A 256,291-nucleotide genomic window follows, 5' to 3' on the forward strand; every position below is an offset into this window, starting at 1 on the left:
ATATCTCCGAGGGTGCCAACCCTTGGATTCACACCAGGAAACATAACCCCTCCAGACCCTATAATATATAGTTCTGTAAGCTGGCTTCCTTGCATTAATCAGAGTAGAGATAACTGACCCGGAAAGCCCACGTTTCTTCAGAATGTGGGTTTCAATAGCCAAGCCGTTAAATTTAGAGACCGCAAGGTAGGATGGAATATTGGTCCCTGTGAGAGCAGATCTGGCCGTAGTGGGAGGAACCATGGGCCCTCCACTGCCATCTTTACAATTTCTGCATACCATTACCTTCTGGGCCATGCTGGTGCCAGCTTGATTCTGCAAAGAAGTCAAGGCAGCAACTGAATAGGGAGGAATGCATAGATCAGTGAGAACTGATTCCAGAGTGGACCCCTTGTTCTGGCCACAAAGTTGACTAACTTCATGTTGAATCTGGACGCTAGAAGATCTACGTCTGGAGTCCCCCATCTTTGGCAAACAACCCAAAATATGTCGGGGTGAAGAGACCATTCCCTGGGAATAACTGCTGGTGACTCAAGTAGTCCGCCTGCCAATTCTCTACTCCCGGAATGAAGACTGCCGATAGGCATGGAACATTCCTTTCTGCCCAAGTTAGGATATGGTTCACCTTTCTCTGCACTGAGAGACTCTTGGTGCCCCCTTGGTGATTGATATAGGCCACAGCTGTGACATTGTCGGATTGGATCCTGACAGGACAATCCTTTAGCCTTTAGAGCCAGACTCACTGCCCAAATCTCTAGGATATTGATGGGCAAGGTTCTTTCGGCTCTTGAACACTGTCCCTGGACAATTGTCTTTTCTAGTACTGCTCCCCAGCCTGAAAGGCTGGCATCTGTCGTTACCACTTTCCAGATAACTGGTCTGAAGGATTTTCCTTTCAGTAGATTCTGAGTTAGTAACCACCAACTGAGGCTTTGTAACATCCTTGGGGACAGCCGCATTGGCAAGTCTAAAGCTTGAATCGTTTTGTTTCAAGCGGACAGGATACTGTTTTGCAACAGTCTTGAACTGGGCATAGGGAACTGCTTCAAATTAATCCACTATGGTTCCTAGCAACCTCATGCAAAGGCGAATGGAGGGATCGCCTTTTGACCTGACCATCCGCACCAGCTCTCTTATGGAGTTGATCTTTGCCTGAGGCAAGAACACCTTTTCCTGGGCTGTGTCTATGATCAGACCCAAGTACTCCAGTCTTTTTAGCAGTATTAAGTAAGATTTCTCTAGGTTGAGAATCCAACCCAAACTTTCCAGATAACTGGTTGTAATGCATACGCTTTGCTCCAAACGAGCCACCGACTGGTCTATTAGAAATACACCATCTTGGTACGCTACAACTGTTATGCCCTGTGCCCTTAACCTTGCTAGCGGTGGGGCCAGCACTTTTGTGAACACCTGGGATGCTGTGACTAGCCCGAAGGGCAGGGCTAGAAATGCTACTGTTCTAACTAAAACAGAAACTTTTGGTGAGCGGGAAATATAGGAACATGCAGATATGCAGCCCTGATGTCAACAGATGCCAGAAGTTCTCCTCCTAGAAGGGTAGAAATGGAGCGGATCTTCAGGAACTGATTTAGATTTTTTAGATCTAGAATGGGTCTGACATCTCCATTTGGTTTTGGTACCATAAAAAGATTTGAGTAAAACCCCAAACCTTGCTCTTTTTTGGGGATCTGTATGATCCCCCCTTGAGATATTAATTGGTCTAGTGCCTGAAACAGAGATTGTCTTTTCTCTGGATCTTTGGGAACGCTTGACCTCAGGAAACGAGATGGTGGAAAGTCCCAAAATTCCAGCTTGTACCCCAGCATTACCGTGGAGATGACCCATCTGTTCTTAATTTCCTCTTGCCAGACTTCTGAAAACTGCAGAAGTCTTCCTCCACCTTGGTGAGGGGGTTTGCCTCTTCATGATGAGGCTTTAAGATTCTGCTTTGCAGGTTTCCGACCCCAGGACTTCTTTTGAGCCTGGGCCTGACCCTGAGGTTTTCCTCTAGTGTCTGGCGGCGGAGGCCATCTCCACTGCCCAGAGGCAGAAGCCCATGGCGCAGAGGAAAGAGTCCATTTAACTGAAGGGCATTTATACTTTATTTTGACTGGCAAAAGAGTACTTTTCCGGCTAGGAATTGTTTGGATATATTTGTCCAAATCTTCTCCCCATGAAAAGGGAACCCAGTTAGGAGGTTTTTACATGGTGCGTTGGCTGACCAATTTTTTAACCACAGGATTCTATGCATATGTACAAGCATAAGCGTAAGGCGGGACACCTGATGAATAGAATCTCTAATGGCATCTATGGCAAAGCATAATGCCTTTGGTAGTTCAGCCAATTCCCGGGCTTGTTGTGCAGGAACCTCTTTAAGGGCCTGTCTAAATTGGTCCTTTAGGGATTGACAGACACCTATTGCAGCGACTGCAGGCTGAGTAACGGCACCTGCCATGGAAAAAGAAGATTTTAACAGGGATTCCAACTTTTTATCTGTTGGATCCTTAAGCATTTGTGCATTGTCTACAGGACAAGTTAGGCTTTTATTTACACTGGAAATCGCAGCGTCAACTGCTGGTACTTTCCATTTTTTGGAGAATTTCTCCTCCAGGGGATAGAGTACTGCAAAATCTCTTAGGAGGGAGAAAATGCTTATCCGGGTGATCCTATTCAGCAAAAATAAGCTGTAATAATAATGCATGGACAGGAAACGCATGCAAAGGCTGAGAAGGTTATAAGGAACCCAAGGAAGAAACCAAGCTTTCAGGAGACTCCGTAAGGGGTAGCATGAAAGTAGAACGAACCATCTCCGTAAGAGATTGTATCAGCAATTTCTCAGATTGTGAGGCTAAATAGAACGAAAGTTGTGATTCTTTCAAAGAAAATGGGATTTTTATAGGGAGATAATACGTCTATATTCCAGTAGGCATAAATGAGTGAAATAGTTACAAAATATTTTTTTTATTTAAATTGTAATAAAAATATACAAAACAAATATATAGATATACAAAGGTATGACCATCCAGTATTGTGTTCAAAATTCATTCGTGTCTGTCAGCCAACATGTTTCGCAAAGAACTAATTGCTTCATTAGGGCATAAATCGACATCACTGGTTCATTTGAACAATATAAACAACAGATAAATGGACTACGGTTATATGATGGTCATACATACTTATATAACCACATAAAGTACATAATCAAAACTTTCAATCTAGTAATCTCACCTACTGATATAAGTCTAAAATCAAAGCACACACCACCATTGCTAGGCGTCATCCACTGTACCAACTGGTGCAAAAAATCCAAGGGTGCCAGATCCCAACTGGATAATGCCAACAGAGGAACTGGACCACACAATAGCAGGGCAAGAGTCTAATAAAGTATAAAAGAAAAAGAAAAAGAAAGCCAATAAGTTCCTAGTCCCAAGGAAAATTGTAATTAATCTGTACAATATGACACTTATCACTCAAGCTATGCCAAAGCATAAAATAAAATACATGAGTAAGATATGGTCATGGTCATATATATTAGAAGATCAAACATACACTTCTCAATGTGGGAGGCAGATAACTATATCCATATATAGGATTATATTTAGTGTATAGAAGAGGTTTCAATTGGACCGCTTCTGGCTATCTATAGGTAGTTTTAGTCACATATTGCCTTACAAACTGCAAGCAACTGTGTGGGGAGTATTGGTATTAAATTAAGCACTGAATAGGGCTGACAAGAATAATAGGGCCATACAGCGCTTGTGTAGCGCTGTATATGACTAATGAGGGTCCCCAGATCCTATATTGTAACGTGGCTGCCAAGCACCAAAAGATAAACAGATAAACGGCCACTATATATTACTCCATGACAAGCAGGTATTCCCTCCCCTAAACGGGAAAACATACAGTGCATAAGGTCCCAGAAGCAACCAAGTGCTCTCCCAGATAGCCAAAAAGTAATTACCTGCAGAGGCCAACGAATCGTGGTTCCTCACTACAAGGTGTCTCCTCCTGCCAGTAAAGACGGATCGGCGCCGAGTGTGTCTGTCAGACTACACACCGGCGCCTCCATCTTTTGTGTGGTCCTACCGGAAGTGAAAAGGTCACGAATGACCTCCGGCATCACTTCCGGTCCGGACGTCCCTGCACATGATGCGCGCGCATCCCACCGAGTGCGCACGCGCAACCACTACAGCGGATGCGCACGCACTGCCCACACTACGATAGCGGAGTGAGGGCATATGGGGCGCCCCCTTACGCAGGGATGTCCGAGTCCCCCTGTCTATGGCAACAGCAACAGCAATGTACATGATAATCCTGGCATGGGGGGAGGCCTACATAGAATAGTCCCGCAACAGACTATACAAAATGTATAACAAATATGGTAAACAGATAAATAGCCTTATATAATTATGCCCAATTATAACCCATACAGGGATCTTTCCCTTAAAAGCCAAACAGGCATGCATGGGTATACAAAAATGAATGTATCTAAGTTGCAACAACCATTCTTATTGACAAGATGGAATTTATATGGAGGAAGAGATGAGGAGACTGACAAGTCAGGGTCCCACAGCTCTTCATCCATATATTTTGATCAACCCTAGAAAACACAGAAAGGGGAGAGCAAAAAAAAGGGGGGGGGGGGTTTGGAATAATTTGAAATAGTTATTAATAGAGCCTGTATATAGTAAGCAACGAGGGCATAGGACAAGTAAGAAAGAGGGGAGTAGGATTCACAAAAACGGTTTGTATGAGAGTGCTGTGTTGAGGCCAGGTGGCTGGGTGACCTGCTGGCCAAAGATCCATCTGGCCTCTCGCTGGAGTATTAATTTATCAACATTTCCTCCCCTCTCAAAGTCAGATATGACTTCTAGGGCAATGAAGGAAATAAAACTAGGATCGAAGCTATGGTGGAGACCAATGTGTTTACAAATAGGAGTGTATAGCAGTCCTGCATCTAAATAGTATAGATCGTCCTGGATTCTTTTAGCAAAGGGACGCTTGGTTTTACCAATATAGAAGGCGCCGCAACGGCACGTGGCAAGATATACAATGCCTGTCGTGGAGCAGTCTGCGTAGCCCCTTAATCTGTGGAAGCCCCCTCTTGGGAGAGGGCATCCTGGGCCTTCTCTAATCCATGGGCAAAAATCGCAGTGTCCACATCTAAAGGTGCCGTTGCCGCCCTCCGCCCCCAGTAAGGGTATTGTAGGCTGTAGATGACTATGTACTAAGGTATCCCTGATGGACCGTGACTTTCTATACGTGATCTGTGGTACATTAGCTACATATTTAGAGATTATCGGGTCCTCCGAAAGGAAGTGCCAGTTGGCACTGATGAGATTCCAAATGGACTGTTGATAAGTCGTAAAGGTGGTAATAAATTTTGTGGTAGGATGAGGATCATCTGTTTTCTGTTTGAATATGAGAGTGTCACGTGTGTTTAATTTTGCCCGTTGGTAGGCCCTTTTGAGGGTTTTCTTACTGTAGCCTCTGTCCAGCAGCCTCTCATATAGGGCCTTTGCTTCTTTTTCAAAATCTTCATTTCTCGCACAATTCCGTCGCAGCCGAAGATATTGGCTGTACGGTATACTGTATACAAGCGTACGGGGGTGAGAGCTAGAGAAATGCAGTATGGTATTCCTGGCAGTTTCCTTCTTATATAGTGTGCTGAAGACAGAGCCATCCTCTCTAAGGACCAGACGTAGATCCAAAAAGGGGATGGAGGTAGCGTCTGATTGAATCGTAAACTTTAAATTGAAGTTGTTCTGGGAAATAAACTCCATAAAATCTGATAACAAGTCTGTAGAGCCTGTCCAAATCAGGAGGACATCATCAATGTATCTCCACCAAAGGAGGATGTGGCGGAGATACATCGAGGCCCCCTCACTGGAGAAAAGGGTGCGTTCCCATCCCCCCAGGTACAGGTTGGCGTACGATGGGGCACAAGAAGTCCCCATCGCTACCCCCTGTACCTGGAGGTAGGTAATGCCATTGAACAAGAACATATTGTTGGTTAGGATATGTTCTAGTAGCGTGGTGATAAATTGACCTAGTTCCCAGCTATTGGTATCCCTTTCTCTCAAAAACTCCGAGACCACCTCTAAACCCTGGGTGTGTGGGATGCTTGAATAAAGAGCCTCTATGTCAATTGCTGCCAAGATTGCCCCTTGGGGTATGGTAAGTCCTTCAAGGATTTTCAGTAGATCTAATGTATCCTTTAGATATGAGGGCAGGCTTGTGACATGTGGGCGTAGATAGCTATCTACGTATTGGCTGGCATTCTGGGTATGACTGCCTATCCCAGATATGATTGGACGTCCAGGGGGGTTCGAGATGTTCTTATGAACTTTGGGTAATGAGTAAAAAGTTGGCGTAATCGGCCATTTTACTTCCAAAAACTCACGGGTGTCCTTATCGATCAGGCCCTGTTGATATGCCTGATCAATGATGGTCAGATAGTTAGATTTTGCCTCAATGAGCTTCTGGGATGGAACTTGCTGATACCATTCCTGGTTATTGAGTATGTTTAAACACATGTTGATATAATCCTCCTTGTTCATCACCACCACATTTCCTCCTTTGTCGGATGGTTTAATTACTAAGTCTTCTTTCTCCATTAGATTTTTTAGGGCTGATTGTTGTGTTGGTAATAGGTTATTGATGGTGCGTTTAAGGAATTGCATCCCTTCGATTTGTTTTGTAGTTTGTTTCAAAAACGCCCATAGCGCTGGGCATGTTTGAAGATTCGGAAACTTGTGAGATTTTGCCTTGAATTTCAATGGTACAATCGGAGTTGTTGTGACTGCCTCTTCCTCCTCAGATGATGAGTCTTGGGAATTTTCGTATCCCTCATTCTCGTCCAGTAGTTGAATCAACGTTTTTAGGGCCCTAAAATCTTTGAAACCTTTGTACAAATCTTCTTCCCTATTAACTCCTCTTCCTCTATCGGTGTCAAATATATACTTGTATGTCAGGTTTCTGGCAAAGATATGCAAATCTTTGACTAAGGTGAATTTGTCTATCTGCTGTGAGGGACAAAAGCTAAGTCCTAGTACTTCCAATTCCACCAATGTAAGCTGGTATGATGAGAGGTTAATAACGTCTAATCCCGATTTGTTAAGGTCTGTTTGATTACAAATGGATCCATTTTCCCTGTCCGTTGTGTCATTGGAGTAGCCGGGGGGTTGGGGACATGGCCTAAAGGGGCTGGTCCTGTATTAGAACCCCGTCCTTGATTGGATTTGGGTACAGCCCCCATTTCTCGTGGGGGTGCTACATCATTTTCCAGTGTGTCTCCAAACATAGGGAGAGATGTAGTCATTCCTGTGAATGAATCATTATAGGCCCCCTCTCCTAGATCTGAATAGGAGCTATTTGGTAGATGTCTGGGGGGAGAGATAATACGCTTTTTGTTGGTCCCTCCATGATTTTGGTAATCATTACTGTTTCCTCGTTTTGGTAGACGCCCCCTGCCATTTGACCCTCGTGAGGACTTGGGAGGTGGTTTATAGGATGAGACAGAAGTTGATGAGGCTGATACCTCGGAATCAGATTTGTATGGGGTTTCAAAGTTTTTATTTGTCCAGAAATGTCTCCCCCTTCTGTTGTTCTGGTCTCTAGGCCATCGATATGCGTACCCTTCAGAGAAAGCCAATTTATCTTTGTAAAATTTAGTATCTTTCTTTGTAACAATGTTTTTGGATGAAGAGCTGTGGGACCCTGACTTGTCAGTCTCCTCATCTCTTCCTCCATATAAATTCCATCTTGTCAATAAGAATGGTTGTTGCAACTTAGATACATTCATTTTTGTATACCCATGCATGCCTGTTTGGCTTTTAAGGGAAAGATCCCTGTATGGGTTATTATTGGGCATAATTATATAAGGCTTTTTATCTGTTTACCATATTTGTTATACATTTTGTATAGTCTGTCGCGGGACTATTCTATGTAGGCCTCCCCCCATGCCAGGATTATCATGTACATTGCTGTTGCTGTTGCCATAGGCAGGGGGACTCGGACGTCCCTGCGTAAGGGGGCGGAGTGTTTTATATCCGCCCCATATGCCCTTACTCCGCTATCGTAGTGTGGGCAGTGCGTGCGCATCCGCTGTAGTGGTTGCGCGTGCGCACTCGGTGGGATGCGCGCGCATCATGTGTAGGGACATCCGGACCGGAAGTGATGCCGGAGGTCATTCGTGACCTTTTCACTTCCGGTAGGACCACACAAAAGATGGAGGCGCCGGTGTGTAGTCTGACAGACACACTCGGCGCCGATCCGTCTTTACTGGCAGTAGGAGACACCTTGTAGTGAGGAACCACGATTCGTTGGCCTCTGCAGGTAATTACTCTTTGGCTATCTGGGAGAGCACTTGGTTGCTTCTGGGACCTTATGCACTGTATGTTTTCCCGTTTAGGGGAGGGAATACCTGCTTGTCATGGAGTAATATATAGTGGCCCTTTATCTGTTTATCTTTTGGTGCTTGGCAGCCACGTTACAATATAGGATCTGGGGACTAAAACTACCTATAGATAGCCAGAAGCGGTCCAATTGAAACCTCTTCTATACACTAAATATAATCCTATATATGGATATAGTTATCTGCCTCCCACATTGAGAAGTGTATGTTTGATCTTCTAATATATATGACCATGACCATATCTTACTCATTTATTTTATGCTTTGGCATAGCTTGAGTGATAAGTGTCATATTATACAGATTAATTACAATTTTCCTTGGGACTAGGAACTTATTGGCTTTCTTTTTCTTTTTCTATTATACTTTATTAGACTCTTGCCCTGCTATTGTGTGGTCCAGTTCCTCTGTTGGCATTATCCAGTTGGGATCTGGCACCCTTGGATTTTTTGCACCAGTTGGTACAGTGGATGACACCTGGCAATGCTGGTGTGTGCTTTGATTTTAGACTTATACCAGTAGGTGAGATTACTAGATTGAAAGTTTTGATTATGTACTTTATGTGGTTATATAAGTATGTATGACCATCATATAACCGTAGTCCATTTATCTGTTGTTTATATATTTCAAACGAATCAGTGATGTCGATTTATGCCCTGATGAAGCAATTAGTTCTTTGCGAAACATGTTGGCTGACAGACACGAATTAATTTTGAACACAATACTGGATGGTCATACCTTTGTATATCTATATATTTGTTTTGTATATTTTTATTACAATTTAAATAAAAAATTATTTTTTAACTATTTCACTCATTTATGCCTACTGGAATATAGACGTATTATCTCCCTATAAAAATCCCATTTTCTTTGAAAGAATCACAACTTTCGTTCTATTTGGTTACAATTAGGGTTTGGGAGACTCGTCTGAACGAATTCCTGTCTGTGTCCAAAAACCTCCTAATTTTTGTAAAAATCACATCAGATTGTGAGGCTGAAAAAGGTTAATCCACTGTTGTTTCCTTCACAGAGGAATCATCGGTTTGTTTTTCCTCCTGACCGCCTGAGGGTAAGACCTCATCCTGTGCCCACTGTTCCCCTTGCAAGGGGTCTCAAGTGGGGGAGGGGGATCTACATAGTTACATAGTTAGTAAGGTTGAATAAAGACACCAGTCCATCCAGTTCAACCTGAATGAGTGTGGGTGCGTGTCTACAATCATCCCTATTTTTATTTAAGGTACCCATATAGCGCCGCCAATTCACACAGCACTCCGCACATACATCGTACACCCACATCGGTCCCTAACCTCAAGGAGCCCACAATTCAAGGTCCCCAACTCACATTCATATACTAGGGCCAATTTTGAACAGAAGCCAATTAACCTACCAGCATGTCTTTGGAGTGTGGGAGGAAACCGGAGTACCCGGAGTAAACCCAAGCAGGCACAGGGAGAACATGCAAACTCCAGGCAGGTAGTGTCGTGGTTGGGATTCGAACCAGCGACTCTTTTTACTGCTAGTGCTAACCACTACACCACTGTGCTGCCATACGAATCTAGCATGCTTCCTATCCATTTGAATGGAGGATGCGATTAAAGCCGCTAATCTTTCTTCCAGACCCTGCAGGGTGGAGGAAAGGACATCTTCAGTCACGTATACAGGGGCTGAGATGTGAGAAGGAGTTGCACCATCAATTTGTTCCAATGGCTCACCCTGGCTTGCCATAATTGCCATAATTGGTAATTCAGGCGAGGATGACAGCATGGAAATGCGACTCGAGATCCTAGCGCCTGGGGGTGAAACCTTTAGTACCTTTTTGGTCTTTTTTTAGCACAAAAACAGAGGCACTATACAATTGCACTTAATCGCTGAATATAGTCATGTCATTAAAAGCCACTATACAGTTCAGCCTAGTGCTGGGAAAAAAGTGTACTTCCTGTATCAGGAATGCCAGTTTGTAACCCTCACGTGTCCCACAGTTCCTGTGCCCCTGTGTGCAGACTGCTTGTTTCCTCCTCGTCAGCCGAAGAGAGACTGTCCCAGCTGTGGTTTTATTGTCTTTGCCTGCCATGCATCCTTGTGGACATTCATGGCGCTGTGCTTAGGCCCCGCCCCCTCTGAAAAAACCGGCCCCCTTTTTCATTTTTAAAATGTTCCCATGCTCATTTACAGACCCAACACGAGGGGGGGAGGCAGAGCCCTATCAGCAGCAGACATAGAAAAAACAATATAGCATTAACAATATAGCATTACCAGAAAACAGTAATCGCGGGACCTCCGCACCCCACAAGGCTGGGGGGTAATGTAAGGGGGGTACACCGCTGATGTTCCCCTAACCCTCTGGTCCCTTCAGGAGGGAGAAAGAACGCATTTGTTAGATTTCTTTACCTGAGAAAAATCCCCCTGCACACGCTGCTGTGGCCACACAGAGACTGACTGAGCTTTACAGTGAAGACAACAGATTAAGGTATGTGCATAGACTCCCTCTAGTGGAGAATTAAGGCATGACAACATTTTTCCCTAATAGAAGAATACATAGGTGGACTTTTCAGTTCCTAAGTTTCTTCCCTTACCTTATCCCCTGCCGCAGGATTTGCTGAATTAACAGACAATCCAACCTTCACCCATCAAGGAGGGCTGCATTTAGCAAACCTTCAAGGACCGTGTCCATTGATATTGGGGTTGCACTCCCTTGGACCTGTAAAAGCACCCCACCAGGAAAGCTTTAGGTAGTGTAGCAAGACCTAAGCCCTGGGTCCCCCGGGGTCCAGCCCTACAGAGAGGCGTTAAAGGCAAAAACCTCGTGCTTCGCATACGAGGCCCCAGGTACCATCCACTTAGGCCTTACTTAGTGGCACTTTGGATGGCTCTGGTTCTATGGTCTATTTAAATCCAGCATGGATCCCTCCTGGAGCTCCTCAGAGCACATCTTCACTCGTGACCAACACCTTAGACACTGGCGAAAAAGCAGATGTGCTCCTGGAAGGAGGAGGGGTTATATAGGGAGTGAACTTCCTGGATTGGGTATACCAGTGTCAATCACCTGAAGGTGGCCTATAACCCATTAAGTAATCACTTAAGGCTCTGTGTCCTATGATGTACGATAAAGAAATAAGAGGTCAAAAGTCTGACCATTGGAATGAACGATCAGCAATCTTTATGTATGTGTACCCTAATTTTTAACTCTCCTCTTTCATGACCCTAATATACTTGATAATATCTCAGCAAACATGATGCAGAACATCACTCTGTTTTCCTAGAAAGTCCCATAAGCCTGAGGTGGTTTTACATGACCTACGAAAAACAAGCAGTGCTGAAGATTTGAAAATGTATTGGTTATTTTCCAAAAAATACTAAGTGCTTCTAAGGGGTCTGTTTATATATAAAAAAAAAAAAATCCATGCATATATCGTTATCTTAGATGTTCTAGTTTATTAACTTAAATAATCCTATTTCAATTTATTTTGACTATCTTCCTTCTTTTCTATTCAGTGTTAATTTATTTGCTATCAGTTAGGGTTGTGGTATTTCGCTGTACATTGATAGAGCTTTTGGTGTTCTCAAAACAGTGAAGTCTATTTGCCCTACCTCCTTTTGCAAATGTTTATTTTGTCATTGTGCTGGCTTTTCTTCAATGTATACAAAACTTAAGCACACAATTTCAACAGAATCCGTTAGCCACTTGTTCTACTAATAGCCATGCCTTAGGCAACTATCTGTACTTACAGTCAAAAAAATATTAGCCCACATTTTAATTACTACAGGCTTCTTTTTTTATAGCATTATCAAGGTGGTTACAATCCAAGGTCCTCATCTCGCATACATACACTACGAGGGGCCAATTGCCAATTAACCTACCAATTAAAAAAAGTGTAGTGTTTTTTGAACACGACTTGGTATTGATTGAAAAGTATGCAAATGCCATGGATTATAACTTCATAACTGGAGTCAAGTATTCTTTAATCAATGAATAAGGTCTTCCTGCCAGTCCAGTCAAAGTGCAATATGGGCGAATCAAAAAAATATTTTAGGAGGGCCTCAAAATAAGAGTTTCTGAGCTCAGACTGGGAGTGGTTGGCAAAGGTTAATATGAAGAAAACCACTGCTTTCCAAAAACTAAAACTGGAAACTACTTGAACATGTTCTTCACTCAGTGCACACCATGAAACACCATGGGGTAGATTTAGGCTGGGTTCACATATGATGCGGCAGCGGTTCACAGCATGGGGTCCGGTGCATCCCTGTTCACAGATTCAGGTGCAAATCAGGTCCACATTTTTGCCTAAATTCGCACCTGAATCGGAACCAAGGGCACACAGCACCCTTTTTAAATGCGGACCGTGGCCGCCCTGAAGCTGTGTGAACTGGCTCCATTGAGAGCTGGTCATACTCTCCTTTAATGCAAATTGGATAATGCAAATTGGATGCGGAGAAACCCACATCCAATTTGCATATGTGTGAACCCAGTCCTACTAAAACTGGACAGTGCAAAATCCAGTGCAGCTGTGCATGGTAGCCAATCAGCTTCTAACTTCAGCTTGTTCAATTAAGCTTTGACAAAAAAAAAAAATGAAAGCTGATTGGTTTCTGTGTAGAGCTGCACCAGATTTTGCACTCTGTAATTTTAGTAAATCTTCTACAAGTCTTATTGTAGCAATGTTTTGTGGACACGAGACAGCTTTTGAACATTTTGGTAATCTCACATTATACTGTATTTTATTTATCAAACTAAATACCAGCATCAAAAACCTCATTCCAACTGTAACACATAGTTCATATAGTATAAGTTCTAACGCACACTGATGTTTAATAGCTTAAAAGTCGTCAAGTGTAAAATCCCCGGGGCTTTCCCACACCTGGGGAGCCACATGCAGCCGACAATACTAGTGAACAGCTGAGGCCATACTTGTGTAAATGCCAATTGCTTTTGTATGGCACTTATGCATGCTTGTGTCCTACTTCCCCAAATGTGGAACTTCTGCGTTTAGTAAAATGAGCCGCGTGTATGGGTAAACACAGATGCAGAAGTGATTGGTGTTTATGCGAGTACAGCTATGCACATCCATTCACTTGTATTTGTGACTGTTCGCACCCCACATGCGGTTTGAGAAATCACCTGGAAGTCCTGGGAAGGACTTTTAGGCCAATAAATGTTCATGTGCATAAGAATTAAAATGGTGTCTTTCTGCTTTGCTGTATTTGGGCCTGAAAGACTTGCAGTTATTAAGGGACAAATAACTCCATGTTTTAGGAAAATCTAAGAAAATTAGGGCAACAGTGATCTAAGCTGAAAATAAGTTACTTGCACTGAATGTCTGTTAATATAAAAATAATTATAATAATATAAAACACAATAGTAAACTAGCAACATGGTGCCTCTAAAAGAAATCTATAATTTTAAATAAGCAAGTCTGAGTCCCCGCTTTCTAATGAATGTAGTATGATTTGAGGCAGCCTATTCACAATCCACCTAAGGGTTCAAAAACCGTTTCCCACATATATGGGTAAAGTCTGGCCCTTGCTTTCTTTTATTTCACGCTGTGAGATCTGTTTGCTATGGTTCTTCTGCTTTCTTGGAGTTTGGAGTGTTCCAAATTCCACTATTTATAGTACAAAATAAATAAGAAATCCAAAAGGAAGAGTGAAGCCACCTCCCACTATGATCACAGCAATTATACAACCCTTGGTACACAAACACATACCAGAGTTCACAAACATATTAGTTTTTAAATCCCCAGGAGGCTACTACAAAATTGGTCAGAGAGGCAGTTGCAGGAATTTATTACAAAGTCACATGTGCATGTGGCAACAATATCACAAATTCTCCACAAATGTGGCTTGTATGGGAGGGTTGCAAGAAAGCACACTCCCCAAGAAAGGCCACATGCAGTCACCACTGAGCTTTGCCAAAATGCAACTTGAAGATTCTGAGGCCACATGGAAAAAGATGTTCTGGTCATGTGAGACTAAAATTGAATTATTTGGCCTCAACACCAAATGATATTTCTGGCGGAAACCCATTCAAATAACACCATTCCTACAGTAAGGCCGGGTTCACACATATGCGAATTGGATTCGGATTTCCCTGCATCAAATTTGCATGACAGGAGAGTGTGACCGGCTCTCAAAAGGAGACGGTTCACATAGCTCCGGGGTGGCCGTGGTCCACATTTAAAAAGGGTCCTGTGCACGTTTGGCTTCTGATTCAGTTGCAAATTTAGGCAACAATTTGGACTTAATTTGTACCTAAATCGGTGAACAAGGACTCACCGGACCCCATGCTGTGAACCGCGGCCGCAGCATATGTAAACCTGGCCTAAAGCATGGAGGTGGTTATATCCTGTTATGGGGGTGTTTCTCTACAGCAGGGACTGGAGCACTTGTCGTGATAGAAGAAAAATAGATGGGGTAAAATACCATCAAATTCTTGAGGGAAATCTGCCCTCTGCCAGAAAGTTGTCATCGGGGAAAAGGTTTACCTTTCAACATGACAATGACCCAAAGCACACAGCAAAAATGACCACACAGTGGAGAAAAAAGTGAATGTTCTTGCATGGCCTAGTCAGAGCCCAGACTTAAACCCCATTGAAAATCTGTGGAATGGGGGGGGCAGGAGGCGGAGCCTAGCAGAGCAGACATGCATTGTTAGAGCTCCATACCGCTGAGGAGAGAAGAGAAGGACAAAGCGGAGCCTGCAGGCTCAAAACGTATCCATTTGAACCTTTTTGCCCCAGGGAACAAACTGTGAAAGTTTGGGCAGGAAATATGGTACTGGGAGGAAACCGTGGCAGAAATAAAAATCACCTCACAAAGAGCTCACAGGCACTCACTGCAGCTGAAGCAGCTCCAGTCACCTCACAATATACAGCATCAGGGCGCTCTCACAGACAGAAAATGTCACAGCAAGACTCTCCATTTGAGTCAGATACAGAACAAATCCTCTCACAAACTTCTCCACAAGCCTCCTCAGTATCCCCAGAAATATTATTACAATTTGAAAAGATGCTTCATAAGGCTTTAAAACAAACCTCAGACCAAATAACAAAAAGCCTAACCAAAGAAATAAGAGAGCTGGGAAACCGCACCGCAGCCTTAGAAATAAAAATGGATGAAATTGAAATTACAACCCAAGAAAATATAACAGAATTGGAACAATTAAAAAAAGAGAATTTAATACTTCAAACTAAGCTCGAAGATTACGAAAATAGAGCCAGACGTTCAAACTTGCGCATAAGGGGAATACCTGAAACTGTGACAGACCTGCAATCTACTATTACTGCTCTATTACAAGAACTAAAGCCAGATATCCCTATTGAACGTTTAGAACTGGACAGAGTACACAGAGCCCTCACAGCCAAAAAGAAAGATGGACCCCCACGTGATATAATCACAAAATTTCATTATTACAGAACGAAAGAACAAATACTAATTGCTGCAAGAGAAAAAAAGGAACTTAATTTTCAAGGACACAATTATCAAATTTTTGCTGACCTATCCCAACTTACTATTACTAAAAGACGATCCATGAAACATCAACTAATGGAACTGCAACACCACAACATTATGTATCAATGGGGCTTCCCCTTTTCAGTCAGATTTAACTACCAAGGTACAATTTACAGAAGCAGATCAGCAGATGAACTACAACAAACCCTTTTAAAATTAAATCTGACAGAACCCACAAGCAGCAACTCTCCCACACGCAGAAGAATGGCGTCATCTTCACCTTCAGGCAGCACCCAGAAAATTTCAGAACAAAATGGGAATCATCATTCTCACAAAAGAGGCCGTTATGCCACATCATCCATGGACCAAGAAGATTCAATGGACTGACATCCTAATTCCTGATATCTCTTCATTTATTATACTAAGAGATGGTTCTCTATAAAAAACCTATATTTATAACTGAATGTAACTGCATTCTGATAGTCACACACTGTGTGGGATCATGTTACATTCCAGTTATATTTCTTATTACTTCTGATTCATATAGCCTTAGAATATATAAGTGAAATAAGGAAATTCTTGTTCAGTTATATATTATCAGGTAATAATAGATTTATTACTTTTTAGGACAAATATGTTCAATAATCCAGAAGTAATGGAAGCTTTTTCTTTCTTTTCTTAAAACAAATATATTATTATCTAACTAGTTCCTAGAATTATGTTTTTGTTTATTCTAATCTGAAGCAATACAACCTCAATTTTATGAGTTAACATATCTAAACAGTTGCATATGAATAAAATATGTAATTGTTTACTCTTAAATGGTTAAAATCCCAAAATAATTCAAACTATCTTCATCAATACCAAAGTTATTAACAGTACCTTTCTAACTGAATTATTTAGCCTAGGGCAAGACTAACCATATACAACCACCCTGGAATAAATAATTTCAACAAAAACTATATTCTGCACTCCAATTAATGAAACATCATTTTGATGTCTTTTGACATAGCACTTCTCTCCTGTAAGCGGAAGATCCGTGTACCCCCATTAGCCCTCCTCATTCTCCCAATCATATTATGTGGGAGTGTGACGAAGGCACTTATTCCCCTGAGAGAGATATTTACTCTCTTTCACGGGTAAATTGTGATTACTTGCAAAAAATAATTTATACAATGTATCATTTAATCTCATATGTTTTTTGTTTACTCTTTACTCCAGAATTCACTGGTTTCTTTTCTATCTATTCATCTCTTCAGTCCACACAGGTTGATCTGCGCAGTCAGCTCTGCATAACAAAAAGTAAGTCAAAACTATTTGATCTATTGCCATGGCACCACTGAATATACTTTCCCTGAATGTTCAGGGAATAAATGTCCCTCAAAAAAGGACCAAAGCCTTCCGTACTTTCCATAACAAGAAGGCTCACATAGTATGCCTCCAAGAAACACACTTCACCAAAGATTCTACTCCAAAATATATTTCTCCTTTTTATCAACAAATTTACACGGCTTCTGCCTGTACCAAGCAAAGGGGAACTCTAATTGCATTTCACCGATCCACACCATTCACCTTATCATCAGAAATTAAAGACCCAGAAGGTAGATACCTGATACTCATGGGTTATATAATGGATACAGCAATAACTGTGATTTCCTACTACGCTCCTAACAAACAACCTACACCATTCCTCTCACATATATTACAAGTGATTAATACACACAAAATAGGAACAGTGATAATGTGTGGGGATTCGAACCAGGTCCTCCTCCCATTTCTAGATAAATCACCTTTTACACCATCCAAAATAACCTCTAGATTACCTTTTTCTCAACTTCTTTCCAAATACAATCTGGTAGATTCATGGAGAGAAAGTAACCCAATGAAAAAGAAATTCACTTATTTCTCGCACCCTCATCAAACCTTCACCAGAATAGATCATATTTTTCTAACAATAGGAATGATACCAGAAATTATTGCATCAGATATAATTCCGATTCCGTGGTCTGACCATAATGCAGTATACACTACTATAGCCTCAGCCATACCAAAAGCGCATGACCCAACGTGGTACTTACCGGACATAATGCTCAAACACCCACTACATCAGATGGCCATTGAACAAGCTTTAAAGGAATACATATCAATTAATAATACAACAGACATCTCCCCAATAACACTGTGGGAAGCTCATAAGCCTGTCTTGCGTGGTACAATACAAAGACAAATGGCACTATTTAAACGGGAACGCAAAAATCTAGCAAAAAAACTAGAACTCAATTTTAATGCAGCCTACATATCATTTCAAGATAATCCATCTCAGAGTACAAAATCTCATCTGGAAAAATCTAGATTGGAATACGATCTATTTCTCACTGAGTCAGTTGATAAATCCCTCAAACGCTCCAAACACAATTTCTACATGAATACAAACAAACCTGGTACATATTTGGCTCGGGCATTAAATTCAACTAACAAATCTTTCAAACCAATACGTTTGAAATTATCAAAAAATGTTTACACTTGTAATCCAGTTAAAATAGTCCATAAATTTCACTCACATCTCGCAACTTTATACAAGACAAACAATGAATTTAATCCTACAGAAGCTGAATCCTTCTTCTCAAAAATAAACTTACCTGAGTTATCTCAGAATCAAAAAAGCAGTTTGGATGAGCCTATAACTATAGATGAAGTTGCTAACGCCATAAAAGACCTAAAACTTAACAAAAGACCAGGCCCAGACGGCTACTCGGCTTTATACTATAAAACATTCTCAGAAATACTCTCTCCCATTCTCACTGAAACTTTTAACAAACTTCTAGATGGACATTCTTTTCGGCAAGAAACACTAATGGCAATTGTTTGTATGATCCCAAAACCCCTTTTTGATGATACTTCCTGTGTGAATTATCGGCCTATCTCTCTGTTAAACCTCGATATTAAATTATTAGCAAAAATAATAGCAAAACGCCTCAATAGCATTATAGGAAAATTAATACATAGAGATCAAGTAGGCTTCATGCCAAATAGACAGGCAGGCGATAATATACGCAGGGCAGTGTTATTGGCACATATTGCTAAAAAACGGAAAATCCCTTTATGTTTTCTATCTCTCGATATTAAGAGGGCATTTGACACAGTATCCTGGCAATATATGCAATATTCATTACAAAAATGGGGTTTTGGACCCCACTTTTTAACATGGATCAAAGCATTATATAATAAACCCAAAGCCTATATAAAATATGCTGGATACAAATCTGAAGCCTTTAATATCGAGAGAGGTACCCGACAGGGTTGCCCATTATCTCCCTTATTATTTGCCCTTATACTCGAACCCATGGCCCAATACATCAGAACAAACCAAACTATAACTGGCATTGAAGTAGGAGGTATTACACACAAATTATGTATATTTGCAGACGATATATTACTTTTTCTATCATCACCACAGGTCTCTGGTCCTAACTTAATACCAGCTCTTGATGGATTTGCAGCCCTATCCGGCCTTATGATTAATCCTAAGAAATGCCTAGTGCTTAATATTTCACTCACAAACATGGAATTGATCCCGGCTAAGGCTGCACTCCCATTCACATGGGCAGAAAAATCAATCCCATATCTTGGAATTCATTTAACAGCATCTCATTCTGACTTATTCTCAACCAATTATCCTCCTGTATTAAGACAGATCACAAATCTAATAAAACAATGGTCGCAACTTCCTTTATCCTGGATAGGGAAAATTAATGCAATCAAAATGACTATTCTACCCAAATTGCTTTATCTATTCAGAGTCCTCCCTATTCCAATTCCTTCCTATTTTTTGAGAATAGTACAAAAAAGAGCAACTTCGTTTATATGGGGCTCTTCTAAACCACGTATACCTATACACACACTACATCTTCCCAAAAATAAAGGAGGCCTGGGATACCCTAATTTTACTAACTACTACAGAGCAGCACATTTGGCCAGTCTGTCCAAATACCATGCAAAACAGGAAATCCCATTATGGGTATTTATAGAGGCTTCAGAAAATGACCCTCTATTAATATCAAATTTATTATGGCTTGATCCTAAAGACCGCTTTAAAATTCATAATCCCATAACTAAACACTTCTTATCTCTCTGGGATAAACTAAAAACCAAATATCAGTTACAATCTCCACACAATCCTCTCCTTTCTTTTATCAGAAATCCGGCCTTTTATCCGGCATGGATCTACCCAAATTCTTTTAAAGCTTGGACAACATCAGGCATTCAGACACTAAATGACTTCATAGCATCTAAATCATTCCTTTCATTCCCATCGCTTAGAGAAAAATATGATCTACCAAACTCTGAGATATTTAGATATCTCCAAATCAAAAATTTCTATACACCATTCCTAAAGGGGGATACACCATTATCCCAATTATCCATTTTTGAATCAATCTGTACAAAAGATCCACTTGCTAAAGGTACAATTTCATCACTTTATAATCAATTATATGGAGTAGCAAATCTTAATAGACCCTCTTACGTTCAGAGGTGGGAGGAGGACCTGGGACGAACTTTAGAAGACACGGACTGGTCTAACATATGGCTCACATCTAAGTCATCTTCACCCAACATCTTAGCACTGGAGACAAATTATAAAGTCCTAACTCGCTGGTACCTTGTACCCGCTAGAGTGGCAAAATATTCACCTAATACCTCAGCTCTTTGTTTTCGAGGATGCCCAGAAATAGGCACATATTTACACATATGGTGGACGTGCCCAGTAATCCAAACCTTCTGGAAGGAAGTTTTCGTGATTGCATCTAAAATATTTAAAAAGATAATACAACCAGATCCATATTTAACTTTACTTAATCTAAAACCGGAATGGTTAACACTCTCTCAATTCAAACTTATGATCCAACTAATAACGGCTGCAAAACAAACAGTGGCCAAGGCATGGAAATCTCCTACATTGGTACTAGCAGAAACAATTCACAGAATGAATAATACAATGTCCCATGCTAAGATGGTAGCCATCGATCAAAATCAAATTCCAAAATTTGAAAAACTTTGGCACCCTTGGATAAAACAACAGTTCCTGTCAAATTTCAATGACTCTGTCCTGTTGCCATGGTAACAGATTAAATGACTTACAGAGACACCCATTCTAAGGCTTCAAAGAGAACTAAAAAGAATAGTAAACTGACGAGCGGGACAACCTTGTGGATCATACCTCTACCTTTCAACCCTTTTTCTTCTTTCTCTTTCCTTTTCTCCACCTTACGATTAAAGCTCATTATCAGAATTTATTTGACCTATATACACTCTACTTGTAAACAATATGTATAGTAGGTATAAATCATTTAAATACCTACAAAAGTAACAAAGGAAATGATATATATCTTTAATTTAGGTTTACGTGAACCCAATGTTTAATATTTGAAATTTCATGATATTTACCTATATAAACCCTACTGTAAAACAATGAGCTTACTTTATAGATCCTTGTAAACTTACTTTATGTATCTTTATAACATTGTATACTCAATAAACTTTTTTTGACAAGGAAAATCTGTGGAATGACTTGAAGACTGCAGTCCACAAACAGTCACCATTAAATTTAACTGAACTTGAGCAGTTCTGCAAAGAAGAGTAGGTGAACATTGCAGTCTAGATATGCAAAGTTAGTAGAGACATATCCTAACAAACTAAAGGCTGTAATTAAAGCAAGAGGTGGTTTTGTTGGTGTTATATCTTTCACTTGGATGTTATAAGTTGCACTAGGTAAATACAGCTTGATCAAACAAAACAGTGTCGGTCTTCATTTCAGGCTGCAAAGCAACAAAAAGTTATTATTTTAAGCGTGGTTCACACCTATGCAGTTTGGGGGCTGCAGTTTGCATATTTCAGGTGCATTTTGCATTTTTCAATACACATTTTTGATCCATTAAAGTCTATGGAATAAAAAACAAGTCCCTGGCCCTTTCCATAAAATGCACAGAGGTGAACTACATCCATAGGAAACCATGTTAAATGGGCTGTAGTGTGTTTCTGCAAAACTGAAAACGCACTAAAAAAATGCATAGGCATGAACCAGGCCTTAAAGGGGAGTGATTCTTTTCTATACAAAGGGTATAATATGTAAGCTATAATATAAGGTAAAATGACCAATACAATGGCTGGCCAGTCCCACTCTGAGCTACAAAACAGAAAAAAAATTAAAGTACATCTTGTATTATAATTATATACTTTAACACGGTGTTGCATTTTAAATATGAAAAAAATGAAAAAGTCTTTATTCTTACTTTAGGTTTCGCAGCTCACTGACCAGGCCAATGGTTTTTCTGATTGGGCTCTATTTTAAGACAACATCCAGCTATTGTGCAGTTGTATATTTGAAATGTTTATATATTGTATGATCAGAAACCCATGAGGCAATTCTAACTTCATAAACTCCTTTAAAAAATAAAAAAAATTAAATAAAAAAATGGAGGCCCTCACTAATGGCCAATTCAAATGGCTAACAAATATTCATCAAACCTCGGAGAACCATAGCCAGAGCATGTAAGGCACCCTTTCACCCTGCACACCATACCATAAAAGCCCACTCAACAAGGTTTACTATACCTGACAACAGCAGCTTTAGTTTACTAGAAACTTGCATTAGATTATATAGTCTATAACTTAATGGTTCCTCATGTTACTTAATATCAGGCTTTGTAATACTCTGGTTATAGATTAATGTCATGTACCATCATTTTTTCTTCTATTTTTTATTGCAAACATTCTAGTTATTGAGAGATTATTGAACAAATCTTTTATATTTTATAGCTAAAGCACAGTGAAACAGAATTAAACCATGTATATTTTATATGAAAGTAGACCAACATCTTATTTAAATCACACTTTGGATTATTGTTAGGACTGGTTCCAGTGGGTGGTATGAATAAACACAGCACCGTGCTGAACAAATGTTATCATAACCAATATTTACCCTAAAGGAGTATTTCCTGCCCTTTGGAAATGCAAAGCTTGAACATGAAGCCATTATAGAGTTGTTGCATAAGTAGAAAGAAATTTAAAGTGATATGGTCCCCCTACTAATTGAGTACATCAATAAAAACTACCATATGTGATAAATGAAACTGCTGCTAAATCTAAAGTGTTCACAAATAACAAACAATAATAAATGTATATAAAGTGATCAGCACAATTTCTCAACATGAAAAACAAGTGAATGCAAAAAAATGAATATGTATATATAAACATTCGATGTTGAAAAGTGACAAACTCAAAAATGTCACCACTGATAAATTGGTGACAAAGTGGTTAAACTAAAAAGTCCAAAACTTTCATCCAAAATTGAGTGAGTAAAATAGTCCTTCAAAACCAATCCACCAAAAACAAGTGATGCTGCAACTTCACACAACTGCTCAGTGCTCACAGAACTCTCACCTCCATAAAATGATGCATCAGCCTTAAGGATAACCCTGGTGATCCCCTACTTCCAGATTCCTGGCTATCGGCTCTCAATATTTCCCTCAGGATTCCAGATGACATGTGGGAATGAAATAAATGCCTCCCATACTGTAGTATATTTAAACAATCAAAGATTTATTGAAAGGCAAATGGAAGCTTACATTTAAAAAGCTTAAAAAAGAGCATTGAATAAAACAGCGGCATTAGATGCCTCTCACGTCACTTCTGGTCCGTTCCTTACTTCCAGCCACGCCCTATGCATTACGTCACGTGACTTCATCAGGGGAACCGGATTGGATCTGAAGTGATCGTATTTATGTGTAGTAACAGGAAATTGGTAAACGGCCATATTGTTGAAGGCAATGTCTCCACAAAGAGAGCAGCCATTTTCTCGGTTAGATCAAACATGTAAAATGTATACTAGATCGCGGACTTTATATATGGAGGCACAATTTCAAACAGGAAACTAATTAACGGCCATTTTCTTAAAAGTGATGTCTCCAACGATATTGTAGCCATTTGGTTGGTTAGACTAGATGTACGAATTAAATATAAAAACCATAAAAGTATATGTATAAGAACAAGATATTATTAGACAGCTTTTTACTTAAAGATAATGTCTAGATAGCCATCGCAACCTTATGCTTAAATTTAAAGATGTAGAGAAAATGTTAACGAAATTAACCATCACTCTGTAATCCATATGTGAACAGACATCATCATAATGTACCAAAGTGTCTGTGCACAAAAAAGGAAGCAATATATGAAAAAATATCAAACTAATAAATTCCCACAAATATTACAGCCATTAAGTAGATAAGAAATTGGAAATGTAAAAAATATATAATATACAGTGGGGACAGAAAGTATTCAGACCCCCTTAAATTTTTCACTCTTTGTTATATTGCAGCCATTTGCTAAAATCATTTAAGTTCATTTTTTTTCCTCATTAATGTACACACAGCACCCCATATTGACAGAAAAAACACAGAGTTGTTGACATTTTTGCAGATTTATTAAAAAAGAAAAACTGAAATATCACATGGTCCTAAGCATTCAGACCCTTTGCTGTGACACTCATATATTTAACTCAGGTGCTGTCCATTTCTTCTGATCATCCTTGAGATGGTTCTACACTTTCATTTGAGTCCAGCTGTGTTTGATTATACTGATTGGACTTGATTAGGAAAGCCACACACCTGTCTATATCAGACCTTACAGCTCACAGTGCATGTCAGAGCAAATGAGAATCATGAGGTCAAAAGGAACTGCCTGAAGAGCTCAGAGACAGAATTGTGGCAAGGCACAGATCTGGCAAAGGTTACAAAAAAGTTTCTGCTGCACTTAAGGTTCCTAAGAGCACAGTGGCCTCCATAATCCTTAAATGGAAGACGTTTGGGATGACCAGAACTCTTCCTAGAGCTGGCCGCCCGGCTAAACTGAGCTATCAGGGGAGAAGAGCCTTGGTGAGAGAAGTAAAGAAGAACCCAAAGATCACTGTGGCTGAGCTCCAGAGATGCAGTCGGGAGATGGGAGAAAGTTGTAGAAAGTCAACCATCACTGCAGCCCTCCACCAGTCGGGGCTTTATGGCAGAGTGGCCTGACGAAAGCCTCTCCTCAGTGCAAGACACATGAAAGCCTGCATGGAGTTTGCTAAAAAAAACACCTGAAGGACTCCAAGATGGTGAGAAATAAGATTCTCTGGTCTGATGAGACCAAGATAGAACTTTTTGGCCTTAATTCTAAGCGGTATGTGTGGAGAAAACCAGGCACTGCTCATCACCTGTCTAATACAGTCCCAACGGTGAAACATGGTGGTTGCAGCATCGTGCTGTGGGGGTGTTTTTCAGCTGCAGGGCCAGGACGACCGGTTGCAATCAAGGGAAAGATGAATGCGACTAAGTACAAGGATATCCTGGATGAAAACCTTCTCCAGAGTGCTCAGGACCTCAGACTGGGCCGAAGGTTTACCTTCCAACAAGACAATGACCCTAAGCACACAGCTAAAATAATGAAGGAGTGGCTTCACAACAACTCCATGACTGTTCTTGAATGGCCCAGCCAGAGCCTGACTTATATCCAATTAAGCATCTCTGGAGAGACCTAAAAATGGCTGTCCACCAACATTTACCATCCAACCTGACAGAACTAGAGAGGATCTGCAAGGAGGAATGGCAGAGGATCCCCAAATCCAGGTGTGAAAAACTTGTTGCATCTTTCCCAAAAAGACTCATGGCTGTATTAAATCAAAAGGGTGCTTCTACTAAATACTGAGCAAAGGGTCTGAAAACTTAGGGCCATGTGATATTTCAGTTTTTCTTTTTTAATAAATCTACAATTCTGTGTTTTTCTGTCAATATGGGGTGCTGTGTATACATTAATGAGGAAAAAAATGAACTTAAATGATTTTAGCAAATGGCTGCAATATAACAAAGAGTGATACATTTAAGGGGGTCTGAATACTTTCTGTCCCCACTGTATATTCCACGATGGATCAAAGTTAGGTCCATAATGAAAATAAAGGGCTACACATATATGAAATCTGGTGATGAGTTACCTAATGTATAAATTGGGAAGTATTCCCAAAAGACTGTATGAGACCGATGGTATACCGGGAATGAAATGCCAGGCATAGCATCACATGCTTTTGTTTCTACTTGTTTTTTTTTCCCTTGATTTAATTTCCTCATTTTCTTGTTCCTCTCTCTGCCATATGGCCTCCCCATCTCCTCTCCCTCCCTAATATGGTTTAAACTTAATGTCTTGGCTTGCCATTTAAGAAAAATGCTTCCCTGCTTGTCTCCTGCTACCTATTTGCCCCCTTTTCATTTTTACTCTAGGCTTCCCCAATATGGGGTTAAACTTGATTGATGAAAGCCAGCTGCAGATGAATTGTATGTGGTGTTGAGGGTTAAGATGGCCTCTAGTGGCGGAAGCAAATAATTGCACTTCCTTCCATGCTTTTTGGAGAGTATAAATAAAAGCCCACCACTAGCCCCCCACCCAGCCCAGAAGAAGCTCAAGCTGATTGGGCGAAACTAGTTGGTTGTCATGACACCACATGATTGACGCACTGACGTCACCATCGATGTCAGCTTGCTAGCCCGCACATGCTCACGGGAATCTGCGAGTACCACAGCATTCATTTTTAACCAAGGGACGCTGAGACCACTACGGGACCGGACTACATCAAACTGCACCCGCCGCTGACCCTAGTGCCTGACCGGCAACACGGCCACATCCCTGATCCAAATCCAACGGATGTGCAGTCGGGAAAGCTACAGCCAATATCCACGCAAAGTCCACACTGCTTCCAGGCTGGGTGAGCGGACCTGTTGGTCCATGCACTATATTCTTATGCTGTGTCTTTTTGCACTGCAGTGAACACTGGTCACACTGAGAACAATATCCCATGCTATACGCTGGACTGATATCCTAACCACCAATTATATATGACCTTACTGCATCACTACTTCCCAGCTTCACCCTCCCGTGGAAAAACTTTGGACTTGGGATACATACTTGCACTACATTCGGCACGTTAGTGCCTGGAGTTGCTATCCATGGTGGTCATAGGAAAAACTTGCTTCCCCCCCACCCTTGCTGCACTCGCAGAGCCCCCATTTTTTGCTCAACCGTCCCGCACACTGTGGGAATATTCCTTATTTATTGTGTATTAACAGTGATTTCACTTCACCATATTGTCAGGTGCTTTATTACCCCAGGGATGTTATGTTGACATAGGTATGTGTGTGTGGATTTTTATGACACAGCTGCATCCTGATCAGACAACGTTGTCTATTTTTTAAATTTTTTACTGAGGTGCTAGTGATGGGTTTTTTATCCAGTGTTTTTTGTATTACCATATACTTGGAAGAAATCTTTTAAAAAACCTTCTAACCACTTGCCAACCGCTACACACCGATATACGCCGGCACAATGGCAGTGGTGGGCAAATGGGTGTACCTGTACGTCCCCTTTAATTTGCGGGGCTAGCGGGCACGCGCGCCCGCTGTATACAGCGTCACCATGCCCGCAGGACCCACGGACTCGATGTCCGATGGTGTCCCAGCGATCGTGTCACGGAGCCGCAGAATGGGGAGATGCCTATGTAAACAAGGCATTTCCCCATTCTGCCTAGTGATATGACAGATCACTGCTCCCTTTCATCGGGAGCAGTGATCGCTGTCATGTGAGTGGTAGCCCATCCCCCCACAGTTAGAATCACTCCCTAGGACACATTTAACCCCTTGATCGCCCCCTAGTGTTTAACCCATTCCCTGCCAGTGTCATTTACACAGTAATCAGTGCATTTTTATAGCACTGATCACTGTATAAATGACAATGGTCCCAAAATAGTGTCAAAAGCGTCCGATATGTCCGCCATAATGTCGCAGTCATGATAAAAATTGCAGATCACCGCCATTACTAATAAAAAAAAATTAATAATAAAAATGCCATAAAACTATCCCCTATTTTGTAGATGCTATAACTTTTGCACAGACCAATCAATTTACGCTTATTGCGATTTGTTTACCTAAAATATGTAGAAGAATACATATCGGCCTAAACTGAGGGAAAAATTATTTTTTTTATATATTTTTGGGGGATATTTATTATAGCAAAAAGTAAACAATAATGCTTTTTTTTTCAAAATTGTCGCTCTTTTTTTGTTTATAGCACAAAAAATAAAAATCGCAGAGGTGATCAAATACCACCAAAAGAAAGCTCTCTTTGTGGGAAAAAAAAGACATCAATTTTGTTTGGGTGCAACGTCGCACGACCGTGCAATTGTCAGTTAAAGCAACGCAGTGCCGAATCGCAAAAAGTGCTCTGGTCAGGAAGGAGGTAAAATCCTCCAGGGTTGAAGCGGCTAAAAAACCCTATCAAAATTGGCATAATAATGACAGGAACCAGAGGGACAATAGAGGCCCTCCATACCAATAAGAATATTACAGAAGACCTGAAAGGAGCCTTTTACTTGCAATAGATATGATCCTATCAGGAACTACAACAACTCCTGTCCACAATATCAACACAATTATCAGGATCATGAATCACAAAGGTCTTTTTTAGACAGAGAGAGGAGGGACCATACACCAGGAAGGCAACCGCAGGAGGAATATCACCAAGGACACCACAAGAGACTTAGCAATCACCAAAGAGAAGACCCCAGGACGAAAGATTGAGAAGAAGCCCAGAAAGAAGAGGGGACACAGAGCGGGAAAGAGAATCCAAAAGAAAAAGAGAATAGTAGGAGAGTGTACTCAATTTGAGTGGAAAGACCTTAGCAACAGAAAAACTAGCTGTGCTAGATAAAGGCCTAAACATGCTCTTGTTAAGAACCTCAATAAATTCAATACATATATAGGAATCCAAACATATGTAAGAAAAATGAATATTAAAAAATATATTCTCAGTAATCCCTTTAAACCTAAAACTAACTCGACCATGGCTACAATTGAAGTTTAACATAGCACATTACGTAACAACTCTTTATATAACCCTCAAGTGCATGATAATCAACATATTGAGGAATTCAAAAAATTTGTATTGCAAGATTTAGATTCATTAAAATTGAAAGGTGTCGGATCCAATACACATTAAGAAAGGTATACAAACATTAACCAAGAGAAAAGATATTGTGATATGCCCAGCAGACAAAGGCGGAGGCGTAGTGATCCAGCCTAAAGAGCAGTACCAAGAAGAAATCAATCGTCAACTACAAGATGAGACCACCTATACCAAATTGTTGGGAAATCCCACCATTCAATATAAAAAGGAGCTTAAAGATAGTTCATTTGGGAACTAAAAAGGATATTCTAAACAAAAAAGAAGCAAAATATTTGATTCCTGAGTCATGCAGAATTCCTGTCATCTACACTATCCCTAAGATTCATAAAGACCAAGTGAACCCACCAGGAAGACTCATCGTAAACAGGATAGATTCACTTACATCTAGAATGGGACAACATTTAGACAGACAATTTCATTTAACCTGCGGTACAACAAACAAAAGCATACCCCAAGGATACGAAGCATGTACTTCAATTGTTGGGAACAATCCCAGTATTAGAAAGAAGAACTATACTAGCAAAGGCCGATGTATCATCCCTCTACACCATTGTGCAACACCATCAAGCATGTGAATCGACCAAATGGCTAAGAGAATGTAGCACGCTTATATGCAGAGAAAATACTTGATCAAGTGTAAAGAATTTTGCCTGAAGTATAATATATAATATATTTTTGACATGATCAAGCCTACTACAAAACAAACCACTGGCATAGCCATGGGTGCAAAATATGCGCCCAGTGTAGCTAATGCCTTTATGGCTCAGTGGGAAGAGGACTCTGTTAACAAAAATTCTCCAGTTGAATTAACTTTTTACAAAAGATATATCGACAATCTGAAAATCGGTATGGAATGGAAGTAGAGATGTACTAGAATTTGTTTTATCCAAGTTAAATAACAACGATAAAAATATTAGGCCCACATGGAACATCGATGAGAAACATATACATTTTCTAGATCTAGATATCAGCCTTGAAGGGAACAAATTATTTACAAAAACCCATTTTAGGAATGTAGATGCTAACAGCTACTTATCCATGAATAGCTACCACTTTAAACCTTGCCTATACAATATACCAAAGGGCCAATTAATAATAATGAAAAATACCTGCACAAAAGATGAAGATTTTACGACTCAGGCAACACTTATTGGAAATAGGTTCAAAGACAAAGGGTACATGGATGTATTTGTACAGAATCAAATCGACCTTGTGAGTAGAATGGATAGAACATCTACAGTATCTCACAAAAGTGAGTACACCCCTCACATTTTCGTAAATATTTTATTATATCTTTTCATGTGACAACACTGAAGAAATGGCACTTTGCTACAATGTAAAGTAGTGAGTGTGCAGCTTGCATAACAGTGTAAATTTGTTTTCTCCTTAAAAATAACTCAACACACAGCCATTAATGTCTAAACCGCTGGCAACAAAAGTGAGTACACCCCTAAGTGAAAATGTCCAAATTGGGCCCAAAGTGTTAATAATTTTGTGTGGCCACCATTATTTTCTAGCAGTGGCTTAATCCTCTTGGGCATGGAGTTCACCAGAGCTTCAGAGGATGCAACTGGAGTCCTCTTCCACTCCTCCATGACGACATCACGGAGCTGGTGGATGTTAGAGACCTTGTGCTCCTCCACCTTCCAGTTGAGGATTCCTCACAGATGCTCAATAGGGTTTAGGTCTTAAGAAATGCTTGGCCAGTCCATCACCTTTACCCTCAACTTCTTTAGCAAGGCAGTGGTCATCTTGGAGGTGTGTTTGGGGTCGTTATGTTGGAATACTGCCCTGCGACCCAGTCTCTGAAGGGAGGGGATCATGCTCTGCTTCAGTATGTCACAGTACATGTTGGCAATCATGGTTCCCTCAATGAACTGTAGCTCCCCAGTGCTAGCAGCACTCATGCAGCCCCAGACCATGACACTCCCACCACTATGCTTGACTGTAGGCAAGACACAATTGTCTTTGTACTCCTCACCTGGTTGCTGCCACACATGCTTGACACTATCTGAACCAAATAAATTTATCTTGGTCTCATTAGACCACAGGACAGTAATCCATGTCCTTAGTCTGCTTGTCTTCAGCAAACTGTTTGCAGGCTTTCTTGTGCATAATCTTTAGAAAAGGCTTCCTTCTGGGATGACAGCTATGCAGACCAAATTGATGCAGTGTGCGGTGTATGGTCTGAGCACCGACAGGCTGACCCCCACCCCTTCAACCTCTGCAGTAATGCTGGCAGCACTCATACGTCTATTTCCCAAAGATAACCTCTGGACATGACACTGAGCATGTGCACTCAACTTTTTAGGTCGACCATGGCGAGGCCTGTTCTGAGTGGAACCTGTCCTGTTAAACCGCTGTATGGTCTTGGCCACTGTGCTGCAGCTCAATTTCAGGGTCTTGGCAATCTTCTTATAGCCTGGCCATCTTTATGTAGAGCAAAAATTATTTTTTTCAGATCCTTAGAGAGTTCTTTGCCATGAGGTGCCATGTTGAACTTCCAGTGACCAGTATGAGAGCGTGAGAGTGATAACACCAAATTTAACACACCTGAGACCTTGTAACACTAACGAGTCACATGACACCGGGGAGAGAAAATGGCTAATTGGGCCTAATTTGGACATTTTCACTTAGGGGTTTACTCACTTTTGTTGCCAGAGGTTTAGACATTAAAGGCTGTGTGTTGCGTTATTTTGAGGGGACAGCAAATTTATACTGTTATACAAGCTGTACACTCACGACTTTACATTGTAGCAAAACCTAATTTCTTCAGTGTTGTCACATGAAAAGGTATAAAAAAAATATTTACAAAAATGTGAGGGGTGTATTCACTTTTGTACCAACAACAGTAGAAACCAATATAATTCGGAAGCTCCTTGTTTAATATTGGACTATAGTATCCAAAATACAGAAATAGAAAAATTTGTAAAACGACACTGGCACATACTCAAGAGTGATAGACACCTAAAGAGTATCCTTCCGGAAAAAAAACCCAAATTGCCTATAAGAGAGCGCCAACACTCAGAGATATAATTGCAAAAAATGTAAGAGAACCACCTCTCACTAGCGAATATTCCTTCTTTGGAGGGAAAGGTTTTTATCCATGAAAGTATTGCTATGCTTGTCAACACTCCAAGAAACCTCAAAAGAAACAAATGGAATTTGAAGCCACTAATACAGGACAATCTTTTCCAATTAGGGATTTCATAAGTTGCCATAATGAGGGTGTGGTGTATGTCCTTCAATGTAGTTGCAATTTACAATATGTCCTTCAATGTAGTTGCAATTTACAATATGTGGGAAGAACTAAAAGAACTTTGAAAATTAGAATCAAGGAGCATGTGCAAAATATTTTGAATGGTTTTCCCAAGCACAATGTATCGAGGCACTTTGTACAAGTCCATAACAAAGACCCCACACACTTACAGTTTTGGGGAATAGAAAAATATAACAAACCATGGGGGGGGCGACACAAGGTGAGAACTATAAGCCAGAAAGAGTAAAAATGGATACATACCTTGAGGACCCTCATGCCGGAGGGTCTCAATCTTGAATTCGACCAATCTTGAATTACTTAAAAAACTGCTTTTAAGTAATTTTTCATTTATATTTTGATGTTTATGTGAAGGCATTTATATTTAGGTATAGGTATATGTGATGCTATACCTCGCACTTCATTTCCGGTACACCATCGTCTCATATAGTTTTTTGGGAATACTCCCCAATTTATACATTAGGTAACTCATCACCACATTTCATAGATGTGTAGCCCTTTATTTCCATTATGGACCCAACTTTGATCCATTGTGGAATATATATTATATATTTTTTACATTTCCAATTTCTTATCTACTTAATGTCCGTAATATTTGCGGGAATTTACTAGTTTGATATTTTTTCATATATTACCTCCTTTTTTTGTGCACAGACACTTTGGTACACTATGATGATATCTCTTCACATATAGATTACAGATTGATGGTTAATTTCATTGCCATTTTCTCTATTTCTTTAAAATTTAAGCAGAATGTTATGATAGCTATCTAGACATTATTTTTGACGTAAATAGCTGTCTAATAATATTGTGCCCTTATACATATACTTTATGGTTTCTATATTTAATTTGTACATCTAGTCTAACCAACCAAATGTCCACGATATCGTTGGAGACATCACTTTTAAGAAAATGTCCGTCAATTAGCTTCCTGTTTGAAATTGTGACATTTTACATGTTTGATCCAAACAAGAAAATTGCCGCTCTCTTTGTGGAGACATTGCTTTTAATAAGATGGCCGTTTACCAATTTCCCGTTACTACACATAAATATGATCACTTAATTTCCAATCCGGTTCCCTGATGAAGTCACGTGACATAACGCGTAGGGCATGGCCGGAAGTAAGGAACAGACCGAAAGAGACGTGAGAGGCGTCTGTAACGCCGCTGTTTTATTCAATGCACTTTTTTAAGCTTTTTAAATGTAAGCTTCCATTTGTCATTCCCACACGTCATCTGGAATCCTGAGGGAAATATTGAGAGCTGATAGCCAGGAGTCTGGAAGTGGGGGGATCACCATCACCAGGGTTATCCTTAAGGCCGATTCATCATTTTATGGAGGTGAGAGTTCTGTGAGCAGTTGTGTGAAGTTTCAGCATCACTTGCTTTTGGTGGATTGGTTTTGAAGGACTATTTACACACTCAATTTTGGATGAACGTTTTGGACTTTTTATTTTAACCACTTTGCACTTTATCAGTGGTGACATTTTTGAGTTTGTCACTTTTTAACATCAAATGTTTATATATACAGTATCTTACAAAAGTGAGTACATCTCCCACATTTTTGTAAATATTTTATTATATCTTTTCATGTGACAACACTGAAAAATTACACTTTGCTACAATGTAAAGTAGTGAGTGTACAGCTTGTATAACAGTGCAAATTTTCTGTCCCCTCAAAATAACTCAACACACAGCCATACATGTCTAAAGCGCTGGCAACAAAAGGGAGTACAACCCTAAGTGAAAATGTCCAATTTGGACCCAATTAGCCATTTTCCCTCCGCTGTGTCATGTGACTCATTAGTGTTACAAACTCTCAGGTGTGAATGGGGAGCAGGTGTGTTAAATTTGGTGTTATCGCTCTCACTCTCTCATACTGGTCACTGGAAGTTCAACATGGCACCTCATGGCAAAGAACTCTCTGAGGATCTGAACAAAAATAATTGTTTCTCTACATAAAGATGGCCTAGGCTATAAGAAGATTGCCAAGACCCGGAAACTGAGCTGCAGCATGTTGGCCAAGACCATTCAGAACAGACCTCGCAATGGTCGACCAAAGGAGTTGAGTGCATGTGCTCAGCGTCATATCCAGAGGTTGTCTGGGAAATAGACGTGAGTGCTGCCAGCATTGCTGCAAAGGTTGAAGGGGTGGGGGGTCAGCCTGTCCCCCACAGTGGAGGACAGGCTGACCAGAGTAAAAGTACTGTGGGCAGTCTTAAAGAAGAGGTTAATATAAACACCCACAATAACAAAATGTCCTAACTACTGGCAGTGCTTAGTAAGGGATTTGATACAATTTCTTCTCCAGCTTGGTCTATGAAACATAAAATACAAACCATGACTTTAGAAAGAGGTGTGGTAGGTACTGATTCACTGAATGTTTTACAGGCATGGGAAAAGATTTCTGAACACTAAGGTAAATTGTATACACAACGAACTGCATGCAGTTATAACTGGAACCTAAAGCTGTCTATCCACCATGCCATCTGATTGTAAATATCCCTGCAGGCTGCCAACCATCTAGAAATCTAGAAATAAATCTAGTTGACTTTTTAGCTACATACTACATAGCTGTTGGTAAATGTTATGGCGTTTGTACAATCCAGTTGTGATGTGTGTGGGCCGTGCTTTAGCTAAGGAGTGACATAGTGACATAAAAGGGAGAAGAGTAGACAATACTGGAATGGCATAAACTGACACGAAATGCAGAAGAGCTTAAAGTGATACTAAAGCTAAAACCTTTTTTATTTACCTTACTGCATTCCTAGCATGAAGGTAAAAAACATTTTCATTGGCTCCTGTTGCTGTCAATCAAATGCGTTGAGGAGGAAGTGGGGGGAGGGGCTAAGTCCCAATGTGCAAGTCTATGGATCGCAGGTCCATAGACACACAGCTCAATAGCGTGCAGATGCTGTTAGTCAGGTTGAAAAAAGACAAGTCTATCTAGTTCAACCATTAAAAAAATAAATAAATGAAATAAAAATATCATAAAATCCCATATACCCAATCCTATACCCACACTTGATCCAGAGGAAGGCGGAAAAAACCCTAGAAAAGCATGATCCAATTTGCTACAGCAGGGGAAAAAATTCCTTCCTGATCCCAGAGAGGCAATCGGATTTTCCCTGTATCAACTTTACCTATAAATGTTAGTACCCAGTTATATTATGTACATTTAGGAAAGAATCCAGGCATTTCTTAAAGCAATCTACTGAGCTGGCCAGAACCACCTCTGAAGGGAGTCTATTCCACATTTTCACAGCTCTTACTGCGAAGAAACCTTTCCGTATTTGGAGATGAAATCTTTTCTTCTAGAGGTAAAGAGTGCCCCCTTGTCCTCAGTATTGACCGCAAGTGTGCCTCCATAGTAAGCGGCTTGCTATGGGGACACGTGAATTAGAGGAGGAGCCAGGATCGCCGGCCAGGGACCCAAGAAGAGGAGGATTGGGGCCGCTCTGTGCAATACCACTGCACAGAGCAGATGAGTATAACATGTTTGTTATTTTAATTTAAAAAAAAGGACCTGTGTCAACAGCCTTTTGTTTAAGTCAGAAATATGTCTCTCTCCATACAAGTCTATGAGAATGTAAAAGCAGCTCAAATACAGGTCAGAGAGAAGTCAGGTGTGGCCAAATACACCTGTCAATTAACTACTCAGAACTGATGATCATAAAACACACTGTTGACATAGGCCCTTAAAGTGGAGTTCCACCCCCCCCAAAAAAAAAAAATTAGTAATGTTTTTTAAAAAAATTCATTTGGAGAAAATTTTTTTTTTTTACTCACCTCTAAATGCCTGTTGCTAGGGGGTTCCTCGTAGTCTGCCTCCTTCAGTGCCTAGGCTCCTGACGTCACTTCCCTCGGCGCAGGAAGAGAGATCGCCTCTCCACCCTCCCTCTTGTCAATCATCTGGGACACGTGACCGGTCCCAGATGATTGTGGGGCCAGAGACGGCGCGCGGCTCGCGCATGTGCAGTGGGTGCCTGGCTGTAAAGCCACAGCCGGGTGCCCACAGTTGAAATGCCGGCGCTGCCGAGCGGAGGGGGGGACAAGCGGGGCTTCGATCCCCCACATCGCTGGACCCTGGGACAGGTAAGTGTCCGAATAAAAGTCAGCAGCTGCAGTATTTGTAGCTGCTGACTTTTAATTGGGAACCCCATTTTAAGATGGCCAAACACATTGCAATCCACCTGCACATCCCCTTTTATATGTCATAGCCTCATAGCATGTGGCTGTCTTTAGGATATAAGGGAATTTAAAAAAAGCAGAAGGACCAGGAAAGTGAAACAGACTTCAGCCAGTAAAATATGGCATTGCAAGATGCAATCTGTGAAATCTGTGTTTGATAAATAACTATCGTATGTAGTGCAATGGTCTCCCTGATGACACTACCTGCTACAGCAAGGGTTAAAATACTCTGTGCTACCTCAATGCTAGAGAGCCAGACCTGCACTTAACAGAGAGAGCATTGATCTAGGTCATTAGCAGTCCAACACACCCCCTGCCCAGTGCTCCAATCAATAGCGTCAAGGCTCTGCCGGTGACCTGAACCAGCTGCCTTGTGTGCCCCCCAAAGCCTGAAGGATAGCAAACTGGCCCTTTGCTTAGAAATTTTGGAGACACCTGATCTAAATAATTTATCCTATATTCAAAGAAAACTAAATAAGAATTACTGAGTGTCTTCTAAAAAAATTTTGAAGCAACAATGAAAATTTTGACATTGAAATTTGGAACTTTATCTTCAAGAGAGTGCAAATGATTGTCAATCTGGTCTCAACCATGGATCGGATTTTCTTGTTACACGATGCTGGAAAAATTATGGTGAATTACACATCAATTTATACCACATGCTTATTGTTTACACACTGTCAGAAAACACCTACAGAAATGTGGATTCTCTACTAATTTGATAAGATGACACAGAGACAAGAAGTAAAAAAAAAATTGAAAGTATAAGAATCAAGAGAAATTACAATGAGTGGTAAACCGAGGCAGAGAGATGTCTTGTGTCTTGACATACATGTTGTTCAAGTGTATGTAACCCTAAATCTATTTTCAGTATGTTTGACATCATGCCTTACATGGTATGTTTTCCTAAACTATTTTTTGTTGGAATCTACCTATCTGAAGTTTCTTACCTGGAGAACCTGCAAGTAACAGCACTTTCTGTTGCAGTTTGACAATGCGATGCCACTGCCTTGCAATTAGCAGCAGCCACATTACAGGCAAGGAGGCACTTGGAGGATACAGGACAGGAAGTTTTCCTACTCCACAGTGGCTCATACTGTGAAAGTGAAATACCTCCTTGTGGGGTGAATAATAGCGGTGAGTGTGTTTCTTATGGGGCATGGTTTTCCAAGAAGCACAGAACAATTTGAAGGAGCACATTGTCACTTTATTATTGGACTTTTTTATACACCAGGGTTTAAGGACGGTATATGCATGTTTCTGAGCCCAGTTTCACAGCAATACTATATATATCAGTCATATATGTTGTATTTTTGCACATGTTGCAGATTTTGCACAGGATAGTGGATTCCACACAGGAAAAGTCAGTGCTTTTCTATTTGTTTTTTCATTTTTATTTCTCATTTTATTTTTGTTTGAATGCACATAGCTTCTAACAGTATGCATTATAAATAAGCGATCAGGAAGTTTACACAGTAGGAGATCCTTTACATTTCTTATTTTTTGCACTTTTTTTCACTCTTTGCACTATATGCACCTGTGGTATACACACCCCTCAAGTATTTAGAGGTTGCAAATTACCTCTTAATAAGAGCAGCGCCATATCTATCCTTCCCCTTTTTTCACATTTTTCTAGAATTACCTTAGGGTAAATTTATTGATAGAGGCTGCAGCTCTTCACATATTATACATTTAATTTTCATTTGTACCATAAGCACGGGAGTCAAATCTTTCATCAGCAGCAGCGTGTTGTCAGCCCGCAGCATGCAGAGCAGTTTTAGAATGTTTAGCTTCATCTTCTAAAAATAATTATTTAATTAGATTTTGTAAATTTGCACACTTACAAAGAAATTTAGGACCTATCATTTTTTTTTTTTTTCCTTTCTCCTTTTCCTTTCTTTTTTTTGCCACTTCAGCGAAACTTATCTTAAGAGAAGTCGTATCAACTTTGAAAATCAAAATTTGTCCCGTCTCTTTTTTTTTCACATCATTGTGGCTAATGTTCTGTTTGTTTTTATTAATCCTAGACTTTATGATTAAAAGTAAAACACAGATTTCCTCCAAGCGAGCAGATCATATAGAGACCACATATACAATCTTCAGTAATAGTCACAAACCTTTAAATCCTCCATTTTCCCCTCATACCCCCCCCCCCATCCCTCTATTCCCCTTCACCATCCTCTCATCCCATTTGCACACCACCCATTCCACCTAATATTCTTACACCTATCCAACCCGTTCATACTCTAGCCATAACTTCCATATATTCTTATATTTCTTTAAACTACCTCTCTTTCTGTACCAGAATTCCTCTTTCGTGATCATATCCTTAACCTCTTTTCTCCATTCTCCTACTGTTGGGGGTTCTTTCTCCTGCCACTTCCGTGCTATGATTTTCCTTCCCTGAAACAGGCATCTTATGATAGCGGTCTGGGTGTCTTTCAACATATCATTTTCCTCCAGCAAACTCAACAGGCAAGTTCTGGCCTCCATTTCCAAGGAAGACCCAAATATTGCGTTAATCTCCTCCACTAATTTTTCCCAATACCTGTATAACTTGGGGCATCGCCAAAACATATGCACTAGGTCTCCTCTCCTATCTCCGCACCGCTGACACTTCGCATCCTGCCTCTTACCAAACCTAAATAATTTCTCTGGTGTGTAATAAAGTCTATAAATCAAATATAGATAAGAGACCCCCTGTGACGGTGATAGAGATATCCTTGGCCCTAATGCCAGAATAAACTTCCATTGTTCCTCCGTTATTGTGCCAACCTCTTCCTCCCATTTAGTTTTCTTCCTGGACTCCACCTCCCCTTCTTGCCCCACCTTACTTATACTCCTGTACATTTGTGAGATCAGCCCTTTAGACCCCTTGGTGTTTACCAGTTTCCTTAACAAGGGCATTTCACTCCACTCTATCGCCTTGCCTCTAAATTGTACCTCCAGGGCATGCCTTACTTGCAAGTAGCTGAAAATTAATCTATTGGGAAATGCAAACTCCTCTTTTATCTCTTGAAACGTTTTCAGCCTCCCTGCCTTATACAGTTGCGCCAGGCAGTGAATACCCCTCCTGTCCCATTCTTCTATTTTCCCCATCATACTAAGCTCATTCAGATTTTTATTATTCCATATCGGGGAAAACTCGGAGTACTCTGTATATCCCAATACAGCCTTTACCGTCTTCCAGCATTTGATCATTAGCTGAGTTGTTGGGCAGCTATATCCAAAAAAGTTCAGCCTCCACTGCCTCCACCTCTGTATCATGACTGATATTGTACAACCATACACTATTTCTTCCTACCCTTTCTTCCACCAGATTACTGCCTCTCATAAACTGGATTTGGGCTGCCAAAAAGTAACTCCAGGGGTCCGGTAGCGCCAAGCCTCCCTCCTCGGCCGCCGCAGCGCTCTCAGGCTAATTCTTGCCACTCTGTTTTTCCAAATTAGTTCCCTAAACAAACTATCCAGCTTCCTAAACCAATGCTTCGGAATCCAGACAGGAGAATTGTGTAACACAAACAAAATTTGCGGCATCCATATCATTTTAATAAGATTGCATCTACCGGCGACCGAGAGAGGAAGGCCAACCCACACCCGGCTCTTCTGTTTTAATTTTGTCATTAACAGTACTACATTGCCAGTTATGTACTGCCCTGGGTCTTTGGTTATATTTACCCCCAAGTACCTCATTTGATTTACAGTTTCTATGGAATTTACCTGTCCTGGGAGTGGGATTACCAGGGGCTCTATTGGTAAAAGAGACGATTTTTCCCAGTTAATTCTCAAACCCGAAAAGCGCCCAAATTCTTTAATCAATTTCATAGCCCCTAGCAAGGAAGCTTGTGTGTCTTCCAGGAACAACAGGATGTCATCCGCATACATTGCGACTTTCTCCTCTACACCCCCTCTTTTAAAACCCTGAAATTCTTGCGACATTCTTAGGGCGACCGCCAGAGGCTCCAACGCGAGGGCGAAGAGCAGGGGCGACAATGGGCACCCCTGTCTCGTCCCCCTCCCCAGCCGGAACCACTTGGAGCACTCACCATTGACCCTAACTCTGGCTCTTGGTTTGTCATATAAAAGACTCAACCAGTTCACAAAATTAGGGCCAAATTTGAACTCTGCCAGTACTTTCCACAAATAATGCCACTCAAGGCAATCAAATGCCTTGACCGCGTCTAGTGATAAGATGGCTCTATTCCCTTCCTTCTCCGTAGGTACTTGTATATTACTGTACAATCTTCTAATATTCGTACTCACCGATCTATCCGGTATGAAGCCGGTTTGATCTGAGTGGATTACTTTCACAATTATCTTTTTTAACCTGTTTGCTAGGGCTTTTGCCAGAATTTTAATATCTGTACATAGAAGTGAGATTGGTCTGTATGAAGCTACATCTAACGGTTCCTTCCCTTCCTTTAGCAAGATTACAATAGTAGCTTCTGTCATAGACATGGGCAATCTACCCTCCATAACGGCTCCATTCAAAACTTCCAATAGTTTTGGGAGCAAAACATCCCCATATCTCTTATAAGTTTCTATGGGCAGACCGTCAGGTCCTGGCGCTTTTTGATTCGCCATTTCCTTTACCACTCCTTGCAACTCCACCAATGTCAACGGAGTTTCCAGGGCATCTCTCTCCTCACTGGATAACGGGGTTATTTTCAATTTCTCAAAGAACTCCTACATCTCCCCCTCTACATCCGACTGTGGGGCCCTATACAGACCTTCATAGTAGTCTTTAAACACTTCCATTATACCCGGGGTAGTTCTAATAGTATTCCCGTCCTTATCCCATATTCCTGATATAGTGGATGAGGGGCCATTTGCCCTGGCTATCAATGCCAATGTTCTACCCGCTAATTCCCCTTCACAAAAAAAATTCTGTTTCTGAAACATTCTACTCTTTTCTTCTTTTTCCAGTACTAGTTTCCTGTATTCTTCCTGGCCTTCTACCCAAGCCTCATATCTAGCTATGGTTGGCTCCTCCAAGTACTTCTCTTCTGCCACCCTCACCTTTTCTCTTATTCCATATTCCCTGGCCTGTGTTTTCTTTTTGGCATAGGAGATTTTCTGAATGAAGACCCCTCTAAGGAACGCCTTCAAGGCGTCCCAGGTTATACCTAACGGGGCGGATCCTACATTCATATTTATGAATTCTTCCAAATTACCAACGATCCCCTCATCGTCCTCGATTATTTCAAGCCAAAAGGGGTTCAGTCTCCACTCCCCCCTCCAACACTCAGCCCCATTTTAACTGAAAAGACCAATGGAGAGTGGTCCGAGAGCCCCCTTGGCTCGTAATCTATCCCTCCCGCTATCCTCAGGGCTTCCTCATTACAGAGCACCAAATCAATCCTGGACAAAGTAGCATGCGTCCTCGAGTGGCATGAATATTGCTTCTCACTCGGATGCCACTTCCTCCATACATCCACCCATCCCACTTCCTTGCAGAATTGGAAAAGCTGGCCCTTAGATGACCCTCCAGGGATCCCCTTTGTCGGGAATCTATCTACACAGTTGTCCATGGCCGTATTAAAGTCCCCTGTCACTACAACCGGTACCCCAGGTTTGTCCGCTATGAAGCCTATCAATTCGCTAAGTATCTCTGTTTTGAATGGTGGAGGAATATACACACTCGCAAGAATACAGTCCCGCCCCTCAATATTACAGTAGAGAAAAACATATCGACCATACTTATCCAGTTTACTCTGCCTGCAGGAGAAAACCAACCCAGTATTTATCAGCACACTCACTCCCCTTGAGTACGAGGTATGAGTTGAGTGATACTGCTCGATAGTTCCTATTCCTCAAAATGTTCACTGTATCCTTATCTAGGTGGGTCTCCTGGAGACAGAGTATCCTGACATCCCTTGTTCTGGCCGTAGAAAAAATTGCTTGTTTCTTACATACTTCTTTCACCCCTCTCACATTCCATGAACATATCTTCATATATTTAAATTTGCCTAAGGTTACCCTCTTATCTATTTTAGTGCCTACCATTCACCTATTCCTGTGTCTTAACTCAAAATAATTCTCTATTCCAAAAACTATTGTGATTTAAAATTGAAATTTTAGTGCTTTTACTTTTTGTGTTTCTTCAGTACTTCCTACTTCACACCACATTGCCCTTTTACCCCCCTCCCTCCCCCCCCAACAACCACATACACATCTCCCTCCCCAATCCCACCCACCCCCCCTCCCCCACCGACCCAACCTTGGGCCCATCTCACCGAGCTTCTAAAGTGACCGTGTTAACCCACAAACCGTGGATACACCTCCTTCCCCCCTTTGCAACTCGAACCCATATAAGAGGGGGAATTACCCCCATCATAACCAACATGTAAAGGATTCTTATTCACTACCTCCCTAAACCCACACCTGTGCAAATATAACCATGAAAGAAGGGGAGGGAAGAAGACCTGGAAAAATAATAAAGACTGGAGAAAAAAAAAAAAAAAAGTCATGTCCCCAAATATGCATCTACTCGCTGGGCAAAAAAAACCCAAATTCTGTCCTCCTCTTCCCCCTCGCTCCTCTTCTAAGGCCTTCCGCTCTTCTTCTAAGGCCTTTCTCCCAGCTGAAACCTTCCCTCATTCTTCTCCAGCCATGAGAACACTTCCGCAGGAGTATTAAAAAACTGTACCTCCCCATTTACTGTTACCCGTAAACGAGCTGGGTATAACAGTGCATAGCCTATTTTATGTTGCCGTAGACTCTATAAACTTTGCCCTCTGTCTCTGCAGCTCAGGGGAGAAATCTGGATACAGGGATATTCTTGCACCATTGTATAGAATATTTTTCATCTCCCTTGCTTTCTGAAGGATAATGACTTTGTCTCCAAAAAACAGAAGTTTAACTATAAGAGGCCTTGGATGATCCCCTAACGATGGAATCCTAGGGGCCACTTTATGTGCTCGTTCAATAGCGAACAAGCTAGAGAGTGCGTCCTTGCCAAACACATCCCTGAACCATCCCTCCATGAATTCTACCGGGTTGTTACCCTCGCTTCTTTCGGGAAGACCCAGGACCCTCACGTTCTTCCTACGTGCCCTGTTCTCGTATTCATCCATCTTCCTTAAGCAGGTGTCCAAATGTTCCTTCATCCTTTTAACCTCCTATCTTAGCGGATTCACATCGTCTTCCACCTAAGTCTCTCCTCGAGGGCAGTGGTCCGAGCGCATACCTCCTGCATATTCCTTTTCAGCACAACTAAATCATCTCTAATACCTCTAAGCTGGTCCGATAAATCAGACAGCGCGGTCTTGCAGGCATTAGTTGCTAGAAAAATGTCCTTTAAAGATGGTTCCTGCTCTGGTATCCCCTTATCCTCTATCGCTTCATTACCCAAACCGCTCTCCCTACCCAAATGTGTCTGGGACACTGGTTCGGTGACTGTGGGTACACAAGCTTGAGCTGGGCCTTGATTTTTCCTCCCTCCAGGGTGATTAACCTGGGCCCCTTGATGCTGCGCACCCCCCATCTGGCTACCTTTTTTAGGTGTACAGTTTGGTGTATGGGCAAAGCGTTCCAATTTTGCTGCTGCACCTTGGCCTGCTTTATCCTTGGGGCCACGCAAATTATGTGCCCCAGCTCCTTCTTGTGCTGCGGTCTCCTCTGACCCTTTTTTTTTGGTCATCCTGTCCTCCCTCACCCCTTGGGATTTCGAGAACAAAAAGAAAATTATACAATCCTGTTATATATTTAAGATTTGATGTTTGGGATTCTATTGATAGCCCCACAGGAACACTGCCTTCAGAAAGAAAATGTAACATGCAATTAAACTTTAGCCAGTGTATTCACTCCCCTCCTCACGGCCACTTCTCCAGCCTCCAATGTCCTCCTCCCCACTCTTCAAAGGTAGGAACTCACCACGGGGACCCCCCAAGGGGAAGTTTCCAACAGTCTCATCCAGGGAAAATACAATCAGGCTTTTCCTAGGGCATACAGCGCATATCATGCAGCATACCTGTGCAGTATATCTTACCCCACCAACCAGTCAGCCATTCTGCTCAGCAGCGTCCTCCTGCTTGTGTTCAGCCAGCACAAGCGTTCCAAAGAGGGATCCTATGGGTCATGCACTCCTGTCTCCGGAGAGAAAAAAGCAGGCAGAGGCAGCGCGCCGGTCCGGTCCTCGGGTGAACTGATCGTTAGGACGCTAGGATGACTCCCCTATCTCCCAGGAATGCGGCCGCCACAGGCATGGAGATTGCCGCTCCGATATTCAGGCTTCCAGCGTGGGCATCAGGAGGAGCAGCTGGGTTCGGGTCCGCAATGCCCTCCCCTTCCCCTCAACCTTCGGTCACACCCACCAGCCACATCCCACTGATGAAAATCCGGATATGTTTAGGACCTATCATTTTTATCATAAGTGTATTTTAAATGATAGAGACAGAATATCAACCAAAAAAAAAAAAAACACGATACAAATGTTATAAATATAGTTGCAGTTCAGAGAGTAAAATAAGTACTTGATCCCAAAGCAAAACATGACTTAGTACTTGGTGGAGAAACCCTTGTTGGCAAGCACAGAGGTAAGACATTTCTTGCAGTTGGTTACCAGGTTTACACACATCTCAGGAGGTATTTTGGTCCACTCTCCTTTACAGATCTTCTCTAAATCCTTAAGGTTTCTTGGCTGTCGCTTGGCAACTCGACGTTTTAGCTCCCTCCATAAATTTCCTATAGGGTTAAGGTTTGGAGACTGGCTAGGCCACTCCATGACCTTAATGTGCTTCTTCTTGAGCTACTCCTTTGTTGCCTTTGCGGTTATGTTTTGGGTCATTGTCATGCTGGAAGACATATTCACAACCCATCTTTAGTGTTCTGGCTCAGGGAAGAAGGTTTTCATCCAAGATTTTACAACACATGGCCCTGTCCATTGGCCCCCTCAATGCGACAAAGTCAGCCTGAACCCTTAGCAGAGAAACAGCCCCAAAGCATAATATTTCCGCCTTCATGCTTGACTGTAGGGATGTGTTTTTAGGGTCATAATCAGCATTTTTCTTCCTCCAAATACCACGAGTCGAGTTAATGCCAAAGAGCTAAATTTTGGTCTCATCTGACCACAGCACTTTCTCCCAATCCCTTTTGAATCATTTAGATGTTTATTGGCAAACTTCAGACGGCCTGTACTTGTACCTTCCTGAGGAGGGGGAACCTTGGGGGCTCTGCAGGATTTCAATGCATAGCGGCTTATTGTGTTACCAATGGTATGTTTGGTAACTGTGGTCCCAACTGCCTTGAGATCATGCACAAGTCTCCTCCCTAGTTTTGGGCTGATCCTTCACTTTTCTCATGATCCTTATCCTCATGAGGTGAAAACTTGCATGGAGCTCCAAACCAAGAGCGATTGATGGTTATTATGTATTTCTTCCATTTGCGAATAATCGCTCCAACAGTTTTCTCCTTCTCACCAAGCTTCTTGCTGATGGTATTGTAGCCCATTCCAGCCTTGTGCAGGTCTACAATCTTGTCCTCGACATCCTTTGACAGCTCTTTGGTCTTACCCATGATTATGAGGTTTGAATGGAAGAAACATTCTGTGGCCTGGTGTCTTATATATACATAAAAGACACATGTCATCAGGAGCACCTTCTTAAATTGACAGGACTAATCTGTGTACTACATGAGCACATACTGTAGCCAGTCTGTGGGAGCCAGAATTAAGCCCCTTTCACACTGGGGCGGTGCGGGCGTCGGCAGTAAAACTGCGCTTTTTTTAGCGCCGCTTTACCGTAGTTTTAGCTGCGGTATTCGGCTGCTAGCGGGGCGGTTTTACCCCCTTGCTAGCAGCCGAAAAAGGTTTAAAACCACCGCAAAGCGCTGCTGCAGCAGCTCTTTGCCGGCGGTATAGCCGCGCTGCCCCATTCATTTCAATGGGCAGGAGTGGTGAAGGAGCGGTATATACACTGCTCCAAAGATGCTGCTAGCAGGACTTTTTTTTACCATCCTGCCAGCGCACCACTCCAGTGTGAAAGGCCTCGGGGCTGGAGACACAACAGCGGCTCTTTCAGGGCGCTTTGCAGGCACTGTTTTTAGCGATGTAGTGCCTGCAAAGCGCCCCAGTGTGAAAGGGGTCTTATTGTTGGTTGGTAGGGGATCAAATACTTATTTTACTCACTGAACTGCAACTCAATTTATAACATTTGTATGTACATTTGTATGTGTTTTTTCCGGATTTTTGGTTGATATTCTGTCTCTATCATTTGAAAATGCATCTATGATAAAAACGATAGACCCTTCATTTCTTTGTAAGTGGGCAAACTAACAAAATCTGCAGGGGATCAAATCATTATTTTCCCCACTGTAAAAACAATTTATTAAAAGCAGTAACAATTTCAGAGCCTGTTAGAGAAGAACTGATATCCAACTTAATATAAATTAATTTAACAGCTTACTCACCAAAACAAAAATGCAATATAATTAAATACCTTTGAAAAAATAAGGAGTCATCCAAAAATACAATTTAAAACATGTTTTGTCCACATGGTTTTAATACAAACTTATATATATTTAACAAATAAAACAATTAAGGTAACAATTGGCTCATTATTATGAAAAATAAATAGTAATTATTAAAAAGAGTGCGTAAACAGATTCCAGACACAATTTCTCGACCAGCTTTGCTGTTCTACTGCTCCCGAAACAATCCGCCCATCTCAGCATAGCTGATTTCAGGGTAGGCCTGGGAGCTTCACACAGCCCTTTGCCCTCCAGCGTTAAAATGCAGAGGGCTGAGAGCACCCCCTCTAGAGATCTGCTTTAAAATGCGATATTATAAAAACATACATGCTTTGTTCCATGCTGTTGCATAGTAAACCTTTGAGGGATTCAATATTTTTTACAGGAGTTTCAAAAATCTGCTCCATTAATGTACTGACTTGATGGACATTACTAATATACACACAATTAAGAAACATTAAATAAACATTACATTTTTGGGCCTCATTATGACGTCATGACTCCAAATTGATCCACAATCAGTTCATCATGAATAGTTAAAAACACATGTCAACTAAGCAATTTGATTGATAAATTCAGTTAAATAAATATTTCAGGTAAAATAGGTTTTTCATATAAATATCCACGGCATAATTGTTAAATTAACATCATTAGATTCATGGAACCATGTTTAAATTAGAATAGATAACAAGGAACATGCAAATAAATAAGTCTACAATCCTACCTGTGCAATGATCTGGCAGAAACCTTTTGGAAATCACACCAAAAATGTATTTGCAAAGACATTTTATTGCATCGTCATCCAAAGAATATCTATCCTGTACCACATATTTGTACCTCCTTGAACTGGGGATTTGAAAGCATAACACTGTCTGGCAAAGCTACTACTTACCAATTTTGTTAAATTGTGGCATTAGGAACTATTGAAGTATCCACTGGCACTGCAGAAAAAAGTTTTTTCTCATTGCCACAGTGGTATGGTTTCTCCTGCAGCCGACAACTGATTGTTCATGTAGTCGCAGTATCACATATAACAAAAATTTCCCACCGAGTACAAACATTTTTCAGAAACATGTACAAAACTAGGGAATAAGTACTATTTAACATGACCCTGTCATCACTTTAAAGCTGGCCAAAGACAGGTCAAAATGCGGCCAATTCAGCAGGGACAAGTAAAATTTAGACCAGTGTGTGCCAGTTCCTGTTTAACAGAAGTCGATCTTTAGCTCAACTTATGCCGAATGGACAGGTTGGAGAACTTTTGTCGATCATCGGCTGCCGGCGCTGATCAGTGTATTCTGACAACACTGGGTCCTGCTGTCAGAATACAAAGTCCCAGCAGGGGAGTTCCTCCATCTACCTCATAGCTATGCATCTATGGCCAGGTTTAGCCAAGAAGTCACCTATAAAAGAAATGGGAATATACTTACCTTTCTAGTGGCCTTTCTAGTGGCCTATGTACTGAAGAGCCACTGCCTGTTTTCTACATCTTGCTGTGAAGAATACTTGCTCCCTCTCTGGTTCTCGAGGTTCCCCCTGCCAGCTTGTATGCCATTACAGGACGTACAAGCTGCTGAGAGGAACCATATAAACTGTCACGGAAGCAAGACTCATCTGACGGTTAAAGCGGGGTTCCCATTAAAAAAAAAAAAAAAAAAAAATTAAAAGTCAGCAACTACAAATACTGCAGCTGCTGACTTTTAATCGGACACTTACCTGTCCCAGGGTCCAGCGATGCGGGGGATTGAAGCCCCGCTCATCCCCCCCTCCGCTCGGCGGTGCCGGCATTTTAACTATGGGCGCCTGGCTGTGGCTTCACAGCCGGGCACCCATTGCGCATGCGCGAGCTGTCACTTGCCCCGCAATCATCTGGGACCGGTCACGTGTCCCAGATGATTGACAAGAGGGAGGGTGGAGAGGCGATATCCCTTCCTGCGCCGAGGGAAGTGACGTCAGGAGCCCAGGCACCAAGGAGGCAGACTACAAGGGACCCCCTAGCAACAGGCATTTAGAGGTGAGTAAAAAATTTTTTTTTCTCCAAATGTTTTTTTTTAATTTTTTTTTAAACACATTACTCATTTTTTTTTTTTTTTTTTGGGGTGGAACTCCACTTTAAATACTTGCAGCGGCGGTGGCTTTTAATGTTAACTATTCTTCTACACTATATAATGAAGCATAGCCTTAATAGCTTTCTGGGCCTCATTACATTTTTAGTCCTAAAGCTTTGGCTCCAGACAAATTTTTCTTCCTGAGTTTTGTGGAGCCTGAGGAAGGCATGAATATGAAATCTATCAGAGCACTGGCTTTAACAGAGAGCTCCATCTATACCCCATGGTTGTAATATTTCTTCTGGTATGTAAAATGAAGAGTCTTGACTGGCATGAATACCACAAAGAGGTGAGACACATTTACCAAACAGTGTCTTATAGAAGAAATATATACGTGGCTTACACCAATGAATTGGAATATTACCTTTATCTCCAAGCTGTACAAGCAACTTAAAATGGACAATATGACTGGTCTTTATGGGGCACCACAAGCCTATATTCTTTCAGAAATTTTGATAAACGAGGTTGAATTTATAAATATGAATTCTTTTCACCAGCTATGAGAAATAAATCACAGTGAACAAAGTTCCACCGCTGCATACCATAAAGCATATCACAAATAAACATGATAACATCTAAGTACTGTGGTCTTCATATTCACTGTAATTTGAAAATATCAATTCATTTAACCCTAAAAATTATTTTAAAAATCTTTCAATGGTATTGCTGGGGCGGTTGGTCTTGGCCTTCTTGGAAGCAGGATTCTGTTGGGTTGTGCCTGGTCTGTGAAATCAAAAGAAAATGTAAGTAAACTGCAGCCCAAAATGTGAGTCCAACAAACACTGTCCAGAGCAATACAGTAAACTGAGTGAGATGGTAATGTCTGTTTATTTTTTTTTTAAAGATTTTTTTTTGCAGTCTTACGACATACAGACATAAAACAAAAGGCCCATCAAAAAACTACAACACCGATAACAAAATGCTCCTAATCCAGCATATCATGAAAATTCAGGCAGTGTGCAATAATAAACTAGATATTACATCTACCAGTGGATATAACCATCAACAGAGGAGTAAGCAATACGATTTTTAAACATCCAGGGTTATAACAGAAGTTCCTGTTTAATACAACACTCACAAGGTGAACCCCTGTCATGTTAGTACAGGGGACAGGGTCAGTGGGCTAGCCAGCCATATGCCCCATATTTTGTGAATTGCTTTAGTCCTCTTGCTGATGTCAAAGGTAAGTTTATATAGAGGCAGGAAATCATTGACAAGTTTCAGCCACATATTCCGCGTTGGGGTCTCTGACCCTTTCCACGTCAGCAGGAGGGACTTCCTCACATAGAAATAGAGGATGTGAAGTAGTCTATTAGCCTGAGACTGGACAGCGAGGTCACCAAATATGCCCAGCAGACAGTTTTTAGGGTGCACTATATTTGGCAAACCCAGTGCAGAAGATATGAAGGAGCCTATGTCAACCTAGAAGTCGTGCACCAGTGGACAAGTCCAAAAGCAATGGAGAAAATCAGCAGTTTGTCCGAAACCGCGGAAGCAGTCAGCAGAAGGGAATAGTCCTATTTTTTACAGTCTAGCAGGGGTGAGGTGTGAATGATGAACATTTTTAAGCTGAATCACCCTGTCCCTCGAGGAGATAACAGAGGTTTTGAACGTATGACAAAACTCAGACCAATCCTCTTTTGTGATAGAGATATTAAAAAGGAGGCTCACCTCGCTTGGGCCCACCAAAACCTAGGGTTAGTGCCTGTCATGAGAGTGGAGTAATACGTGGATATAAGTTTCGTCTGGTCCAGGTCTCTCAGAAGTTTTTCCAGGTCAGGTGTCTTAATAGGATTGAGCAGAGAACCAAACTATAGCATGCCTGAGTTGGTAATAGTAAAATAGGTATGTTGATGGGATGTCAAAGTCTGTCTGTAGTTGAGAAAAGGATTTAAAACCCTGGGGGGGATTATAGATGACATAGGTATTTCACTCCCTTTGATGTCCATCTGATGAGGTTAGGTATAGAACATAACTCCTTAAGGTTAGGTTTGAACCACACGGGACTGTTGGGGGAGGTATGTCATAAATCAGTGGACATTTTCGCAACTACCGTTCAGAATAGGGAGAGGGAGGTTTGGATTATCGACATGCCCGGCCAGGTGGTGTGCATCCCCTAAAGACAATGTTGTGGAGTGTCTCAAATGAGGAAACTATTGCTCCCTCAGGAGTGGTGCAGGCATTATCAGAGTTAGGGTGGAGCCAACCATCAATTTTAACCAGCTGGAATGCTAGGCAGTAAAGGTAGAAGTTAGGGAATGCCAGACCTGCCATATGTGAGGGGAGTCGCAGAGTTTCCAGCACAACTCTAGGGGACTGCCCGTTCCAAAGGAACGCAATACAGACGGAGTCAATGCTTTTAAAAATGGATTTGGGAATTTTGCAAGGTGAATTAGTCATAACATATAGTAGTTTAGGTAAGTAAATCATTTTAAGGGCATTGGCTTTCCTCATGAGATCCAGGGGCAAATCTTTCCACTGTTCGGCCTGTGTCTGTAGTTGTAGCAGTAGGGGGCGTAGATTATTGGCAACATACAAGGATAGTGGCAACTGAACTATAACCCCTAGATATCTAAAAGAGGTAGCGACTACAGTTTGATCCAGTGGAAATAGGATAGATTTATCCCAGTTCACCCGGAATCCGGAAAAATCGCCAAACGTGTTAACGCCAGACAAGAGATTATCAAGAGATGTATGAGGGTCCGTTAGATAGACTAGGGTATCGTAAGTATAGAGAGATATACGCTCTTCAATGTAATTTATAGGAAGACCCTTAATAATCAGAGAGCTACGGATCCTTACAGAAAGGGGCTCTATAGTCAAAGCAAACAGGAGGGGCGATAAAGGACACCCCTGCCTGGTGCTTCTAGTAATCGGAAAGGGCTCAGTGACCTGAGAGTTCATTCTCAGTCGGGCAATCGATGTGTAGAGTAGCCGTATCCACGCTATCAGTTGAGGGCCAAACCCATACAGTTGCAATACCCGAAATAGATGAGGCCACTCTACACTATCGAAGGTTTTACAAGTGTCTAGTGACAGAATCACACGGGTAGAGGTACAGTCATTGGGAAAGGTCAAATTGTGGAACAATCTAAGAATATTCATTCTGGTTGAACAGCCTGGTATAATTCCCCATTGATCACTCTAAACCCATTTCGCAAAAAAAACCCCAGTTGGGCATCGGAGTAGTGGGCCCTAGTAGTGTATAAATCATGATAGAAGGCGAGGAAGACGTCTTATCTCCTTAGGGACATCGCTAACCCTATCCTGAGAAGTTAGAATCCTAGGAATAGAGATAGGAGGACGGTCCATACACCTGGGTCCAGTCAATAAATGAGGGTTAGGGTCTACTTCCACCCCCCAAGCGGTCCATGGCAGGATCAATAACAGCATTAAAGTACCCAATATAGAGCAGGGGCCAGGGATTCTAGACAGCAGCATCAAGGATAAATTGGAAAGTAGGTCTGAGGAAAATGGGGGAGGAACATATATGTTCACTAGTGTAAATATTATTATTATTATTAGAAAGTATAATGAATCTCCCCTCTGAGTCCGTCTTAATCCACAGGATTTCACTAGCAGGATAGAAACTCCACGGGAGTAGTTGGTATGTGGTAGCATGGTATTGTGTAGCCAGCCAAGGGCGTTTAAGGGATCACAGTTTAGCATTGGTGAGGTGAGTCTCTTGAAGGCAGACGATATGTAGCTTATATTTTTTAAGGAAGGAGAATACCAAGGACCGCTTAAAAGGTGAGTTCGAACCCCTGACATTCCAAGAGATCAGTTTTAGCACATTAGCCATATTCAGTCATATACAGCATAACAACATAGAGAGGATCATGGGGAGATGCAATACAACATATAAAACACTGCGCGAGAGAGACACCGGAATAAATGCATTGTAGCAACAGAAATTAATCTGCAATAGGAGCAGAAAAAAACAGCAGCAGAAAAAAACCTAGAAGTCCAGCCAGTCCCAACAACTAAAACGTGAGTGGGGCCAAATAAGAAAAAGAAAAAAAAAACCTGAAATCCCTTTCCCCCCTACCCTGCTCAACCATCCCAAACATAGTGAGAAAACAAGAAAACAAAAAACAGTGGCCTCGCCACCTACTGGAGTGGGGGAGGTAGTGGGTCCAGAGAGGCTCTCTGTAAGGGCAAAGGTTCCATCCGGCAGGAAATAACAGTAACCTGTAAAAGAAGGCACAGTGGTAGTCATATATAACAAGGCAGGGGTTAGCTGCTGATTAGGACAGGTATTATAGCCTACAATGGCTTCTGACAGTTCCATCACAGGGGTAACATATAGCAGCAAAAAAGGAAAGAAGGTGTGGGTGCAGTCCTCAGGTCATCTGTTTTAATGGAGTGTAGGAGGCAAAAGGAAGGATGGGGTGAACCACAGGTGCTCAAGCTTGTTTCAGGAGAGATGAGTAGTGAGGCAGAGAGGAAGAAAAACTACCAAGTACAGCATCAGTTGCGGCGTTGTCTAGGTTGTTTCCCAAAACGAGCGTCTATCCAGGCCATAGCATACTTTGGACAAGCGCAGAAGTGAGCTTTACACTCATAGATGATCCGCAGCTTAGCAGGGAAGTGCATCGCATATGGCAGGCCCTCAGCACTGAGGTGGACTTTCACCGCAGCAAAAGATATGCGCTGGCGTTGAACTTCAGCCGAGAAATAAGGGTATATGAAGATATTGTTACCATTAAACTTGAGTGGGCCCTTTTCTCTAGCAAGGCGCAGGATGGTGACTTTGTCTTGAAAGTTGAGGATTATTGCAATCAGGGATCTTGGGGGGGCCCCTGAGGGTGGAGGACTTGGGGGGGTGCTATCAGCACGCTCAATCACGATGGCATGGGACAACACCTCCACCCCCAAAACATCTCCTTTCAGGGTGGGCCCACTCTGAATGTTCAGGGAACCCCACAAAGTGGAGATTGTTCCTGCAAGAGCAGTTCTCTAAATCCTCCATTGTGTTTTAGAGGGACACCAGCTCATCAGTAGCCGTACGCACAGTGGCAGCTAAGGGGTGTACAGTGTCCTCCATGGAGCTGATATGTCCCCCCCCCCCCCCCCGTTCGCTCCCTCAAGTTTTGCACATCTTGCTTCCATAGTGAAAAATCAATATAGTGCTTTCCATCTGAACTGTAAGGGAAGCCTTGCAGTCTTTTATATCTAGCATGATTTCAGCCAGAGTAGGCTCCCCTGAAGGAGGGCCTGGAGAATTACAGTCTTCGGAGCATGTAGGAGTGTCTAATGAAGTTAGGAGGTCAGCCTGAGTGTGGAACACAGCAGGCAGAGAGTCGCTCACCCCTGAAGTGGAGAGCTGTGCTGAGATGGGAGAAGGCTGCAGCTTGGCTTCAGGCTTGGCTGAGGGATCGGCACCATCTTGCCTGCAATACTTTGCCAGTTGTTCCACCACTGACTGGGGCACGGGTGGCCCGTATTTATTCACCATCATGTCTGCCTCGGGATCCCGCCTCTTTAGGAAGGATTTGGTGCCTTTTGGGAAAGGATCGGACACAGGATGTCTGTGTAAAGCTGGAGCTACAGATCTAAGCAGCAACACTCATGGACTCCAAGCCACGCCCCTGAGATGGTAACCTCAATGATCTCCACTGGTTTCAAGTCCTGCTCCCAGCACATCCTGTGTCATCATTGACCTGCTTATTTAAGGTGTTTCCTAACCAACTCCAACGCAAATCTACGTAGTCTGAATACCACCTGTATTCACAGAAATGTCGTACCAACACCAAAAGCGATAATGCAATGGTATATGATATGTTGGCCAGGTTGGTGCAACCTTTCCTACCTCAGTGCAGAGTTTGCCTATTATAGCCCAGTGCATTCAAAATGAGAATGGATACCAACTATAAAGTTATGTACTTAAAAGGAAGATATGGACTCATAAAGAGTGAAACACAAAAAAGTGCAACGGGTACACAAGCCCTCTAAAATCAGAGGGCCTTGCCCTGAATCCCCCGGGGCATTAGGCTCCAGATGGGGACAAGGGTACTTACACTTGGTCCATCTGGCCGAAACCAGACGGACCCCGTTCTCTGGAGGGCCTGCCGAAACAGACCCACCCAAGTACTAGGTGGGGCTCCCCCGAAGGGAGACCCCATATGAGAGGGCTAACCAAGCCAAAAGGCCATGTCCATCCCCTCCCAAGACTTTCAGGGCAGGCCCGAGGACCTGCAACCCTACTCATCACACAGTGCAACAAACCGTGTATAACACAAAAATACAAAAAGTGACAAACACAAGCAATAAATAAAATAAAGTGGGGAAGGAATAAGTGGAGAGGAGAGTGAAAAAGGTGGCCATTGTGTAAAACAATGACCAGGCCCTCCAGCCAGGAATAAAAAATTCCTCTGGTCCCAGCCAAAAGGCCCGGCCCAAGAGGCAGGTGTGCTAAAAAAGCGTGTTCTAAGATGCCATGGTGCCAAACATCAACAGTGACCCTCACTCACTATGATCATATGGCACCCCTGGACTGCCACTTCAGGGGCACATACTCCATAGGCTTTCAAGACCAACCCTGACCAACATCCCAGACCACAGCAGCCCCCACTCCAGGCAGAAAGTCATGAAGCTCAGGGAGCTTGGTGAGAGCCTTTTACCATCAGGCCCCACCGTCGCTCCCATCACTCCTTCCTAATTACAGTCGGGGAATACTAACTGCTCCTCCCCCCCTGCTAGAGAGAAGCCGGTGTTCTCTCCCAAAAAACTGTCCGTAGCTAGAGCGACCACAATCTAGGCCAGAAGGCCAGGGACCAGACCCTCCGGCCAAACCCAGATGCAGCACCCATCCTCACCAGGAGCACCCTTCCAGACGGCTCAGACTCAATCATCGGCCAGCCCCCAGTATCTGTCGGGCAGCTTGGCATAGTCCCTGCTGAAACCGCCTTTCCAGGCACTATAACACCATTGGATTTGCTGGCCCTCCCCAACGAGAGTAGCACAGCGCCTCCTCTGGAAACTGATAAGAACAGATACTATACTTGATCTTAGCCAAAAGGCCGAGAAGCGATTTTGCCTTTAGTTATCCACTTCAGCTCCAGGCCTTTTTCTGACACTTTTGTTTACATGTAACAATCAGTATTTTTTGCTAGAAAATTAGTAGGAAGAACCCCCAAACCTTATATATTTTTTAAAAACAGAGGCCCTAGAATAAATTGGTGGGTGTTTTTTTATGTCACACAGTATTTGTGCAGCGGTTTTCAAATGCAATTTTCTTGGAAAAAATAAACTTTTTTTGAAATTGAATGCAAAAAAACACAATGCATAACTCAATTTTTTAAAATATAAAAGATGATGTAAGCCTTTACAGGTTTAGATTTACTAAACATCCTTTTTGTGACAACAATAGGCATGTGACAAGTATGGGAGAGCCCAGTGGGACAGGAGAGCCCGAGCAAGCCACAGAAGGCTGCTGCAAGTAAAAGCAATCCAAGATTACTTTTACAAGAGAGTCAACCACCAGCTCTAAAAAAAAACAGTACCAGGATGATGTAGCATCATCCTGGTATAACCACTAAAAGTCCAGCGACGTCGTTAAGTGGTTATACTTCAAACAACCTGTGGCTCAGTTCTTTGGATGCTACTAAGATTGCCCCACTATATTCATCCCACTTTCTCAAAAGCAATTTTGTGTTGGAACAGCTACCTATTGAACAAAGGCTGCAGAAGGAATACTGCACCATATATATATATATATATATATATATATATATATATATATATATATATATATATATATATATATATATATATATATATATATATATGTATATATGGTGTATATAATAATATATATATTATTATTATTATTTTTAGATAGAGTAGGGAAGGGCTAGAACCTATGTTTTAGTTTGCCCTGGTCCTGCTTGAGAAATTTCCCATCACTTCCTGTCCTGGAGACCCAACAGGAAACAAGAGGAAATCTCACCAAAGTAATATAAAATCACACCTCAGACAATTGTCACAGTAACAAGTGTCGCCTTTGGACCTTCCCTCATCTTTGTTCTGTAGACCATGTCAAATTTTTGGATTTTATCTCACTGTCTCTTACAATGGTCATCAATACAAATAGGAGGTGAATTCCTTTAATGGTGACAGAGACAGCAAAAAAATAATAATATAGTGTCTAAATACATTTCTACTCTATCCAAAATTAATAATAAAAAAAAAAACACTGTAATGCAAATGTCTACTATATGACCAAATACTGGTGAGTCAGCCACAGAGCTCAATACACTTTTTGTACCCTGGGCAACACGCAAACGAAAAAAATGCTAAAATACCAATGATCTAAATTACCATTTATTGGTTACCTAAAGCAAATCTGTCTGTGAAAACTATGTAGGCTGCCATCAGAGCCAAGTGATGACAAGCTCTGTATTTCTCACATGACGGTTGTAATTTGACGAACCTAAACCATGACATTTAGCAGTCTCTCAGACAACACAACAGTGTTTTTGTTTAGATGTTTGACACAACATAAAACAAGTTATTGCCGAGGAATGTTCTCGAAGTAAGATATACTGATAGAGTGCGTCAAGGCAGCGATAGCTCTGCCTAGAAAAACTGTCCAGGTAAAGAGACACAAAGTCAAATTTAAAGAAGAATTCCAGGTACAGATATTTTTACATAATTGCAGCTTGGACCAAGGTAACTATGCATATACCGTAACTGTAGGATCCTCCTGGAAGCTGGAAATTACTGTAGTAGGCACCACAACTTCAGTGATCTCCACTCATTTCCAGGTCCTGTGCCGAGCGGCTTCCCTGCTGCTAGGCACGGGCATCATTCTCAATGATTACAAAGCATGAAATATCCATACCTGGAATTCATCTTTTTGGGAGGCAAGAACTAATATGGGCAGCTGAGGAACTACAATTCCACCATCCCCTGCAGCATGTGCTTTTCACATGTTCCACAAGGAAACACCATTGTAAATGTTGCTTTTAGTGTTCTACACATATCACATTTTTTGGAAATAGATATAAAGCGATCAGACAAGGCATTACCTCTTGGAACGTAATGTTGATTTATTGCTGGTGCTTCCTTTTCCTGTACTGTCTGGTTAAAAAAAAAAAAAAGAGAAGCAACCAATTAATCTACTTTTGTCAGAATAAAAAATAAACCTGCAATTGCTCTCATTTCAAAAGCTTTCCCCATTCATTAATGTTATCAGACACAAATGAATATGAAGATCAAAATATGGAATGGCAAGCAAGTGAAAATGTGATCATAAAATTGTAACAATGAAGGCTGTGTTAAAGCTGAACTCCAACCTTACCCCCAGTCTTGCATAGTTGTAAAGTCTCCTCTTTCGCATTGAAAATGCTTACTTTGATTTCACTGTGCACTCTGAGCTTCTTACAGTGTGCATTAGAAGCTGCAATTAGATAGAGCCTGCCTCATTTCCTGGCTGAAGGACATCCAGCATCATCTGTCTCTTTCTTTGTCAGCATTACTGTTTCTGGTTTGCCCTTTTCATTGATTAGATTGCAGTTCTCCTAATCATGGAGGCTTAGTTACACATGTGGTTGTTATCTAGGGTAGTATGCAAATGCAGACTGTCAAGGAACACACAACCCTCCAGACTGACCCCCACCCATCAATTCATTTTCATATTTGCAAAAGTTATCGCATGAGCCAGCCCACTGCTTGCATCTGAGTTGATGACTCTTGAGAGGAGTACTGAAGCAGGGTGCTTTGGAGTTTTAAACGCCATACATAGTATCCTACTGTCCAGCAAGTATTATGGTGTACAGTAGGCCTAACAGTGACAGTTTGCATTATTCTTAAACTGAGAGGATGTCAGCTGTGCGAAGGAAGATATTGTCCCCCAAAATACAGCTTTTTTTTTAAAATAAATAAATATCAGAGAGATAAGGGTCATTGCTGGTCTCCTGAAAACAGGATTTGCTTGGCTGTATGCCGAGCCTCTGGATTCAATGTTTTCTAAATTACGGACTTAAAAAAAAAAATCAGACTAAAGGCAGAGGTTATTATGCATAACTGATCTGGATGAGTGCACTCCCTGTGTAATTTGCAGGAAAAAACGGTCAGTGCAATTACATGACTAGCAAAGGAAGGAGAATCTGGTGCTTTTTCAGGCAGCAAAATAATGTCCCGTAGACCAACAGATGGACAACCCTGCATCAGAAGCAGGAGTATCATTGTAACAAGCAGGCAACTGGCATTTTCATGGAGGCAAAAATAAGCAACGTCAGCCTCCAGATTTATCTCAAGTTTTTAAGTTTTCCTGAAAAGGTATAAATATGAATCAACAGTTCTGATTAAAACCTCCCAGGATTTTATTGCCACTGTGGCTAAAGGGTGTTTCTGGGAGTGGAAGGGTAAGTTACAAGAGCCATATAGGAAGGTCATCCAAATAGGCTCAAACAAAAACATGTGCAAAGGCATCTTTGGTAGGATCCAGTGATGTGGGTGAACAATATGCTCATTTTAAAAAGCTTTTATTTCTTTATGCATTCTTTCTTTTCCATTTTCCTAATGGCGCCGCTGCCGTGTCTCAGCCAACTAGGAAGGACAATCTGGACGGCTGAGACGCTCGTGGACATCGCTGGACAGAGAGAGACCTCAGGTAAGGGTTAGGGAAGCTGCTGCTGCTGCACACAGAAGGCTTATTATCTGAATGCATAGAATTCATTAAGATAAAAAAACCTTCTGCTTTTACAACCACTTTACTATGCCTTGTTGGAGGGGAAAGGGTGAGTGGAAGTATAACAGGTAAGGGGTGAGAAAAGCAATTAATTTGCCAGGCAGGATAGCCCCACATGGTGGGAGTCAAGTAAAGAAAGGTGGGGTTGGGTAAAAGGGATAAAAAACAGATGATAATTTAGTTGGTTAGCTTGTAGTTGTGTTAAGCTGGCCATAGACGGTTCGAATCTTGGTCAGTTCAGCAGGGACCAGCCAAAATTCGAACCATGTATGGGGAGACTGATTGTACCCTAGTTGATTGATTCATTTGGGTACAACCAGGCTGTCGGATTTTTCATGTGATTATTGGCAGCCTATAGAAATAATCACTGTGTTCTCCCAGCCAGTGTATTCTGTGTCAATGGGGGAATCAAGTGATTTTCTTTCCTGCAACCAGAAAAGAGTTGTACATGTGGTTCTAAAGGCTGAAGGTTTTTTCTACCTTAATGCATTCTCTGCATTAAGATAAAAAACCTGAGTGAAGCTCCATCCCCCGCCTCCCCTTATACTTACCTGAGCCCCATCTGTATCCAGCGTGCACAGGAGCAGTGGCTCTCTCCAATCTCTCTCCTCATAGGCTCAGAGACAGCGCTAGCAGCCATTGGCTCCCTCTGCTGTCAATCGTCAATGGACACACAGAGTGTGGCTCGCGAGCGAGCCCAAACAAGTGCCCCCATAACAAGCGGCTTGCAATGGGGGGTATTCGGCAGGGGGAGTAGCAAGGAGCGCCAGTGGGAGACCTGAGAAGAGGAGGATCGGCGGGCTGCTCTGTGCAAAACCACTGTGCAGAGCAGGTAAAAACAACATCTTTGTTATTTAAAAAAAAAAATATATATATATATCATTTAAAAGTTTGCTCCTTCTGTACAGTAACTTTAGTGGCCCTTTAAGACTCACTGCTGCATCTCACTAAATGTATTAAATACAAACTTCTTCTAAAATGAACAATCATGTACGGGAATCATTCTCTTTATCTCATAATAACCACTTGAAACCGTGAGCGAGATAACAGCATTTATTGAATAATGAAGCCATTAGAAAGGCTATATTTGCTGAAATTTTATTTAAACAAATCAAATAAAAATCCACTGCCTGTACTAATGCAGATTTTGTAACTAATAAAATGAGCAGAAACTCATGACACAAAAGCAGATTTAGCAGACTTCATTCTGCTCAAACATACAGTCTTTCCCTTAACATGCTTCTTCGTGAAAGATATTCATTTTGCAAATCCAGAGCACCAGCTGCACCCTCTGGTGCATAGAAAGCTGGCAGACTTAAAAAAGAATAGTAACTTATTGGGCTGGTAGGGGGCGGCAGAAGGGGCATGTTGCTTTTTTGTGGAGGAGGGGCTACCCGAGGGAAGGGTCTGCTTTTTCCTTCAACCAGAGAAGCTTACTGTGGACGTTAGAGAGAGGGGCGCCTGCTGAGAACACACCTTCTTTGCAGCATTGACGCTCATTAGGGAGTGAGGTCAGACTTCCCTTCTTCATCTCCCCCCTTGCCCTTGTCATGCGACATTTTTAAATGGCCAAAAACTAGACAAAGGAGAAGCTGCCTTCATTTCTGGATGGGCATCAGTACACAGAAGGAGTTCTGGACTGTACAAGACTCTGGTCCGGCCGCACCTGGAGTATGCTGTCCAGTTCTGGGCACCAGTCCTCAGGAAAGATGTACTGGAAATGGAGCGAGTACAAAGAAGGGCAACAAAGCTAATAAAGGGTCTGGAGGATATTAGTTATGAGGAAAGGTTGCAAGCACTGAACTTATTCTCTCTGGAGAAGGGACGCTTGAGAGGGGATAGGATTTCAAATTTACAAATACCATACTGGTGACCCCACAATAAGGATAAAACTTTATTGCAGAAGGGAGTTTAACAAGACAGGGCAGCACAGTGGTGTAGTGGTTAGCACTTTCACCTAGCAGTAATAAGGTCACTGGTTCAAATCCCGACCACGACACCATCTGCCTTGAGTTTGCATGTTCTCCCTGTGCCTGCGTGGGTTGTAGTGGGGGATGGTGGAGTCCCCTCTGTTAGAATACAATAGTGCAGCGAGGGAAATCCCTACATCCACATTGCTTCTGTGGATGCGGGGATCTGTTCGATTCTTTTCATTCACCCCACTGGTTGCGTGTATATTCTGCTTTAAAGTTCTACCTGAAATCAGACAATACAATATGTTTCCCATTACCTTGGTTAAGAAAAAGACCTCTACTGTATGCCTCTCTGTAACTATATTTAATTTGTTACTGTGGCGTACTTCAGTGGCCAATAAGATCACTGTCACTGGACTTGAGGGACAGCAGTAATTAGTCCTGTACTCCACCTGCTAATGCTTAATCGAAACTAATTTAACAGAGGCATTTCTCAACACCTTGACCACATAGGATTCTGATGCTTGCATATGATGCTGACACACTACGATCTCTTACAAGCACTTTATTTCAGATACCAAACACTTCTGTGGATTACACCGACGTGTTTTACACTTCAAAAGCTTGGTCATAACTTATTACTGCTAATGCAAAGGATGTGTTTTGGCAAGGTAAAAGTATGCATCTTTTGGTGCCTGGTAGGAATTTTACACATGAAAATGTCTCTCTTTAGTTTATACATTATACTTTAAATAAAAACAAAGACACACCACACTCTATGTATTGTGAGTGCATATAGTGCAATAGTATTATGGTACCTGATCGCGTCCCTTAACTACATCTGCCCATTTCCATTGCTATAATAAGGAAAACTACATTTTAACCCAATAATTTTCCTCCTTTACTCTCCAAACTCATACAGTGAATATAAAAAGTCTACATACCCCTGTTAAAATATCAGATTTCTGTGATGTAAAAAAATATGAGACAAAGATAAATAATTTCAGAACTTTTTCCACCTTTAATGTGAGCTATAAACTGTACAACTCAATTGAAAAACAAACTGAATTCTTTTGGGGGGGGGGATAAAAATAAAATAATGTGGTTGCTTAAGTGTGCACACCCTTATAGAACTGTGGATGTAGCTGTGTTCAGAATTAGGCAATCTTATTCAAACTCAAGTGGAGAAAATAGGGCACAACAGTGACATTACCAAGAAATGGACATCCCTCCAAAATTGATGAAAAGAAAAAAAAAAGAAAAAAAATGGGCAGGGAGGCTGCCAAGAGGCCCACAGCAAGATTAAAGGAGCTGCAGAAATATCTGCCAAGTACTGGCTGTGCGGTACATGTGACAACAATCTCCAGTATTCTTCTTGCCTGGGCTCTGGGGTAGCGTGGCAAGATGGAAGCCTTTTCTTACGAAAAAAAAACATCCAAACCCGGATAAATTTTGCAAAAACACATTTGAAGTCTCCCAAAAGCATGTGGGAAAATATGTTATGGTCTGATAAAACCAAGGTTGAACTTTTTGGCCATAATTCCAAAAGATATGTTTGGTGCAAAAACAACACTACACATCACCAAAAGAACACCATACCCACAGTGAAGCATGGTGGTGGCAGCATCATGCTTTGGGGCTGTTTTTCTTCAGCTGGAACAGGGGCCTTTGTCAAGGTAGAGAGGATTATGAACAGTTCCAAATACCAGTCAACATTGGCACAAAACCTTCAGACTTCTGCTAGAAAGCTGAACATGAAGAGGAACTTTATCTTTCAGCATGACAACGACCCAAAGCATACATCCAAATAAACAAAGGAATGGCTTCACCAGAAGATTAAAGTTTTGGAATGGCCCAGCCAGAGCCCAGACCTGAATCGGATTGAAAATCTGTGGGGTGATCTGAAGAGGGCTGTGCACAGGAGATGTCCTAGCAATCTGACAGATTTGGAGTGTTTTTGCAAACAAGAGTGGGCAAATATTGCCAAGTCAAGATGTGCCATGCCGATAGACTTGTACCCAAAAAGACTGAGTGTTGTAATAAAATCAAAAGGTGCTTCAACAAAGTATTAGTTTAAGGGTGTGCACACTTATGCAACCATATTATTGTATTTATTTTTACTTTTACTTTCCTCCATCTAAAAGATTTCAGTTTGTACAGTTTACAGGTCACATTAAAGGTGGAAAAAGTTCTAAAATTATTTATCTTTTTTACATCCCAGAAACCTGACATTTTAACAGGGGGGTGTGTAGAGTTTTTATTTCCACTGTACATTTGCACATGATCACACTGTTGCTACATCATCTCAGCAGATATTGTGGATTTCTCTACAAGCATATGATAATGTTGCACCTAACATAACAATTTATAAAGTTGCTAGATTCCAGTTAGAAGTGGGGCAGCTGCCCTGCCACTACCTAAAAGTCAAGGCTACCCACTAGAATCGTTCAGCTCAAAAGTGTCAGGCCCTGGGAATGAAAGCAATTAACAGTGCAATGCATTCCCTCCACCCCCTACCTTTCTGCAGCCAAAAAGTGATGATGTGAAAAAAAAAAATTTTGCATGCATATGATCAGATGATGAAAGTCAATAGAGACTTACCTTATTCACTAAGCTCTATTTTCCTTACAGAGTGCAACTGCACTTAGAAAGAGAACAGTATACCGTATTTATCGGCGTATAACACGCACTTTTTTCCCCTTAAAATCGGGAAAATCGCGGGTGCGTGTTATACGCCGATCCCCTGCGATCCCTCACTGAAAGATCTAAAAAATCGCTGACCGCGATTTGAAAATGGCGCCACTGGCGCCGAAATACACAGAGCCGGTCCTCGGCTCTTCTCGGCCACTTTCGGCTCCACTCGACGCCGCCCGAACCTAGCCGAGTGTACTCGGCTAGGTTCGGATAGCTCCGCTCACAGTCACGCCCATCCCGGGCGGGACTACGAGTGGAGCCGAAAGTGAACGAGAGCCGCCGAGAAGAGCCGAGGACCGGCTCTGTGTATTTCGGCGCCAGCGGCGCCATTTTCAAATCGCGGTCGGCGATTTTGAAGCCCAGGATGGCAGGGGATCACTGGGGAAGGCTGCACTGGGGAAAGCTGCACTGACAAGGCTGCACTAACAAGGCTGCACTGGGGAAGGCTGCACTGACAATGCTGCACTGGGGAAGGCTGCACTGACAAGGCTGCACTGGGGAAGGCTGCACTGACAAGGCTGCACTGGGGAAGGCTGCACTGACAAGGCTGCACTGGGGAAGGCTGCAATGATGGGCATTTAAATGTAAGTTTTTTTCCCTTCAACTTCCCTCCTAAAAGTTTTTTTTCCTTAAAATTCCCTCCTAAATTGGGGTGCGTGTTATACGCCGGCGCGTGTTATACGCCGATAAATACGGTATTTGTCGTTTGCAAAATAATCCCAGTTATGTCCTTTAACCTAGTGGGTTTTACTTAAAGCATATGTAAACCCGAACAATAAATAATATTTAAATCATTTAACAATAAAACATGTTAAAATGTGCAAGTATTGCACACTGCATTTTTTTTTTTGCCCTGACATACACTTACCATTGTGAATACCAAGTGCAAGGCTTCTGCCTGTGTTCACTTCATCCTCCTTCAATTCTTCTAGAATCCCCTTGTTTAGGCATATGTCCACATGTCTGTTAAAAGCTGCAAGGTCTGTCGTATCTTGTTGTGTATTGCACACTGGGCAGATGAGTGTGGACTCTTCCACGCCTGCTGATGTGCTGGGTGGTGTTGATTTTATATGCTTGTCATTGCCTTTAAGAACTGCTTGCTTTCCTAACACCATACTATTTGAGATGTCCTGGCGCATGTTTTCACTACTGCACTCTTTAAGATTTCTCTGTAAGGTTTGATCACCCTGTATTGCACACAATCTATTCTTATCAATAACAAAGTCATACAAGTCATCACATGGTGTTATTGACACCATTTTGTTTTTAAGATTGTTTGCATGAATATCGCTTTCATTACCCCCATTACTTGCAGTCAACTTTCTTTGAAAATGTTTTTCTTCGTTTGGCATTTCAGATAAGCCAGAGGAAGGTGATTTGCTTAAACATTCATCAATATGCTTATTAAATGCCTCTAGGTCCCAATCCCCTTGCTTCATGAGGCAGATCGGACATGTGAAATCCGGCTTTTCTTTGGCATCATCTGCACCAGCCTTGGGTTCTTCACACACAGGAAATGTCACATTTTGGTCTTTGCTAGTACAAGCTGTACCAGCTGTTCCCATAGAACTTCCTAGCAATTCCTGCTGTCTGGCTGCTCGCTTCTGATTAAAGAAACTCTCCCTCTGAGGATACAGGGCTTGCCTTTCTTGAACTGCTTTTTCTGTGGCATCTGAACAAACTTTGTTTGCTGGTCTATTAGTGCACAAAAAACTGGTAATGCTCTTCTGGTGTTTTTTGTCTTCTTCTGATGTGAATCCCGAAACTCTTACACCTTCAAGGATTAAACAGTTAACAAAATAATAATTTTGTATAAATATTTTTATATAATATTATAATTTGAAGGGGCAGACATATTTTCTTATTACATATGCCAGGGATATTGAATTAAAATTCATGAAGGTCCAGTCAGTAAAATTTTCTTCCAGCCGAGGTCCAAATGATGTTTGACTCTCAATGGCACCTCTGCACAATGTCAAATGTGGCACATTTTTGCAAGTGCCACACCGCATGGTGCCATAGTACCATGCAGCTTGGTACGGCACAAGTAAAAAAAAATTAAAAAGGAACTTGTTTTCTGCGTTTCTGCTTATAAGGCAGCCCACTGCAATAAAGGAGCCGCCTACACGCAGTAGGCAATAATGTGAAGCTAGACTCAAATCCTTCACATCACAATCCTTTTTATTACATCAGTGTTCTCAGTCCCCCTGCACATCATCCCCCCTTCACATTAAAGTCTTCAGCCCCCCTTCACATTCTTGTCTGCAGTCCCCCTTTATATCACCCCCTACTTCAAATTGCCATTCCCAGGCCCCCCCATTCACATAACTGTCCTCACCCCCTTTATAGCACCCCCTTCACATTCCTGTCCTCACCCCTTTTATAGCACCCCCCTTCACATAACTATCCTCACCCCCTTTATAGCACCCTCCTTCACATAACTATCCTCACCCCCTTTATAGCACCCCTTCACATTCCTGTCCTCTCCCAATTTATATTCCTGTTCTCACCCCCTTTATAGCACCCCCTTCACATTTCTGTCCTCACCCCATTTATAGCACTCCCTTCACATAACTGTCCTTACCCCCTTTATAGCACCCCCTTCACACAACTGTCCTCACCCCCTTTATAGGGGGTCCAGCAGAAAGTTTTCCACTCGGATCATCGAATTTTGAATAAGCTGGGTGGTGCTGAGAGGGCTACTCATTACTCAAATTTCGCCTGATTGAACAAGAACTGGATATTCAAGCTATGTATGGCTAGCTTCATTTTCTGAAAAGGGGCAGTGAAACAACAAGCACCCTGTAGCATGTTAAAGCATAATCATGAACATATACTGTATAGTCAATGTACATGTTTAAATTAAATAATGCATCTTAAAATTGATGTATGATTTTTTTAGGTTGATTCTACACCCGCAATTTATGCAACAATGTATTTTTTTTTTTTTTTTCTTTTCAGTAGTCTAAAATTACAGAAAAAACTAAAACTCTCAATGCAAGTTTGAACTCATAGTATGCAACATCAGAAATTTTCAACAACAGAACTTTACCCATCAGTCTAAGACGCAGAGGTTCCGGTGAAACTGCCTCAATCTCAGCTTTAAGAATGTCCTTGGCAACGCAGAAAATTTCTCCTTCTGTACAGACTGTGTGTGATACAGTGGAAGCTCTTGTCTTTACTTCAAATTTGACATTTTTCAGTTTTAGGGTAACAGTTCTGCCCTATAACAAAGGAAGCAGCAGTCAGAATAGAATGCTATAAAGTCTCCGGTGTGTTGATTTTGGCAGCCTGAGCCAAGTTCACATACAGGTTAGAAGCTACGCTCCTAATGGGAACTGCTAGACGCACCCATTGCCTGAACTCCAGCTGCTCTGAGGACCTGCCACACTACACCGCCTAATGTTTAATAAATGGTTAGAAAACATCAGCAGTGATCCCCAAGACTCAGAGCAGGAAATAACTTTAAACAAATGTAGCCACAGCAGGAAATTCATAGATAAAATAACTATATTATGATTTCTGGTTGTGAAGCTGGAAAATAATCATTACTGGAAAAAAAAAATTACAAATCGCCAACCTTTCATTTGCATTTCTTTTAAATAAAAAAGTGTGAATTGTACAAAAGCATGCTATAGTCTATTTTCTTTTAGCATTAAATAAAAATGCTATTGCATGTTGCAATTTCTTCACCTATCAGCCTTAATATTCATTAAAACTGAAAAAATACTTAATTCTTTGTTAATTACACTCCTGTTGGGAACATCTGGCTTGCTGTTACTAATCTGTTTCATTCTTTCTTTTATATGTGAAAACCTCAGTAAAGAAATTTTGAAATAAAAACTGAAAAAATACCATTAAATATTACAAAACTGGCTGTTACAAAACATTTCCTTGTGGGTAAAACTGTAAACTTGTATGCATTAGCGTACATAAGCTAAAGTACAGCCAAAAAATAATTTTTCTTCATTTTCACAGTAAACAAAAAGTTACCTCCAATGAAGTGTGCTCCATCTCTGGCTGCTGCAGTGTTTGTTATAACTATTACTTTTATTCAGCCAGCACTTTACGGCCTGTGGAATTCCGCTTTAAGATGGGTTTTACTTCCTCTTTATTCCCCTGCAAAGTAAAAGCATAATGGGCTAGTATGCATCGCATACTAGCCCATCATGTGGCACTTACCTGCAAACGAAGCCCGCATTCATCTTCTCCCCTCTTCCTTCTGGAGCTGCGGACTCGGGCTCTGTGACTGGACTGAGCCGCGTAACGTCACTCCTACGCATGCGCGCAGGAGCCGTCAGTCATGGCACTCGCGAGTGAGGAAACGGCACAGAGGGCCGTTTTTTCACAGCGTATGTGCAGATGACATAATCTGCGCAGTGTACAGCAAATATCTCCTAAACGGCGCACATTTAGGAGATATTTCCGCTACCTATAGGTAAGCCTTATTCTAGGCTTACCTATAGGTAAAAGTCACAATCAGAGGTTTACAACCACTTTAAAGCTCAGGATAATTGTCACCTGTCTAGTAAAATTTACAAATATTTCAAATGGCTAACAGAAGACAGGGCAGTGGCAGAGATTTTGCAAATAATAGGATCTAAAAAGTATCGAGGGGCAGAAGAGTAACAAGTGTTATATACAATACCCTGGGAATCCATTTCCTCATCCCTAAGGAGCCTACATTGGCTAACCGTAAAGGACCGGATCGCTTTCAAGACCCTCTGCCTCACCCATAAATGCACTCAAGGAAATGCTCCACAATACCTTTGCGAGAAAATAAAACACTACACACCTAAGCGCAGTCTTCGATCAACTAACCAAAACCTCCTCCTCATTCCCAAGTCCCGCTACAAATCAAAGGGAGAGCGAAGATTCGCAGTCCAAGGACCACGGTTATGGAACGCTCTACCCGCCAACATCCGCATGGAAGAAAATCATCGGGCCTTCAGAAAAAAACTCAAGACCCATCTCTTCTAAGAAACAGGACTAACAGCACGGATCAAGCGCCTTGAGGCGATTCAGTTCGCATTTGCAGCGCTATACTTAGTTTCTATATCCTTATGTGGGTAAACGGGTATCTTGGCACTTTTGCTAGAGATGCAATTGAAACCTTGCCACAAGATCTTTGTACAATGCCACAGTCTTCACATCTATCACGTATTAATGATCATGACCAACAGCAAGGAGCCGATGAATTTAGGTCCCAGCCTCTTCCTTGTAACCATGTCTTTTTATAACAGCCTGATTATGGAAATGCTGCTGGAGATTGACATTCAATTCTTGTATACTTTCCCACAGGAGAAATAAAATGCTCTGATGCTGACAGGTCCACTTTACCTTGACAAATGTCTAAGAAACCAGAAAAACTAAACCTTGCTTAGGGAATGGTTATATTTGCACTGAATGTGGGTTGGCGAGTTTGCTGACCGCCTTCCACATATATACTGCAGAAAAGCAGCTCAGCTGCGCAAACCGACGTACCTGTACATCGGTCTGTCCATGTGGTACTCGATGTCCGCCGGCCACCCGCGATCGCGGTGAAGAGGGGAAGAACGGGTATCTACCTATGTAAACAAGGCGGATCCCCGTTCTGACAGGAGAGAAGAGAGATGTGAGGAGGAGAGTGATGAGGAACAGCTATCTCTCTCTACTCCCAGTCAGAAATACCTCCCTAGGGAACAAAGGTGACCCCCTTGATCGCTCCCTAGTGTCAACCCCTTCCCTGCCAGTGCCATTTTTACAATGATCAGTGCATTTTTATAGCACTGATCACTGTACTGGTGTCACTGGTCACCAAAAAGTGTCACTTAGGGTCAGATTTGTGCGCCGCAATGTCTGCAGGGAACACATTTAACCCCTTTATCGCCCCTGTTAACCTCTTCCCTGCCAATGTCATTAGTACAATAACAGTGCATATTTTTAGCACTGATTACTGTAATAACTTCACTGGTTCCCAAAAAAAGTGTCAAAAATGGCAGTTAGGTGTCCGATATCGACCGATGTCGTAGTTCCACTAAAAATAGCAGATCACCGCCATTACTAGTAAAAAAAAAAAAAAAAATAATAATAAAAATCGCATAAATCTATTCCCTATTTTGTGGACGCTATAACTTTTGTGCAAACCAATCAATATACGCTTATTGTGATTTTTTTTTACCACAAATATGTAACAGAATACATATTGGCCTACACTGATGAATACATTTGTTTTGTTATATATATATTTTTTTGGATATGTATTATAGCAGAAAGTAAAATCAAATACCACCAAAAGAAAGCTCTATTTGTGGGGAAAAGAGCACATCAATTTTGTTTGGGTACAAGGTCGCACGAATGCTTCTTACATTAGAGTAATGGCCCTTACATTGGTGGACAGTGGAAAGATCATCCCTGACAGGTGTCAAGGGTTACATACCTGATAGGCAGAAATTGCTAACTGCTCAAGAATCCCCTAGAAACCTCTGGAGGAACCCTATGTTCTGAAGACCCCTGGTTGAGAAAGGCTCCTCTAACCATTTCTCACTATCCAAAACTAGAAAACTGTCTGGGCTTGAATTACAAAAAAAGAAGATGAGCAAAAAGTGGAATTTAGCATTACATAATTTATAGTTACTGTTCTTCTGTGCCAATTATCAATGACAGGGAAAAGTACAGCTTCAAACCCATGCTTTTCTATGCTGAAAGAGAGGGAGGTGGGACTTTAGATGAGGCAGAAGACACGCAAAAAATTATCGAAAGCATAAAGGCATGTTTATTACAATACAGAAACAGAAAAAATAGCACATTGCACTTGATACACACATGGAAGTAGAAAAATCTATGCATTCTACCTGTTATTTGGGGTACTTACTATATCATATTGGTATCTCTATATACAGTGGGGACGGAAGTATTCAGACCCCCTTACATTTTTCACTCTGTTATATTGCAGACATTTGCTAAAATCATTTAAGTTCATTTTTTTTCCTCATTAATGTACACACAGCACCCCATATTGAAAGAAAAACACAGACTTGTTGACATTTTTGCAGATTTATTAAAAAAGAAAAACTGAAATATCACATGGTCCTAAGTATTCAGACCCTTTGCTGTGACACTCATATATTTAACTCGGGTGCTGTCCATTTGTTCTGATCATCCTTGAGATGGTTCTACACCTTCATTTGAGTCCAGCTGTGTTTGATTATACTGATTGGACTTGATTAGGAATGCCACACATCTGTCTATATAAGACCTTACAGCTCACAGTGCATGTCAGAGCAAATGAGAATCATGAGGTCAAATGAACTGCCTGAAGAGCTCAGAGACAGAATTGTGGCAAGGCACAGATCTGGCAAAGGTTACGAAAAAAATTTCTGCTGCACTTAAGGTTCCTAAGAGCACAGCGGCCTCCATAAACCTTAAATGGAAGACGTTTGGGACGACCAGAACCCTTCCTAGAGCTGGCCGTCCGGCCAAACTGAGCTATCGGGGGAGGAGAGCCTTGGTGAGAGAGGTAAAGAAGAACCCAAAGATCACTGTGGCTGAGCTCCAGAGATGCAGTCGGGAGATAGGAAAACCTTGTAGAAAGTCAACCATCACTGCAGCCCTCCACCAGTCGAGGCTTTATGGCAGAGTGGCCCAACGGAAGCCTCTCCTCAGTGCAAGACACATGAAAGCCTGCATGGAGTTTGCTAAAAAAACACCTGAAGAACTCCATGATGGCGAAATAAGATTCTTTGGTCTGAAGAGACCAAGATAGAACTTTTTGGTCTTAATTCTAAGCGATATGTGTGGAGAAAACCAGGCACTGCTCATCACCTGTCCAATACAGTCCCAACAGGGAAGCATGGTGGTGGCAGGATCATGCTGTGGGGGTGTTTTTCAGCTGCAGGGACAGGATGACTGGTTGCAATCGAGGAAAAGATGAATGCGGCCAAGTACAGGGATATCCTGGACGAAAACCTTCTCCAGAGTGCTCAGGACCTCAGACTGGGCGGAAGGTTTACCTTCCAACAAGACAATGACCCTAAGCACACAGCTAAAATAACGAAGGAGTGGCTTCACAACTCCGTGACTGTTCTTGAATGGCCCAGCCAGAGCCCTGACTTAAACCCAATTGGGCATCTCTGGAGAGACCTAAAAATGGCTGTCCACCAACGTTTCCATCCAACCTGACAGAACTGGAGAGGATCTGCAAGGAGAAATGGCAGAGGATCCCCAAATCCAGGTGTGAAAAACTTGTTGCATCTTTCCCAAAAAGACTCATGGCTGTATTAGGTCAAAAAGGGTGCTTCTACTAAATACTGAGCAAAGGGTCTGAATACTTAGGACCATGTGATATTTCAGTTTTTCTTTTTTAATAAATCTGCAAAAATGTCAACAATTCTGTTTTTCTGTCAATATGGGGTGCTGTGTGTACATTAATAAGGAAAAAAATGAACTTAAATGATTTTAGCAAATGGCTGCAATATAACAAAGAGTGAAAAATTTAAGGTGGTCTGAATACTTTCTGTCCCCACTGTATATTATCTTTCTGCAGATACTTACTGCGCATTCGCTCCTGAGGAAGTGGAGTGAGTTCACAAAACGCGTAGAGCCTGTTGAATGCAACTATATTTTATACCAACGTTCTGCCATGTTTTCTACTTTTAAACATCACTATGAGAATTTCTGCTATATTTACAATCATTTGACATGAAGTACAAATCGGCTCCCATTATTATGTGTTGCAGTGCTAAAACAACATTGTGGTTGTATATACTGTATAGGAAATGCAATATATGATATAATACTTATTATGTGTGTATATAAATTGATTTTCTACTTCTATGTGTGTTTCAATTGCAATGTGCTATTTTTTCTGTTTCTGTAAGGTAATAAACATGTTTTTATGCGCTCAATAATTATTTAGTCACGTGTCTTATGCCTCATCTAAAGTCCCAATCCCCCCTCTTTCTGCTAGATATAGGGATATTTAAAGTCCCACAACCCTTATGTTTTCCTATGCTCTGTATGCTATTTATATAGCTTGCCATTTTGCAGTATTTTTTAAAGAGTTTATCATATTTCGATCTAACCCCTTCATGAATACCTCACTCAGTGCCGCCCCCCCTCCCCCCCCCCCAATATGCTGTCCTCTACTTTACAGAAAGCAGTTAGCTAGCTGGAGCATTCTGTCCCCTTCAGCGAAATGTAGCTTCAGCCTTGGAAAGTTACTGCTTCAGCTCACCTAGAGAAAACATTAACAGCCAGACAGCTTGAGCATTCAAAATTTAAATTACGTATAAGACAAAAATTGATGTACATGTCAGAGTTACTCCCTTTACTTAAAATAACCTTTGACAATATTAGGAGAGATAAGGAAACTGCACCATAAGCACATACAGTTTGTGCTGATTAGGTTGGAGGAGCATTCCAATAAACCTCACACTTCTACAGTGACATCATACTTCAACAGCTGCATTCCTGCGGTGACTACTATGAATATACATATAAACTTGGCATCAGCTATTAAATAGCTGCTGCATGTGGATTAGATAAAATCAATATGCCTAACAGTAAATCCAATGCAAGATCACCCTGTAGCCTCTCAAATCAAGATGATCTCAGAGCTGAGCTGTAGCCGTCCTAAAGTGTTCTATTATTTCTGGTGGCCGATTATATTGTCAGCTGTATCTGCTATCCTTGAATTCCAAGACTGAACAGACCATCGCCTGTGGCTGCTTTGTGCAGTAGTTAGTACACTGCTGCAATGAAAAAATTTAGCTGTTGGAGAAACGAGTAGTGATCCATTGGCTTTGTTACAGTAATTCCGCAATTGGCACCTACATATGGAAGACTACAATATATTTACACTTGATTAGTGTTTGATCTGTGGGCCAACTGGCACATGTTTCTCTGTATAATTTATTTGTGTTTTCTTTATATATATATATATATATATATATATATATATATATATATATATATATATATATATATATATATATGAGAACTACACATTTTTATATACACACACACTTCACAATGTTCAAATGTTTTCTGATGATTTTATATTTGTCCAAATAAAATGTGAATTTATACATTTGTATATTTAGGAGCACTTTTTTCAACTTGGGATTACAGTGGTTACCTTTAAAGTCCATCAACCCCCTTTTCCTTCGGCATACACCCCCCCATTTCCCATCCGGATTACATTTACTAACCATGTAGTGAGTGGTACTGGGTGGGCTGAGCATGGTAAGTGTTTATGTTTTAATAAATCATTCAGTATTACCACTAGACAGACAGCTTGACAGGAGTGACAGGAGCTGTAACAGGACTGAAAGATTCAAAAACTATGTCATTATATCCATTATATGGGCTTTTCCAGAGGACTACAGTTCAGCCTTGGGAACATGCTCTGGACAAATAAAAACCTTGCTGCACAGTACATCTACTTCTGTATGTAAATCACCACAGACAAGAACATGTGCTCACTGTGGAAAACCAAACAACCAACCAAACCCGCAATACTCTGCGAGCAGAAAACAATTTAATCAATGTTGACATGAATGATTTCTTTACTGACCACATCTGCCAGCACTATACGGTTCACTACAGGAGCAGAGAATGCAGAGTATAAAGAGAGTCTGGTGTCTTGGATGCAGCCAACATGTTCTAACAGTTGATGTGGATGTATATGTCAGGATCCGTATAGTGATTCAGAAAGAATCTGTAGCTGGGGTACATTGAACAAAGCCTTCCCTAAGAAGAGGCATCTTCCTGTCTTACTGGCACCCATCACTGGGACAAGGTCATCTAGCGCCCAGGGCAAAGATGGCATGCGGCGCCCCTCCCAAAAAACAATGTATGCACATTATGTGTCAGCAAGAACCCCCCCAATAAAAAAATTTGAGCGCTAATATTCACATTTACCTCTTAAGAATAAATTCCCTTGCAAGCCAAAAATCTCCCACCATCATAATCCCCCCTCTTCCAATACAAATCCCTCCTCCCATCTCAAATGCTCTCCCTCCCCAACTCCCCCCTCCTAGCACAAATCCCCCCAAATCCTCTCTCCTAACATTTATCCCCCTCCCACCCCCTAAAATTTCCCCCTAATCATCCCTATTAGCACAAATCCTGCCCCAAATCGCCCTTCCTCACAGAAATTCACTCGCCCCTCAAATACATTTCCTTCTGAGCATAAATCCCCCCCTCTAAATCCCCCTCTCCCAGCACACAACATCCCTCTCCTAGCACTTATCCTCCCCACAAATTTCTCCTCCTAGCACAAATCCCTTCCCCAAATCCCTCTACCTAAAAGAAATCCATTCTCCTAGTATCCCCCCCCCCACCCAAATCACCAATTCTAGCATAGCCTCTTAAAATCCCCACTGTGCCTAGGGCAGCCTCCTACCCACCCCTTGTCCCGGCCCTGCTGGCACCCCACATACTAACGCACCATTTTCAATAACAGACATTAACACTAACAAAGCCATCTAAATCCATACTGAAATATTTATACGTGCTTATACACAGGTAAAAGGGACCTCAATAAAACAACCCAACTCACAGTGCACACATCATTCATGGTTTGTAGAAGAGAAAGTAAATGGCTTCTATACAAACCTTTAGTCCGTTTTTATGTAGATCTTCTGCTAGGTCCTTGCAGAGTTCCCGACACAATTCATACTGTTCTTCTGCTGAGCTGATCTCACTGAAAGTCCTAAAATTTGATTGGAGTTAATGCCATGTTCTACAAAGTACTTATGGAATACTGCTGCACTAAACAGTGAATCTGGCATTCAAAACACATTCACTGCAGGTGAACCTTCCTGGTGCATGTGTTTTCAATTACATCGATTAATTTACCACCATCGAATTCAGTGAATGTCAAATTTACTGTTTTATAATTATGCTCTTATATACAATACATGACAAATTATTCACAGAGCACCATGGGTTAGCCAATGAGACAACACAACAGACATTGCCTGCTTTGAGGCTGTAATGGTGAGTTAACTTTAGTTTAATTTCCTCCCCAAGACAAAACAAGCATTAGATTTTGTATAAAAAAAAAAAAATTGGGGGGGGGGGGGCATATTCATTTTGTAACTTCCCGGAGTTATGCCCCGTACACACGGTTGGATTTTCTGATGGAAAATGTGTGATAGGACCTTGTTGTCGGAAATTCCGACCGTGTGTAGGCTCCATCACACATTTTCCATCGGATTTTCCGACACACAAAGTTTGAGAGCAGGATATAAAATTTTCCGACAACAAAATCCGTTGTCGGAAATTCCGATCGTGTGTACACAAATCTGACGGACAAAGTTCCACGCATGCTCAGAACAAATAAAGAGATGAAAGCTATTGGCCACTGCCCCGTTTATAGTCCCGACGTACGTGTTTTACGTCACCGCGTTTAGAACGATCGGATTTTCCGACAACTTTGTGTGACCGTGTGTATGCAAGACAAGTTTGAGCCAACATCTATCGGAAAAAATCCTAGGATTTTGTTGTTGGAATGTCCGAACAAAGTCCGACCGTGTGTACGGGGCATTAGGCTCATCAAAGAAGAAAAACAGAACCTGGAAAATGTGAATGGAGCCTGAAGCATTACTTGCTGACTTGAAAAAACGAAAGATTATTATGCAATATTCTATATTTACCCCGGTTATTCTAATTGTAATAGAAAAAAAAAAATGTATATGCAATTTTTATACACAACCAGTATATGTCTCTTTTAAAGTGGTTGTAAACCCTCCTTCCTGACTTTTACCTATAGGTAAGCCTAGAATAAGGCTTTCCTATAGGTAGTTGAAATATCTCCTAAACATGTGCCGTTTAGGAGATATTTCCCTTTTGCTGTGAAGAAATGGACCTGCCGTTTCTTCCCCAGCGCATGATGTCACTGACGGCTCCCGCACGCATGCGTGGGAGTGACGTCACGTGGCTCCGACCAGTCACAGAGCTGGAGTCCGCGGCCCCAGAAGGAAGAGGGGCGAAGATGGACGCGGCCTGCACAGGGACAGCTAAGTGTCACATAATGAGCTAGTATGCGATACATACTAGCCCATTATGCTTTTAATTTTCAGGGTTTGCAGGGAGCAAAAAAGGAAAACCCATCAGGGTTTACTTCCTCTTTAAATACATCCCATCAAATGCTAAAAAAATCCCCAAACTCAAAAACAGATTTTTATCCAGCTTAAAGCGGAGGTCCGCCCACCGCTGCAAAAATTAAAAACCAGCAGCTACACATACTGCAGCTGCTGGCTTTTAATATTAGGACACTTACCTGTCCTGGAGTCCAGCGATGTTGGCACAGCAGCTGATGTTTCCATCAGCTGTCGGGTACTGCCGTCACAATCGCGGGTAAGGGAACCCGGCAGTGTAATTTTACGGCTTCACGCCAGGAACCCTACTGCGCATGCGTGAAGCTCCACTCCTCATTCCTACTGGCCCGGCGACAGGGGCAAGAGGAGGGAGCCAATCCGTAACGTCAATTTCCACAGGTGTGGTTTCCGGAAGTGGGAAAAGGATTCCTGTCCACCCCCGAAAGGTGACAATTTTGGCACCGGAGGGGGGGAGGAAACAAATGGGCGGAAGTTACACTTTTGGGTGGAACTCTGCTTTAAATCACACATTTAGAACTCAGTTAACATTGGAAGGGCTGGTGATTTTAAAGAGTCACTATGACTTGCTGGACAACTCTTTAAAATCATAACACATAAGATTTAAAAACTCACTACATACTTTTCCACCCTAGTTACTTCCACCGGTGTTTTTCCCACTCTTCCTGTTGGATTTTTTTATATTATAAAAAAGGAAACAGAAGGTTGAACAACAAGAGGTTGAACATTTTAAGATTTTGCTATTAAAGTATGTAAGACTTATTAAGCCAGCTGACCAAGCTCCAATGAAACCTCAGCAAACATTTCACTGGTCTCTGACAATAATTAGGTTCAAAGCTGCTCCTTTAAAGCCAAAGCAAATTAATCAAAGCGTAAAGAAATTATACTGCCTTGCCTATAAATACAATAGGTGCATTGGACACCTGTTCAAACCAGTTACTGTTCTCTTTTTATATCCCAGTATAACCACAAAAGACTTATGAGTAACTAACCAAACTAAGGAATGGCCAGCCACACAACACAGGCACAAAGCAAACATGAACCCTTCTTATCAAATGCTTCATGGGAGGCGGAGATGGTAAGGTCCAATTCAAAGGTATCATTTACAGCCTTTTCTACGATTGTTGTGATTGTGTACAAAACACGAGAGCTCTTAAACACAGGGTAATGCTAATTAGCTAGCATATCCCCTCCTGCTATGTCATAGCCTTCTCCTTTTCTGGGAGTGTCTAACTACTGTCAATGCTGGTCCAGCTCCTCCAGCCCTTCCCTCACCTCCCTAAATAACCTTCTTTCTAGCTGCTGGTGGAGGGGTTTTTAAAAGGAAACACCATAGGGTGTGAAATAAGTGATAGCTCTGAGTCTGCTGGGGCGGCTGATGGTGGTATCTCAGGCGTTTTGGATTTCTACACAAGGGAGGCTTTTACAAGGTAGAGAACAAAAAAAATATGCTAAAGGCACATATAAGCTTAAAGGAAGATTGCTGTTAAAATAGTCTGGTGAAAGGGTTTCTTTAGGACTGCACATGCTTTAAACTTTTTCAGTTAATATCTCAGAATTAGAGGATTACAAAATGTAAAGATATCACATCCTGTTCTTAGGTCTTTTGTGTGTTCACCTAAAGAACTGGCCAACACCCAATATTAGGATGGCCGGCTAAATGCTTTAACAATTAGGCTTAAAGTTGTTGTAAACCCTGTTACACCATCTTAACCACAGGTAAACCTATAATAAGGCTTACCTGTAGGTACCGTGATTATCTCCTAAACGTTTCCGCTCGTGCCGTTTCTTCAGTAGCCGTGCCCGGGGGGACTCCCTTGCGCATGCGTAGGAGTGGCGTCATCGCGGCTCCGGCCAATCACAGCGCCGGAGCCCGCGAACCCACAAATAACTCCAGGAGACATGTCACCAGCCACAGCGGTGTTCGGGGACTGCTGCAACAGTTCGATCCAAGGTAAGTATTTCAGAATGAGCTAATATGCGATGCATACTAGCTCATTATGCTTTTGTTTTGCAGGTTTTTTTTTCTTAATTTACAACCACTTTAACACAGAATACATAAATAGGGCTAGAAATAAAGTGTCAGGGCTGGGCTCAGACCTTCCTTCCCTGAGCTGGCCGCTCAGCTGTCGGCTAATTGCCAGCTTCTATCTCTCCACAGTTACTCAGCTGTTGATGATATCCTGCTTGTCAGTCCTGCCTACTTAAGCGGTCCAGCCCAGAGGATCTCTGTCTTCGCCTTAGTCAACATCACAGAGACTCATTCCTGTTAAAAGATTTGCTTGGCCGACATCCCTTCTGGCTCCAGATCCTGCTTGCTGTTTGACTGCGCTCATCTCTGGCTCCCTGACGTTTGGCCTGTCCGACTATCAGTTCCGGTTCCTGAACTCTGGCTATGTTTTGACTACGTTTGTTCTTTTTACTTTTATTATTAAACAAGTGTGATTTAACTGTACTTCTGTCTCGGTCTGATTTCATGGTTTCTGACATAAAGAAGTGAGGAGCAGCTTTCTTTTAAACACCTTGGTAGGTCAAAGTTAGCCAGGGCCAAGCCCTATGTAAATCATAGTTGTCCATGATTGAAGCGTTGAACTGGTCACTCTACCTTTTTTGCAATCATTAAAGTAAATGGTACCCAGATAGGAACTGTTCTCAAAAAATATTTGAAGGCCTCTGTATCAACCAATGCATCACAATGCTGTAGAATAGTTTATAGTCAGAGAAGGGTACACACTCAAGGTGTAATTCACTGCTAGTGAATCGGGCCCCTTAGCTAGATGCCAAAAATAATTGCTAATTTGTGTTATACCCAGATTTAGGGTCCCTAATCACCTGCTTCTCACCCCTGTATAATGGATGGGGGCTGTGTACTGGGGAAGGGGCTGTATACTGGGGAGGGGGGCTGTATAATGGATGGACGGGCTGTGTACTGGATGAGGGGGCTGTATACTGGGGATGGGGGCTGTGTACTGGGGAGGGGGGCTGTATAATGGATGGACGGGCTGTGTACTGGATGAGGGGGCTGTATACTGGGGATGGGGGCTGTGTACTGTAAAGGGGGCTGTGAAAACATGTTTTCCGTAAACCTACCTCTTAAAATTGTGGTGCGTGTTATACGTCGATAAATATGGTATGTAAAAACCTTTATACCTTTTCAGTAACTGTTTATAAAGTATTCACTTAAATTCGTCTTCAATTTGTCAGTGTATCCAAATCCTATAGTACAACTAACACTCCACTCCCTCCAGACTGGCAATGCTGCTGTCCAAAATGTACCTTCTGTGCTCCTTCTTTCAGAGTGGGGCATTCTAATACATGAGGTGTGTTACTGTCCAGATCACCAGGGGAAAACAGAGGGGAAATAGCCTAACAAAAAAAAAAACAAATGCAGCCACCACATCTAATGATTGGTAAGCTACAATATTCAGGGTATTACATTTTTGGTTTTCAGTTTAATACGGTTTTAATTCTATTCCTTTGTGGGCTGCTACACCTTTAGAGAGGTCTAGGCAAACCTCCTGATAAGATTGACTTTTTTTGTAGTAATTTCTATGTACTGTATGTTCAAGTGTAGTTACTCCCATAGCTCTTTACAAGGGAACTTTGATAACTTTGTACAGCTTCCACACTTGTAAAAGTTATATATATGTGTGTATGTGTGTGTGTATATATATACACACATACATATATAGCACGATACACACGTAGCCGGCCATCCAAATTATGTAAATGAAAACACGATTCATCAGACTAATTCACTTTCTTCCACTGCTCCGTGGTCCAGTTCTGATAATCAAATGCCCATTGAAGGTGCTTTTGGCTGTGGACATGGGTCATCATGGGCACCCTGACCGGTCTGCGGCTACACACCCCCATATTCAACAAACTGCCTATTTTTCTGCTTTCAAAATATTAACTTTGAGGCCAACATGTTTACTTGTTGCCTAATATATCCCACTGACTTTCAGATGCTATTGTATATAATCAATGGTATTCACCTAACCTTTCAGTGGTTATAAAGTTATGGCCGATGGGTGTATAATGCAATGGAGATCTCTTTCCATCCAGCAAAAAGAAGTGGGAGTCTGCTTTGGGTCAGTAAGGATTACTTCACTTTACTAGGATAGGTTGGCCAGAGAATGCACTATGAACCTCCTTGAAAAACAGCTGGAGATATAAAGAAATAGAGGAAGCACAGAAAATCAGTTTCAGGTCATGAAAGAGAAAACTATGCCTTTTTTGTGCTGAACATAAAAGTAAATGCTGTAAGAAAATAAATACATTTGTATTGACGTCTTTATGGTTAATCTTAAACATACCGTTCTGTGCTCATGCTTTTCCTTTCTCCGTCTCTGAAAAGACAAAATGTTAATGTTATATTTTAGCAGAAAAGAGAATTTATCATTTCCATCATCACAACCATCAGGTGACATGTCATGCGGTAGATGTGCATTGCAGTGGGTTGCCATGGATTCTGCATGGCGCTCCAATGCACACATATGTGAATGCTATGTGCATTGTGGTGTACTGCATTGCAAGTGTGTTAAATGTGTGTGTGAATAAGCTACTTAAATGCAACACATACTCCTGCGAGCACAGGTACGAATTGCCCCTTAGTCCTCAGCCTGCATGTAGTAAGTGTTTCACAAGGTGTAGTGCATTAATACATGTGTGTTAATGTGCAGTTTTATGTGCTTTAGCATGTGCTGCATTAAGGCAGTCAATTCAAATGAAAGGGCTGCCAATGCACCAGAAAGGCTCAAAAATTGGACACTGTAGTGTGTTATCATGCATTTTGGCATGCAGCAAGGTATGTGCGTATGTATGTAAAGCCAAAACTTTTTTTAGTTTTGAATACAGTAGACACTGGTTAACCACTTGCCGACCAGCTCACGCACATTTACGGCGGCAGGTTGGCTCGTTCCCGCGAATCGCCGTACCTGCACGTCGGTTCCTTTAAGAGCCATAGCAGGCGCGCGCTGCACGGCGAGGGAACCGATGCGCATGGCCATCGGCCGTGATGTCTGCCGGCCACCCGCGATCATGGGAGCCAGATTGGGGATCTGTGTATGTAAACCGCAAATCCCAGTTCTGACAGGGGAGGAGAGACAGATCAACTGTTCCTAGTAAAAAGGAACAGCGATATGTCTCCTCCTCCACTCAGTCCCATCCCCCACCAGTTAGAAACAAACACTCATGAGGGAACACATTTAACCCCTTGATCGCCCCCTAGTGTTAACCCCATTCCCTGCCAGTGACATTTATACAGTAATCATTGGCAATTTTTAGCTCAATGGTCCCAAAAAACGTGTCAAAAAGTGTCCAATCTGTCCGCTGCAATGTCGCAGTCCCGCTAAAAACCACTGATCGCCGCCATTACTAGTAAAAAAAATAAATAAAATACCATAAATCTTCCATATTTTGTAGATGCTATAACTTTTGCGCAAAACAATCAATATACGCTTATTGCGATTTTTTTTTACCAAAAATATGTAGAAGAATATATATCGGCCTAAACTGATGAAGAAATTTGTTTTTTTTTGGGGGGATATTTATTATAGCAAAAAGGTAAAACATATTGTTTTTTTGTTCAAAATTGTCAGCCTTTTTTGTTTATAGCGCAAAAAATACAAGCCGCAGAGGTGATCAAATAACACCAAAAGAAAGCTCTATTTGTAGAAAAAAAATTACATCAATTTTATTTGGGTACAGCGTTGCACAACTGCGCAATTGTCAGTTAAATCGATGCAGTGCCGTATCGCAAAAAATGGCCTGGTCATTAAGGGGGGAAATCTTCTGGGGCTGAAGTGGTTAAGATCACTTTTTTTTCTCTTCATGTTCCAAAGACAAAACAGAAAAAACCTGGAAATGTCTCCAAAGTGAGGTTAGGGATGCACAATTCATATCACCCGACACTCAGGACATGCAGTTCTGGACACTGGGCAGGTCATTTTCTTTAACATTTAGCCTTGCTGTGGGGCAAGCAGCAGGGTTTATTTGTCAGATGGAAGTATTCAGGCCGCTGTGCTGCCACCCGATTGCTTCCACACACTCCAGTAAAGTTTCCCTCCCCCTGCGCGTTGCGGTGTCACCAGATAGAGGGGAGGGAGGAGAGCAGACATGCGTCCGCTGAGGCCCCACCCCAAATATACACACGTACAAACGTAAACGGATGCATTGGGAACCGTAGATTGCGATACACGTGTTACATATCGCCGCGTTTAAGGGACCAAAAGTAATGGGACAATTGGCTTCTCAGCTGTTCCATGGCCAGGTGTGTGTTATTCCCTCATTATTCAATTTACAAGGAGCAGATAAAAGGTCCAGAGTTCATTTCAAGTGTGCTATTTGCATTTGGAATCTGTTGCTGTCAACTCTCAATATGATATCCAAAGAGCTGTCACTATCAGTGAAGCAAGCCATCATTAGGCTGAAAAAACAAAACAAACCCATCAGAGAGATAGCAAAAAACATTAGGTGTGACCAAATCAACTGTTTGGAACATCCTTAAAAAGAAAGAACACACCGGTGAGCTCAGCAACACCAAAAGACCCGTAAGACCATGGAAAACAACTGTGGTGGATGACCGAAGAATTCTTTCCCTGGTGAAGAAAACACCCTTCACAACAGTTGGCCAGATCAAGAACACTCTCCAGGAGGTAGGTGTATGTGTGTCAAAGTCAACTATCAAGAGAAGACTTCACCAGAGAGTGAATACAGAGGGTTCACCACAAGATGTAAACCATTGGTGAGCCTCAAAAACAGGAAGGCCAGATTAGAGTTTGCCAAACAACATCTAAAAAAGCCTTCACAGTTCTGGAACAACATCCTATGGACAGATGAGACCAAGATCAACTTGTACCAGAGTGATGGGAAGAGAAGAGTATGGAGAAGGAAAGGAACTGCTCATGATCCAAAGCATACCACCTCATCAGTGAAGCATGGTGGTGGTAGTGTCATGGCGTGGGCATGTATTGCTGCCAATAGAACTGGTTCTCTTGTATTTATTGATGATGTGACTGCTGACAAAAGCAGCAGGATGAATTCTGAAGTGTTTCGGGCAATATTATCTGCTCATATTCAGCAAAATGCTTCAGAACTCATTGGACGCCGCTTCACAGTGCAGATTGACAATGCCCTGAAACATACTGCGAAAGTAACCAAAGAGTTTTTTAAGGGAAAGAAGTGGAATTTTATGCAATGGCAAAGTCAATCACCTGACCTGAATCCGCATGCATTTCACTTGCTGAAGACAAAATTGAAAGGTAAATGCCCCAAGAACAAGCAGGAACTGAAGACAGTTGCAGCAGAGGCCTGGCAGAGCATCACCGGAGATGAAACCCAGCATCTGGTGATGTCTGTGTGTTCCAGACTTCAGGCTGTAATTGACTGCAAGGGATTTGCAACCAAGTATTAAAAAGTGAAAGTTTGATGGATGATTGTTAATCTGTCCCATTACTTTTGGTCCCTTAAAAAGTGGGAGGCACATATACAAACTGTTGTAATTCCTACACCGTTCACCTGATTTGGATGTAAATACCCTCAGATTAAAGCTGAAAGTCTGCAGTTAAACACATCTTGTTTGTTTCATTTCAAATCCATTGTGGTGGTGTATAGAGCCAAAAAGATTAGAATTGTGTCGATGTCCCAATATTTATGGACCTGACTGTAAATCCTTTTCTCAACTACAGACTGACTTTGACATCCCATAGACATACCTATTTTACTATTTCCAACTCAGACATGCTATACATACTCAGATTGGTTCTCTGCTAAATCTTATTAAGACACCTGACCTGGAAAAACTTCTGAGACCCGGACCAGACAAAACTTACATCCACGTATTACTCTACTCTCATGACAGGCACTAACCCTAGGTTTCGGAGAGCTCAAGAGAGGTGGGCCTCATTTGATATTTCTTTTACAGAAGAGGATTGGTCTGCGTTCTGTGATATGTTCAAAACCTCTGTTATCTCCTCGAGGGAAAGGGTGATTCAACTAAAAATTTTTTTTTTTTTTTTTTATTCACACCTCACTCCTGCTAGACTGTATAAAATGGGACTATCCCCCTGTGCTGACTGCTTCCGTGGTTGCAGACAAACTGCTGATTTTCTCCACTGCTTTTGGACTTGTCCACTGGTACACAACTTCTGGGCTGACATAGGCTCCTTCATATCTTCTGCACTGGCTTTGCCAAATATCGTGCATCCTAAAAACTGTCTGCTGGGCATATTTGGTGACCTCGCTGTCCAGCCTCAGGCTCAAATACTACTTCACATCCTCTATTTCTATGCGAGGAAGTCCCTCCTGCTGACGTGGAAAGGGTCAGAGACCCCAACGCAGAATATGTGGCTGAAACTTGTCAATGATTCCCTGCCTCTATATAAACTTACCTTTGACATCCGTAAGAGGACCAAAGCATTCCAGAAAATATGGGGCAGATGGCTGGCTAGCCCACTGAACCTCTCCCCTGTACTACCATGAGAGGGGTTCACCTTGTGAGTGTTGTATTAAACAGGAACTTCTGTTATGCCCAGGATGTTTAAAAACCGTATTGCTTACTCCTCTGTTGAGGTTTATATCCACTGGTAGATGTAATATCTAGTTTATTTTTGCACACTGCCTGGATTTTCACCATATGCTGGATTAGGAGTATTCTGTTAATAGGCGTTGTAGTTTTTGTTTGTGCCTTTTGTTTTATGTCTATAAAACTGCAATAAAAATATCTTTAAAAAAAAAACAAAAAAAAAAACAAAAAAAAAAAACAGGGGGCGGTACGCCCTGGGTGCCACACATTGCCGAGGGGGGGGGGGGGGGGGTTTTCATCCCGGCAGGCCCGTCCTCCCCTCCTTTGGTCCTCCTCCAGAGGCCGCCTGAGGAGAGGGGCCCCGGACCGGCACACTCAGCACTTCTGGCCTCACTCCTCTGATATCACAGAGCTGGTGGATGTTGGAGACCTTGCACTCCTCCACCTTCCGTTTGGGGATGTCCCACAGATGCTCAATAGGATTTAGGTCTGGAGACATTCTTCGCTAGTCCTTCACGTTTACCCTCAACTTCTTTAGCAAGGCAGTGGTCGTCTTGGAGGTGTTTTTGGGGTCGTTATGTTGGAATACTTCCCTGCGTCCCAGTCTCCGAAGGGAGGGGATCATGCTCTGCTTCAGTATGTCACAGTACATGTTGGCATTCATGGTTAATGAACTGTAGCTCCCCAGTGCCAGCAGCACTCATGCAGCCCCAGACCATGAAACTCCCACCACAATGCTTGGCTGTAGGCAAGACACACTTGTCTTTGTACTCCAAACCTGGTTACTGTCACACACACTTGACCCCATCTGAACCAAATAAGTTTATCTTGGTCTCATCAGACCACAGGACATGATTCCAGTAATGCATGTCCTTAGTTTGCTTGTCTTCAGCAAACTGTTTGCAGGCTTTCTTGTGCATCATCTTTAGAAGAGGCTTCCTTCTGGGGTGACAGCCATGCGGACCAGTTTGATGCAGTGTACGGCGTATGGTCTGAGCAATGACAGGCTGACCCCTCACCCCTTCAACCTCTGCAGCAATGCTGGCAGCACTCATACATCTATTTCCCAAAGACAACCTCTGGATATGACGCTGAACACGTGCACTCAACTTCTTTGATCGACCATGGCGAGGCCTGTTCTGAGTGGAACCTGTCCTGTTAAAAACCGCTGTATGGTCTTGGCCACCATGCTGGAGCTCAGTTTAAGGGTCTTGGCAATCTTCTCATAGCCTAGGCCATCTTTATGTGGAGCAACAATTATTTTTTTCAGATCTTCAGATTTCTGTGCCATGCTGAACTTCCAGTGACCAGTATGAGAGAGTAAGAGCGAAATTTAACACACCTGCTCCCCATTCACACCTGAAAGCTTGTAACACTAACAAGTCATGTGACACTGGAGAAGGAAAATAGCTACAAATATTTACAAAAATGTGAGGGGTGTACTCATTTTTGTGAGATACTGTGTATATATACATATATATATATATATATATATATATATATATATACATACACACACACACACACACACACACACACACACATAGAGGTGGGGGGATCTTGGGTTCCCATACTTTTTTTCAAGGACTTGACCCCTGGTATGAATACTTTTTCAGGGCACTGTAAACACTGGTATTTTTATTATTATGCTTTTGTTCACCTTTTAATATGTTTGTGTAGTTTAAACGGGAGTGTTAAAATTACACTTTTAGTTTTACTTGGACTAAGATGAAGGAGAGGAAAAAAAATCTTTTCAAAGCACATCAACGCAAGTTTTTACTTACTTCTCTATGTGTGTTGAGCCGAGGCCCAGAGAAATATTTAGGAAGTTATGCCAAGATATCTCAGAGAAAAGCAGTGATAGGAGTGCCCTCTGCTGGTAGAGGTCAGTACAGGTTGTTACTCCCAGAGCCTGTAACATTTTCTCTGTTACTTTCCCAATGCCTGGAACCTGCAGCAAAGCACATCCGTCAGTAATACATTACAGAGAACTGGCAGCATTACACAGGATATCATAAACAGTAACTGATGATGAGCATGATACCGTCCAAGAAAGGATTTGTAAAAATATGCTGTGTTTTCTTATCAGAAGTGATAAACAATCTGGGTTTTATTAAGATGTCATTCTATGAAGAGTGTAAATGGGATGGGCTGCAAGGGAGGGATGTATAATAAGTGATAAATAACCTGTCATTACTTAATCTGTTATTATTCAGCTCACATTTAAGACATAACATATGATGAAGACTGCAAGTTGTGAAATTCTAGGTGAACTGCTGCAAGGGATCATGCCTATTTGTTATCTTCTCCCTTTTAAAGTGAACCTGACCTAGATTAAAATCCTAATTTCACAACAGCAGGGAAATCTTGAAAATCCCTATACTTTTCATGCAACATCAGTACCTGACCTCACAAATGGTCTTTTGGCTGAATTTACATCTGTGCAGTGTATTACGTATGTTATGTAGTGTGTCAATGTGCTTTGCATGAAGACAGCCCATTCGATCCCCTTAAAGCGGACCTTCAGTCATTTTTTTCAACTCTCCATCTATTAAATCTTCTGCCCTTGTTGTTTTAACTTTGGATAGTAAAACATTTTTTTCCTGCCAGTAAATACCTTATACAGCCCACTTCCTGTTTCTTGTCTGGTCATTAGCCTAGGCTTATGACATCATGCACAGCTCTCTCTCCTGAGAGTTAGCCAGGAAAGTAGGGGGTAAGTCATAAGAGGGCCAATGAGAGCTGCAGGGCTGCAGAGCTGGAAGTGTGTAAATCCAGAAAGTGAACAGACAGCAGCTTCAGCTGCCAACAGTTAAAAGGGCTGCAGCCAGATTTAGTGGAGGGAGATTTCTGCAGCATAATTTGGCAGAAGTACAGAATCACAATATATATAAAATAATAAGCGGTTGAAGGGAAGCTTCAGAATGGCAAACATGTTTTTATTACAAAATTAGGTGAGCAGACTGCAGTTCCTCTTTAATCCACTCATTCCTCTGAAAGGGCTCCCTAACTCACAAGAATGCACAAAAAAAAAAAAAAAAAAAAAGGTGCATGCACCTTTTTTAGTAATGCACAGAAACAATGCATGGTGATGGTCCCATACTGTATGTTAGCTACAATACCTGTATAATTCCCATAGATCCTAGGCTCAGGCATGGGGTCTCAACTTCTTTTAAATAGTCTTTCCCCTTCCTGGTGCTAAGCCTTACCCATGTAAGCTGACATATGCTAGAACTTCAGAGGGCAGAGGCTCTGACACTTGACAGTTGTTTGATGGGGCCACAGCTTACCCCTCTAGGGGGTGGGCCCTAATGTCAATTTAAAGCCGGGTCTGTTATTTATAGGGTTCCCTGGGACTGAATTGAAAAACTAAAGCTGGCTATATTCAGTACACTAGGATTGTACAATCTCGGTACATCTCCTTTTAAATTTACCAAAACTATGTAATGTAAGGACCCAAATAAGCCAGCTACTTGATCTGTATTTAATTAAAGAGACCCTTGCCCCACATAGCTGTTGGTAGATCTAAAGATAATTGTACATTCAGACTGTAATGTGAATGGCTGCCTTAACACAGGTACCTGCAGGGTTCACAAGGTGCTGCACTGAATATATTATAATCAGACTGCACAATGGGTGCATAGAAATCTATCAGCTTCCAGGTTTTATTGCCAAAGCTTCAATGAACAAGGTGAAGTCAGAAGCTGATTGGCTAACATGCACAGCTGCACCAGATTCTGAGTGCACCAGTTTCCGTAAAAATCCCCCAATGTCTTTTAGATTTACCAATAACTATAAAGTTTAAGAGCCTGTCTAAATGGGTTCAAATGAAAAGAATTATCTAGCTACACTTCCAAATTACACACTTTTGTTAAAGCTTAAAGAAATGTCACTTCAAAATCCAATTTCGGATTTTGTGTCTCAACTTAAAGTGGTAACTTCATTTAAAACCTGCATCCGCCCCCTTTCTAGGTCCTATACTAACTATTCTGTAAAGGAAAGATGTGTATATTTACTTAATCTAAGGGGGCCCCAGTCAAGCAACATGATCGGCTTCCAGCGCAAGCTTCAGGTGAGAGGAGGGACAGCTGAAAACAGATGCCCCCCCCCCATAGTAAGTCAAAGGGTGATGTCACCACCCATGCACTGCAGCCATTATTGGTGATCTAATCTTTTCCCTGAAGCCAGTCGCTGGGGAGACCAGACCGGAGCGCCTTTAGGTAAGTTTACACATCTTTCCTTTACAGGATAGTTAGTATAGGGCTTAGAATGGGGGTTGGCACAGGTTTAAGCTTAGATAGCATTAGCCCCAACTCCCAATTTAAGTACCTAGGGGTGGTGGTTACCTCTATGAATATTTAGATCCCAACTTACAGTCACTATTACATGTATTTAGGCATAAATGTTTCAGGTAGTATACATTTTCCCTCTGTGTATTGGGCAGGGTTAAAATGGTTTGGACTCCTTAGCTACTCTACGTACTCCATAAGGCTCCTGTATGGATCTCTGAAAAATAGTATAAACTAATTGATATTAATTTCGGGGCATTAATCTGGAAAAAAACAACAGGCTAGAATTAAACTGACTATACTTCAGTTACTGATAGACTTAGGTGGCCTAGCAGTTACTAATGCCAAGAAATTAGGATTTTTCCGTCATACTTACCTGTAAAATCCTTTTCTTGGAGTACATCACAGGACACAGAGCAACCATAATAATGACTATATGGGTTATACACCACCTACTGGTGGATATACAAAAAAAGAGATACAAAAAAAGAGAGAGGCACCCTGGGACTTTAAATTAGGTGGTCACAGTTAGCCATAGAGTAACAAGAGTAATAGCAGTATAAATGTTTATTAAAATTAATGTACATACATGGATAATATAGCATATTAGCTCAGCCAATGGATTTGCACATAATAAAGAGAATAATTAAAGTTGATACAAACGTTATAAAATGCAGTATATACAAATGTATGCATCAGAAAACCTGAGGCACGTTTCGCGAGATCATTGCTCGCTCATCAGGGGTGGATGCGGATGAGATGTATCTAAATAAACAAAAAGATGTGTCACAGTGGTAAAGGTAAGAACAATGGCAGAATGGGCCAGAGCAAAACGGCCCAATACTTACCAATGAACGAAACCAGAGTTTCCATCACTGAACCCCCAAATGGATGGCAGCAGCCAGAGTCTGGCACCGGAGCTGGGGGGGAGAAGACTTACACAGGTACACCCAGGGGGGACGCCAGGAGGCAGACATGGCATAAGTGAAGGTGAATGGTCCTATTGTCTCAGTATGTAGCTTGATAGATATCAGCTATAAACATAGATGTATACTGTATGTCTCAATGATTTGCAAAAATTTATTAAAATGAACATCAAGTTATATAATGTAATAATATTTTTGTATGAGAGCATGTATACTCTAGCATAAGTATATGTGTTAAGCTTTACCAAAAAAGCAGAGTAGACAAAAGTTGTACAGTTATTTGTATAGAAACATAAATGGACAAACCTGATCCAATAATGGAGCAGACATAGAGACCATGGGTAAAAAAGTAAATCCTGAAAAATTGTGTTTGTCTGAGAAAGAAAGAAGGAAAGGGTTGTGTGAAAAGCAGTGTTATAAAAGAACAAGAAAAAGTGCAGAGAATGCAGATGAAGCACCAGGTGAGTGCTGGGGGGGTGGGGAGAGTGTATTTACCTTGATATAGAAACAGCTGAACAGCAATGAAAATCTCTGTGGTGTGCATAGTATTGGTGAACGAAGGAAGTGAACTCAGCCATGTCTCACCCCTGACTTATATTCCCAAAGGGGGCCGGTCCGCCCCGCCCCCACCATGCAAGGATGGATTGGCGTGCCGATGCCCAGGGTGTCAGCTACCAATGGGAGTATGCATGCGCAGCAGATTCGGTCCATCCAAGATGACAAACTGCACTGCCACTGGGTGACAGCGCAAATGCGGAAGCCACCCAATGGGTGTAGGAGCATGGCGCCGATATGCCGGTGCCCCCCCCCCAAAAAAAAATCCGAGGGACAAGGGGGGGGGTTGGGGGTAGACAGCAGGAGAAAAGAATCTCCCTTAGCATATTGCAGCTCCCATCTCAAACAAAAACCGCCAACCGCCAGAGGAGACAGCAAAGGAAACAGAGGCCACAGAACACCACCACTGTAGGAGGCAAGGTCAAAGGCTAAAACATGTATATGAAATATATTTGTGAAAACAGTGGCTGGTGGTGATGGCAGGCCAGTTTTGGGGCTAAATGGGTGTCTTCCACCCGGGTTCAATAGAAGAAAAATAAAATGAATTGCTGTTCAGCTGTTTCCATATCAAGGTAAATCAAGGTAAATCTCCCCACCCCCCAAGCACTCACCCGGTGCTTCATCTACATTCCCTTCACTTTTTTGTTTCTTTTAAAACACTGCTTTTCACACAACCCTTTCCTTTTTTCTTTCCCAGACAAACACATTTTTTCAGTATTTACTTTTTTACCCATGGTCTCTATGTCTGCTCCATTATTGGATCAGGTTTGTCCATTTATGTTTCTATACAAATAACTGTACAACTTTTGTCTACTCTGCTTTTTTAGTAAAGCTTGACACATATACTTATGCTAGAGCATACATGCTCTCATACAAAAATATTATTACATTATATAACTTGATGTTAGTTTTACTAATTTTTGGCAAATCATTAAGACATATACATCTATGTTTACAGCTGATATCTATCAAGCTACATACTGAGACAATAGGACCATTCACCTTTACTTATGCCATGTCTGCCTCCTGGCGTCCCCCCTGGGGATACCTGCGTCCGTCTTCTCCCCCTCAGCTCCCGTGCCATACTCTGGCTGCTGCCGTCTATTTGAGGTTCAGCGATGGAAACTCTGGTTTCGTTCATTGGTAAGTATTGGGCCGTTTTGCTCTGGCCCATTCTGCCATTGTTCTTACATTTACCACTGTGACACATCCTTTTGTTTATTTAGATACATCTCATCCGCATCCACCCCTGATGAGCGAGCAATGATCTCGCGAAACGTGCCTCGGGTTTTCTGATGCGTGCATTTGTATATACTGCATTTTATAACGTTTGTATCAACTTTAATTATTCTCTTTATTATGTGCATATCCATTGGCCGAGCTAATATACTATATTATCCATGTATGTACATTAATTGTAATAAACATTTATACTGCTATTACTCTTGTTACTCAGTGCCTAACTGTGACCACCTCATTTAAAGTCCCAGGGCACCTCTCTCTCTTTTTTTGTATATGTATATAGGGATGGAGGTGCATCACTGGTGACTGCAGACCTTTTATTTTATTTTGCACCTACAGGTGGATGGACCCTGGCAGATAGTCAAACAGGAAGTCCACTCCTATATAACCCCTCCTACACAGGAAGGACCTCAGTTTTGTAGCAAAGCAATGAATATCCCAAAAAAGATGAGCGGGACCTCTGTGCCCTGTGATGTACTCCAAGAAAAGGATTTTAAAGGGAAGTATGATGGAAAAATCCTAATTTTTTTATCGTACATCACGGGACACAGAGCAACCATAATAATGACTATATGGGATATCCTAAAGCAATGCCCTTGAGGGGAGGGAGACACAATCACTGAAACTGCCACCTGAGAAGGACTCCTTCTGCCGCCCAAAACATACATAAACATGTGGCCAAAGCAGTATCCTCAGTGGCTTTGATATCTATCTGGTAAAATTCTGTGAATGTATGAACAAAAGACCATGTAATGGCCTTAAATCCTGAGCCACTGACACCTGATGGCGGATGGCCCAAGATGCCCCCACATACCTGGTATTGAGCGCTTTTACCAAAAAAGGGGTGGGGGACCTTGCCCTTTCCAGCCATAGGCTCAAATGATTAAACTGGCAAATCCAATCAAATTAGATAACTTGGATGCCTCCTGCCCATCCTGGGCTCTACTGGCAGCACAAACCAGGATTCCTGACCTATACCAACAAATCAAGTAATTCTGACCGCCAGAACTACCTCCAAAGTATGCAGTGATCTAACTCCTGCCAACTGAGGATCAGAAAGAAGGAAAGACATTGTCTTGATTTACGTGAAAACTAGACACCATTCTAGGCATGGATGAGGACGCAGCATCGCCTTATCATGATGTGAGACAAAGAACGGCTCCTTGCATGAAAGAGCCGGAAACTCTGACACGCCACTTAGTGAAGCGATAGCCAAAGAAGCCACTTTCCAAGATACAGGACCATCATAATTCCCCGATTGGTTCCAAAAGTGGCCTATGCAAGGATAGTCAAGTTCAAATTCAAGTCCCAAGGACACAAGAATGGCCTCACAGGTGGGACTGTCTACGTTACACACTGTATGAATTAAGGAGTAAGAAACAACAGCCCCTGGAGAAAAAAAAAAAATGTATAGGGACGAACCCTCACCGTTAATGGTACTAATGGCCAATCTCCTTTCCCCTACCGATTGGAGAAAGAGAAAATCTCCCACTCACATATTTCTGCAGGTGCCACTTCCTGGCTTCACCCCAGGCAAAAAAATATTTCCAAGTCCTGTAATTGAAGTTCCCCGAAGCTGGCTTCCAGGGGCTCAACAGTGCTGAGATACAGGACTAAAGACCATTAGGTCCCGCTGGACTGGGAATGTCCCAGGAGCGACCCCCGCAAGACTTGCTATGTCAGTGTACCAAGCCCTCCTGGGCTAATTCGGCTAACATTATTATCAGTGTTACCCCCTTCTGGATTCTTCGCAAAAGATGTGGCAGAAGTCGAAACAGAGGGAAAGAGTCAAATAAGGGAGAACTGGTCCCTAAGGTGTTACCAGTGCATCTACCCCTATTGCCAGTGAGACCCTCGTCCCGGACACAACCTGTCCCAACCTGTTGTAGAACTTGGAATCTAGTAGATTCCCCTGCCGAGTTCCCCCTGTCACTATTCTATACCTGTAATATACACGGACAATAGAGACAGCACTTGTGCTGTCCCAGACAAAATGTGGTTCACCCTCCTGAGCCACATGACTCCCGATGCTGCCCTGGTTGATATATATGCCCCATCAGAGGCTTTTCCGGATGAACCTACAACTGGTTTGTACCATAATCCAGAGCAAGGTGTACTGGCCAAAAGCTCCAAGATATTTATGGGCAGTATATTGTCTTGTGGAGACCAAGTCCACTGAACTGTAGCCACCCTCAAACCAAACGGAGAAACCAACCTCAGTGGTTATTATCTTCCAATACCTGAAAGGAAGAATTCCACCTTTCTAGATTCCGAACTATTAACCACCAAATCTTAGCTGTGCAACACCCCGAGAACAGAGCCCTTCGGCAATCCAATGCCTGGATCTTCAAGTTTCCGACAGAGAATGATCCTTTACCAAGACCTGGAGTAGGAACGTGCTTTGACTTAGATACAGCTTCCTACTGCAAAATGTATCGAAGGAAAATCTGGACCAACTGCTACCTGAGCAAAGGTTATTGAGATATACTGAGATTGACCCCCCTGCATCCTTAGCAAGTCCAGCACTGGAGCTAGGAGCTTTGTGAACCTCAGAAGCTGTGGCCAGCCCGAAGGCTGGCCAAAAAAAAGAAAACAGATGACTTTCCACTCAATTACAGAATCTTTGATGAGACTGGAAACTACCCAGCACATGAAGCTGTGTGTTTCCTGATGATTATGGGCCCTGTAAACGATCTCTTGCAGAGAGGTCATCACTGAACAGACCAAGCTTATCTGAAACAGAAGGATGCCCAGCGGATTGAGATCTTAAGATAGACCTCATGTCCCTATTCAGTTTTGAAGCTGCTACCATCTAATTGTTTTACAATAATGAGCCCATAACTTTTGCTCCAAGACCCAAACGCAAGGCCAAGACTGACCTGATTAAGGAAGGAGCGAACCACCTCAGAGACTGCTCCAAAATATTATGGTCTGAGATACTCTCAAACACAGCAACCTCAGATGCCTTTCTCACTTAGGAGGGAAACCTGAGCAGTCTCCTATTCAAGTACTAACCAGACTTGATCCGAGATCAGGCGCCACAGTGACTCAGATCACCCTGTGGCCATCTGTCCAACAGGAGACGTGAACATTGCCAGATCACTGAACCTGAGGGCAGTGTACCTGCCTCACCCCTCTATGTCGTTTAGCTAGTCTAACAGATATATAAAGTGACTGTATTAGACTAACTAATACGCAGTTTCACAAGGATGCAGGCCTAGACAATGTTGGTCTACTGCTATACAACCCCGTAGGTATACAAGTATGCAGGTACCCAGGTATGCAAACATGCAGGTATACAAGTATCCTTGCCATTCATGCATCTATGTATGCAGCCTAAGGCAATAAGCACATATGTATGTATGCCTAGACAAATAAGCACATAGGTATTTAGTACTAGGCAAAAAAACAGATATGTATGTAGTCCTAGGAAAAATAAGCACATATGTATACAGTTTAATGCAACTAAACAAATATGTATACAGTATAATGCAACTAAGCATATACGTATGCAGTACAAATGAAAACATGCCAGCATGCCTTTAAGCAATATGCATTTATGGAGGCATGTGTCTATGGAAGCATTTAGGTATGTGCTTAAGCAAATATGCGTTTAGGCAAAACACGAAAGCGCGTGTCCATGCAAACACACACTTACGCAATATGTGCCCATGGAGACCTGCATTTACGGAATAAGCAAGCATGCTTTTATCAAACGCGTTTATGCAACATGTATTACGCAACACAAATCTATGCAAACATATGTCTATGTCACATGCATACACACTTATGCCCACACGTCTATACAAACATAAGCTTATAAAAACCTGTGATTACGCAACACGCGTCCACGCAGACACGCCGTCGCGGCCACCCTTGGGGGGGCTGCATGCCAGGCGCCACCCGCTTGTCGGGTGCGGGGGCCAGGGCCCTCTGCGAACATGTGTCTATGCAGGCTTGTGTTCTATGCAAGTAAGCAAACATGTATACTATGCTGTACATGCTCACCACACCTGGGCCCATACTAGTTATAGTCAGGATTAGCCAAGTACATAGGCATCCAATGCAATCTCTATGCGGTTTCAACAGCCTAAGGCCTTTTCCACACCTGTGCGACCAATCCTGCAACCTGGGACTGCAAAGTCGCCTGACAAGTTGCATCCCATGATTACCAATGAGTACCCTTCACATCCATGCATCTTTAAGTCGCAGCACCCTCAAAGCAGTCCCTGCATCACTCCGGTCTGGTTTTAGCAAAAAAAAAAAAAAAAGACTAAAAATTAAAAAAAAAAATTTTTTTTTACATAGTTCCAAAATTTACTGACAGAAACTAAGTAATTTTTCTCCTTGTATCCTTAGATGCAGACAAGCAAAGAAAGTATTTCCACCGCTCAGGCTGACACTGACCCAGGTGTAAGTAGAAGTTTCAGAGCAGAAGAGCTCCAGGTGCTGGCTGAATGCTAGGCAAAGCAGGCTTGAATGGAGGAGAAGATTTGGATGCCGCACACCGGATGTAGTCAAAAAACTTCACTTTATTGAAAAAATGGGATCATCAAAATAACAAGACTGTCATGCAGAAAGTACAGGTAAGCTGACGCGTTTCGCACTCAGGGCTGAGTGCTTACTCATAGCTATGAGTAAGCACTCAGCCCTGAGTGCAAAACGCGTCAGCTTACCTGTACTTTCTGCATGACAGTCTTGTTATTTTGATGATCCCATTTTTTCAATAAAGTGAAGTTTTTTGACTACATCCGGTGTGCGGCATCCAAATCTTCTCCTCCATTCAAGCCTAATTTTTCTCCTTCACTGACGTGGCGGCACTGATAGGATGAACTGGTGGGGATTGATGAGGTAGCACTTATGGGCACTGATGATGCGGCACTTATGTGCACAGATGAGGAGGCACTAATATGCCCCACTTATGGGCACTGATAGGTGGCACTGATGAGCACCGATAGGTGGCACTGATGGGCACTGTTAGGTGACACTAATAGGCGACGCTGGTGGGCAGTGATAGGCGGCACAGATAGGCAGCACTGATGGGCATTGATCGACAGCAGTGATGGGCATCGTTGGGCAGCACTGAAAGCCAGCACTGACTGGCACTGATTGGTGGCACTTGTGGGCAGTGGTGGGCACTGATTGCTGCCACTGGTGGGCACCGATTGCTGCAACTGGTGGGCAATGGTGGGCACTGATTGGTGACACAGTTGGCGCTATATTGTAATCAGGGCACTGATGATCAATGCTCTGATTACAGGTCTAGATGTCCCCCTGCGTGGAGATGCTGCTGATTGGCTCTCCTCGCCACACACTCTGTCAGTGTGAGGCCAGGAGCGCCGATTATCGGCATCTTCGTGTTTAAATGTGACCAGCTGTGATTGGACACAGCCGATCACATGGTTAAAGAGCCGCGGCTCTTTACAGAGATCGGGGTCGCAGCGTGTCCTAGCAACATGGAACGGATGCGATCGCCGTGCTTGGCACCCCCACAGACGCGAGAGAGCGGCTGTTCTGGGACGCCGTCATATGACGGCGTCCCAGAACTAGAGCCGCACCGCCCCCCCCCGCCGTCATTTGCGGTGGGCGGGCGGCAACTAATTAAAGTGCACTGCTAGGGGTGTATCGACTTACAAGATGTAAAGGCCCCTGGATTAAGTAGCAAGTATGCAGTATATAAGCTTGACTTGTCTGGCCTCACATTTCTCCTAAAGTACGTACTCACAGTTTTAGTATCCATGGGCTTGTGTTATGTTGCCAGAAGCCTGCTGAACGTTTTGCCACATGGCATGGCCACCCTTTCACTTCCTGCCTGTATAAAAATAGGCCATACTGAGCGAGCCTGCGCCCTCTAGTGACTGGAGGAGAAACAGCAGCCCACACGATTAAGAAGTATGCAGCATGATTAAACAGCACACTGCCCCCAGTGGCCACTGGGAAAACAGACAGGCAGATCTCTTTTTTTTTTTTCAAAAAGAGAAACTGCAAAAAATGCAGACTTACCATTCCCGCTGCAGGACTCTGAACATAACAGGAGTCCAATTTTCACCCATCAAGGCAAGCTTTGTCATAAAAGACCTTCAGGGACTGGGTCCCTCTTAATGTGGGATCCACTCCCCTGGACCTGTATAGCACCCTGCAGGAAAGCACCTTGGTCAGAACAAACACTGCACAGGGTTCCATTACGCAGGGTCTAGCGCCGCAAGGCTGCATTGCAGGCAACCCTCGAGGAATCTTCTGTCCTTCCAATGAGGCTCAGTTACCATCCATTTTGGCTGATAGCTTTTTTGAATGGATCCGAATGAAGTCCATATTTCTAAATAGAACCGTCCAGACCTCCAAGTATGCTCCAAGAGCACATGTATCACATCAGTGACCATTCCGCCTTACAGACACTGGCGAAAAAACAGAGGTCCTTCCTGTGTAGGAGGGGTTATATAGGGGTGGACTTCCTGTTTGACTATCTGCCAGTGTCCATCCACCAGTAGGTGGCGTATAACCCATATAGTCATTATTATGGTTGCTCCAAGTCCCGTGACGTACGATAAAGACATTTTTTGTTTTGGCTGTTCAACTTCAACAGCTAGCTGGATGAGGGGTGGAGGATGACAATGACCCCATCTGTAAATTATTACCCACATAAAGGCTGATCTGCCTGTCTTGGTGTGTCTGTAGACAGGCCTGTAAGCAAAAACACTAAACACTGCCCCAACCAGACTCTTTTAGGTAAACTTTGGGCAATCATGAAAAAAATCCTGCAAATAATGCAATTTACTGTATATACCCTCCATATATCTGCCTATATGGCAAAGTATACAATATACTGAACTCAACCATCTCCAAGGGTTTGAACAGTGGAACTCTCATGCTATCACTTATTTTTAAATAAGTTTACTTTGAATTTTGGAAACTTTGGCCCCATGGCCATTGCTACTTATTCAGCCCCTAAAATAGTAAGGCCTTCCTGTTTCAGCTTATAGCTGCATTGATTACTTGTTCTAGCTCCATTCAGAAATTAGCATCGGGAAAATAGATATAGATGAGGTCTTCCATGAGCAGGCATCAATTCCAATGTAGTAAGTTAGGTGGAACAATTACTCTAATCCTAATTGCGTAACTGATAGAACGCACCTTGTTCTTGTTCTCCATTATATTAATATTCAACTGGTTATACCACATATGCAAAGCAGCCAGTGCCTAGATTTGCTTGTTAGTTGTAATCTTTATTGTAGGGGGTTTGGGGGGGGGTGTTTGGGGAGATGTCTAAAATTTTAATAAAAATATTTGATTAAAAAAAAATGGCACATTGTAACATGTATACCTAGGTTTAGAAATATTTGAGACCAGGTTCACTTTAAAGCAACGGCAGAAAAATAAGTTAGAGGGCCTGAAATGCAGCCTTGACTTTTCAACTAGCATTTTGTTTCCAATTTTTTTAATAGCAAGGTGTACTGTACTGTATAGCTCATTAGCCTTTAGTTAATATGTGACCCTGTCTGAGGTACAAAAAGATTCATAACATAACTCTAAATCCTCCATCACAAAGCAGACAGCACCATAGCCAACTAAAATTGAAGCAATTAGAATGTTGCAGCTGTGCATGGTAGCTAATCAGCTGCCAACTTCAGCTTGTTCATTAAGCTAACCAATCCTCGTTCTGCTAATGCCAATGTGCATGCACGGAACCGTAGCCAGAGACAAATGAGATCCAGGGTGGGCATGCACAATGACCTATGCCTCTATGCGAACGCGAGCGCGCACCCGCGAGTGCTAAAGTGCTAACGCGCATGCACCAATGTGCTAAGGTGCTAACGCGCATGCGCCAATGTGCTAGGGTGCTAATGCGCATGCGCGCACGTACGCTGGCACGAATCCTGGCACACACAGCACCCTATATAAATAGAGAGTCTGCCTAGCATCAGTGCTGGATTGTCTTCAGCTTGTTCCTGTTGTTACTCTGCCTGATTGACCTTGTTCCTGAAAACCCGGCTATCTTCTGACTATTCTCTTGGATCTCCCCTGCCTGCTGAACCTGCCTCTAGCTGCAATACTGACCTTGGCTTGAACTTATGATTACGGCTCTGCCTCCTGATTCTGTACCCCACTGCCCATCTGTTGCCAACCTCTGCCTGTTTCTGACTACGGTTTTGCCTTCTGACTTGGTACCCCGCTGCCAGCCTGTTGCCGACTCCTGCCTGTTCCTGATTCTGCAGTTGATCCTGATCTGGCTCCTGCTGAACAAGTTTGGTGATCAGTTTCCACATCTCCTCAGTAGAGGTTCCTGTATCTCCAAGTTCCAGCCTCCTGCCTGCAGGCACCTGCACCCTTTCATTGCCCTCGCACTCCCTGTACCCACCACCAGGGGTGCTTGGACCGGAACTGTGCAAGAGGCCACCCTCATCATTTCGGGCTCCACTGTAAGGTACCTGACACTTTGACAACAAAACCAGGAAGCCGATTGGTTTCTATGCAAAGCTGCACCAGATTTGCACTCTCCAGTTTTAGTAAATCTCCCCTAACTCTCCAGGAAGCAGCTTGTGAGTGTTTTTTGAACTGAGTGATTGGCCAGCCTGTGCTGCTAAAGTCAAGGATGTGGCTGAGCTGTCGGAAAGATACTCCTAATGGGTTTTACTTCCTCTTTATTCCCCTGCAAAGTAAAAGCATAATGGGCTACTATGCATCGCATTAACTAGCCCATTATGTGCCACTTACCTGCAAACAAAGCCAGCAATGTCCCCGCTGGTGGCCGCGTCCATCTTCACCCCTCTTCCTTCCAGGCCGTGGACTCCGGCTTAGGGTTACCAAATCATCCCTTTAATCCAGGACACACATTAATTACACAGGTTCTGTGGCTGATTAAGGTGGTAATTAAACTCACTTGGTGCCTTATCTGCATTAAATCAGCCTCAGAACCTGTGTAATTAATATGTGTCCTGGATTAAAGGAATGATGTGGCAACCCTACTCCGGCTCTGTGACTGTCCGGAGTCGTGTGACGTCACTCACGTGCATGCCCTATACGATCGCGCCCTTTCTTTAGTGCGCACATGCCGATGATGTGCAGGTTTAGGAGATAATTCCAGTACCTACAGGTAAGCCTTATTATAGAGACTTACCTGTAGGTAAAAGCGGTGTGTAAGGGTTTACAACCACTTTAAGTGACTTTGAACATGGCATGGTTGTTGGTGCCAGATGGGCTGGTCTGATTATTTGAAAAACTGCTTATCTACTGGGATTGTCACACACAACCATCTCTAGGGTTTACAGAGAATGGTCTGAAAAAGAAAAAATATCCAGTGAGTGGCAGTTGTATGGATAAAAATGCCCTGTTGATGTCAGAGGAGAATGGGCAGACTGGTTCAAGATCATAGCAAGGCAACAGTAACTCAAATAACCACTCTTATAACCAAGGTATGCAGAATTTCATCTCTGAACACACCATACATCAAACCTTGAAGCAGATGGGCAACAGCAGCAGAAGACCATACCGGGTGCCACTCCTGTCAGCTAAGAACAGGAAAATGAGGCTACAATTCGCACAGGCTCACCAAAATTGGACAATAGAAGATTCCTGGTCTGATGATGTAAATCAATTGTCAGGTAAAACCATTCCCATATTTGCACTTTATTATGTACTTGGCTGCTTGTCTGTAGTTTAGCTTCATTGGAGAATGTCACTTAGCTTAACTGTGACCGGCATCACAGTGAGTCATCTTTCCTTCTGACTAACAGCAAAGGGGAAGAGCCACATTGGACAGGGCTAGGAGTTAGGAGACTACAACTACATGGGGGTTCAGAAAATATTTTGAGAGGAGAGGGGTATCATGGGATGTAGAAAGATAATAGAGGGTAAGAAGTATGGAAGAATGCTGAGCCTGGGAACAGCAATAATAACTGCATTGTCATATTGTGCTCAAGATGGTGAACCAAATAACTGGAAGAAGCGGACATTTGGCAACCCCTAAGGCCCCATACACACTATTACATTTTTTGAAGATTTTTTTGATTTACCAAAACCATATAATATGAGGTCAAACCTTAATAGTTTCAATTTGTATGCAATCAGGCAGGCCCTTGCACTACATGGTTTGGGTAAATCTGAAGACAAAAATTTGCAGAAAATCTAATAGTGTGTATGGGGTCTTACTCTCATTGTTGAATTGTTGACCTCTTTTATCTTGTAAAGAATGGAGCGGGAGGAATGGGCCATAAGAAACAGAAGCAATGGATAAGCAGTTTGCCTGCAAGAATAATGAAAATAAAATCTTAAGGTAACTGCATATTCCTTCCAATGCAGTTTGGAGAACCACAGGAAACCCAAAGCTCTGGGAGATCTGCAACTTCTGAACTTTCTTCAGATAGACAATGCTTAGCCATGTTCCCTCCTGTGTCTAGATAATGGTTATTGTGTGTGACAGGTGAACTTAATCAATAGGTAAAAAAAATTCCAAGAAATAAAAATGTAAAATAATAAAAGATAAACTAGAATAAGTAAAATCAATAAAAATATAAGTAATTACAAAGCTAAGTAAACCCAAGACTATCAGAGTAATAATCTTTGAGAAAACCAGCAAACGTAGATTTAAATAATGAATGAAGAAAAAAAAATTAAATAGATCTAAAAGCCCCTGGAAAATGAAATATACCTAAAAAAAAAAAGACACCAGATGAATAAACAAAATTGTCTCACCTTCCTGATTGGTAAATCTTTGATGAAGTCCATTACCGCCTGTCGGTCATGAGGAATCACATACTGACCGTTCGGTTTATTTTTGTCACTGCAAACTTTTGCCAGCATCATATTTGGAGCAATGCCTAGATGGAAACATTTTGTCTAATGAGCTTGTGATGAACTTAATTACCTGTAAGTCTAAAACTGACACATCGATCCAGGGGGGAATAATCCCCCTGCAGATCAGGTGATGAATTGACTGGCAGAGTGTCAGAAGCAATTCACATGAGAAGCTAAATGACTATTGGCATAATACTATCCAATATACTATAACAGATTACAAAATTATTTTACTGCAAAAGGATTTTATTCCTTGCTAACTACCATATACAAGCAGACAAGGATAGTGAATGAATCCTAGTTAATACAGGCAGTTCTGATCAGGAAAAGCGCTGGAACAGCTCCTGCTGGGCCGCCCTGCTGACACGATGGGGCCCGGTACGGGAGGGTGGGCTGTAGTCCTCCTCAAGCAGCAGTGGCTAAAAAGTAATTATCAGACATGACATACACGTTGGAGTGCCTATTAAAAATTTTAGGTCCAGAAAAATTGCTGTCTGGGTTTCCATTGTAGATTTTCCTTCACTTCCTGTCTGTTGAAATTAATGTCAGCTGGACAGGAATTGAGGATAAAAAATTGAAACAAAGCCCCAGAGTTCACTACAAACCCTTCAGGATTTCTAATGACCCCTATAAACGCTATACTGTATGTGGTGTATAAAAATGCAAAGCGTGTTTTAATGTGTTGAACTAAATTTCAGTGCAGTGCATATAGAGTTTCTGATGTGTTTTCTGACTATATTACATCACTGACTCCCAGCATGCAACTATGTAACCCTAGACATGTAGCAAAAACCACTTCAAAAAAGCAACATGGTACACTTTTGATGCCTTCCGATTGATTTCTACGGAAGGTGCTTTTTTCTGTGCTTTTTACACAGCGCACATGCATGCAGGATTTATTTATACGCAGTGCACAGATGTGAATAGGTACATTGGAATTCCTTGCCCTTTGTCAATCTGGAAAGGTGCCTTCAAGTGCAGCAAAAGCACATAGGCGTTAAAGGGTCCTAATGCTTCCCCACTCTATCCTGAACTAGCAAAAAAAAACTTGGCAGTTCGACATATTCTTTAAGCCTAGTACACATCTTTTTTTTTTTTCGTTCAACCCAGCAAGACTAAACGAAAAAAAAAAACCCAGAGAGCTCAGGTCAGAGCCACTGTACTAACTACCTGACCTTAGTACAGTGATCTCCCCTGCTGTGCTATTGTGTTGACAAGGGGACGCACCCCCCTTCCGCCAGGACACTCTAGTCAGTGCTCTCAGCCACTGGCTAACAGTACTGATTGAGAGCCGATCAGCCGACCTTTTTCAGTCATGCCCCTTCGACACTGTCAGACCGAAAGAACACACACGCGGCGAATTGTGGTAGATTTTTATTGAACTAGCCGATGCTGCCCAACAGTTGGCCCGTGTGTACTAGGCATTAGGCACAACTAATGGACACCGGTTGCAGACTTTCTGGCACCAAAGATTAGATTGTGTATTTAGAAAAGGCACTTACATCTGTCATCCTGCTTTTACAAATTCAACATCTGCCTTGACAAATTCCATAGTGACAAGACGAGTGTAACAGATATACCTGTAAATCCTGGGTAGAGATGGGCTCGGGCGTGTTCGAAATCCCATGTCCCCAATCCTGCAAGGACGCAGACACCGCACACGGCTAATCACAGGCAGTGAGACTTTTCCCAATCTGTGCAGTTGCAAACTGGGAAATGTCTCACTGCCTGTGGTTAGCTGTGTGCAGCGTCGGCTTCCTAGCGGGATTGGGTACGTGGGATTTCGAACACGCCCGAGCCCATCTCTAATGCTGGGGTATGTTCCTGACACTGATATGAACTGAAGAAGCAGCTTAGATAAGCTGGGAAACATCTTGAACGTTACAAACCAAGTCTAGTTAAATGTGACTAACTGTTATTAGCTATATCATGACCTAAGAACCTTCACAAAAAGGCTGAAACTTTTCAGTAAGTTCACCTTTCCTAACATGTTACACTCATATTCAGGGTGTAACATGCTGTAGCACTGGCCTCTGCCCGATAACCTGTTGTGACAGCTCGCTATCACAATTTTAAAAATTGCAGCCCCCCTGGCCACGTCACAGAGTTCTGTGAATGTGAAAACTACAAATACTGACAGCCTTTGCGGCTGTCGCTTGTAGTTCTCGATGAACTACCAGGGTACTTTTGAGCGCTCTGGTAGTTAATTGAGTTTTCCTGTCAGTGTTAAACTGCCTGCCCGTATGACGTACGGGCAGACAGCTTACACCACTTGTCTGTAGGAGTCCCAAGGGCACCCACGATCTGCTGATTGTATGTGCAATCCTCTCCAGCAGTGGGGGGGGGCGGCAAACAGCCACCCTCCTCCCTGGCTGGCTGGCAGCAGCAGCAACCCCCCTCCCCGGAGGACAGTCGGGACATCAAAGCCCCACACTTACCGCATCTAGGAAGCAGGCGGGCAGGCATCTAGTGTGCTTGAGGCCTTAGACCTCAAATAATGATGTGCAGGTAAACTCTTAAGTGTGTGTGTGTATATGTATATATGTGTGTGTATATGTGTGTATGCATGTTATGAGTCTATCTCATATATTAGTTTCACCTTTTAAGTTGCATTAGTGAAATAAATGAACTTTTGCACAATATTCTAATTTTTCGAGTATCACCTATATATATATATATAGATTTATTATACACACATATACACACACTTAAGAGTTTACCTGCACATCATTATTTGAGGTCTAAGGCCTCAAGCACACTAGATGTTTTTTGACGTTTTTAGAGCTGCTGTTTTTGGCTTCAGATGTTTTTTTTTTTGAACAGTCGATAAACTCTCCATCATGTTATCCTATGTGTCCATGCACACAGACTGTTATCAACTGTTTTTGGCTGGGGCGTTTTCTGGCTTTAAATAGGCTCCAAAACTAGTGGGTTCTGAGAAGAGTTTTTCAGCTGTAAAAATGCGTCCAAAAACGCTATTGCAAAAACGCTGAAAAACATTGAAAAACTCACTGCAAAGCTACTGCCGTTTTTATAATGTTATTACAACGTCCAGTGTGCATGAGGCCATACTATGCTGTGAAGACCCATCATGATTTAATCACCTTCTGTGGCTGCTCATACTACTTGTCAACAAGTTGTAAGATTTCCTTTCACTTAAATAAATGGAGCACACATAGTATTGACAGACAGGTCCAGTGTAAGCAGCAATAGGAAGAAAACGGATACTTATGTAATATGTGGTGAGTAGGAGGCTCTCTCCCACATTAAAAAAAAAAAAAAAAAAAAAAAAAAAAAAGTTATCAAATCTTGCTCAGGAGTGATAAAAAGATTTCTTCAGAGAGATGCTTTAGGCTCCATGCACACTGGGGGCATACAAGATGCTGCCCACACAGGCTTTTGGCGTTTTTTTCCTTCAGTTGTTATAAGCAGCTCTATGTTAGTCTATTTGTCCATGCACATTAGGGAGTTTACAGGCATATTTGCAGAGAAGCATTTTCAGGCAGAAAAAAAATACATCAGAATCTTGTTTTAGAGAGGAGCTTTCAGGCAGAAAAAAAAACACTTGACGTGCATAAATGCGGCGTTTAGGAATGTTCATCATTTTCAAGTGTACATTGATTAAAGTGAAAAATTAGTAGAGGGGAACATTTTGAAAAAAAAACCCACATTCATAAAAGCAAATTAACTCTTTCAAACTTTTGTGCAATACGAGCCACTATGAGCATTTTAAGCTGCTTTTTCTGCCAGAGGTTCTGGCATTTTTTCACCTAGTGTGAATGGACACTAGAGATATTTTAGATATGTCTGGGGAATCAGACACAAAGGCCAGAGAGCAGACAAGCAGAAGCTGTGGGATTCCTCTTACACAGCTGGCTGCCCTTCTGGCTAAATACTATAATGGTTGTGGATATTGCTATATTTCAAACTCACTCTAGCCAATAAAATGAAACTGTCACAGCATACCCTTTCATTTTTATAGCATCAGCATAGTGATAACAATACAAACAATGATTTTTGACAATCCAGTAGAAGCTTACTTAAAAATCTCTGTTCATATTGTAAGTTCTGGCTGTCTGATGGCCACCTCTTTATTCAACTTCCTGGAGTTCCTGCATGTTTTGCAGCTTATCCTCTGCTCATTTCCTTTGGTTTATGTTCAATTTCTAAGGACTACATATCCCACAGTACCCTGCTGCTTGGGTACTGTGAGAGTAGCTGCGATGATGTGGAGTGTTTCCAGTTCTGGCTGTGGCTATTGAAGCTCCCCATCAGCACTTTTGTAGTTTGTCCATTGACATGAAAATTCAGTAATTCCTAAACAGTCGGGTTAGGCTTCTTTCACACTGATTCGTAGCAAAAACGTGGTAAAAATGCATACGCGGTGCGTTCTTGATGCAGTTTTGCCGTGTTTTCAATGGGAAGGTGCATTTTTGATGCAGTTTTTTTATGCTCCAAAAATGCAGAAAGCACGATTTTTTACACCACCACAGAAGCGCACCGCCTCAGTGTGAACACATACATAGAATTTAAAGGAAAGCATTTTTTGAGCTTGAGCTTTTCTGGCACTTTTTTTTAATGCAAAAGCACTTCAAAAACTGCTTCCAGTCTTATACTGCTGTTTTATATGAGATCACTACACTAGCAATCAAAAAATGCCTCCGTTTTTAAACAAGTGCAAACACCACATAGGGTTGGAACCTGTGCCCCTCTATGGATTTGAAAAAAAAATTACCGTAAGTACACAAATCTTTTTTTTTTTTTTTTTTAATAGTCCATTGAAAGACACAAATTAAGGAATTCTTAAACAGGACATTCAAGAGCAGTGCAACTGAGGAGTGGGCAACAGCCACTGAGAGGTCTAACAGATGCGGAGATCATTCTACAAAGAGTGTCTGAAGAAATCAAGGCATAAAACAAGGCTAGTTGAAGAAAAGGTTGAGCAAAATAGGGAAAAAGCCACAACTAAGAGGAAATGCTCCCTCTGAAGAAGTGATGGTCTTCAACTAATGAGGGTGGAGGACCAACCAGCTACCAAAAAACAAGTAGAACAAAAACATACTAACAGCTTACGTCATCAACAAGAAGGAAAGTTTTCTGGGCAAAGTCCCAGAAAAAACATTCCTAGATGAGATTGAACAGATATGCCATGTCAAACCGAGAGACGCTTAGGTCAACTGCAGAAAAAGACTTACGCCTAGGAAAGGAAGTTTGGACAGACATAGTCTGTCCAAAGGACCAGTAAGCCAACAGCAGGAAGCCTAATCCTAACAATCCTAACCCTTGACCTCAGGAAAAGGGAGGTCCATAATAAGGAATGATGTTACCCAATTAGACAATCAATCTCAATCACAAAATACAGGACTAGACTCTGCGAATAAATATCACCAGTAATTGTGCACAAATCAACAAAAAGTCCAAAGTAGACATGGCAGTCCTTGTGGACATTTGGGTGAGAACTCAGCCTCACCCAACGGAGCTGAAGAAGACCCTGATGAGGACGACCCCATAACAATAGGGATTCTAGGTTAACAGATAACAGGTGTTGTTTGCTTCTGGGCATACTGACTAAATGCCCCTAAAACCAGTAGGAGTTTGGGCTGAAGTCATCTGTTGTATTTGGACTGTTCCCTTTGAGAAGATGTGCTACACTGCACAGTAGAAAAAAAAAAAACTAGGCAAAAGTGAAGCAAAGTCTTGAACATTCACAAACCCATGCAGCTGGTGCGGATGAGGGTGCAGACTGCTACAGGTGACAAAGTCACTATAGGAGGGCAGTGGAATGAGAATGGAGACCGGACAATCTATCTGGTGCTTTACAAGCAAACGAAGCAGCAGCAGCAGTGGGATGGTGCTTGCTTTAGACCCCTTTCACACTGAGCTGCCCCAGGCATCAGCGGTAAAGCAGCACTATTTTTGTTTTTATTTTTAGCGCCGCTTTACCATCGTTTTAGCGGCGCTATTCGGCTGCAAGCAGGGCGGTTTTAACCCCCCACTAGCGGCCGAAAAGGGGTTAAATCCGCCCGCAAAACATCATTGCAGCGGCGCTTTGCTGGCGATATAGCAGCGCTGCCCCATTGTTTTCAATGGGCAGGGGAGCTTTAGGAGTGGTGAGTTCCCTGCTCCTAATGCGCTCCAAAGAAGCTGCTGGCAGGACTTTTTCTGACGCCCTGCCAGTGCACCGCTCCAGTGTGAAAGCCCTCGGGCTTTCACACTGGAGTGAATAGAGCTGCTTTTTCAGGGCGCTTTGCAGTCGCTATTTTTAACGATATAGCGCCTGCAAAGCGCCTCAGTGTGAAAGAGGTCTAAGGCTGAAAGGCGGGATAATGAGTGCAGAGCACACACACACAAACACAACACTCCACCTAAATGATGGTGTAAGCACACGGGTCCCTTAATCTCAACCTTTAAGCTGGCTATAGACAGTTCGAACCGGCCGAGATTCGAACCATGCATGGGCAGGCTGATCGATCAACTTAGGTACAGCCAGCCTGTCGGATTTTTCATGCAATCATTGCCATCAGATATATGGCAATAACCACTATATGTTTTCCCAGCAGGAACAGCTCCCCCCTCCCTCCACACCAAAAAAGAACACAATAGCTCCACAGGAAAAATTGTAGGAAAGAGAATCACATCATCTATGGCCGGCTTTACCAATGCGAAACCAGCGTTGGCTGTAAATCTTAAAAAGTGCACAACTGTACAACAATAAGTTAGCTACTGGTGTTTCTGCCTTACCAGCCTTACTCACAAAGTGAGTCTTCAGAGACAGAGTTACACTAGAGGCTGTTCCATGGCTCTGGAGCAGAAGAGGGAGAAGAAGCACAAGAAGCCAAAAAGGTGTGCTGCAGTGCAAAAAGTATGCTTTCACTGTCCAGAAACAGGTTGGGGGTGAGTAGGCGACTTGCAGCAAGATAAAAAATTAGGTCCCCTCCACTGCCAGAACATGCTGTGTGGTTTGGCGGAGCTGTGCAAACCTCATGACTAGATGGTTAGAAATGAGTCGGGGGCCCTGACCGTGCCACCTGCCACTGTCTCCTGCCACCAGATGAAACTTGTGACTTGCCATGTCGTCTGCCACCAGATGTGGATTGTCACTTGCCACGTCGCCTGTCACCAGATGTGGATTGTCACTTGCCACATCGCCTGCCACCAGATGTGGATTATCATTTGCCACGTCGCCTGCCTTCAGATGCAGCTTATCTCTTGCCACGTTGCCTGCCTTCAGATGCAGCTCGTCTCTTGCCACTTCGCCTGCCACCAGATATGTATTGTCACTTGCCACATTGTTTGCTTTCAGATGCAGCTCCTCTCTTGCCACGTCGCCTGCCACCAGATGCGGAATGTCACCCGCCGTCAGATGCAGATTGTCACTTGCCACGTCGACTGCCACTAGATTGCTATGTCACCTGCCTTCAGATGTAGTTTGTCACCTGTCACCAGATGTGGATTGTCACTTGCCATGTCACCTGCCACCAGATGCGGATTGTCACTTGCCACGTCACCTGCCACCTGATGTGCATTGTCACTTGCCACGTCACCTGCCACCTGATGTGCATTGTCACTTGCCACGTCACCTGCCACCTGATGTGGATTGTCACTTGCCACGTCACCTGTCACCAGATGCAGATTGTCACTTGCCATGTTGCCTGCCAGTGCCACCAGATGTGGATTGTCACTGCATTGATGGCAGCACTGGTCCATTTACCACAGAGGCAGGCCTCTATGCAGTGGTCAGTTCTGAGTGAGGATAGGAGAGCGGTGATGCGGGGCGGGCGGTGAGAGATGATGTAATCTCTCTGCTCCCCGCAGCACCTCTGACATTAAAGAGGCCAGGCTGTGAGGGCAGAAGAGCGGTGATACGGGGCGGATGGAAAGAGATGATGCAATCTCTGCTTGCCCGCTTCTCTCACCCACCCACCCGCTTCTCTCACCCCCCCCCCGGCTCTCTCATCTGCCCCCACTCGCCTGGCTCTCTCATGCCGCCCGCCCCCTGCCGCACCCGTGGCCCGGCTGCAGAGAGGCCACAGCCCGGTAGTGGGCCGCGGCCCGGTGGATCCAGGACAGCATAGCAGCTGGTGCAGAGTGCTGAAACACTTTGCTCCCCAGCACCTGGCAAATTTGCAAATTATGCCAGACTACTGGGTGGAGTGATCTCTCTGACCCTTCAAAGTGTTCCTTTTAAAAACTCCACTGCCAGTGAGTCCAGGAACAGCAGAGTTCGGGCAGAAAAAAACGCTTGATGCTTGCAAAAGCTGCGTGGTAATGCTAGGCCGTGTTTAGCACTTGAGCGTTAATGCATTTAAATGGCCAAAATTATTTTTCTGAATTAACATTCATGCACTTGACACTTGTAAACGTGCCTAAACGCTTGTAAAAACTTTGGACACTTCTGCAAGTGCCAGGTGTTTTTTCTGCAAAAACGTTGCTGCCAGGAGGCAGGCTTCTAGGAGGGAAAACGTCCTGTATGCATGAGGCTTTGGGAGGGGGGGGCCACTTTAATTACTTTCAAATGTGGGCAACACACTGTATTGAAATAATTTTAGAAGTGGGGTAAAATCTTATAAACAGTAACAACTGGTCATAAAACACCACAAGAAGCTTTAATCATGCACTAAATAATACCACAGAGTATTACAGCTGCAAAAAGTAATAAACTGATCAGAATGTAATTTAGAAACTGACAGTTCATTTACTTATAATGTGTTCCTGCACAATTCATTAACTCAGTGGTAAAATGGATCAACTGCAGCTGGGAAAGTAAACAGCACAAAGAAAAGCAGCTGTTACCAGGTAACGGAAACCCTCACAAAGCCTTCATTCACCATTGGCTAACAAGAACAAAAACCGTGAAACTGCTGACGTCATAACAAAAATACACAACTATTGTCCTCAGCTTGGGCCTCATGGGCAGATTTTAGGCAAGCCCAATGTCCAGTTTGTTTTCCTTGCAAGATCTCAACAGATAGGATATTACACATACTTTAAAGGCACTGTGGGGTGACTTGGAATACAGAAACATCCTGGGCAGACGCAGGCATATTACTGGAACCAATTAGGGTCGTGCAAAGATTAAGGACTTTTAAAAAACCGACAAACGCAACCTACCTATCAGTTCCAGTTTATTTACAGCAGGCGTTGGCAAAAACAACTTAGTTTGCTTGTCCAAAGATGCAGATCCACCTACGTGCATATTAGCTTCACAAACACAATAAATAATATTTAGAAATCTAACATTAGCATTTATAGAAATGTTTGAGTAGTCTTTAGTACTTTTTTATGCAGTATTCCAGAGTCATTGAGCGCAAGGAATGAGCCTGCAATATGTGGTGTCAATGATCCTAACCATAAAGACTCAAAAGTCTAAGAAGCTGCTTTACACCTTTCACCTTTACCACAAAACTGCCTATGCAGATAAGGGGCATCTGTAGATAAAAACAAACTGTGAAGCTCTGATTAAAATTGAATAAAGCCCTTGCTATAGGTGTGGGCTATTTACATACCTTATGAAGCCTGACTGGAACACTCCCAGGACGTTGCTAAGTGAGACCTAGTCATCACTGCTTACCTCCTCCATCACAGGAGTGAGCACTCAAACGCTGAGCTCAGAGCTACTGTATCAGGGGAAATAAAGTATGTGAGGGGGTTTGAATCAGAGAAAGAGCTCACTTCTGTGGTGGTGGAGGTGAGCAGTGACGACTAGGTCTCAGCAATTTCCTGGGAGTATTCCAGTCAGGCTTTGGGAGGTATGTAAATGGTCTACACCTAGAGCAAGGGTATTATTCATCTTTAGTCAGAGCTGTAGAGTTTGTTTTAATCTACAAACATCCCTTATCTGCATAGGCCGGTTTTGTTGTAAAGATGAACTATCCTTTTAAGGTGAACAGGCTACCTGGGAATTGCCCAGTCCAAACATACAGTGTAGATGAAGCTAAAAAACTTGTATAATTGTTTGATCAATTACATCCTTTATATTTACAATTCACAATGGCTAAAAAAAAACAGTTGTGCTTACAAGTCATTCATACCTGCACTGGCAGTCAAAGAGGTTTTTTGTTCAATTCGAAATCTCATTTCTTTCACAGCTTCTTCTGCTGATATTCCAAAGACAACTGCATTTTCCGTAGGCTCTTCTATCTCTGCTGGATCTGGCAAAGACTGAGGTGGGGTTTGTTCATTCAGGAAGGAAGGACTGTCTTCAAATAGCACTGGGGATGTGCACTGGGTCTGTTCTGGTTCACACGTTCCAGTAGAGGTCGACATACCTATCACCAAAACATACAAATTAAACTGCTGGTGTAAAGACTACAGACCAGAAATTTGGACCAATGTAAATAGTTCACTCTGGCAACAGAAAAAGCCTGGCAGTTCTGTCATTAAAAATGGGGCCAATGAAAGATCGACCCATCACTGTGTGATCGTTAGGCCAACAGACTCACCCTGCACAGTACCCTGTGATATGGTGCAGCATGTTTTTAGAAAGTACTAAATGCACTACTTTTTTACTGTTGGCATGACACAGGAGTGATGGTAGCGCTCACCTTTTCTTCTCCGGACAAGGTTTTTTTTCAGGATGCTCCAAACAATCACAAAGGGGATTTATCAGAGAAAATTACTTTACCCCAGTCCTCAGCAGTCACATCCCTGTACTTTTTGCAGAATATCAGTCAGTCCCTGATGTTTTCCTGGAGAGAACTGGCTTCTCTGCTGCCAATCTTGATACCAGGCCATCCTCCAAAAGCAGAGGTGTAACCAAGAATCTTCAGGGTCCCGGTGCAAGAAACCATGAAGGCCCCCCACCAGGGGCGTTACTGGGTCTACAAAAGATCTTGGGCTAGAGCCCATAGCAGCGAAGTAAAGAGAGTCATACACTTGGCTGAGCATGCACATGTATATAATATAGTGTGTGTGTGTGTGTGTGTATTATTGTTACATATCTGAGTGCGGATCCCCCACTTACATCAGGGTCCCCAGAGATCCCCCCTCATTACATCAGGGTCCCCAGAGAGCCTCCCTACTTACATCATCGTCCCCAGAGAGCCTCCCCTTACACCAGGGTCCCCAGAGAGCCTCCCTACTTAGATTAGGGTCCCCAGAGAGCCCCCCTTACATCAAGGTCCCCAGAGAGCCCCTTCATACATCAGGGTCCCCAGAGAGCCACCCCTTACATCAGGGTCCCCAGAGAGCTCCCCTTTACATCAGGGTCCCCAGAGAGCCCCCCCTTACATCAGGGTCCCCAGAGAGCCTCCCCTTTACATCAGGGTCCCCAGAGAGCCTCCCCTTTACATCTGGGTCCCCAGAGAGCCTCCACTCTTCATCAGAGTCCTCAGAGAGCCCCCACCTTATATCAGGGTCTCAAGAGAGCCTCCGCTTTACATCAGGGTCCACAGAGAGCCCCCCCTTATATCAGGGTCCCCACAGAGGCTCCCCTTACATCAGGGTCCCCAGAGAGCCCCCCCCCTTACATCAGGGTCCCAAGAGAGCCTCTGCTTTACATCAGGGTCCACAGAGAGCCCCCCCTTACATCAGGGTCCCCACAGAGGCTCCCCTTACATCAGGGTCCCCAGAGAGCCCCCCCTTACATCAGGGTCCCCACAGAGGCCCCCCTTACGTCAGGGTAGAGAGCTCCCCTTACATCAGGGTCCCTAGAGAGCTCTCCTATACATCAGGGTCCACAGAGAGCCCCCCCCCATACATCAGGGTCCCAAGAGAGCCTCCCCATTATGTCAGGGTCCCAAGAGAGCCTCCCCTTTATGTCAGGGTCCCAGGAGAGCCTCCCCTTTACATCAGTGTCCCTAGAGAGGCCCTCTTTACATCAGTGTCCCCAAAGAGGCCCTCCTTACATTAGTGTCCCCCAGAGAGCCCTCCCTTACATCAGTGTGCCCAGAGGGCCCCTTCCTTACATCAGGGTCCTCAGAGGACTGCCCCCCTTACATCAGCTTCCCCAGAAAGCCCCCCCTTACATCAGGGTCCTCAGACAGCAACCCCCCCCTTCAAGAGGTTCCCCTTTACCTGGCTGGTCTCCGCTGTGCACCTCCAACTCTCTGACCCGAGCATGTATCAGCAAGAGTGTACAAGCAGAGCCGACTCACTACACCATAGAATAAAACTGATACATGCTCGGGTCAGAGGCCCCCCTACACTCGAGAAGAGATCGGGAAAAGATCCCCCCACTGCATTCTAAACGTACAGCCAGAGGTGCAGGAGGAGATGCCGGGTCTTGGGGCCCCCCCACAGTGGCAGAATGGAAGGGCCTAGTCGCAAGTGTGACTGCTGCGTCCGTGATAGTTGCACCACTGTCCACCTGCCTGCTGACAATTCTGAGCAAGCTCTGTACTGGTGGTTAACAGAGGAAAATGATGATTTCAAGCACCAACCTCCTTTTAAAGCTTCCAGTCTGTTATTCTAACTCAATCAGCATTACAGAGTGATTTCAAGCCTTGTCCTCTTCAACACTAACATTTGTGTCAACGAGAGAATCACTGACATGATGTCAGCTGGTCCCTTTGTGGCAGAGCTGAAATGCAGTGAAAATGTTTTTTTATTTTTGGGATTAAGTTCATTTTCATGGCAAGGAGAGACTTTGCAATTAATTGCAATTCATCTAATCACTCTTCATAACATTCTGAAGTAAATGCAAATTGCTATTATAAAAACTGAGGCAGCAGGCTTTGTGAAAAATAATATTTGTGTCATTCTCAAAACTTTTGGCCATGGCTGTATGTGTTTTGGTCAGGTGTCCAAACATGTAATTTAAGCAAATATAGCGGTATGAAGGCAAGAAGATGCATTTCTAATTTATAGGTCTGGCCAACAAGTTCAACAAAATTGCAGACTAATGTGTTTAAGGATGACAGGTATGAGCATGAGATAAGGGAATTGTCATGTCTCAAGAATTGTCCAAAAGTGAAGTCTGATTGGACTCCTTTTATTTGTACTGTATGTAGTAAGACATTTCTAAAAAGATCTTCGCAAAGCTAAATCCACAAGTCAAGGCCATAGAAAGAAAAAAAAAGTGTAGGTTTTATGCAAAGGCTGTTACACATTTTAGTATCCAAAAAAAAAAACAGGTCAAGTACAGTGGCGTTTAACAGAGCAAGAGAACCTCAGAGGAATCCAAATCCTAAATTTTGTACTTTACCTGCTGGAGAGTCATCTTTCTGTACTATGCTAGCTTTAACATATCTTCTCCGCTCTTCTGGCCATGTCAACCTTTCCTCCAAATGATCAGTAATATCCAAATAGGCTTCATCAAGACTGAGAGGCAAAAAGTTGGGATCATACTCTGCAAAAATCTCTCGAACCTGAGGAAAAGATAACGTACGATTCAGGATTTTATGAAAATAGTGGAAGAATTGTCAAATTTAAAAACTTTCTAGCAGAAGTAAATATAAACCTGCATAGCTTATATATGAATCAACCCACAGCTGATATTTTAGTTATAAGGTGGTTGCACACCTTGGCTTCATCGGTCTGGAGATTTAGCTCTCAAGAAGACATTCATCAAAATTAAAAAAAACAAAAAACAATTGCAATATTTTGTTCTCTCATACATGCTGTATGATAAAACCTTAGATTTTCTTTAATTATGATACTGGTAATAGTTTCATAATAAGCTATACACACCTCTTTGCTTACTTCTCGATATTTGTCGAAATTAAGTGGAACAATTATCAGATTGGGGCACAATTTCTTTGCGATGAATCCAGGCATAGCCGCACGTACACCAAACCTTCTCGCCAAATAGTTTGAAGTGGACTTTAAAACAATGATAAAAACATACATTTTAAAAATGATGACAAATTCAACAGAATGGATATGTAGATTGAAAACTTAGACTAAATATGTTGCTGCACATTTCTTGTAATAGCAAAAGCATTATTCCTTTTTTCAATATGTCCTACGTTTAATTTAAAGTGGAAGTCTAATCTTTAATCTACTAATTAGCCTGTAGAGGAACAATATCTATGTTTTCCTTTTCTAAGGGCGCTCTGGTTTAGTCACGTGATCTGCTCCAAACGCCAGCTTCAGGGGAGGGGAGAGAGCAGTAACAATAGCTGCAATGCCTGGGCAGGGACGTCACCGATAGGCTTACTATGGGGCATCTGTAGATGGCTGTCCATCTTCTTTCCTGAAGCCAGGGCTGGGAGACTATAACATGATCGGACCAGAGCGCCCTTAGAAAAGGTCAGTATAGACATCTTTTATCTACACGCTAGTTAGTATAAGGCTTAGAATGGGGGTGGGAGCAGGTCTAAGATTAGGTTTAGCCCAGACTTCCAATATAAATATGCCAGCAATGTGTAACCGCAGACACTTTTGTCCCAGGATGACAGCACATACTCAAGTTCAGCTGCAGTGTTGTCAACTTTTCCTGTGCACTCCTGAGTTGGACAACAAGCAGGCAATGCATGATATGCTGGCACATCCCGCCCTAATCACTATAGTAAGCGTGCCATGTTCAGTCACCAGTGGAGTGTCCATTCTAGGGTTGTCCCGATACTGATACTAGTATTGGTGCCGATACCGAGCATTTGCAGGACTACTTGTACTCGTGCAAATGCTCCCGATGCCTAGTCCGATACCTGGACACTCAGGGATGATCGGTGCGTCGGCCGGGAAAGTTAAAATCACCGATCTCCCTGTGTGGTTTTCTATAAAGCAGCTGAAAGCAGCTTCTCCTCCTCTCCCCTCCACGGCTTTCAGCTGCTTTACTGAAAGCCACACAGGAAGATCGGCGATTATAACTTCCCCCTTCCTATCCTCCTCCGGCTCCCCTCTGTGTCTACCTATGTGCTCCTCCGGTCCCCCCTGTCCTCCCCCCACCCCATGTGCTCCTCCATCTCACCAAAGCCCCCCTAACCCCCAACAGGGCTGAAGAAAAAAAAAGAAACATAATGTAATAAATTAATATTTTAAAGTAGTTGTAAAAATTATAAAAGGTAAAATAAAAAAAACACTGACATGGACTGTCCACTCCCCCCTCCAAAGAAAGAAAGCATTGTTTAAAAAAAAAAAAAAAAAAAAACTACAGACACAGTCCATGCCTCATCAGTGCTGCATATTAGTGCCACTGTCATATGACATTAAAAAAAGTATCGGTAATCAGTATCGGTGAGTACATGAAAAAAAAGTATCGGCACATGTACTCGGTCTTAAAAAAGTGGTGTCGGGACAACCCTAGTCCATATGAAGCTCTAATAGGAGTCTACAGGATGTGCACAGTGCAGGGAATGACACCTAAACTGTATTATTTAATAATAAAAAGATTAAAAAAAAAAAAAAAAAAACACTGTATTTTTTAATTTAAAAAACGCAATCCTGTTTTACTTACAGTGCTCTACAAACCTACAGTAAGTGTAATTTTGTAAGGGTTTAGTTCTACTTCGACATTTTTTTTTTAAATTCTGCTTTTAGAAACACTAAAGAAAGATTCTAGATAGCTCCAAAAGGAAGGCTATGATAAGGAGGATGGAATTGGAAAATTTGGCCACGATATCCTTAAAACCAGACTGTACTGATCAAAGTCATGTTTTACGCTACCTCACCTTTAGTCACAGACCTATAATATGGACATGCACTATGTGTAGCCCATGGGCAAGTCTAAGGACAAGTTGCTACAAAATGCAAACCTGCTACGGTGTTCAATCTTTAAAAGGGGTCTTTGCTGCAGTGTTGATCATCTGCACGTTACACAATAAATAGTATGTTAATTTCCGCAAAAAGTAATCTCATCATTTTACATGCAAATATTAACAGACGCTCATGAAGTTTGTCACATACTACAAAAGCCCAATCTCATTACAGCACTAATCATTTAGCGGAGATGTTCCTGTTAACAACCCATGGTTGCTTTATACTGCCCTTACTCACCAGCATACTCATTGAACCCACAGCCATAGGCTTCTCCTTCAGCTCAGGATTGCTTCTCATTTCTACAGCTGCATAAAAAGCATCCATATCCACATGCACAATAACACGGTTCAAATCACGCCTTCTCTCCAGCTCCAGTGCCATCCGATCAACCTGCCAAAGAAAGAAAGAAAAAAAAAAATGTAAACGTATATCTAGATCAGCCTCTCTCAACCTTTTTAACATCGAAGAACCATTATAATAATTTTAGTATATAAGTGGGTTATCCAATATACTGTGGGATATATATACAGTCAGGTCCATAAATATTGGGACATTTACACAATTCTAATCTTTTTGGCTCTATACACCACCACAATGGATTTGAAATGAAACAAACAAGATGTGCTTTAACTGCAGACTTTCAGCTTTATTTGAGGGTATGTACATTCAAATCAGGTGAACGGTGTAGGAATTACAACAGTTTGTATATGTGCCTCCCACTTTTTAAGGGACCAAAAGTAATGGGACAATTGGCTGCTCAGCTGTTCCATGGCCAGGTGTGTGTTATTCCCTCATTATCCCATTTAAAAGGGGCGGATGAAAGGTCCAGAGTTCATTTCAAGTGTGCTATTTGCATTTGGAATCTGTTGACCCAGAAGACCACGGAAAACAACTGTGGTGGATGACCGAATAATTCTTTCCCTGGTGAAGAAAACACCCTTCACAACAGTTGGCCAGATCAAGAACACTCTCCAGGAGGTAGGTGTATGTGTGTCAAAGTCAACAATCAAGAGAAGACTTCACCAGAGTGAATACAGAGGGTTCACCACAAGATGTAAACCATGTGTGAGCCTCAAAAACAGGAAGGCCAGATTAGAGTTTGCCAAACAACATCTAAAAAAGCCTTCACAGTTCTGGAACAACATCCTATGGACAGATGAGACCAAGATCAACTTGTACCAGAGTGATGGGAAGAGAAGAGTATGGAGAAGGAAAGGAACTGCTCATGATCCAAAGCATACCACCTCATCAGTGAAGCATGGTGGTGGTAGTGTCATGGCGTGGACATGTATGGCTGCCAATGGAACTGGTTCTCTTGTATTTATTGATGATGTGACTGCTGACAAAAGCAGCAGGATGAATTCTGAAGTGTTTCGGGCAATATGATCTGCTCATATTCAGCAAAATGCTTCAGATCTAATTGGACGGCGCTTCACAGTGCAGATGGACAATGACCCGAAGCATACTGCGAAAGCAACCAAAGAGTTTTTTAAGGGAAAGAAGTGGAATATTATGCAATGGCCAAGTCAATCACCTGACCTGAATCCGATTGAGCATGCATTTCACTTGCTGAAGACAAAACTGAAGGAAAAATGCCCCAAGAACAAGCAGGAACTGAAGACAGTTGCAGTATAGGCCTGGCAGCGCATCACCAGGGATGAAACCCAGCATCTGGTGATGTCTATGCATTCCAGACCAGGCTGTAATTGACTGCAAAGGATTTGCAACCAAGTATTAAAAAGTGAAAGTTTGATGGATGATTGTTAATCTGTCCCATTACTTTTGGTCCCTTAAAAAGTGGGAGGCACATATACAAACTGTTGTAATTCCTACACCGTTCACCTGATTTGGATGTAAATACCCTCACATTAAAGCTGAAAGTCTGCAGTTAAAGCACATCTTGTTTGTTTCATTTCAAATCCATTGTGGTGGTGTATAGAGCCAAAAAGATTAGAATTGTGTCGATGTCCCAATATTTATGGACCTGACTGTGTGTGTATATATATATATATATATATATTATATATATATATATATATATATATATATATATATATATATATATCCAGTAATATCCAATATACTGTGTGCTATATGCCCTCAATCCCTGAATTCAGTATACAGTGGGGACGGAAAGTATTCAGACCCCCTTAAATTTTTCACTCTTTGTTATATTGCAGCCATTTGCTAAAATCATTTAAAGTTCATTTTTTTCCTCATTAATGTACACACAGCACCCCATATTGACAGAAAAACACAGAATTGTTGACATTTTTGCAGATTTATTAAAAAAGAAAAACTGAAATATCACATGGTCCTAAGTATTCAGACCCTTTGCTCAGTATTTAGTAGAAGCACCCTTTTGATCTAATACAGCCATGAGTCTTTTGGGGAAAGATGCAACAAGTTTTTCACACCTGGATTTGGGGATCCTCTGCCATTGCCTCTTACAGATCCTCTCCAGTTCTGTCAGGTTGGATGGTAAGCGTTGGTGGACAGCCATTTTTAGGTCTCTCCAGAGATGCTCAATTGGGTTTAAGTCAGGGCTCTGGCTGGGCCATGAACAGTCACGGAGTTGTTGTGAAGCCACTCCTTATTTTAGCTGTGTGCTTAGGGTCATTGTCTTGTTGGAAGGTAAACCTTCGGCCCAGTCTGAGGTCCTGAGCACTCTGGAGAAGGTTTTCGTCCAGGATATCCCTGTACTTGGCCGCATTCATCTTTCCCTCGATTGCAACCAGTCATCCTGTCCCTGCAGCTGAAAAACACCCCCACAGCATGATGCTGCCACCACCATGCTTCACTGTTGGGACTGTATTGGACAGGTGATGAGCAGTGCCTGGTTTTCTACACACATACCTCTTAGAATTAAGGCCAAAAAGTTCTATCTTGGTCTCATCAGACCAGAGAATCTTATTTCTCACCATCTTGGAGTCCTTCAGGTGTTTTTTTTTTTTTTTTTTAGCAAACTCCATGCGTGTGTCTTTCATGTGTCTTGCATTGAGGAGAGGCTTCTGTCGGGCCACTCTGCCATACAGCCCTTACTGGTGGAGGGCTGCAGTGATGGTTGACTTTCTACAACTTTCTCCCATCTCCCGACTGCATCTCTGGAGCTCAGCCACAATGATCTTTGGGTTCTTCTTTACTTTTCTCACCAAGGCTCTTCTCCCCCGATAGCTCAGTTTGGCTGGACAGCCAGCTCTAGGAAGGGTTCTGGTCTTCCCAAACGTCTTCCATTTAAGGACTATGAAGGCCACTGTGCTCTTAGGAACCTTATGTGCAGCAGAAATTTTTTTGTAACCTTGGCCAGATCTATGCCTTGCCACAATTCTGTCTCTGAGCTCTTCAGGCAGTTCCTTTGACCTCATGATTCTCATTTGCTCTGACATGCACTGTGAACTGTAAGGTCTTATATAGACAGGTGTGTGGCTTTCCTAATCAAGTCCAATCAGTATAATCAAACACAGCTGGACTCAAATGAAGGTGTAGAACCATCTCAAGGATGATCAGAAGAAATGGACAGCACCTGAGTTAAATATATGAGTGTCACAGCAAAGGGTCTGAACACTTAGGACCATGTGATATTTCAGTTTTTCTTTTTTAATAAATCTGCAAAAATGTCAACAATTCTGTGTTTTTCTGTCACTATTGGGTGCTGTGTGTACATTAATGAGGAAAAAATGAACTTAAATGATTTTAGCAAATGTCTGCAATATAACAAACAGTGAAAAATTTAAGGGGGTCTGAATACTTTCCGTCCCCACTGTATACAAACGACAATAAAGGTAGCCAAGGACTTTTAAAGGGACATACAGGAGGAACACTACATATGTAAAACCATAAGGTTCATAAAACATGATAATTACCTAGTTAAGTAAACAAATTAATAAGATAAAGGCACGCCACCACCTATATATGCAGGGTAGAGAGGGCTGAGGGCTTATCCACATGAATTTGTCAAACCATTTTATGTATCTAAGGGGATGGGCAACCAGAAATTAGCAGATCAAATGGGTAGAGAATCATTTCCTAAAGCAATATACAATCTAAGGCTGAATTCACATTGGCATTAAGAGCAGACGGCTGAGAAGTGCTTGAGGGGCGTTAAAAAAGCCCCTCAAGCACCTATGCACAAGATACAATAGACAGCACATAGTGCCATTCACACCAAGCATTATCGTCACGTCTCTTCAAAATTGAAGCCTCATGTCGAGTCAGGAGGCGGTTGAAGCCTTTCAACGTCTCCCATTCAAGTCTATGGTAACTCCTCGTAAATGCTCTGGCGGGCGGATGCGGAGCGTTTGCGGGGTGTTAAGATTCGTTCATTTACTGTTCATTTAATGGAATAGGCATTTGTGGAGCAGTTTTAATGCTCGTCAAACGCTTCAAAACTGCCCGTAGGGCGTTTGGCAAGCATTTTTAACTCCTCATTAATGCTTGTAAAACGCCTGTCTAATGCCCATACTAACGCCTTACAAACGCTATAGGAGCCTTTGTTGAGCGTTAGAAATTTAGTCAAGTGTGAACAAGCCCTTATAGTGGGCTTCCAGATGTAGAAAGAAAAACAAACAACAAAAAAAGAGGCAAGATGGCCAAGCATGTCCCTTTTGGTGCCATTTTCGGCTGCTCTAGTTAAGATAATTGTTGTTTGAATATAATAACTTTCCGGTCTCATGGAATCGCAGCTAATTACTTAAAAGTGGTATTAAACCTAAAGCCAAAAATGTTATGTATTGCAGCTAACCAACATTAAAGCGGAGGTTCACACAAAAATTGAACCTCCGCTTTTTGGAACCCCTCCCCCCCTCCGGTGTCACATTTGGCACCTTTCAGGGGAGAGGGGGGTGCAGATACATGTCTAAGACAGGTATTTGCACCCGCTTCTGGGCATAGACCCCCACGGGAGTCGATGCCTCTTCCCGTCCTGCCGCGCTGTCTGCTGGGACACACATGGGTCCCAGAGACAGCTTGGACCATTCAGATTGCACTGCACGGCTCGAGCATACGCAGTAGAGAACCAGGAAGTGAAGCCACAAGGCTTAATTTCCTGATTCCCATACCGAAGATGGCGGCGGCAGCATCCGAGGACCGAGGGACCGTTCGGCCTCGGGTGCCGACATCGCTGGACCCTGTGACAGGTTAGTGTCCATATTTTAAAAGTCAACAGCTGCAGTATTTGTAGCTGCTGACTTAAAAAAAAAAAAAAAAAAATTGCGGGACTCCTTTTTTAAATGTGGTGGCTGCATTTCTTTAAGGCTCTTTTCCCTCTGTTTTCACCTAGTGATCTACCCAGTAACACACTCTGTATTAGAGAGTGTCCCCACTCTGAATAGAGGAGCATAGGGGGCACAGAAGACAGCAGCATTGTCTGTCTGGGGGGAGAGGAGTGTTAGATTAGCAGATTTAGATACACTGACAAATTGAAGCCAAACTCCAGTTAATACTTTATAAGCAGTTACAGCAACCATTTTTTTTACCTTTTGGTATAAAGGTTTTACATAAATATATAAAAGCTAATTATTGTAAGCATCCCTATCAGTAGTAAATGGTTTGTCTCAACCCTGTAACTGTTACATTCTGCTAGACAGCTTGTTCTTTTGAAAAAAAAAAAACTGACTTGTTGGCTGGATCACCAGATAAAAATAGCCTTAACAGCCTAAAAAATAAAAATAGAACACATTCATCACATCTAAGAAATGGTATGCTGCAATATAATAAAGCTTTGCTTTTGGGTTTAATACCACTTTAAACTACAGTTCATGGTACATTATCATCAAGGTCAGTGGAACGAGTTCTCCCGACCTTGGTGGCCAGTGAGAAGAATCTCTCTTTACAGAAAGCTGAAAAATTATTTATGCCAATCACAGTGGTTACATATCTGAGAGTCAAAAATTGCTCATTGCTCTAGGAACCCATGACAACCTAGGAATCCATGGAACACTGATTAGGAAATGCTGATCTAGACCGAAGAACATTTTTTGTTTCAGTATCACTACTCTGTCCCCGACCCCTTTTCATAAGACATTACCATAAAGAGGACTGCTTGCCGTTCAGCAGAGATTCCTTCTTCCTTTTTAAAGGGCAGCAGTGTAAGCAGATACTGTTGTGCCGCATATCTAAGGCCCCTTTCACACTGGGGTGGTGGGTGTGTCGGAGGTAAAGCACCACTATTTTTAGCGTTGCTTAACTGGCAATTTTGCTGCGCTATTCGGCCGCTAGCAGGGCGCTTTTACCTCCTGCTATCGGGCGAGAAACGGTTAAAACCACCACAAAGTGCTGCTGCAGCAGCGCTATGTCGGTGGTATAGCCACACTGCCCATTCATTTCAATGGGCAGGAGCAGTGTATACACATCCAAAGATGCTGCTTGCAGGAGTTTTTTTAACGTCCTGCAAGCGCACCGCTCCAGTGTGAAAGCACTCGGGCTTTCACACTGGAGAGACAGGAGCGGCGCTTTACAGGCGCTTTTTTTAGCGCTGTAGCGCCTGTAAAGTGTCTCAGTGTTAAAGGGGTCTTAGGGGGGACATTAGTGATTAGGGTACGTTTTCTGTTATGCCCTGTTGACACTCTTGGTTTAGATCTGTATGCACTCAAATGTAGGAAGTAGATCTCCACTCACTATCATGGTGACATTTGTCTCAAAATACAAACCAAAGCACATTGACATTTTATATGCCATGCCAGGCTAGAGATCATACTAGCTCAGCCGAATAATCAACATTCTAAAAGAGCCACTATGAATGAGGGTTCATCAATATATACTGTACATTTACTGAACATTCACAGACGTTTTTAAAAAAAAAGACGTTTTATTATATGTATTAATGAGTTGGTAAGCAACATAATTTATTTATTAAACAGGCAGATGGCAGATGCTAACATGGGATGCTCAGTAATCAGTCACTGCAGGAGATATGGCAACCTCTCAGATGATTTTCTCTCCTCCTCTCCCAATTGGCTGAATCTGTTGCCAGGATACACTGTGGCCTAATTGGTTTCTTACAATTAATATTTTTACATAAGGCTCACTTTATATTTCTTAGTCCACGAAAAGCGGATCTTTAAAAGTTACCTAAAAACCAATTATCTGCTCATACTGAAAGCTGCCATATGAACAACAAAATCTTGTCACCTTTAAAGCTTAAGATACCTATGTAATGGAGGCCGCCACTGTCTGTTTCCCAATCTGCACACTAGTTCCACGGCAGCAAAGCACCCTTTCAGCATTACTGCGAGCCCAGTGACTGCCTTCAAACTAATATACAGCTTGCAAGTCAAGCAGTAGCAGCTTTTAGTAGACAGGTATTTAAATTACAGAAAACGTCAACCTGAAAAAAGAACACTAAGACAGCTGTCGCATCTAAGGACTGGTAATCAACAATATATTATAACTTTGTCCTGGGGTTTAGATGTACATCAAAGCGATACTAAACACACATTTACATTGCCCCTTCTATTTCTGTATGTTGATGATGACACTGTAATTATTTTAACCACTTAAGGACCGAGCCTCTTTTTTACATTTGTTTACAAGTTAAAATTAGTTTTTTTTTTTTTCTAGAAAATTACTTATAACCACCAAACATTATATATATTTTTTTCCAACACCTTGGAGAATAAAATGGCGGTCGTTGCAATACTTACTGTCACACTGTATTTGCACAGCGGTCTTACAAACACCCTTTTTTTTTTGACAAAATACACTTTTTTGAATAAAAAAATAAGACAACAGTAAAGTTAGCCCAATTTTTTTTTTATATTGTGAAAGATAATGTTACGCCGAGTAAATTGATACCCAACATGTCACATCTCAAAATTGCGCCCGCTCATGGAATGGCGATAAACTTTTACCCCAAAAAATCTCCATAGACGATGTTTAAAAATGTCTACAGGTTACCAGTTTTGAGATACAGAGGAGGTCTAGGGCTAGAATTATTGCTCTTGCTCTAACGATCGCGGCGATACCTCACATGTGTGGTTTGAACACCGTTTTCATATACGGGCACTACTCACGTGTGTTCGCTTCTCTGCACAAGCTCGTCGGGACGGGGCGCTTTAATTTTTGGGTCACTTTTATCCCTTGTAATAGAAAAAAAGCATGACAGGACCTCTTAAATATGAGACCTGGGGTCAAAAAGACCTCAGATCTCATATTTACACTAAAATGCAATAAAAAAATATATATAGTATATATACTATATATATTTGAAAAAAAAAAAAAAAAAAGATCCTTTAAGAGCTATGGGCAGAAGTGATGTTTGACGTCGCTTCCACCCTCCCATGCCATGGAGCCAAGCAGGGGATGTCTTCCTCTCAGTCGGCAGCCAGGCATCCATGGGAGAGGACGCGAGGTCTGGTAAGCGGCGGAGACAACCGGAGCGCGGTGGGCACCTCTCCCGCCACAGATAAAAGTGATCTTGTGGTGAATCCGCCACAGAGACCATTTTTATCTAAAAGAGAAACGCACGGCATTCCTGAAAATACTGGAGTAATGGCAGCTAGCTGCTGCCATAACCCCGGTATTTAGCATCAAAGTACATACATACGGTGATGTCGTTTTGCATGAAGTGGTTAATAAAAAGAACATTTAAAAGGGGTTGTAAAGACAGTGCTCACAATCACTGCCAGCCCCTCTGCTAGGATAACATTTAGTATACAGTGTATGCCATTTTCTAAAGGGAGCTCCAGTCAGGGACCCGAGAAGAGGAGGGCTGCCCTGTGCAAAACCACTGCACAGAGCAGATAAGTATAACATGTTTGTTATTTTAATAGAAAAAAAAAAAGAATTTACAATTATGTTATGGGTGACTTCCAAGTATGAATATTTTTGCATAGTTACATTACATTACATTACAGCTTGGATCATGTTAAGCATGCATAAACCATATCTAGCTGATCCCCAAGGTAGCCGCTACTACAGGGATTATCATCTTCCAGGTCATGTGCCAAACAGCTGCTCTGCTGCATAGTGAACACAGGGGGTAACTCAGCAGTTCACACTGCTATTAAAGCAGATACCAATATTAAACACCAATAAGCATTGTTATCAGTAGTGGGATTGCTGTTAAAGTGGTGGTTTGAGAGCCAGTGGTCTTAAAATTATTTTGTTACGAGCACCACAGAGTATGGTGTTATACCTCTGATTTCTATTATATTACAATTATAATTAGCAATACTTGTATCAGTTGTATTGTTAAATATTAAGTAATTAGGAATATATAACAGATACAAATTAAAGTGATTTTAAATGTATTTTTTTAAAATAACAAACATGTCAAACTCACATGCTCTGTGCAATGGCTTTGCATAGTGCATATAAATAAAACTTTTGTGCGCTAGCAATAATATAATTAAATGAAAAATGCCTAGGAGACACAATGTATGTGTGAATCCCAGCAAAAATGACATACGTGACATCTTCTACGGGGCACGTAGAAGACGTCACGTATGACGAAACATGTAGGGCGTGGCCTCGCAGTGCTTGCCATCACGTGTTCCGAAGTTCCTATTTGCACGGGCGTTTAGCCTTTGTTTTATGCCGGCTTTTTTAGAAAAATATTTTTTCCTATTGGAATCTTTTATATGTACATCTGTGGTTTATTTTAATCAATAAAACCCCAAACGTTATTACACTATTGGAGTTCTTCTCCTTATGTTTTTTCCTAAACATGGACTCTTCTACTCCTGAGTCCCCCCTCTGATGTTGGAGCAGTTGGATTGACCGGACCACATTGGAGTCGGTGGTACATGCTGACAAGACCCGGATATCAACATTCTGTCCCTGCAGAGGGTTATATCTGCAAGCCCATACGACCTTGCCATAGAGGAGGTCCAACGATTGGGGTAAGCGCACATCTATTACTCCTTTTTCTGCAATCAATGTACATTCGATAAGAGTTTCTTCAGCTCATTATTTCTTATGATTCAGTGATGAGATATATCAAGTGGACTTTCTCTTTCTACCAATTTTTTTTGAACCCAGTTATGGACTGATTATAAGTTCTTTTGATGTGTGATTACTTATTTTCAACATATGCTAATATTGTGTTGGATCTTTTGAGTAATGATTCTATACACCTGTTGTTGTCATCATTTTTGCTGGGATTCACACATACATTGTGTCTCCTAGGCATTTTTCATTTAATTATATTATTGCTAGCGCACAAAAGTTTTATTTATATGTTTATCACTTCATGGATATTTGGAGTTTTTTTTGCAGCTGCACTTTGTGAATTTTGATCTTTATCACGTTTTGCTCATTAGCGCAGGTTTTTTCCACCATTTGCATAGAGCAGCCACGATCTTCCTCTTCTGAGGTCCCTTGTCAGCGGTCCTGGCTCCTCCCCCTGCCAAGTGCCCACTATAGCAAGCAGCTTGCAATGGGGGCACTCATGTGGGCTCAATCCCGAGTCATGCTCTGTGTGTCTATAGACAGGCTATGATTGACAGTAGCAGGAGCTGATGGCTCCTGCTGCTGCCTTCATGTCCAGTGAGGAGATAGGGGGAGCGGAGAAAGTCACTGCTCTCAGGCACAGTGCTGGATTGAGAACGGGTGGGCTAAGGTATATATAAGGGGGGCCTGGGAGGGGGAGGGGAGATAGGGGAGCTGTACCTTGCAGAGAAAATACATTAAGGTAAAAATCCTACTAGCTTTACAACCACTTGATTGTACTTCTGTATTAATTAATACAGCAGTATTCAGACTGGCTATACACCGTGGTCCTCCATCCAAACAATGAAGTAGATGGGGGAATCCCAACTCCCTCCCCTCACACTATGACATTGTATTCTGAAAGTGGCACCTGCCTGTTCCTTTTTTTGTTTAATAGACTTCTGTCAAGCAGGAAAACCCAACACTGATTGTAATTTGACAGTTTGCTGCTGGGGAGAGGGAAAAGCAGCACAAGGAAGCAGTCAGTTGTACTGCAGTGCCCATATGTGAACATAGAATGTGTTGACATGAGGGAAGAGCAGAATGCTGACCAGTTTGCTACATCTCCTTTCACTGTTGAGTCACAAGCTTACACAAGACCTGTAAGTATTACTTAAAGTGATTGAAAATGTCTAGTTTTTTTCCTATAAAAATAACAAACATGTTATACTTGCCTGCTCTGTTGCACTGGACTTGCACAGAGCAGCCCGACTCCTCCTCTTTTCGGGTCCCTCTTCGGTGCTCCTGGCCCCTCCCCTCCTGTTCAGTGCCCCCACAGCAAGTGGCTTGCTTTGGGGGCACCTGAGCCGAGTCTAGAGTTGCCACCTTTTCTTCAAGTCAAACCCGAACACTTCAGCGTCACACAGCAATTTTTTTTCAAAGTATGCATAGATAAACGATGCATAGATTTTGCTATTAAATAACATTTCTAATCATATTCACAAGAGTCCCCCTTTACATCAGAGTCCACAGAGTTCCCCCTTTACATCTTAATCTGCAGAGCTCCCCTTTTACATCTGAACTCACAGAGTTTCTTTTCACTGTAAGGGGGACTCTGCAGACTCTGATGTAAGGGAGAACTCTGGGGACTCTAACATAAGGGATGCTCTGGTGTACGAAGAGGACTCTGATGTAAAGGGGAGCCCTGATGTAATGAGTGCTCTGAGAACCTTGATTTACCTTAGCGTACTAACTTAGAGTCAGGAGAGAGAAGGGGGAGGGGGGAGACTTAGTCCGGTCTGAATAATGTGTCCGGGTCTCAGACAGTCTGAAACCCGGACGCATGATTCCAAACCTAAACTGTCCAGGTGAATCCTGAACAGGTGGCAAACCTAGCCGAGTCACAGCTCTCTGTCCATTCAGACACGGAGCCGTGACCCGGCCCCTTCTCTTCCCCGATTGGCTAGCTGACTTTGACAGCAGCGGGAGCCAATGGTGCCACTGCTGTGTCTCAGCCAATCAGGATATCCACTCGTGGATATCGATGGACAGAGAGGGCCGTTAGGTAAGTGTTAGGGGGGCAGAGGGGGGCTGCTGCACACAGAAGGCTTTTCATCTTAATGCATATAATGCATTAAGATAAAAAACCTGACTTTACAACCCCTTTAAAGTGACTGTAAACCCTAACCTTATAAAACAACCCATTCAGTTTAAAATAGAAATGAAAGGCAAAAAATTTTTGTATAGATATAAAAAAAAAACAAAAAAAAAAACAAAAAAAAAAAACACATTATAAATTCCTTTTTCCCCTTTTTTATAAGTGATCACATTCCCTCTGTTCTCAGCTGCATAAGAGCTGGGGGGAGGAGAAACAGCACCACACTGATCTTCTCAGTGAATAGCTGTGCGGGGGTGTCAGACAAGACTGATCATTAAAGGAGAGCACACCGAGTTCACAACACAGCTAGAAAACTGATCATGGTGTGTTCTGATTAGCATGGTCAGTTTTTAATAAGAAAACCGAGAGACTGGCAGGGTCACGCAAAGGAAGCAATACAAAGAAGAAATGAAATGTTGGATTTACACTCTCTTTACCAATTCCCGCCCGCCCTATAGCGGATTGACGTCCGGGAAGTGGTTCCGTTATCCTGACTGGGCGTCATATGACAAATAGGCACTGATTGGCACAATTATGTTCCAGCAATGCCCCCAATATGTTTTATGAGTGCCACCTGTCATTGCCCATCGGTGCCACCTGTCAGTGCCCATCTGTGGCCATCAGTGCCCATCAGTGCCACACATCAGTGCCACCCATAAGTACCCATCAGTGCCACCCATATGTACCAATCAATGCCACCTACGAGTGCCCATCAGTGCCGCCTATGAGTGCCCATCGGTGCCACCTATAAGTGCCCATCAGTGCCGCATACCAGTGCCACCTATCAGTGCCTATCAGTGCCCAGTGCTGCCTATCAGTGTCCATCATCAGTGCCCATCAGTGCCACCTCATTGGTGCCACCTCATCGGTGCCCATCAGTGCCGTCGTATCAGTGCCCGTCAGTGCAGCCATATCAGTGCCCGTCACTGAAGGAGAAAACGTGCTTATTTACAAAAAATTTTAACAGAAACAAAGAAAAACTTGTTTTTTTTTTTCGAAATTTTCGGTCTTTTTTTATTTGTTGCGCAAAAAATAAAAACCGCAGAGGTGATCAAATACCACCAAAAGAAAGCTCTATTTGTGGGAACAAAATGATAAAAAATTTGTTTGGGTACAGTGTAGCATGACCTTGCAATTGTCATTCAAATTGCGACAGTGCTGAAAGCCGATTTTACGATCGGCTCTCGGGTGTTGCTGTTGCTATTAGTGGTAAGGAAAACCGCCAGTGAAGCCTTTCGGTGTCATAGCTGGTTCCCTACTGTGCATGCGTGAAGCGCGCTGCGCTAACTGGCCCGGTGGCGAAGGAAGGGGGGTGGGTCAAGGTCACCGCAGCCTCCTGGAAGTGGGTGACGGGTACCTGTCAAAAACAGGTACCCGCTCCCACCCCCTAAAGGTGGCAAATGTGGCACAGGAAGGGGGGGGAGGCAGATAAGTGGAGCTTCCACTTTTGGGTGGAACTCCACTTTAACTGCAGTAGAGAAAAATCAGGTCTCCCACCCTGCCAGACAGGGGTTTGCTGTGTATCAGAGCTGTGTAAAACTCAGGAACGGATGGACAAAAATACAAATCTTGGCAGGTAAAACAGCTCTCTTAAATGTGTTTTTCAAGTGGGTATTTGGCTGTTTTCATGGAGTTCAGCTTTAATATCATAATACTGCCATGGTTGAGCCATAATAAATTGTATGGGAGTTCAAACTAAAGCTTTGTACAATTTCAGGAGACAGTAAAATAATCAGCTTACTAGACACAGCAAAACTCGGCCACACAAAGTTTCAAACAAATCTTGATGATATCATAGTAACCACAAACTGTGGCACCAAGCTAATAATCAAAATACATTTCATAGCCAAGCCACACAGCCTGCACCCAAATCACGGTGGTTGTTTGCTGATTCGTTTTTGATAACAGCGTGTTTCTTCACTCTGGTGTTAATGAGTGTGTGCATTCCAGCTTTGTCTCATGATTTCCAAGTCTTCTAAACCTCTTGATGCAAGCATGACCAGAACCTATGACTGGCTCCGCACTCCTCTGATGAACAATAGGAGATCTATCTCAGTGCTCACAGTCAAGCACTGTTCAACCTTGACCTTCAGGATTTTGTGCAAGCCAAGAACACAAGCAAACAGAAAATCAAGGATGTTTTCAAGCTGAAATCCTTTCAGCCCTGTTCCATTTCAATGCTTATTCATGGTACTAAAATTTTCATTATAATGTGATTAAATAAACAACAAAAAAAACCCTCCTTTATCTAAAAATAATTCCACATGACCTTACTATAAGCCCAACTCAAGGTTCAGTTTTCCTCCCCCTGCAGTACGCAATTCTTTATTTTGGTTCATACTTTTCTTTCCCAGATGTCTTCATGGCACGTGATAATTTGATGATTTCAGGTTTAGTTTATTGTTCGCTTAATTGTATTTTTAAGCAGCTGCTGGGGTATCATTTTATTTTAAAACATTTTTGCTTAGAGTTGACCTTAAAATTGCTTGTTTTATCTCCCAAATAACCCCAAACCAATTCCCTGTATCCTCATGAAGGTACATTAGGAAAAAGTAGCTTTCGTCATGTGTGTGGTCCTCTCATTCTGTATATCAGGGGTGTCCAACCTGTGGCCTAAGGCGGCTAGGAATTTGAAATTTTTTTGTAAAAATGTGTTTACACTTAGCGAACACATGCAGGTGAAGAAAAATCAGTTTTCGGCAGCACCTATATTATTTGTGAGCGCACGAAGGGCAAAATTAGAACCAAAATTTTGGATGAGAACCTTCAGAATTCATTGAGAATTACGGTTATATCCATCCAACCAGATATCAATGTGTTAGTTTTACAGTGTCAAATACAGCACTAGTTTTAGGTTACCCACTTTTACCAAACATTACCAAATATTTTATCAAAAAATATTTTAAAAAATGAAGGTTTATTACTCAGAGAAAAAAGGGGGAAGGGGGGGGGGGTTTAATTACCCAGGAGAACGAAACAAATGGACTTTGTAGGCACCAATCATAAAAATCAATGTAAACTTTTATTTATACACAAATTTAAAAAGAATCACAAAAACGTAAACATCTTTTTAAAAAACGCAGTACATTGCGGAAATTGGTATTAAATGTCACTACATAAATGTATGAGAACGGATCGGGGAATAGCCCCTATACCAGAGGGAGGGATAAACCCCTTCCGTTCCCATTGAATAACCTCAAACTGATATAGCTCGGTATGGCTCTACATGTTTCGCAAATTTGAATGCTTCTTCAGGAGCTTGTTTGGGTTACCTGTAATGGGAAATAGAAAAGGACATACACCAAAAAACAAAAACAAACATACAGTAGCATATTAATATTGTTTTTGCATAAAGACTTTTCAAAAGTGCGTCTCAATCAGAACCACTAAGTACCGTGAGGAAGCGATCCCAAAAGGCCCAAGATTCAACACACATATGGTGACCTGTGATAACATGCGGGGACGTGTCTGGTAAAGAGATTTATGTCACCAGTAGACTCAAGGGGGGTAGTGAGCTAGAGAATCCCAACTGTCCAAAAAAAGGGGGGGGGGGGTAAAAATAACCAATGTACATCTGTGGTAAAACCAGAACATTCATATGTAGAGGAGAGCATAAGGCACAGCTAGATGGGGGGTGGGGGTCAGGGAGGGAGAGAAAGAGAGAGGGGCAAGGGGGGGGGGAGGGGAAGAAAAAAGGGGGGGGGGGGGAGAGAGAAAGGAGAAACCAAACTGGGGGGAATAGACAGAGGAACTGGGATATAGAAAGTAATGTACCAGCCAGAGTAACTGAATCCGTCTTCAGATCAGGTAGAGGTTATGGATAATTGAGAAGCCATGCATTCAGAGACACAGCCTCCAATAACCAAGGTGCATAAGGTAATCCAGAGACTGTAATCTAAAGATGTAGATAATATCTAATTAGCCAATATTGAGACCAGCTCCTTATAGTGTGCCGTTATACCAATAAATCAAATGGCATAAACAGATCCTCATATACATGCTGAGTACAGGTATGCCTATAGGGTTAAATAATTGCACATGAAGGGCTGCTCCTACCTTGTAGGGTAAGACAGGTGAGCAGGTCTTGTAAACAGCATCAATCAGCTACTTGCTTGTAAACCTGGCACAAAATAGATCTTGACTGACATGGCTGCAATAGAGCTCTGATCCTATCCCAGCAAGGAGCTATCTAATAAGCTCCCAGGACTGCCATCTAAATTAGGGAGTGAGAGAAACATCAGGTTTCATCTAGTTGCACAAACAGAGTACAGCTACAGAGCATTTAGTTTAGATTTGTATAAATCCAGCATACTCTTACCAGACAGCTTGTGTTGTTAAACAGGTAACATTCAGGCATCAGAGCGCCCTGGAGGGTAGTGGCGTGGTATGAGGCTGTTGCTGACAGCCTTAAATACACGTCCCAATCAGGTGTGTAAGACAAGCATCACCTGATTCGGCCAAAAGGAGCTGCACACTCTCACATCCCATCGCACATGCTCAGTGGTCAGATAGGCCTCTGTCATGGACAACGATGTGAGGAGGAAGAGCAGTCCTATAGGTAATAGATCTATAAGCTCCCCCTAGTGGTTCCTCCTAGATACAGCGTATGGAGCGCTGTAAAGGCTGGGACCAACAGATGGAAAGTCTGGAGATATCAATGCACACATCATGGAGTGTGCATTGTAAATCCAGGGGGAGAGGAGTAGATCTACACCAAACGCCGCAGACACCATCCCCCAAAGAGTAAGGGGAGGGCAGAATGCGGCTTACCGGCCGCACATGAGATCCAGACACCGGCAAGTTGATAAGGACCGGGGTCAGCTTACCTCAGTACTTGTAACTGGCCTGAGACGCAAGGCCAGTATACATGGTTAAAATGTTCGTTACCATGAAGGGAATTACTCCATTCATGGTGGTACAACTTACAAATGCATACTAATAGTTAATGCTGATAGAAGAATTACAATACGCATATACATTTTGCAAATAACAGTGTGATTACAAGTTTGCGATTTCCTGCGATTAAACAGTATTTAAACTCGGTAAAACCACTAATATCCATACACAACACTAGCAAGGACTATAGTAGACTGTGTTTAGCTGCAGAAGTGCCCGTGATGGGCGGAGCAGTGGACAGGGGGATCTCCTGTCCTGAAGAGGGAGGGGCCAGTGGATTGATAGTGCAAATTTCTAGGGACTATAGACTATGGTAAACTACGTGTTACCTAATTGCTATGAATCATTCGGCCTTAGTTGGTTGTCATATAGGTCAACCTTAAATTTTTATCCAAGGAAGGATTTATAGGATTGTACTTCGTTAATGCCTGGCCACCGTGTGGCATTCAGGCGTTCAATCCACTTGGCCTCTTGTTGGAGTATCCTCCTGTCCCAGTCACCATATGCGTGTTGAATCTTGGGCCTTTTGGGATCGCTTCCTCACGGTACTTAGTGGTTCTGATTGAGACGCACTTTTGAAAAGTCTTTATGCAAAAACAATATTAATATGCTACTGTATGTTTGTTTTTGTTTTTTGGTGTATGTCCTTTTCTATTTCCCATTACAGGTAACCCAAACAAGCTCCTGAAGAAGCATTCAAATTTGCGAAACATGTAGAGCCATACCGAGCTATATCAGTTTGAGGTTATTCAATGGGAACGGAAGGGGTTTATCCCTCCCTCTGGTATAGGGGCTATTCCCCGATCCGTTCTCATACATTTATGTAGTGACATTTAATACCAATTTCCGCAATGTACTGCGTTTTTTAAAAAGATGTTTACGTTTTTGTGATTCTTTTTAAATTTGTGTATAAATAAAAGTTTACATTGATTTTTATGATTGGTGCCTACAAAGTCCATTTGTTTCGTTCTCCTGGGTAATTAAACCCCCCCCCCCCTTCCCCCTTTTTTCTAAGACTTAAAATAGGACGTTGGCACTGCTCTACATATGAGACCTCCACAGACCATCCTGTGATGAGATCTAATAACCCTTCAATCTTTCAGTATCGATAGGGTGGTAGCACCCGCTTATTGTGTGATGGTTTATTATCTTTTTAAAACAAACTTGTTTTGTTTTTGTTTTTTTCCCCCCTCCCCTTTCTTACCGCTCAGTGTCTGAGCGAAGTATACACCCCGGCACTACTTGCTTAATATTACAGTGTGATACCTGAGCTTCCTGCAGTAATTAATTCGTACCTCTCTTATCTATAGTGTTCCCCCTTTGAGATACCTGCATTTCAGATTAGCTCCTGCCTAAGAGAACGACAATGGACTTTGTAGGGGAGGCCTGGTCTGGCTACATGAGTGAACTACATAACAATTGTAACACTTCTACTAGAGATGATCTAGCGCTCAACCAATACCTTGCCAAGGCCAGAAGACTTCTTAAAAAGATGTCGAATCTATACTGGCATATTGAATTTTTTCAACAGTACATATTAGATAACATCTGCCCAACTGGACTCAGGATACAACTATTCCCTTCTTTTAAGAATGTTACTCCGGAACTAAAACGGTTATGGGAACAAGAACTTACAAAATGTAGCATTGTACTGATTAGACTGTTAGTAGCCCAGTACAGGACAGATCTAGCGGCACTAGACCAGGAACTCATCTCCCTACAGACACAACAAGATGCGGTAAAAGGCCATGCTCAGTTTGATAAAAAATGGCAGGAATTGAAGGAATATTTGAATAGACTTAATAAGGACATCATATCAAAGAAACAAACCAAAATGTTTAGGGACAAGACGGCCTTCGTGGAAGGCTATGCTTATCGGTGGCATTTGATGCCACAAAACAAAAGAATGAGACAGGGCACTAAAAATAGCCATAATGACCCAAGCTACTCTTCCAGGGAGGAGGACACTGAATCGGATTCATCTTTTGCCTCCTCTTCTACACGACCCCCCTCACAATCCACCAATATATGTACCAACTCCCACTCTGGCCCATGAAAAAGAAGTCTGGGAGGGAACCAACCTCGCACCCCACACCCCAAAAAACGACCTGATGAAATCACTAAACAACATTCACAAATGGCCAAAACACAACCCCAATGCCCACCTTCGGGCCCCAATACAGGGACCACGGAAGGTACTCACTCCATCACACACTTAGGCCATTTAGCCACACAAGCACTTACAATTTTACAAAACCCAACAGGATTTAATGCTAATCCTGTCCCTAATATTGGCCCTAGTGGCCCTAATACGATGACACGTGGCACTACCGACACGGTATTACACCAACCGAACACCACAATACCAGCAATGTTCCCCACCAAACAAAGTACGTTGGATGCTCATGTTACCTCTGTAGCATCACCCTCTTCAAATTTTCCCTCACCCCTGAACCCACCCCCTCCCACGTAGAATTGGATATCATTAACCTTACTCCTTATTCCTTTTCTCAAGCGGATTTTGATCTTTTAAGATTCGGTCTAAGTTTTTGCCCTACTCCACAAATGGACAAATATGATACCATTAAAGATTTATATCTCTTTTGTAGAAGACTAACTTACAAATATCTCTTTGATGATCAATACATACGTTCCAAAAAAGACAAGGAACTGTCTGAAAGCATTAAACACTTCACTATGGAGGAATTCAGGGCCTTCAGAGATCTCATCCTCCTATTGGAGGAGAATGAGAGGTCCGGGTCCCTAACAACCCCGACTGATACGACTACTCTACCGATACCAAAACCCAAAAAATTTAAACCTAAGTCTAAAAAATTTCCAGACCTTACGAGCAATCCACACATCTGGGCTTTCCTTATAGCCGCCACAAGTGACCTTAGGCGACTGACACTAGATCCATTACCAAAAAATCTACGATCTGACCAACTACAATCCCTAGAAAAACTACGTAACTGCCCTGACCTGATTATTAAACAATCAGACAAAGGGGGCAATATTGTATTGATGACGGAACAACAATATATCAAAATGTGCCTCAATATTTTAAACAATAAAACATGGTATCGCAGAATTTCTGCGAGTGTCAGTCACCGGTTTGCTAACGAATATAAATCTCTTATAGGGGAGGCATATTATATGGGTTTGATAGACCAGGACACCTACAACTTTCTGGATAACAAATTTCCTCGCATGGCTACATTCTATGCGCTACCAAAGGTCCATAAGAACCTGAAAGCCCCCCCTGGTCGCCCCATAGTGTCGGCAATAGGCTCATTGACAGAAAATGCAAGCAGGTTTATTGATTTCTTTCTGACTCCCCATGTCCGGCGACTACCTTCATATGTGCGGGACACCCTAGACCTCCTCAAACAGATTGAAGGGGTGACGGTCCCTCCCGATGCCCTGCTCGTGACTTTGGATGTGGAGGCTTTGTACTCCAGCATCCCTCACGAGCAGGGTGTCGGGATGGTCCGCTCGTTCCTCATGGAGGAAGACCATCATTTATGGCCCTTTAATGACTTCGTGTTGAGACTACTTCTCTTTATACTGACACACAATTGCTTTCTATTTAATGGCTCCCACTACCTCCAGGTACAGGGCGTGGCTATGGGCACATGTTGTGCCCCCGCCTACGCCAATCTGTACCTGGGGGGGTGGGAACGTTATGTCTTCTCAAACGAGCAACTTAGCAGCCACACCAATGAGGTGTTGGTATGGTTAAGATACATCGATGACATTTTCATCATATGGACCGGGTCCCAACAGACACTGGCTTCTTTTGTAGATCATCTAAATAGCAATACGTTTAATTTAAAGTTCACTTACAATAGCGATTTACACAAAATTTCGTTTTTAGATCTAACGATCTACAAGGACGCCAATCTATGTCTGGCCACTACACTTTACCGCAAAGAGACGGCAGGGAATACGATACTTCATGCCTCTAGCGCCCATCCGTCCACCCTGGTACGAAGTATCCCCTATGCACAGTACATCCGCCTTAGGAGGAATTGTACTACTGATAATGATTTCAAACACCATGCGGACTTACTGAGGGAACGTCTCCTTAAACGGGGATACTCCAAGTCCCTACTCCGCAAAGCCTTCAATAAAGCCTGTGACCAATCTAGAAATGCACTCCTTTTCTCCAAGGAACCCAGGGGGGAGGAACATTCAACGACGAAATTCATCACACAATACTCGCACCAACAGTACCAATTACGCAATATACTACAGCAACACTGGCATATTTTAGCTGAGGACCCCATCCTAAAGAAATATGTCAGTGACCACCCTGAGATCGTTTTTAAAAAAGCACCATCCTTGCGTGATAAGCTGACTAGGAGCCATTTTGCACCCTCACAGGCTCAAACGACCAATAGAATGGGTATATACACGTGTGGACACTGCTCTTTTTGCCCCTGGGTATCCACAGGTCACAAATTCCAATTGCCCAACGGTGAGACATTCTGTCCACGTTTTCGGGCAGACTGTAACACCCAAGGTGTAATATACTTGATGACGTGTAGATGTGGGATATTCTATGTGGGTAAGACCATCCGCCACCTATGGCAAAGGATACGTGACCACGTATATTACTCAACAAATGGGAAAATGCTTAGTCCCATTAGTAGACATCTCGATTTATGCCACAGATTCGACACCTCTGTTGCGACTTTTATTGTCCTAGCAGTAATTCCTCAAGACCCAAGGGGGGGTGACTGGGACAGGAGGATACTCCAACAAGAGGCCAAGTGGATTGAACGCCTGAATGCCACACGGTGGCCAGGCATTAACGAAGTACAATCCTATAAATCCTTCCTTGGATAAAAATTTAAGGTTGACCTATATGACAACCAACTAAGGCCGAATGATTCATAGCAATTAGGTAACACGTAGTTTACCATAGTCTATAGTCCCTAGAAATTTGCACTATCAATCCACTGGCCCCTCCCTCTTCACGACAGGAGATCCCCCTGTCCACTGCTCCGCCCATCACGGGCACTTCTGCAGCTAAACACAGTCTACTATAGTCCTTGCTAGTGTTGTGTATGGATATTAGTGGTTTTACCGAGTTTAAATACTGTTTAATCGCAGGAAATCGCAAACTTGTAATCACACTGTTATTTGCAAAATGTATATGCGTATTGTAATTCTTCTATCAGCATTAACTATTAGTATGCATTTGTAAGTTGTACCACCATGAATGGAGTAATTCCCTTCATGGTAACGAACATTTTAACCATGTATACTGGCCTTGCGTCTCAGGCCAGTTACAAGTACTGAGGTAAGCTGACCCCGGTCCCTATCAACTTGCCGGTGTCTGGATCTCATGTGCGGCCGGTAAGCCGCATTCTGCCCTCCCCTTACTCTTTGGGGGATGGTGTCTGCGGCGTTTGGTGTAGATCTACTCCTCTCCCCCTGGATTTACAATGCACACTCCATGATGTGTGCATTGATATCTCCAGACTTTCCATCTGTTGGTCCCAGCCTTTACAGCGCTCCATACGCTGTATCTAGGAGGAACCACTAGGGGGAGCTTATAGATCTATTACCTATAGGACTGCTCTTCCTCCTCACATCGTTGTCCATGACAGAGGCCTATCTGACCACTGAGCATGTGCGATGGGATGTGAGAGTGTGCAGCTCCTTTTGGCCGAATCAGGTGATGCTTGTCTTACACACCTGATTGGGACGTGTATTTAAGGCTGTCAGCAACAGCCTCATACCACGCCACTACCCTCCAGGGCGCTCTGATGCCTGAATGTTACCTGTTTAACAACACAAGCTGTCTGGTAAGAGTATGCTGGATTTATACAAATCTAAACTAAATGCTCTGTAGCTGTACTCTGTTTGTGCAACTAGATGAAACCTGATGTTTCTCTCACTCCCTAATTTAGATGGCAGTCCTGGGAGCTTATTAGATAGCTCCTTGCTGGGATAGGATCAGAGCTCTATTGCAGCCATGTCAGTCAAGATCTATTTTGTGCCAGGTTTACAAGCAAGTAGCTGATTGATGCTGTTTACAAGACCTGCTCACCTGTCTTACCCTACAAGGTAGGAGCAGCCCTTCATGTGCAATTATTTAACCCTATAGGCATACCTGTACTCAGCATGTATATGAGGATCTGTTTATGCCATTTGATTTATTGGTATAACGGCACACTATAAGGAGCTGGTCTCAATATTGGCTAATTAGATATTATCTACATCTTTAGATTACAGTCTCTGGATTACCTTATGCACCTTGGTTATTGGAGGCTGTGTCTCTGAATGCATGGCTTCTCAATTATCCATAACCTCTACCTGATCTGAAGACGGATTCAGTTACTCTGGCTGGTACATTACTTTCTATATCCCAGTTCCTCTGTCTATTCCCCCCAGTTTGGTTTCTCCTTTCTCTCTCCCCCCCCCCCCCTTTTTTCTTCCCCTCCCCCCCCCCCCCCTTGCCCCTCTCTCTTTCTCTCCCTCCCTGACCCCCACCCCCCATCTAGCTGTGCCTTATGCTCTCCTCTACATATGAATGTTCTGGTTTTACCACAGATGTACATTGGTTATTTTTACCCCCCCCCCTTTTTTTGGACAGTTGGGATTCTCTAGCTCACTACCCCCCTTGAGTCTACTGGTGACATAAATCTCTTTACCAGACACGTCCCCGCATGTTATCACAGGTCACCATATGCGTGTTGAATCTTGGGCCTTTTGGGATCGCTTCCTCACGGTACTTAGTGGTTCTGATTGAGACGCACTTTTGAAAAGTCTTTATGCAAAAACAATATTAATATGCTACTGTATGTTTGTTTTTGTTTTTTGGTGTATGTCCTTTTCTATTTCCCATTACAGGTAACCCAAACAAGCTCCTGAAGAAGCATTCAAATTTGCGAAACATGTAGAGCCATACCGAGCTATATCAGTTTGAGGTTATTCAATGGGAACGGAAGGGGTTTATCCCTCCCTCTGGTATAGGGGCTATTCCCCGATCCGTTCTCATACATTTATGTAGTGACATTTAATACCAATTTCCGCAATGTACTGCGTTTTTTAAAAAGATGTTTACGTTTTTGTGATTCTTTTTAAATTTGTGTATAAATAAAAGTTTACATTGATTTTTATGATTGGTGCCTACAAAGTCCATTTGTTTCGTTCTCCTGGGTAATTAAACCCCCCCCCCCCCCTTCCCCCTTTTTTCTAAGACTTAAAATAGGACGTTGGCACTGCTCTACATATGAGACCTCCACAGACCATCCTGTGATGAGATCTAATAACCCTTCAATCTTTATTACTCAGAGAGTTACATTATCTATATCAGTAATCGTTAACTTGGGATCTGTCCGACTTTTTCTACTCATCAGCTATCCTTATTGTCAGTGGATTTTTTTGTGAGGCCCAAGACAATTCCTCTTCTTCCAATGTGGCCCAGGAAGGTCAGAAGGTTGGACACCCCTGCTATACATCATAATAGAATAGGTCTGATACAGGGAACAAAAATCAACTACTATAACACAGTAGGGAAGATGTCTGCTCTTAGTCAGGGCCGGATTTCCCACAAGGCCACCGAGGCCAGGCCTCGGGGCGGCAGTGGTACAGGGGCGGCGCCGCCCCGCACACTAACATCAGCATGCAGTGCACCCGGGCGCCAGAGGTGGGGGCGCTGAAGCGCTAGAGTGCTCCTCTCCCTCCTCCTCCTCCTCTCAGTGTCCAGACTGAGGCGGCTCCCTCCGCAGGTCACCGCCGCCACCGCTGTGTTTTTCGCTGCTCAAGCCCGTCCCCCCTCCCTCCTCCTGTCAGAGAAGGAGAGCAGCCGCCGGAGATCGGAGCGGCTGGTCTCTGTGCGGGGGGGGCGTGTTTTCCTCTGTCTCTCACTCCCGCCCAAGCCTGTGCCTGTCTCCATCTGTTCTGTTGTACACACTTGGAGGGGAGGTTGTCCTGGGGGGTCTGTACTAATGGAGGGGGGGTTGTCCTGGGATGTCTGTACTAGTGAAGGGGGGGTTTGTCCTGGGTGGTTTGTACTAATGGAGGGGGGGGGGTTTGTCCTGGGGGGTCTGTACTAATGAAGGGAGGGGTGGTTTGTCCTGGGGGGGCTGTACTAATGGAGGGGGTGGGGGTTGACCTGGGGGGGGTTGTACTAATGGAGGGGGGTTTGTCCTGGGGGGGTCTGTACTAATGAAGGGAGGGGTGGTTTGTCCTGGTGGGGGTCTTTACTAATGGAGGGGTGGTTTGTCCTGGTGGGGGTCTGTACTAATGGAGGGGTGGTTTGTCTTGGTGGGGGTCTGTACTAATGGAGGGGTGGTTTGTCTTGGTGGGGGTCTGTACTAATGGAGGGGGGTTGTCCTGGGGGGTTTGTACTAATGAAGGGAGGGTTTTGTCCTGGGGGTCTGTACTAATGAAGGGAGGGTTTTGTCCTGGGGGGTCTGTACTAATGAAAGGAGGGGCGGTTTGTCCTTGGGGGGTCTGTGCTAATGGAGGAGGTGGGGGTTGACCTGGGGGGGTTTGTACTAATGGAGAGGGGGTTTGTACTAATGGAGGGGGGGTTTGTCCTGGGGGGGTCTGTACTAATGAAGGGAGGGGTGGTTTGTCCTGGGGGGGTCTGTACTAATGAAGGGAGGGGTGGTTTGTCCTGGGGGGGTCTGTACTAATGAAGGGAGGGGTGGTTTGTCCTGGGGGGGTTTGTACTAATGGAGGGGGGTAGACCTGGGGGGGTTTGTACTAATGGAGGGGGGTTGTCCTGGGGGGGGTTTGTACTAATGAAGGGAGGTGGGTTTGTCCTGGGGGGGTCTGTACTGATGAAGGGAGGTGGGTTTGTCCTGGGGGGGTCTGTACTAAGGGAGGGGGGTTTGTCCTGGGGGGGTCTGTACTAATGAAGGGAGGGGGGTTTGTCCTGGTGGGGGTCTGTACTAATGGTGGGGGGTTTGTCCTGGGGGGAGGGTCTGTACTAATGGAAGGGGGTGGTTTGTCCTGGGGGGGGGTCTACACCCAGGAAAGTACACCCAGGGCTCCAGAGGGAGAGGGCAGTGCTGAGGGAACACCATCAGAGAGAGAGCCCCGCTGCCCAGCGCCACCAGTGGGAAAGCCACACAGCCTGGCGCCATCCCTGGCAGAGAAAGGAATGGAGTCATTGCAGGAATACAGATCTGGGTGCTACCCAACGGAGTCGCCACGGGCAATTCAGAGTGAGCCGACTCCTGATCAGGGGAAGCATTGCTGTATCGCTGGGTCAGGTGAGAGGGCCAGACGGCCATTATCTACTAATGTCCATAGGAACTGCAGTCTCTGACCATCTCCTGTATCATGTCTGCCATCCCTGACCATCTCCTGTACTATGATTGCAGTCTCTGACCATCTCTTGTATCATGTCTGCAGTCTTTGACCGTATTATGTCTGGGGGCTCTTTCTGGTGGTGGTGGGGGGGGGGGGGCGGCATTGAAGGGCCCGGCCTTGGGGCGGCAAAGGGAGTAAATCCGGGCCTGCTCTTAGTGTTCTGTCCAAAAAGACAATGATAAAATTAAGGGCAGATACATTACTTGTGAGAAAGTAGAGTACCAGAGAGTGAATAAAATACAAATGTTTAGCAGCAAGGTATTTGTTCCTGGGTGCATACTGCCCTAAAATGTTTGTGCTGCCAGGTGCCCCATCCAGTCGTAGCTGTCAGCTTCTTCTAGACTTTGACAGGCTGTCAGCAATGGAGCTGGACTGGACACCTGTGCTCTCCACCCACAGCTAAAAGCCAGAGCCCTCTGCAGGGGGGATACATGCCCATTGTGCATGGGGTGCAACTCTTGTGGTCTAAAGTTAAGGTTTTTTTTGTTGTATGTTCAAACGTTAAATTTGCCCCAGGGTGGATTTGATTTAAATCAAGTCGATTAAAATCACAATTTAATATCATGATTTAAATCACTAGTAAAAAGGCTTGATTTAAATCATAATTTATGAAGAGCAACTGTCATCTCTGTCCCGCAGAGGCTCCTCCACTGAACGCTGTTGACTCACCGACAACCCCATTCACTTTAATGGGACGGCTGGTGATGTGGCAGGGACACAACAAGGTGAGGGACGTGGCGGCAGCAGGTGAGTGGATGCCCGCTAACAGGCGCTGCCACGATGGATCTGAAATGACAGGTGTTCTTAATATGCAAGGACTCATTCTTGCTAGTAGTGTGAAATTGTGTAAATGCATCAATGCAGTGCATGTTATCTCAGCTTGCAGAGCTTGGATTAATTGAATGAGTTTACCAAAAAATGTAAATATTGCACAATATACAGCCTCATGCTACACAACTAAGCTCCATTTCATGCTGAATAAACAAAATTATTAATGTATCTTAAATCGAAAACTATCTTCACATAGATATTTACTCCAAAAGCATTTTATTAAAATAAATTTGATTCCTGGGCGGGAGGCACTACCTGTCTTTTCCCTTTCTCTCTGCTCTTGATTACATTTTTATTGCGCACTAGAGATATCTCACCCCCTACCCTCTTCCCTTCTGACTGCCCCCCTTCTCCGTATACTTGGCTCAGATATGGGCTGTAATATTCAGATACTATGAATATCCTCGCTTGCATTATCCCTACCTCAGAGTCCCATCTCTGGGCCCAGCTGGCCATCGGGATGCCCTGCTTCCTGATATACTGTAAAAGTTTTATTTTGTTGCATAGTTTTGCTTCTATGAATATATGTTTGGGTCTCTCATGTAGCTGGTTGGATGCCTTCCCGGCTCTATGCACCATCAACATTTTCTTCACTGTGCTATTCCTTCGTGCCGCCCATACTGGACATTACCGGGGCAGTTGATATGTTGATCACATTGTGTGACCCTTTCTGTAATGTGATTTTATTATATATCTCTGTTATTTACTTTGGCTGTAAAATGCACTTTCTATGGAAAATAAAGGAATTACAAAAAAAACAAAAAATTTGATAAAAATAAAAAAAATTTAAAATCAAACAAATCCGATTTTTTTTTTTAATTAATTTTTAGCCGCCCTGTGAAAGGCAACAGTTTTAAAAACGGACATTTCACACATAATACAAACATTACGGGTGACTTTTGCATAGATGCTGAGAGATTCACACAGCTAATATTTTATAACTGAACCCTTAAGCCTAGTACACATGGGCCAAATGTCAGGTGGCATTGGCCGGTTCAACAGAAACTGGCCGACATTCGGCCCATGTGTACTGGAGTTTGGCCGGCTTCTGTCGAAGGGGCATGACCAAAGAAGGTCTGCCGATTGGCTCCTGATCATCGCTCACAAGCATTGACCGGAGTGTTCTGGTGGGGGCCATCCCCCTGTCAGAACACAATAGAACAGCAAGGGAGATCACTGAACTAACATTGGATAGTTGGTACAATGGCTCTTCTTGCGCTATCAAGTTTTTTTTTTTTTTTTTGTTCAGCCCTGCTGGGTTGAACAAAAAAAAAAAAAAAAACTACTGGTGTGTACTAGGCTTTAGTATTTATGTGCACCCTGCAATATCGATAGGTAAATACCTCACATTTAATGGATCCCACTATTGATATTTTAGAAATGTTAAAAATCTGGATCTCTATATTTAATTTATTATTCTGTATTTACAGGTCTACATGATACAAGTTTTTATATATTTTTGTAATATTGTGCATATTTTAGCCTTTTTTTGTTATAATTTCACACCAGTGTTTTTGGTTTGAATTATGTTCCCTCCCAGGAGGGTGGGAGGTGGAGGCGTCACCTGTGCGCTTTTTTACATATGCATCAGCTATGACTAAAGGCAGTGTTCATCCGAAACGTGTTAGAAGAGTATTTGTTAAAAATTTTTTTTATAAATACTGCAAATAATTGCTGTGTGAAGGACTTTGCATATTATATTCCAAGAGAAGAGCCTCTGTTGAGTGCCAGTGCTTTCTTGACTATTATAAATTCTTAAGGTACAACAGGTATGCACTGTTTCTGCCTATAAAAAAAAACAAAAACAAAAGTTAAAAAAAAAAAGGTGAAGGAGGTGGGAGGAAACCAAAGGAGAAGATAAAATGCTTATTAAATTTTGTTCCTCATCTGGATTCAAATTATTTTTGGTCTTCACCAGTGTCAAAATGACTAAAGAGGCTTTTTATGACTTGGTGATTACAATCTCCAAAACCAAAAGTATTTGGGAAATGTGTTTTTGATGTCTCCTTGACATAACTTGTAATAGGTTTATTCAATAGAGCCTCTGTTGGGATTTTTGCTGGTTTATCTAGATAAGTGAATGCATCAAGGTATATACTTTGCTAGAAAAAAACCTGGAAAAGGACGTTTGGATGTCTCTCAAATATTGATCAGCAATAATAAGCAGATTTAAGATGGTATTATGGTATACCTTTACTAAAAGTTCCTGAAATTGTATAAAAAGCATAACAAAAAAAAGAGGTAAACACATGAGTACCTGAATTTGAGCTTTACTGATTTGTGAACTGGTCAGCAAGGCTTTTTGTTGAAGTATTTTCTCAATGCGCTGGTTAACTTGCTGGTCTTTCTTGAGCTCATTTTCATAAAATCTGGAGCCCTGCAAAACAAATATAACTGTACCTTATCCGTAGGTAATTGGGGTAAACAGACTATAAACCTCACTGCTCAATGCAATTATTTTTGTAAATATAAACTGCTAAATACTATTTCTCATCAGCAATATATAGCAGTCTTGTGACTTCTATCAGTGTCTGGTTAAAGCTTGTAGGAGGAGTTTTCATTCTCCCACAATTGTCCTATAAGAATGCAGGACCCCTGACCCTCTGTCTGGACAGTGCTGATTGGCCCTGTGCTGATCAAATTCACTCTCCCAAAAAAAAAAAAAAACTGTAGCAATACAGACCAAACTGAGTATATTCAGCTTGTCCCCTTGCATGCTTTACTGCATAGACAGACTGAATTTATGGTTTTGGGTTTAGTAACTCTTTAACATCCAAGTATTGTAAGAAAATCACTAATTTTTCATTCGTCGGTTTAATCAAAAATACTGCTAAGAGTTTGTAACTTCCCTTAAAAACTGTAAAGTTCCAATCTTAAAGAAAAAGTAATAATTTACTAGGCTTATCTAAGCCAGAGCTAATGAAAGAGCTAGGGACATTTTCCTTTTTATAAAACTCAGGTAAATAAGATATTTCGTTTATTAAGATTATGAAATCTTTTCTCTTGTCCCAGATTCCCCTCCCTTCTTGAATTACCCTTACCTGTTTTCTCCCTTTCTCATTCTCTTTCCTCTTTTGCTTCTTGCCTCTACGTGCTTCAGTTGACTCTCTACAGTGTAGGCCATAGCCGTTTAAAGTTTTTTTTTTTTTTTTTTTTTTGTGCCATGCCTTCTGCTCATATTCGTTATTTTGGACACCAGAGGCTTGGACTACATGATACAGTTCCGATTGCCTGGATGTGGACTTTTTGGCACTTCTCTTGAACGAAAGACCTTCGTGTCTTAGATGTTCACCAGGCTCTTACAGACTGATGCTCTGCAAGTCTTGCTTTATCCATATCTGTTTATAGTCTAAGGCTGCTGTCGCTCTTACCTTGTATTTGGGGAGCAATATTTGTACAAGACGCATTGTTATTCTATGGTTACTGTTCGCTGCCGTACCATTTGCTATCTTTTTTACCTTATTGGAAAAATTTCAATAACATTTTAGTAAAATAAATCTTTTCCCTAAATTGGCAGATGGAGATCTTGTCTGCTTTTCACAAGTTCACCTTTTATTGCAGCTTTTGACAGTGTCAAAAGATGACCCTTGTTTACAGAACTAAAAATGGGTCATCACATCTATCAATAAAGGAATAGGAAATCTGAATTAGCAGAATTGTTTAGAGTAATGTTGTCACGTAATAAAGAAAAGAAGTTAAAGTGGTTGTAAAGGCTGAAGGTTTTTTACCTTCATGCATTCTATGTTTTTTTCGCTGTCATTGGAATAGAGGGTAGGTCAGACACTTAAGCCTTAATGGTGTCTGATCTGGGGTGGCCACTATACATGGCAGCATTGTTTGGCAGCCTATATAGATTATGGTAGAAATCATGAAACATCTTGGTATGATAATTGAATACCCAGGTGCCAGTAGAAATGGGGAATAAATTTTAAGGGGGCCGAGAGCGTTGGTCAAAGAGTGCTCAAATCTGTTTGTATAGTCGTAGAATGTATGCTTCCACCTAGAAAGGGTGACTTAGCTTTACTCAGGCTTAGCGTTTTAAGTTCATCCTGTAAAACGGGTCACTTCCTACTATTCTCTAATTGCATTGAAGAGTGTACACCTCTGAGGACATACATATCAGTTTTCTTTTCTTTAAAAAGTGCTCATGCTCCTGTGGTCACTAGCTCTGCCCCATCTTGACAATTGGCCTCACTAATAGTGAAGCGAAGAGCAAGAGAGGTAGGCAGGACAAAACTGTAAAAACAATTGGAGCATATTGCAAAAAAAAAACAAAAAAAAAAAACGGAGGAAATAATCCGGTGGCGTTTGATCTTCAGAATTTTCTTGTGTACATTTTTTTAATAGGTTTACATTAAGCAATTTCTCCCGTAGCTGCGTTTGGTTACACAAAGAATGGTTTTGTTTTTTAAATACAAAAAAAATTGTATGGCTTTAATCCACAGTAAAGTAACAGAAGTAAAATATGAATAGAAAGAGGCTTCCTCTTCAAGCTTACATGTTAACCCTAATAAAAAAAATACAGAATGCTAACTCACTTTTGTAGCGTCCATAATGATCTTGTTGATTTTCTCCTTATCTAGCCCCTCCATCCCAGCCTTGTTGTCATTGAGACCCATTCTGTATTGGAAAGCGTCATTGCTAGGAGCAGTCTCTTTCTCATCTTGCTGATCCATTTTTTAGATTTGTAATCTAAGGGTCACAACCTGAAAAACAAACATTCTTATTTTCCATAAACAGCTAACTTTTCAATGCAGAAGTCATGAAATTTTGATTATGCCAGATGCATGGTAGATGGTTGCCTTGAGGGCATTTACTGTACATTCTAACGGCAAGCAATTGTAACTGGGAATCCATTGCTGGGTGGCTAGACAAAGCATAAACAATCTACATACTTCTGTAACTGTTAACAAAAATGATTAAGAAGAGGAGGTAACTAAAAATAGTTTAAAGAACTAAACATACCTTATATTGAAAATGCCCGTTCATCACTCAGCATCATGAAAAAAGTAGAGGCTATATATGGCTATAACTTTTTTTTACAACTGCTTTGGTTTTACGCTAGCACATGAAGTTTCTTATCAACTCCTAAAGCTAGCCATACACTTTTGTTACATTTTGTCTTTTACACTGCGGGCTGAATGAAAAAAAATCTAAAGCGTTCCATACACTCTAGACCAGTGATGACGAACCTTGGCACCCCAGATGTTTTGGAACTACATTTCCCATGATGCTCATGCACTCTGCAGTATAGTTGAGCATCATGGGAAATGTAGTTCCAAAACATCTGGAGTGCCAAGGTTCACCATCACTGCTCTAGACTGTTTTGTATGAAAATTTTCCTTCTTGGAACATTTGTCTGAAGGTTAATCCATGTTCATTTTCAACTGTAGTGATAAACAAATTTGAAGGAGCGGGATAGAAATTTTTTGTCAAAAGAACAATGTGGTTTTCGTTCAAGGACAAGGTAGTGCTGGTGCCAACAGTCAGAATTCAATAGGCACTGCGGGTGCATCTGATTGAATGCAGCAGCTGTTTGAACAAAGATTTTCTTTTGAGAGATGTTGGGTGGGAGGCAGTGGTGGCTGGTGTTTTTTTTTTTTTTGGGGGGGGCGGTACAACCACACACCCCCGATCGCCTGATGGTTCCTTCCCTCCCGCTGTTTGCAGGTCGGTCTGGCACGTACCCCATCTAGGCAGGTAGTGGGCAGTGGCTCCGTGTCCTCTCCTCTATCGGCGGTTCCAGCGTGCGGCTCCTCCCCTCCTTTTTGGCATCCAATAGGATCGCCTGTCCTTTCAGCCAATTCGGTGACAGGTGTCAAAACCCGCTTCCTGATTGGCCAGGAGTAGGATCAGTGTTACAATAGCGAATATTCATTTGCTGTTGTAACATACCTGGGTAGGCTGTGAGCGCATTATCTGCACCTCAAGCCCACCCTATTTTGAAGCCTATTAGAGCCTCTGGCTCTAATCATTGCTTCAAAAAAAACACCCATCCCGCATTGCAATCCATGCGCCCAGCGTCCTAAAAGGTGCCGAACGCATGTATAGGCGGAGGTGTCCGTGCGCCCCTTAATGAACGGGCCGCCCCTGGTGGGAGGGTGGCGACAGGAACTAACCAAAATCAGCATAGTGTATGGCCAGCTTTACTTGCCAATCCAAACCTCTACCATAATAACCTTTGGTACGGCATATATAACAGAAGCAAAGTCCCCCAGATAAAAAAAAAATTGTAAAGCTGTATATGTTTTATGTCTGCACCACACGTTTATTAACAAAACCCCAGCTGCTGTATCAATATACGTTCCCAGATATTTAGAGTACAAAATTAATAAAAACAATACAGTGCTAATGCTAATTTATTAAATATATAATTAAATAATTAAAAGTGCATACCATAATGCTCACAGATAATTAAGAAGTGCTTTTCTTTTTTTTTTATTAAAATGGTAAAGCTGGCCATACAATGTGAAATTTGCTTTGTGGGAGACCCTGGTGCCACCCTCCCACCTGACATCCTTTGACTGAAAAATGGAAGGAGCCAGGCAGAAAATCGCTGGCCAAACATTGGCGGCATCCAATCAGATGCAGCCACTGTTTAGTTATACTGACAGCCTCTGGTGCCAGCTGTCAGAATAGAATAAACCACAGCAAAAGATTTGTCTATCCATGCTGTATAGCATGGATAAAGGAATCTGTTAGGGGTTTTTTTTCATTCAGCCTGGAAGCTGTACAAAAAAATCGAAAAGCATATGGCCAGCTTAAGGTATCTTTGTGAAAAAACTAAGAAGTGTTGCTTTGATGCTCCTTGTACACTTGCTGACTAGGTGTCTTTAATGCCAGATTCCAAAAAAAGAATATATCTTTACAGCACAAGCTTATAATCCAGTGTGAAAAAGATCTCAAGAGTCAATGCGATAAGAAAAAACATATAGGGTAGATTTACGAATAAAATGGATTTTCTTGGACCTGTTAAAAGGAGGTGTGGTAGAACTAATGTACTTAAAATGGACATCATTACGTGCTTCCTCTACCTTCTTCAATCAATTCCCATTGATCTTCCCTCATCATTCTTTTAGAAAATCTGTAAATTATTATTATTAATAATTAGGTTTATTTGGAATGCCTCTTGTTCACAACTTCGCTATAAAATCCTAACAATCCCGAAACATCAGGCATGGGTCAGATGTACCGGATATCTCTGTCTATCATAAAGCGGCAGTCTTCACCAGAGTATTGGACTGGTTCCATAATATTTCACTAAGATATGGGTCCAATTGGAGAGCCATATGAACCCTATCGACTTGTGTGACTTTCCCTACATACCGCATACTTTCCGTAGTGGTTCCCTATCTCCAATAGACTTCACCCCTCAGACGCTTCGAATTTGGGGCCACTCACTCTCCACTCTACGTCTAGTTCATTACTTGAGCCCCCCTGACTCAATTTTTCAGTAACCAAGCTTTTCCGCCGGTTCTTTGCTTCTCTACCTTTGGACCCTGGAACAAGCGAGATCATCAACAGCTTTCCCAGGTGCTACGATCTGACTCATCACTGACTCCAGCTAACCCATCTAACACCTTGCCAAGCGTTCTTTTACAATAGTTACAGAGGCAGCAAGCTTTCTCCTATCTTCGATCCATTGACCAGCTCTCTAATATTACTACTAACCCCACTAACTTTGAAGCTCTCCTACAAAAAGACCCCTCCGATGCAAACTCTTAAATTGTATTCTATCTTTATAGGTGCCCCCATGCCTGACCTCCTTACTTACACACTAACTTGGGAAAGGGAACTCCAAACCAATATCGCTCCTTGAATTAGGAGAAGAGTTTTATTCTGACACACAAACTGTCTTTGGCAACCAAAATACAGGAAAAAGGGTTTAAACTCATCCCTAGGTGGTATAGGTGTCAATCCGTTCTCCCCCAATTCAATCATACAGTCGCGGATATTTGTTGGCGTTGCCATGCCGCCAAATGTACTATGCTCCAAGTTGGACCTTGTGGTCCTTGTTTCGATTTTCTGTAACCTTCCAAGCTTGGATTACGGAGTACGTCCCACACAGCATCTAGTGAGCCATGATGGAGCGTATATACCTTCCCCATCTTCTTACTTATCCTTCTTCATCTCACTCCCCTTGCAGTTCTCCTATCCACCTTGAGGTATCAGCCAGAGCGGTCAAAACATGACCCCTTTGCCAAATAGTGAATATATCAGTTGACTAGTTGCACCTGACTTTCTGATCTATGCGGAGGGTGACACCAAATTTATATGACAAGGTTATTTTCTTTTTTCTTTTGTTTGGTACCCGCTAGAAGCCCCGAGATGGTGTTGCCCAACTCTTGTTATGGTCTATTTTCTTAACTTATAAACCATGTGTGTTATTATGATACCCTTAGTGTATACATTTCAACGTGGTTGGCAGATATGTACACTGCCCCCTTGGGGTTCCTTTTTATTTCTGTATTACTTCTTGCTCTTGATGCAAAATGTGAATAAGATTGAACCCAAAGAAGCAAGGTGTGTTTAGAGTGCACTTATTCAAAATCACCTATAAACTTCTGATTATTATTCTCTCGGCACAGCTGCTCCCTAGACATTAAATATAATCAGTTCGTCAGACAGAACCTGACTATGACCAAGTCAGGCAGTTCTTCAAAAACCTAACTCTTTCTGCACTTTAACTCCCTATGTCCCAGTTCTCCCTGGAGAAGAAAGAACATAGGAAAAGTCAAGCTGATATAGTTCAGTTCAGTCTTTTCAGAAAGGACTTCCAGTGCGACTCGGAACACCAAGTATTAATTTGTCAATCTGTGTGTTCCATATTGACTATCTCCACAGGGTATTCTTGTGTCTAACAGCAGAATTCCTTCAGAACAAGTCAGTCTGATTGCTCTTTGAAAGTGGAAAAAGATTTGTTTGAAATGTGTGCAAGTACTGCGCGGAAACTAGTTTTAGCAGGATCCAAGCATGTCAGAACAATTGAGACACACTCCATCCTCCATATATCATGTGAACTTCAATAAAGCGCTGTCAGCTAAGCGCAGTAGTCAGACCCTCTGTAGTCAAATTGAGGTCTTATTATTTTTTTTCCCCAAAAAATAAATAAATCTCTTAAACCTTTAAAATGTATATTTAAATTCACCGCATAAACTGTGTATACAGATATTTCAATAAAGTGCAAACTAAACTACTATTTCAGCTTCCAACTGAGCATTTCAGCTGGTCAACACTAAAAACTTGCAGCATTTGCACTAAGGTCACAAATAATACCCGTAATATTTGTAGATATTGTCAGTTTCTACTTGTTGCCTTTCACAGGGCGAATTTAACATTTTTTAATATTCTTTCCTAAGCGAAAATAACCCTAAGAATATTGAGCCAACATTACAAATATTATGAAGATTATTTGTAAAAATAAATGTCAAGACATTTGCATATCAACTCTTTTAAAACTAGACCCCTTATTAGTGTTCATATGCAGGAGCAATCCAGACATTCCAATTCTAAACTAATTCTCTGGATTGTGCAAGGCCAATAAACAGATTAGAATAGATTATATTTATCCAGAATTCACATAGCACCAACAGTTTGCATAACAATTGCCAATGGGACCAAATTTTTGATTACACATCAAACACTTCATAATTTTTAGTTCTTGCCTGTCAGACAGCTTCCTTTACACTTGGACACTGAAAACTCCCTTTAATTTGATCTCAAAATAAAATCATTAAAAAGGTTTCTTATAAAACCTGTAAATGTCTTCAATTCTCTCAAAGTAATTACGGTAATTATTCAAAGATACTTCTGTGGCATAAAAACCCATTAATATTTCAGCATTTATTTGTTTTAGTATTTTACAAATTTATGCTGCTTATACTTGTTCTTTTTTTAGAAGTTAACACATGTAAACCTATTGAAAGAAATACTTTTTTTGGACCCAACCAAAAGCAAAATAAATGTTGTTAGGTATGCTACCTTAAAAAGGTTTATTTTGCCATTTACCTTAGGTTCCCACCTATTCACATTGCATTGTGCCATTTACCTTAGGTTCCCACCTTTGATGTGTTTTGCGGTTTTTAATTTTAACACTGTATATAGCTGGATGCTAAATAGGGGGTCGGGAATCCGTCCGCCGCGTCCTTAACCAATGAGTCATCAGCTGTCACAAGGGGCAGGCTCTCCGGGATACGCGTCAGATGGCCACGCCCCATGGCTATATAAGATGCCACACTGAGGGCGACAACACATTGGAGAAAGACAGCCACAGAAGAAGAGCGGCTTTACTTTTTTTTTTTCTTTAGTGGGTAACTGGCGGTGAGGAAGAAGACGGCTTGGGGAGGCACACACTGCTAAAACTTGTGGACAGCCTTCCCAGAAGAGTTGAAGCTGTTAGAGCTGCAAAAGGTGGGCCAACTCAATATTGAATCCTACGGACTAAGACTGGGATGTCATTAAAGTTCATGTGCGTGTAAAGGCAGGCGTCCCAATACTTTGGTAATATAGTGTTTTATAGGACTCCGAAATATTTAGCATTGGGATAGGTGCCAGGGTGCAAGAAGGGAAAGAGTGAAGTGTTAATGCGAGAATAATTATTAAAGAGAAGTTGGAGGTTATGAATGTTTGTAGACAACATTTTTTTTTATTTTTTATTAATTTATGTGTTTTCTACATAGAAAACCATGCATTTAGAAATGCTTCCAAACATCAAAAACTGGCCCATGACCAACAGCTCTGCAGCAAAACACCCAGGAAATAATTAAAAAAAAATAATTTAACTTTTTTTGCAGCTGAAAAAACTATTCCTAGTCAAAAATGATATACATATTGTTTTTTTAATAAAATCCTGTGTTGTATTTATACCACAGTCCATATTTCAAGGAAACTGTATTTCTTTACTCTTCCCTGAAAGATGATCTAAGAATCTCAAATTTGCACAATGTTGGTTTGTCTGATGACAAGGCATATTCATATTTGAAACAATAAAGTTCATTTATAATTATAAATAAACAATGTAGACAGTTTTCATGGTTCCACGACTATTGAAGATCTGCCAGTTCCAGACAAAAAAACACATTTTGCACTATACTGGTCATCCCTTTTCTGTATGTCCTTGAGGATGTACAATGGGAAGGTACCTGCCTGTCTACAGATGCTCACTAAATGAAGAAATGCAGTTCACAGAGCTAAACAGGGCAATGTTTTTTTTTTTTTTTTTTTGCGCAGAATCAACAACAAAATACTGCAATATAAAAACTGTGGAAAGGGGTTCTGTCTCCAGGATGTAAAGAGAAGAAAATCACGTTACAAAATTTAAGTATATGTACAGTGCCTTGAAATTTTCCACATTTTGTTATGTTACAACCAAAAACGTAAATGTATTTTATTAGGATTTTATGTGATAGACCAACACAAAGTGGCACATAATTATGAAATGGAAGGAAAATTATAAATTGTTTTCATTTTTTTTTACAAATAAATATGTGAAAAGTGTGGCGTGCATTTGTATTCAGCCCCCCGAGTCAATACTTTGTAGAACCACCTTTGGCTGCAATTACAGCTGCAAGTCTTTTTGGGGATGTCTCTACCAGCTTTCCACATCTAGAGAGTGACATTTTTGCCCATTCTTCTTTGCAAAATAGCTCAAGCTCTGTCAGATTGGATAGAGAGCATCTGTGAACAGCAATTTTCAAGTCTTGCCACAGATTGTCAATGGGATTTAGATCTGGACTTTGACTGGGCCATTCTAACACATGACTATGCTTTGATCTAAACCATTCCAATGTAGCATTTGCTGTATAGTCCTGCTGGTCATTGTCCTGCTGGAAGATGAACCTCCGTCCCAGACTCAAGTCTTTTGCAGACTCTAGCAGGTTTTCTTTTAAGATTGTCCTGTATTTGGCTCCATCCATTTTCCCCCAGCTTCCCTGTCCCTGCTGAAGAAAAGCATCCCCACAACATGATACTGCCACCACCATGTTTCACGGTGGGGATAGTGTGTTCAGGGTGATGTGCAGTGTTAGTTCTCTGTCACACATAGTGTTCTGCTTTTAGGCCAAAAAGTTCCATTTTGGTCTCATCTGACCAGAGCACCTTCTTCCACATGTTTGCTGTGTCCCCCACATAGCTTCTCGCAATCTGCAAACAGAATTTTTAATGGCTTTTTTTCAACAAGGGTTTGTTCTTGCTACTCTTCCATAAAGGCCAGATTTGTAGAGTGCATGACTAATAGTTGTCCTGTGGACAGATTCTCCCATCTAAGCTGTGGGTCTCTGCATCTCCTCCAGAGTTACCATGGGCCTTTTGGCTGCTTCTCTGATTAATGCTCTCCTTGCCCGGCCTGTCAGTTTAGGTGGACGGCTATGTCATGGTAGGTTTGCAGTTGTGCCATACTCCATTCTATTTTTTTTATAACCTAACCCTGCTTTAAAACTTCTCCACAACTTTATCCCTGACTTGTCTTGTGTGTTCCTTGGCCTTCATGATGCTGTTTGTTTATTAAGGCTCTCTAACAAACCTGAGAGGGCTACACAGAACAGCTGCATTTATAATGAGATTAAACTACACACAGGTGGACTCTATTTACTAATTAGGTGACTTCTGAAGTCAATTGCCCTACCCCAATCTGTCCGCTTATCTCCTACTTTATTAGCTTTTAGACGATCCCTGAAAACCCTTCTCTTCAGAGAAGCCTACCCTACCCGCACCTAACAACTGTATTGTCATTTTTTCCATCAGCTCATGCCCCACAGTTATTACCTTTTTGTTTCCACTTGACCCTCCCTTCTAGATTGTAAGCTCTAATGAGCAGGGCCCTCTGATCCCTCCTGTATTGATTTGTATTGTAAGTGTACTGTCTGCCCTCATGTTGTAAAGTGCTGCGCAAACTGTTGGTGCTATATAAATCCTGTATAATAATAATAAATTGGTTCCACTAGATTTTAGTTAGGGGTAGCCGAGTAAAGGGGCTGAATAAAAATGCACATCACACTTTTCAGATATTTATGTGTAAAAGATTTTGAAAACCACTTATCATTTTCCTTCCACTTCACAATTGTGCCACTTTGTGTTGATCCAGCACATAAAATCCCAATACTGTAAAATACATTTACTTTTTTGGTTGTAACATGACAAAATGTGGAAAATTTCAAGGTGTATGAATACTTTTTCAAGGCACTAAAAACTCTTACAATGAAAGCAGGCTGACAAAAAGGTAAGCAGGACAGTCACCTGAGACCCGTGAAATTGTAGAAGCCACCAAAGCACTTTTCTATTGTGGAAAACAATGTAGGGTTCAGAGATTCAGAAAGCTTCTAGCTTACCAACCATGGTTTGGCAAAACAGAAAATAAACAGACAAAGCTGCCAAGTCTTAATATTGTGAAAAAATAAGAGCATTTAAAGTGGAAATTCAGCCAAAAACCTTCTAATGCTAAATCTTCTCTCAGCCGCATTCTAGAACTAACCTATCTAACTCTGCAAAGAAAAACACTGTCTCTGTTTTTACACTGTTGCTTTAACACATTTTTTTGATCGCTTTTATTGCTATCGCAAGGACTGTAGACTTCCCTTGCAATAATAATGCAGCAAGACAGGTCCGCTTTATGGAGAGATCTGGGGTCCAAAAGATTTTTGTTTTTTTTTTCATTTTAAGCAAAAGTGGCCTTGTATACATGTGGCCGAAACCGTGTGACGAAAGTGACGTCATGACGTCGATCCCGTTCTCCTAGTCCTAGGGCATAGAGAAGAGTGGAGGACATCTTTCCTTTGCTCATCTCTCTTCCCAGCCACCACCAGCACTTCCCAATCTGCCAGGTAAGCCCAAAAACCACTGGAAAGCAATGAGAGGGGGGAGCCCCCCGCCGTTTCTAAAAGTGACCCAGCGGCAACTCTGCCGCTTTGGCCACTTTTATGAGAGAGACCAGTGCCTGAGGGAAAAAATAATAATGGTGTTATGGCATCTAGCTGCAGCCATAGCCCCGGCTTTTAATGTAAAATGAATGACGTAATTTCCCAGTTAGGCAGTCACCATGTGGATAGTATTACAATTTGCCATTAGGTCTATTACCAATTAACCCATCTTTTCAATGATTTGGCATTGGGTGAAGACCAGCAACTTGACACATTGGGGAAGATTTACTAAAACTGGAGCACTCAAAACCTGGTGCAGCTGTGCATGGTAGCCAATCAGCTTTGAAATTCAGCTTGTCCAATTAAGCTTTGACAAGAATGCCGGGTTTACACTGCTCTGACATGGAAGTCGTATGACTTCCGCTCCCATTTTATCTACGGTACAACTTCATGTTTGACTTCAATGCGACTTCAATGAACAGGACCCGACAATACCAGGCCCTTTGAGTTTGGTATGAATCTTAAGGGGGGGACCCCACGCCAAAATAAAAATAAAACGGCTTGGGGTCCCCCCTCAGGATCATACCAGACCTTTCAGTCTGGTTTGGATTTCAACCACTTTATATTATATGGCGACTGTTTGAAGAGGGATATCGTTGTTATGGCAGTAGCTAGCTACCATAACCCCGGTATCCTCTTCTTCAGTGGGTGGTCCGCTTTCAGATAAAAGTGGTCTCTGCGGCAAGTTCGCCATGGGGTCACTTTTACCGGAGTCAATCGGATCCTTCTCCCTGTTAGGAAAGAAACGACAGTCACCCCTGGGACTTTAAATGAGATGTTCATGATGATCAAAAGGGTGAACAGGTATAAAGGTAAAAATGATTTATTGAAAGGTAACAACATCATCCAACATAGGACATGAGCATGGGTGAACAAATTCATAAAACAGCAACATTGCATTGTAATCCTAAAACATAGCCATAATATTATAGTAATACATGTGATACAGATATGCATGGTACATCTCTAACCCGACGCGTTTCACGAGCCTTCCTCGCTTCATCAGGGGCTGATGTGCATATCTGCTGTCTGTAAAAACAGTTAAAATATATATTAGAGTATCGGTTATGATTGGACAAAAGCAAGAAGCCTGAACCGATCATCCCATACTTACTTGTCAGACAAAGGCTACAAAGGCTGAACCCAAAACAGGGGTCGGCAGAGGGCATCTCCCCCGGGAGCTGACGAGACGGAGAACTCAGCTAGCTATCCTCTTCTTCAGTGGGCGGTCCGCTTTCAGATAAAAGTGGTCTCTGCGGCAAGTTCGCCATGGGGTCACTTTTACCGGAATCAATCGGATCCTTCTCCCTGTTAGGTATTGAGATGAGTGAGGAGAAGATGGCCCCACCCGTCCCCACACCATTGCAAGGCGGAAGCGACGTAAATTTTTGAACGCGCCCCGTCGAGCTCACGTGCAGAAGCAAACGCATACGTGAGTTGCGCCTGCTGTTTCAACCACACATGTGAGGTATTGCCGCGATCTTTAGAGTGACAGCAATAATTCTAGCCCTAGACCTCCTCTGTAACTCAAAACATCCAACCAGTAGAATTTTTTAAAGTCGCATATGGAGATTTTTTAGGGAAAAAGTTTGTTGCCATTCCACTAGCGAGCGCAACTTTGAAGCGTGACATGTTGGGTATCAATTTACTCTGCGTAACATTATCTTTTACAATATAAAAAAAATTGGGCTAACTTTACTGTTGTTTTATTTTTTAATTAAAAAAAGTGCATTTTTTCCAAAAAAAGTGCGCTTGTAAGACCGCTGCGCAAACACAGTGTGACAAAAAGTATTGCAACGACCGCCATTTTATTCTCTAGGGTGTTAGAAAAAAAATATATAATGTTTGGGGGTTCTAAGTAATTTTCTAGCAAGAAAACAAAAACTGATTTTAACTTGTAATCAGCAAGTTTGGAAAATAGGCCCGGTCTTAAAGTGGTTAATAGGAACTCCCACGCCAAAATAATAATAATTTTTTAAAAAAAACACGAGGTCCCCCCAGAATCCATATCATACCCTTAACCGAGTATGCAGCCCGGCAGGTCAGGCGGACCATACCAGGCCACATGCCCTCAACACCCCAAAGTACCTTGCCCCATGTTGGGAACAATGGCCCCTTTCCCGACAACCCTGGGCGGTGGTTGTGGGGGGGGGCTTATTGGAATCTGGAAGCCCCTTTAACAAGAAGGCCCCCATATCCCGGCCCCCCACCCTATGTGAATGAGTATAGGGTAAATTGTACCCTCACTCATACACCCAAAAAAAGTGTCAAAGATAAATAAAAGCAGTTTTTGACCTTTATTAAAGTAGCTCCATTGTGTCTTTCTCCCTCCGGTTCTTCTCTTTCAGGTGATGTCTTCATCCTCCGGTTCTTCTTGCTGCACTGATGTCTTCTTCTGCTGGTTCTTCTCTCTCCGCTGTCTTCTTCCTCTGCCGGTTCTTCCTGCAGTTCTTCTCCCAACGCTAGCTCCTGCTGCAGTGTTAGCTCTGGCCTGTGCCATTACTTATACAGCTATGGAGCGTGGCCATCCGGTGATGTCATCCGCAGGCCTTGACCCTTGTGATTTCACCGCCCCATCATGCCATGGGCACTTTACAGGGTTATATAGATTATTCTTAGAATGCAGCTGCCTGTAGATTAGGTTAGTAAGTTTTTGGCTTAACTTCCACTTTATAGTCTGATTTTGCTCCAGTTTCTACATGCAAGCCCTAAAGATTGTGTGCATTTGTGTTACAAATCAAAACAGCTTTGGTTTCCTGGGAAGTATTTGACATATATGTTTTACTTGCTGGCACATGGAAAAATGAAGTTATACTAAACTAAATAAGATGGATGATTCAGGGGAACTGGCGCCAACACGAAGATTACACAATAAAAAAGCAAGTGGATTAAAGTTTCTGAAAAGCAGAACCATGATTTCCTTTTTGTAGCAGCTATTTTTACCTCCTAGAATACAGTATATGTCAATTTACTGTTACCCAAGATCTGATAATTGGATTTACTTTGACCACTGTCAGCATGTGAACAATTACAGAATAGTTAAGAAACGGCAAGAAAACGGACTGTACTAAAAGATCTGAGGCTGGCTGATTTTCAATTTTGAGTTCCAGCACAGGATTGGTCTAAGTGATTTACCAGAGTGCCATTTTCCAAAAGAAAAGTGATAAATGTGATAAATAAAGGAAAACACAGTTGCAATATACAGTAAAGAAAATATTAGAATCGCGCTACCACATTAGCTGAATAATGAGTGAAATGGTAATGGTATTGCCCGTAAAACATAAATATATGTGACATGATTGGATTCCACAAAATGATACAGTGCCAAAAATAAAAACAAAATTGAGCTAATGCATGCAAAATATTAAAACATATGATATCATGTTCAACCATAAATAATGTCCGACACCCGTGAACAGATGAGTATTAAAATAGTCCATCAACTGATAAACATATGAAATCTTCTGTGATGTGGGAAATACTGTGTTCAATCCACCACCAGTGAAAAAGATTGGCCGCTTGGAAGGGGCTCAGTAGGGCTCAGTAGGCCCACCCACTACATGCATTTTGCAGAACATTACAGGAGGGGGTGGTGACAAGACCAATTATCTTGCCCAATGAGAGAGAGCAGCAGTGACTGGTCTTTATTACAGCAAGCTCCAGGGCAGAAGCAAAGTTTCACATATGATTACTGCACAGATCTAGAAGAAATATTCAGAGCACCCCAAGATTCAAGGATGATTACACATTTCTTGTATTTAGACAGTTTTTGCTTATCCTGGAGTTCAGCTTTAAGGTAGCCAATTGCCAGCTTTGCTGGGTGGGTCTACTGCATAGATAATAAAATCTTAACAAACGTAAGTGTAAGTAGCAGGTCTATTGGTAAGGTATACCAACTTGTATTGTCATAAAAAAGGTATAAAACATATACAGTGCCTTGAAAAAGTAGTCATACCCCTTGAAATTTTCAACATTTTGTTATGTTACAAACAAAAACAAATGTATTTTATTGGCATATCTTCTTGCCACTCTTCCATAAAGGCCAGATTTGTGGATTACACGACTAATAGTTGTCCTGTGGACAGATTCTCCCACCTGAGCTGTGGATCTCTGCAGCTCCTCCAGAGTTACCATGGGCCACTCTGATTAATGCTCTCCTTGCCCAGCCGGTAAGTTTAGGTGGACGGCCGTGTCTTGGTAGGTTTGCAGTTGTGTCATACTCTTTCCATTTTCGGATGATGGATTGAACAGTGCTCCGTGAGATGTTAAAAGCTTGGGATATTTTTTTTTTTATAACCTACTTCAAATTTCTCCACAACTTTATCCCTGACCTGTCTGGTGTGTTCCTTGGCATTCATGATGTGGTTTGTTTACTAAGGCTCTCTAACAAACCTCTGAGGGCTTCACAGAACAGCTGTATTTATACTGAGATTAAATTACACACAGGTGGACCATTTACTAATCAGGTGATTTCTGAAGGCAATTGATTCCACTAGATTTTAGTTAGGGGTATCAGAGTAAAAGGGGGCTGAATACAAATGCACGCCACACTTTTCACATATTTGTAAAAAAAAAATTGAAAATCATTTATCATTTTCCTTCCACTTCACAGTTATGTGCCACTTTGTGTTGGTCTATCACATAAAATCCCAATAAAATACATTTATGTTTTTGGTTGTAACATGACAAAATGTGGAACATTTTAAGAGGTATGAATACTTACATATACACTGTATCTATACTGCCTACCCTAAAGCTGGCCATACACTGGTCATTTTTTTTTCGTTCTGCCAGCAGGTTGGATGAAAAAAACAAAAAAAAACGGACCGATTCCCACCTCCACACGTGACGTGGATGGGAAAATCCTCCCTGCTGCATCACTGTATTTTGACAGAGGGACTATACTGCCATCAGAATACAATGAACAGGGCTACATCAGATTGGCTGCAAGCCCTGATCGAATGAAAATGATCCACCGGCAGGACTGTTCCTGGATCCTGTCAAACTTCAATCCGTGTATGGCCAGCTTAACTTTGCTGGTCAAGCATGGGTGATAGGTCTATGGTAACTTCTATTCACTACCCCCTTCTCTTGAAGTTATAGAATTAGTGAAACACCGAAGTCAAAAGCTTACATATGATCTACTACACCTGTGAGAAGAAACATCTGCAATGCATTACTGAAATCATGACCATCACTCTAGGAAAATATTCACATGGAGTTAAAGAATGTGAAAAGATGGATTACAATAAAAATAACAGGAAAGGGATGGTCCTGCTTTAGGGATCTAAATATTAAAATCTCAATTCACATTAATATAGCAGGTAATTTCATACACAACTGCATAGATAACTGCTCACTCTACTTGATGAATTTAGAGCCCACATGTAGACTATCTACCATAGAAGACAGTATAAAGTAATCTGAACTGTACACAGAATTTATTGGAATAGTAGAAGAAAGACAATATTCATTCATGAAAAAAACTACCATAGCATATTAGCTTTACGCCCAGTGGGCTATTAGACCTGCTACTGATCAATGTAATTTTGGCAGCTTGGAAACTGGGGGGTAGTTAAGGCTGTACAATTACTGGATCTGTCAGTATATAAGATTTATTCTGAGGTGTCTTTTGAAACGTTACTGTTCGGCTTGGGCAACAAATATTCAGGACTTGCAGTTCTAGCAAAAAATATTGTTATTGCATGTAAGGCTGTGTAGCCGGTATTCTCCAGGTACCTATAGCAGGAGAGCATAGCCGTCCATTGAGATGAATTAAGAGATTCAGCAGTAGACAGTTTTGCGCCAGGGTTGGTGTATAGTACCTGCATGGATGTATGCTCTGCATGCAGATACAGTGCCTTGGAAAAGTATTCATACCCCTTGAAATTTTTCACATTTTGTCACATTACAACCAAAAACGTAAATGTATTTTATTGGGATTTTATGTGATAGACCAACACAAAGTGGCATATAATTGTGAAGTGGAAAGAGAATGATAAATGGTTTTCAAAATTTTTTACATATAAATACCAGAAAAGTGTGGCATGCATTTGTACCCCCCCCCCCCCCCCCAATCGATACTTTGTAAGCTGCAAGTCTTTTTGGATGGAGAGCGTCTGTGAACAGCAATTTTCAAGTCTTGCCACAGATTCTTAATTGGATTTAGGTCTGGACTTTGACTGGGCCATTCTAACACATGAATATGCTAAACCATTCCATTGTAGCTCTGGCTGTATATTTAGGGTCGTTGTCCTGCTGGAAGGGGAACCTCCACACCAGTCTCAAGTCTTTTGCAGACTCAAACAGGTTTTCTTCTAAGATTACCCTGTATTTGGCTCCATCCATCTTCCCATCAACTCTGACCAGCTTCCCTGTCCCTGCTGAAGAAACGTATCCCCACAACATGATGCTGCCACCACCAAGTTTCACGGTGGGGATGGTGTGTTCAGGGTGATGTGCAGTGTAAGTTTTCCTTTTGGGCCAAAAAGTTCAATTTTGGTCTCATCTGACCAGGGCACCTTCTTCCACATGTTTGCTGTGTCCCCCACATGGCTTCTCGCAAACTGCAAATGGGACTTCTTATGGCTTTCTTTCAACAATGGCTTTCTTCTTGCCACTCTTCCATAAAGGCCAGATTTGTGGAGTGCACAACTAATAGTTGTCCTGTGGACAGATTCTCCCACCTGAGCTGTGGATCTCTGCAGCTCCTCCAGAGTTACCATGGGCCTCTTGGCTGCTTCTCAGAATAATGCTCTCCTTGCCTGGCCTGTCAGTTTAGGTGGACGGCCATGTCTTGGTAGGTTTGCAGTTGTGCCATACTCTTTCCATTTTCAAATGGGAGGGGGGAGGGGGGAGGAGGAGGGAGGAGGAGGGAGGGAGGAGGAGGAGGGAGGAGGGAGGAGGAGGAGGAGGAGGGAGGAGGAGGGAGGGAGGAGGAGGGAGGGAGGAGGAGGGAGGAGGGAGGAGGAGGAGGAGGAGGAGGAGGAGGAGGAGGAGACTCATTCAGCCAAGTATTGGTAAGCTACAATGTAGTAAATGTTTGCTTTGGGGTTTAATACTGCTTTAGGCTGCATGAAATAATAGAGACGCAAGTAGAAATGTCTATACACCCAGAAGAGGGGTCACAGTTATGAAAAGCCTGGGCTAGCACCTAGGTCTTATTACAAATCTTCATAGTTAGCTTTTTTTTTTATAAGGCTTGGTTCACACCTATGCAGTTTGCTTTTGATCCGTCTCTGCTTTTTGCATATTTGCGATTTTACCGCGATTTGAGTTTTGCATATTTAATGGGTTTTTTGGACATTTGTCATTGGGCAGATAAAAAAAAAAAAAACACAACGCAAATTGCAGAAAAATCGCAGCTTTCCTGCAGCTTCTCCATTGAAGTCTAATGAACCAAAAAAGCACTATTTTGCATTTAAAAAAGTCCCTGACCCTTTCCTAAAAACGCAGAGGCTGAAAAAATGGATGTGAACGTGTCCCATAGAAAACCATGTTAAATGGACTGTAGTGCGTTTCTGCAAAAAGCACCAAAAATGCATAGGTGTGAACCAGGCCTTAGGTCTAAGGAACATACACGCATAATGAAAAGTGCATTAGCCCATAGTAAAGATGTTGCAATTTACTGAGTTTAGAGCAAATAAAATAGAACTAAAGACAAAACAATTTTTTCCATTTGGGGTAAAGTATGGGAGGGTTATAACCCCTGCCATTTTTCTCTGCCATCTGTGTCCCATTGTGGAGCTTTCCCTTTCACTTACTTTCCTTACTAAGTCAAAACAGGAAGTCCCTTCAAAGTGAGGGAATACCTGGTCATCAGAACTAGTGTCTGGATTGGAAGATTTCCCCTCTGTTCTGGTGACAACCCGAAATGTATTCTTTTTGAATTAAAGTGGTTGTAAATGTTAAAAAAAGAATATAACAAGCATGCCTATACTTGCCTGCTCGGTTCTGGTTTTGCACAACGCAGCCCCGATCCTCTTTTGGGGTTCCCTGCCAGCGCCCCGGGCCCTTCCTCTTCATCGGGTGCCCCACAGAAAGACACTTTCCATGAGGGCACCCGTGCAGTCTCACTCTCGAGTCCTGCTGCTGCATCTATTGACGCAGACTGCATGACTCGGCCCTGCCCCCCAACTCCCGTGTCACAGCTTTTAAATGACAGCAGCAGGAGCCAATGGTTCCTGTTGCTATCAATATGTCCAATGAGGAAAGTGACAGCGGCTGGAACAGCGCACATCGCTGGATCAATTTAAAAAAAAAAAAACAAAAAGAAAAACAAACACGTCGTCATACTTTCCTCCTCTGTGCAGTTGGTTTTGCACAGAGTGGCCCCGATCCTCCTCTTCTGGGGTCCCTTAGCGGCGCTCCTGGCTCCTCCTCTGCTCGAGTGCCCCATTGGAGAACCGCTCTCCCTCGGGGCACTCGTGAGGGTGCACTCCCGTGTCCTGCTGATGCATCCATTGAGACGGACAACAGGACTCGGCCTCGCCCCCCCCCCCATCATTGGATTTGATTGACAGCAGCGGGAGCTAATAGCTGCGCTGCTATCAATTTATCCAATCAGGACCTGAGACACTGGAGCTGGTGAGCTCGTCCCTGTTGCTGGAAAGCCCAGGTTCAGGTAAGTAAAAGGGGGGCTCTGGGGGGCAGCTGCATCACAGGAGGTTTTTCACCTTAATGCATAGAATGCATTAAAGTGGTTGTAAACGCACTTAAAAAAAAAAAAAAAAACTAACACCTGCAAGACAAAGGCATAATGAATGAGCTAGTATGCATAGCATACTCACCTGAGATTGAAGCCTTCGCTGCGGTGCCCGTACACCGCTCCGGCGGCTGACATCACTCCCAGAGGTTACTTCCGGGTATCGCGCCTCCGGCGCTGTGATTGGCCAGAGCCGCGATGACGTCATGCGCGTGGTAACGGCACACTCACTGAAGCAATGGCACATACGTTTGTGTCAGTTTGTGTCAGTGCGCATGTGCCGATGACGTCGGGACATGCAAATACAGGGGATAGCTCCTAAACCGTGCAGGTTTAGGAGATATCCTGGGTAGCTACGGGTAAGCCTTATAATAGGCTTATCTGTAGCACAAAGTTGTCTGTAAGGGTTTGCAACTCATTTAAGGCTTTAGAACAACTTTAAATTTACTTTTAGGGATAATGGTAAACAGGATAAATAAGGTGACTCTCCCTAACAAGGGTACAGACCTGAGTAATTCTTCTCCACTCTATCCAAAACAAACAAAAAATACAAAAATTTCTTTTAGATATACTTTTATAGATGATTCCTGTTGATCTTGGATTCATACCTGTATTTATGTATTGCTTCGGGCAGGTTGTCCTGCATTGACATGCACACTGCAATACACTCCCATGCCTCACACAGATGTAAACTTGAACTATAAAAACAAAGGCTGCACTTTACAATATCTTTTTACAATATCAGAATTTTTTTTTTTTCATATGCAAGGTATTTTGACGTGACGGCCTGCAAATCACCTAGCAAGCCTGCTGAGCGTTCAACGTCAACAATGGAAACACTGCTAGAGACATGAGAAGGGAAATACACAAAGGTTACAGAGAACAATAACCAGATGGGAACATATTTCAAAAACAGGGCTCCTGCATCAGTACACAAAAACAGAGCAATAAAATATGGAGTTGAGAAGCGGCCAACCTGTGCAGGAGATTTAAACAAACCGTACAGGGTAAGTGGCGGCCTGCACAGTTTCATAAACAGACATATCCTATGTTTCAATGCCAGGAAAATGCCTGCACTTGTATCTGTCCTCTACCTGACTTCAGAAAACCCTGGCCGGGCAGGCTTTGTGGACCTGAGTGAAATATTAATGTTAAAACATCTCAAAGGTTATTATCTTGCAACACATGAACTGTAGAAAGTTATTCAATTCAGGATTTTGTATAAACAGGTTTTGAGCTTGTTCACACCATGTCCCTGAAGTTGTGTTGATCTGCAGAGATCAACGTAGGCTCAACATAAAAGCTCATAAAAAAAACAAAAACAAAACTCATGCCCTGGAATTTATAAACACTGATTTTGAGGAAGTGTCTCTCATGCGTTCTAAAAGTGACGCAACTAGCGCCAAATCTATGTACCCGTCTAGAACTTGCACTTGAATTTGGTGCATGCTGCACCACTTTTAGAACGCAGGCAAGACACTTTTTCCAAATCTGTCTCTGTACACCAAAGGAAAGTTAGTCTTAATTAGCTCCACTTTCATAAGATATGAACTGTCTGTATTTTATTTTGAATTTGGTGCAGGTGGTGTGTCCCACTGGAGCAAATTAGAACTACCTGAATCCGGCGCACGTGTTGCTGTCAGAAACAAACCTGTCGCAGATGTTTTTTTAATTGAGCGCAACATATTAAAAAGACGTTTTTGAATCACCAAAAAAAGAAATATATAAATAAATATTGTATTCGCCAAGATGGCTGCAGCACTGATCCCAGCTGCAGCTGTCCCCTGCCACCTCTAAGACCAAGAAGTGAGCAATCAAACACCTCTGATCGCTCAACTCTCGGTCCTAAGCCTGCAGAGAGCTGGTGACTGTGAGCCACTGGCTTTCTGCTCGGCCCCTACATCGCTCATTGGAGCGCTGGGTTGTGGAGAGGGCAGGAGCTGCTGGCTCGGGCTCTCAGCGGCTCGCGTCAGCTGCCATGCCAGGCTTCTGGCCAGATCCCGACCATATGGTCAGGATCTTTTCAGAGCCTGGACTGGGTGTCTGATGTCACCCGACAGTGAGCTTTAGCCTGCTATCGGCTGAAAATGTGTAACAGGTATGCAGAACTGACTGCACTCCTGTGACTCACAGGAGAAGAATAGCCAAAAAAACTTTAGCCTAACCTCTCCTTTAACAAGAGTAATTAATGCCAGAAAAGTGGCACAGCCATTTTATTGAAACCTCTGGTGTATTCTGCATAAAAACAGAGCATATAGTGCCTTGAAAAAGTATTCATACTGTGACAGACCTAGCCGGGAGAGAGACTTTTGGAGGGGACTGAATGCTAGACTCTTGCCGATCGATCGTGGGCCCTGGCATTTGGGGGAACGGTGCTCTTTGTGAGCTGTATGCCTGGGGACCCTTGAGGTGGTATTACTGTGGATTCGGGTCCTGGTCCCCCAGGACACACAGACTCTGGGGACCCTGGGGTTGGTGTTACTTTGGATTCAGCTCCATGTCCCCCCAAGACACAAGACTCTGGGAACCCTTTATATGCCATATTAGAATAGTGACTGATTCATACCGTTGGGACTCCTACTGTTAAATGCTAATGTCATCAATTCCAGCTACCTGTCTGTTGTCTTCTAGAATGCGTATTGTAAATAAGTCTCTAGTAAGGGATCTAAGAGTCATTAGATCCCCATTGTTGTTTGTGTTAATTAACTCTGCTATTGTGATAATGTTGATTGGGTTTTCTGAGCTACAAGATGGCCAGTCTGGCCTAAAGGTCATGTCTGAGTCATCTAGGCTGTCTAAAGGGATTAGTTAATTAGCTCATGTTAATTAGGTTAATTAGGTTACAGGTGTATTGTTATTGTATAAAAGAGACTGCAATACTGTCAATAAAGAGAGATCCCTTTTTGAACTTACATACAGCCTGCCTGGTGTTTGTTCTGAGCTATCACAGCTGGATTCGAACGGCACATAGCTGTAGTTCTAATCCCGGAGCATCGGATGACTGAACCAGACGTTGCGATCTGCATTCCGATTGTATAGCAGCAGAGGAGTGTCGGGAGAGTGGAACTGAGCGAGCAGGGGCTCGTTACACATACCCTTTGAAATTTTCCACATTTTGTTTTTGTTACAACCAAAAACATAAATGTATTTCGTTGGGATTTTATGTGATAGACCAACACAAAGTGGCACATAATTCTGAAGTGGAAGCAAAATGATAAATGGTTTTCAAAATTTTTTACAAATAAATATGTGAAAAGTGTGGCGTACATTTGTATTCAGCCCCCCTGAGTCAATATTTTGTAGAATCACCTTTTGCTGCAATTGCAGCTGCAAATCTTTTTGGGGATGTCTCTACCAGCTTTGCACATCTAGAGAGTGACATTTTTGCCCATTCTCCTTTGAGAAAATAGCTCAAGCTCGGTCAGACTGGATTGAGAGCATCTATGAACAGCAATTTTTAAAGGGGTTGTAAAGGTATAAATTTTTTCACCTTAATGCATTCTATGCATTAAGGTGAAAAAACTTTTGAAAATACCGCCACCCCCAGCCCCCCCGTTTTACTTACCTGACACCTCGAAACTCGGCCGCTCACTCCCGACCTCCATTCAGCCGATCAGCCTGGTCGCTGATTGGCTATAGTGGATGGATTGAAAGCAGCACAGCCATTGGCTCGTGCTGCTGTCAATCACAGCCAATGACGCGGCGAGAGAGCTCGCATTAAGGTGGTTAGTTATTGCGCGGAGGAGCTGAGACAGCCGCCGAGGGACCCCAGAAGACCAGGTTCGGGGCCACTCTGTGCAGAACGAGCTGCACAGTGAAGGTAAGTATAACATGTTTGTTATTTAAAAAAAAAAAAAAATTTACCTTTACAACCCCTTTAAGTCTTGCCACAGATTCTCAATTGGATTTAGGTCTGGACTTTGACTGGGCCATTCTAACACATGAATATGCTTTGATCTAAACCATTCCATAGTAGCTTTGCTGTATGTTTAGGGTCTTTGTCCTGCTGGAAGGTGAACCTCCGCCCCAGGCTCATGTCTTTTGCAGACTAACAGGTTTCCCATCAACTCTGATTAGCTTCCCTGTCCCTGCTGAAGAAAAGTATCCCCACAGGATAAAGCTGTCACCACCATGTTTCACGGTGGGGATGGTGCGTTTGGGGTGATGTGCAGTGTTAGTTTTCTGCCACACATAATGTTTTGCTTTAGGCCAAAAAGTTCAATTTAGGTCTTATCTGACCAGATCACCTTCCTTCCACATGTTTGCTGTGTCCCCCACATGGCTTCTCACAAACTGCAAACGGGACTTCTTATGGCTTTCTTTCAACAATGGCTTTCTTCTTGCCACTCTTCCATAAAGGCCAGATTTGTGGGGTGCTAATCATTTTCCTGTGAACAGATTCTCCCACCTGAGCTGTGGATGTTTGTAGCTCCTACAGAGTTACCATGGGCCTCTTGGCTGCTTCTTTGATTAATGTTCTCCTTGCCCGACTTGTCATTTTAGGTGGACGGCCATGTCTTGGTAGGTTTGCAATCGTACCATACCCTTTCCATTTTCAGATGATGGATTGAACAGTGCTCCTTTGTCGGGGCTGGTCTCAGTCCTTCCTTCTCTGAGCTGGCCGCTCACCTGTCGGCTAATTGCCAGCTCCCATCTCTCCACAGTTACTCAGCTGTTGATGATATCCTGCTTGTCAGTCCTGCCTACTTAAGCCGTCCAGTCCAGAGGAGCTCTGCCTTCGCCTTGGTCAACATCACAGAAACTATCCCCTGCGATCCTATTCAAGACTTGCTTTGCTGACATCCATTCTGGCTCCAGATCCTGCTTGCTGTTCCACTACATTGACCCTGACTTCTGGCTTGGTTGACTGTTCGTTCCTGTTACCAAACTTTGGCTATGTTTTGACTACGTTTGTCCTATTTACTTTTATTATTAAACAAGAGTGATTTAACTGTACTTTTGTCTCGGCCTGATTTCATGGTTTATGACAACCATGAGATGTTCAAAGCCATGAGATGTTCTAACCCTGCTTTAAACTTCTCCACAACATTATCCCTGACCTGTCTGGTATGTTCCTTGGCCTTCATGGTGATGTTTGTTCACTTATGGCCCCTACACATGATCCGAATATCATACAAAAACTGTCGTCCGAGGAAGAATCGTAAGTTTTTCGTATCGTGTGTACACTACTTTCGAGAGCCGATCACGACAGTTCATCCGATATTATTCGATCGGACATGCACGAAAATTTTCCTCATACGATACCAGATCGTAGGATGTTCGTTTAGTCAGAATAGTGGTCGTCCGAAAATACAATACAAATACATAACATATGACATCATTTCCGTTTTTTTTTTCTGTCGTATGAGAATTTTCGTGACTTTAGTTACCTATTCAATTTCTACTTGCGACTATTAAGCGAAAAAAGTCGTACGATCTGTCGTACGATATTCAGATCATGTGTACGGGCCATAAGGTTCTCTAACAAATCTCTGAAGGCTTCACAGAACAGCTGTATTTATACTGAGATTAAAAATTACACACAAGTTGACTCTATATACTAATTAGGTGACTTCTGAAGGCAATTGGTTCCATTAGATTTTAGTTAGGGGTAACAGAGTAAAGGGGGCTGAATACAAATGCACGCCACACTTACACAGATATTTATTTGTAAAAAATTTGGAAAACCATTTATCATTTTCCTTCCACTTGACAATTATTTGCAACTTTGTGTTGGTCCATCATATAAAATCCCAATAAAATACATTTATGTTTTTGGTTGTAACATGATAAAAAATTCATACCTTTTGTGGAAAATTTCAAAAGGTATGAATACTTCAAGGCATTGTACTTGCATTTTATGCAAACATTGGAATGTGCTGCAAGGCATAGAGTTGAGTAAAGCGTTATTTTGTGAAGTACACAATGTGTTACATTTTAAAGCAGAGTTCCAGTCGTTTTTTGTTTATTAAAAGTCAGCAGCTACAAAAGGTGTAGCAGATGACTTCTAACACATACTCACCTGTCCAACAATCCAGCGATATGGCTGCCCAAACCCTCAGTTCTCTCCCTCGCCTCTCCCCGGCATTACAAGTGTGGGCACCTGGCTGTGACAGCTTGTGGCCTCACAGTCGGGTGCGCACAGCGCATGCACGAGTGGCACTGCGCCTCCGCAATGGCCGGACAATCTTCTGGGACCTGTGACGTGTCGCAGAAGATGGGAGGGAGGTGGAAAGGAGAACTTCTGCTCGATACGCCTAGGTGGCCCAAGCGGAAGTGGAAGCAGGTACCTGTCAAAACTAGGTTCCTGGTCCCCCCCCAAAAAAAATAATGACATGCCAAATGTGGCATAGAAAGGGCTGAGCAGTGCTTAAATTTGAACTTCCACTTTTGGGTGGAACTCTGCTTTAACAATGCATTCCACCATCCATAACAACGCACACCACCATGCACGAGTCCAAATATTCACCTCAACATGTTAGATATACTGCAGCATAATGAGACAAAAAGTAAACTATTTAAAAAAAAAAAAAAAAAAAAAAAATAATATATATATATATATATATATATATATATATATATATATATATATATATAATTTTTTTTTTTTTTTTTAAGTTTTGGATAAAACAGGCAATTGTTTAATTCTATGCTTGGTTTGTACTCTAAATCTCCAAATGTAATTCTCCCTAATCCAAACGTGAACTTGCTAGTTTCATTATGAAGGGTGTCTTTTACATACGTCCATATGAAGCATCCACTAGAAGGACAGTGACAACAGAATTCTATATACTGCCTGGGAACTACTGTTATCGAATTGTCATCAAACTGATGCCTCATCATAAATCTCAGGTTTTTAGAAATTGTGCCCAATTCCAAAGCATTGTTTGGTTATAAAGGGAATATATAGTGGTTTTATACGCATTTATTTATGTTAAAGCAAAAAAAAAAAACCCCAAAATACCAATGCATTTTATCTTTTTGCCTTTTTCTATTTCACATATTTAGCCATTTCAGATGTGTTAAAAGAAACCTGTCTAACAAGCTCAATGGGAAGAATTTTTCAAAACTGGAGCAGCCAGAATCTGGAGCAGTTGTCCATGGTAACGAACTGGCTTTTGTCTTCAGCTTGTTCAGTTAGGCTTTGAAAACGAGAGATAGAAGCCAATTGGTTTCCAATGCTCCAGATTCTGTCTGCTCCAGTTTTGATAAATTCATCCTTTATAGGACAGGTCTAAAGTTGTATTTAGATTAACTAAGCCACAAAGCAATTAGTGTCTGCTGTGCTGATTCTTTAGCTAACCCATAGGCTGCTTTCACACTGAAGTAAAACCGTGGCAAAAACACACCAGTTTACAGTATAAAACAAACATTGCATGTACAGTGCATCTGGAAAGCATTCACAGAGATTCACTTTTTCCATATTTTGTTATGTTACAGCCTTATTCCAAAATGGATTAAATTCATTATTTTCCTCAAAATTATGCAAACAATATCCCATAATGACAACATGAAAGAAGTTTGTTTGAAATCTTTGCAAATTTATAAAAAAAAAAAAAAAAATGAAAAAAGTCACATGTACTTAAGTATTCACAGCACTTTGCTCAATACTTTGCTGAAGGACCTTTGGCAATTACAGCCTCAAGTCTTTTTGAGTATGATGCGACAAGCTCAGCAAAGCTGGCCCCCCTACAATCAGCACAAATAAGAACTCAAGTGTGTTTCTTTAGTGCTACGTTTGTGATGTTTTGTGCCGTAAAAAATTTACATTTGTGCTGCTTTTATTTTTAAGATATTAGCAATTGTTTTTTCCAGACCATGACATCACCTAGCCCCCCTACAACGCCCAAATGACATAAAACGGGTCTCGTTGGTTAGTGCTACGTTTGTGCTGTTTTGTGCTGCTAAAGTTACCGTTCTATCTTTTATCGTTTTCGCATTATTAATGATTTATTAAAGGTCAGTCAGCCCCCCTACAATGCCCAAATGACACAAAACTGGTCTCGTTGGTTAGTGCTACGTTTGTGCTGCTAAAATTTTTATTTGTGCTGTTGTGGTTTTTAAGTTATAACAGTTTTTTTTTTTTTTCAAACCCCACTCACTTTGCCCCCTCTACAATCAGCACAAATAAAAACTCAAGTGTGTTTCTTTAGTGCTACATTTGTGCTGTTTTGTGCTGCTAAAATTTCCATTCTATCTTTTATCGTTTTTGCGTTATTAATGATTTATTAAAGGTCACCAAAGGTCACTCAGCCCCCCTACAAACGCCCAAATGACACAAAACTGGTCTTGTTGGTTAGTGCTACGTTTGTGCTACTAAAATTTTTATTAGTGCTGTTATGGGTTTTAAGTTATAACAGTTTTTTTTTTTTTCAAACCTCACTCACTCCCTCCCTTACAATCAGCACAAATAAAAACTCAAGTGTGTTTCTTTAGTGCTACATTTGTGCTGTTTACATTTTTGTTCTATCTTTTTTTGTTTTTTTTCGTTATTAATAATTTATTAAAGGTCACCAAAGGTCACTGAGCCCCCCTACAACACCCAAAAGAAACGAAATTGGGCTGGTTGGTTAGTGCCTCATTTGTGCTGTTTTGTGCTGCTAACATTTTTATTTGTGCTGTTATGTTTTTTTTAAGTTATAAAAGCTTGTTTATATTTGATAACACCCCACCAATTTTGCACCCCATGTTATTAAATCTTAAAAACAAACATTTCTATTTTTTAGTGCTACCTTTGTGCTTTTTATGTCATAAAAATACAAATTTGTGCTGTTTTTATTTATAAGATAATAGCAATTTGTTTTTTCCAGACGATGACATCATCCCGCTCTCCTGCCATGTACCTGGTTAGTGAGCTCCTGGTTAGACAGCAGCCATGGGAGCACAGCGAGGTATGAGTGCCTGTGATCAGTCCAGTAGATTGCTTGGTGGCAGCAGTCAGCAGGTGGATGTGGCAGCAGAACCGGGTGGTGGCAGATGAGCTGGCACTAGCTGTGTGAAGTTGGCACCCCATGTTTGTAAAACCTAAATAAAAATATACTATTCGTTTGTGCCGCGTTTGTGCTGATTTGTGCCGCAAAAATTAGCGTTTTGTGCCGGTTCAGTTTGAGATATTAGATATTCAATTCAATGTAAGCCCCGCCCACTTTGCACCCCATGTTGTTGAATTTTAAAAACAAACACGCCATTCGTTTGTGCTGGTTTGTGCCGCAAAAATAAACTTTTGTGCCGCTTTGGTTTCTGAGATATTGTGCGTTATATGTTGCCAAACCACACTGACTTTACACCTCGTTATTAAATCTTACATACAGAACTTACAGAACCTATACTCAGCTTGGGTTTCCTTAATGTAATGCTCCTCCCCCTGTAACGAACACTGCACTTCATACTGTACCCTGGAAAAGGCATGACCATTGTAAAACAGATGTTCCTTTCTTAGCCAATAACTGCCAGACCAACCTCATACTCCATCCCACCCATACCATTAAATCCCATTAATGGATACCACACCATAAATGGAGTAAAAAATTGGCTGTAGGAGCCTCTTTATTAACAAATAAACTTAAATGAACATAAACCGTAAAAAACATTTATTAAACCAAAAACCCATCAGTCACTAATCGCGTTGGTCTTTGCAGGAACCCCAAACTATCGTATGTTCAAGAATGCACTGCGGTACCTTTTACTATACTAGGCCTCCAGCTGACATACTGGCTAACCCACTAACCGCAGAGCACTAACCAATTCCCAGAGGTGGGGGACTCGAGTCACATGACTTGACTCGAGTCAGACTCGAGTCACCTGTTTGAGGACTTGCGACTTGCTTGACAAAATTAAATAAAATGACTCGACTTGACTTTGACTTGTCACTAATGACTTGCGACTTGACTTTGACTTGGGCTATTTGACTTTCAATGACTTGCAATGACTTGGCACCACCAGTTCTGTGTCTTGGCCTAGGCAAAAGCCGCCCCCCCCCCACACACACAAAAGAAAGCTCCCCTGAGTCCCGGCTTCGGGGTAGATCAGTATTTTGACTTAATTTGTGACTTGACCAAAATAAATGACTTGACTTGCTTGACTTCTAGCAGGGACTCGACTTGACTTGCTTGCTTTTCGCCACAGTAACTTGGGACTTGCTTGTGACTTGAAGGTTAAGACTTGAGACTTGCTTGTGACTTGCACATGTGTGACTTACTCCCATCACTGCCAATTCCAGCTAAACCACGTTACCTGGAATACACCAGAGGGACCTATACCACCGATGGGTCCCGAATCCTTCCTTATCCGAGGTTTCTTCATTCACCAGCAAAGACCAACCTCCGCCAGACCGCCACAGCGCACAAGGGGAAGACCTTACCCTTGAGTGCCCCTCCACACCCTCAAAGCTCTCGGAATACCATCCTGCAACCCCAGAGCCCACAAATCAATTACCACCACATTGAGGTGTACCCCATCACCCCAAAGGTATCCCCAAGTATCCGTTTCCAGTTCCAAATGCCAGATAACCAGGCCCCCATTACTACAAATCTGCCTACCTCGCTGTTGGACCTTCCTGCGAGCCTTATTGAGCCGCTTCACCGACCTAGCCAAATGCCAAGTCGTCTGAGCAATGATGTCGGACCACACGACGAGCATATCTGTATCTGTATGTGTATGTCAGTATCCAGACAAGGCCCATCACACCACCTGAAAGAGAAGAAACAACACCACAAATAACACCAAACAAGCACTCAAACACAGGCTTACCAACACAGAACACTCACAAAATGACCTAAACCCCCCCCCCCCATCAGACAACAGATGAGGATGAACATATAGCTGGAATCTTTTTGATTCCTACCTACCAATACGCTTGGCCGCTTCGTCATCCAACCCACACGTGGCGGCTTCCGTGGCCGCCCCAATTCAGAATGAGTGCAAGATGAATTCTCTCTCCTCCAAACCCAAAGCCCTTAAACATTTATGGAAAATGGATATGAATTGAAATCTAGACAAGGGAGACTCATCTGCATGTAACGAAAAGGACCCAGCCAAATCCGGGCGCACTGTGAGAAACTCTCTGACAGCACCCACCGGACACAAGGGCAAAGCCGGCACAGCAAAAATCGGAAACCTTCTGCCCCTGCCAGCCTGATCCGTTTTGGACCATCGCAAAAGCAGGGATACCCTGTCCTCCCCAAAGGTGACCTCCCGATCCAACATACCCCCATGGACCCTCTTGGAAGGGCTGACTAATCCGAAAAGCTACAAAAATGCCAGAGAGAAGGCCGTTTTAAACAAAGAGACCTCGTAGGCTGAGGAACACAGGGAAACCAACTGGGCTCAAACATTTTGCAGAATATCAAAACAGGGTGCCTGGAATCTGCGCTTCTGAGACCTACGATACCCCTTTAGAGCCAAGAATCTTTTGTGAAATCACTACAGCCCTGCAATTTGAAGAAAAATGCTAATCCTGCCAATTTGCGCTCCACGACTGACAGCAACACCCCCTCCTCAAGGTTCCGTGAGACAAAGTAAAGGACCAGCAACCTCACCTTCGGGCCCTCTTGCTCCATCACAGCCTGCTGCAGCAAAGACAACCACTCTTGCCATAATTTATTATAGGCTGCCCACGTCATCTCACGTACTGACCATCTGATCCATCTGGAGACGACCCCAAGGCAATCCTACACAGCCATTCGGGACAAGGGACCCTGCGTTGCTCCACTGCCGGTGCCAACTGCTGGAACCTGCCCCACTGAAAGCGAGACAATGCGTCAGCTAAGCCGCTCTCAACTCCCGGGAGGTGAACAGCATAAAGAATAACATTTAACTGTAGACAATGTAACATTAGGTGCTGAAGAAGTCGGACCACTGGTGGCGAGGAGGTTGTTACATGGTTGATGACCTGTACCACCCCAAGATTGTCACCGTGAAAAAGCACTTTAAGGTCCTTCTTGGGCACGACCCCCAGGGGCGAGATCACCAAATCCGCTAAAGGCTGCCAGGGAAAAGGGCCACCCATGCCGCCCAATGCAAGTTCCTTCTGCCATTTCTCAGAAACCACTGCAGGATGTTGCAAGGCCGAACGCAAGTTCTGGGACACTGGTGGAACAGAGGCCAGGGAACAAGGTATGTGAAAGCCTTCGGAGAAACCCACCACTAACAACCAAGCATCCTCCCGATCCAGATATCTATCGAGGAAAGGCTGCATCCTTTCCACCCTCACTAACGTCATCCCTTTTGTTAGCAGACTCACCGGCACGGCCCTTCCCCTGTTTGAAGCAGCGGGACAAGGGATGCAAACCTCTGCAGCCGGAGCACTCGTGCTGGTAATGGCAAGCCCCCCCAAACTTGCAGAAGCCCTCATTATGCTGCCAGCAGACTCCCCTTTTCTTTGCGGCCGGTTGTCCGGGGGTAGATGCGCCACCGGCCCCCCCTGGAAAAAACTGATTAGGGGGGGCCGGTGGCACCGAGGTCATAAGTCACATTCGCAAACTAATGTCCTTGTGGTCCCACCTCAGGGACGGGCAGATAGATCTCTGCTGCCGGAACTGCTCATCATACCTCAACCATGAGGATTCCCCGTAGACCCTGTAGGCCTCCCTGATGACATCAAGATAACAGAAGAGCGCCGAACAGTGTTCCGGATTCTTCTCCCCAATTACACTTGCCATAATGGCAAAAGCCTGCATCCAATTAGGGAAAGTCAGTGGGATAAGCCTGTACAGCCGTTTTTTCTTCATCCTTTTTGCTCTCCTCTGGCTTGACCCTATCCAGATAAAATTTGTCCAGGGGTAGCAGAGAGAATATCGTCACATACTCGCCCTTCCAATTTTTTTTCGCGGAATTCTGGCTTCAGGTGCGCACCCAGAGGCCCCTCGAAACAAACGTAGACCTCACATTTCGCAGAGTCGGCCAATCTGACTGAATCCTGTTTGGTAACAGCCTCCCCCGACGACTCAGCCTTGTCCCTCAACGCCAACTTGTGCCCCGCCGCAGACTGGCATGGCTCCACGATTGCCACTGTGGCGGGCAACACCGTCGCAGGGGGATCAACCCTGGACACAGAAGCCAGCCTCATCGCCTCTGACCCAACCACCGGCGGGATCCACGCTGACGACGGCATGGCTTGGGCACTCGTTTCTGGTTCAAATAGCTGGACCAGCTCCCTCAAACCCAAAAGGAACCCCTGCAACCCCTCATTTGACCTAGATGTGGCGTGACCACGGCCCGCACTAGAAGGTGCAGAAAGCTTGGGCAAATCAGACCGCAGAGCCGCCAACTCCGTGCGGGAGAGGGCCCTCCCCCCTAGACACACATTATCATCAACAGCAGAAAACACAGACATGTTAGAAGAAGTAGTAGACTTACCAGGCTGCCTAGGAAGGATCCCATCAGCTGCAGGTCCCGACTCCATTGATTCAGGGCGTCCATGCGACTCCTCCCCCTCTGAAGCGGACAACTTGCCCTCCGATCTCTCATCTATCTCCACGTCTCCTCTCTCCACCAGCACCCCAGGAGAAGTGGCCCTGGATGCCGAGGATCCGTGCAGCTGCTGGCCCCGCCTGCTTGCGCGGCTCCATCCACCGATTTCTGGGTCACCTTACCGGAGTGCCCAGAGCCCTGGGTGCTCACCGCTGGTCTCATACCGCCGCTCCTCCGCACCTCCTACATCACCTGGTGCTGGCTGGTCCCGGGTGAGCCACCGGCCACGGAGGTAAAGGGCCTGCACGCCGTAGCAGCACGATTCCCCTGCTGAGGCTCTGCCCCTGTTGACTCATCACCGGGGGAGGAGCCCACATGTTCCTGATCCTGATGCCGGGCAGGCCGGGGAGAGACACAGACACCCCCGGAAGCCCTGCCCCCCGACGAAGAAGGGGATCCCTTCCAGGAGCACCACCCGCGGGTACAGCCGATCGCTTTGCAGGTAGTCCTGAAGGGGCCCGCATGGGACTCCCAATGTGGCACCGAGCTCTGGGGGAGGAGACCGGAGAGAAGCGCTCCAGGGGCCGAGACCTCCAAGCTCGTACGGACTCCTGCCCCCATCCCTGACCCAGAGGCTCGATCTCGCAGGACAGATGAGAGCTGCTCCTGCAGCCACTCCGCTCCTCTGGACGCTGCCTCCGCCCTGAGCTGGGAAAGCAGCCTGTCCACGTCTGGCATCTCGTCCAGCAACCGCAGGGGATCCAAGTTGCTACCCACGCTGTGAGATCCTCTGGAGGCGGCGTTTCAGCAACTATAACGCACAATATCTCCGAAACCAAAGCGGCACTAAAGTTTATTTTGTGGCACAAACCAGCAGAAACACGGCACAAACGAATGGCGTGTTTGTTTTTCAAATCCAGCAACATGGGGTGCAAAGTGGGCGGGTTTCAACAACTATAACGCACAATATCTCCGAAACCAAAGCAGCACAAATATATATGTTTGCGGCACAAACAAATGATGTGTTTGTTTTTAAAATTCAGCAACATGGGGTGCAATGTGGGTGGGGCTTACATTGAATTGAATGTTTAATATCTCAGAAACCGAACCTGCACAAATGCTTATTTTTGCAGCACAAATGAGCACAAGCGCGGCACAAATGAATGGTATATTATTATTCAGGTTTTACAAACCTGGCAACTTCACACAGCTATAACACACAATATCTCCGAAACCAAAGCGGCACAAAAGTTTATTTTTGCAGCACAAACCAGCAGAAACGTGGCACAAACGAATGGCGTGTTTGTTTGTAAAATTCAGCAACATGGGGTGCAAAGTGGGCAGGGTTTCAGCAAATATAACGCACAATATCTCCGAAACCATAGCGGCACAAACGCTCATTTTTGCGGCACAAATCAGCACAAACGCGACACATACGAATAGTATATTTTTATTCAGGTTTTACAAACATGGAGTGCCAACTTCACACAGCTAATGCCAGCTCATCTGCCACCAGTCGGTTCTGCTGCCACATCCACTTGCTGACTGCTGCCACCACGCAGTCTACTGGACTGATCACAGGCACTCATACCGTGCTGTGCTCTCATGGCTGCTCTCTAACCAGGAGCTCACTAATCAGGTACGTGACAGGAGGGGGGGTGATGTCATCGTCTGGAAAAAACAAATTGCTATTATCTTAAAAATAAAAGCAGCACAAATTTTTATTTTTATGACACAAAAAAGCACAAAGGTAGCACTAAAAAATAGTATGTTTGTTTTTAAGATTTAATAACATGGGGTGCAAAGTGGGTGGGGTGTTATCAAATATAAACAAGCTGTTATAACTAAAAAACCAGCACAAATACATGTGTCTTTTGGGTGTTGTAGGGGGGCTCAGTGACCTTTAATAAATTATTAATAAAGCAAAAACGATAAAAGATAGAACGAAAATTTAAACAGCACAAACGTAGCACTAAAGAAACACACTTGAGTTTTCATTTGTGCTGATTGTAGGGGTGGGGCAAAGTGGGTGGGGTTTAAAAAAACAGTTATAACTTAAAAACCATAACAGCACAAATAAAAATTTAAGCAGCACAAACCAGCACAAACGTAGCACTAACCAACGAGACCAGTTTCGTGTCATTTGGGTGTTGTAGGGGGGCTAAGTGACCTTTGGTGACCTTTAATAAATCATTAATAATGCAAAAACGATAAAAGATAGGACGGAAATGTTAGCAGCACAAAACAGCACAAACGTAGCACTAACCAACGAGACCAGTTTTGTGCCATTTGGCTGTTTTAGGGGGCTAGGTGATGACATAGTCTGGAAAAAACAGTTGCTAATATCTTAAAAATAAAAGCAGCACAAATGTAAATTTTTACAGCACAAACGTAGCACTAAAGAAATACACCTGAGTTTTTATTTGTGCTGATTGTAGGGGGGCCAGCTTCGCCGAGCTGATGTGACAAGCTTGGCACACCTATTCGGGGAAGTTTCTCCCATTCTTCTTTGCAGGATCCCTCAAGCTCCATCAGGTTGGATGGGAGTGTCGGTGCACAGCCATTTTCAGATCTCTCCAGAGATCTTCAAGCAGGTTCAAGTCTGGGCTCTGGCTGGGGCACTTAAGGACATTTACAGAGTTGTCCCGTAGCCACTCCTTTGTTATCTTGCCTGTGTGCTTAGGGCCATTGTCCTGTTGGAAGATGAACCTTTGCCCCAGTATGAGGTCCAGAGCGCTCTGGAGCAGGTTTTCATCAAGGATGTCAAGGATACATTGCTGCATTCATCTTTCCCTTGATCCTATCTAGTCTCCAGGTTCCTGCGACTGAAAAACATCCCCACAGCAGGGTGCTGTCACCACCATGCGTCACTGTAGGGATGGTATTAGCCAGGTGATGAGCGGTGGCTGGTTTCCTAGGGAAATGACACTTTCCATTCAGGCCAAAGAGTTCAATCTTTGTTTCATCAGACCAGAAAATTTTGTTTCTCGTGGTCTGAGAGTCTTTCTGGTGCCTTTGGGCAAACTCCAGGCAAGTTGTGATGTGCCTTTTACTGAGGGGTGGCTTCTGTTTGGCCACTCTACCATACAGGCCTCATTGGTGGAGTGCTGCAGAGATGGTGGTTATTCTGGAAGGTTCTCCTCTCACCACAGAGAAATGCTGGAGCTCTGTCAGAGTGACCATCGGGTTCTTGGTCATCTCCCTAAGGCTCTTCTGCCCCGATCGCTCAGTTTGGCTGGGCAACCCACTCTAGGAAGAGTCCTTGTGGTTCCAAACTTTTTCGAATGATGGATAATGGAGGCCACTGTGTTCTTGAGGACTTTCAACGATGCAGACATTTTTCTGTACCCTTCCCCAGATCTGTGCCTTGATACAATCCTGTCTCGGAGGTCTACAGACAATTCCTTGGACTTCATGGCTTGGTTTGTGCTCTGACATGCACTTTTAACTGTGGGACCTTACATAGACTGGGGTGTGCCTTTCCAAATCATATCCAATAATGATCAGTGTAAACAGGATGCACCTGAGTCCAATTTTGAGTGTCATGGCAAAGGCTGTGAATACTTATGTGATTTAGCAAAAAAGAGGGGGGGAGGGTGGGACTTTAGATGAGGTGCGTGGGGTAGAGCCAGACAAAACCATATACATATGTAAAAAATTGTATTCTTTATTAGACCAAAGATAGGGCATGAATCAACCCATATAAATGCATAATAGCACATTGGCATATAAAATACAAAGTATCAACATACATATTAAGGATAGTCACCAATAGGGGTGCAACGGATCAAAAAACTCACGGATCGGATCGATCCTCGGATCAGAGTCACGGATTGGATCATTTTCGGATCAGCAAAAAAAACAAAAAAAAAAAACAAATCTTGTTACACCCACCGGAGTTTGATTTAAAAGCTATTTTCAACACAAAACCGAGCTTATATGCATAAATACAGTATTTGTAGAACGGACAAACTGTTTAGATGTTAGATTTTAAAAGCAACAGCAAACCTGCTGACCTTACATGGTTGCTAATAGGGGTGCAACGGATCGTTGCTGATCCGTACGGATCAACCTCCGCGGATCGGCACACCCGCGATCCGCGGAGCACTCTGCAGCCTCGGCCATAGGAAAGGCGGCGACCATCTTGGTACACCCGGAAGCGGCCGCTGTCTCATCAGGAAGTGACGTTTCGTCGCCGCCATCTTGCTACACCCCACACTCCTGCACAGTACAGTAATGATAGAGTGAGAAGGGGGCAAGCGGACATCTTGTTACACCCACCGGAGTTTTAGATTTAAAAGCTATTTTCAACACAAAACCGAGCTTATATGCATAAATACAGTATTTGTAGATCGGACAGACTGTTTAGATGTTAGATTTTAAAAGCAACAGCAAACCTGTCACATTAGCAACCATGTAAGGTCAGCAGGTTTGCTGTTGCTTTTAAAATCTAACATCTAAACAGTCTGTCCGATCTACAAATACTGTATTTATGCATATAAGCTCGGTTTTGTGTTGAAAATAGCTTTTAAATCTAAAACTCTGGTGGGTGTAACAAGATGTCCGCTTGCCCCCTTCTCACTCTATCATTACTGTACAGGAGTGTGGGGTGTAGCAAGATGGAGGCGACGAAACGTCACTTCCTGACGAGACAGCGGCCGCTTCCGGGTGTACCAAGATGGCCGCCGCTCCGGAGCAAGGCCGAAGCCACGGCCTTTCCTATGGCCGAGGCCACAGAGTGCTCCGCGGATCGCGGGTGTGCCGATCCGCGGAGGTTGATCCGTACGGATCACGAATCAGCAACGATCCGTTGCACCCCTAGTCACAGAAAGTAAATATACATCACAGTCCCTCAAATAGAGTAGGCATAACATTATGTCAGGGTGGTAGAGCAATAAAAACCATCTGGAATCATAAATATGAAATGGATGCATCAAAATAAGCTCGACGACGTTTCGTGGACTTCTATCCACTCATCAGGAGCAAGTGCATCCATGTACTAAAAGGGGATAAAAAAAAACCACCATTATAGTTTAATATAACCACAGTCTGGAGGGGTAGAGGGGTTAAAGATGATGATGAACAAATAGACGGCCACAACTGAAAGTACTCACATAAGAGCTGATACTAGGCCATGCGATACCACCTGCTGGAGGTCAGCCAGATAATTATGTCCAGCACAGGAGCTGAGGAAAGGACCCAAGCATGGATCAGGAGCACACACGTAGTCCCCCCCAAAAAAAAGGTGTGTATAGAGAAATCTTGATGTAACTGTAGATGGACTGTGTGTGTGCTCCTGATCCATGCTTGGGTCCTTTCCTCAGCTCCCGTGCTGGACATAATTATCTGGCTGACCTCCGCCAGGTGGTATCGCATGGCCTAGTATCAGCTCTTATGTGAGTACTTTCAGTTGTGGCCGTCTATTTATCATCATCATCATCTTTAACCCCTCTACCCCTCCAGACTGTGGTTATATTAAACTATAATGGTGATTATTTTTTATCCCCTTTTAGTACATGGATGCACTTGCTCCTGATGAATGGATAGAAGTCCACGAAACGTCGTTGAGCTTATTTTGATGCATCCATTTCATATTTATGATTCCAGATGGTTTTTATTGCTCTACCACCCTGACATAATGTTATGCCTACTCTATTTGAGGGACTGTGATGTATAATATTTACTTTCTGTGTCATGTTGGTGACTATCCTTAATATGTATGTTGATACTTTGTATTTTATATGCCAATGTGTTATTATGCGTTCATATGGGTTGATTCATGCCCTATCTTTGGTCTAATAAAGAATACATTTTTTTACATATGTATATGGTTTTGTCTGGCTCTACCCCACGCACCTCATCTAAAGTCAGACCCCCCCCCCCCTCTTTTTTGCTAAAGCAACCAGGGTTGGAGGCACAATATTCCCCATTGCGTCTCATTTAAAGTCCCAAATATTCCCTTTTTTCTTTGATACCTATGTGATTTGTTTTTTATTTTTAATAAATTTGCAAAGATTTCAAACAAACTTTTTTCACATTGTCATTATGGGGTATTGTTTGTAGAATTTTGAGGAAAATAATTAATTTAATCCATTTTGGGACAAAACATGGAAAAAGGTGAAGCGCTGTGAATAATTTCCGGATGCACTGTATATAGTAAAAATGAAACAGAGTCTTTTAAAAAAAAGTATAAAATAATATGAAAATCAAACTATTGTTTCTTTTTTATCTCAATGGCTGCCAAGAGACAATACTTTTAAAAGGTAAACTACTCTTAAAAAAAAAAAAAAAAAAAAAAGGGAAGATATACATAAACAGCAAGATTTTATGATATAGGAAAATGTTCACACTTATATACACAACAAATGTTGTTTTCTGAAACTAATCAACGCCAGTCACCTCTAGATCACTTAGAAAAACAATTATTTTCTATCTGCCCCATTCACAACATAATGCTATGCGGTGCAAAAAATGCAGACATGCTACATTTTTCTGCATCAGATGGTACCGTAAATGTAAAGACCATGAATGAAATGTAAATGTGTCACACTTCAATTAATAAAAAAAAAGAAAAAAAAAGATAAAGTGAACAGTGCAATGTGCTGAAACAACACATCACACCGCCCCTCACCATCTGTAACAGACACTAGACTGCATGCTAAAACAAAGCACTGTAGCAGGTGAATACAGTGAATGGGCCCCTGATAAGCTTAGGAACACCAAAAATAGATAATTTTGTGTCTTCTGACCCCACTGACTGACCATCCAATCATGCTTCTCATAGATGGGTAGGCATTTTGCAAAAAATGTTGGACAGGGTAACATCTGTCCAGCTTTAATCAAAACCCTTTTGACATGTGAACCCTCACCTTGTAAAATAATCCATTTAATTTAAAATAGAAATGAAAGATAAATATGTTTGCGTTTACATATAAATAAAAAAAATGTAAATACCTTTTATTCATTCAAATACCCTCTCCGCTACACAAGGAGCTCAAGAGAGCTGGGGGAGGAGAAACAGCAGAACGCTTAAGGGAGTTGTAAAAGCAGAAGTTTGTTTTTTTTTTGTTTTTTTTTAATGCATTCTATGCATTACGATAAAAAGCCTTCTTTGTGTAGCAGCCGCCCCAGACCTCTTAATACTTACCTGAGCCCCATCTCTGTCTAGTGATGTCCACGAGTCCCTCAGCCATCCGAGACTCTCCCTGCTGATTGGCTGAGACACAACAGTGGCGCCATTGGCTCGCGCTGCTGTCAAAGTCAGTTAGCCAATCAGGAGAGAGAGGGGGCGGGGATGAATGGCAGCTCCGTGTCTGAATGGACACACGGAGCTGCTGCTCGGCTCAGGTGCCCCCACAGCAAGCTGCTTGCTGTGGGGGCACTCAACAGAAGGGAGGGGCCAGGAGCAGCGAGGAGGGACCCAAGAAGAGGAGGATCCAGGCTGCCCTGTGCAAATCCACTGACTTTACAATCACTTTAAAGTTTTGAACTTGTACCTACAGGTAAGACTATAATATGGCTTACCTATAGGTACAGTGAATATTTCCTAATCTTGCACCATTTAGGAGATATTCACAAGGGATGCTGCAGGCGATGTCACTGGCGAATGTGCTCTAAAAGGGATGGCATCCCCGTGTCGTACTTTCAGAGCTCTGTGCCAGAGCTGAGGGAGTGGCGTTACCACGGCCCGATTCATTTAAACAGCGATACATTGGTTCACAAACTCTTCTGTTCTCGGAGGGTTAACTAAAATTTGCTTCGGTTCACGAACACGAGCCGTGGCCATCTTCCCTGTTCTCACACTTTCAAATTGAGAAGAGCAGTGCAAGATGAGAGTCTTAGGCGAACCAGTCCACTCAGGGGTTTCTGCTCCCCCCCCCCTACTTTGAGGGTGGGTTCACTTGATTGGGAATCATGGAAAACAGTTCAAATTAATTCTACAACATTATCATGTGCTCAGATGATCTTTTCCTGGATGCACAGTGCTGTTTTCTGGCCCCAAGATTATTCATTTAAATTTGGGTATGAGATTTTTTCAAAGAAGGATTAAAGAGGAGTTATAGTTTGTTTTTTTTTTTCTTTTTAGATGTACACATGAAAGAGGTCAGCTTAATGTAAAAGACCGTATATCATATGTTTAAAATCCTTTTTTTGTACATATATTTAATAATTTTATGTACACTGCATAAATTAACCCAATTTACATTGAACCCTATGGGAAAATTTGCCTCGGTTCACAACCGATTCGGTTCGCAACCAGAGGCACACTTTATTTTTATCCTAGTGGCGGTTTACTACCGATTTAAAGGAGTTATAAAAGGCAAAAGGTTTTTTTATCTTAATGCATTGTATGCATTAAGATAAAAAACTTCTGTGTGCAGCACCTCCATCTCTGTCCACAAGTCCCTCGGCCGTCTCCCTCCTGATTGGCTGAGACACAGCAGCAGCGCCATTGGCTCCCGTGGCCGTCAAAGTCAGTTAGCCAATCAGGAGATAGATGAGGTGGGGCTGAATGGCAGCTTCATGTCTGAGTGGACAAGCGGAGCTGCAGCTCGGCTAGGGTGCCCCAATACAAGCTGCTTGTTGTGGGGGCACTCAACAGAAGGTAGGGGCTAGGAGCAGCGAAGAGGGACCTTAGAAAAGGAGGATCTGGGCTACTGTGCAAAACCAACTGCACAGAGTAGGTAAGTATAATAGTTTATTTTTTTATAACAGAGACTTTACAATCACTAACTTACCAGTGAAAGGCTGTGCGGGGGGGTGTCAGAACAAGTCTGATCATTGAAGGAGAGACCTGCCTGGCTTTATGTGAAAAAGTAATTGCCCTCTAAACCTAATAACTGGTTGTGTCACCCTTGGCGGCAACAACTGCAATCAAGCGTTTGCAATAACTGGCAATTAATCTTTCACATTGCTGTGGAGCAATTTTGGCCCACTCTTCTTTGCAGAATTGTTTTAATTCAGCCACATTGGAGGGTTTTCCAGCATGAACGACCTGTGTAAGATCATGATACAGCATCTCAATTGGATTTAAGTCCAGGCTTTGACTAGGCCACTCCAAAACCTACATTTTGCTTTGTTTGAACCATTGGGAGTTGGACTTGCTGTTGTGTTTCGGATCATTGTCCTGCTGCATAACCCAAGTGCATTTGAGCTTGAGGTCACAAACTGATGACCTGACATTCTTCTTTAGGATTTTCTGGTAGAGCTCATAATTCATGGTTCCATCAATTATGGTACGTTGTCCAGGTCCTGAAGCTGCAAAGCAGCCACACACCATCACGCTACCACCACCATGTCTGACTGTTGGTATAATGTTCTTGTTATGAAATGCTGTATTAGTTTTATGCCAGATGTAAAGGGACGCACAGTTTCCAAAAAGTAAAATTTTTGTCTCATCAGTCCACTGAAAATTTGCCTAAAAGTCTTGGGGATAATCAAGATGTTTCTTGGTAAATGTGAGATGAGCTTTTGTGTTCTTTTTTGGTCAGCAACAGCTTTGGTCTTGGAACTCTCCCATGGATGCAATTTTTGCCCAGTCTCCTTATTGTTAAATAATGAACACTGATCTTACCCGAGGCAAGTGATGCCTGCAGTTCTTTAGTTGTTGTTCTGGGTTCTTTCATGACCTCCTGGATGAGTCGCCGTCATGCTCTTGGAGTAAATTTTGTAGGCCGGGCACTCCTGGGAAGGTTCACCACTGTTCCAAGTTTTCTCCATTTGTGGATAATGGCTCTCCCCATGGTTCACTGGAGTGCTAAAGCCTTAGAAATGGCTTTGAAACCATTCCTAGACCGATACATGTACATTACTTTGTTTCTAATCTGTTCTTGAATTTTTTTAGATTGTGGCATGACGTGTGGCTTTTTGTGATCCATTAGCGTGCTTCAAACAGCTTCTATTTATGTGATTTCTTGATTCAACAGGTCTGGCAGTGATGAGGCCTGAGTGTGGCAAGTGAAATTCAACCACTTCCATAGCAGACACTTCCCCCCTTCCTGCCCAGGACAATTTTTAGCTTTCAGCACTGATGGGCACTTATTGGCGGCACTGATAGGCAGCATTGATAGGCAGCACTGATGAAGAGCTACTGACAGGCATTACTGATGGTGCATTGATTGGCACTGTTGTGGGCATACAAAGAAAAATCCACAAATAACTTCAGGGGAAATACAGGACTTTCTGAAAACATGTGGTGTGGCTGTTTCAAGATGCACAATAAGGAGGCACTTGAAGAAAGATAGGCTGCATGGCCGGGTCACCAGAAGAAAGCCATTACTACGCAAATGCCACAAAGTATCCCGCCTACAATACGCCAAACAGCACAGAGACAAGCCTTCTGCCACAAAGTCATTTGGAGTGATGAAACCAAAATTGAACTTTTTCGCCACAACCACAGATGCTACATTTGCAGAGGAGTCAACAAGGCCCTATGATGAAAAGGTACACCATTCCCACTGTGAAACAGGGAGGTGGATCGCTGATGTTTTGGGGATGTGTGAGCTACAAAAGGCACAGGAAATTTGGTCAAAATTGATTGCAAGATGAATGCAGTATGTTACCAAAAAATACCGGAGCTACATTTGCATTCATCAGCCAGGAAGCTGCGCATGGGACGTAGTTGGACATTCCAACATGACAATGATCCAAAACACAAGTCCAAGTTGACCTGTCATTGGCTAAGCAGAATAAAGTGAAGGTTCTGGAGTGGCCATCTCAGTCTCCTGACCTCAATATCATAGAGCCACTCTGGGGAGTGGGGACCATCTGAGAAGATAAAGAGCCTCATTCACAAATACCACAAAAGACCTCAAGCTGTCATTGATGTTAAAGGGGGCAATTCACGGTATTAACTACTGGGGTATGAAAAGTTTTGATCAGTATAATTTGGGTAGTTTCTGTTGTCATTATGATTTAAAAGGAGTAAAACACAGTTGATTGATAATAAATTGCTTCAGCCAAACACCAACCATGAGTGAAAGAAACGTTTTTGTGTTATCATTCATATTATCTGAAAAATGGCCAAGAAATCATAAATTTTGCCAGGGTATGTAAACTTATGAGCACAACTGTACACTTTTGCACACTGGTACTGACTAGTAGTCATATGTTTCTCTTCTCTCTCAATTTCTCTCCATCAGTCAGCTAATGTGACCCCAGTGCTGAGGGTGAGGGGCACAGGACGGTCAAACAAGGATACTGTGAAGGCAACAGACATCCTCCTTATCATAGGGTTACTAAGCCCTCTTTTTTTTTTAAATAACAAACATATTATACTTATCTCCACTGTGCAGTTCATTTTGCATAGAGTGGCCCCAATCCTCGCCTTCTGGGGGCCCCCACCGACGCTCACGGCTCCTCCCTGCATCGGGAAACCCCCTAGGAGAAGCACACTCCCTGGGGGTTACCGTGCTGACAGGTTCCTGAGTCCAGCATTTGCGTCCATTAACACAGAATGCCAGACTCGGCCCCGCCCCCTCAGAGCCCATGTCATTGAATTTGATTGACAGCAGCGGGAGCCAATGGCTGTGCTGCTATAAATCTATCCAATCAAGAGCCGAGACAACGGACAGAGAGGGTGAGAACATCTTCGGCGTGGGAACGAACGAGCTCAGGTGAGTAAAACAGGGGGGCTGGTCAGTGACATTAGTTTTTTCACCTTAATGCATAGGATGCATTAACCCTTCCTGACCAGCTGCCACAGTTACAGTGCGGCAGGTTGGCTCCCCTGGGCGAGCCGTCGTAGCTACTAGTCGGCTCGCTTTCAGACCACTAGTGGGCGCGCGCACGCCCACCCACGGCACACAGCCGGAGCCGATGCGCGTGCCCAGCGGTCGCAATTTAAACAGACAGCACTGATCGCTGTATAAATGTCAATGGTCCCAAAACATTGTCCGATCTGTCCCCCACAATGTCGCAGTCCCGATAAAAAAAAAAAAAAAAAAAATCAAATCGCAGATCACCGTCATTACTAGTAAAAAAAAAAAAAAAAAAATTTGAATAAAAATACCATAAATATAGCCCCTATTTTGTAGACGCTATAACTTTTGCGCAAACCAATCAATATACCCTTATTGCAATTTTAACAAAAATCTGTAGAAGTATACATATTGCCCTAAACTGAGGAAGAAATTTGTTTTTTAAAACATTTTTTGGGGGATATTTATTATAGCAAAAAGTAAAAAAATATAGTTTTTTTTCAAAATTGTCGCTCTTTTTTTGTTTATAGCACAAAAAATAAAAATTGCAGAGGTGATCAATTACCACCAAAAGAAAGCTATATTTGTGGGGAAAAAAGGATATCTATTTTGTTTATGTACAAAGTCGCACACCTGCACAATTGTCAGTTAAAACTACGCAGCGCCGATTCACAAAAAATGGCCTGGTCATTAAGGGGGCAAATTTTCCGGGAATGAAGTGGTTAAGGTGAAAAAACACGAGGCTTTAACTGATGACGTCATTGGTTGTTAGTATGCCAGTGTCTAGAAAGTCGTAATGATGCATAATGAAAACCCGTGGCTTTATGTAACTAAAAAGGTAGGCTTGAAGCACCTTTTATAATTTTTTATACATTTTTAGGCATTTTGCCAAGGCACCCCTGAAGAAACCTTAAGGCACCCTGGTTGAAAAAGGCTGGGTTAGCACACTCTACAGCAGACCTGGTGGTCCTGTGAGGGATAAGCTTTCTGGGGGACAATGTGGGAGGTTGGGGAGCTGTGGGACCCTACTGGAGGTAGGGGGCCCTAAGGAGGGCTTCAGCAAGCTGGGGGCCATACAAAAATACAACGTAGAAACCTTCATATATAGTGATCCCACAGAATAATCTTGGATGGGTTTTATAATACGTCCAGGCTGTGGTTCCTCCTAAACAACTTTTGGCAGCTAACTGACACCCTACATATGTTTAACTGAAGGCGAGCTTTTAGCAAGGGGAGTGTATGAAAATCTGTCTGCGCTTTTGGAGACAAAACACACCTTTGGGACATTTTTAATCTGGAAACTTTCATATCTGCCTTGTGATGTACTGCATAAAGGAATATTGTTTACAGCGGGGCAGGAAATCCATGAACAGGCATAGAACATAGACTTGTATGTCTGTTCTTGTCTTCGCATGTGCTTGAACTTTTATTCGGGGATCCATGCCATTTGATGGTAACCCAAAATTATATATTTGTTCAGGGTATTAGGATTTCATTTTTATTTATATTTATAATTTATATATATATATATATATATATATATATATATATATATATATATATATATATATATATATATATATATATATATATATATATATATATATATATATATATATATATATACACACATACATATATATATATATATATATATATATATATATATATATATATATATATATATATATATATCCATCCCATCTACTTTTAATTTTTATATATAAAATGTCCTGAAAATTGGGAAACAGGAATCTTTAACTGGCACTTAATGGCTTTGAAGAGAAGCACAGGATTTTCTGAGGGAATACTGTCAATATCTCTACTCTAGCAGAATTAATGGGCAAATCAGGATTCAAGCGTTTCAAAGAATCAATTTACTAGAAATGCATTAAAGGACTAGAAACCACTCCACGTGCAATATGATTAGCAGATTTTCTGTCACCTTACATACAAAAGTGTAGACATATATTTCTTCTGACATTGGTACATAGAAGATTGTCTTTCATACATAATGATTTTTTACTGTTTGATATTTAAGCCAAGACTGGGATGCGTGAATAGAACCCTCCCAATGTCTAACCAATGAAAACCGGAGTTAGACTTACTGGTAACTCTATTTCCAGGACAGCCCATAAGTAGGAATGGGCTCGGGCGTGTTCGGGATCCCACGTGCCCGATCCCGCCAGGAAGCCAACACTGCACACTGCTAATCACAGGCAGCAAGACATTTCCCGGTCCGCAGCTGCACAGACCAGGAAATGTCTCACTGCCTGTGATTAGTCGTGTGCAGTGTCGGCTTCCTGGCGGTATCGGGCAGGTGGCATCCCGAACACGCCCGAGCCCATCTCTACCCATGAGATATAGTTAGTTCCTCCAACAGGAACAGGAACTACCCCCGCGATGACCAAAAATATCATAGATATGGTGGACCCCGTTATATTAAATTCTCAAGGGCTACCATGTACTTCCCCACCACAAAGTGTCCTATAGTGCAGTGCATGCACCCAGACACCCAGGCTGGGAACCCATGCTGCCTTTGCTGGCCCCTGTCAAAAGGGGTGTGGCACTTCCAGAGATGGTCTTCGCCAGGCACAGAAGGAGAAAGGGAACCAAGCTACCTCCTTCCTGTACTGAGTAGTCCTGGGAGGGCAATGTTGCAGAAAATCCTACTACCTGCTGGAGCCAGGTAGGTAAAGTAAGGTATGGAAAAAAAGGATAGCCAGAGAAACAGAGGCCTCCCTCACCCAGGTTCCAGGTGATCTCCATCCAGAGGAAACACAATAAACCTGACCAGTTCAGGAGTGAAGCTTCCTTTTAAAGTGCATTTGGTGTTTCCTGTTCCTGTTGGAAGAGGTACCTATCTCATGGGCTGTCCTGGAAGACGATTTGGGAAATCCATGTTCATGCTGTGTCTGGAATATCATCACTAATAATTTGCTCACTCTCAAGACTTATGGCAATTGAAATCTTCCACCTAAGCATCTATTATGCATTGACACACGGGTTCAGGAATGGGATGAGATTCCAACAGAATGATTCCCCAACCTCACTATGATTTGTGAATTGGATATCAGGATATTGAATAGAAAATAAATACAAAAATAATACTGCGCACGTGAAAAGATAATTCAGTGTGAAAAAAAGCAGCACCACAATTATGAAATATTACCACAAAAACAAAAAAAACAAAATGTGTGTTGCACTACAGTGATTGTTATTAAAAATACTGAAAAAAAAATTATAAATAAACAGTCCAGAAAAATCAGTCTCTCAAATGGACCATAATAGTCAAATGGCAAACTCCATTATTCAACGGTGGATAAGGTTATTCAATCCCTTCACCAAGTGAACACACCACTACCACAATAGGTTGGGCTCTTACCAGAGAGCTTAATGAATATGTCCCAGTAGGGGTCATCAGCAGGGGATATACAAAGGAACCATGTCAGGAACAGCTCCAGAGCATCCAGGGGACTCCACCCAAAATGACGATCGTGTAGTCAGATCCAAATAAAACATAAAACGCTCGCTAGTGTAAAACCTCTTAAAGTGTTTGCGAACCCATATTTGTAAGACTATGCCAGCCCCTCTATTAGAGGCTGGCATAGCACACTATGTAAGTGGTTTTAAAAAACAAGTGTTCTAAAGACCAATTCTGAGCTGTCTTCAGGCCAGTCACATGACTCGCGGTTGCTTTCCAGCTCAGATGAATGTCTTCTGTGGGAGGAGCCATAATCTCCCTCTGACGTCAGCAGGGGAGATTAAGTGGCCGCTCGTCTCCTTCGGCAGCAGCTCTGTCTTGTAGCTGTGAAGCGGCTGGGAATGACCGGCCTGAAGACAGCTCAAAATTGGTATTTAGAACACTCGTTTTTTAGGGGGGGGCTGGCAGTGACAATTTTAAGTTTTTTTTTTTTCAGAATAGCGGCGGGGGGGGGGGGGGGTTGGGGGGGAGATGGCGTGGCGGAGACACACAGTGGGAGATGACAGGCAGGAAGGAGGGGGCTAGAAAGGAGAGCAGAGGGGACAGCAGTGTATGACGAAGGGAAGCAATCAGGCCACGGTGGTCAGGGTTGAGCAGTCCTGTTTTTCGTGGTCTGTACAAAGAGAGCATACAGGAATTGGAGGGTTCAGGGACTTTTTTTTTACAGTTTAGAGGGGGGCAGATTACACAGCACAAGCACTGTGCTGTGTAATTTGCTTTAAGGGACCAGGATCTGTATTTTTTTTTTGGGTTAACAAACACTTTAAGGGTTGCATTTAATATGAAGTATTGCACATACACATATCCATAGTAAAAACAGCATTGCATGGTAAAAAAGGAAGGCGGCCGCCATAAAACATCCAAACATGTAAAATGTGCGATAACAGAAACATACAGCTCAGCCCAACTGGTTTCGTTGACAGAAGGGCTTCTTGGGGCATCAGGATATTGAGACTGGATGTCAACAAAGCCATTCTCCAGTTACCACTGTCTACGTCTGGGAGGATCAATGGTTCTAAGGTAGCCCAGGAGCAGCTAAGAAGCAACTTTCACACATGGCTACCACCAAGTCAGTGAACCCCCAGTAAGAAAGAGGGATTCTTTACTGGTTGATGGTAGACCAACCCGACAGGAACTTTCCACAACCAGGCTGTAAGGAAAAAGTCACACAGGAGGTGCTATTGTGGGCTAATAGGACCATTTTAGTTCTGGATGCACAGAGTGTGTTGGGCCACTTGTTGCATTCTTATATCTTACAAGCATCCCAAAAGCAAGATCTTTCTGCCTTTGTTCATATTTCTGCTGCCCCACCCTTATTAGATCATATGGGTGAATTATTAAAACAATATTATATTATAAAGAAAATATAGCAGGGGCAAGTTGACACCCTTACTAAGCGTCGTAATAGGAACCATGCATGCAATACCCACATATTCCAGCAAAGTTCAACGCCAGAGACATCATAAGATATAAAAAAATTGTAAGGAGTAATTGATTCATCAGCAGTCATTATCACTTTTTGTTAGATTAGATATCAAACACATATAAGTCCAAAGTCGTGTCACTTTGTACGTATGAAAGGCCCATCTAATGCCGCGTACACACGACCGGTTTTTCCGTCAGAATAAACTGACGGTCTTTCCGACGGAGTTCCGCTGAAACGGACTTGCCTACACACGATCACACCAAAGTCCGTTCGTTTAGAACGCGATGACGTACGACGGGACTAGAAAAAGGAAGTTCAATAGCCAGTAGCCAATAGCTGCCCTTGCGTCGTTTTCGTTTTTTTTTGGAATAGCATACATACGAACAGTTTTCCCGATAGGAATTGATTCCGTCAGAAAGATTTAAAACATGTTCTATTTCTAGGTCCATCAGAATTTTTGAAAAAAAAAAGTCAGACGAAGCACACACACAATCGGAATATCCGATGAAATGATTCTGTTGTATCTTTTCTGACGGAAAGTCCGGTCGTGTGTACGCGGCATCAGAGTGTCAGAGTGCTCATTTTCTCTTTTTTTCGAAAAGCTAAAATAAGGTATTACTGAAAGAATCCTAGTCAGCTGGGCTTGAATCCAATAAAGTTAAAAGCCCTAGATTATCAATACTGCTAAGAATGCCACGGTCAGTATTGAAGGATTAATGGACTATACAAGATTATTTTATACACAGGGCCATCATTAAAATCAGCATGAAACATAAAATTAGTTATGATGAAGGGATCACTAATATTTACAGAAGAAGTTCAAAGAAATATCATATTGCTCACTCATATTATTACCTTCTACAAAATCATATTTTTTTTTTACAAAGCTCTTTTTTAAGAGTTTTCTCCAGGGTGAAGTATCTGAATTGGTTAATATCTGGTTAAAATGTTGACATTGGGGACGGAAGGCAAAATCTAAGCAGAACAGGGTGGATAAAAATCAATGTTTTTAAAAATAAAAAAATAATGTTTTTTTTTTTTCATTTAAATCTGATTTTTTTGGATTTTTATCAAAATGTATTTTTATTTCTAAAGATAGTTTTCTATTTAAGATACATCATTTAGTTTATTCAGCATGAAATGGAGCTTAGTTATGTAGCATGAGGCTGTATATTTTTGCAATATTTACATTTTTGTTAAACTCCAAGATAACATGCACTGCATTATTGCATTCACACAATTTCACAGTAACCATGAGATAAAACAAAGTTCAGAAAAGTTCAGAAACAAACTGTATGATTGTTTGAAGAGAAATGCAACTGTACCAGGCTCTAAGTGTGAGGAAGAAGGGCAAGCAGTAAAAATAAAAGTAAAACCTAAGCAGCTTATAAACCTTGTGATCTTTCTGCACATAGCTTGAAGTGCTTCACTACTCCCTTGAGGAGCAAAATGGCAGCAGGCCGTAAAAGAGACCCAGTTTGGGAATATTTACTAACCTGACAGCTTATTATCCTAAATAGGAAGCCTTCTTTTTGTTTGCAAATATTAAAGATTCTAACTACCAGCAAGAATGAGTCCTTAAAGAGCACCTGTCCGTTCAGCTCCATCATGGCAGCGCCTGTTAGCAGGCATCCACTCACCTGCTGCTGCCACGTCCCTCACCTTCTTGTGTCACTGCCGCATCACAAGCCGTCCTATTAAAGTGAATGGGAACTGTTGGTGAGTCAACAGCGGGTTAGAGGAGGAGCCGCTGCGGGACAGATATGATGTTGCTTTTTAAAAATTATGATTTAAAATTGAGTTGATTTAAATCAAGCCTTTTTACTGGTGATTGAAATCATGATTTAAATCGACTTGATCTAAATCAAAACCATCCTGGTTTTCTCTAAGCAGGGTCATTAGAAAAGTTATTTTAAGGTGTTTTTTTGCCTTGAGCATGTGGATTGTTACAGATTGCCAGGCCTGCATGTTTAGTGTTGTGATTGTATGATACATGCAAATAAAGAACTCTCTACGTGCATCACTTCCATCACTGATCCCAAAAAGTAAGGGAAAGTATCTGACAGTCGGTGACCCGTAATCCCAAACCTGCGCTGCTCTCTTGCTTCTGGATAGGCCCTCAGACAGCCTAGCAGCCAGATGTGCCCGGGATAGGCCAAATCTCTGGTCTAGCAGCCTGGTCAGTACAACACATGTCCATCCAGACAGCTGTCCAGGTGGCACAGAACACTAATCACCTGACTCCAACCGAATATAAAGGTTCTCCCAGCAGGCCAAGGGATTTAAGAAAACCCCTGTCCATTGGCTGAGGCACCATAATCTGACCTTGTAGTGTCCTTATCTTATGCCACCAAGTGCCCTGGCACCGAGTGGCAAAAAAGAGAAGTGCAGCCATTACAGACTTATGCCCCATACACACGGTCGGATTTTCCGATGGAAAATGTCTGATCGGAGCGTGTTGTCGGAAATTCTGACCGTGTGTGGGCTCCTTTGGACATTTTCCATCGGATTTTCCGACACACAAAGTTGGAGAGCAGGAGATAAAATTTTCCGACAACAAAATCCGTTGTCGGAAATTCCGATCGTGTGTACACAAATCCGATGGACAAAGTGCCACGCATGCTCAGAATAAATAAAGAGATGAAAGCTATTGGCCACTGCCCCGTTTATAGTCCCGACGTACGTGTTTTACGTCACTGCGTTTAGAACGATCGGCTTTTCCGACAACTTTGTGTGACCGTGTGTATGCAAGACAAGTTTGAGCCAACATCCGTCGGAAAAAATCCTAGGATTTTGTTGTCGGAATGTCCGAACAAAGTCCGACCGTGTGTACGGGGCATTAGAGTGAAATCAATTGATCCTCAACAATTAGCCAAGGTAGCATACCTGGCAGGTAAGTGTAGGTGCAACCCTAAACACCAGGGTGCTACTTGTTTTATGCAGAATTAAGTTACAAAAATAAATATTAACAATAACTTTATCGGTGCTCATCAGTGCAGCCTCATCTGTACCCTTCAGTGCAGCCTCATCAACGCCCATCAGCGCAGACTACCAGTGCCTATGGGAGCTGATTCAGCCTCATGGGAGCTGATTCTCCTTCCAGCGATCGGCCAGGAAACTGGGGAAAGGAGAGAAGAGGAAGAGGAGAGCCGGCCAAATGACACAGAGAGGGGTTCTCCTTCTGTGACACAGCTTGGATGTGAAATGCCAGCCGCTGTCAAACAAGGTCTTTGCTCCTATGATAGACGTCACACTACTTCAATTTCCTGGCATTGGACCAGTGTGCTGTCTATCATAGGAGGCGGGACTTTGCTTGACAGTGGGCAGCGTTTCACATCCAAGCTGTGTCATAGGAGTCCCCCTCTTTGTGATCCGGCTGGCTCTCCTATTCCTCTCTTCTTCCCTCCTCTCCCTTCCCCACAGTTTCCTGGCTTATCGCTGGGAGTAGAATCGCTTTCCATTCAACCCCGCCTGCCGGGGTTGAATGGGATCGCCTGGGCGATCTGAGCAAAAGTGCGAGCAGGTATTTGTCAAAAACTAAATTTCCGCCCCAAGTCTGGAGCTGCAGGTAGCTGCCTGTTCTGACCTTACTGAAACCTGTCATTGCGTGAAAGGTCACTGACTAGCATTCTAAATACCAAATTCGAGCTGTCTTCAGGCCGGTCACATGCCTCGCGGCCACTTTACAGCTCCGATGAATGTCTTCTGCAGGAGGAGCCGTGATCTCCCTCTGACGTCAGCTGGGGAGATTGCGTGGCCACTCGTCTCCTCCACAGAAGCAATGTCTCGTAGCTGTAAAGCGGGCGCGAGTCACGTGACCGGCCTGAAGATAGCTCAAATTCAGTATTTAGAACACTGGTTTTTAAAACCACTTACATAGTGTGCTATGCCAGCCTCTAATAGAGGGACTGGCATAGTCTTATAAATACGGGTTAACAAACATTTTAACAGAACTTTGGGAGAGAGGCCAGGACACCCTTATGCCCCGTACACATGATAGAATTTTCTGACAACAAAACCGTGGATTTTTTTCCAAAGGATTTTGGCTCAAACTTGTCTTGCATACAAACGGTCACACAAATGTTGTCGGAAATTCCGAATGTCAAGAATGCGGTGACGTACAACACGTATGACGAGCCGAGAAAAATGAAGTTCGATAGCCAGTGCGGCTCTTCTGCTTGATTCCAAGCATGCGGGGAATTTTGTGCGTCGGAATTGTGTACACACGATCGGAATTTCCGACAACGGATTTTGTTTTGTCGGAAAATTTGAGATCCAGATCTCAAATTTTGTTTGTCGGAAATTCCGACGGACAATGTCCGATGGAGCCTACACACGGTCGGAATTTCCGACGACAAGCTCCCATCGAACAATTGTTGTCGGAAAATCCTATCGTGTGTACAGGGCATTGGAAAGTTGCAGGCAGGAAGGATGGGGAAGAGGGGGAGAGAGGAGAGGAAAGAGGACAGCAGCGTATGACCACGGTGATCAGCCCAGATTTTCAGTGGTCAGTGCAGAGAGGGGATACAGGAAGTGGCAGGTTCAGAGTTTTTTTTTTTACAGTTTCGAGGGGGGCAGATTACACAGCAAAAGCACTGTGCTGTGTAATCTGCTTTAAGGGACCAGGATCTGCATATTTTGTGGGGGGTTAACAAACACTTTAAGAGAAATAAAAATCTCTTTGCAGTCAAGAAATGTCTGGTGCTCAATTAATATACCTTGTATTACACTATTACACCCACTATACCTTGCAACCCACCATATACAGAAGCATGTCGGCTATCTCTTGCCCTGGAGGTTCTCATTAAAATGAAGAAGGCCTGGGACCTTGCTACAAACATTTAATGGTGTCATTTACTAAGATAATTTACGAGAGCATGTTTAGGGGCAGGCAGGGTAAGGGTTAGGTGGAGCAACTGGTGGCAAGTGATTAAAGTGGTAAAGTGATTGTAAAGTTTGGGGTCCCTCTTCGCTGCTCCTGACTTGTCCCTCCTGTCGAGTGCCCCCATAGCAAGCAGCTTGCTATGGGGGCACCCGAGCCGAGTCACAGCTCAGCGTGTCCATTCACACATGGAGCCCCAACCTGGCCCGCCCCCCCTCTCTTCTAATTGGCTAACTGACTTTGGTTGACAGCCGCGAGAGCCAATGGCACCGCTGCTGTCTCAGCCAATCATGAGGAGAGTGCCAGATGGCTAAGACACTTGCCATACATCCTATGGCACCCCAATTGCAGCGCGACAAATTGCAGCAAAACCTTGCAAACAAATTGCAGGACACCTGTTGCCCAAAAGAATTTCCGGAAAAAAAGAAGCATCGCGATTGGGGTACCGTTAAGAAGTAATGGCACTGGAATCGTGGGCAGAATCACAGTGATTCTGTCCGCGATTCCAAATGCCTAGGTATGAATGGAGCCTTAGTATTGCTAAGGTGACAAAGAAAAATAGATCCCCGCACACATACATACAATACCACATTGGGTGGGGTGCATATGTACAAAAACGGCAATATATAACCGTGCTAGGCCATTATTCACATTTAAAGCCCAAACTGATGATTTGTACAGTATTTAAAGCATCACCTATGGGAAATATGGAGTTTCTGAAGTTTGTTGCTATTTCACAGGCATACATTTTTAAAGTTTTACATGCTGGGTATCTATTGCGCACTATATTGTATTTTATATTGTATTTGCCCTTATATTAACTTAGTGAATTTGTTTACTGTAATTTTGCATTTCATAAACCATTGTACTAAAATCAAGTAATATCAAAAATTGGAACTACAACTATCTTATTCTCTAGGGCACATGTCAAACACGAGGCCCGCAGGGGGGGGGATCCAGCCCTCCAAGCCATTTCATGTGGCCCTCGCAGCTCTCCTGCAATACCCTTGTCTCTGCCCTCACCTTGTCTCAGCACTCAACAGCAGAGAGGAGGACAGAACTCCTCCGCCAGATCCTGTGATTCTCCTTGCACCCCCGTAGAGGCTCATCTCTGCCCCCACCCCATATCTCATCCCAGCAGTTGGCGGCAGAGAGGAGGAAAGAATTCCTTCTACAGATCCTGTTCCTCTCTGTGCATCTGCAGCACCCCCTTGTCTCTGCCTCCCCCTCATCTCAGCATTCGGCAGACTCCATCCCTACTCTGGTCCTCCTTCAAACCCTGCACCTTCTGCTTCCCAGCTCCGCCTCCAGCTTCTTCCTGGCAGCAGCACAAGGTAAGGGGGTGCACTGTGATTTAAGGAGGATGGGGGGGGGGCGCTTGACTTCTGATTTAAAGGGGGAGTGGGGTGCTCTGGACATCTACCATAGTCTTACAGATACAATCGGCCCTTTAAGGGCGACCATAATGCTAATGCGGCCCGCAATGAAATTGAGTTTGTCACCCCTGTTCTAGGGTGTCTGCTTTCAGACAATTTATATTGTTTTGGGGGGGGGGGGGGGGTTTATATACTGTATTTATTGGCATATAACACTCACTTTTTCACCCTAAAAATTGGGTGCAAATAGCAAGTGCGTGTTATACGCCAATACTTCAATTTTAGATGCCTCGGAGAGGACAGGGAGGGGGGTGGGACGAGCGCTGTCAGATTACATACAGTGAGAATCTCCTGTTTACTTGGCGGCCTCTGTAAAAGGAAGTCCCGTCTCCTGGGCCGCCCCTCTCCCTGTCCCCTCTAGGCTGCAGATGGGCATAGATCAGGCTGCACTGATGGCAATGGTGAGGCTGCTGCATTGATGGCAATGGTGAGGCTGCTGCATTGATGGCAATGGTGAGGCTGCTGCATTGATGGCAATGGTGAGGCTTCTGCATTGATGTGGACTGATTAGGCTGCATTAATGGCACTTGTGAGGCTGCAGATGGGCATTGATCAGGCTGTATTGATGGCAATGGTGAGACTGCAGATGGGCACTGACCCTTATTTTGCTTCAAAGTTCCTTATTTAAAATTTTATTTTTTTTCCTGAAACTTCCCTCTTAAAATTAATGTGCGTGTTATACACCTGTGCGTGTTATACGCCGATAAATACGGTAATCATCAGGCCAAAAATCATTTTTAAGCTCTTGACATCCCGCCCATAGTGAAATGACATCCGCAGGAGGGATCTCCTATCCTGGGCGGGCATCATATGACGTCCTGGGCTTCCCGGGCCATCTAGGGGGCGCGAGCGCACCTGCTACGTCACTCGAGAGCTGATGCCCGTGCCCAACGGCTGCGATGTCCGCCGGGCACCTGCGATTGCCGGGAACAGAGCCAGGACGTGGATCTGTGTGTGCAAACACACAGATCCAAGTCCTGTCAGGGGAGAGGAGACAGATTGTGTGTTCCCAGTACAGAGGAACACTGATTGGTCTCCCCCCCTTGGGAGTCCCCACCCCCTACAGTTAGAATCACTCCCTAGGTAACACATTTAACCCCTTGATCGCCCCCTAGTGTTAACCCATTCCCTGCCAGTGACATTTATACAGTAATCAGTGCATTTTTATAGTGCTGATCGCTGTATAAATGTGAATGGTCCCAAAATAGTGTCAAAAGTGTCTGATGTGTCACATGTCACAGTCACAATAAAAATCGCAGATCGCCGGCATTACTAGTAAAAAAAAAAAAAAAAAATACTAATAAAAATGCCATAAATCTATTCCCTATTTTGTAGACGCTATAACTTTTGCACAAACCAATCAATATACACTTATTGCGATTTTTTTTTTTACCAAAAATATGTAGAATACATATCGGCCTAAACTGAGAAAGAAATTAGCTTTTTTTTTTATATATTTTTTGGGGATATTTATTATAGCAAAAAGTAAAAAAAAAAAATTGGCACTCTATTTTTGTTTATAGCACACAAAAAAAAAAAAAAAAACCGCAGAGGTGATCAAATACCACCAAAAGAAAGCTCTATTTGTGGGGAAAAAAGGACGTCAATTTTGTTTGGGTACAACGTCGCACGACCGCGCAATTGTCAGTTAAAACGACGCAGTGCCACATCGCAAAAAGTGCTCTGGTCAGGAAGGGGGTAAATCCTTCCGGGGCTGAAGTGGTTAAACATGTAAACAAAACAAAAAAAATGAAAAGAAATATCAGAAGTGGTTAATATCTGGTTAGCATGTTGACATTGGGGACGGAAGGCAAAATCTAAGCAGAATAAACAGCAGCTTTAACTAAAATAATGAAAATTCCTTCCCATTCTAAGCTTTTATTACAAAAAAAAAAACTACTGCTTTTTAAATATTTGTTTATAAAACTGTAGCACAGGACAATATTCATTTATTCTCATCACTGCTGAGAATGACATCCAATACCTCTGAGACAAGAGGAGGACAAGCTCAGACATAGATCCATCAGGGTGCCCACCATACTCACTGCTGATATATTCCATATACACTATCCCCCTGTACAGTACAGCTCCCTATGATCACACACCTACCACTTCTTCAGTCCGAGGAACATCAGCAGCAGCAGAATCATCTTATTTTCTCTTTCCCTCCATTCACTTGTAATAGTTTCCTCTATTGCTTTAGCTTCTTCCTGCTTCCTGGATAGCTCCTCCTACCCATGAGTCCGCGACGGCCATCTTTGATGTGGGAAATTTCCATCTATCGCTCCATTAATTCTGTACATAGTGAAAGTTTTCTCTGTATAATAGCTCTGTATTTTTATTCTCTGTTGTTTATAGGCTAATTAAAGAGGATATTCTTATTACAGCTGAATGCTGATGTGAATGTACAGTATGTAAAGTATAAACTGTTTGCACTATATAAATGCCAAATAAATTTGTTTACCCTGGCTTCAAAAGCAGGCGTTTCATGAGCATTTTTTGAAGCTCCACAAATGCCTGTCATAATTGTGTCCATTGCAGCGCCTATGGTTGTTCACATGGTTGCGTTAGCATTGCGTCACATCCAAATTGACCCAACATGTGTCGTTTGCCAGGCTTTACCGGTGTTCTATCGAGAAATGCCCTCCGATGCAAAATGCCTCCCATGGGTCTGCGCATGCGCAGTATGCAACTTCACCCCAGTAGATATATTGATCAGCTGGAGTGAAATAGGGTTGCCACATCATCCCTTTAATCCAGGACACACATTAATTACACAGGTTCTGTGGCTGATTAAGTTGGTAATTAAACTCACTTGGTGCCTTATCTGCATTAAATCAGTCTCAGAACCTCTGTAATTCATGTGTGTCCTGGATTAAAGGGATGATGTGGCAACCCTAGCGTGATGTATGCGCATGCGCAGATTGTCCGAGGCAGTATCCAACCTTCTGCTAAGTGCCGAGAGAGAATGTTATTGTCAGATTCTGCCTCGCTATTTCGGGGCAGGTTGTGGGAGTGTTGAAGGACGGCTTTTGTGTGTGTTTTAACCCGCCCTTAGACACAGCCAAAACCCGCAGTTTCACACACTCAAGTCGCCGTGCAACAGACAGAAAACACGCCGTTAAATACAGCCAAAACCCGCAGAGAGGCAGAATCTGACAATTTCATTCTCTCTCGGCGCTAAGCAAATCATCAGATAGTGCCTCTGACGATCTGAGCATGCACCGTGTTGACGTCACGCCAGCTGATCAACATATCAGCTGGAGTGCCATTGCATACTGCGCATGCGCAGACCCATCTGAGGCATTTTTCGAGGGAGGGCATTTCTTGATAAAGAAATGTATTTATTTATTTTTTTTGGTATGTTTTCTAACAGAAAGTAGAAATTTTTTTTTTTTTTTTTTTTTCAAAATGTTTTGTCTTTTTCTTTTTTTTTCTAAATTCTTTATTTTTAATCGAAACTGTATCGCCGTTCCAGAAAACAAATGACAAATCACATCCATTACAATTCAAACAATACGGTGTAAGTTATTCATAGAGCCCACATATATCACCCCTAGATACACTTCTGTTCTTTAGTACAATCAGCATACAGGACATTATAATGGACTCATGCCGTGTTCATCTAATTTCTTTTTTCCATTTCTCACATTTTCATGACATTATTAAAGGATCACTAAAGATAATTTTTTATTTTTTTTAAATAACAAACATGTTATACTTACCTCCACTGTGCAGCTCGTTTTGCACAGAGTGGCCCCGAACCTTCTCTTCTGGGGTCCCTCGGAGGCTGTCTAGGCTCCCCCCCGCAAGGACTCAACACTTTCATGCGAGCTCCCTCGCATGGTGTTGAGTGCTTGCGGGCACGCTCCCGTGATACAGCCGGTGGCCATGGCCGCTCACTGTATCACTCGGCCCCGCAACCCGGCGCACCGCGTCATTGGATTTGATTGACAGCAGCGCGAGCCAATGGCTGCGGTAAGTAAAACGGGGGGGCTGGGGGGGCTTTCAAGGGGTCAGGTAAGTAAAATGGGGGGCTGGGGGGGCCGGTATTGTCAGATGTTTTTTCACCTTAATGCATAGAATGCATTAAGGTGAAAAAACTTTTACCTTTACAACCCCTTTAAACTCAAGGACCTAACCTGGTCCAAACGGGAGAAAGCAGTAAGAAGATAGGTAGATGAATAGAAAAGAAGAAAAGGGGGGGGAGGGGGGTTATGGGGGGTCTCGGTTACCCCTCCGGTAGTGCACAGAAGAAGCTCCATAGATCCAAAATTATGGAGAGGCAATCACTGAGAGCATACCTCCCAACTTTTTTGAGGTGGGAATGAGGGACACCTATCAGCAAAAGTATGCAGGCATAGGACACACCCCTTGTCACGCCCCCTTAAAAGGAGAATTATACCAAAAAATAAGATTGGTTAAACCCACAAGCGCTTTTTTTACCACTACTATTCCTTTATATTGGCTTTTGGAATTTACAAATGCAGCCATTTAGAAATCAGATGAAAGGTTTAGCGCTGGAATACACTTTTTAATAGATCAAAAGTGCATTTTTTATACAATTATATAGATCAGACCAAAATGAGGGACAAATGAGGAGCAATGAGGGACAAAGGGACTTTGTCCCAAATCAGGGACAGTTCCTCGAAATCAGGGACAGTTGGGAGCTATGCTGAGAGGCTAGAGGGGTCTGTTATTTGTAAATAAAGTATGGAGTCCAAATTTTCCAATACTTCTTGTCTTGATTTTTCAGCACCATTGTAAGGTTCTCCATTTCCTGGATATCAGTTATCCTGGCTAGCCAATGGGATCTGGTTGGGGGAGTGGAAAATTTCCATAATGCTAGAATAGACTCAAAATTTTGGTAAGTATGTGAATGCGATGTCAGAAGTTCCCACCTCTGTGCACTTACAGCCACATCTGGTAAGAATCAATCAACCATCAATACTGCATTTCATGGAGGAGGAACTTTCATTGAAGCACATTGTGATGTCAGAACTCAGAATGCTTCTAGTGACCCAAATTGTCTGTAATTGTCTGTAATTACCACTTGTTATTGTTATTTACACTTTATCTGTTCCCACAAAGTATCTCCAGAAGTGTTATTGCTGGCCACTGACATTGGTGTCATGATCTGTCCACTGCTCCCCTGCTGATCAGAGCAGAGCTGACGAATGACAGGTCCATGGCAGCTCAGTTTATGCAGAATGGACACAGATAGAGCCTGCTCTGTTCTAGTGCCTACCGGGTGTACACAGACTTTGCTGTCCGTTTACCCCTGACTACCTCCAATCCGTCTAGATGGAGGATGACAGCTCTCCTTACATTTTTTTTTTTTTTTTTAGTGAACCAGATCAGATTGGACTCGGAGGCAGACAGGTGTAAATGGACAAAAGTCAGTTTACGCCTGCAAGTCCAAAGGGGTGAATGTACCCTCCAATCAGATCTGCCTGAAAAACTGACAAGCGGACCTGATCGGACGTGAAAGGGGCCTTAGAGAGACTCACCGCCTGTATTTGTCCTATTTACTGTTATCACTGAAAGTGCAAGAAAATATTTGGTTGACAACCGGGAAATCTTCCAATAGGTACACTAGTTCTGGTGATGCTGGTGATACACCAGGATATCCTCACTTTGGAGGGATTTCCTCTCACTTCCTGTTTTGGCTATGGGACAGGAAGTTTAAGTGGTAGTAAACTCAGTTCTACCACTTTTACCTATAGGCAAGCAGTGCCAGTCCTTCAGAGCCCGTGCCGTAAAAGGCGGCTCCCATGCGCATGTGCGGGAGTGACATCATTGCGCCCCCAGCCACTCATGTAGGATGCGATGCATGTAGGATGCAAACCTGGTAGGACAGGGGTAGGCAACCTTAAAGAAGTGGAGATCTACCTGAACAACATGGGAGAAGTCAAAGATCACCGAGCTCAGAGTCGACTCCTCACACCTAATTTAAACCTCTAATTGCACTACTAACGTGTTGCAAACATGTGCATTGCATGGCAATCATAGGTTTAAATCAGGCGGTGAGAAGGCAACATATTGCCTCCTCACCACCTAACACACACTCGGATCACTTTTTAGAGGAGCAACACTTGAATGAGCTCTTGCATTCAGAAGCGGTACCCTTAGGTCTCTTTGACATGTAAAGTTGGGGGGTGGTAAAACAGCAGGATATAATAGAAGTTCATGGCTAAGTGCCGCAAACCCACAGGACAGCTGCAGGTACACTGCCCTGCCTCCACGGTGTTCTGTAAACTGCAGCAGGTCAGTGTGAAAGCAGTCCTATACTATTATGCCCAGTATATTGCTTTACACTGACCTGAAGATCTCTTCTTTCCTGCTGCTGGCACCACTCTGGAGACCGCTAGCTGGGATAAGAGATGGAGAGCAGTTGGTATCACTCCGCATGGGACAGGAGCCAGCACTACAGAGGAGACATTGGTTTATGCGGCTCTTGCTCCCTACTACAGCTCTAACAAGTAGTCCCTCTGCATTGCATTCTGTTTGACGCTCTGGGATGGCGGGTCAGCAAACCCAGACCGAGATCTACCAGTCACCTGTCCGCGATCTACAGGTTTCTGACCCCCACGATAGGAAGACCGGGGGAAGATGTCAGCCCCCTCAGCGGTGATAGCGCGGCGCTGGAGGGTTTCGTTTTAAGGTAAGTCTCTCATAATGTGCTAGTATGTGATGCATACTAGCACATTACGACATTGCCTTGCAGGGAATTTTTTTTTTTATCAACAACTGTCAAAAAAAAAAACTGACAGGGATTAAAATCCTCCTGTTACTCTGTCCAAAATGAAAAAAAGAGTTTTGCCTTACACTTGAGGTCATATTGATGGGCATTCTTGTCAAATGCTGCTGCATGAGTCGAAATGGAAAATACAGCATCTGACAAGAAAAGGCTTTGATTGGTCTTCTTTAGGTGCTGTCCAACCTCACCTCAGTAGGACACAAGCATCCAAAAAACAAAACAAAACAGGTGATGCAGCCACTGAACTGCCATGTGTACTGCTTCAATATAGTCAATAGCAGTTTGCTAACCTGTATTTGCTGTGTTTTTCAAACACACAGCAAACACCCATGTACATGCATCATCATTGGTTTTGACTTAAAGAGGAACTAAACCATCCTATCCTTTACACCTAAGGAAGCTGCCATCTTAGCCTAGGTTTGATCTGCAGTTGCCATGGTGTCGCATATGTGATTTGTTATGACACTCTCCATGTGATGGCTGGTTTGGTTGTGAGCACAAGCAACTGTGATAGTTATCATTCACAATATGCCTTGAATGGAACTGTTTTGACAAACAGTTTAGTTGTGCGGAACTAAGTCTATGATTTGGAACTATAGTCAGAAAATTAGGTCCCGCTAGATCACTTCAGGCTGGGCCCTTTTGCAGGTACAGCTACGTAAAACATTAAAAATAAGTGCTTACAGGGCTTTTTTTCTCAGAGAAAAGGTGCAGGAACTCAACCATGCCCGCCACACACACATACCTGCCAAATGGCATCAAATAGTAGATTTTTCCCTCTGCATACAACCCCTCTCTCCACTGCCCTCATCTTCTCCCCCTCCTTAAAAGCTCCACCATCTGTCATATTTCTTATCTTTGTTGCAATATTAAGCTGAAGCACCTATCTGGCTGTAGTACTTCCCAGCATACTATACTATACTACAGTCATTTGCAAGGGATATCATGCAGTAGGAGCATCGACAACTGGTCATCAGGGAAAAAATGGAGACCACAAAGGGTGCAGTCTACTACGCACCCTCTCCTGCCTATGACTGCACTGAACCCTGGGCACCTGTTCTGTATCTCCCTTGTCCCTGTCCAACACTGAGTGGGATATGCGCAGGGGATCTGACCTGTGGGAGCTACTGAGAGATAAGCTATCACTTGTAAACGCAGAAGCTGGACTTCAGTGTTACCAAGTGATAGTGGTGAGCAGGGAGCAGAAGACCTGAACCAGAGGTGGTGGAACAGAGTTCCCCCTAGTTCCTGCTGAAAAAAAGCGCTGAGTGTGTATACTTTTTTAAAAAAAGTAATACACTGTCTCACCCTGCTCTGCACATGCTCAGTTGCTCTCTGTTTTTAGGAACTGCCAAATTTGTAGAGGCTGATCTGCTCACAGCCTTAAAGTAGAATTAAACCCTCCTATCATTTACAGCCAGGGAAGCTGCATCTGTTTGATCTGCAACTGCCTTGGTGTTGCACATGTGATCACTTATGATGCCAGTCATTTGATGGTTTGACAGTTTGGTTGAGGACACAAGCAAATGTGACAGTTAGCAATCCCGACATTCCAGGAATGTAACTGTTTTTTGAAACCATTAAATCGATGGCTTTAGTTCCGCTTTACGATTTACTGCTGTTCAGGGGCTCTGGGCTTCAGCAAAATGGCAGCCTCCAGCAAGAAGAAACAGAAGCAATGCTGGAGGCAATTTACAACACACACTGATTTTGAAAAGAGAACCAATGAAAAGCAAGGTGCTAACACATATGTGATAATTGCATGTGAACAAAGGATAAAAAAAAAATCCAAATATAATTGAGAGTCCAAAAGGTGAAAAAAATGTTATTTATAAGAATTATTAATAAATATTGCACAGTCCAAAAAAAATTCCTAAATCTTGCTGAAGAAAGCTCCAATCGCTGTGCTCCTGGTCTTAAAGCTGCCTCAGATACTCCTCATATAAGTGCTCCACCACAAAGTGTACAAAGTGCACGCTTACCAACAGCATCTATGATATGCGCCTTTCGTGTCATACAGACATCCTAACCTGCAAAAATGAATTTCAGGGAGGTGGCAAACTCATTTAAGAGAGGTGGCACTCCGTGCCCGTTCACCAAACCCTCCCCCACCCCACCCCCACGGCAAACTTTTTTTAACCACTTACCGCCCAGCCGTCATTTTGCTATAGGCCGGGCGGTAAGTGGTTCAGTTATCCTGACTGGAGGTTAGCGGCAGGATATGCCGCAATCACATGCACGTGGGGGTACGCAGCATGGCGATCGCAGGTGCGGCGTGTCAGTCTGACACACCGCTACACCGATCTCAGTAAAGAGCCTCTGACGGAGGTGTCCAATCACGGCTGATCACAGTGTAAACAGGGAGAGTCATTTATTGGCTTTCCCTCACTCACGTCTGACAGACACGAGTGAGGAAAAGCCGAGGAGACAGAGAAAGGGACTGAGGACACAGATTCCCCAGTCCCATTCTCAGCATTGAAGATGAATGGACATGAGACAGAGGCCCCTGTCCATTCATAAACTGAAGCATAGTAACACACAGTTAACTATGCTCAGTTATCACAGGACACAGGAGCGATCAGTACACTCTCTATGTCCCATTTAGAAAAGGGAAGGTAAATTACATATTTACGGGTCCCTTCCTCCGCTCTCCATCCTGACAGATCTCCCCCAGCAGCCGGTGGGAGAGGAGAGGAGGGGATCCGGCTGCGGGGAACGAGGGGGGGCGGAGGAGAACACGGAGGGGGGCCAGAGGAGAACAGGTGGGAGGAGGACATGGAGAGGGGCCGGAGGAGAACGGGGGGGGGGGGGCGGAGGAGGACACGGAGGGAGACCAGAGAAGGACAGGGGACCAGTGGAGCTGCTGGAGGAGGAGCACACAGGGAGCAGCTGGGAATGATTGGGAGGGACAGCTGTGAACACCGATCTCCCTGTATAGCTTTTTAGCCAACAGCTGAGGGAGGGAGAGAAGGGGAAGCGGCTGTCAGCTGAAAAGTCGAAGAACCCCAGGTATAAATGAAGCACTCTGATGTGCCCATGTGAACAGGAAGGCTTAGCTTTTCTGGATTTATACAAATATTTTTTAGCCACTCAGCTGGTTATGGCCGTATGGTGGCTAAGCCCAGATTTATATAACTCCTCTGCTCGGCTGGAAGTAGCAGTGGTTGGTTCCACAGAAGCTCCTAAGGTACTTTTATTTAGGGGCCGTAGGGCACCTTACCAGGTGACGACTCTTATGCTTAATACTATTCGAGCCTGGGAGGCTGGTCTTAGAGGCGAGTGTTATCCAAAGGGTGCGATTACTCCAAATGCCCCTCTATGGTTTAACCCTATTCTTCCTCAATTTTTTAAAGCACCAGAGCCTATTGCATGGATTAAATATAATATTAAATTACTTTGTGAAGTGGTTACCGATCGGAAACTATCTACTTTTTCTACACTTACCTCAACTTTTAGTTTACCTAGTTCCCATCTATTTAGATACTTCCAGCTTCTTCACACTTTTCATGCACAGTTTCCACGGGATAGTTTAATGATGATACAATCCACTCTGGAATTAATACTTAGGTCTGAGCGTCTGGATAAGCCTACCTCGAGACTGTACTCTCATCTTACTTTCATTTATATGCATTATGGATCACAGTAAACGGCCGCTGATAGCGGCCATTTACCATGTGAATGCTCCGTCAAACGACGGAGCGATCACATGTAAACAAACCGGCGTGATATCCGGTTCCTCTTTCCCCTCTCCGTCCAGTGCGAGCGGAGAGGGGAGAGATCGGTGGCAGCAGCGCTGTGGGCTGCATGTGTAGTGCCCACAGCGCTGCTTAGTGACAAATCCATCCATCCATTCTCAGCCATGCATACCCATCTATACTCTGCATACTCAGCCATGCATACCCATCCATACTCTGCATACTCAGCCATGCATACCCATCCATACTCTGCATACCCATCCATACTCTGCATACTCAGCCATGCATACCCATCCATACTCTGCATACTCAGCCATGCATACCCATCCATACTCTGCATACTCAGCCATGCATACCCATCCATACTCTGCATACCCATCCATACTCTGCATACCCATCCATACTCTGCATACACAGCCATGCATACCCATCCATACTCTGCATACTCAGCCATGCATACCCATCCATACTCTGCATACCCATACATACTCTGCATACCCATCCATACTCTGCATACTCATCCATACTCTGAATACTCATCCATACTCTGCATACCCATCCATCCATACTCTGCATATCCATCCACACTCAGCATACCCATCCATACTCTGCATACCCATCCATACTTTGCATACCCATCCATCCATACTCAGCATACCCACCATACTCTACATACTCATCCATACTCTGCATACCCATCCATCCATCCATGCTCACCCATCCATACTCTGCATACTCATCCATCCATCCATGCTCACCCATCCATACTCAGCATACTCATCCATCCATCCTCATCCATACTCAGCACACTCATCCATCAATCCATGCTCAGCCATCCATCCATCCTCAGCAATACTCATCCATCCATTCATGCTCAGCCATCCCATCCACCCCCATCCATAATTAGCCATACCCATCCATACTCAGCCATACCCAGCAATACTCAGCCGTACCCAGCCATACTCAGCCGTACCCAGCCATACTCAGCCGTACCCAGCCATACCCAGCTGTACTCAGTCGTACCCAGCCATACTCAGCCGTACCCAGCCGTGCCATCTATACCCAGCCATACTCAGCCATACCCAGCCATCCCATCTATACCCAGCCATACTCAGCCATACCCATCCTTACTCATCTGTACCCAGCCATCCCATCTATACCCAGCCATACTCAGCCGTACCCATCCATACTCAGCCGTACCCATCCGTACTCAGCCGTACCCGGCCATACTCATTCATGCTCATCCATCCCCATTCATGCTCATCCATGCCACATCAGTTCTCATCCATGCCACTACAGTGCCTCCCAAAAGTGTAATAGGTAGTCAATTTAGATTTGAAACTTATGCCCCTAGACCACCTGATGGTGCTCCCTGTATGTTGGGCCTCTCTATGTGGCCACGCTGTGGAAAAGTCTCACACATGTGGTATCACCCTACTCAGGAGGAGTAGGAGAATCTATTTTGGGGTGTAATTTTTGGTATGTACATGCTATGTGTTAGAAACATTGTGTAAATTGACAAAGTTGTGTAAAAAAAAAATGTGTTTTCATTTTCTTTACACATTTTCTAAAAACTTGTAGAAAAAAATGACATGTTCAAAAGACTTGATATGCCTCATAGATTATACATTGGGTTGTTTTCTTTCCAAAATGGGTTCATTTTTGGGGCGTTTCCATTGTCCTGGTTCTCCAGGGTCTTCAAAAGTGTAAGAGGTAGTCAAGGAATTTTATGTTTAATTTATGCTCCAAGAACGCCTGATGGCGCTCCCTGCATGTTGGGTCTCTGTATGTGGCCAGGCTGTGTAAAAGTCTCACACATGTAATATCGCCATACTCAGGAGTAGCAGATTGTGTTTTGGGGTGTAGTTTGTGCTATGCATATGCTGTGTGTGAGAAATAACTGGCTAATATAAAAATTTTGTGAAAAAAAAAAAAAATCTTGATTTTGCAACGAATTGTGGGTAAAAATTACAACTTCAAAAAACTCACCATGCCTCTTACTAAATGCCTTGGAATGTCTACTTTCCAAAAAGGGGTCATTTGGGGGGTATTTGTACTTTCCTGTCTTGTTAGGGTCTCAAGAAATGAGTACTTCAGGTGTGATCAATTTTCAGAGTTTGGCACCATAGCTTGTGGACTCTATAACTTTCACAAAGACCAAATAATATACACCGATTTGGGTTATTTTTACCAAAGATATGTAGTGGTATAAATTTTGGCCAAAATATATCAAGAAAAATTACTAATTTGCAAAATGTTATAACCGAAACGAAGAAAATGCATTTTTTTACAAAATTTTCGTTTTTTTTCTTTTATGGCGCAAAAAATAAAAAACCCAGGGGGGATTAAATACCACCAAAAGAAAGCTCTATTTGTGTGAAAAAAATGACAAAAATTTCATATAGGTACAGTGTTGCATTACTGAGTAATTGTCATTCAAAATGTGAGAGCACAGAAAGCTGAAAATTGGTCTGGTTAGAAAGGGGGTTTAAGTGCCCAGTGGTCAAGTGGTTAAACTGGTACATAGAGCATATATTACTCCTTATAGACTTCAAAAGATAAATCCTGGTTACTGTTCTAAGTGTTGGAGGTGTGGAGCATCTTAGGGGGATTTCACACACATCTTTTGGACTTGCCCATATATAGTTCATTTTTGGGTGGAGGTGGTGGATTTATTGAATTCTATCACCTCTGCTCCTTTACCGGTTTCAGAGTCTGTGTGCTTGTTGGGTTTGGCAGAGGCTTTTATCCATACAGTGACTGAGCGAATATTTATTAATACAACATTATTCTATGCAAGAAAAGCCATTGCTTTGAATTGGAAGAAACCCTGTCCTCCTACGTTTTTATATTGGAAATAATTGATAAATAATGATCTTCCATTGTACAGAGACACCTATAGAAATTTTTTTTTGATTGTTAGTTGCTATGCAATGTGATGGGATCTTGATATTCTACTAATATATTTTAGGTTCAATGTGTATATTGTTTTGTCGTGTTTTGTTTTGTTTGTTTGTTTAAGAAATTAAATAAAATATTTATTAAAAAAGAAAAGCTATACAGGGAGATTGGTGTTTACAGCTGTCCCTCCCTGCCTCATTCCTGGGATATCGGGAGGCGCTTACAGGTGTCTGGGAGCAGCAGCAGAAATGCAGGAGACTCCCGCACCCCACGGGTGACTTGGGATGTCTGGTCATAGGGTACCACCCTTTTTGCACGTTGTTTTCACAATGTCCCACCTTGAGAATGGTATCTGGGAAACAACCACCAGCTGATCTCCTCAAACATCAATAACCAAGACCCGGGGAGTGATACCGTTTTATTAAAAGTCAAAACAAGGATTAAAGCTATAAATTTGCCACTCGCATTTCAAGGTGCTATAGTCAGCACCAACACAACCAGCCTGGGTTTACTAATGTTTCTCACACGCTCATTTTGGTAGAAATATTATTAAAGGATCACTAAAGTTATTTATTGTTTTTCTTCTGGGGTCCCTCGGCGGCTGTCTTGGCTCCCCCCCGCAAGGACTCAACACCTTCATGCGAGCTCCCTCGCATGGTGTTGAGTGCTTGCAGGCACGCTCCCGTGATACTCGGCCCCGCCCCCAGCATGCCACGTCATTGGATGTGATTGACAGCAGCGCGAGCCAATGGCTGTGCTGCTTTCAATCCATCCACTCTAGCCAATCAACGACCAGGCTAAGCGGCGAAGAGGATGTTGGGGGCGAGCGCGGGACTTTCGAGGGGTCAGGTAAGTAAAACAGGGGGGCTGGGGGGGCGGTATTGTCGGATGTTTTTTCACCTTATTGCATAGAATGCATTAAGGTGAAAAAACTTTTACCTTTACAACCCCTTTAATGAGGAATGTATGTTCCTTGCTAAAACACATGATTTTTTATCAAGTTGTTATGGGTTAAGCCTGCCTTACTTGGGTCAAATTGCGAACTAATCTTCTTTTGAAAATCATAATTAGTTTGAATTTTGCATCATTAGCTGATTTGTGAGTGATCCGCATGTTGGAAATTTTTTGAAAAACTAAAAAAGAAATGAGCATGAGCTGTGACCTGGAAAGAAAAGAAGATTCCCAGCTAGACATGAACAGAACAAACAAATTTGTTTTTGTTTCGATTCGTTATTTTCATAAATTCATTTAGGTAAATTGGTTTCATTTGTTCAATTTGTTTTATGGAAATCATTTAGTTTATTCGAGTTCGAATCGATTTGATTTTTCCGAATTCGATCAAATTGAACTCAATTTGACCAAATTCGGAAAACTCTGATTGATTCTAATTTGAATTCTATTCGAAATCAAATTTATTCTATTTGAAATTTGGTTATATTCTTTCTATGCCATTCTATTCTATTTTTTCTATTCTAGTCTATTCTTTTATTTTCTATTTGATTCTTTTCTATTATATTCTATTCCTTTCTATTCTATTTGAATTCATTATATTCTAATTTCTGAAGATGGTTATATTGTTATTTTTTTTATTCTATTCTATTGTTTTTTTTCCATTTTATTCTATTCTAATATTTCTATTCTATTCTCTTCTATTCTTTTGTATTCTATTCTATTATTTTTTTATACTATTCAAATTTATTCTATTCGAAAATTTTATTCTATTCTATTGTTTTTTTCTATTCTATTCTTTTATTTTCTATTATTTTCTATTCCATTCAAATTCAAATTTCTTTTATGCGAAATTCAACATTCGAAGAAGGTTATATTCTTTCTATTTTATTCTATAGGGTTTTTTTTTCTATTCTATCATTTTCTATTCTATTCTTTATTTTTCTATTCTAGTCTATGCTATTTGAATTCAAATGTATTTTATTGGAAATTCAAATTTCAGAGGAAGGTTATATTCTAATTTATTCTATTTTTTTTTATTATTCTATTCCTTTAGTTTCTATTCTTTTTTTTCTGTTCCTTTATTTTCTATTCTATTTTGTTCTGTTTTACTCTATTTCCATTTTATTCTATCCTTTTATTTGCTATTCTATTTTTTATGTTCTTTTATTTTTTATTCTGTTCTGTTTTACTCTATTGTATTCTATTCTTTTATTTTCCATTATATTGTTTTCTATTCCTTTATTTTCCATTCTATTTTATTCTCTTCTGAAATTTGAAAATTATTTAAATTAGTTAACCATTCTAATTCGATTAAAAAACTATTAGAATTCAAATTTCCGTCCAAAATGTTTGTTTTGTTATTTTGGATTTGTTTAAATTTGTTAGTATTGTAACTTGGAAATTTGGATACATCCGAATTTCTGAATAATGAAAAATGTGTCTGATTTTCGATTCAGAACAAAACGAACCACACATGTCTATTCCCAGCCACTATGTTTCTTTTCTGTAGCAACATGAGGTGAAATTGAATGCTTGGTTGGTCAAATTTGGAAATCAATGGTGGCATCATCGGATCTGATTTTTGAAGAAAATTTGTGCAGAATTTGAACCCATGTATGGCCTGCATAAAGTTCTGCTTTACACTGTTTCCCAAAAAAAGTTCCAATACGAAGGCATGCCATGAATGCTGTCACGGCGGCTTGTGCTCTCAACCAAACCATCAAATGGCTGGGTCATAACTGATCCCATGTAGAGCACCATGGCAACTGCAGATCAAACAGAGGCTAAGATGGCAGCTTCCACACCTGTAAAGGATAGGATGGTTTAGATCTGCTTTATCCACCTCAATACCACTGTAATGTAAAAAATAAGGAAAAGATGAACGCGTAATAGTGGAGCACTGTTTATAAATGGCACTTCTGAAGACACAAATCTTGCAATAATTCTGGTGACAACAATGGATTCCCTCACTTTGGAGGGATTTCCTCTAACTTCCTATTTTAGCTATGGGACAGGAAATGAAGGCAAATCTCCCCAACGGGAACACAGATGGGGAAAAAAACTGACAGGTTTTATAACTCTCCCATACTCTATTCAAAATTATTATTATTATACAGGATTTATATAGCGCCAACAGTTTGCACAGCACTTTACAACGTTAGGTCAGACAGTACAGTTACAATACGGGAGGGATCAGGGGGCCTTGCTCGTTAGAGCTTACAATCTAGGAAGGAGGGTCAAGTGATACAAAAGGTAGTAACTGTGGCGGATGAGCTGATGAAGAAAAGGAAAGTACAGTTGTTAGGTTGAGGCAGGATAGGCTTCTCTGAAGAGGAGGATTTTCAGGGATCGCCTAAGTCAGTGTTTCTCAACTCCGGTCCTCAAGGCGCCCCAACAGGTCATGTTTTCAGGATTTCCCTCAGATGAAAAGGATGTGGTAATTACTAAGGCATTGAAACTGATCAAATCACCTGTGCAAACTAATGGAAAGCCTGAAAACATGACCTGTTGGGGCGCCTTGAGGACTGGAGTTGAGAAACACTGGCCTAAGTGCATAGAGTTGGAGATAGTCGGACAGATTGGGGTAGAGAGTTCCATAGGATGGGAGAGGCTCAGTAGAAGTCCTGGAGGCGAGCGTAGGAGGAGGTGACGAGAAAGCTAGAGAGCAGGAGGTCTTGGGAGGAACGAAAGGGACAATTGGGTTGTTTTTTGGGACTAGGTTAGTGAAGTAGCTGGGGACAGAGATGTGGATGGCTTTGTATGGTATTGTTAGTATTTTTATTTAATTTGTTTGGTGAGTGGCAGCCAATAGAAGGATTGTCAGAGAGGGGTAGCAGATGCTGAGGCTCCATTCACACCTAGGCATTTGGAATCACAGGAGGAATCACTTACAAACCGCTGAAGCTCCATTTACACCTAAGGGTTTGGAATAACAGGCGGAATCGCTTACAAACCGCTGAGGCTCCATTTACACCTAAGGGTTTGGAATCACAGGCGGAATCGCTTACAAACCGCTGAGGCTCCATTCACACCTAAGGGTTTGGAATCACCATGATTTCAGAATTGTGGCAAAACGCGAAATGTGGGAAGCGATGCCATTACTTTTTAATGGCACCCCATCGCATTGCGATTTTGCCACGGTTGGCGGGCGATAAATCACGCTACAATCGTGGCAAAATTGCAATGCACTACACAGACGTCCAAAAGAAGCTCCTGCTCCTTTCTGAGCAACAAGCTTCACACGTTGCGATTTTTCCATTATTGCAGCACGATTTATCACTCACTTATCACAGCAAAATCGCAATCACGTACAGCGTTTTGCTGCGATTCTGGAATTGTGTCGATTCCATAGTTGCCAACAGTCCCGATTTTTCCTGGGATAATCCCGATTTTGGGACCCTCGTCCCGATCGGAGCTTGTCCCGATTAATTTCTGGGGATTTTGCCTTTGTCCTGGGAAAATCGGGAATGTTTTAGGAAAAAAACGGCCGATGGGCTACAAAAAGATGGCCGCCGATGCTGTCACAAGGATTATTTCCCCTTGTATTCAGTGGAGAGGGAGGGGCAGCCAATCAGATTCTCCTCTCTCCACTGAACACACACACGAGAAAAGCCGGGAACTGCCGGGAACTGTAGCTGCCGCGCTGCTGGGGGGATACAGATCGCTCTGTAAGGAGGGCTCCGCTGCTGCTGCCAGGGACACTGAAGTAAGGAGGGCTCTGTTGCTTGGTGACACAGATCGCTCTGTAAGGAGGGCTCCACTGCTGCCAGCTGCTGGGGACACTGAAGTAAGGAGGGCTCTGTTGCTGGGGGACACAGATCTGTAAGGAGGGCTCCGCTGCTGTGGGGACATCTGATGTAAAGAGGGGCTCCAATGCCAAGGACACAGATCTGTAAGGAGGGCCTCTGCTTCTGGGGACATCTGATGTAAGGACGGACTCTGTTGGGGGGCACCTGATGTAAGGACGGACTCTGCTGGGGGCAAATGATGTAAGGACGGACTCTGCTGGGGGCACCTGATGTAAGGACAGACTCTGCTGGGGGCACCTGATGCAAGGACGGACTCTGCTGGGGGCACCTGATGGAAGGGGATGTGGCAGGTGACACGCTCAGGGGTCCCACTGATTCTGGATTATGGTGAGTTGAATGATTTCATTCTATATTACAATGTAATAATAGAAATAATGCGTTTCAATCATCCTGACACCACAACAACCATGGTGCTGGGATGATTAAAGCGCTAAATCCAGGTGTTTGGAGTATCTTTATCTGCTGATTGTTAAACTATGGAATACACATTTCTATTGTGGTGTAGGATCTGGGCCTGCTGTCCCTCCATCCGTCTTTCCTTCCTTTTCTCTCTTCTTCCCTCCTTCTCTCTCTCTCCCTCTTTTCCCCTTTCTTTCTCCATCTCTCAGACTCTAACCACCCCAATTTGAACCACGCCCATATAAGCCTCGCCCACTATTTCACATAAACCACGCCCATTTTTGTTGCGCCGCGCCACATTTTTCTGTCTTTTTTGCTATGTTACACCTACAAACGCATGCGCAGCCCCCTAATTATAATAAGGCTCCGCCTATAGCCAAAAAAGGGTCCGTATAAATGTTTTTACAATGTTGCAACGATGCGATTCCAAACGCCTAGGTGTGAATTATGGAGCCTCAGTGGTTTGTACAGTGGATGAGTCTGGGGATACTGTATCCTATAACAACCAGCCTGACTTCTCACACGTGCTGGCAGCTAAATAAAAATTCAGACAGTGACTCTTCAGGTTTAGAAGTCTCATAACGGGCACCCTGCCAGTCTCCTACATGGCCGCCAGCGTTCCTTTCACTAGAGGGAGCGCCGACGTGCCCACGTGTGGGCGGCGCCCCTTGAGGCACACCTTACTATAATTCAACTTGACAGAGGGCGGGCCAGAGGAGATGGGCGTAGTTCTGTCCAAAGATGACAGCCTGGCTTCCACGCCTTCAGTCAGGGCTGTGACGTCGATGAAGGAAGATGGCGGCTGTTTGAGTTGGACAGTTGGTCGCTGCGATCCGCCGTCTGTTTATTTACATCCGGGTCTCTCATCACGAGTGGGGTGGGCTCCGAGCAGTGGCCAGCAGCAGAAGCAGCAGCAGCCCGGACTCTCGGGGAAGGCAGCGCGTCACTTCGTGTCAGGAGGCGGCCGGCGGAGTCTCGGGCTCCCGCTCATGTCGGATAACCAGAGCTGGAACTCCTCGGGCTCAGAGGAAGACCTGGAGACCGAGTCCGGGCCGCCCGTGGAGCTCTGCGGAGTCCTCTCCAAGGTGAGAGCGGGGGGTCATGTGACCACTGAGGGGCGGGGGGAGGAGTGACCGGCGACTTTTCTTCAGGTCGGCAACTGGTGACATCCCGGCTGTGTCATCGGGGGCTTCCTCTACTCACTTCTATGGAGAGTACGGCTGGCCATACAATCTCTGAATCCATTCCTATCACACCATTCCACTACAGAGCTGAGGGTGGGGATCGGACTATCTGATTGTATGGTGGACTTGGGTCTGGGTTCATGTATGTGCAGGTCAGGAATGTACGTGGTCCCAACCTGTGCAGAAATGCCTTGCTCTGTAGCAGTTGCACCATTTATCCTTAATGGCACCCCCTATACATCGGCACCCATGTGTGGTTTTTGTATTATCGCAGCATCAGGTGGGTCCATGCACCATTTAAAAAAAAAAAAAAAAAAAAAAAAAGGGGCGGAGATTTCTTTCCTGCGTTTCTCACGGTTACAGCAGCCCATTTAAACAAATCGCCAGCTGTAACCATGACGTGTGTGTATAGCCGGGCCCTCTGATCCCTACTATTAAAGTGTATTGTATTTGTACTGTATACCCTCATGTTGTAAAGCGCTGTGTAAACTGTTGGCGCTATATAAATCAAGAAATTATTAATAATATTTATACACAAGACCGCTTTACTAGCTTCACCTGTTTGGGTGTTTAGCAGTTTGTTACCAAGCAATCACATGGCAGCACCCCAATGCATTTAGGCATCTAGATGTGGTGAGGATGACTTGCTAAAGTTTAAATCGAGCATCAGAATGGAGAAGAAAGGGGATTTAGGTGACTTTGAACGTGGCATGGTTATTGGAGCCAGACAGGCTGGTCTGAGTATTTCAAAAACTGCTGATCTACTGGGATTTTCATGCACAACCATCTCTAGTGTGATCCGAAGAAGAGAAAATATCCAGTGAGCGGCAGGTGTGTGGAGGAAAATGCCTGGTGGATGTCAGAGGAGAATGGACAGACTGGTTCCAGGTGATAGAAAGGCAACAAGACCTCAAATAACCACTTGTAACAACCAAGATATGCAGAATACCATCTCTGAATGCACAACACATTGGACCTGGGTTCACACTGCTGCCATCTCAGAGATCGCATGTGATTCGTATCTGCACTGCAGGTGCCGATCACATGCGATCTCTGAGCAATGCGAGTTCAGCCATACAGTTGTATGACTGAATTTGCATTGGAGTCGCACAGATAATAGTGCAGGGACTTGTTTTTCCCCGCACTAGAATCAGATTGCATGGGTGTTCTCGATGGATTGTTTTCAGTGGGAAGGGGCGCTTTAGGAGCGGTGTATACACGGGTCCTACAGCGCTGCAAAGGACTTTTTTTGACCGTCCTGCAAGCGCACCGCTCCAGTGTGAAAGCCTTCGGCTATTTTTAGCTCTGTAGCGCCTGTAAAGCATCTCAGTGTGAAAGTAGCCTGAGGCTACAACTTGAACAGGCTCACCAATAGAAGATTGGAAAACGTTGCTCAGCCCAAGTCTCGAATTTAGCTGTGACATTAAGATGGTGGGGTCAGAATTTGGCATAAACATGAAAGCATGGATCCATCCTGCCTTGTATCAATGGTTCAGGCTGGTGGTGTAATGATATTTTTGGGCCCTTTATTACAAATTGAGCATGGTTTAAACTCCACGGCCTACCTGAGTATTGTTACTGACCATGTCCATCCCTTTATGACTACAGTGTACAATCTGATTGTATAGTGTTTGGTGGACTTGGGTCTGGGTTCATGTATGTGCAGGTCAGGAATGTACGTGGTCCCAACCTGTGCAGAAATGCCTTGCTCTTTAGCAGTCGCACCATTTATCCTTAATGGCACCCCCTATACATCGGACTACCAGCAGGATAATGCGCCATGTTACAGAGATCAAATCATCTCACCACTGGTTTCTTGAACATGACAATGAGGTGGTAGAACTGGAGATTCACATCATGGATGTCCAGCCAACAAATCTGCAGCAACTGTGTGATGCTTTAATGTCAATATGGACCAAAATCCCTGAGGAATGTTTCCAACACCTTTTAGAATCTATTCCACGAAAAATTAAGGCAGTTCTGAAGGCGAAAGGGGCTCCAACCTGATACTAGCAAGGTGTACCTAATAGTGGCCTGTGAGTGTATGTATGGACCTATCCTAAGGGCGAGTTAACCCCACAACCTAGTCCTGCAAAGGCGCGTTCCTTGTGTGTTTCTCTCACTCCAGGTGTATGCACTGCCCTTGTGATCTGCGTGTTGGTACCAGTGTGTAGTTATTGACAGCCCAAATGCAGATCACAAACGCAGTTTGTTTGGGGGCACCAAATCGCTTGGTTCTACAGTACTGTGCAGCTTTCAAAAGGAGCTCAGGTGCTGCGTTTTCCACAGTCCGGTGTGTTTTGTAGCCTATTCAAAGAAATGGATTCCCAGAATGCACCGCGCAGGAACGCGTGTGATCCTGGCGCCAATCAGCCATACGATGTACAGTCTCAACCAACTTTAGATTTACCAGAACAATGTATGAGGACCTACCTAAACTATCCAGGCAGGACTTTACACTGCATAGTTGTTGGTAGATGTGAAGGAGAGTGTACATTCAGATTGTAACGTGTGTGAGCGCAGAGTTCCACCCACTTTTACAACTTGGTCTTAAAGGAACGACCACCCCTTGTTTTTGGATAACAAATTTCTTTCTTTTTTTTCTTACCTTTTTAATGAAGTACATAATGTACTTCTGTCCTAGCTCACCGTGGCCCTAGGGCGTCATTTCCTCCTGCTCCCCCATTGCCTTCTGGGACCTGTGTGTCCCAGAAGACGAGGGGGTCATTCAGAAAGCGACTTGCGCATGTGCAGTAGGAAACCTGAAGGCTCCACTGCCGGTTTCCCTTAGTTAGAATGGCGGCGCCTGCACTCGATCCGATGGACAGAACGGCCTCGGGGGGGCCGACATCGCGGCTCCCTGGACAGATAAGTGTCCTTATTAAAAGTCAGCTACAGTGTTTGTAGCTGCTGACTTTTGAAAACAGCGTCTGGAACAGCGCTTTAAAAGGTTAGTTAAACTTTAATAAACAATTTTGCCTATGCAGATAAGGGATGTCTGTAGATAAACGGACTGCAGCTTTGATCAACAGTGACTAATGCCCTTACTATAGGTGTAGACCATGGGTGTCAAACTCCAATTTATTGCAGGCCACATCAGCAGTATGGTTTTCCTCTAAGTGCTGGTTGTATCTAGAAGACTATATAAATCCACCTACTCTTATGCAGGAGTGCATTACGTACAGGGTTCAGGGGTGTGCTGCGTACCGGGTTCAGAGTTTGGGGGCACAGCTTCTGTGTTTAAAAGTGGGAGCTGGAGGTGGTGAAATGGCGTTCTGCCACAATCCGGCTGCAAAACTGGGTGGAAGGGCCACATGACCAGGCCTGGTGAGCCACATTCAGATTGTGGGCCTTGTGTTTGACCCATGTAATGTAGACCATTTACGTACCTCATGAAACTTGACTGAAAAACTCCTAGGATGTTGCTAAGAGAAGCCCAGCTATTTCTGTTTACCTTGACTATCTCAGGAGTGAGCGCTCTGATTCAAACCCTCTCATGCTCTTTCTCTTCCCTGATGCATTAGCTCTGATATCAGTGTTTGAGAGCTTACGTCTGTGAAGGTGAACAGAAACAGCTAGGCCTCTCAGCAATGTCCTGGAAGTATTTTAGGCAGGATTCATGAGGTATGTAAAGGGTGCTAATAAAATAGAACTGTCAACAATGCCAATGTTTCTACTATGCCTGTGATGTCAATTTTTTTTTTTTTTTTTTTTCCAATAAAGATATTGGAGTGCAGCAAATTCCAGAATTTTTGTTCCTTTACCTGAGCCCGATCTCTAATCAGAGATATGCACGAGAGCCAAGGTCATCTTGGCTCTCTCATTCCTCATTGGCTTAGATATAGCATCAGTAGCCATTTGCTTCCGTTGTCAGTGATGAGAGAGTGGGGCCTGGGCTGAGCCACATTTTGTCTTATGACTACACAGAGCAGGACTCGGGAGCGAGCACACATGAGTGCCCCCGTAGCAAGCGGCTTGCTATGGGGGCACTCGGAGAAGGAGCCAGGAGTGCTTGCGGGGGACCCCAGAAGAGGATTGGGGCTAATCTGTGCAAAACCATTGCACAGAGCATGTAAGTATGACCTGTTTTAGTAAAAAAAAAAAAAAAAAAAAATCCAACCTTTTTTAATATCCCTTCCCCAGATTTATTTTTTCTTCTGCGCACATTTTGCCTGTGTGCAGTACAAGACAATGTATCCTGTGTGATCAGGACCTCAAATGTTCTGTATAGTAGTAGACTCCTGGAACTTGGATACCTTGAGTTACATTTTTTATCTCTGCTTTTTGAGCTCGTTCACACATGTGGTAAGACCCCTTCCACACTGTGCCGCCATTGGCGTCAGTGGTAAAGCAGTGCTACTTTTAGCGCCGCTTTACCGGCCGCTAGTGGCTCGAAAAGAGGTTAAATGCGCCCGCTAACCGCCGCCGGTATCGCAGCGCTGAACCAATGATTTCAATGAGGAGCAGCGGTGGAGGAGCGGTGAGTTCACTGCTCCAAAGAAGCTGCTGGCAGGACTTTTTCTGATGCCCTGCCAGCGCACCGCTGAGGGCTTTTACATTGGAGTGAATAGAGCAGCTGTTTTAGGGCGGTTTGCAGGCGCTATTTTTAATGCTATAGCGCCTTCAAAACGCTCCAGTGTGAAAGGGGTCTTTAAGCTGGCTGTAGACTGAACAAAATTTGTCTGGTTCAGCAGGCTCCGGACATATTTTGATGTGTGGACACTCTCGCTTGACTAGTCGATCTAACTATTGCCTTCTTTCAATTCTTTCAAATTGTGTTTATTAGAACATAAGAGAACATGACTATTTAAACCTTGCTTAATCTTTGTATGTGGAGCAATGCCTCTCCAGGCAACGTGGTTTGTTGCTTTTAATGTCAGATAAATACTTCTTTCTCTTGTTCCCTGTAGTTCTTTCCTAGCCTAACATCCATCCTTCTAAGTAGTTCGGGGATGATCGGAGACGTGCTGTCCTGCCCATCCTCCCTTCTTACAGTTGGAAGTCATCAGATGTCCCAGTAGTAGCCTTTGGAATTTCTCAAGTCCATTTGGGTGTGTCTGTAATGTTGGAGACTCTGCAGAACGTTTCTTGAAAATGTCTAGATCCAGATACAAAGTGCATTTCAGGATTTGTAAAATGAATGTTCTTTCTGAAGCATTTAGTTTATTTGTAGAACTTTTTGTTTTAAAGAATTTGCTCTTTTAAATGGGGTATTTGGGGCTTATTACATGTGGTTCAGCCCTGTACAGTGTGAAGTTACCAAGTCCTCATTTAGTCTTAGTGAATTGACATGTCCTGGATGCACGCATCCCCTGCGTACTTGTGGGACTTGGCTGTGCGGATGAATCTGTACAGCTGATTTGTATCCATTCACGAATGCGGGCCTTCTAAATGCAGTTTAGTGCTAGGACAGAATGTAAACAAAGGGCCCTTCAAATTGTGTGGCGATACATGCACTTGTAGTCATTTAGGTGTGTGTTTCTTTACTCACTGTTTTGGGGTAGTGTGTGCTGGGGGACGCATGCCGATGCACCAGTGTTGGAGCACCGCATTGGGGGGTGTGGTGTGTGGGTTTTTTTTTTTTTTTTTTTTTTCCCTCTGCCACAGAACTTGATTGAAATGTCATGAGCAAAGTTTAAAAAAAAAAGTTTTATTCATTGCTGCAGTGTTCAGATATAGTTGATCTTGTTGCCGCTGTTCTTAAAAAAGCACTAGTGGCTGTACCTTTTTTATTTATTTTCTTGTGCCTGCTGCACACCACAGCAACACATTTAGCCTTGTCTATGTATTGGGGCTGATTTGTAAAATGATGCCAGCATAGCTACAATGCCTCTGGTGTGAACAAGCCCTAAATGCATCATTTAACCCGGCTAATGGAAAAAAATGCGACAAGACCAACCGTTAATTTGCCTTCATCTACCATTTACTCTCAGTGATAGTAATTGATCGGAAGCTGTTGGCTGTAGCTTAAGAAATTATCCTATGATTGTTTCAACTAGAGAAAAAAAAATATCCCTTTCTTAGTAAAGCAGGCAGTAAAAATGCAAAGTCTGTCTAAAATCTCGGGGTCCCCTCCCTCATCACAAATGAGCTTTTAAGCTGGCCATACGTTATACAATTTTTTTTTTTTAATTTATATTTATCTTCAACTATGTAGTGCAATGGCCTGCCTGATTGCATACAAATTGAACTGTTTAGTATTGATCTCGTATAACATGGCTTTGGTAGATTCTAAAGGAAAGCTGTGTGGCCAGCCTTACTTTTAAAAAATTATATATTTGCCCTACCCCTAGCTTCTGCCTGTAGCACCTAGGTGAGGGTGGCCTCGTTCTCATTCCAGCAGATGGCCTGGAATGCTCAATATCGCCAATCCCAGGAGTAGTCACTCCCCTGCTATGCTGCGGATTCTTAGTATTTCAGATACATGGCTTCCTTTGGAATGTGGCTAGCCATTGTCCCCTGTAGTACAGAAGCCAGGGGTAAAGTAATTTTTATAAGTGCAAACTTTTTTTTTTTTTTTTTTTTAATGCTAAAAGCTGCTATTTGTGATCGGGAATGGTCCCTTATATTGTAATGTGAACTTTCCATTTTTCTGCAATGTCTGCTTTAATTCCCTGTACTGGGAGATATATTGGGCAGCCATTGCTGGTTGCTCTGTCCAGAAATGCATATTTTTATTTTATTTTATATTTTTATGCTGATCCAATGACTTTTGATGCTTTCCGAGCTTCTGACCTTGTACAAGAAAGCAAATCTAGATTTATGATTTACTGGCTGCTTGCAACAGGTTAGATCCTCAAAATATTGGATCAGCAGGACAGACAGCAAGCAAGGTATACTGAAGTCAGCATTCTGGTTTCATTGCCAGTGCCATTTCTAGGTGCAGGGACTGTTCAACACTGTAGATGTGTTTTCACTGCAAGTCCCCTAAAGTGCTCTTACAATGGCATCACTTCTCTTCTGGATTCTGAGGACCCCATCACCAGCCAAAAGGAAGCATACATATTGAGGTAGTGCTATGGACACCCAAAGAGGGACTTGTCTCATGCAGAGAGAAATTGAGGCTGGAGCACCATGTGACAGCAGCTTTAGGTGAGTAAAAAAAGGCTTTTGGACTTTTTAAAATTTTTTGTCATGATAGCAGTTGGTTAGAGTGGGATGGGAGAGGTTGTGTGTGAACATCTAGAACTTTGTATAGGGAGAAAGTGTTCCAAGTCTGCAGGGCAGATGGCAAGATTTACCTGAAACATTTAGTAGCTATTTTATATTCCGCAGTATTAAACTCAAAATCCAACATTTTTATTATATTGCAGCTTACCAGTTGTTAGATGGCTGCATTTTCTCTCTTTAGGCTTTCTATCCTTTATTCGCCTTTTATTCAATTAAAACTTTTTTTTTTTTTTTTTTTATTGTAGCAAAAGTAATACATTTAATGCTATATTGGTACATAGGGGAGCTGGAAATTGGGTAAAAAAAAGTGGGCTTTTAAAAACCCTTTTACACTTTATTGAAGAAGAAGGGGGGGGGGGGGGAATGGGGTCACATTAATTTTACCTGTTACGTGGCGCCAGCTTAGACCAGGCCTTCCCCGCCATGCAAAGCTGTCAATTAAGGATCTGATCAACCCACCAATGCCTTTTGGGTAGATCAGATCTGATGACTGACCGTTCAAATCGACCTGGGGGGGGGCTTGGCAACATCCTAGGACAGTGATGGCGAACCTTGGCACCCCAGATGTTTTGGAACTACATTTCCCATGATGCTCAACTACACCGCAGAGTGTATGAGCATCATGGGAAATGTAGTTCCAAAGCATCTGGGGTGCCAAGGTTCCCCATCACTGTCCTAGGACATGCTTCAACATAGCCCCACCCCCAGCTTGGCCATAGGTAAAGACATTTAAGGGTTTCTCTGGCTATAACAGAGGTGATGTCAAAGCAGAGCATGCACAGTAGTTGTGGCAGCAGCTGAGCTATACAAGCTCAGACTGCAGCGGGGTCACAGGGGGTCACTGAAGACAGGACCCAACCAGGTATATTTCTCTCTATACAACAAATCTTTTAGTGGCTTTGTGAGTATGTAGACGCTGTTACATGGCTTGTAATGAGAGTTTTTCATAGTCTTGGTTTAAAGTGGGAGTCCAGCGACCAATCCCCTTTTTTTTTTTTTTTTTTTTTTTTTTTTTTTTTTTGGTCATTGAGACACTTTGCTAATCCCAAAATAAATAATACTCAGTTTGGGTGTAATATTTCCGCCTCTGTCTGTTTTCGTACTGAAGAATAACTTTAAAAAATGTGATGCTGGCTGTTTCCATCTTGCTTGTGGGCATGTGAAGCCCACAAGCATTGATTTCCTGCATGCGGTGAATGCTGTTCATTCACAGCTTGTTCACAAGCATGATCATAGTTTCCGCACTGAATCTTGGGAAGCCTGACACTAAGCTCCCAGGAGACAGTGCGGCTCCGGGGAAAGGCAATAAACACGCCTACTCCTGTGGGAGGAGAGACAGGAAGTGCCACAATAAAGTACAATATAAAGGTAATTACATTGATAAAAAAATTTTTCGTGCGGCATTTGAACATCTATGCAATTAACTGAAGGGGGTAAGATTCAGTTAAAAATTTGAGTGGAACCCCGCTTTAATGTCACTTTAATCACCTGTATAGAAAGATGACAGCGGTGGGGTGGCTTTCTTCTGTGATTATGTCCCACTCTCAGCGCGCCTGTAGGGGTGATTGGTGGCACGCTGTGTCCCTGAGACACAACGCCTCCCCAGGCTCCGTAAAGAGCCAATGACGAGGCCCTTTACCCATGTGATCAGCTGTGTCCCATCATGGCTGATCATATGTAAACAAGGAAAGCCAGTTATTGGCTTTCCTCTTACACTGACAGTGTGTGAGGAGAGCCCATCAGCGGCATTTTCTCAAAGGGTAGACCTGCACTGATCATCAGTGCAGCCCCAACCGTGCCGCATATTGATGTCAGTCAATGCTGCATATTAGTGCTTCCTCATCAGCGCAGCCTCTTCAGCGCACATCAGTGAAAGAAAAAACTTACTGATTTACAAAATTTTCTAACAAACTAAAACTTATTTAATTTTGTGGTGTGTTTTTTGTTTTTTGTTCTTGTGTTTTTTTTTTTTTTTTTTGTGTTGTGTGTGTTTTTTTGTTTTTGTTTTTTTCCATCAAAAAGCTCAATTTTTGTGAAACAAAATATTTAAAAATTTGGATTCAGTGTTGCATGACAGCACAATTGTCAAAGTGCAACAGTGCTGAGAGCTGATTGGCTTGGGCAGCAAGGCTGTGAAAGTTCCCTGTATTGAAGTTAATAGCCAATCCACAAATGTGAGTTTTGAGATTCGGCTTGTGCAGCTAGGTAGTGCCCCAATAATTCTAATCTTTTGATGACCATTACATAGTAGACTGTAAGGAAACGGTTTACCACATTAAGTTTTCTTTCATCTACTACTTGATTTCAGCGTATATCCAGTCATTGTGGTTAAGTGGCTGAAAGCAGTGATGTGTGGTTGTGGGTTGGGTAATGTTTGCCCTAGAGTAGTAGAACTTATTTTACAATTGAGGATCACCAGGAAGCTGTCATTTCCTTCCTGGACGTTGTTCCAATGTGTTTTAACTGACACTTGACCAATAAAGCTATAAATTAGATCTACAGTAGGTGGTCTTCATCTTTTTTTTTTTTTTTCTTTTTCAGACTGTACTTTCCGTTGTGTGGTTTTTGGCTGATTTTATTTTTTTTTTTTTTGTGATCTCCTGTGAAGTCTTTTTATTTTTTGTTTTTAATACTACAATAATACTACAATATTCTGGTTGCTGTTGTGGTAATTTTACATAAAGCAGAAATACAGCACAATTTGCTCACAAAATAGTGCTGATGCATTTTGTTTTCTATAGTCCCACCCATTCATATGCCATAGACCATAAATAGTAATTGCACTTTTAGTGAACTTGTCCCCTCACAACACATTTGTAGCTAATGCTATATACAGTTTATACAGAGCTGACAGCCCCTGCATGTATTAATCAAGGAAAAAGCTGGTCTGGACCAGCTTGGTCCACATGAAAAATTTAGGGTTGGCTCACATCATGAAGCACCGCGTGTCAGCCATCAGAATTTATGAAATGTCTGTGTGACATTTCAATAAAGTTTGCTTAAAAAAATAAAAACCTGCTGTGATCGTCGGGCTGTAGACCAGCAGAGTATGACATTCTTGCCTAGATGAGCATGGAAGCAGGGGGTGGGTGGACTGAGAATCGAGTTAAAAAAAAGTATATAGAAGTGTAAGCAAACACAAAAAGTTGTGTGGTGCTTTATTTTATATTTAAAAGAAAAAAAAAAAAGTGTGTGTATAAAATTTACATATTTACCTGCTCTGTGCAATGGTTTTGCAGCCCCGTTCATCCTCTTCTCTGGTACCCCCTCAGCATTCTTGACGACTCTTGGTGTGTTTCTATAAGAAGCTGCTTCCTATTGCAGCACACCTGCTGGCTCGAGCGCTGCCTGTGTCCATAGACACAGGTTATTTACCTTAATGCACAGAATACGTTAGTGCCGGTTCACACAGGGGCGACTTGGCTGCCTGACAAGTAGCGCTCCATGCATTGCAATGGAACTGTTCTAATAGAAGTGACTCAAGTCGCTCCGACTTAGAAAAAGGTTCCTGTACTACATTGGGGTGACTTCCGAGCGGCTTGCATTGACTTCTTTACAGAAGTCGCTCTGTACAGGGCAGCTTTAAAGTCAGATGACTTTGATGCCACCCCTGTGTAAACTGGCACTTAAGGTATAAAAAATAAAACCTGCCTTTTAGAACCACTTTAAATTCATAAAACAGTGGATGATTACAGTGATGTAACGTGGAATTTAGTGTTTGAAGGTTTACTTTTAAATTGGCCAGATGTCTAACTCTCCAGCATCTACTGAATTCTCCAGCCCTTTAAATCTTTAGTTGCCAAGCTCATTGTGATTTATATGAATGCATGGCAGTATAATGTATATATTGTCTTGTGCTGCACTCACAATATTTCTTTAAATTTCTTTTTTTTTTTTTTATCTAGTGGACCAACTATATCCATGGCTGGCAGGATCGATGGGTTGTCCTGAAAAACAACACCTTAAGCTATTATAAGTCAGAAGATGAGACTGAATATGGCTGCAGGGGATCCATCTGTCTCAGCAAAGCTGTTATCACGGTAAGCTTTACTTATCCTAATCTTCCAGCGTGTAATTGCTCCTCTAGGTAGGCATTTACTAGGGTTTTGTTTGTAATTCAACTTGCCACTCTAAGGCAAGGCCTTACATTATGCAATTTTCCTTCCTTCAACCCCTTAAAAATTGCTCAATTCTCCCTTCAGCACAGTCGGAGCCTTTTCTGTCAAGTGGTTGGTGTGGTTTTTTTTGTTTTTTTTGTTTTTTTTTGTTTGTTTTTCTTCCCCCAACACAATGAGATAATAGCTTTTAGATATTAAATACTGTATATAGGGCAACATTCCTAATATTGGCTACTCATTGCACTCTAAGACCCACATGAAGACCCCTGCAACACGCCTAGTACGAGATTCTAGAATCCAGGATCTTCTATGCTCACCCGCCACGGGTCCCCCACAAATGATGTATGTCAGATACGCTGTAGTATACATGTAAGGTCAAGTAGCTTCCTTTTTTTTTTTTACTATTTGCTTCAACACCTTTCTGGTCTTCACACCGAGAATGTTTTCTGGAATTGACACAATGCAGTCTTTTCTCTGCTTGTGTTTTTAGGTTTGAAAACTAGTAAAACTTTATTCTTAAAGTGTGCAAAATAGGTTACGTGTCACAAAGAAGGGGTGTTTTTTTTTTTTTTTTTTTTTCCTCCCCCCTCTTCTCTGGAGGAATATTACCTGACACATTCTTACTTGGTACGCCAGTGAATTATCAACAGTGCAATGAGCTTTGCAAGCAAGAGCAGTCAACCAGCTCGCAAATCATTGTATGTGGAACAAACAAACTTTACACTTATTCTGTAAAAATTAAAGTGGAGTTCCACCCCCCAAAAAATGAATGTGCTTTTTAAAAAAAAAAAAAAAAAAAAAAAAAAAAATTTGGACAAAAATTTATTTATTTTTTTTACTCGCCTCTAAATGCCTGTTGCTAGGGGGTCCCTCGTAGTCTGCCTCCTTCAGCGCCTGGGCTCCTGACGTCACTTCCCTTGGTGCAGGAAGGGCTCAGCTCTGCCCCCTCCCTCTGTCAATCATCTGGGACACGTGACAAGTCCCAGATTGCGTGGTCAGTCACGGCTCGCACATGCGCAGTTAAAATGCCAGGCGCCGCCGAGCTGAGGGGGTGACGAGCGGGGCTTCGATTCCCCCGTATCGCTGGACCCTGGAACAGGTAAGTGTCCGATTTATTAAAAGTCAGCAGCTGCAGTATTTGTAGCTGCTGACCCTTAAAGCAGAGTGGGGGTGTTTGGTTTTTTTTTTTTTTTTTTTTTTTTTTTTTTTTTTTTTTTGCTTTATCTTAATGCGTTCTATGCATTAAGATAAAAAACCTTCAGTGTGCAGCAGCCCACCTTCCTGAGCCCCATCTCAATCTAGCAATGATGCACGAGTGACAGCTGTCCGGGACTCTCCCTCCTGATTGGCTGAGACACACACCGGGCGCCATTGCCTCCTGCTGTCAGTTAGTGAGCCAAGGAGGAGGAGTGGTGGTGGTGGGGGGGGGGGGGGGCGCGCGCGCGCACAGCGGCTATTTCTGAATGGACACAGAGCAGCGGCTCAGATACCCCATAGCACACTGCTTGCTGTGGGGGCACTCAGCAGGAGGGAGGGGCTAGGAGCGCCAGCTACAGACCCAAGAAGAGGAAGCTCTGGGCTGCTTTGTGCAAAACCACTGCACAGAGCAGGTAAGGCCTCATGTACACTGCTGCTGGTAAACGGACATTCAGAGGCAGTTGGATGCTTTTTTTTTTTCAGCTGCCCCTGAACTCATCCAATGTTAGCTTTTTGTATACATGTACACAGGTTTGTTTAATGTCGTTTTTAGGCAGGTGCATTTAGAGGCTTTTCTTTGAAAGCAAAAAAATGGGTTCAGACGCACCTAAAGTACCAGCGTTTAGATGCGTTTTTCATTTAGAACCGTTTTTAAAGGTGCCCTATTTTATTTTGAGGGTCTAATGTTCTCTTAACCACTTCAATACAGGGTACTTACACCCCCTTCCTGCCCAGACCAATTTTCAGCTTTCACGCTCTCACACTTTGAATGATAATTACTCAGTCATGCAACACTGTACCCTTATGAAATTTGCGTCCTATTTTTCACACAAATGGCTTTCTTTTGGTGGTATTTAATCACTAGTGCAGTGGTCATCAACCCTGTCCTCGGAGCCCACAAACAGGCAAGATAACTGAAATACATCACAGGTGATACCATTTGCTGCTCAGTGATTGCAGTACTCTAGTCTGCATCTCCCCAAGTTAATAGTTAAAACCTGGGCTGTTAGTGGGCCCTGAGGATAGGGTTGATGACCACTGCACTAGTGGGTTTTTATTTTTTGTGCTATAAATAAAAAGACCGTAAATTTTGTGAAAAAAAAAAAATGCCTTTTTCTTTGTTCCTGTCATAAAATTTAGCAAATTTAGTAATTTTTCTTCATAAATTTTGGCCAAAAATGTATACTGCTACATAGCTTTGGTAAAAATAACCCAAATTTAGTGTATTTTATTTGGTCTTTGTGAAAGTTAGGCTCGGTTCTCACTAGGGGCGGCACGATTTGCAGGTCGCCTCACTGAGCACACGACATCCACGGCGACTTGCAAAACGACTTCTGTATAGAAGTCTATGCAAGTCGCCCCCACAGGAACCTTTTTCTAAGTCGGAGCGACTTGCGTCGCTCCTATTAGAACGGTTCCATTGTACAGAACGGGAGGTGACTTGTCAGGCGGCTAGGTCAAGTCGCCCCTGCGTGAACCGGCTCTTAGGCTGGCCATACACTATTCAATTTTCCTGTTCAACTTTCCTTTAGATTTACCAAAACCATATAATAGGAGGTCAAACCTAAACACTTTCAATTTGGATGCAATCAGGCAGGCCCTTGTACTACATAGTTGAAGGTAAATCTAAAGAAAATTGAACAGGAAAATTGTATGGTGTATGGCCAGCTTAAGTCTACAAACTTATGGTGCCAATCACTGAAAATTGATCACATCTGATCAGGCCTTCAGTACAACAGGTGTATCTCATTTCTTGAGACACTAAGTGCCGGTTCACACAGGGGCAACACGACTTGCAGGTCGACTCACCGAGGCGACCTGCACACGACTTCAGCGGCAACTTGCAAAACAACTTCTGTATAGAAGTCAATGCAACTCGCCTGAAGTCGCCCCAAAAATACTACAGGAACCTATTTCTAAGTCAGAGTGACTTACATCGCCCCTATTAGAACGGTTCCGTAGTACAGTTGCCCCTGTGTGAACCGGGGCTAACAAGTTAGGAAAGTACAAATACCCCCCAAATAACCATTCAAAGGTATTAAGCAAGTAGCATGGTGAGTTTTAAGTTGTATTTTTTTTTCCCCCCAAAATTCTTTGCAAAATGAAGGTGTGTGTGTGTGTGTGTGTGTGTGTGTGTGTGGTTTTTTTTTTTTTTTTTTTTTTTTTTTTTACAAAATTGTCTTTATTATCACGTTATTTCTCACACATGTGTGAGAATTTTACACAGCCTGGCCACATATAGAGGCCCAACATTGAAGTAATACCGTCAGGTGTTCTAGGAGCATAAATATAAAGTCCATAAATCAACAAACACAATCTGTGTCGTCTTCAGTGAGATACAGACAAAACATGCAGGTGACTTCGAGGGATACCGGAACCTCCACCAATGATAGAAATGGCAGCTCACCTCACAAAGTGGACTCTTTGTTTATAGAGGGTCTGGCACACTTTCCCACTCAGGGTATAAGATAATCAAAGATGCAGCAAGCCAATCCTGGAATTTCCCCTCTTTGGTCGGTTCAAAATACGAAAGTAAACACTTTCCGCTCCAAAGCTGCATTGATCATGCAAATATAAGACAATACATAGTGCTCTCCACAGGTATATATTATTTAATGGTAATAAAACTTCCAAATATAGCACTTCAACCAAGTGCCTGTTAAAACCGCGTGTGTGTATAACAATATCTGCGATGGCCACAGGTGACGTCACAAGACTTCCGTACGTCCGTTCTAGGAGCATAAATTACACATCTCATTTCATTCCTACCTATCACACTTTTAAAGGTCCTTGAGCACCAGGACAGTGGAATTGCTCACAAAATGACCCCATTTTGGAAAGCAAACACCCCAACGTATATTCTATGAGGCATGGGCTGGTGAAAGGTCCTCTTTATTGGGGGGGACAATCAGTGTGATTGGTGTACACTGTAGGCGGTAACGAGGTGTTACCACAATCTCCTCACACACGATTGATGTGTGAGGAGGAGAACCCGGTAACATCTCATTACTGCTCTGTGTTTACATTTAGTGATCGGCTGTAAAAGGATCACATCCAATCATGTGGTAAACAGCCACTGGCTGTCGGTGACGAGCAGTATTCCCAGGAACACGCTGCCGCCGACATGCGCCGTGCAAAGTGGGGCGGTACCATCTGATCGGCCGTAACTTTATCACGGCTGATCTCATGGTAAACAGCCATGCCCAATGGCTGTTCACCCCCCCTTGGTGGCGAGCGGTGTCTCCGTGACACGCCGCCACCGAAGATACAAGGCTGCGCGTACACGATCGCGGGCATGCCCTGTTTAAATGGACGGATGTCATATGACGCCCGCCCAGAACAAGAGCCGTGCCGCCTGGCCGTCATATGGCGGGTGGCAAGCGGTTAATTAAACGCTCCTAGATGCTAACTCGGCTAAACTGACGTTTTTGAACGCCGGTTTCAAGCTGTCAAGAAAAACGTTCAGAAGAGGTTGCCTGAGCGTCCCGTGTACATTAGGCATCAATCTAATATAACATTTTTAAGCAAAAAAAAAACCAAAGCAAGACCACTGAGTCAACAGCTACCCCCCCCCTCCCCCCTTAACTATAATTTTATACTTTAAATACATGGCCTTTTTAAAAAAAAATAAATAATAATAATAATAAAATCAATAAATAATTTCAGAATATTTACTCACTAGGTAGGGCTTAAGCTGACTTTTTTTTTAGGTATGAATTTTATCCCATAGTTGCATTTATCCAGCTTGAACTGATGTAGATATGCATACCTCATACTGGAGCGATGACATGTGGAAGCTGCAAATCGCTGAAGTAGTTTCTGCTACAGTGATAGCAGCAAACTTTGAGTTCAGCGCTGAACTGCCCTTCTGCATAGTAACCACAGGGGTTACTTGCTTGGTACTGCTCTCTGCCTTCACAAGAATGCCTTTGTATTTTTTCAGTGAATACAAGCCATTCTGTGAATGGATGAGCTGGAGATCAAGACATCACTGCCCACTCCTATTCACTTCATGGCCCTGGAAGACTACTACAGTGATTTGCAGCTTCCACAGGGCATTGCTGATACTATGGTTCATGCTGGATCAGTGTAAATATGCAATTAAATTCATACCTAATCTTCAGCTTTACAGGGTGATCTGCCCTCTCAAACCACAGATTGGGCTATCAGCACCAGTGCTGATTATCCTCTGATCTGCAAAGATCTGATTGACAGCAAATCTTAGAAACTTGTGGATCTAGGAGATGATGCTGGTCCTGTGCATAGCTGGAGGAGCATTGGTGCCAGGACCTGACCCTGTGAATGGGGTAGATTATTGAATCTTGAACATATACACAAAGTGATATGATTAAATTCAATGTTTTTTGATTGATAAAAGAATCCTTTTAGGTATCAATTTCATAAAGTCAAGCTTGGATAAGTGTGTGTTTTATAAAAAAATAAGAATTTAAATCGGGCAAAACTTTTTTTTCTTTTGTATTGAACATTATTTAAATGATGATGTCCAAGATCAATCCTCTACTATTACCATTTAAAGGTGGTGTGTGTTTGTTTTTTTTTTGTTTTTTTATACTTTATTTTATTTATGTATACCACAATCTCAATGTTGGTGTGTTTTTGTTTTGGTTTGGTTTTGTTGTGTTGTGTTTTTTTCCCTGTTATTTAGAACTGTCTGTTTTCAAAGCATGACACTGGTTTGGGTTTTTTTTTTTTTTTTTTTTTTTTTTTTTTTTTTTTTTTATACACACACAGTGGGAAAGTCTGTTTCCATCAATGTACCAAACTGGTGTTGCATATGTTCCAGAAGGATGTTCTTCCTCTCTGTCACTATTGTGCACACAAGCGGCTGTTTTTATGTAGGAGGGTTCTGCTTTGAACCGCTGTCAATCAAGACAGTAGGTCTGGGCAGGGTGGGGGCCTGATTGTTAATCTGATCACCTGTAATACAGGCACACCGCGTGTCCGAATAGTGTCCTGTATCAAAAGAGAAAGCAGGGATACACAAAAGCACCATCAGTGGGTCTGCTTCGATGCTTGCCAAATGAAAACGAAAAAGCTTGCAGGTTCACCAGATATTTGAGTAGTTGCAGCATACAAAAGGAAGAGGCTGGCTTTACCGTACATTATAGTAAATCGGAAGCAATTATGAAGGTGTATGTAACCTACTTGTAGCCCTTGAGGTCATTGAAAAAAAAAATCATTACTCCAGATCAGTTTTTGACGAGTGACTTTTTTTAATCGGTGTGGTAGAAAAACTTCCAGAACATAAGATGAGCAATGGTAGTGTACATAAATCTTTTGAGCACTGGTTTTGCTTTAAAAGAGAAGTGTGTGGGGTTTGTTTTGTTTACTCCGAATCATACTTGCCTAGGGGGATGCAGCATCATTCCGATGCTGCATCTGTCCCCCGGGCCTCTGCACTGAGAACCGAGCGACCGCGCACCGCCGATGGCTCTGTTCTCACCGCTCCGAGCAGAGAGCTGCTGACTGTCAATCGGCAGCTCTCTACTCGAAAATGAATTGCATCCTGTGATCCATAGGAGAAGCCCAGGCAAAAAAGCTCAGGCTGGACTTCTCCTTTTTAATAACTGTTAGATGGGTTATGACATCACACAGCCATAATTAAATACTATTTTTTTTTTTTTTTTGGCCTGTTCCAGATTTTTGGAGTTATAACTTATTAAAGTGGTGGTATAATAGATATGACTGGCCCCAGGTGAAACTCAAAGATGAACAAATCCTCATACATAAGTTGTACCAGTTTATCTGCAGTATTCTCTACATCTGTTTAAAAGTCCAAAATTAAGATGTGTGTTTGTGTGTGGGTTTTTTTTTTTTTTTTTGTCTGTCTCAGCTGTCGGAGAGCTGAAATTGCACTCTGCGGAGCGCAGGTTTTTTTTTGTCGAAGTATAGATCTATATTTGTCCCAAGCATGTTTGAAGCTAGCTTCAAACATGCTTGGGACAAACCTAGAAAGGGAAAAGAAAGCCGATTTAGGGAAGGAACAAACTCCCCTTCAGAGAACACAGGGAAAGAGCGGAGGCTGTAAATCACAGGCTGTGTGCTGGAGGTCCCTCCGCATCACTATTTTAAATTTTTTTTTCTCTTGGTGTCTGAAAAACTTGTCAGGTTCATGCTGATAGCAGGGGAATGAAGCAGCAGGCAAACATTACACGTATTGCTCTTTATTGAAACAAGGACACACTACAGAGGAATATGATTTGTTCATTTCATGTCTGAGGTTTACAACCACTTTCATTTTATCTTGTTTGATGCACACATGTCAGTAGTTGAGTCTACAATAAGAAAAGCGAAATTACACTGAGGCTTTATTTTGATGCAAAGGCCTGTTATGTGCAAGTTCCCATAGCAGCCAATCAGATTATGGTTTATAGCCCTCCTACTTATAAAGTAAAACTTATGGTTGGATTCAGCAGATGATTGGATCATCCATCTAGAGTTCAGGAGCTCTTCAGTTCAGTATAAAAACCAACAGGAGGTTTTAAATTACACCTGTCATGAGACACATGGATATTGCCATTTCTTTTTTTTTTTTTTTTTTTTTTTTTTTTTTAAACCTAGTTACCTGGCTTTGCCTGGTGTCTGGGCTTTTGAGCAAGTATGGGACAAATGGGAGTCGCATAGCAATGAAGAACTCCTTAGATCTAGACTTGTTCCAGGACAGACTGCAAAGCATTTTGAAATTGTAGGCAGAATCGCCTGCCTGCAATTCAAAATGCCCAGATTTGAATGCAGCCTTAGAGTTCAAAGTATCCCCTGATGGAAGGGAAACTGCCAGTCCTTTTCAACCTACTTCAATTTGGTCAGGACAAGATTACTTTAAAGTAAAACTCTCTGCCTTGCCACAGGGTAAAGCAACCAGTTTCCTGTAATGCATAAGCCTATGTTCTTGGCTTCCATTGGCTCTCACTGCTATGATCAGCTGGCAGTAGTGAAAGCAAAGCTTCTCTCTGGCTAGATGTAGGGTTATGGCCTTCCCTGTGACCGTGTTGTTTGGCTCAGTGCATATGAGTCACATGTTTTTGTAACGGAAGGTCCTACACTCAGCTTGAGTGCTTCTGTTATATACCGCTTCCTCCAGTCTGAAGATGGATATCAGCTATTATAGTCACATATTGGAACCAAGAACTAGGCAGGACTTGTTTGGCTGCAAAGCTGGAACACATTTATTGAACAAACTAACACAGAATATATACACCACAGGTCGACATCCCCCCTCCTGATCATATTACCCTAACAATACAAACTGCACACAGAATAATTACAACAGGCATATACTATAAACATTACGTTAATTGGCCACCTAGATAACTCAATGCCCACCCAGACAGAAACAATAGGTGAATGGCAATTCCCACCGAGACAATGCTTTCATTAATCAGGATTTCCCTACAGGTCAGACTTGCGGTCACTGAACTTTATTCAGTGCAATACATATTATCCTAATTATAAACACAACACCTTCAGACAATAGCAGGAGACCTACTTGCAGTAAACACGTTATGACAGGGGGCCCAGACAGGTGACTTGCTGATGGCATCGGCTATGAGTCTGAAGCTGACAGACCATCATGGCCTTTTTATGATGGCCTTTTTCACTACATAACAGAACATCTTCCTAAATGCTTGTAGCTCCCTCAAATGCCAGGGCCCATAGTCCAGTAGGCAAGAGGCTAGCATTCAGCCCCCTCCAAAAGACTAGCCTGGGACATAGCCTATCCGTTTCGGCATACCCAGTCGCACCGGGTATTTACTTCTGTTCCCAGCGCTGAACAAAGCAATGGAGGCGCTAACAAAAGGCAAGCGCATACGGCGTGGAGGGTTGTTAATGCAAATCTGTTGCGTTGCCCTGAGCAGAGTGCAGGTTTTCTCTGGTACCAGGGGACATGACATTTAGACAAAAAAATTCTTAAAGATTAGGTGCTAGCATTAATATCCTAGTTTAGTTGGCTGTGTCCTGTTCAGGTCTGTTATCTATTACTGCTATGAGCATTGCTGTGAATCAGTGAGTTAGTACAAAGGGCGATGAAGGTTATCAGAATGAACGAGTCCACAATTACCAATTACGTTTAATTTCTCATTTGCTTGGAGAAGTCAGAACAATAAAACAATAAAAAAATTTTTTTTTTTGTTTGTTTTTTTTTTTTCCCTATTCATACTTGCCTATGTGGATGCTGCATCTGATCCCTGCCGTCTCTGCACTGAGAACCAAGCCACCGAACATCGCTGATGGCTCAGTTTTCGCAGATCCCCAAGAGGAGAGCTGTCAGTGTCTCCTCTATGCTTCTCCATGCTCATTGGAGGGGTGGGGAGCGACCATCTCAGCGACACGGGATCAACCAAGGCAGCTGGCGGATCCAGACTTGGGAAGTCGGGATGATGTGCTGCCTCAACTGATGGTAGTGATGTCAGCGGACTTCAGACCACTCTCCGCTGAAAACTGGTCACAGGAGTGAAACGAATTGCACTCCTGTGACCCAGAGGAGAAGCCCAGCCTAAAAAAACTCAGGCTGGACTTTTTAAGGCTCCTACACACTAAGAAAATCGGGTGAACGTTTTCGTCCAAAGAATTTTTGTATAGTGTGTACACCACTTTCGAGAGCCGATTTCTGCATTTTTCGTAAGAAAATTCTAGAAGGGGCAAACTCCAAAATTATTCTCATACAGGAACAGAATCAGCGATTTTTTTTTTTTTTTTTTTTTTTTTTTTTTTTTTTTTTTTTTTTTTTTGCACCAGAAAAATCAGAAAAGAGACAGCGCATAATCAGAAACAATAACAAAAAAAGCCTTTGTCGTACGAGAATATTCGTAAGAATGTTTGTACAAATTTTCCTTCATTGGTTCCGATTTTGCTGTGAAACATCGAACGAACGTTCCCCTTTTTTTTTTTTTTTTTTTTTTTTTCCCCTCTTGGTGTGTGTACCCCACTTTACGCTAAGCCTTAATGTGTACATTTTTTTGCTTGGATGGTATTTGTGGAAGTTCATAAAGCAGTTGTCATTAACGGTGTACTTTGTTGCTTTTAGCAAACAACTCTCCAATGGAAATTCTGTAACGCAAATAATCTCAGTAACGACTTCTAAATGATGTTAATAAGTCGGTGCTGGTTTGTAGCAGCTGTTGCCGGTCTTTGTCTGAGGTCTTTGTTCTGCTCTTATTCTCCACTAGTTTACTGACATATCACTTAATAATGATCACCTCCCACCCATACGCCCAAATCATCAAGTGCTAGTTTCCTCTTACCTCCCTGTGCCAAATTTCCAAGGAGAATTATGGGTTTTGGGATATTTCTTGGCGTGTTATTCAGTAGGTGTACCTCTATGCGTGTTCAAACAAGAGGCTTACCCATTCACTTATACAGGGATGTCTCTGCATGGCACCATGTCCTGAACCTAGAGTAGAGTTCTTTTTTTTTTTTTTTTTTTTTATGCTGGCTGTTTTTGTTCTATAAATCTGAGTTTAGAAACAGACGTTTTTTTTTTTTTTTAAATATAAACTGCTGTCGTTTTACACACATTTAAAGCGAGAAGACGGTTTATAAGCCCTGGGGGCAGTTTAACAATTGGGAGGTTGGTTTTGGGGTATATATGCACCATAATAACAGTTATAAGACCAGTTTTTTTTTTTTTTTTTTTTTTTGTGGTGTTGCACCTGCCCTTAAATGTGCTATATGTCAGTTTCTTTGAATGTTGGTCATGCTTTCAACAAGCAGGTTGAGCATAAAAAAAAAGACCAGATTTCCCCCATCCAAATACTTGATGTGGATGGGGGATTCACTCCCAGTGTGCTATTGTATTTTGACAGCAGGGAGCCCTCCTCGCCATCAAAATAAAATACACTGCTCAATAATGCTGGCGGTTATAGTTGGGGGGGGGGGGGTAACCGAAGTCTGTACAGCCAGCTAGCCCATACATGGATTTAAATATGGCTGCACTAGATAAAGATGACCAACTCCCAAAATTGACTGTTCCTCCTACTGAACCACCCCCAACATTATTAAATACGTTTTAAATTTAAAAGGCCCCTGATCCCTCCCATCCCCACCTCAATTCTCGCCTGGGTAAAAATGTGTCCCATGCATGCAGCATCCTGGGACATTCCTGATGCATATTCCAGGAGGCTGCAAGTGGAAGGACATGGTGGATGAAGGGTGAGCCTGGCAGCGAGTCATTGGAGGGAGAACAGCTGCAAAAAAAACAGAAGAGACAGCCACCTCTTGCAGCCTGTGGAATCACAGAAGGACAAAGCTGAATGCAATGGGCAAGTTATAAAACCCTTTATAAAGGCGTAACAGCAGTTCTAGATGTACATCTAGCTAGTGGGGTGTAAAGTATTGATTTGGCTCTTCCCACTGTCCTGAAATGAGAAATAATCTTATTTTTTGGGATATGTGATGGAATGATTTGCAAATGTTTTGGGAAGGCTTTTCTGTGTTACAAACTATAAATTTAAGCTATAGAACAAATCCTCAGGATCCCTTTGAGATATGCTTGCTGCTCCCTGCTGGCCCCTTGGTGCTGCAGACTTGAGCTGTGCAATGTACAAATTGGTTGCTTGATCATGCACGTCCAGGGGGATGTGTTCTTTTATTAAATTCTATGGAACAAAATGAGTCATGGAAAAAGCAAATGGGTGTGAAAGACCAGATCAGGAGGGGGGTATGTTTGATGGATGATTGTGGTCGTTCAGACAAATTGAAGGTGTGCTAAAGATGGCTGCTGCAGCTTTAAGGGTTTATATTGTGGAGATGCAAGATTGCAGAGACATTAGTACCATACTTTGTCAGCATAGGAGAGGACTTGCTCACAAGTGTGTGTGTGTGTGTGTAGGGGAATGGACTGGAGTTCAGTATCCAGAACAGAATAATTTGGTAGAAGGCCATTAGTCAGATATCCTTGCTTGGTCCAAAGCTTAATGTGATAATGACCATGCTACAATAGCAATTTAGTGACAAAATACTGTAAACGTGAAAGTGGCCAGGTGTGCTCCTACTGCAGTACAGATGGTCCAATGGAGACAAGCCTCCTCCTCTGCCCATGATGAAAGGTCTACATGTACCATGATCGGGGGAGAGTCTGATCTCGCACATGATTCTCTCCCTTATTCACAGATCCTGTTATAAGCAGTGTAATTAATGAAAGCACTTTTTCTCATGGAAGGGGACGGGCTTGTCCCTGTCGGACCATCTGTACTGCTGTTCTGCCATAAGCACAGCTGGCCGTATTCACATTTATTTTGTCACCAGATTGCCATTTCAGTAATTGAAGGGTGACCCTATGAGGGAAATGAACTGAAACTGGTGAGCACAGAATCTGGTGCAGCTGTGAATAGTAACCAATCGGCTTCCAGGTTTTATTGTCAAAGATTACGTGAACAAGCTGAAGTTAGAGGCTGATTAGTTACTAAACACAACTTAACAATATTGCGTGTGCAGTGCACCAGTTTTAGTAAATGCCGCCCTATTTTTCTGGAAGGAACCGCAGCCTGCACATCACTTTAAAGCGGGAGTCCGCTCATTGAGACACTTTGCTAACCCCAAAATATTACTCACAGTTTGGGTGTAATATTTCCGCCTCTGTCTGTTTTCGTACTGAAGAATAACTTTAAAAAATGTGATGCTGGCTGTTTCCATCTTGCTTGTAGGCATGTGAGCTCACAAGCATTGATTTCCTGGATGCGGTGAATGCTGTTCATTCACAGCTTGTTCACACGCATGATCATAGTTTCAACACTGAATCTTGGGAAGCCTGACACTAAGCTCCCAGGAGACAGTGCGGCGCCGGGGAAAGGCAATAAACACGCCTACTCCCATGGGAGGAGAGACCGGAAGTGCCACATAAGATCTTCTGCTTCTGTGGCACAGCATGCAAGCTCTTAAAGTTTGACTTAGAGGGCTTTAGGTTCGATTCCCATGAGTGAGTGAAAACGGTTCCTCAAAATAGCTTTTCTCCCTCCCCTACCCCACCTTCTCCACCCCCCCAACACACCCGTTGCACATTTGAATGTTATTTAGACTGTATGAGCTGACTTTTGTGACATATGTTTGAAGTAATGCTTTCAGGGTAATGCGGCGTCATGCATGATGTGATGTTTCGGGGTATTATTACTCTGCACAACACATTAGGCATCATACCGCAGGATGAATGTAATTTATTGGTATGCTTGGCGATGTATTATGTAGTGTATTTATGCGCTGTGTCGCAGTACAGATTGGATGTACCCTGTTTAAGTATTTGTTTTTTGTTTTTTGTTTTTTTGTATATTTTCTTGCAAAATAAAGTATACATTTTTCAATCAAAAAATAAGTTAAAGTTTTTAAGTTAAAAACTTGAGTGGAACCCCGCTTTAAGCCAGTGGTTCTCAACTCCTGTCCTCAGGATCCATTAACAGGCCAGGTTTGCCAGATAACTGAAATCCATCACAGGTGATATCCTTTGCTGCTCAGTGATTGCAGTATTCTAGTCTGCATCTCCCCAAGGTAATACATTAAACCTGGCCTGTTAGTGGGTCCTGAGGACAGGAGTTGAGAACCACTGCTTTAAGCTGTGGACCATGCAAGGATATCTGCTGTATATACTGCTGTTCTGCCCGAAGACCCAAAACAACGCTGGAAGTTCAAAGACTGGAAAAGGACTGGCATCCCTTCAATGAACATTTTATAGATGATCCAGCTTAAATGACTCTGAACATTCGTCCTGAATGTTATTTTTGGGAATGCAAAAAAAAGCTTCTAAACTCAATTGCCTAGAAATGACCCTGTGTACATGTACTGATAAGATGACACAGAGGAGAGTTCAGGGGCAGCTGAAAAAAAACGTTTACCAGCAGCAGTGTACATGAGGCCTAAGACCTACTTTATTACAGGTGATGAGACTCAAATTGTAGGGATTCTTTTAAACTTCTGCTTTAAAGGGTACGATAGATTGAATAAAAGCACCTGCTTTCAAGTTGTAAGTAGTGCTCTGTTACAGCCAAGTGTTTTATCTGTAAATAAGCTCCTCAAGTAGCTTTTTGCAGAAAGAATGTCCCAGTGTAAAAGAACACTTGACCCTTCAGATGTATTTAATAAAATCATTCTTTGCAAAGTGGTGTGCATGTCACATGAGGGCCAGCTGACTTTGATCACATCTGGCTTTGCTCTTGCATAACCAAGATAAGAACCATAAGGATTTGAATTCTCTTGTGAAATACTTTTGCATTTACAGAGTGTTATTGGCTTTATCTTAGGATTTTCTAAAGCGCTCTTGGTCAGAACATCAAACTACATGGTGCCCTTTAAATGAGCAAAGGGCGTACATTCATTGAGTCCTGGTTCACATCCGGGCACACATTGTAGAAGTCGTACTGCTTGTCCTTCCTGGAAGCATTTTAATTACATAATTGTTATCATGTGCTGAGACGCATAACCAGCCAGTGTAAAATATTTATTTCTTGTAGAATTGGATGCTTTCAGTCATTTGTTTTTGCAGTTGAGTACATTAGTCACAAACCAAATTATCCTCACCAACTATAATTTAAAGGCTGTAAAACACTGAAAGTTGTAATGTGTTTTAGTCAACAAGCCTTGTCATTCAATCAGGGTGTCGCCTAATCCTTTCAGCATTGGGTTGTTTGACAAAAATCCCATATACAGTCGGTTTCTGTGTTTGTTTTTTCTGTGCTAAAAATTGCTAGTAAAGAGTGAATTAGAACAACCTGTTTCTGTTAGAGCACTGGCATTTTTAAGTGCACCTGTAGTGCAAAATTGAAAAACATGCCATTAATATAAAATTTACTGGTTAAAAAAAAAAAAAAAATTGCTAAAAACTGGTAAATACATCCCGCCTATAAAGGAACGCCCTAAAGTAGTGCTAAAGCCTCATATTTACATTTTGTACAGATTAGTCGAGCAGTGGACAATATTTGCTTAAAGTGTTAAGTCAAAATTTTTTTTTTTTTTTTAATTAAAATAATCAATCGATCTTGGCTCCTTTTTTCTTTTAAGTGCACACCCTTACACTAATACTTCGTTGACGCACCTTTTTGATTTTATTACAACAAATACTGACACATAATCACACACATAGGTTGGACTTGATGGATGTGTCTTTTTTCAACCTCACCTACTATGTAAAAAAAATTATTGGGGGGCGATCCTTAGGTGGACACCAGAGTAGGAAGTAGAGTGTGTGCGTAGGCACCACTTGTCTCTTTATATGCACCCAATCAGGTTTTTCTATGCGTGTGTAAATGAGATATTTGTGAGAGCCTGGCTGCTTGATAATACCATAGGAGGTTGGGAGCTCCCAGTCCTCGTTTCCTGGGTCTGTAAAGGACTCTCTTGGAAAGGCGATATCCAGCAGCTCCCCAAATGAATTTTGTCAGTTTGCTCTGAAATTTTTTTCAGGTAATCTTTTCTGATTGAGATTGGTAGAGATCGAAAGAGGTAAAGCAACTTGGGGGAGCAGTGTCATTTTTGTTTGAATTTAGTCTCCCCAACCAAGAAAGGTCATGAACTGCCCAGTTTTTGAGGTCCTCAGTTAGCCTGTTATACATGTGGGGGAAGTTGGCTTTATAAAGTAGTCCTACCCTCGGGGTTCAACCCCCAAGTATCTGATGGTGGAACTGCTCCACTCAAATTTGAAAAGCGGTTTTTAAATTGTCTGCTACTACTGTGGGTACATTTACATTCAAGATTTGGGATTTTGAGAGATTGACTGTCAGGCCCGAGGCCCTGGAGAATTGGTCCAGCAGTTTACATGCTAGCGAGAGAGAGGTGGTTGGCAACGTTACGAATAGCAAAAGGTCATCCGCAAACAGCGTGTATTTGTGCATCTGCGGGCCACATAACACCCCCTAATGTCATCGTTGATGCGAATGGCTATAGCTAGGGTTTCTATGGCTATTGCGAATATAAGGGGTTGATGGGGGCAACCCTGTCTGGTCCCTCTGGCTATTTTTATAGTATCAGAGTAAAAACTGCATTCTTATTCACGCTACTAAGTTGGAATATAAAGCTGAGATTAGGCTCATAAAATTCTGCCCAAACCCCAGCGTTGAAAGATATTGAACAGTTATGGCCAAGAGACTGAGTCAAATGCCTTTTGGAGGTCGAGTGAAAGGAGCAACCCCTCCTGGTGTGTTCCCTGGGGCCAGCAAGACTGTAGAATGGAAATAATATCTATCGCTCTGCGAATTTGATCTGGGCCCTGTCGGCCTGGGATGAATCCCACTTGATCTTTGTGGATGTATTAACTTATAAAGGAGGCCATACGATCCGCAAGGATTTTTGTTAGAATTTTCATATCGTTGTTTATCAAAGATATGGGCCTATAGTTTCCCACCTCTCCTTTTTATCTTTGTGGGGTTTAGGAATTAGATATGTAGGCCGAATTGAGTTGGCTATCTAGGGGTTCACCATTTGTTTTAGCGTGAAAGAAGCGTGTGAGGTACAGAGCTAGTGACTGCAGATGATTTGTAATATGGTATAGAAAATCCATCTGGGCCAGGAGCGGAGCCTCTTTGGATGTTTGACATCTAGCACTTCCTCTTCTGTGAATGGGGATTCTAAATGTCACGGTGTCTAGTTTCTAACCTTGGGATTGGTAGTGATTCCAAAAAAGATGTAATTGAAGACTAGTTGTTTTTGTTATCTGTGCTGTATAACTTCTCATAGCATCGATGGAAAGTTTCCATGATTCGTTGTGGGTTGGTCGTGTGGTGATTGCCCGTGACACTTATTTTGGGAAAGTGGTCTTTGTCTTGGTTGGGGTGTCAATTTGGCTGCTAACATTGAACCGATTGTGTCCCCCTGGTGGTAGAATTTGGCTCCACTCCATCGGATGTGTTTTTCAGCCTTAGATGTGAGAACGAGATTGAGGGACAGCTGTGTTGCATCTAGCGTGGGTATGGATACTTGATTAGGGTCCTGCTTGTTAAGTTTTCGCAGGCGTGCAATTTCTGTTTCTAGTCTATGTCAATCGTGTGTTCCTTTTTCACCTGAGATGACATTTGGATCAGTTTGCCTCGGATGGTGGCCTTGTGAGCTGCCCAAAGGGTTTCAGCCGAAACCTCTGACGAATTTAACTGAAAATATTCTTGGCTTTTTCAATTTCTGTGACTCTGGCTGGGTCTCTAAGTAGGGATTCATTTAGTCGCCACTGCTGGAGGTTAGGTCGGTTGGAGCTTCGTTTAAGTATAAGAAAAACCATGGAATGGTCTGACCAAACCGTCCCACTTATGGTCAACTTGACCATATCCGGGGCGTGAGCCGTAGATATGAAGATGTGGTCAATCCTACCATATGTCTGATGTGGATAGGAATAGTGTGTGTAATCTCGTGTGCTTGGGTTTAGTTCCCTCCAGGCATCTGTTAGACCGTGCTGGTGAATCAATTTGGCAATTTTAAGGCTTCTCTTGGGTGGGCGAACGAACTGAGCCCGGGGGTCTGGTTTTATCTACACCCTGATCAAGGGCTATGTTTGAGTCTCCTCCCCCCCAATAGATGACAGTCCCGCCCACCATAGGGGTTAGTTTTTGACACGTATCTTGAAAGAACTTTGGCCCTGATTGGGTGCATAGTAGGAGACTAATGTGTATAATTGGTTGTCTATTGTGCCTTTCAAGAGAATGAATCTGCCTTCTGGGTCCCTGTGTTCCAATTGTGGTTTACAGTTCTTAGATATGATGATCGCCACTCCTTTGGTTTTGTCCTCTGCATTGGCTAAGAACACTGGGAATCCTGAGTGGATGAAGGAAGGATTGTACCGCCCCGGAAAGTGGGTCTCCTGGAGTAGTACTATGTGTCTATTTTTTGTGAGTGCATGTATTGTAGGATTTTGCGTCGCTTGACTGGGGAATTCAACGCCTGCGTGTTATGTGAAGCAACCCGCAGGGGAGGAGAGGGAATAGTGCAGTCAGCCATGGAGCATTGGTGAGAGGGCCCCTGTTGTTATCATGTCACCTACCTCAGATGTTCGTGTAGTTCATATGATGTCCGTTCCAGCAAGAATTGCTTTCACTAGTCTGAGCAGTTTGTGCAGATGGATCCTGGAGTCTGGCAAGATGGGAAGAGAAGAACAGATTAATAGGTGAAAGGAAGAGTATAGGAGACAGGAGAAGAGAGGGAGAGCCTTCTAGAGACTCTGGTATACAAAAGTAGATTAACTTGCTGTCCATATAATATACAGTGAAATCGGCCTCCCCTAGAGAGGCTGAAATCCCCTCAAATGGCCTTGAGAAAACTGAAACCATTGGATAGGTGGAGCACAACATTGTGTCACCTCGGTCAAGGCACACCTAGACTAAAACTGTAAAAACTTTAAGATAAAAACTACCGACTAGGACTCATATGATGCTTAAGGAAATGTTGGACCTTAATGTTGGTAAACGGGGGGGAGGGGGTGCCATTGTTACATAGCACGTGAGGGAGAGGGGTGGGAGGGGGTGGGGTAATAGGTTTGTTCAGAGGGAGAACAAATTAGACTCAGATTGTCACATAGTGTGGAGGTTGTTATGACCTCTTGTAGTTTTTCCACTATGAATTTGGGTCTTGGTTCAGGAAATCCAGTTAGGATCAGATTTGGGATACATGACTTTTTGGGTTCGATAAAGCATCTATGAATTTCCTTGAAAAATGCGAAAAAGATTAACAGAAGACATTCAGGAACAGTTCAAAACTGGTAAGTTTGTGGTGCTTGAAGAAAAAGAGGGTGTAAGAAGCATTACGGAAAGGCACAATGTGTTTTACAGCTTCGGAAAAAGTCTGGTCAGACCAGGAAAAAAAAGGGAGATGTGTGTAAAAAAAAAAAAAAAAAAAAAAAAAAAAAACTGTCCTCTTGTAGATTCAGGGAGGTCTTCCTTCCTTGGATCGCTTGAAATTGGGCTTGTTCCATATCTGTGAGATGGGGCTGGAGGGTGTTTGTCGTTTCGTGGGGATTTGGTGGGGTCTGAGGTGGACCCAAGTTGATCAATTTCAGTCCCAGGAGCAAATTTTCACCTTCCTGGAGTATGGAGAAGGAGTAAGTCTTGGACTTAAAGGTGAACCTGAGGGCAAATGGGAATGCCCACCAATATTTGATTTCTTTCTGGGAGAGGACTGTCAGTGGTTTCAGCGACCGTCTTCTTTGAATAGTTGATGGAGATATGTCTGCGAAGATTTGAATCGGATGGTTTAGGCAAAGTAGAGGTGTTTGCTTGCAGGATCTTTTCATGATCTCTTATGGTTTAAAAATGAGACTTTACCACTATATCTTTAGGTGCCCCATCTTTCCTCGGGGGTCCCAGTGCTCTGTGAGCTCTGTCCAATTCCATTTTATGTAAGGGAATGTCGGTGAAAGGGCCTTAATGAGATCGTGCACCGCTGCTGTTATGTCGGTTACCGATTCAGGGAGTCCCCTTATTCTGAAGTTGTATCTTCTCGATCAATTTTCGAGATCATCTATTTTAGACAGGACTTCCTCTAGTTGTTTCTGTAAGACCTGTATATGCTCAGAATTTTGATTGGTCTTTGCCACTGTGTCTTCCAACTTGTGTTCCATAGTTTCCATCCTGTCCCCCAATCTTTGAAAGTCCCCTTTTTTTTTTTTTTTTTTTTTTTTTTTTTTTTTTTATAGCTCCTGTGGTTTTGGCTGCTACGGTTGATAGTCCCCTGTCCAGCAGTGCTGACAGTTTATTAAAGAGGTCTGCCATATTAATGAGGGAGTCTGAAACGCCCCGCATGTGGTGGTTTGGGGAGGTCGAGTAGGCCT

At 42.7% G+C, this 256,291-nt stretch overlaps 2 protein-coding genes, 2 long non-coding RNA genes and 1 pseudogene across 10 annotated transcripts in view; 2 read left to right on the forward strand and 3 right to left on the reverse strand.

Annotated features, from left to right (window-relative positions):
• Positions 1 to 46,829: 46,829 nt before the first annotated feature.
• POLK (DNA polymerase kappa) lies at positions 46,830 to 207,598 on the reverse strand. Of its 2 annotated transcripts, none has more exons than XM_073624048.1 (15): positions 207,469 to 207,598; positions 150,944 to 151,111; positions 148,663 to 148,782; positions 119,552 to 119,704; positions 117,305 to 117,436; positions 116,820 to 116,982; positions 113,707 to 113,943; positions 103,574 to 103,698; positions 87,657 to 87,823; positions 81,665 to 81,697; positions 75,841 to 75,937; positions 67,295 to 67,466; positions 65,111 to 66,016; positions 57,972 to 58,023; positions 46,830 to 49,662 (listed from the first exon to the last, which is right to left on the reverse strand). In XM_073624048.1, exons 2-15 carry the CDS (start codon positions 151,079 to 151,081, stop codon positions 49,578 to 49,580), a joined length of 2,580 nt encoding a protein of 859 aa, XP_073480149.1. In that variant the 5' UTR covers positions 151,082 to 151,111; positions 207,469 to 207,598; the 3' UTR covers positions 46,830 to 49,577. The 2 variants fall into 2 exon arrangements, with proteins under 2 accessions (XP_073480149.1, XP_073480146.1); XM_073624045.1 differs by having other exon boundaries at positions 207,465 to 207,598.
• On the reverse strand, positions 55,869 to 55,973 carry LOC141124376 (U2 spliceosomal RNA; annotated as a pseudogene).
• Positions 134,340 to 135,854, reverse strand: LOC141117313 (uncharacterized). Of its 3 annotated transcripts, none has more exons than XR_012237217.1 (4): positions 135,658 to 135,854; positions 135,396 to 135,552; positions 135,114 to 135,234; positions 134,340 to 134,611 (listed from the first exon to the last, which is right to left on the reverse strand). It is a non-coding gene; the product is annotated as an uncharacterized lncRNA (long non-coding RNA). The 3 variants fall into 3 exon arrangements; XR_012237173.1 differs by lacking the exon at positions 134,340 to 134,611 and adding an exon at positions 134,781 to 134,868; XR_012237697.1 differs by lacking the exon at positions 135,114 to 135,234.
• LOC141134562 (uncharacterized) lies at positions 141,855 to 171,909 on the forward strand. Of its 4 annotated transcripts, none has more exons than XR_012243211.1 (4): positions 141,855 to 142,051; positions 142,157 to 142,313; positions 142,475 to 142,595; positions 143,100 to 143,371. It is a non-coding gene; the product is annotated as an uncharacterized lncRNA (long non-coding RNA). The 4 variants fall into 4 exon arrangements; XR_012243208.1 differs by lacking the exon at positions 143,100 to 143,371 and adding an exon at positions 142,843 to 143,083; XR_012243207.1 differs by lacking the exons at positions 142,475 to 142,595; positions 143,100 to 143,371 and adding an exon at positions 169,792 to 171,909.
• A 17,023-nt stretch (positions 207,599 to 224,621) lies between the features above and the next one.
• CERT1 (ceramide transporter 1) overlaps positions 224,622 to 256,291 on the forward strand; it is a 153,798-nt gene continuing 122,128 nt past the window's right edge. The window contains exons 1-2 of the mRNA XM_073624057.1: positions 224,622 to 224,959; positions 236,134 to 236,268. Coding sequence (XP_073480158.1) covers positions 224,660 to 224,959; positions 236,134 to 236,268 — 435 coding nt within the window. The 5' untranslated portion in view covers positions 224,622 to 224,659. The remainder of the gene's footprint in view (positions 224,960 to 236,133; positions 236,269 to 256,291) is intronic.

The sequence above is a fragment of the Aquarana catesbeiana genome, linkage group LG01 (genome assembly GCF_042186555.1).
Source record: "Aquarana catesbeiana isolate 2022-GZ linkage group LG01, ASM4218655v1, whole genome shotgun sequence".
Taxonomy (NCBI): Eukaryota; Metazoa; Chordata; class Amphibia; order Anura; family Ranidae; genus Aquarana; species Aquarana catesbeiana.

Bases quoted from the DNA above. Each gene is read 5' to 3' on its own strand.
- POLK (XM_073624048.1), bottom strand. From the start codon at position 151,081: ATGGATCAGCAAGATGAGAAAGAGACTGCTCCTAGCAATGACGCTTTC. The intron at 117,437-119,551 runs GTGAGTAAGGGC...ATTGTTTTAAAG, and splicing joins TGGGTTCAATGAGTATGCTG to TCCACTTCAAACTATTTGGC. The intron at 67,467-75,840 runs GTTTGTATAGAA...CCTTTGTTATAG, and splicing joins TACATAAAAACGGACTAAAG to GGCAGAACTGTTACCCTAAA.